This window comes from Cyrtonyx montezumae, unplaced genomic scaffold, assembly GCF_038088225.1.
Source record: "Cyrtonyx montezumae isolate F1298 unplaced genomic scaffold, pur_monq_1.0 scaffold_7, whole genome shotgun sequence".
Taxonomy (NCBI): domain Eukaryota; kingdom Metazoa; phylum Chordata; class Aves; order Galliformes; family Odontophoridae; genus Cyrtonyx; species Cyrtonyx montezumae.
Window position 1 is genome coordinate 21,695,872 of NW_027072078.1, and position 269,312 is coordinate 21,965,183.

At 53.5% G+C, this 269,312-nt stretch overlaps 21 protein-coding genes across 49 annotated transcripts; 8 read left to right on the top strand and 13 right to left on the bottom strand.

Annotated features, from left to right (window-relative positions):
• Window positions 1-1,148: 1,148 nt before the first annotated feature.
• On the top strand, window positions 1,149-5,445 carry LOC136058043 (sterol 26-hydroxylase, mitochondrial). Its single transcript, XM_065751239.1, has 9 exons — window positions 1,149-1,381; window positions 2,920-3,110; window positions 3,276-3,475; window positions 3,547-3,744; window positions 3,856-4,019; window positions 4,128-4,294; window positions 4,593-4,674; window positions 4,742-4,942; window positions 5,044-5,445. The coding sequence occupies exons 1-9, from the start codon at window positions 1,151-1,153 to the stop codon at window positions 5,167-5,169; spliced, it is 1,560 nt and encodes a 519-aa protein (XP_065607311.1). The 5' UTR covers window positions 1,149-1,150; the 3' UTR covers window positions 5,170-5,445.
• A 342-nt stretch (window positions 5,446-5,787) lies between these two features.
• PRKAG3 (protein kinase AMP-activated non-catalytic subunit gamma 3) lies at window positions 5,788-9,929 on the bottom strand. 11 transcript variants are annotated; one of them, XM_065751247.1, is made up of 13 exons: window positions 9,852-9,929; window positions 9,043-9,082; window positions 8,544-8,791; window positions 8,368-8,449; window positions 8,240-8,298; window positions 8,078-8,123; window positions 7,918-7,972; window positions 7,683-7,809; window positions 7,424-7,589; window positions 7,303-7,340; window positions 7,082-7,228; window positions 6,907-7,000; window positions 6,254-6,351 (listed from the first exon to the last, which is right to left on the bottom strand). In XM_065751247.1, exons 1-13 carry the CDS (start codon window positions 9,882-9,884, stop codon window positions 6,329-6,331), a joined length of 1,158 nt encoding a protein of 385 aa, XP_065607319.1. In that variant the 5' UTR covers window positions 9,885-9,929; the 3' UTR covers window positions 6,254-6,328. The 11 variants fall into 11 exon arrangements, 8 of the variants coding, with proteins under 8 accessions (XP_065607313.1, XP_065607312.1, XP_065607314.1 ...); XR_010623109.1 differs by having other exon boundaries at window positions 6,273-6,351; window positions 6,831-7,000; window positions 8,544-8,779; XR_010623108.1 differs by having other exon boundaries at window positions 6,273-6,351; window positions 6,831-7,000.
• Window positions 9,930-11,144: 1,215 nt separating this feature from the next.
• Window positions 11,145-28,412, bottom strand: TTLL4 (tubulin tyrosine ligase like 4). The gene is made up of 18 exons (XM_065751229.1): window positions 27,455-28,412; window positions 26,901-27,010; window positions 26,444-26,507; window positions 24,363-24,487; window positions 24,042-24,152; window positions 22,999-23,075; window positions 22,399-22,593; window positions 22,235-22,317; window positions 21,689-21,817; window positions 20,919-21,041; window positions 19,559-19,657; window positions 18,861-18,995; window positions 18,068-18,205; window positions 16,242-16,344; window positions 15,443-15,653; window positions 13,320-13,390; window positions 12,603-12,685; window positions 11,145-11,985 (listed from the first exon to the last, which is right to left on the bottom strand). The coding sequence occupies exons 1-18, from the start codon at window positions 28,342-28,344 to the stop codon at window positions 11,844-11,846; spliced, it is 2,889 nt and encodes a 962-aa protein (XP_065607301.1). The 5' UTR covers window positions 28,345-28,412; the 3' UTR covers window positions 11,145-11,843.
• Window positions 28,413-34,275: 5,863 nt separating this feature from the next.
• STK36 (serine/threonine kinase 36) lies at window positions 34,276-45,100 on the bottom strand. Its single transcript, XM_065751227.1, has 26 exons — window positions 44,960-45,100; window positions 44,283-44,423; window positions 43,693-43,770; window positions 43,206-43,336; window positions 42,710-42,959; window positions 42,252-42,345; window positions 41,821-42,002; window positions 41,431-41,630; window positions 41,230-41,356; window positions 40,975-41,118; window positions 40,543-40,722; window positions 40,223-40,317; window positions 39,834-39,939; window positions 39,279-39,420; window positions 38,863-38,987; window positions 38,029-38,133; window positions 37,732-37,830; window positions 37,421-37,515; window positions 37,199-37,262; window positions 36,900-37,010; window positions 36,707-36,781; window positions 36,126-36,297; window positions 35,737-35,884; window positions 35,465-35,624; window positions 34,522-35,268; window positions 34,276-34,434 (listed from the first exon to the last, which is right to left on the bottom strand). The coding sequence occupies exons 1-26, from the start codon at window positions 45,041-45,043 to the stop codon at window positions 34,288-34,290; spliced, it is 4,002 nt and encodes a 1,333-aa protein (XP_065607299.1). The 5' UTR covers window positions 45,044-45,100; the 3' UTR covers window positions 34,276-34,287.
• Window positions 45,101-45,204: 104 nt separating this feature from the next.
• Window positions 45,205-49,310, top strand: RNF25 (ring finger protein 25). Its single transcript, XM_065751249.1, has 10 exons — window positions 45,205-45,247; window positions 45,327-45,401; window positions 45,470-45,572; window positions 45,662-45,729; window positions 46,379-46,448; window positions 46,567-46,638; window positions 46,820-46,960; window positions 47,294-47,383; window positions 48,138-48,272; window positions 48,404-49,310. The coding sequence occupies exons 1-10, from the start codon at window positions 45,210-45,212 to the stop codon at window positions 49,112-49,114; spliced, it is 1,503 nt and encodes a 500-aa protein (XP_065607321.1). The 5' UTR covers window positions 45,205-45,209; the 3' UTR covers window positions 49,115-49,310.
• Window positions 49,311-51,289: 1,979 nt separating this feature from the next.
• On the bottom strand, window positions 51,290-56,353 carry LOC136058046 (mitochondrial chaperone BCS1). Its single transcript, XM_065751250.1, has 8 exons — window positions 56,306-56,353; window positions 55,458-55,831; window positions 54,816-54,955; window positions 54,509-54,703; window positions 53,735-53,798; window positions 53,226-53,395; window positions 52,678-52,795; window positions 51,290-51,998 (listed from the first exon to the last, which is right to left on the bottom strand). The coding sequence occupies exons 2-8, from the start codon at window positions 55,775-55,777 to the stop codon at window positions 51,746-51,748; spliced, it is 1,260 nt and encodes a 419-aa protein (XP_065607322.1). The 5' UTR covers window positions 55,778-55,831; window positions 56,306-56,353; the 3' UTR covers window positions 51,290-51,745.
• Window positions 56,354-56,372: 19 nt separating this feature from the next.
• Window positions 56,373-65,799, top strand: ZNF142 (zinc finger protein 142). The gene is made up of 9 exons (XM_065751226.1): window positions 56,373-56,473; window positions 56,695-57,020; window positions 57,539-58,159; window positions 58,402-58,656; window positions 59,063-59,875; window positions 60,128-60,305; window positions 60,954-64,146; window positions 64,793-64,898; window positions 65,215-65,799. The coding sequence occupies exons 2-9, from the start codon at window positions 56,741-56,743 to the stop codon at window positions 65,712-65,714; spliced, it is 5,946 nt and encodes a 1,981-aa protein (XP_065607298.1). The 5' UTR covers window positions 56,373-56,473; window positions 56,695-56,740; the 3' UTR covers window positions 65,715-65,799.
• A 383-nt stretch (window positions 65,800-66,182) lies between these two features.
• PLCD4 (phospholipase C delta 4) lies at window positions 66,183-76,596 on the bottom strand. Of its 3 annotated transcripts, XM_065751238.1 has the most exons (16): window positions 76,516-76,596; window positions 71,611-71,662; window positions 71,326-71,484; window positions 70,780-71,008; window positions 70,423-70,552; window positions 70,041-70,272; window positions 69,535-69,736; window positions 69,127-69,271; window positions 68,536-68,688; window positions 68,254-68,394; window positions 67,965-68,121; window positions 67,656-67,772; window positions 67,202-67,380; window positions 66,966-67,101; window positions 66,741-66,890; window positions 66,183-66,648 (listed from the first exon to the last, which is right to left on the bottom strand). In XM_065751238.1, the coding sequence occupies exons 2-16, from the start codon at window positions 71,633-71,635 to the stop codon at window positions 66,542-66,544; spliced, it is 2,262 nt and encodes a 753-aa protein (XP_065607310.1). In that variant the 5' UTR covers window positions 71,636-71,662; window positions 76,516-76,596; the 3' UTR covers window positions 66,183-66,541. The 3 variants fall into 3 exon arrangements, with proteins under 3 accessions (XP_065607310.1, XP_065607307.1, XP_065607308.1); XM_065751235.1 differs by lacking the exons at window positions 70,780-71,008; window positions 71,611-71,662; window positions 76,516-76,596 and having other exon boundaries at window positions 66,741-67,101; window positions 70,423-70,530; window positions 71,326-71,412; XM_065751236.1 differs by lacking the exons at window positions 70,780-71,008; window positions 71,326-71,484; window positions 71,611-71,662; window positions 76,516-76,596 and having other exon boundaries at window positions 66,741-67,101; window positions 69,157-69,271; window positions 70,423-70,561.
• On the bottom strand, window positions 76,525-84,616 carry CNOT9 (CCR4-NOT transcription complex subunit 9). Its single transcript, XM_065751258.1, is given in 8 exon segments — window positions 76,525-76,562; window positions 76,565-76,607; window positions 78,478-78,576; window positions 79,477-79,586; window positions 80,274-80,383; window positions 81,103-81,218; window positions 81,995-82,174; window positions 84,540-84,616. Coding segments are annotated over 8 exon segments (720 nt in total). The 5' UTR covers window positions 84,564-84,616.
• Window positions 84,617-84,794: 178 nt separating this feature from the next.
• Window positions 84,795-119,710, top strand: USP37 (ubiquitin specific peptidase 37). Its single transcript, XM_065751228.1, has 24 exons — window positions 84,795-84,857; window positions 85,065-85,256; window positions 93,268-93,439; window positions 93,987-94,087; window positions 95,297-95,478; window positions 95,843-95,917; window positions 96,467-96,564; window positions 97,721-97,805; window positions 98,278-98,439; window positions 98,893-99,024; window positions 100,306-100,429; window positions 100,690-100,895; window positions 101,488-101,605; window positions 102,314-102,393; window positions 103,586-103,750; window positions 105,035-105,100; window positions 106,252-106,402; window positions 110,022-110,274; window positions 112,296-112,462; window positions 114,133-114,193; window positions 115,489-115,604; window positions 116,626-116,695; window positions 117,060-117,198; window positions 117,987-119,710. Exons 2-24 carry the CDS (start codon window positions 85,101-85,103, stop codon window positions 118,072-118,074), a joined length of 2,967 nt encoding a protein of 988 aa, XP_065607300.1. The 5' UTR covers window positions 84,795-84,857; window positions 85,065-85,100; the 3' UTR covers window positions 118,075-119,710.
• Window positions 119,711-121,742: 2,032 nt separating this feature from the next.
• VIL1 (villin 1) lies at window positions 121,743-129,178 on the bottom strand. Of its 3 annotated transcripts, none has more exons than XM_065751230.1 (20): window positions 128,684-129,178; window positions 126,928-127,026; window positions 126,758-126,832; window positions 126,471-126,667; window positions 125,979-126,087; window positions 125,749-125,859; window positions 125,467-125,669; window positions 124,898-124,976; window positions 124,682-124,780; window positions 124,438-124,591; window positions 124,249-124,349; window positions 123,990-124,127; window positions 123,677-123,835; window positions 123,421-123,600; window positions 123,191-123,336; window positions 122,964-123,108; window positions 122,537-122,725; window positions 122,371-122,439; window positions 122,007-122,144; window positions 121,743-121,924 (listed from the first exon to the last, which is right to left on the bottom strand). In XM_065751230.1, exons 2-20 carry the CDS (start codon window positions 127,000-127,002, stop codon window positions 121,811-121,813), a joined length of 2,481 nt encoding a protein of 826 aa, XP_065607302.1. In that variant the 5' UTR covers window positions 127,003-127,026; window positions 128,684-129,178; the 3' UTR covers window positions 121,743-121,810. The 3 variants fall into 3 exon arrangements, with proteins under 3 accessions (XP_065607302.1, XP_065607303.1, XP_065607304.1); XM_065751231.1 differs by lacking the exon at window positions 128,684-129,178 and adding an exon at window positions 127,642-127,914; XM_065751232.1 differs by lacking the exon at window positions 128,684-129,178 and adding an exon at window positions 127,642-127,914 and having other exon boundaries at window positions 126,928-127,040.
• Window positions 129,179-130,221: 1,043 nt separating this feature from the next.
• On the bottom strand, window positions 130,222-133,618 carry CTDSP1 (CTD small phosphatase 1). Its single transcript, XM_065751257.1, has 7 exons — window positions 133,509-133,618; window positions 132,271-132,422; window positions 131,987-132,088; window positions 131,843-131,899; window positions 131,371-131,463; window positions 130,788-130,973; window positions 130,222-130,693 (listed from the first exon to the last, which is right to left on the bottom strand). Exons 1-7 carry the CDS (start codon window positions 133,573-133,575, stop codon window positions 130,565-130,567), a joined length of 786 nt encoding a protein of 261 aa, XP_065607329.1. The 5' UTR covers window positions 133,576-133,618; the 3' UTR covers window positions 130,222-130,564.
• A 2,095-nt stretch (window positions 133,619-135,713) lies between these two features.
• SLC11A1 (solute carrier family 11 member 1) lies at window positions 135,714-141,971 on the bottom strand. Of its 2 annotated transcripts, XM_065751233.1 has the most exons (17): window positions 141,833-141,971; window positions 141,630-141,754; window positions 141,382-141,544; window positions 139,817-139,941; window positions 139,051-139,173; window positions 138,847-138,966; window positions 138,421-138,527; window positions 138,245-138,315; window positions 138,101-138,168; window positions 137,871-138,026; window positions 137,595-137,753; window positions 137,318-137,407; window positions 137,072-137,191; window positions 136,518-136,667; window positions 136,377-136,450; window positions 136,045-136,198; window positions 135,714-135,958 (listed from the first exon to the last, which is right to left on the bottom strand). In XM_065751233.1, the coding sequence occupies exons 1-17, from the start codon at window positions 141,906-141,908 to the stop codon at window positions 135,848-135,850; spliced, it is 1,992 nt and encodes a 663-aa protein (XP_065607305.1). In that variant the 5' UTR covers window positions 141,909-141,971; the 3' UTR covers window positions 135,714-135,847. The 2 variants fall into 2 exon arrangements, with proteins under 2 accessions (XP_065607305.1, XP_065607306.1); XM_065751234.1 differs by lacking the exons at window positions 141,382-141,544; window positions 141,630-141,754; window positions 141,833-141,971 and adding an exon at window positions 140,222-140,279.
• A 19-nt stretch (window positions 141,972-141,990) lies between these two features.
• On the bottom strand, window positions 141,991-143,013 carry CATIP (ciliogenesis associated TTC17 interacting protein). Its single transcript, XM_065751259.1, has 4 exons — window positions 142,860-143,013; window positions 142,564-142,764; window positions 142,401-142,456; window positions 141,991-142,180 (listed from the first exon to the last, which is right to left on the bottom strand). The coding sequence occupies exons 1-4, from the start codon at window positions 142,891-142,893 to the stop codon at window positions 142,031-142,033; spliced, it is 441 nt and encodes a 146-aa protein (XP_065607331.1). The 5' UTR covers window positions 142,894-143,013; the 3' UTR covers window positions 141,991-142,030.
• Window positions 143,014-143,896: 883 nt separating this feature from the next.
• On the bottom strand, window positions 143,897-153,550 carry PNKD (PNKD metallo-beta-lactamase domain containing). Of its 2 annotated transcripts, XM_065751252.1 has the most exons (10): window positions 153,497-153,550; window positions 153,047-153,221; window positions 145,680-145,795; window positions 145,479-145,591; window positions 145,218-145,276; window positions 144,912-145,004; window positions 144,601-144,764; window positions 144,393-144,479; window positions 144,199-144,314; window positions 143,897-144,110 (listed from the first exon to the last, which is right to left on the bottom strand). In XM_065751252.1, exons 1-10 carry the CDS (start codon window positions 153,522-153,524, stop codon window positions 143,937-143,939), a joined length of 1,125 nt encoding a protein of 374 aa, XP_065607324.1. In that variant the 5' UTR covers window positions 153,525-153,550; the 3' UTR covers window positions 143,897-143,936. The 2 variants fall into 2 exon arrangements, with proteins under 2 accessions (XP_065607324.1, XP_065607323.1); XM_065751251.1 differs by lacking the exons at window positions 153,047-153,221; window positions 153,497-153,550 and adding an exon at window positions 146,505-146,661.
• TMBIM1 (transmembrane BAX inhibitor motif containing 1) lies at window positions 147,082-152,727 on the top strand. 2 transcript variants are annotated; one of them, XM_065751254.1, is made up of 12 exons: window positions 147,082-147,152; window positions 149,982-150,256; window positions 150,403-150,497; window positions 150,593-150,657; window positions 150,780-150,833; window positions 150,925-150,975; window positions 151,170-151,209; window positions 151,351-151,388; window positions 151,471-151,558; window positions 151,637-151,732; window positions 151,817-151,870; window positions 151,966-152,727. In XM_065751254.1, exons 2-12 carry the CDS (start codon window positions 150,010-150,012, stop codon window positions 152,107-152,109), a joined length of 972 nt encoding a protein of 323 aa, XP_065607326.1. In that variant the 5' UTR covers window positions 147,082-147,152; window positions 149,982-150,009; the 3' UTR covers window positions 152,110-152,727. The 2 variants fall into 2 exon arrangements, with proteins under 2 accessions (XP_065607326.1, XP_065607325.1); XM_065751253.1 differs by lacking the exon at window positions 147,082-147,152 and having other exon boundaries at window positions 149,814-150,256.
• A 212-nt stretch (window positions 153,551-153,762) lies between the features above and the next one.
• On the top strand, window positions 153,763-157,277 carry AAMP (angio associated migratory cell protein). Of its 2 annotated transcripts, none has more exons than XM_065750505.1 (11): window positions 153,763-153,894; window positions 154,130-154,282; window positions 154,438-154,557; window positions 154,720-154,859; window positions 154,978-155,122; window positions 155,208-155,291; window positions 155,559-155,674; window positions 155,874-155,977; window positions 156,225-156,315; window positions 156,648-156,802; window positions 156,997-157,277. In XM_065750505.1, exons 1-11 carry the CDS (start codon window positions 153,807-153,809, stop codon window positions 157,070-157,072), a joined length of 1,272 nt encoding a protein of 423 aa, XP_065606577.1. In that variant the 5' UTR covers window positions 153,763-153,806; the 3' UTR covers window positions 157,073-157,277. The 2 variants fall into 2 exon arrangements, with proteins under 2 accessions (XP_065606577.1, XP_065606578.1); XM_065750506.1 differs by having other exon boundaries at window positions 153,763-153,866.
• Window positions 157,278-158,014: 737 nt separating this feature from the next.
• Window positions 158,015-175,164, bottom strand: ARPC2 (actin related protein 2/3 complex subunit 2). The gene is made up of 10 exons (XM_065751256.1): window positions 174,991-175,164; window positions 167,683-167,717; window positions 166,572-166,684; window positions 164,423-164,468; window positions 163,678-163,864; window positions 163,188-163,281; window positions 161,276-161,402; window positions 160,004-160,104; window positions 159,197-159,297; window positions 158,015-158,460 (listed from the first exon to the last, which is right to left on the bottom strand). Exons 1-10 carry the CDS (start codon window positions 175,062-175,064, stop codon window positions 158,436-158,438), a joined length of 903 nt encoding a protein of 300 aa, XP_065607328.1. The 5' UTR covers window positions 175,065-175,164; the 3' UTR covers window positions 158,015-158,435.
• Window positions 175,165-175,896: 732 nt separating this feature from the next.
• On the top strand, window positions 175,897-178,035 carry LOC136057607 (C-X-C chemokine receptor type 1-like). Its single transcript, XM_065750376.1, has 2 exons — window positions 175,897-176,054; window positions 176,632-178,035. The coding sequence occupies exon 2, from the start codon at window positions 176,637-176,639 to the stop codon at window positions 177,711-177,713; it is 1,077 nt and encodes a 358-aa protein (XP_065606448.1). The 5' UTR covers window positions 175,897-176,054; window positions 176,632-176,636; the 3' UTR covers window positions 177,714-178,035.
• Window positions 178,036-179,085: 1,050 nt separating this feature from the next.
• On the bottom strand, window positions 179,086-184,447 carry RUFY4 (RUN and FYVE domain containing 4). Of its 3 annotated transcripts, XM_065750699.1 has the most exons (12): window positions 184,384-184,447; window positions 183,843-183,918; window positions 182,970-183,033; window positions 182,640-182,746; window positions 182,247-182,372; window positions 182,002-182,108; window positions 181,757-181,900; window positions 180,844-181,666; window positions 180,665-180,771; window positions 179,932-180,078; window positions 179,367-179,498; window positions 179,086-179,288 (listed from the first exon to the last, which is right to left on the bottom strand). In XM_065750699.1, the coding sequence occupies exons 3-12, from the start codon at window positions 183,013-183,015 to the stop codon at window positions 179,186-179,188; spliced, it is 1,842 nt and encodes a 613-aa protein (XP_065606771.1). In that variant the 5' UTR covers window positions 183,016-183,033; window positions 183,843-183,918; window positions 184,384-184,447; the 3' UTR covers window positions 179,086-179,185. The 3 variants fall into 3 exon arrangements, with proteins under 3 accessions (XP_065606771.1, XP_065606770.1, XP_065606772.1); XM_065750698.1 differs by having other exon boundaries at window positions 179,086-179,498; XM_065750700.1 differs by lacking the exons at window positions 179,367-179,498; window positions 179,932-180,078.
• Window positions 184,448-194,883: 10,436 nt separating this feature from the next.
• On the top strand, window positions 194,884-233,392 carry TNS1 (tensin 1). 9 transcript variants are annotated; one of them, XM_065750567.1, is made up of 32 exons: window positions 194,884-195,135; window positions 200,950-200,988; window positions 202,328-202,369; window positions 203,567-203,616; window positions 203,814-203,985; window positions 204,314-204,364; window positions 204,793-204,915; window positions 205,081-205,145; window positions 205,257-205,340; window positions 205,423-205,535; window positions 206,126-206,186; window positions 207,397-207,472; window positions 207,581-207,710; window positions 208,326-208,391; window positions 208,855-209,016; window positions 215,330-217,021; window positions 218,715-218,801; window positions 221,300-221,478; window positions 221,654-221,792; window positions 223,817-223,909; window positions 224,243-224,278; window positions 226,884-227,058; window positions 227,451-228,295; window positions 229,271-229,357; window positions 229,468-229,599; window positions 229,935-230,027; window positions 230,282-230,359; window positions 230,692-230,763; window positions 230,843-231,011; window positions 231,230-231,298; window positions 231,452-231,484; window positions 232,276-233,392. In XM_065750567.1, the coding sequence occupies exons 1-32, from the start codon at window positions 195,109-195,111 to the stop codon at window positions 232,418-232,420; spliced, it is 5,385 nt and encodes a 1,794-aa protein (XP_065606639.1). In that variant the 5' UTR covers window positions 194,884-195,108; the 3' UTR covers window positions 232,421-233,392. The 9 variants fall into 9 exon arrangements, with proteins under 9 accessions (XP_065606639.1, XP_065606640.1, XP_065606641.1 ...); XM_065750570.1 differs by having other exon boundaries at window positions 194,885-195,135; window positions 221,654-221,729; XM_065750568.1 differs by lacking the exon at window positions 224,243-224,278.
• The last annotated feature ends 35,920 nt before the right edge of the window (window positions 233,393-269,312 follow it).

The following is a 269,312-nucleotide window of genomic DNA, read 5'->3' on the forward strand; positions in this document are numbered from 1 at the left end:
AAAGTACTCCCCAGCAAGAGGCAACGCAGCCCCAGACAGATAGGACAGGAGGGAACGTGAGGGGCCTCCAAGCTGTGAGCTGGCTGGGAGCCGCCATCAGATGGCGGCAGGCGCTCACACTTGTACGTCCTGCGTTCCCGGCGCCGGCAGGCGCGCAGCCCTCTGCCCGCGGCATCTCCAGTCCCTGAACGGGGCACATCAGGAGCCTGGAGCCCGGCCTGGGTCATCCCCTATTGCTGCAGCCAGGACGTGGTGGGACAGGGACGCGGCCACTCACTGGTCTCTGAGGTGTCTGCCTGTCCTAGGGACAAAGTATCCTCCTCCAGGACCTTGAATCAACCGTGCAGTAAGGTTGGTTAATGATCAACACCGCGATGCTCCAGCCAGAGGCACAGCATGTGGAGCAGGGCAGCCGAGCACAGCAGTGCAGTGCCCGTGGCCCACGGCGCTGGTGGCAGTGCCAGGCTGGACACGTCTTGGACACCACTGCAGTGCAGCCCCGCTTGTGGGCTGGAGCTGATGCCATGTTCCTTCATCACTGTGATAAACCAAAGCCACCTCCAGCAAGGGGCCCACAGCCACAACGGGCACGCCGGGCTCTCTCAGCTGGCAGCCCCATCAGCTCTCCTGCGGGGTGGTTGTGCCCTCCCTGAGCTCCCTAACCCTGTTCCGGAGAGAGCGGGATGGACACCCAGGGCACCCCTGTCGCCGTCCCTGCGCCCCGGAGACCTTCCCAAGGGACCCTCCAGGGCTCACGGGAGGTTCCACTGCTGCTGCAATAGGGACGAGGACGGGCAGGGGCAAAGCCGGGAAGAAAAATGGCGATGTGAGCCGGGGGGGACAGGGAACAATGGGTGAGCACACAAGGACATGGACAGGGCAGGCCAGGAGGGGCAGCCACCCCAACCGGCGCCCAGCACCCAATGTTTGCAGCGCGGCCCACTGGGGACCCAGTGCCCACCGCCCACCGCTCGAGGCACACACCGCAGCCGGTACCCTCCGTGCATCACCCGGTACCCGGCGCCCGCTTCCCGTTGCCGCTGCCCGGCTCCCGGCGCCGGTGCCGCCCCCTCGCAGCCCCCCGCACCGCCTCCGGTGCCGCCCCCCGCACCGCTCCGCACCGCCCCGTCCCGTGCGCTGCCGACGGAGCATGGCGGGCCCGAGCGGCGGGGCTCGGCGGCTGCTGCTGCTGCCGCCCCTACGCCTCCGCCCGCCGCCGCCGACCGGCCCGGAGCCGCCGTACAGGACCGGCAGTTCGGCGGCGGCGGCGGCGGGGCCGGCGCGGCTGAAGGGACCGGCGGAGCTGCCGGGGCCGGGGCTGCTCAGGACTTTCGTCTGGCTCTTCCTGCGCGGCTACCTGCTGCACACGCACCGCCTCCAGGTGCCCGGGGACGGGGGAAGGGGGTCCCGGGGGGTGCGCTGGGGGTGCGCGGGGGGAGTGATGCTGCGGCGGAGGTGAGCTGGGGATGAGCCCGGAGTGACTGCAGGGAGCTGGGGGTGGGCGGCGCTGGGGGACGGAGCGCCCCTGCTGCCCCTGGGGTGATGCACAGAGAGGGGCACCGGAGAGTCCCTCCAGCTGCCCCTGGAGTTGGGCACGGCAACACTGCGACTTGGTGTCTCCCCGATGGGCTGGGGGCTGCGTGTAACCCCAAGCCAGGAGCACTGGGGTTTGATGTGGGGCAGGTAGCACCCAGAATGCAGGATAGGAACGTGCAGACGTGTTTGTTTCCTTCTCCGAACATTTCCTCATACATTGGATGAAGCAAGCCATGGGTTTGGCTGGCCCTGAGCCAGGTGGCATCCATCCTCCAGCAGCTGGGAGCTCTGACCTGCCACGTCGGGGAGCTGAGTGCAGGACTGGGACGGGAGGAGGACAGGATGGAGCCTCTCTGCACCACGGAGCAGCAGGCACTGGTGCTGGGGAAGGGACTGTCACAGGGGTCAGGGATCAGGCAAGGGTCCCTGCTGCTTCATGGGGCTGCAAGCATGGCCCGGCTTTGCAGGCAGCTCTGGAGGTGCGTTCCTTGGATCCCAGCAGCTTCTCCCATCCCTGCTGCACAAGACCTGCACTATGATGGGTTGTGGCTGCGAGCAGCCGATGGCAGAGAGGCTTTGACCCTAAGTCACAGCCTCCTTTTCCTGGGCTGACCCTAACCCACAGGCCCTTCTTCCTTGGGGTGCTGCCTGCAGCACTGGGATGGCCGTCCCTCCCCCTCCTGCTGCCACCACGCACGAGGAACGTCTGTCTCCCTGCGGTGACGAATCCAGATGAATCTGGGCTCAGGCTGAGACGCAGTCACCAAGGGAGATTGTACCACGTGCATCCCAGCAGCCAGGGGGAATGGGGAGCGGGGCTTCCCTGTAGGGTGCCCACAGCTCTCCAGGCTCAGCCCAGCTCCAGAGGGGCTCTTGGTGCCCAGTGAGGTGTCACACACCCCCTGGAAATGTCCCTGAGGCTGGCAAGGGGGTGCTCAGATGACCCCAGAGTGCCTAGGCTAGTGGTGCTCCAAGAGGGCCATGGATTTGGTGGGTGCAGGGTTAAGGTTAGGGTTAGAGTTAGGGTATGAGCACAGCAGAACTCCAAGCTCAGAGAAGGACCAGTGCTGGTGGATGCCCCCTGGATGGTGTGTCCCCAAGGCCTTGTATGGCCCCGGCACGGTGCCCAGCACTGATCATTAACCACCCTTATCAGTGGTGGATTCAAGGCCATGGGGACTGTCCTTGGGTTTAGCAGAACGCGGATGGGGTGATGCTGTGGATCTGCTGTCAGTCACCACAGTGGGCCTGCATCTTCCCAAAGCCCCATGCGTGGCACTTGTTCCTGTCCCTGCTTGTGCCATGCACCAGACTGTGCCCAGTGCTGAGCGCTGCCCCCTGCCCTGATGTCCCACTCACCCCACCTCACCCTGTACATTGCAGCTGATGTCTCGGCGCATCTACGGCCCCATTTGGAAGTCGACCTTTGGACACTACCAGAACATCAACATTGGGAGCCCGGTGGTGCTGGAGCAGCTGCTGCGGCAGGAGGGCAAGTACCCGATGCGGAGTGACATGGCCCTGTGGAAGGAGCACCGCGACACGCGACGCCTGCCCTACGGACCCTTCACTGAGTGAGTCCGGCCCCACAGTGACGTGGGGCGTGGATAGGAGCTCTCTTTACTCTTTCTGCCCCGAGCAGAAACCGCGGTGGGTGGACAAATCACCAGGGATCGGGGTGGAGTGGTTACAGGATGCTCCCATGGATCGGGGATGCACCGAGCCCCGTCCCCATGCAGGGAAGGGGAGCGCTGGTACCGACTGCGGCAGGTCCTCAACAAGCGGCTGCTGAAGCCCTCGGAGGCGGTGCTGTACGCGGATGCCATCGGCGAGGTGGTGTCCGACCTGATGGTGCGGCTGCGGGATGAGCGGAGCCGCAGCCCCTCGGGGGTGCTGGTCGGGGACGTGGCCAACCTGCTGTACCGCTTCGCCCTCGAAGGTAGGGGGGCCTCGGCCCCGCTCCTCTCCCCCCGTCCCCGCGGGGCTCTGGATGCCGCCTGTCCCCCGCAGGGATCTCCTATATCCTTTTCGAGACCCGCATTGGGTGCCTGAAGCAGCAGGTCCCTGCCGAGACGCAGCACTTCATCGACTCCATCAACCTCATGTTCAAGAACTCCATCTTTGCCACCGTCCTGCCCCGCTGGAGCCGCAAGGTGCTGCCCTTCTGGGACCGCTACTTGGACAGCTGGGACACCATCTTCGCCTTTGGTGAGCCGTGGGATGGGATTGGACCCCTGCGATCCTGAATGGGGAGCAGTGATTCTAGCCACCCAGGGTTCAACCACCTGCTACGTCAGCATCGAGTGTCCATCCCCGCAGGCAAGAGGTTGATCGATCGGAAGATGAAGGAGCTGGAGGGGCACGTGGAACAGGGCAAGGAGGTGTCCCAGGGCTACCTGAGCTACCTGCTGGCCAGCGGCCACCTCAGCCTGGATGAGGTGTACGGCAGTGTGGCTGAGCTGCTGCTGGCTGGCGTGGACACGGTGAGGGTCAGCGGGGTGTCCCCAAAAATCTCTGCCACCTGTCTGCTCCATGCCTCAGTTTCCGCATGCTCACTGCCTCTCACCCCTGTTTTCCCTCTGCATCTCCAGACCTCCAACACGCTGTGCTGGGCCCTCTACCACCTCTCCCGGGACCTCGGCATCCAGGAGACCCTGTATCAGGAGCTGAAAGCTGTCGTGCCCCCAGACCGGTTTCCTGGTGCTGAGGATATCCCCAAGATGCCAATGCTCCGGGCTGTTATCAAGGAGACACTGAGGTACAGCCCCTGTTCCACTTTGGGTTGGGGTAGAGGTGGATTGGGTTGAGTTGGGTTGAGCTGGGAGAGCCTGTTCCCCCACATGAGGGTACGTGCTTGGGTGGGGACCCAGGGAGTGGGACATGGGAGCATTGGCCACAGGGTAGGGCTGGCTTACAGCCCCTTGGGGCCTCATCCAGCCACCCTCCTCCTCCCTGGGTGGGAGATGGAGCCAACAAGCAGCAGGAGATATTCCCCCTGGTTCCTGCCTTGGTGTTGACTATGTCTGTCTCCCACAACACCTCCTCCCCTATCCCAGGGTGTATCCCGTGGTGCCCACCAACGCCAGGGTCTTCTATGAGAAGGACATAGTCATCGGAGACTACCTCTTCCCCAAGAACGTGAGTGGGGGCTGCGCTGGGGGTACCCTACTGCATCCAAGGGCATTAACCCCTTCTCGCCTTGCAGACCCTCTTTGTCCTGGCACACTATGCCATGTCCCACGATGAGACCTACTTTCCCGAGCCGGAGCGCTTCCTGCCCCAGCGCTGGCTCCGGGGACACGGTTCCCCACACCACCCCTTCAGCTCCATCCCTTTTGGCTACGGGGTCCGTGCCTGCGTTGGCCGCCGCATCGCTGAGCTGGAGATGCACCTGGCCCTCGCCAGGGTGAGTGGGGTCTCCCTTCCCAGGAAACCCACCATGAGCTGTGCTGCGTGGCCTGGGCGGTGGTCCTGAGGCACTGCTGCCCCTCTGTCTGCCCCCAACAGATCATCCAAGCCTTCGAGGTGCGGCCGGACCCCCGCGGTGTGGAAGTGACGTCTGTGTCCCGCATTGTCCTGGTGGCCGACAAACCCATCAACCTGGAGTTCATCGCTCGCCCGGGGGCCCCCTGAGCTCAGGGCCTCGCTGTGCCTTTCACACCCCACCGGGGGTGCCCCTGTCCTGCCTCATGCCCAGGAGCCGTGGGGCACAGGGAGGGGTTTGCAGCCGTTGGGTGTTCTTCGTCCCGTGATTGTGTTGCTGAGTGTGGAGCTGTGCCTGGGGTCCTTCCTGAATAACTGACCTTGGCCCCAGCCCCTTCTCCGTGCCTCAGTTTCCCCCGTCCTCACAGTGCAGGGCTGAGCTGGTGGCCGGGCTTGGAGTTTAGCGGTGGGGTTTCAGGGCTTCCGTGCAGTGCCAAGGGATGGGAACCAGGTGACCCTACAGGGATGGGTGCTGGCACCATGTCTCCTGGCAGCACCAGGATTACAGAGCACAGGGGACCTTTTGCCATCAGCTGTCCTTCCCCAGACATGCGGTTATGGGGGCACAGGCATTGGGCAAAGTAATTTGGGGAGGATGGGCTCAAGGGTCACCTCAGCCTCAGTGGAGCCACTGAGCTGCACACCCCAGGGTGAGCCAACATCCCTATTCCTCTGGCTGCTCCGACGTGGGTACCCCAGCCCCAGCCCTATCCCAAGGAGCTGAGCGTGCCCAGAAAGGCCACAACACAGTGCCTAGGGCAGGCTGCTTTATTCCAGCAAGGCTGAAGAGACTGGCAAATAAATAAATACCCCCACCCCCCTATCAGTGTACAGGGTCCCCTTGTGAGCACCTCTACCAGGGTGCTCCAGCCCTGGAGACCCTACAAAAAAACAAGCCTGTGCGTGCAGCTGAGCCATGCGCTCCTCCCAGGCATCCGGCACAGCCAGGGGGACCCGAAGCACTGGGGTCTCACAGCAGGAGGGGACAGCAGTGGCCGGGAGGGGGGGATGTTGCAGGTCCCCAAGGGCCATGCAGGTGTCCTTGTGCCCAGCCACACAGCTCCTGGGGGCATGGTGCCTGCTGAGCATCCCTGTATGCTCGCAGTCTGGAGGCACCCCTGGACCCTTTTTCCCCCTCGCCGTTCCTCCCTGAGGTTGGTAGGAGCTGACCCCAGGCTCAGAGCGAGTCCCAGGACCAGGGCAGGTGGACAGCCCCCACATGGAGAGCCCCTGGGTCCCGAGCCTCCTTCCACGGCCCTGCGGTACCCAAGCAAGAGGCCCCGCATTGGATGAGCCTTCCCTGGTGTCCTCAGAGCGAATGTCGGTCAATGCCTGTAGGGCAAGAGAGCGTGCAAGGCCATAACCCCCAGCAGCACCGGGCTGGGCACCTTGCAGCATGGCACTGCATCCTGCCCTGCAGCCATGGGACAGAGCACAGGGACAGCCTCCATCCCAGGCTTGCGCGCAAGCACTGGGGAAGGAGATGGGGTTGGTCTGGAGGGGAACATACTACCGGTCTCCTCCTGGCACTGCCACCCCTATAGCCACTGTGCAGGTCCCATACCTGCTTAATGCAGCCCTGGGGACCAGGTGGGCATGAAGGCCGGGAGGCGACGCCAAAACGAGTTTTGTCTTGGGTGCATCACACCCAAAATGCCATCACCCAGCCCAAAGAGCTGCACAACCTGCATCCCACCTCGAGACCCTGGGACAACCATCACCTTGGTCCTGCTGTCACCACCTGGGCACCCCCAGTGCCCTCAGACCCCCCTCCCCGGCCAGCTCTGCAGCGGCAGAGGGGCAGCGCCTACCTGAAGTGGAGAGAAATGGAGGGTGCGAATGGAGAAAGATGGAGCGTCGTGGGCTAAGAGTTAAGAGCATCGATACCTGCGGGAGTGAGCACCAGGGCCTGGAGGATGTCAGAGAGGGAGACGATGCCCCGCGGGTACCGGTTCTCATCCACCAGAACCAGGCGATGGACCTGTGGGTGCAGAGCATCACAGGTGGGCAGCGAGCAGGGGATGGCACGGGTGAGAGGAAGGGATGTGCCCCTGCTGCTCACCTGCTCCTCGGCGATGCGGTCGATGATATCCTCCATGGTTTCGTGGGGGTAGCAGGTGAGGACCCCCTCCAGGCACACGGTGCGCTGCCGCAGTGCTTCCCGCACGCTGATGTCCAGGTTGTTGTAGGTCTTCTGGGCTGCCAGGTGCTGGGAGGGATGGTGACGCTCAGGACGTACCCCCTATGTGCCACTATGGCCGTGCCAACACACTCAATACTCACAATGACATCAAACCTGGAGTACAACCCAACCACTTGCCCTGAAAGGAAACAGAGGCGTGGGTGAGGAGGGGATGGCAGGAGGGAATTTTGGGGTGGGCATAGGGTAGGAGCTATAGGATACCAGCAGCGTTGACAACAGGCAGCGCAGAGACACGACGATCCACAAAGATCTCCAGTGCGGCATACACGGGAGCGTTCTCAGGCACGACAGCCACGTCTCGGAAGGTGCCGACACACAGCTCCTGTACTGTTTTCTTTAGGAAGCGTGGCTTGGGGATGGTGGAGCCCTGAAGCAGGCAGTGTACGTGAGCACGCATCCTGCATGTACCCCCACCCTGCGGTGGCAGACTCCCCCGTCTCCACTCCACCTCATTACTCACAAAGATGTGGAGGAACTTGAGGATGCGCTTGTGGGTGAGGATGTGCAGCACGTTGCCTGAGATGGGCTCAATGACAGGCAGGCGATGGATCTTGTGCTTGATCAGGGAGTAGACGGCGTCGAAGAGGCTGCAGGTGGGGGGACGTGGCTGTGCCCAGAAGCCCCCTGGTGCCCTGAGTTGGTGCCCACCCCTAGATGGGGGTCTCGCCAGCTCTCCCCCCAGGGCAGGAGCTCACCTGTCACTTGGGGAGATGTAAACCAGTGGCTTGAAGGAGCCCTGCAGGTACACCTCTGCAAAGGAAGAGAGCTGCAAGCAGTGGCCCACAGCCCCAGAGCCACCCCCACGCTGGGCATGATGTGCCGAGCCCAGACACCACCATCAGCCCCAGTTTCTACCTCTCCATGTCTGAATCTTGTGCTCCTCCACCTCGTAGATCTGGACCTAAGGACAGGGAGAAGCCCTACTCAGGGTGGCATGGCTAAGGGCTGCCTCATTCCCCAGCATCTCTCCTGTCACCTAGATGCAGGATCGCACTCGTCACAGTCTGGGGCACTCACCAGGGGTGAGCGGTAGTAGCGGTGCAGGATGTTGATGAAGTCAGTGATGGTGAGCATCCCTGTGGAAACATAGGGCTGCCCACTCTGTCCACATCCCATAGTAACCTCACTGCTGCCCTTGCACTCACCCACAAAGCTCTGCTTCTTGCTGTCCCACAGCGGGGCTGCCCGCACCCCATTGGCCACCAGTGCCACAAAAGCCTTCTTGATCTGCCAGCAGAGCAAGGAGCAGGTCAGAGAGACACTAAGAACCCTCTCCCTGTCCCTCTTCCCAGTTTTTCCCCCATGATCTTTATGGTCTCACCTCCAGTGTGGTGTCGAAGACGACAAGCTTGCAGCTGGTGGGGACAGCATCGTAGCAGCAATGGCTCCTCATGAAGTGCATGTAGACCTCAGCATCAGGGCTCTGGAAATTGTTGTCGGGTTCCAGCCCCAGGATCTCATTGCCCAGGGTGAAAGTGACGGGCCTGGAGCCCTTCTGCCTTTTTTCCTCCTCCTCCTCCTCCTCTTCCCCCCTTGGATGTAGTGCCTCTGGGAACCCTGTAGGCACACCTGCCCCAGCGATGAGCTGAGCTGCCGGGTCTCGGTGCCCCCACACTGCTGCTGGGGCCAGCAGAACCCCCAGACTGCACTCTGCAGGGACAGAGGCAGTACAGAGCACAGCAGCTACCCAGCCTTGAAAAGCTGAGCAGGGTGACAAGGGTTTCCCAAGTGGGCTGGGGGCTTATACACTCATTGCATGAGTGAGCCAACCCCATCTGCTATCCATATAGGCGGTGCTCATCCCCCTCCCTGCTACCCACCTTTCTCCATGGGGCGGGCAGCAGCATCCAGCAGCACCATCTGCAGAGGGATGCAGAGAATGAGGGGGGTCAGCAGCAGCCAGCCCACCTGGCCCCAACCTCACTGCTTGGTTCCCCCAGGGTGCAGTCCCCAGAGAGCTCCCTGCCAGCAAGGCCCCACTGGGACAGAGCTTGTCTGCTCCTGGAGGATCCCAGGCACAGGGCATGGGATGCCAGAACACACAGCGCTCCCTTCACTGTCCCAGCTGAGGCAACCCCATGCCCTTCCTCTCCCTCCCCTGGTCCCCAAGGTGTAAATCCCACTCCAGCTTCCTCTGATGCTGAGAGCCCTGCCAGCCCCACCTGCCGCAAGGGGCTAGGTATGCCCAGCCCCACGCTGGGGGAGACCCTACAATAACAAAGGAGCAGCCCGGGCAGGAGAGGAGCAATCCAGACAAAGTGGTTGGCCCCGTGCCCCCATACAGTCCCCCAGGAGACCCTAATAACAAAGCAGCACACGCCACAGGCAGAGCTGGCAGCAGAGACAATGTTTACATGCCATCCTACAACAACAAAGCCACATGGATCGCTCTCTAAGGAGGCCAGAGCTGCCCTGGCAGGGAGATGACCTTACATAAATGCCCCCCACCCCAATCATTCCCCAACAGCTGGGGGCAGTGGGGGCAGGCAGGTAGGTCATGCTGTGCCCCATGTCTTTGTACCCCACACTGATCCAGCCTCAGAAAAGGTGCCACCAACCCCCCACCCGGCTTGGCTGGTCCCAAGTGGGGGGCACCGAGCCTGGCCCCCCCCACCCGTCCTGAGGGTACCTGGGGAGCAGCGGGGCTGGAGAGTTGCTCCATGCTGACTGCAGGGCAGCGCTGCTATTCTGGGCCCACGGCTGGCTGGGCCCTAGCAGATAGAGTGTCACTCAGCAATGCCAGCCATGCCCTCATCCACAGGGAGGGGGGGGGCACCACCACCAGGCAGCACCCACAGCGTCACTATCATCTCAGCCTGTGGCACCTGGGGACATGGGGGATGGAGAGATGGACAGATGGGAATGAAGGAAGAGCCACCCCCAACTCATCAACAATTTTTCACCCAGAGTGAGACGCAGCGCCATCAGGATGCGGCTGCTGCAGCAGGAGCCTGGGTACAGCACCCCTTGTATCCCAGGATGTTGAAGGATAGGTGGCCCCAGGGGCAGCCAGCACAGTGTGGGACACCTTGGCTGGGTACTTTGTCCCCACACTACAGCTGATCCCAGGGTCCTGCTCCAATCCAGCCTGCTCACAGCCCCCAAGATCTCAAGTCCCCAGCCCAAGAACCTCTTCCCTCACCCCGTTGGGCCACCCGCTCTCACCCCACGCTTGCTCCCAGCTCCATTTCTATTTCAGGAAGGTTCAAATATCGCCCTGGCCCATTGCCGGGCCAGCCTTGGAGCGGCCGTGGGCGAGTGGGACCACGGCCGGGGATAGGGCCAGGGCGGCTCCAGCTGACCCTGGGGGACAGCTGGACCCTGGTCATAGCAGGGAGCAGAGCCATGGGCCCCCACACGGGTGCCAGGCAGAAGGTTTTAAATCACAGCCAACAGCTTCCCAAAATACCCACGGGATGCAGGGGCGGCTGCAAGCACCCCCATGCACATTGGGGGAGCAAAGAGAGCTACCCCAAGAGCTATAGTGAAGGCATTACCCAAAGGCAGGGAGAAAAAGAAGAGGTGTGAGGCTGGGGGCTCGAGGCTGGGCACGAGTCAGCAGTGCTGGGCTGACACAAGGGTCCCCCCCCACAGGCTGCCTCACTACTGTGTGATACCGGCCTGCAGCTGTAAGCGTCCAGCCCCGAGCGGGGCAGCCTGGCTCCAGCCTGGCCACGGCAGCAGTGCTGGCAGCAGGCATCTCCACTTTCGGTGGCTATTTTCAGGTGCTGGAGAGAAGCCGAGGAGCTACGAGATTGTCACCAAGGAGACCAGAAAACAGGGCCTGCTGCGGGCACAGGGGGCTGCAGGGAGGGGAGAGGAGAGGGAAGGGCTTTCTTGCAAACCCCAGCCAACACCCAGTGCACCCTCACCACAGAAGGGGTTGCCAGGTGCAATGAGACACAGAGGGCACGAGAGCAGCCATGTGCAAAAGTTTAATGGAAATTCTTGAGAAATGAAGGGAAAAACAGAGAGCAGGAGAGTAGCACCCATCTGCAGTCCCCAGTGTGCATGCTGCAGGGTACCACAGAGCCAAGGGCAGTGAGGGGCTGCTCCCTCCTCCTCAGCCCCACTGCAGCTGGAGTCAGGCCAGGGCTCAGGGCAGCAGTGTGCAGAAGCCAGAGGATGCGGGCACAAGTACTCACATAGGATAAAAACCCATTGGGTTGGAAAGCCCAAGCCCTGCTCCTTCCAGAAGAGCAGAGTGGTAGCTGGCCCTCCCCTGCCTTGGCCTGCAATGAGAGGGGAGCTGACAACTTCACTGGCTTTCTAGGGCTCAGAGTTAGTGCAAAGCAACACAGGCAAGGAGGGGTTCAACCCATACTGGTCAGGCAAGGAGGGAGGGAGCTGATGCCCAACTCAGCCATTTCCCACGCAACAAGGAAACCACCACCACATCAGGCTTGAACAACAGCCACAAACCCAATTTGACCAGGTTTTGCTGTTTGTTTTAAAAACTGAGTCACACAGCTCTCTCCAGTAAAATGTCCCTCTCTAGAAACAGCCCACTGGCAAGTGTGCAGTGCAGGGGGCTCCGCAGGCCTCGTGCTCCAGAGCCAGCTTCTGTTTCTTCATCTGAGGTAGGTTGAGGCGTCCACAGGGAGGGAAGGCAGCTGCCTGCTCACAGCATCAGGGCAGCATCTGAGAGGCAGCCACCAGGCTTCTGGTCAGCTCCAGCAGTGCATTTGTTGAGAGATAAGCTCTGAGCAGGGCTGGGCTCCAGACTTCTCACGAGGTTTCCGTTGTTTGGTGAGAGGAGATTGCTGTAGGAGAAATATTAGGGTCAGGGGTTGGTTTCCCTGGCTGCATGAAAACCCAACCACGTTCTGGTCTGGGCACAAGATCTCCTTTTCCTTAATTCCAGAGGCCAGGGGTATGTCTGCACTCCACTTAGCTCACTCTTAGGATCCTCAGTCTTGAATCTCTCTCCAGAAAGCTGCCCAGGCCAGCAGCACCCACCCAACTTCATTGGGAAAAGCTGGCAGAGAACAGTAGCTCCACAGATCTTGATGCTTCCTCAGCCCTACACTGGGGCAGAGCCTTTGCTCTCCACCAAGGTGGTGCAGGTTCCCGTGGGACACATCTCATCAGCATGTCCTGGACCATGACAGCTACTCCCCAGGCATCAGCCACTCCAGCTGCTCTGGGGCCTTGCACCATCTGAGCAGAGCATACAGTGACAAGGAGACAAGCCCAGACTTGCAGACATTTTGCCAGCCCTACCAGTCGCTCTCCAGAAATGAGATGCTGACCTCAGACCCTGTAAAGCCAAGCTCTTTCTCTCTCCCCTGAAACAAAGCTGTTTTTCCTGTTGCCAGTTCTCTCTGGACATCAGTCCCAAAGCCACACTCTGTGCACATCTCAGCCAGGGAAAACTCACCCCAGCCTGTCCAGTTCCAGTTTGCTGATGTTGTTTGATTGAACGCTGTTTTTCTGGAGAAAGAAGGACTTTGGCAATGACCACTGCAGGAGGAGAGAAAAACAATCAAAAGGCTATTTAAGCCACAGCAACACCTCCCAATCTACAGTGCCCAGAGAACAGGCCGGGATCTGCTGTAGGCTGCCCTTCTGTGCTTCAGCTTCAACTGCCTCACACTGCTGCGCATCATCTCTGCCACCAGAATGTTCCCAGAATAGCAAACAGAGCAGTCTTCACTCCCTGCTTAATGAATCCCTCTGCTGTAAGTGGGAACAGAGCATCCTGAGGTCATAAGAGTGGGTTTCTTCGCTGGATCAGCCTGCTCTGAGGCACAGGAGTGACAAACGGAGATTGTTCCCTCACCAAGGGGAACAAAGGGCAGGCTGGATGCTAAATATGTCAGGCTGTGCCCAGTGCGTCCAATGGTTTTCGGATGCAAAGTGCTTGCAATTTGATCTACTGAGCAGATTTTATATTAGTGTGGGAGACAGAGAAATGTGAGTTTTTCTAGCCTGCTGGAGGCCCTAGCAGGGAGGGAAGAACAGCACGAACAGGTAGGGCAAGAAGCACAGAAAGTGGAACAAGCAGAAAGCACTTCTGAATCAGTCAACTCAGATTTGCAGGCTCTCTACCCCCACTTCTTCAACCCTTCCCTAGCTTATCCATAGCTATGCTCACCATCTGGGCCAAATCCAACCCTGCCCCAGTGTGGTAGCCTTTGACACACCATTTCTTCAGTAGCTCCAGACCTGGGAGGCAACAGAACAGACAAAAACCAAAAATAAATGGTGAAGCTCATAGACAGCTACATCCCCACCTGCCCCCACAGCTTGGGGCAAGTAAAAATGCTGCGCAGAGTAAACAGATCATGCAGTATCAACTTGAACGTGTGCCTGAGCCCCAGCAAACACAGGGTAAACCAAGGGCATTCACCCTTTGTACGAGCAAATACTGCTGCTAAGTGCCAGCACGTGGGCTGCTGCAATGCCTGCCTCCAGGCAGGCACACCGAGCCAGGCACACTGAGCAGCAGGCTCAGCAACACAGGGAAACTGGGGCAACACAGGATTTGCTGATTTGGACCAGACTGGCAGTCCCCTGAGCCCAGTTCCTGCCAACAGCAGCACCTGATTTGGGTTGCAGTGGTGAAAGTTCCTACAGCGCAGATGTAGAGCAGCTTTGCAGTGCCCAGCTCCTTTCCCAGAAGACAGCGGCTCAGGTAGCTTCCTCCTTGCACAACATCTACCAACAGCATCACCCCCACCCTGTCCAGAAACATCCAGGCCAGGTGAGCACACACAGCTCAATACTGGGCTGAGACCTGGGCTCCATTCCTAGCACAGATGAGGCTAAGGTGCCTTGAGACTCATGAACCAGCAAAGCAATGGCCAGGAACTTGATGCTCTCCAGCTGGGATTACTGTGCTTTGCTATACGATACCAGCTCAGGCTATAGGAGGAATCCTTGCTTCCCAAACTGTGCTCCTCAGTGACCTTTTAGCATGCCCCAGGACCCTGGAAAAAACCCATGTGTCGGGGATTGCAGGGAGCAGGACAGGTGGGAAGTGCTGCCCCAGCTCTGGGCACCAGACAGAGTTTGGAACCCGCTGGCCAGGGAGAGATGAGGGCTGTGAGGAATGAACATGAACAGGGCAGAAGCTGGGTTTTGCTCATAGGTAAAGGGCAGCAATGGGGTAGAGCTGCTTGCTGGGCTGCCAGGAGGATGCTGGAGCACTAAGCCAGGGCTCAGTCTGAGTAGCAGAGTTCTGGGCAGCACTTCAGTGAAGACGATGACAGGGTCTTTCTTCCAACTGACAGAAGAGCATCCAGAAAAGGCATTAGCAAGGCAAAGAATGACACATGCTGACAGCACAGCTGGAGAAGGCTATGAGGTTATTATCTCTGTGAAAGACAGTTACTGACCCCTTTGATATTTGTTTAAATACCACCGAAGAGTGACAAAAGCTTTTCCTTCCTCCCCCCCACTCCTCCCCCTCTCTTTTTTTTTTTTTTTTTTTTTTTTTTTTTTTAAGTCTGCATTACATAAAGTCACATTAGGAGCAGATAAATTGTCTCAGTGGAAGGTGGGCTCCTTCAGAAACCTCTCCAACTAAGGCAGGGGCTTCAAAGAGAGCCCTGAGCCACAGGTTCTCCATGTTTGTGTTTTCTAACATCTCACACTATGCTTCAGTTAGTTTTCTCTCCTAAGCAGCCCCCTCCTACTACGTTGATGAGGACCACCTTGGGTGGGAAGGAAATGGTCTGGCCCAGCAAACCTCATTAAAGGATGCTTTTTGTTGGAATACAGAGGTGTTCTTGAAAAGTGGAAATGAGAGCTAGATTGCTCATGTCTCAGAAAAAACACCCCTTTCTCCTGCATGCATGCTGGCACTGCTTCATAGATTAGAATGAAACAGGCTGATTTTGCCATCTCTTTACAAACCACCTGTAAGGGACAAACCTCAGTGACTCGAGCTGTTCCTTCCTCAAAAGAAGGCAGAGGCATGGAATAAGAGGCTAGAGATGCAGGGTGAAGGTAGAATCCATATTTAGTCATGGACTAGGACATCCTAAGGAACCTAAAAATGCTCAACTGCTGGCAAACTCAGCACCAGATTTATGATCAACTCAGAATAAGCTTTTCCTGACATTTGAAGCATTCTGAGAGGGGAACATACTTCCTAAGGTTAGCATGGAGGCAGGCAGCTCCCTCTCAAAATGCATAGGTCAGAAGTCTCCCACGGCCGCAGGCAGGCAGCCTGCCTGACTCAGGTAATTGTGCCAGCTCTCAGATGGTGGTTACCTTTGTGTTTATTCAAGTAGTACTTGAGCTCCCACTGGGTCACCAGGATGTTGAAGTAGCGAGGCTGCTCGAAGAAGCGCAGGTAACGCATGGAGATGTGGGTGGGAAACACCCGCTCAAACTGCCCACGCCGGGAATACTCATCCTCTGTTTCCACCAGGATGCGAACATCATCTGGGGTCAGGATGTCCAAGACAGAAGAATAAAAATCCTGCAGACAAAAGCATTCCAGGGTCAGGGGGAAGTGAGCTACATTTTTTTCGGTTCCCTTTTCCACTTCCCCACTCTCTAAAGCCTTCCAGGCAGAGGTCTCCACAAGTCTGAGATCTCTGGGACACAGACCACTTGCAAAATGAAGGAAATCTAACTCAGTGCTGACATCAGGGATGCTGAGAGCTAACAAGAACCCCACTTCGGCCATCCAGACTCTGTTACAGAGGATGTGAGGCTGCACACAAGGGAAGAGTCCCAGCTAACCTCCATGCAGTCAGGTGGTAAATGCTGCACAGAGACAGGGGCTAAGCACCGCCTGTTCCTCATATCTGAGAACCAGAGGGCACTGTCCCCCATCAGCCTGTGTCCATTTCAGAGCAAATATGAGCCAGTATAGCAATGGTTTAAGCAAACCTGACCTATTTCTGCAACCTTATGACCTGCTGAAGCCCAGCTGCTCTCCACCATCTGGGTGTCTCCACAGAGGTATAATCAGGAAAAGGGAATGGGACAGACACGTAATTGTTTGACACAGTGGTTTGGCAGTACTCTGACAGTGTAAGTATCAGGGCCCATTGTGTCATACCTGGTCAGGTATCTTCTGCGTCAAGTAATAGGCCTTCTTCAACTTCTCTGCTGTGAAACACTCAGAGGCTGGTCTGGGCTTCTCCTTCAAAGCACTGCCCTGACTGAGAACACAAAAAAGGCAGCAGCACATTTAAGCAGTCAAGGCAAAGTCCTGATGTTGCAAGGCAGCTCTCAGCATGACACCCCCAGGAAGATGCCATGAAAGAGAGAATGCTTCCTCCAAGGACTTCACTATTTCTGGGATTGGTGATGCATCCACAGCCTTATGCAACAGCATAGGATCCAGGTAGGATGTGAGCAAGGCGACAAGGAAGATCCTACCAGCTCCTTGCTCAGGTCCTACAGTGAACTTGAAGCTCAGAGGGATCTCAGGTTTACATCCCACCTGAGACGCAGCTCCCTAATTACAACGGGTCTGGGTGTACTCATACTTACTGGTACTGTACAAGGAAGGGGAACACTGGGGGGATTAAGGACTTCTCCATGCATTATCCAAGAATTCCCAATACTCAAATGCAGTTCCAGTTCCACATGCCATGGGAAATCCTGTCCTTTTGTATGATCTGACCAGTAAGCATCTCAACTATTCTAAGCACCCAAATGAACCATTTGGGGATGCCAGAGGCTGGGAGATACTTGCCCAACACCTTTTAACACTTATATCAACACAGCTAACTTGTTTTGCTGCCACAAAAATGATTAGTAGCACACAGATCCAAACGGAGCCCTGAGGCAGCGCTGCATGGTTCTTGGGAACACACAAATCTACTGGAATTATGCCCATACACAAAAGAAAATCTCTCACATCCTTTCCAGGGCAAGAGATACAGTCAAGCAAGATTGTCTCTGGATGCAGGAATTCTGGTAATGCATCATCTGAACCATGTTAAGGATCTGGTTAATCCTCCACAGGTTCCTCCAAGGGCACCTGCTCTTCATCACCTCATCACAAGCCTGTGATCAAAGTGCCACAGACGAGCTGGTGAGAGCCCCCTGGGCTGGAACGGGCCCATGCTCCAAGCCTCTCCCTTTACTGAAGGCACAGAGCAGGCAGAGGGTAGGAATCCCATCTTCCTTCATGCCCATACATCACTGTGTGTTGGTGTTCACCCCAGCAAGCTGTCCCTTCAGTAGTGTACACATAGCAGCCACTCTGCTGCAGAGCAGGACTGATTCCTTTTCCCACAGCACTAGGTCTGAAACCAGCAAAAGCCAAAGCTGTGGTGAAACAGAAAGAAAAGGGGTCTGGGCGCACACATGCTCAAAAATTAGCTTTATACAAAAAAAGCATTCCCTTTTTGCAAGACAAGACTGCACACCCACAACCGTAGGTCTACCTCCTCTGACACCTGTAATTCTTTCTAAGGAACAGATTGCTCTACCCTTTGCAAAATAACAGGTGCTCTTCTTGCACAAGTCGGCAGCATGTCAGCTCTGGGGGATGGGGTAAGCAGATCCAGCCCTGACACAGCCAGCCAGCCCTCGAAGCAGATGGAGAGGCAGTGCAGCTCAGCATCATGCTAGTTCTGGCAGGGGGAAGGAGGACTTGACTAACTGCAGAGCAAGCACGAATTACCCTAGCCTGCTCTCACTTCCAACTATGGACTTGTAAATCATGCAGAAATCCTTCCTTGAAGAGACTGCAGGAACCAGACACCCAGGCAATAACGCAAGTCCCTCAGACATCCATCTGAAGTACTAGCAAGCACAGGCTCTAGACAGCACAGAAACCCGTATCTGTTGCACTGAGGCAGCCCCCGGATGAAATCCCCTGAGAGAATTTCCTCTCTTTGCCCTTCTGCCCTGAAAGAAAACAGGGCTGACCTGCAGGTGAAATCAGTTCTAGTCTGAGGCCTTGACGTTCCGCTGTCCGTGCTGGGCAGAACAAAGCCAGCGAGGTTAAGCAGGTCCCGGATCATCTGGCCCTTGATGCTCACATCCAGAGGAGAGTTGGAGTGAAGGCTGGAGGAAGGAAGCATCACAGCAGTCTGAGTGCTAGAAGTCCTGAACCCCACAGCCCTGAGATCACTCCCCTTGGAGTGTCCCTCAGGACTCCCCACCAAAAATGGTTTGCTTCTATTTTTCCACCCGAGGATTGCCAGAAATCTGCAAATCCATCCCCAGAGCCCAGCCTGGGATCCCTGCTGTGTCCAGCTCACGCCCATCCAACTCTAGCAGGTAGGACAGGCTGTGCTCAGGCACACCACAGCTCTCAGCCCTGCCTGAATAGTTGAGACCACATGGACAGGTGGAGCCAGAGAACGAGCAAGAGAGGAATGAATGGTGCGTGAAGCAGCAGAGCTGCCAAATACTTCTGCCCACACAAAGAAATCTCTGCCACCACCCATTCCTGAAATGACATATCTTACTTTGGTCTTTTTTTTTTTTTTAAATGTACTATTCCCTGGCTCTAGCTGGGGCATGCCCAGCACAGGTTTCTGAGCTACGGATGGATGCTGCTTTTGTAGATAGGGAGGACTTTGATTCCCACAATTGGGAGAGGGAGGCTTCAAAGCAGTCTTTCAGTGCAGGGGACGTCATAGGCCACATTTACTTTGCAGTAAAAGAAAGGCCTCCACTGGCCCAGAGACAGACTTCAGAGGAAAAGCTGCTTTACCTCGGGGAAATGTTGACCTCTAAGATCCAGGGCTTGAGGTTTTCATCCAGCATGATATCAAACCCAAAGAGCTCATGGCAACAGTATGGCCGCCGCACATACATCTTCACCAGGCTGTTCACATACGGCTCAGATCTGCAAGCCAAGAGAATATGCTCGTTTCTAACTGTCAGGCAGCAGAAATCTGGCTGTCTACAGCATGTTGCTGGCTCGGAGAGTGCACACAGCCACATGCTGTGGGAATGGATGGGTTGAAAGACCAAAGCTGGCCTGCAAACTGCTGCTGTGCTGCATACAAATCCAGCATCGGATCCTGAGCAATGCCCCAAGCCAGGCCTCTGTCAGACAGGATCCAGTTCTGAACAGAAGATTCAGTCAGCATTATTCTGAAGCATCCTGCTCAAAGGGTGCAGTGGGTGCATGCTAGGCAGAGTGCCATGTATGCTGCACCCTCCTGGTCCTCCTCCCTGCACTGCAGGTGGATCCAGGAAGTATCAGGTCTATTCATGCCTTGCAGCTACAGCAGCAAGAACGCAGCTAACAAGACATAACAAAGGATTTAAAGAGATATACTGATAGTAGTGGTGGCAGCACTTAGATTAAGAGCCAAAGGACCAGGCTGAGAGGATGCTGAAACGCCAGAGAGGTCTGGGGTGTATCCTTCAGCCAGGAGCAGAGCAAGTGATGCCAGGACTCACGCAATGATCGTTTTGATAACAATGTCCTTAATCTTCTCCCAGATGGCCTCGCTGTTAACTCCCTTCTGGGTCAGGTAATTCCAGAGAGCTTTGAGTGCCCTGGGAGACAAAAAGCAAAAGAGACAGTTTTGTAGCCCCTTGCTGCCCAGCCCTGCTAGAGAAGTGAAAACAGCAGTAGGGAGGCCTTGACAAGGCTCTCAACAAGATGTTAAGGGACATATCTCCACTTTTCCTGACCTCAGCATCCTTCTGCCATTCTCAAACCACTCAATTCCTGGTTGTAATTCTCCCCAGCCTGGCCCCTGTTCTTGCAGGACCAAGCTACTGGAACCATAAATCTGTCATAGACTTGTCCTAGTAATGGAGTAGTAAGTCCCAAATTAGCACATGAGCACGGTACGTCAGCCCCAGATCTTCTCTTCCCTCCCCCTCTGTGTCCTTAGCAAACCTCCCCTTCCTGTAGGCCTTCCCCAGGAGTACTGCAAAGCAGTTCACTAGGAATACATCAAGACCACTGTAAGCCATTTAGCTACAGCCATTTCACTGAAGCTTTGGGGGTGGAGAATTTTTTTTCCCCATAAATGTGGCATGAAGGATGGTGGGGAAAAAGTGTTTGTGCTTTTATAGGAGTTTCCCACACCACAACAAGTGCTGCAAGTTACCCTGATGCTGAGCCAAGGATGCTCAGATGTTGCCTTAAACGAGACCGTGTGGCTAATGGCCAGGAATCCAAAGGTCAGGTTTCCTGCATACAAGACGGAGTTGATTACAGCCACTCATCCTTAATGTGGGAGCAGCCAGTTTTGACTTGCATGGTGGTACCAAAAAGCACATGAACTCAGTCCCACAGGATTTCAAATGCTGGGGGACAGTAGACCCTTCTCTGTATACCTACAGAAGAATAGACTGCTGTGCAGCAGGTATAAACCTAAGAATGCAATTTTATTACACCAAATCACTCTTAACAGTTCCCTCTGAAGTGAAAAAGACCAGCCCAGGTCCACAAATTGAGAACTCTATCCTGGACTATTTTTAAAAGAGTTTAAACATCACTGTGGAATCAGAGACAAGTGCCTGACTTCTTGGATCAGTCCACCTATGGGACAGCAGGGAACAGAAACTCCTGCAAGATTACAGCCTTATTCTGAAGTGACCAGAAACAGCACCACTGCTCCTCAACACCGTGTCCTGATAACTAAAATCACTCTGCTGCCCCTATTTCTCCTGACAGGAGCAGATGATAGGGAAAGCACCTTCCAGTTTTGGGTAGTAATACCGAAAAAAAAGGCTGAAGGTTCCTTAACACAGAAAAGGAAGGGCTTCCCCCGTGCACTGAAAGTTCCCCCCCCACAGCACCTACCATTTGTGTCCCTGGCAAGCAGTCTCATCCAAGTTGGACTTGTACTCAGTGTTCTTCTTGTTCACGCTGTAATTGGTCAAGTGCACGAACTTGTTGCTGAGACTCTTCATCGAGGAGGAGTACCTAGAGGAAACAATAGCAGCACAAGCAGTCTGAGCTAGAACTGGCTGTCTCCAGGCCCATAGTGCAAGCAGCTCTGTTTTCATCTCGGACACCACCTTTTTGTTTGGCTGCACACCAACTCTGATGCTGCTCTTTCCCAGAGGGACTAGAACAATGCTGCCTGCACAACTTCTGTCCCCACAGATCCAGAGCTGGGAGGACAAAGGATGAGGCACAGAACAGACTGTCCTGGGACTGAAGGATGCAATGCCCCCCCCCCCCCCCAAGTCATAAAAAAAGACTAGAGCATCACTGGGCAAAATAAGTGATGGTACTGCAGCAGCACAAGGTAATACAGTCAAAACTGGATGAAACATCTCAATTTCTGGTGCATCCACTTGAAGCACAGACTGCACATTTCAAGCAATGCCTTACCCTGAGCTGACCTTGCCTTAGGAAAGGTGGATGAACAAAACATCCTCTCACATTCCCTTTCACCTGCAGTGAACCTGTGTGCTTCAAGACTGCTTCATAAGCAAACAAGCTAGAGCTCAGCACATTCACCATACACAGTGTGACTGCCTCCTGCCCAAGCTGAGATAGGTGCCACAGCCACAAGTGGCCTCAGCATTGAGGAAGACCTCCCGTACCACTGTTGTACAACCTACTTGCAGCTAGCGAAGCGAACCAATCCATCCTTGAACAGGTAGACCCTGAGGGGATCGTAGCAAGTGACATACACGTAAATCCTCAGGTCAAACTTCCTCCCATCAATGAGGTAGGGCTTGTGCAGATATCTGCAAAAGAAGCAAGCACCACCAGTGTTACCACTTCTGCATGCAAGAGCACTTATTGCCCTCACCTCAGAAAGCTTGGCAAAAGCAGGCATCAACTTGGAGACTGGCTGAAGCCTTTTCGCATAGCATTTCCAATCTAAGTCCAATGTTGCCAAAACGAGAGCAAGAAAAGCTCTCCAATACCTTATACTCAAGAAATTAAAACTTTACAGAGAAATAGCAGCATCCCTGTAAACCCAGCTACAACTGACAGGGCTACGCTTACACCAGTGCTATTATGCTCAGCCTGTAGAGGTGTCCAGACACACACCAGGTGCTTCTGCTTTGCTGGGTAGTGGCAACTGTCCAGATCTGTTCTGAGGAACAAGACACTAGGAGGTCCCAGGCTGCATGTCAACTCTGCTTTCTTCCACTCACCTCTGTACCAGCAGCGGCCTCCTTTTGGGTAGCTGGCTCCATTTGTGGATAACCTGGATGCCAATGCCCCTTGCTGATGCTGGCTGCAAAACAAACAAGAACAGATCGTATCTTCTCCATGCAGCTATACTAGGACAGGGTGCAGAGTGCTGCTTTTCCCTTACTGGTTTCACAATCCATTTCTGGTGGCTAGCTCCTTCCTCCCACGCTTTCCTGAGTAATTTGATGTCTTGGGGCAGGATGAAGGACTGGGGGAAGAAATTAAACTCCTTCTTCCCACAGCGAGTCTGCATCTTCAACAGGTTGCGCCACAGACGGTCCTTTCTCCCAATTTGAAATGAACCAGGGAAGTGGTTTAGCTGGAAAGGAACCCAGATCCTGTGAGATGCCCCTGCCTCCCCACGTCATTCCCTGGCCAGAGGATACATCCTCTCTGAACCCAGCACTAGCTCAGCTCTGCCAGTGGAAGGATTACTTCCAATAACAATAACTGTGGTTAGACAAAGCCACAAGTGAAGATAGCTTAGCTACAGCGTTGGTCTGCATGGGATTCATGTTCACAGCAGAGATGTTCACCCAGTTCCCGTGAGTGCCTGCCTCTTGGGCTTATCTTCCAGAACAGAAACACCAACTGCCACACAGCTAAAGGGACACTGCAAGGACAGCCTGCACGGCAAACACCTGACCCTGAAGGGAAGGCACCCAAACAGCTCCCAGCACACTCTCCGTGCACATAAAGGAAGTCAGCACAAAACATATCCTACCTTCTGGTGCTCCCTGATAGCTCTGAAGCCAGGGGATTTCATGTGGTGGCCCCAACAACCCAGCCAGTCATTGCTTTCTACAGGAAAAACAGAAGTCCATGACTGAGCACCCTGTCATTCACAACATCTTCTCAACCCAAAGCATCCCATTTCCTAGAGCTAGTAGAAGGGTGCCAGGGATAACGCAAAGCAAGAGCACAAAGCAACCATGATGGCACTGCAAAAGTGCCAAGACAAGGGCTGTGAGCAGGATCCAGTTAACCCAGGGGGTCATAATCCCACAAGAAGGACTGGTGCAAGGATGGGGGCAGAGAGAGGGTGAGAGAAACAGATTTAATCCCCAAACACCCTTACCTTCCTGTTTTCCAGCAGGAGAGTGAAACAGTTAGCTAATCAGCTCTGCCCTGGAGAGGGATGTGTAGGATTGCAAGATTTTCTATGCTTTGTTCAGCCCTACATGTCTCATTACTGCCTCAAAATGAACTGAGCAGAGGTCTCCTGATACATACAGGAACCCTGTAAATACCATTAGGAAATCACACTCCAGACTATGGACCACAGCTACAAACACTCAGTGCTTCCCCAGCCCTCCCCTACACATCTCTTCAGTACCAAGATCCCAACTCTGTGAATTCCCCAGCTACAGCCACAGTGAAGGACACCTTCCTCCTCAGTACATGGGGACAAGGGGCAGTGGTGCTGCTGCAGGTGCCAGAAAACTGTTAGCCTCCTCAGAGTGCCAGCACCATCTAGAGGCATAGCTCAAGCAAGCCAACGTGCAGTTCTGCTCCCCCACACGGGCAAGGAATATGTCTTTGTGGTTCATACTAGTGAAAAACCATGAGGGAAACCGGACTCTGCCGGGACCCCAAAGCTCAGATACTGAAGGCTGGACAGGCAGAAGCAGAAACACAGCATACTGCAGTAACGAGCCTGTATCACTCCTGTTCTGCTCTTCACAGGCAGTCTGCCTTCTCACGCCCACGAGCCACAGGCGAGGGAGGACGCGACATATCAGATGATGCCAGCCTCCCACAACTTACTTTTGCTGACTCTGAAATGAGATCTGCTAATGGTTTGCTTCACGATATTCGGCGTGACCGTGCACATTTTCCATCGAAGCAGCTTCCTCTGCTCCCAAGGCAGTTTTTCCACTAAGAAGACAAAAAGTTAAAGACAAAAGGAAACCAAACACAATACCTTGATTAGATACAGCTGTATCCACAGCACTTCCTATGTTCTGCTGCACAGCCACCACAGAGGGTATGTAATCCTCTCTGCAGAACTAGCAAGGAAGAGAAGACACAATGGCCAGGGGAGATCCACGGTGTTGGAACATGGCATGGCAACACGCCCCAGCTCACCTCTCTCATCTCGAGTACTGAAGTAGATGGTTGGAGGCACATTAGGGAATAAACTGCAGACAAGAGCAGGTTTGAGCACTTTCCCTTGATCCTCAATGGGCTGGGCCAGGCACTCAAGGCGTTTCCTAGGAGAGATGAAGCAGGAGGCAGTTGGATAAAGGTGAAAACAGCACGGGGAGTACATACACATGCAGTCACACAGAAGCTGGTTTACATCTCAACTTCCTAAACTCATATGTATGCTCAGAGGCTGTACTGCCTGTAATTGCCACAAAGCAATGAAACAAGGATCCAGTGCCTTTCAAAAATAAATACAAAGGAGGGCAGTAAATGAAGTGACAAAGGGCCAACAATGCCACAGGAGATGGGCAAAAATTGCCTGCCAGGCAGGAAGCAAGAGGATTGTTCTCGGGAGGAGCTAATAAGCCTAAAGGGACTGCTGACTGTCAAGGAACCTACACTGAATCAATGCTGCAAGAAACTGGAAACAGAAGAAATAGAGCTCCATCATATTGACCAGAGTCTTCTGCACTGCCCCTTGCCTCACTGAGGGTAAAACAAAGCAATGGGGATGGAGATCAGAGAAAGGAAGAGAAAAGCCTGAAGGGAAGCTGGAGTGTGCTTTCTAACTGTTTATTTCTATACACTTATTTTTTTTCCAATACCAGAATCAGTAATTAAAAGTTTATTAAACAGCAATAAATCAAATTGATCTTAATTCCTTGGCAAAAATCCATTTTTAGTCCACAGCAGATCAGATGGCTCCAGCAGGAGCCTTGATCCTGCTATCAGGAATTCGCATCGCTGTAATGTGGTACAAGCAGTGGGCGTAAAAGCCAGTAACGAGTCTGCAGAGACAAGGGGTGGAGTCTGCAACAAATAAGCGTGCCAAGCACTGTCTCCTGTGTTTTGCAGGGAGTTTGTTACACAATAAACCCTATAACCTGGTCCACAGGAACACAGGGTGGAGACTGTAAGACAGACACCTTTAAGTTGCTGTAAACCCTCTTGGCTTTGGTATATTTTAAGGGAGAAACGTTTCACAATGTATGTACATCTTCTTACCGTATCAAACTCTAATGTCTGAGAAAAAGCACAGTATTAATAAAACTATCTATTGCTACACAAGTGTATCACACACAGAATCATAGAATGGTTTGGGGTGGAAGGGACTGTTAAAATGATCTATTTTCAGCCCCCCCAGTATAGGCAGGGATACACTAGACCAGGTTGCTCAAAGGCCCAGCCAGCCTGGCCTTGAATGCTTCCAGAGAGGGGGCATGATGATGCTAAAAGCAGAGTATGTAACAAACGTAAATTCAAACATAAGTTCTTATTCAAGTGTTTTGCAGAGGCGAGGGCTGGGATGCATGAGGCATCACTGGTGGGGGTTTGGTAGCAGGTGTGGGTGCAGTGACTTCTGGAAGGAGGTGAAGGACTACCCTGTACTGGAGGTGGCACGGACCTGACTGCATGCAGTGAAGGAAGCCACACTGTGGCAATCCAGTAATGATGAGGGAGAAGCAAAAGAAGAGGTCAGCATATTGATGTTCCTCTATCTCCTCCACCACAGTTGCAAGGACCAGCATTGCAGCATGACCAAGGACAGATCCCAAAAAGGTTTGCCAGGAATCAGAGACAGGACTCAGATGACCACACGCTGACGAAACCACCCCAAAGAAATCTCTTTCCAAAAGCTAATGAAAAACCCAGGCTACGGGTCTTGTTTCTAGGATGCAGTGCTGAGACAAGACCCCACAAGTTGCTTGCAGTCTCTGGGCCCAGGATGCCTCCACTCTGCTTCATCTGCACAGCAATGACACTGCAAGATCACAAGGTAATCCAATAAACCTAATCCAGCAACTGGCAGTGGCAGTGAAATCAAGACACCTGTTTTGATGTGGTGGATGCACCTGCAGCACTCTACAGGCTGCTCTTTGTAGCTTCGGTCTTCAGGAAGCTCATTCTGCCTGGGAAGCTGGCTGCCATCTTCACTCCATTCCCTTACATGCTACATCTCTCCTCTGCTAACAAGAAGACAAAAGATGCCAAGCTGCAGTGCACTACTTAGAGCTACTAACCTGGATACAAGAGCCACAGAGCCATTAGATGACATGCCAGTGACAGAGGAAGCATCCGAGTCACCTGCAGGAGGGAAGAGAGAAAACAAATAGTCCTGGGGACAGATCCTTCACAGCTGCTCCAAATTCTTGGATCCCAAATGACACCCATTAACTGGTGGTATGAAGAGTGGGGCAGGAGAGAAGCCAGCAGCCCTTCACACAGACAGGAGCTGGGCAAGGTTTGGTGCTAAACCCCATTCCATTCCCCAGATGAACCCCCACAACTCCTCCTTGCTGCTAGACTGATTTTGGCTTCAGCACAATCTCTGGGTCATCCTGAAACAACAGCATGAACGTAAAACAGGGTGCAGTCACAGCTTTCCTGCTGTGCACACACCTCGCTCCCAGACAGCCCCTGCACTCCCCACCCCACCAAGGGGCAGAGATCAGCTCTCCCTGGGGAATGAGCACTCACTGTCCTCTTCCTCCTCCAGACTGCAGCTCTCATCCAGGCCATCCGGAAGTTCTTCCTCCACATCACCCTGGGGATGGCTCAGCTCCAGCAGTGACTCCCCAGCAGCAATACTGGGATAAAGGACATCACATTAGAGAGTGGTACACACTTTCCAGGACCAAAACACCAAGAAACCCACAGTGCAGCTCTGTATTCTCCTTGTCCTACATTGCTTCTAAGTTCCCTTAGGAACACAGGCTTCTGCCCAGGGAAAGCTTTGCTGGAACTGGCCTGGCAGTAACCTTCACCCAAAACAAGTGCAGAGTCTGCAAGAAGCGCCACATCACATTTCCATGCTGGAGGTGAAAAAGGTGAGAGGGCTCAGAGGTACTAAGTGCCTGCGTGACCTGGGACTGAAGAAAGGCTCCTCCTGGAGCTAGATGTTTCACATGGCTTTGTTTGATGCAACCAACCCTGCACTGCCCATAGCGTAGCCTTTCCCAACATACACATGGATGAAAGCCAGCCCAGCCCCACCTCCCCACAGCCTTGCTCACCCCCCATGCTCTACTCACTCAGGCTTTTCCGGGAGCACCACATGGGCACACTTCTCTTTCTCCAGCTGGATGTTGGACATCTGAGTGCCCACTTCAGAGATGGCAGCAAGCTGCTGAGACTCTGCTCTGGTTCCCTGCTCACTGCCACGCAGGGTCAGCGTGCTCACGAGCCGGAAGTTGGAACTGCAACCAGGAGGAGAGCTGGCACAGGAGGCCAGGAGATGAATGCTGATCCGTTTAGTGCACACAACAGCACTGTCAGTGCTTATAAGGCTTGAGTTACCATTAAGGTGATGGCCGTCCATCTCCAAGTCCAGAGGAGCAATGGTTTCCTCTGGAGCAAGTTGTGCTATGATATGATGCCCTGACCTGCCCCTGCTGACCAAGCTGCTTGCATTCCTAAGGCCAGAGCCTCTGACTTCATGTCCAAAGCCATTGCAGGTGGCAGTCTGTCCGATGAGCTGCTGCACAGCTGCTGTAAGGCTGATCTTGGGCTCTGTCTCACATAAACTGTGCACTCTCTTCTCAGTGTCCTCTAGTGGCCAGGAGTACCGCTCGTTCCTGAGGGTCACACTGCTGGGCACAAGGGTAAGGGTTTGTTCCTGGTCACTGCTTTGCACTGCAGGGCTGTGGGAGAAGCAGTCTCCATCAGCCCCAGAGCGTGGCCATGAGATGGTGGGAAAACTAGGGGCATTCCTCAGCTTCTTCAATCCTGGTGACTGCAGCAAAGGCACTTTAGCACTGCTTGGCTGTAGGAAGGAGTTGCTGCGGAGCGCTGGTCTGCAGGAGCTGGAAGCCTGCTGAGGGCAGGCTGAACTTAAATTGAGGGCAGAGCCTTTCAGCCCAGGCCCTGTGTGCTCCTCAGGCAGTGCAGGTGGCAGGTAGGGCTCCATCAGCAAGGAAGACATTGCCCTTCCTGGGGCTGAGCTGGTGTCCTAGGGGCTCTGGAAAGGAAAGTGGTAGGGTTTGGCTCTCAAGCAGGAGCACTGATGGAGCAGCGTGCTCCCACACAGCTCTGGGCAGGGCTGGGAGCTTTCACTGGGATGCGTGGGGCATGGTGCTGGTGGGTACAAGAAGCACGTCTCTTGCAAAGGGATCCCTGAGGGCAGTGGGCTGCAATCCTGGTGGGCATTCACATGCTGCCCCTCCAAAGTCCAAATGGGTTTCGCCTGCTGCTGAGGGACAAGGCACCACACTTGGCACTGTCGTTCTCGCTCTGCTGGAAGGGTTCCTGTCCTGAAGCCAAAGCTCTTCTCCTGTCTGGGACCCAAGTTATTGTGTTGTGGTCCTGCTGAGGCCATGCAGAGCCATAGCACAAGGCAAGAGCAAATCTGTAATCTACAGCAGCATCTTCAACAGCCTGAAACAAAGAGGCTATGTGAAATACTGTGGCTTGAGCAGTGCATTTGCTTTCCTCCTTACCCCACAGCTCTGCTACAGCAAAGCTGGCCCCATGCAAGATATCATTCCATCGCTGGGCTTAAAGAGTCAGGCCCAACTCTGCTGCCAGGAGGGCACCAAGTGGAATAAAAACCCATGTCCCTCCCATCTGCCAAGGCTACCCAAAGGTCTCTCTGGACCAGATCACAGCAAGGAAAGAGCTGGCATCTCACTTGACACCAGAGTACATAAGGACAACTTATAAAGGGCCCTGGGAAAAGTCTTGTGTGTATAAAAGTTTTGACTTTGTGAAAGCAAAGGTTGCCCTGGTGACCACAGCCAGCCTGGCAAGGAAAGGCAGCTCTCCTGGCTACATAGCAACCCCCAAATGTTTCTTGTTTTCCTCTTTTCACTAAAGCTCCAGCTCCCAAGGTCACACAGTTAAATGAGAACCTCAAGCCTTCACTTTCACAAAGATCAAGTTTCTCACTTTGGTAACTCAACAGAAACAGCTCAGGAGAGAGAAGGCTGCAAAGAGAAAATATGAGGCTCTTTTAACATCACCACCTGTGTCCAGGCACAGGCTGCCTGCGCCACACATGCATTCTCCTTAATCATGGCCCTATACAGAAAAGTCTCTTGCAAGGAGCAGCCCACAGACCAGAATGCTGCACAGCTCTTGGTGCCCTAAATCCTCCTCAAATGATTGCACTGCACCTGTATGATTCTTTTGCCTGGGGAGGAAAAAGAAAACAAAGCACGTGCCAAATATTTGTCTTGTTTTAACTCATACCTGGAGGGCCCCTGGATATAGCTGCGATAAGAAACTGCTTTCAAGCTTAATGAAAAACACACCCCAAAAAAAAGTAGTAAAAGGTAAGCAGAGCATTAACCATCCCCCCACTCCCTTCATTTTTCTGCAATGCACACACTCCTTTGTCACCTGAAAATCAAGCGTGGGCTGCAGCACTTGAAATGTAGCTCCCAGCCCCTGGCACTGTTCTGCAGCACCATGAGAGCAGATCGGGTCCATCACAGGGCTGAGCCAGGCCCACCCCGACCCCACACAATACCTGCTCAGATCAGGCCAACAGCATCCTAATCAGATGCTGCATGAGACAGAAACACCCTGCACAGCACCCTACAGGAGCTGCTGCCCTGTCAGGAGGAACAGAAGGGCTCATCTGTGCTCCATGCTCAGAGCTCCGGGTGAGCTGTACCACCTTCAGAAGGCAGCAGGGGCACCACCAGGATCCTGCTAACCTGGGGACGCTCCGTTCTGGCCCCGCGGACACACCACCACTGCAGGAGCAGCACACACCCTCCAGAACTGGGTCATGTTACCCGATCAGCACGCAGCCACAGCCCGGCCGTGTTGTGACATTCACAGTGATTAGCACAGGGCACAGAGGCTGTGCTCGGACACTGCCACCTGCTCAGCTCAAGTTCCCCAAGTAAACAAGTGTCCGAGCTCAGCACTCACGTGCCCAGATAATGAGCGCACTCAAACCCCAAAGCAACCCCAGAACAACAGGAAAACAGATATGAAATCCTAAAATTAAAATATCAAGAGGTTAATGGGGGCGTCCCCAGCGTCCTTGCCTGTAGGGGTCTCTTAGTGAGAGGTCATCACGCCTTGCTGGCAGCTTGGCCATGCATGACCTCCCAGCAGGAGCCACCTGCACTTCATCCCTCCAGGCTTTGCAGCTATGCCTGCCTCATCTCACTATAAAAATAAAAGTGATTTGTCCTGATAGAGCTGTAACAAGGGATTTGGATAACACAGGAGGCTCACACACAGCAGTACGCCTGCTACTGGACAAGAAGATGCCCCAAGCTGATAGGGAAGCAGCTTGCTGGGCCGAGGAACAAAGCCTCAGCAACAGGCACTGATTCTCTCCCCAGAATTCCTCCACTCTGGGTGACCTTAGAGACAGCTGAGCAAGGCATCTAATGAACATCCACAGAAGAAGCAGCGAGGATGCAAGCACCCCCAAGTGCCAGGCAGTGGGCATCACAGGGCAGCAGCTGTTACAGCCCCATGGCTCTGGGCAGCCACATCACCACTGGGCACCATTCAGTGTGGTTTTCCCTTTCTGTTTCACTCACCTGTGCCTCTGGCAGGGGTCTGGCCAGGAAGGTCTCAGCTCAGTGCAGCCACTGGGTCTGCCAGCCAAGCCCTATGGCAAAGGGCAGCAACCCCTGCTGGTACTCACAACAGCAGTGCAGCAACATTTGGAAGCTTTATTGTGGAAACATGAGCTGGGAAAAACCCCGCTCTGCTCCCAGGGTGAACTGACAGGGCTGCAAGTCCAACCCAAACATCATTACTGGTAATTAATGGATTCTGGCTTGGACTTACTGACACACAATAAATATAGAGGCCAAGGCTGTCACCATTATGGTGAGTGTAGAGCTGCACCTGCTCACAGTTATTCAGCTAGCACCTTTTATTACTGCACAGCCTGCTCAGGACATCAGCTGGAGTGCAGCCACAGCCCTGACAACTCACACACCACAGGGACCACCACGTGCCCCAGCCTTGTGTGCCCCATTAAGAGGCAGCAGTGAAGCAGGGCCCTTGTTGGGCTCCTAGCAGAGATACTTCTAGAGAAATTACAAGCCCCAAAGGGCCCAGGAGCAAAGCAAGCCTCCAACACGTGAGTTTAAGCAGAAAGGTTATTTTAAACTCAGCTGTGGTGACACACTTAAAATAACAAGAGCTTGCAAATGCATGGGCTGCGAGCTGACCTGATAACGTGCTGTCAGCCTCACACATGCAAAAGTCACAGAAGTGGAAAGGAAACAAAGTCAGATGTGTGAGGATCTGCTGTTATTTTCTGTGCCATCACAGGGCACACTTTCAGCCTGCTCTTTACAATCAGAAAGGATAAAATCTTTTTCTAAAGGAGATCTGAGGTCACACCACATCCCTCACTTGAATCTCTACAGCATTCCATTGACGCCTGAACAAGAAAGTTAACAACAATGCAACACAAACAGGATTTACAGTCAATACCCATTTCATAAGAACCTATTCAGCTTAAAAAAAATTAAAGCTTTCAATAAAAATCAAGCACAGTGATTTAGTGTGCGTGCCTGAGCTGCTGGTATGTCCAGTAACAAGATGCAAACTCATGTTCCAGCAGCACAGAATCCACCCTAATTTAGGTGAGCACCAGGAAACAAGCAGCCCCAAACTCAGCATGGGGTCACACACAACACCATACACAAACACACAAGGCCACACCTGTGAGCTCCAGGAGAAGACGATGGGATGCTGCCAGCAAGGGCAACGAGACAGCTCAGCAGCCCCAGGGATGCCAACAGGACAGCTGTCCTCTTCTGCGTGCAAAACCAAAGGCAAGGACAATGAGCAATTCCTCACCTACTCAGCGCAGACAGCAGGATACCAAGTTCGAATTTGGCCACTCAGGTCAAGGAGAGGCACCAGGGAGAAACCAGATGTGGTTTGGATGTGTCAGCCAACTCCACCTGCGTCCAGGGATTGCTCAGATGCTGGGGCTGCTCACTTCCATTGGACAGCCACGGCTTTCAATTCCACAGCTAACAGAGAAACCATGAAAAGCACACCGTTCCCCCAAAGTGATCCTTTAACCACACAGCCCCACAAGGCAGGGGGCTCGCAAGCTCTCCAACAGCAAGGCAGGCAGCCCACAGAGGCAGCAGGCACCAGAACAAGAGCTGGGACCCAGCCAGGGCCTCACCCCAGGACACAAACAGGAGCTGCTCCCTGCGCAGGTTGGTGCCTCCATGCTGTGCTGGGTGACGAGGGCTCAGCTGCCTGAGTCACAGGGGACTTTGCACATTTCTCACTGCTTTCAGGACGTCAGCACGTGGTGCTAGATGAGGTGAGGGACTCCAGCATGATTAAGCAGAAAAGCTGTGGCTTCGTCACAGAGGGAAAGCTGAAATAAAAGAAAGCTGACTCCGTGCTTTTCTGAATGCTATTGAAAGTGGTGGGCTGACTGTTCTGTGAGCGCAGAGCAGCAGCAATGACAGAGGACAAAAGGTCCTGACCATGAAGGAAAACTGGTGGCAAACCCCAAGGCTGCCTCTCTGCCCCACCAGCAGTAAGGGCAGTTCCCTGAGCTTTCCTAGCAGTCTCCACTGGTATCCATAGGATAGAGATTCCCTGCCCACAGTCCCCAGGCCAGCAATGGGAGTCAGTGACTGCAAAGCAGAGAGCTCTGTACTTTCTTACCAGTGAAGCTGTGAAATCCCTGCCCTGAACCATACCCCTCATCCTCTAGCTTATAGTATGGAGCTGAGTAAAAAAAAAATGAGTCTGGGTTAAAAATAAGAAGTTTAAACTTGCCACATTACAGTCTCTACAGTTTCAATGAAGAGGGCTCAAAGCACCCTCTGGCAGACCCCAGCAGAGCACACCAAAGGGACAGCACTGTCCATACAGCTTCACAGTGGAAGGAACAGCAGGAGAGAGCTCAGCCAGCAGCACAGCTCGCTCTGCTTCCAGACTGCCTGGCCACACTCAGTCTTCGGGCACAGAAACAATGTATGCATGGTGAGTAATACAAGCATAAAGTAACAGCGAACGAGGAAATAAGAAGTGCCAGTTAGTTCAAAGCACACTAATTGTCTGTCCAGCCTCTTGGTATATTTCAGAAAAAAAAAAGAATACACCTGGAAAAAAATATAAGGAAAAGAAAAACCGCGATATACAGTGAAGAGCCTTCCCAGCTGAAACGCGATGAAAGAAACACACCCCGCAACCAGCTCACGCCGCACCTCGGGGCCGCCTGCCTGCCTTGAAAGCACGGGGAGAGGCAGAGGTTCAAGTCGGGAAGCAGCCCCCAAACAACCCCGGAGGGGCGGAGGTGCGGAGCACGACACGTGCCAGGCCGGGACACGCGGCAGCGCAGCACCACGTGCCGAGGAGGCCGCGCCTCAGGGCCCCGAGCAGCAGGGCGCGGCCCCAGCGGAGGCCTTTCCCAGGGGGACGCCTTAAAGCGGCAGTCCCGCTGCTTAAGGGGATCGGGCAGGATCCCGCAGGGGCCCGCTCCTCGCCGGGAAACTGGGCGCGGCCCTCAAGGTGGGTGGGGGGGGTTCCGCCCGTACTCACCGCCCTCCGCGCCCCGTCCCGCACCGCCCGCGGACGGCCCGCCGTTACCATGGGGATCCGGGCCGGCGCCGCGCCGCCACGTGACCGCGCCTCCCAGCAGCCCCGCGGGCGGGGGGCAGGACTACAGTTCCCGGCGCACACCGCGCCCGCAGCGCCCCCTGGCGGCCGGGTCGGAGAACGGACGGCGGCAGGGCGCAGGCACGGCGCAGCGCTGCGGCTGATAAGCTCCTGACAAAAGACACAGTTCCTCTAGATCGCAGGCACACGCTCCAAAAAAGGCTCCACGTGGGAAGCTGCAAGACTGCCGGCTTCAGCCCCTCTCAACAGCTCCAGGCACACGTAGCTTGCAGGGACCCGCTGATCTCCCTCATGTGCTCTGCAGGCTTGTGAGGAGGCGGATGAGCTTCAGACAGTGGTGTGCAGATGAAGGCCGAGGGCTGCCCCTGGCCGTGAGCCAGGAGTCACTGCTGGCCAGCGCAGCCAGCTGGTCACCAGCCCTGAGGGACAGCAACACCTGCAGACAGAGGCACAGCCATGAGCAGTCAGCCCCGCGCTGTCCCCACAACGCCAGCAGCTGTCCCACACGAGTGAGGGCTGATACCTGCTGTATCCCAGGGTGCTGGCTGACAGCACGCAGAGCCACGAGTGCTCCCTCCCGCACACTGGCCTGGGGGTCCCGGCAGGCCACCTCCAGGAGGATGCGGGGAACCCCACTCTTGATCAGCAACTCCCCAAGCTCCGCTGAGCATCGGCCCAAGTTGCCCAGGGCTGAGGCTGCATTGCAGCGTGTCTTGGCCTGTCGGTCACTCAGCAGCTGTGTCAGCCTGGGCACAGCCCTGCCCAGAGTACCAGCTGGGGAGGACACGTGATAAGCAGCATTACCCACTGCAAAGCTGGCCGCCTTGCGCACCGTCTCATCCTCATCAGCCAGGCACACCAGCAGGCTCTCCAGTAAGCCAGGCTGGCTCTGCAGCACCTGGGGAAAGCCACGGCTGTGTCGGAGCAGGTTGCCCAGCAGATGGCAGGTTTTGGCCCGTATGGGGTGCTCCTGGTGGCTGAGCAGGTGGGTCAGTATCTGGCACGACATATCTGAACCCCCTAAAATCCTCTGGAGAAAGGGCAGGTGCTCTGGACAGGTCCGAGCCACGTGAGTCAGGAGAGACAGGAGGTCAGCTGTGAGTATGAGGCTGCCTGAAAACAACACAGTACTCAAGTAGGCAATGATGTGCTCTGAGGCGGCAGCCTCCCTTGCTACTTGGTCTGTGACCTGCACGTCGGACACAACGAGCCGGCATAAGAGGCTCATGGGGAGCTCGGTGTCTGAGAAAGGCAAATGGTGACAGCAGACCTAAGGAGAAAGGAGACACAGTAGTGCTGAGTGCATTGACCTTGCCCTGAGGGCTGCATGGCACTCAAGTGTTGTCTCAGTGTGGGCACAAACAGCAGTGCCAGCAGGGTGTGAGATGGTGCCATGCAGCAGGGGCTGCAGTGTGGGGAGTTGTCTCCAGAATATGAAGAAGGGAAATGTGGGGGTAGAAGGGTACCTGCAGTAGCTGGGAAGGGATCCGGGAGTCTCTCACTGCCTCGATGACCAATGCTATGGTGTCTTCATCCACATCCAGGGCAAAAGGAAAACAGAGGAGCTGGCAGGCCTGGATCACTATAGCTGGGACAAGCTCAGCCTCTCCATCCTCCCTGGCTTGCCTGAATTTATTAGACAAACTGAGTTTAATACAGAGATGATGAAAGGAGGAAAAGAAAAAAGAAAAAAAACATCAGCTGTTGAACACTGCCCACTTCAGCCTTCCCAACTCACGTCTGTGCCAGGCACGCCAAGAAGCGAGGGGACAGCAGTGTCTTCAGCATTAACATGAGGGCACCATGGGACTGGGTAAGCTGAAGCAGGCACCGGTAGGACTCACGAGTGCAGACAAAGAGGGCCAGGCTTAGGAAGAGCAGTGTGCCTGCAGGAGAAACAGCATAGCAGAGAGGCAAAGTTAGGGAAGACTGAAAAACGTCCTCTCTTCTGTCTGCCTGTGCTGCATAGAACCCTCACACCCTGAAGAAAGTCAACAATTCTCAACAACTGAACCCTCTGGCCGTAGAGATCAGATGCTGATAGGGACAGAGATGTGAGCAAGCCTAAGGGCAGGATGTGGAGTAGTGTCCAGGAGAGATGATGCCCTGTTCACACACAGCTCCTACCTCGAGGGGAGAGAAGACTCCAATCTGGCTCTGCCACAGGGGACCCTGCTCCTGGGCTGTCTCCCTCCAGTGCTGCCCCACCGCTGCCCATGCAAAGCACAGCAGGAACACAATGCCACATTGTGCTCCACAGCTCTGAGGCAGCAAAGCTCTGCTCCACAGCCACATCCTCCTACATACAGAGACAAGAGCATTAAGAAGCTGCCAGGCTGTTCTTCACACTTCTGGTTCACGACCCTACCAGCCCCATGGTCCCAGGAAGGCCAGGGCTGGACAGCCCACAGAATGAAGAGGGAACCAAGCAGCCTTCAGCCCTCCTGCCCCAGCTGATGGTGTCAGTATCAGGCAATTTCTGCTCTCTCCCACTCTGATACATTCATGAATCACTTCTCTCTGCCCACCAGCCTTCCACCAACCCTCCTGAGCTCCACAAACAATCCTAGGAGACTTTCATGGGGTTGCATAGCTCAGCCAAAATTCTGCAGTTTCCTGTTTTTTTCCCATCCTTCATCACTAAACCACACTCTGGCTTCTGCATCCCCACACCCAGTCCAGGTAAAAGGTGAAGGACATGCTGGTACCTGTGCAAGCAGCTTCAACAGGAGGAAAATTAGCCCATCATAGAGACCAGCACCCATAGGCAGGGAGAAATGTAGCTGTAAGAGAATGTGGGACAGGCTGGATCTGCTTTGAGGGCAGACCCCATCTTCACCTGCAAACCTTTGTACTGGGGTGACAGCAAGGCCCCCCTGCTCCTCTGGCCCTATTCCATACCTCAACAAGCTCCATCAGTGAATTTGTCACTGCTGGTAAGATTTCTTTTCCCTTAAGTGCCACAGGTACCCCTTGCTGATCAAGCTGTGTCAGGAGGAATGCTGCAGCACCCTGTGGAAGCAGACAGAACTCAGCACTTTTTGGACTTGCCTATCCACACTTAATCTATTAGACCAGGCCAAGAACAGATCAGCTGCACCCACCCCATCTCAACCCAAGTAAGCAACAGTGAGACCCAAGTAGGATGTGGGGTTCTGCAGGATTCCTCATGGTATCTCTGGCAGGATGGACAGACTTACCACAATGGAGGTGACAGGGGATTGAGTGAGGAGATCCAGGGCTAGGGTAACTACCTCCTCAAGCCTGAAACAAAGGAACCAGAGGAAAGATACTGGCAACTAAGCCCTCCTCACTGTACTGTGTTCCAGGCCTTTACATCCAACTGAGTAGCAGCATTCAAATAGTCCCAGGGATAGGAAGAAGCCACTTTGCAGTAGGACAAGTGAAAAGCTGGTGCTTACCTGGAAGGAGAGGCCTGGGGCTGCAGGGTAAGCAGGGCCAGCAGGTATAGAGAGGCCTCACAGGCCATCCTCTGAGCCACCTCCTCCATGGGGACCTGCCAAAGGAGCAGGAGTCACAAGGGAACAGCAAGACTGGGAGGGGAGGAAGGGATGTTTTTGAGACCTGGAAGGAAGATGACAACTGCACTCTACAGACTGAGCTTCATCACACTCTTCCCACATCCCCTAGGCTGATCTAAACAGTGCCCAAAGAAATGGGTCACGTTTGCTTGCTTTCCCAACCAATCACAGGGGCCACAGTTAAATCCTACCTTGCCCTTTGAGAGCTGCATGAGCAAATCCCATACTTGTTGGCTCTTCCCCAGGTGCTGGCACAGACTTGGGCTGGCATAGCAGCCAGCATAGAGGATCTGAAAGACAGAGTGGAAAGCTGTACAGCTGCCCAGGTGACAGGGACACAATGGCCCAAATACTGTGGGCTCAGTTACTCCAGGAGACCAGAGTTATTAAGGGCTGAACATACAGCTTCCACTTCCCCAGGCTCCTAATCCCAGGCCAATGGACCAGACAACTCTGGGAACAGCCAGATAAATGGATGAGGTCATTACCTTGAGAACATTCAAGGAGCAATTTGGGTCCTTCAGCCTCCTCAGCAGCTTCCCAAGCTGCTGGCTCTTTCCATCCATAAGCTTTCCAGCTACCTCCTGAGCAACCTGTAGAAATCAGCTTGTTATGCACTTTACACACCTGAAGCATTGCACAGACTAAGAAGTTCCATACGAGCAACAAATTAACAGAAGGCATTGCTTCCTACACAGCAATGCCTGCTTTCACACAGGCATGCTCATCTGCCATGACCCAGCACTGCTTTGATGTCCCTGGGCTGACACGAGCAAGGTAAGATTCCTGCTCTGCTTCTTGCCATGTTGACTTAAAGAGTTGAACTTAAATATCAAACATAAATCTGCGTTCTTGTTTTCCCTCTTATTTAATTTAATTAATTTCATTTATTTTCAGATTTTCTACAGTTCACATCACAAGCTTACAATAATCCTTCATATTTTTCTTCGTTGCCTGCTCTTTTATTTAGCCCTTCCCTATGTCAGGCCCTAAGTGAGAGTCTTTTCACCGACCCACGAGTCCTTAGACTCAGATACTTAACAGCTAATTCAAGGCAGATGGGAACCATTAAGAACTGAACCCACAGTTCCCCCTCCCCCATGTTCCTAACCCTAGTCCTTAGTCTCCTGAAGCTCAGGTCTTAGATTAGGAGGAGTGGCCTACAAATTTCAGCCCCTCAGCCGGCAAACTCAGAGGACCTCAGTGCTATGCTCTACTGATAAAAATGAGATTTTCCTGCAAAGAGCTTCCTGCAAAAGGCTCTCCATACAAAGATGCATGGCGATCATGTATCTTTGCCCTACAAAGAGAAGTGGCCTGACCTGCTGCTTGGCTTTCCGACAGCTGTTCCATGCCAGGGGGATGCTGCAGGCAGCCACCAGTGCAGCCATAAAAAGGTCTGCCACACAGCTCTGGTCATAAGACAACTTGGCCTCCATTGCTGCACCTGCAAAGGGACAGAGCTCAGGAGACAGGCCTTAAGAGTGAGAGGTGCTAAGGGACAGCAGGAACTGGAGGCCAAAAGATGTCTGGGTAATGAGAAGGGTGAGATCTGAGATTGAGGGAGAGAGCAAGAGAGCCCCAGGTGGCAGGTGTTTGAGGAATTTGGGCAGATAACCTCTGCCACCTTCTTCTGGCAACAGCAGTCAGTGCTCTGCGGGAGCTCAAGAGCTTGAAGGAGAAAGAAAACCTGCTGGGAAGTGCTGTTGAGGAAGTGGTAAGCTGCAATCAGTGCTACCTTGCAGAACAGGCTGCTTAGTGATTGATCCCTGAAGAAGCCTGTCCAGCAGGGGCTGATGGTCCTCTCGTAGGCTGGTATAGATGGGGGCAGAGACAGAGGGGCATATTGCATCCAGGCTCTCACAGAGCACGGTAAAGCACTGGGGGAAATACAGAGGTTGCCATTACTGCAGACGGAAAACAGGAGAGGAGAGACAAGCAATCATGGAGAAAACTAGGAGGGGACAGCAGAGATGGGAGAAGAACATTTGTGCTAGAGCTCCAGGGACCAGTGTCTCCTTCCAACCACACAAGTCCCACTGTTATTGCATAGGAGCCACGTGCTGGCTGAGAGAGGGGGACACATGGAGGCATAGCCAAGGAAAGTATCTCTCAGAGAGGCCCTTTCTGCATGTGATCCCACCCCCCCCCAAAAAAAAAAAAACAAAACAAGAATGCATCCGACCACATAGCTTAGAGCAGGCTGCTCTCCCCACTAACACACGCACCCAAGCCCACAGTTTCTATGAGGGGAGAACACAGTGGGAGAACAGGGAGATAGGGACATCCTTACCAGGAGGCTTTGCTGGCACAGTCTCATCTCACTATCAGCTGGCAATGTGAGCAGATCCAGCAGCAGGGCTAGGAATTGGTTGGCACTCTCCTGGAGGGTCTGCAGGCTTGGGAAGGCAACAAGTGCAAAAGGGAACAGATAAATCTGGTCACTGGATATGCAAACGGGATCTGGTCAGGTCCTTACAGCCCTGGCTGCAAAGGGCAAGCAGCACAATTGGACTCATCAGCTGTGCCTTCCCCTGTATTAGCCCCATGGAAAGTACTTATCTGTAAGTACAGTGTCATTAGCCCATGATGCTTCCCCACATGACAGTTTCTCCTTCCTGCCTACTTTACTGTCTCTACTGTGGCCACAAGAGACCTCAGAGTGCACTACGTTTCCCCTACCTGTCCTGCCTACTCTCCTCCAGGCTGCATTCACTGCTGAAATAAGCTGTGGTCACCGTGATGAGGTCTGTCAGCACTGTGATACACCAGGGCTGCTGCAGAAAGCAGAAAGAAATATGAAGTGGCAATTCTTAATATTATGCTCGCCAACCTGACACCACTGCAGCAGGATCCTTCTTGCCAAGATCTTCCCCCTTCTAAACAGGGCCTGGAAGAGACACTGGTCTTGTGAACCACCTCCAGCAAGACACAGACCTGTGACAGCACAGACACACTGCAAGACTGAGGAAGCCCCAGTCAGCCTAGGGTCCTACACCCACCTGCTTGGTGCTGCCACTCTCCAGCATCTGCTTGGCCAGATGCAGCAGGAACAGTGGCACATTCAGCTCTTGGCAAAAGTGGTTCAGCAGTTCAGAGTCACAGCGGGTAGCTAGGAGATTTCTCACAACACGAAGCAGGGGGCGGAGATGGGAGGCTCCCTCAAGCATCCCTTCCAACACCTGGGCAGGAATAAGTCAGAAAGACTCAAGATCAGCAGCACTTATGGCCTCTCCATCAGCCATGTGGCTACCACCCAACCTCTGAGGCAAGGTACAACAGTTGAGCAATAGTATGTAAGGCAGCTGATTCCTGGGGAAGCTGAAGGACTCTGTGCTAGCTGAAGCAGGGGATCTCCCAATGCTCCCATCCCGATCCCAGGGAAGAAGGCAGCATTCATGTCCCCAGTCTCAGTTGGCTGGGCCATCACTCACTTGCTGAGCAGATTCTGCAAGCCGGGCTTGGATGCGGTGTTGAAAGGTTGGGTCCTTCAGGAGGCTCAGAGGCATGCTCAGCTGCATGGCCAAGGGCTCTGTGGCCTCAATCAGGTGTTGCCACTCCTCATCACTCTCCAGCTCCTGACCATGAAGGAGAAAGAGCTAGTGTCACAGAGCTTGCCTGCCCCAGAGTCTGTGTACCAGGCCCTAGGGACTGGGCCGTGATGACCTTATTGTAGGACACCATCTTACCTTGCTCTCCAGGTCCACAGCCTCCATGCTTTGCTTGCCTTGGAGCTCTGCCCTGCCAACACCAAGCTTCAGAGGTGATTCTGGCTGGGGAAATTCCCGCTCGTAATCTTGTGTGATGCTGTGCTCCCTGGCCAAGGAAACAGCCCAGTTAATGAGCTACCCCACTATTCTCTCTTTTTCCCAGTCCCAGTCTTCTCTCACCGTGGGCTGGGTGGACGCTCCTCCACTTGCCACTCTGCCATACTGCTCTTTACTTGCAGGACACCTGAGTCCTTCTCTTTGAGGGCTGGTGGTAACTCCCCCTCCTCAAGGGCTGTCATTCCAAAAGCTGCTCTGGGTTTATGTCTGCTGTGTCCTTTGCCAGAGTCCTTCACAGATGTAGTGTTTGCCTTCAGCTGCCCCTGGGAGATAGCAGAACAGTTTGATCAGGGCAGACTCAAGTGAGATGAGCCCTACCACACCAATGAACCCACGATCCTGCCTTGTATGTGGCCAGTACCCCAGCCTGGCCCTCCTTCCATCTTTTCCCTAGGTCCCATTTAAGAGCCACTCCTTTGACATAACTATGGGAGGCAGTCCAGAGAATTTCACACTTTTATCCACCTTTTTCTGTGCCTCCTCAGCCATCTTCTGCCGAGCTTTTCTCAGGATCCTGGACTGCCCACTCCTAGGGGCCAGGGAATGGACTTGCTGCTCCTTTAGAGCCTGTAGCTCTGGGGACAGCTTGGTGGTGAAGGGGTTTGAGATCCCATGCTCTTCTGTGTCATCTATCACTGGGAAGGAGAGGGTAGAATTTCAGCAGCAGCTCTTTTCTGGGACACATGCAATCCTGGGGAAATCCTGGGGGACCCAGAGCAACCCCAGGGGTAGGAGCTAGGGGCTGGTGGTTGACAGAAGCTGAAAGGAAGGAGGCAAAGACCAGAGTAGTAAAAAAAAAGAATGATAGGGTGGTGTTCCCAGTCTCCAGGCAGTAAGAAGAAGAAATTGTCTTGACCCACAATGGAAAAAGATTTGGTACTCACCAGTAACCCGTCCAGCAACAAAGGGGTGGGAGAGCAGCTCTGGCCAGGTCAGGCGCTGGCGGGGGTCTTTCATTAGCAGCCCCTGCAGGAAGCTCTACAGGGCAGCACAGTGCCAGGGTCACACACCACACATGCAAAAATGAATTCAGTGCTCCCACTAGTCTCCCTCAGAAAGGGCACTCAAGACTCCTGGGTTCTCTGTCTGGTCCTGAGAACAGGCAATGGGAAGACACTTCCCAGCCCAGTAAATCATTCCTTTGTTGTCTGCCTCAGCTTCCCAAGGGTAGTAGTAATAAGGGCTTCCCACCAGGGAAGCCAAGATCTCATCCCTTCACTGTGTTCTGAAAACCCTACCAGGGGAGAGAAAACCTAAGCACGACGACTTAGAACAGCACATAAAGCCAAAACAGCTATTGCATCAATGGGTCTTACACCACAGACAGAGCTTTATTCCTTACCTTGAAGACCGGGCTTATGGCCTTGGGCCATTTGACAGAGTCCTTGACAATGAGGTTGACAAGCTGGAAGATGCTGCTGGTGTAGAAGGGAGGTGTGCCCACAAACAGCTCGTACAGGATACAGCCTACAGACCACAGGTCTGCTGTGTGGTCATACGGCTGCTCCTCCACCAACTCAGGGGACATGTACAGCGGAGTGCCCTTGATGGAAGTCAGCACCATAGTGTGGATGCTCATAGCACGTGCAAACCTGCTCAGAGCAAAACACAAGTGGCAACTTCAGGCTGAAGCAGTCACTGCAGCTCCTAAGGAGACCCCTAGGAGTGTATCAACATCCTATCCCCCCTGGAACCCCAAATTCCCCACCCCAGCTAATCATTGAACATGTACAGAATTTAAGTCTCCTTCCACGCCTCCCCTTCTCTTCTGCAGCTCCAGAACACTCCTTAGATGCCCCAAGCCTACATGTCCTCCTTAGCTGGCCACCAGCACGCACCCAAAGTCACAGAGTTTGATGACGCCATCTTTGCCCAGCAGGATGTTCTGTGGTTTCATGTCACGGTGCAAGATGCGGTGGGAATGCAGGTAATAGAGAGCAGACACCAGCTGGGCAGCTATGGTCTGGACCTGCCAGAGACACAGGAGCTTCATTCCAGTACCCCACTCTTGCCCTTTCCCTGTTTGGGGCATGGACCAGCCCCAGCCTTGGGCCAACAGCTCCTCTCCAAGAAGTGAGACTAAAGCTGAGGCAGCAGCCACATGTTGTGACTCTTGTAGAAGGAACAGGGAGGTGGAGGTCATTGGTACTACTGTGATCTACTGCCTGCAATCTGGCTGCCCTTTCATCCCTTCAGAAACTCTGCCAGCCAAAGCCTCGGAGACACTTTTACCACCCTGATGTCTCCGGGCCCATAGCAGAGCCCTCTGCCTGCTGAGAAGTCCTGTTCCCAACATCCTGCAGCAAAGCTTGTGTGGCCAGTCACCTGGTCCTCTGGCAAGCTCCCATCATCCTCCAGGATCTGAAATAGCTCCCCCTCTGCGTAGTCAGTCACCACCACCACCTGGAGGAAGGAGCAGTGTGGAGGCATTAGGCACACACCCAGACACATCCCTACTGCACCTCTGTAGCTCTACTTATCAGGGACAGCAGAAGTCAGGGAAGTGTAAAGGAACAAGACAAGCATATGATAGTATTTTGGAGCCCAGTGGGTAGAATCAGTCCCTTGAGCATATTTGGGATCTACTGCCCGATTACTGGAAGGCTCTGATAAATATTGACCAATCAGTAGGCTGGGTCCCAGTCCTGAGACAACTCCCACATAAGGTCTCTTCACATCCAGATAGCAGGAGACCCCAATTTGGCCAACTGAGGGAGCAAAACAGGCTGGTGGTGGGTATGCAGCACTCAACAAGAGTGGAGATACAGCTGGGCACTGAACAAACCTGGCTGGCTAGAAATGCTGCTGAAGCCCTGAAAGGCTGTCAGTGGCATCTCCGGAGGCAGATAGCAGGTGACAGCCCATACCCCCTGCCCAACCAAGCAAAAGCATCTACCCCAAGAAGGCCCCTTTACCTCTTTGTCAGTCTCAAAGCTGTCGAGCATCTGGATGATATTAGGGTGACAGAGGCCTCTCATAATCTCAATTTCCCGTTGCAGGTTCTTCAGCTCCTTCTCAGACCGCCCCACCTTGGGTATGAATTTCAGAGCCACCACCTTCCAAAGCAGGCAAAGCTGGGATCACAGCAGGGTTCTAACCACCCTGGCACAGGCTGCATTTAACCCAACTTTAACTTAACCCAAGTGGGACTCAGTGTTTCCCAGGTGAGCATATAGAATAAGATATTTGTTCATATGACCCCTTGAAGGTGGGGCTCCCTCTGGGCCCCTGTTCACCAATCCTGGTATGAAGCAAGAGCCTGAAGCATGTCCTGGCATCAAGGAGTACTAGCAGCCACCTGAGCTGTATTAGCAGGACTGCAGGCAGCTGCCTGAAGGAAGTGACTCTTGCCCCTTACTTGGCACTTGTTAGACCACACTGACCAGCTTTTGGCTCAGAAAAGCACTGACAAACAGGAGCTGTCTTAGCTGAGCCCACCAGGATGGCAAAGGGGCTGACGCACACGGCATACAAGCTGAAACTGGGGGGCCTGAGACTCATTAACCTGGAGAAAAGCCAAACAGCAACCCTGTGACTGGCAGGAGGTTTCTAACAAGATGGAGCCAGGCTCTTTACAGACGTCACTCCTCACCTGGGCACTGCACCTCCGCCGCCCCTTGTACACTCGTCCGAAGGAGCCTTCCCCGATCACCTCTAGCACGTGGTACCTCTCCATGGCAAGGCTCCGAGGCCGGGCCGAGGCTCCCCAGAAGACGGACCGACGATTTAAGGCCGGAGGGGAACCGCAGTAAAACCAAGCCCGAGATAGAGTATGTCGCGCCTCCGCGTCGCCTAGTAACGGCTGCTGCCCTCTCACTTCCGTTTCCGGGTCGGGCAGAAAGATGGCGGCGGCCGGCGAGGAGGTGGAGGTGGCGGACTGGTAACGGCACCCCTTCCCTTCCCCGCCTTGCCCTGCCCTTCCCTTTCCCGGTGCTGCCTGACCGCTCGATGCTTCCCAGGGCACTGCCGGCCGAGGTGGAGGTGCTGGAGTCCATCTACCTGGAGGAGCTGCGAGTGGTGCGGGGCCGCGCGAGGTACGTAGCAGGCCCTGCAGCCCCCGGGCCCCGCGGCCCGGCCGCGCCTTACCCCTGCCCGCCCGCAGGTCCGAGCCCTGGGAGGTCAGCATCACCCTGCACCCCGCCACGGCGCAGGACCAGGACTCCCAGTTCGTGCGCTGTACGCTGGTGCTTGTCGTGCCTCCCCAGGTAGGCTCCCATCACAGCTGGGCCTCGCGGTCCCCATCTCTGCTTTCCTCGGTGTGTTTTGGGTTTTGTTGGTTTATTTTATTTTCTAGTATCCCAACGAGGCTCCAGACATCTCCATCAGCAACCCACGAGGGCTGTCAGATGAGCAAATCCAGAAGTGAGTGCTGAGAGGGAGGAGAGGGGAGTGGTGGTGTTAACAGTGCTGTAGAGCCTTCCTTCAATGCCTGCAGGGCGCCTTGTCATCTTAACACGTGCATACAGCTCTCAAATCACCTTGAGTTCGATCGTATGTCAGCCCCTGATGCTGAGTTTGACACTGAGGAACAGTTTGTTCCATGTAGTCCACCTGAAGTGTAATTGAAATCTCTCAGGCCTTCAGAGATGGGACCAAACTGAATTTCAGTGCTCAGACAGTTTACTGCTGCCTGTGTGCTCCTGTCCTTGGTGCAGCAGTGTGCATGGAGATCCTGATACCAGGCAGCAACACCGTGTTAAAGTTGCTTCCACCACATCAGCAGAACCTTTGCTAAACCTTAAGAGTACTGGGTGAGCTCAAGCTGAGGCAATTTGCAGGCTCACTTTTCCAGTTCCTTTGAGGACAGTGGCTTCCTGCACACGTGTTCATGAGGAGCAAGGGACGGCGCAGGAATGCGTGCTTGTATTTGTTCCCATCACACAGTGTAGGCAAAGGCTGGTGGATGATGTTCTTTTTATTTCTCCTGTTATCGTAGTGGTGTGATGAGCATGTGGAAGAGTGTAAAGGTGTTCCAAAGTTCGTGTTAAGTATTCGTTCTGCTTTGCTGTAGGATTTTGCAGACCCTCAGAAACGTTGCTGAAGCTAGGCTGGGGACAGAGGTGCTATATGAGCTGATTGAGGTGAGAGCTGGAGGGAAGGGAAGCAGCCAGTCATGCATGCTGTTCTTTGACTCCTAGCCCTGAGCCTGGGTCCTTGTGGAGGTTGGTGAGAAAAATGCTTGCTTTTTTGCTTTGACAGAAGGGGAAGGAGATTCTCACTGATAACAACATTCCTCACGGCCAGTGTGTGATCTGCCTCTATGGATTCCAGGTAAGAACGTGTGTTCCAGCCCTTCAAGCTGGCTGAGAAGTGAGTCAGAAGAAGGTAGAGATAAAGCCCAGTGGAAGAAACTGTGTTTCTGCCACGAATAACATTCCTGCTGACATGAGAGCGAAAACCTACCTCCACTAGGTGCCGGGAACACCCTTTTAATGCCCTTTCTCCCGCGTAGGAGAGGGAGGCCTTCACAAAGACCCAGTGCTACCACTACTTCCACTCCCACTGCCTGGCCCGCTATGCCCAGCACATGGAGGAGGAGATTCTCATGCAGCAGGAGGAGAGAGAACAGCACCTGGCACCTTCCCCCAAACAGGTATTAGGCCTTATATTGGGCACAGGCCCTCACGTGTTTTCTGTCACACCCTGTGGGATATGGAGCAAAGGCCAGCCTGACTCAGCAGCCGTGTGCAGCATGGTTAGCACTGTGCCAATGCTGAGAGAATCAGTGGAGATTGGACCAAGTGAGCTCCAGGGGCCCTTTCCAGCCATAATTACAAACTGAAATCCCCTGAGCCTCCCTGCTTTAGCAGAAAAGTGCTTGTGGTTAGCTGAAGAAGGCTGCCTTGTTTCAATTCCTGCATGGGGATTCCCTGGAAGTGTGTGGGCTGGGTTGCTGCCTAGGGTTTCACCTCTCACCTCCCTGCAGAAAGTTGGTGTGCAGTGCCCTGTCTGCCGGGAAACCCTGGTTTATGACCTCTGTGCCCTGAAGGCAGCGCCGCCACCACAGCACCCACTGGTAAGAGATGGGGGTTCAGCTGCCCAGCTGTGCCCACATTCTGAGTATCTTCAACTGGGACACTTTTAACACGTTAACAGTGTCAGCAGGAGCTGATTAATGTGCTCTGCCAATTACTCTAGAAAAACACACAAATGTACAAATTCCATCTCATGTGCCCTATTCAGAGGGGACCATTACAGCCCTTCTGCCATAGGAAGGGGGCCCAGCTTCAAACGTGGTAAGGGTAGGGGGAAGCAAAAGATACTGTTGGGGAGGCAGCAGTGATGTGTTGTTATAGAGTTGTTGGCTTATTCTCCAAAGCAAGCAGATACGTTAGGGGAGAGGCAGTTCTGCCACTGGCACATTGTGCCTGCATGGAACCTCTATGTTCTCTCTGCTCTAAGTGAATAACTGTAGCTTTCCTTAAATAATGTCTCTGTACCCACTGAGATATTATCAATTTCAGGTGAGTGACCCCATCTTATGTGGTGAGTTCTGGAGTTCCTGATTTTAGCTGCTCTGCATCTTGTTCCAAAGCAGAAGCTCCCAAGGCAGGCAATGCAGGGAACTGTGGGTCTGCAGAGGCATGTTCCCTCTCTGCGTATAGGTACTACACGTGAATCTGTAGGCTCAGTGGGTCAGAAGTTGCAAACAGACAGGTTGCTGAGGTGCTGTGTGAGCAAATGAGGGTTTGGAGAGTCACTCATGGCATTGCTAACTGACTACCCATACTAGATTGAGCCCTTAACCCATCTGGCCGTCTGCCACTCAGGAGCCGTACAGTCCAGATGCCAAGACATTGAAGCACCAAGAAGAACTGCGCTTAATTTTCAAGAAACAGCAAGAGAAAGGGGGCATCATTGACCCTGAAGCCGAGAAGAACCGTTACTTCATCAGCCTCCAGGCGGTATGGAACTGGGGGCAGAGAGCTACTGAGCTCCACACCAGCAAGGAGGTCCCTGGACTTGAGGGCCAGCCACTGTCATCTGCTTTGGGACTGCCCTGTCCCTTTCTTAACCGTTGGCTTCTTTCTTTCAGCCTCCAGCTGCTGTCGATCCAGGCCAGGCAGCTGCTGCCTCTGAGCTGCTGGTGAGTGCTAGTGATGCGGCTGCACCCCAGGCACCCTGCCAGGCCTCAGCTCTGGAGCCAGCCAGGGCAGAGCCTGGGCAGCCCGCGAGGCCTGCTGTGCAAAAGGAGCCCCAGAGCAAGAGGGAGAGACACAGAGGGGAGAGGCCAGGCCCAAGAGGTCAGGGCAGGCAGTCCTGCAGCAGCTTGCAGGAAGCAGCAGGGGAAGCCTGTCATCTGCTCCATGGCTCCAGGGTGCCCAGAGGCTTTGGTCAGAGACCAGAGAGGAGACCTGGTGGGAGGCACAGTCAAGAACTTCCAAAGCCTCACAGCAGAAGCAAGGCTGCTGCCCTGGCTGAAAGGAAGGAGCTGTGCCCTGAAGACCCCTCACCAGTAGCAGATGCGGTGGACTTGAAAGAGGAACACCATAATGTGGAAAGGCGGATCCCAGAGCAAGGTGCTGAGACCCAAAGCAAGGAGAAGGAGAACCTGGCATTCAACTACAGTGAGCACAGAGCAGTTCCTGGCAGGCAAGGCCACCACAGGCCCTGGGATTGTGGGAGGTGGGAAAGGTCTAGGGTGCAGGATCGTGGCTCCTACCACAGAGCACCAAGAGGCCGAGGGGTGTTCAGGCCCAGTGGACGTCGAGAAGCCCATTTTGTGGAGAAAGAGAGCAGTTCCTAGCAGAAGTGGTGAGGGGTTGGGCTGGGAGAGTCTACTAATAACAACAATGGCAAAGGTTCTGGTAGAGCAGTAGCAAGGAGTCACCGTACAACTTGGGATAGAGGGAGGCAGTTGGCACAGCTTGGGACAGGTGGGGTCTCCATAGTTCACATAGAATGAAGCATCCTGGAGTGGCCACTTGGTGTGAGTGAGTGGCTGTCACATCACTGGAGAAGATGACTTCTGACAGGTCATGGCAGCCTTGCATCTGAAGGATGCAGGGGGTAGAGGAAGGCTTGACCAGGGACCAGCATGCATCCATCATCTGTTTTTGTGAGTCAAGAAACATACAGAAACAAGTGGAATTAGCTTGGTGTGGTGCTACAGCAGAGTCAAAGCTGTGCAAGACCTTCTGTGGAACTCAGCATCCCTGCAGAGCCATGGTGGCCCCAGGCAATGAGGCTGTGACAGGGCAGCAACCTGCAGCTCAGCTTGCTGTGTCCCTCAGTTGTTCTTGGAGTGCCTTCTCAGCTGCTGCCCCTGCTCCTTAGAGATGACTTTTTCTTCTGTGGTGCAGACCACTGCTCAGCTGGTGGGCTTGGCCAGGCAAGTCCTTTGTATTACATGACTCCTCCCAGCCCTAGCCAGAGCTAAATAAAGTTTAATGCTTTGGCAGGTCAGGACTGTCCAGTGACTGAGGTCTGGTGCTGGCTCCTGCTCCCCCAGGAAACTTGAATTTAGCTGGAGCTTCTGCCCTGTCCTTCAGTTTCTTTTTTGCAGTTCCTTCTGCTGCTTTTTCAGATTCAAACCATGTCCTGCTGCGGAGATGTGACAGGAGATCCCAAACTTCTGAAGTGGGACACTGCTATTAAATTAATTTGTTGGGTCTTCTCTGGAGCCTGTTCCTTTTGTTTTCTTTGCCTTCCCACTCCTGTTCTTAGCTGACAGGTGCAACGTGTTTATCCTTGTTATTACTCCCTTTCCTCTTATTCCTTACATGCAGAGGCAGTCTCCTGGTTAGCAGGATACTGGCTCCCTGCTTTGCCTGGCTCACCTGGACTGTACATACTTATTTCTTCACACTTGTTTGTGCCTTGTGTCCCCCAACAAACCCCTCTTTTAGTCACATATAGATTACCATCATCTTCCTTCTGCTCAGTGTACTTTTAACAGAGCAAAAATTGCCATGTTCCAATGGCCAAGCTCCTCAGCATCCTGCAGTGAGTCAAGTTTTTCTTTCTCCTTGTTGAGAAAGCTACTGTGCCATATTGGAGCATGGGAATTCAGCCACAAACTTAAAGTGAGCAGGGACTTCAGTAACCTCAAACAGTCAAACACTATATGCTTGATAAAAAGGAGTTTTTTTCCCAGGGAGAAGGGATTAAGTGAGGGCTCTCACCTTTCTGACTCACTTGCTGTCAGCCTGGAGCAGAGGAAATTTTGCACTAGTGTGTGGAAATGGATTTGGGCCAAACATAATCTCTTTCAGAAAAAGTTCTGGCAGCAGCAGGTACAGGCTGTCAAGATGGCACTTAACTCTGGCTTGAAGGGGATGTTGGGGTGCTCGGGGAAAGCAAGGCTGTGATATACCTTCCCTGCTCTGGGTCTGAGATACTTAGAAGCAGTGGACATCTCCAGCTCCTTTCCCTGAAAGTTTGCCCAGGGTGGGGATTTAGATTGACGGTGAAATGAAGCCCACACCATGCCCTGAGGCTTCTCACTTGGCATCTGCTTGCATCCCTGCTCCAAGGATAGGGCCGTGCTGTTGCTGACCTACCTCACAGGGCTGCTGTGAGGCTAAACTAGCAAAGGCACACAGGCTGGGCAGAAAGGCACTGGTGGTGGCTGTAACATTAACACTATTAAAAGCTAGCAGAGTGACACAAGTTGCTTCCTGTGCTCTCATGGTGGTAATGGAGGTAGACACTTGGGTTGCTGTTGGTGGTGATGAGGCTCAGAACCTGCCTGGATAAGGCGTCCTCTCCCCAGCTGGATTTTCAGGGCTGTTAGCAGAGCACTTCTGCTCTTAGCACCAGCCTGGCCTAACAACCTTGAGAAGTGTCTGGATCAATGCTGTTCCCCACTATCAAGGTCAGAAGGGCTCTAGCAGGTAGATGGTGGAACAAATAACAGGCAGAGGAACAAAACCAACACTTGTCAGCATTCACACAAAAGCAAGGGGACTGGAGAGCAAAGAGCCATGTTGTGCACTTTACCTTAAGAAAATGTTCACAAATCAACGAAGACTGCACTCGTTTCAAAGACCACCAGCTCTCATTAGCAGTGCAATCACCACAACATCCTGCCCCTGCGAAATTCTCTTTTGGAATATCCAACCCATGAGGAAGAGGTTCATAAGTTACAGTTTCACATCTGGAAGCCTTGGCAGCTTCTCACAATCCCAGCACAACAGAAGTGAGCAGGGTCTGTATAGTAGCACCCAAGCCTAGGGAGCAGCCAGAACTGATCCCCTCACCCTGATGCAGAGCTAGAAGCTCTGGCTCTATGTATTTTAACAAAAAGACAAGGCTTTGGTGAGGTAGAGACCTGTCCCATGCGGCTAAGCAGCTCCACAGCATCCCCAGGATGGTCCAGTCCTTGTCCCAGTAATCTCCAGGCCTCACGGAGTGGTAGGGCAAAGCTCACCTTAGGTCACGGCAGGATGGAGTGTATGTTTTCAATGGCTCCCCCAGGATCCGTCTTGTAGAGCATGAAGTGGCCCTGTACCTGGGCAGCACTGATCTGTTTGGAAACTGCCAGTGCCCGCTCAGCGAACTGCTCAGCTACAGCCGGGGGCTGCTCGGGATAGAAGCGCTGGAACATGCGGGCCAGCTGCCCGTGGGAGCAGTGGCCCACGTACTGCTTGAGGTCCACACGTCCAGGCCGCACCAGAGCTGGGTCCAGCCTGTCAAGACACAGGGCTGCCTTCACAATCTGAGCCAAGTGCTTTTGCAAGAGGGTTCTAGCAGAAGCCCCCCTCCATGCTACAGCCAGAATCCTATCCACAGGTCCTATGCACTGTGGTACAGGCAGGGAGCTGGTTTGCTCCCAGGGTCAAGATTGGAAATAAACCCAAAAGAAAGGGAATGGTTGGCTCCTGGGGGTGACCCAGGAATGGAGTCTGAACAGTGACGTAGGCCAGCTCAGCCTAGAGTGAGCCAAGCTCACCACAGCCATGTCCAAAAGGTACATGAGCTATTTTCCTGAGCACAGATACATGCTGTGAGCCCAGGCTGCGTCCTGCTGACTGAATGGATTGCATGGAGCCAGCTTCTCATGGCACGGCCACAACCCTAAAACCCATGGATCCCTGCAGGCAGAAGGCTGGTACCTCTTCTGAAGGAAATACCAAGCACAGCACGATTTGAGCAAAGAGGAATAGGCCCCAGCAAGTGGGGGTCCTGATGAGGAGTTTACTTCCTGAGGTAGTATCAGAACATCCGTTATGTGGCCAACAAAAATTAATCTATAGTCCTTTCACTCAAGGATGCACACAGCCCTCCATAAAGTCACCAGAAAGGCTCCACAGAAGGAAGGTTTTCCCATGCACCCCTCCCTGCTCCCTCCCAGAGTGCAGCTCTGACCTGTCCACATAGTTGGTGGTCATGAAGACAATCCTGGCCTCTGTGGAGGCCACGCCATCCAGGGCGTTGAGGAGGCCACTGAAGGTCAGGCGCCCCATGCCTTGGTACATAGCAGGGTCTGTGGATAGAGATGTCTGAGACCATATCCATCTGCTGCTCACCTGGCAGTCTTGAGGGCCACCTCCCTATAGCCCAAGGCATAAGCCAAGCTTTCTGCTCCTTCCAATCCCCCTAGGCTGACCCTCTGCCTCTTCCTGGTTGTCAGCCCATTCACCATCCCTGCCTGGCAGCATCCCTGCAAACCCGAAAGGAAAATGAAGGGGAAGGCCACCTCCTCCTGTATGCTGAAAACAGATTTTCAAAGAAGTGTCTTTGCCTGAGATACCTCTGGAATTATGGACCCAATGCTACTTTCATGTGGCCAAGACAGAACTGAGTGAGCTCCAGCTTGGGTCATAAGACCTCCGAGAGCTGCCCCCTCCCTTTTCACTCCAGCATTGAGCCAGCAAATAGCCCAAGGCCTGGCCAAGGTACAGGTCACCACTCACTCTCAGCAGCAAGGTCCCGACTGATGAAGGCAGCATCCACATCCTCCAGAAGGATGATGCTCTGCTGTGGTGCCACACTCAGGAGGTAATTGAGTCGGTCATCAGAGAGGCTGCGGTCACTGAGGCTCAGCAGGCAGATACTGTGCTGCAGCTCCCCGGCCAGGGCTGTACTGGGAAGGACACAAACCACAGCAGTGAATCACAGGAAGAAAGCCTGGAACAGAGGAAAGCAGGGGAAGCTGAAGAACACACTCTCCCTGTCCAGCAGCAGGGGAGCGCACAGGCACATTCTCCCCAGTGGGGATCAGGAAAGGACAGCAGATGTGAGCCCTAGTGCCAGACCAACCTGCACACAGTGCTGTCACTCTGACCTATAAAAGTGACACAGCCCACTCCTTCAGTGCTGCATTTCAAACCCAGGACCACCTACACATTCTCAGCAGAGATTACTGCAAATCAGAGCAGGCAGTTAGCAGGAAAACTGCTGTCACCCAGCTAGCAATACTCACATGAAGCTGCTTTTTCCACAGCCAGGGGGACCATGTAACAGGTAGCCTCTTCTGTATGGGATCCCTAGGAAGACAGTGTCCTTTTAGGAACCAGCTGGGTTATTCTGAGCCCTCTCCCTCAGAGCCAGGGTGGGGGGGATGATGGGAGGGGGGCTGTGCCAAGCATGAACAGAGTACATACCAGGGGAAAGCAAAAAGCAGAACAAAAACTCTCTGCAGCTGTTTACAGAGAGGACCACAGGCATTCCACTTAACCCCACAGCAGCACTGCAGGGGTAATGAACTCCATGACTTATTGTGGTTTCCAGGATTGTAGGCTCCAGAACCTGAGCAGGATGAACCTCCTCCCAGGAGTCAAATCTAACCCCTACACATGGCAGGACACCAGAAAGCTGTGTGTATATGGGGGGTAGCTCGTGAAGAGATCAGGCTGATGAACAGAAGGCTGGGAACTGCTACAAGGCAGGATTGCAGCAGGCACAGTAGCAGAGTGCTGAGAAGCTGCAGGGATGGATAGAAGCAGCAGCCTCTGCTTGTGCTTGTCCCTTCCTTTCCCCCCCTGTGCTTGGTTATGGTAAAGACTCTTGGTTAAGACAGGAGCAGAGGTGAAGACGAGTACAGCACGATTACAGCTCAGGTGAGAGCACTGCTCTGTGCCCAGGCTGAGGGGCTCAGACGCACAAGAGACTTCACATAGCGCAGCCATGCCATCCGTGAACAGAGGTAAGGCACTGCATTGGGCACAGCACAGAGGACACCGCACTGGAGCCTTGCCTCTCTCGATGTACCACTGGGGGTTGTTGATGAACTCCTTCACGTCCTCAACCAGCCTCTCCGACACACCTTTCTCCAGCACCACAGAGCTGAGAGGCCGGCGGCGGCGTGGGAATCCAAACTGCCGCCACTCTGTTCCCATGGCTGTGTACATGATTGTCCTTCCCTCCTGCTGCTGCAGAGCCAGCTCCCGGGCTGCAGAAAAAGGCAGAGGGGATGGCTGGCAGGGAAGAGGCTCTCTTATGAAGCCCCGGGGGCCTCCAGGAAGGGGCCGTTCCCAGTAGGGCCCCCACAGCTGCCTACAGACCTTCCTGGAGGATGTTAAAGAAGATCTCTCGGTTGGTGCCTAATGCTGTGAAGGTGACAGACTCCCAGGCAGTTCCTGTGTTCAGGTCAATCATCTGCCTCTCCCGGTTGCGCTCAATGCGAATCCACTTCCTCTGATACCTGGAACAAGGGATGAAGGATGGAGCCTACCTCCAGCCACAACCAACAGCTCACACTCAGCACGCAACCAAGTGCAAGTTTCAGCTGCTGCCTTTTATCTCTCAGCCAGATTAGCCAGGGATGGTGCTATCTTCTGTCCCTAGAGTAGGCATGGTGGGGACTTGAGCTCAGCAAGGGGAACTCAGAGCTAACACATCCAATACTGGCTTGGCACACCTCTGAGGGTGGGATAAATCTAGGGAACCATTACCATTTGTTTGCACACAGACAGAGGGCATAGCATGGGTCACATGTCAAGGGGAACATTCACGTCAGATGAAAAAGCAATTTCACATTGGTGCAGACAAACTCCTTAAGCTACTCTCAATCCCCTCTCCAAATTCCGACCCCACAAGGAGGTAGAATTCTCTCTACCTCTAGAAGCCCTACAAACTGGACTTTCCTTACCAAAATGAGGGCAAACCCACAGATTGCTTTTCCCTCTCCTGCCAACCTTCCTTACCAGATGAAATGGTTTCCAGGGCTGGGAACAAAGTCAAACTTGGTGCTGACACGTCCACTCTCGTGCTGCAGGTATGAGGTCTCAACACTCAGGTGCTGCGTGTGCTTGGCATGGTGTGAGATCCAGTTCAGCAGCCATTGGTAGCTCTTATCCTTGCTGGGCACCTCCAAGGTGATCATATAGTGGCGTCTGAAAGCCACCAGCCCAAACTGAGCCCCTTTCCGAGCCAGTGCCATGGCTGTGCCCACCCCGACGAGGCCAAACCCAGCCCCAAAATAGGGGTTGTCCTTCAGTGCCACAACAAAGTCAGAAAATGGCATCGTGGGAGGTTAACGTGCTCCTTTCTACAGCATCTCCACGCTCTGTCAACCAACCTGTACAGGCAAAGAATGGGGAAAGACAACAATGAAGCAATGCAGTACAGCAGCAGAGGACAAGATGGGTAACCTGCAGCCGCCTGACCTTTAATGCAGCCTCTTCTCAAAGCACCCGTTGCTTCTACCACCACAAGAGTCCCCGCATTGTCGGCTGAGTCTGTAACCCCAGAGGGGAGACCCGAGGGGAGTGGTGTTCCCCTATCACAAAGCAGAGGGGCTGAGGCCCCATCCCCGGGGGGGAGACCCGAGGGGAGTGGTGTTCCCCTATCACAAAGCAGAGGGGCTGAGGCCCCATCCCCGGGGCTCCCTTCGCACAGCTGCGGGAAGGCTCGAAGGCCACCCATGGTACTCTCCTTCCTCTCCCTCTGGGCAAAGACGCTCACTCCCAGTCCTCCAAGCTCACAGATCACCCGTTCGGACACTGAAGACGAGACCCTCACCCCACGCCAGGCCCGACCCGCTGACCCTCACCTCCGAGCCGCTCTCCCCGGCGCCGCGCCGCGCCGCTCTCTATGGTTCCTCCCGCACTTCCGCTTCCGGCGGCTCCCGGCACTCACCCACCGAGCGGGGCTGGAGCGGGGCTGGCGGCGGCGCTCTGTGCTGCGGGTACCATCGAGATGCGCTGGGCCGAACCTGCAGGTGCGAGAGGGAGCGATGGGTGGGGGACAACTGAGGCGTAGTGAGGGGAACTCGGACATGGGTTCTGGGTCACCCTGAACCCCCGCGCTGCTCCTGGGCTGAGGATGAGGTGTCCTGGCCGGCTGCAGGCCCCGAGTGAGGCTCCTGGGGACAGGTGGTGCTGAGGCCCTTGCTTCACCCCACGGAATCTCTCGTAATTCGATCTCGTGCTTGTCTTCCAGAGCCAGGGAACCCGCGTGCCCCGTGTCCGGCTCTGAGTAAGGGGCAATGAGCACAGAAGTGGCTGCACCTGGGGCTGCATGCGAGGAGATGGAGGCCCTGTGTTCCGAGCTGCTCCTGCCCTCCCCAGGGGCAGTGGGAGCAGCAGGGGCAGTTGGAAGCCCTACTGCCACAGCTGGGGCTGTCCCGCTGCCTGTGAGCCAGGAGTTGGTGCTGGCAGAGGCATCGTTGCCTGGGGAAGGGGCTGCGGCTGAAGGAAGCGACGTTGAAATCTTCATTGAGGCTGTGGCTGGCGATGTGACGCTGAGCAGTGCGGCCAATGGCACCGGTACTGAGTGTGACGAGGGTGGTATGGATCCTTCAGTGCTGAGTAGGGGGATGGGGGTCAGCTGGGACCTGCACCTTCTGGTCAGCACCCTGGGGATGTCACAGTACCCATGTGTTGCTGCGCTTGTGTGCATCATGGTCAGATGCTGCTGCTCACTATGAGTTTGGCACAAGGTGGGGAGGAATGGCCCAAGGAGCTGGCCATGGGATTGCTCTGGGCCTTTGGGAGGATGCATCCCCTAGCACACTGCCCACCCTGGGGTATCCTCCTAGAGAGGAAGCCATGTAGCATTAGCAGTGCCTTGGAGCTGCTAAGGGACAGACCTGCTCAGTGTGGTCACCTGCAGTGAGACTGTGTGACATGGAATACCCAGGGCAGGGGGAGGACTGTCGTTCTCAAAGCTGTAATTCATGGCGACATAATTTTATTGTCCTTGTCCAGAGCTGGAACTGAAACACCAGACCCAAGCTCTGGGCCTACTGAAAGCCCTTTTTCACGCTCATCTTCTCTCTGTGCAGAGGTGCTGGTCAAAGTAGTGGAGCTGTATTTCTGTGAGAGGTGCGGCCAGAGCTTCCCAGAGACTTCCTTGCTGTCCCAGCATGAGTGCCTGCTACTGCCACCACCCGAGCACCTGCAGCTACCTGGAGTGCTGCCAGCACCCACCAGAGAGGAACAGAATGAGCCAGGGGACTCAGAACCACCAGTAGCGAGTGTGTCAGAGGGCTCAGCTTTCGAGTGCCTGCTGTGCCCCATCTGCCAGGAGGCTTTTGCACAGCCTGGTGAGCTCAAGGAGCACTTCAAGACCCACCGTGGCCCGCAGGGAGCTCTGCCCTGCCCTGAGAAGGACTGCTGCTTTTCAACAGAGGACCGCAAGCAGCTGCGCAGCCACCTACGCCGCCTGCATGGGGCTTCTCCTGTGTCCTGCACCTACCGAGCCTGCCCCTTGCTCTTCCCCAGCCGTCCAGCCATGGAGCAGCACCACCGCAACCACTTCCCCTTCCACTGTGGCCACTGTGATTTTGTCACAGCCAACGCCAAGCTCTTCTGGCAGCACAGGAAGGGCCACATCACTGAGACATCTGTGATGAGCAGCACCCCCGGCTCAGCCCCCCTCAAACAGATCTGTGTTCTGCCATCAGGTATAGCTGAGTTTGGTGGAAACCCAAGCTGGGTCAGGAGCTGTGGGTGTTGCAGGGGCTAGGTTTAGAGTTAAAGCTGTGGGAAGTGAGGGCAAAGCTGTGCTGCTGGAGGGCTGGAGAGCCAAGTGGTCCAGTAGCACAATGCCCTAGAAAGCCAGGAGACTGTTTATTTGTGTGGGAGAGGGGTGGTGGCTGCTTCCCACCTGCAGCATCATGTTTTCTGTCTTTCTCCCCTGACACAGAAGGACAGAAAGAGGCAGAGAATTGCCACCCTGACTGGGAAGCCACCTCAGAAGAAACGAGGCCAGCAAAGCCCTCAGGCACTGGGGAGAGCTCCTTGGAGGAGCTGAAAGCATCTGCCAGAGAAGAGGACTCAGAGAGTGATGAGAACGAGTCACTGGAGGAGGATGGAGAGAGCCTCTGTGAGGGCGAGGCCAAAGAGAATGAGAAGGAGGCTCCTGACAAAGCCAAGGTGACCTGGGCTCAGCACTTCAAAGGTACGATTGTGAGGCTGTGCTGAGAGATGCTTGGCCCTATTGCTTATGAGCAGGCAGTGCGATATAAGAGGTCCTGTGCCATCCAGCAGCTATTTGCCCATTAGGTGCAATCCTTCTCTTCTCTTGCTGAGCCTGAGCTCCTGCCATGCTTAGGCAGAAGCAGGGGCTGTTTGGCTTTGGGGACAAAGAAGCAGATCTGATTTAGGCTATGCTGGATCGCTTCTGTAAGTGTTGAGCTGGAAAGAGTCCACTCTAACCATGCTGGTGGCTCAGGTTGGGAACTGTCCTGGCTGCTGTGTGACTGCGATAAGCCCCTGCTCCAGCACAGTGGGATCAGGAAGGGAACTTCTGCCTGTGCTTGTGTTCTTTCTCTTTCTTGCTGACAGCTCTTCCTTTGCTCTCACAGGAGATGTGGCAGAGGGCTCAGAGTACATCTACAAAACCCACATGTGCCCCGAATGCAAGCGGTGCTTCAAGAAGCGGACACACCTGGTGGAGCACCTCCACCTGCACTTCCCTGACCCCAGCCTGCAGTGCCCAAACTGCCACAAGTATTTCACCAGTAAAAGCAAGCTGAAAATCCACATGATGCGGGAGACAGGTGAGAAGGCACACCGCTGCCCGCTCTGCCACTACAGCTCGGTGGAGAAGAATGCCCTCAACCGCCACATGGCCAGCATGCATGAGGACATTTCCAACTTCTACTCCGATGTCTACTCCTGCCCCGTCTGTGAGGAGAAGTTTCGCCTCAGCCAGGCCCTCAAAGAGCACTTGAAGGCTCACAAAGCTGAACCCAAGAGGCTGAGCTGCTTCCAAGGGGGCTGTGACTACTGTGCGGAGGACAGGAAGGAATTTGTCCGTCACCTCAAGGACGCTCACGGCATCAAGGCGGTGGAGTGCAAGTACCATGCCTGCTCACTGCTCTTTGGCACAGCTGAGGCCATGGAGGCTCACCGGAAAACGCACTATGCCTTCCACTGCCAGCAGTGCGACTTCATCTGCTCCAACAAGCACGTTTTCCGCAAGCATAAGAAGCAGGGGCACCCAGGCAGTGAGCAGCTCCAGTGCAGCTTCTGTCCCTATGCCACCTTCAACCCTGTGGAGTATCACGACCACGTGGGCAAGATGCATGCCAATGAGAAGATCCACAAGTGCACCGAGTGTGCCTTTGCTACTGCACACAAGCGGGTGCTCATCCGGCACATGCTGCTGCACACAGGTGGGTGTCTGCTACCTGGAGCTGAGCTGGGACATCAGTTTGTGCTCATTCTGGAGGTCACAGAGGACTGGGTCAGGATTCCTGGGTCCCGTTGATGGCTCTGCCACCCACCAATCTCTAGTCTTGTTTGGCTGAAGTCACGATGTGTCCCCATCCCCGCTGTTACCCCAAGCTCCTGCTGAGCTGGTTACCCTCAGGGGAAGGCTGCCATATCTGGTTATTTTACTGAGAACATTTCTCTTTCCTCTGTAGGAGAGAAGCCTCACAAGTGCGAGCTGTGCGACTTCACTTGCCGTGATGTGAGCTACCTGTCCAAGCACATGCTGACTCATTCCAACGACAAGAACTTCATGTGCACTGAGTGTGGGTACATCACCAAGTGGAAGCACTACCTGAATGTCCACATGCGCAAGCACACCGGCGATCTTCGGTACTACCCCCAGGCTGGTTGGCCTGGCAGCATTGCTAGGGTTCTCCAGATCCTGCTACAGGAGTCTGCTGCTCTTGGCTGCATCTGCTGCCTGCCCTGTGTGGCACACAATAAATGCAGTCTTTGAGCTTGCAGGGTGTTGTCATCGTAGTGCTGTGGAGGCAAAGGCATCTCGGGTTCCCCAGTGCCATCAGGACATTAGTGCAGCTCTAAACTTGGGTTCTTGCATTCTGCTTATTCTTTTGTGCCAGGGCCACTTTGGGTTTGTGCAGGATGCTGACAAAAAATGTTTTTACTTCTGCACCATCACCTTACTATCCTGAGGGTCTTTTTTGCCTCCACAGATGCTGGAGATGCTTCTGCTGTGAAGCATGTGTCAGGAGTGACAGGGTCACTTTCTGGGTTATCCAGGGACTTTTATCTCCCATTCCCAGGTTGGGGATAAAAAGTGCCAGCAGTGCCAAGGGGTGTAACAGGGAGGGATTGCTTGTGGTTTGAGCTACCCACATTGCAAAGGTCAGACCCTGCAATCCTAGGAGCACCCCTTCCCCAGGTTAGTGAGATGGGGAGGCAGAGCTCTGTATGTCTGGCAGGGTTCAGCCTGTTCTGGTTCCCCGCGCTGCATGACCTGTTCTGCTTTTCCCACAGGTACCAGTGCAACCAGTGCTCATACCGGTGCCACCGTGCCGACCAGCTGAGCAGCCACAAGCTGCGGCACCAAGGCAAAAGCCTCATCTGCGAGATGTGTGGCTTTGCCTGCAAGCGCAAGTACGAGCTGCAGAAGCATATGCAGGCAAAGCACTCGCAGAACTACCAAGTGCCCATCTTCCAGTGCCAGTACTGTGCCTACCAGACCAAATACAAGCAGGCGTTGCTGAACCACGAGAACTGCAAGCACACCAAGCAAAAGGAGTTTCGCTGTGCCCTTTGCTCTTACTGCACCTTCAGCAACACCAGCCTCTTCTTCCACAAGCGCAAGATTCATGGTTATGTGCCTGGTGACAAGGACTGGCTGGAAAACTATGCCAGCAAGGAGCTGGAGATCAGCTCATCTGAGTCACTCTTTGGCTACGAGCTCGGTGCAGCCCTGCATGTGGATGCCAGCTCCCCCTTCTCTAGCAAGGAGCAGTGGGCAAGGGTGAAACCGTCCCAGAGGGAAGAGGGCTGCCAGCAAGCATTCATGGTGCCCCTTCTTAGGCAGGACACTGCTCCACCTGAGGGCAGCAGTAAGACTCAGACAGCTGTAGGCAAGGGGGAGCAGAGCTGCACGATTGATGACAGCACTCAGAGTGATGCTGCTGCAGGCCCAGCTGAGCTCATCACTTCTGAGGATGTGGCAGAGAGCTGTACGTTGCACTTAGAGACAGTGAATGTCTCATCTGATCCCATCCTGGAGCATTTGACTGGGGATGCGTGCATGGCACAGCCGGAGAGCATGGAAATGCTGTCCTCCAAGGAGCCTCCTGCAGCCTATGAGATGCTGGGCTCCCAGGGTGACCTTGGCTTGGAGGACAATGACAGTGCGCTCGAAGACATCCCAGGCTATAAAGAAGAGGAGGCAGATATACGCAAGGATGAGGTGTTGAGGCTGGAGGACAGTGCAGCAGCAGGTGCCAGCCAGGAAAGTGACACCGTAAGAGAGGCCACAGGGCACCTTGAGGGGTCATGTTCAGACCACAGCAAGCTGGATGCAGGCCCAGAGCTGAGAGAGACCGGCCAAGGTGAAGCACCAGAGGCCTGGCTCAGTGTGCTGACGACAGCCGAACAAAACCATCCGCCTGTCCCAGAGGATGCGGCCACCTCCAGCGATGACACCAGGAGCAGCTCTGAGTCCGTGCTGAAGGCGCTGCGGAAGCAGGACAAGGAGCAGGCAGAGACACTGGTGCTGCAAGGCAGAGTCCAGATGCTGGTGGTGCAGTCAGACAGTCAGATCTTTAAGTGTGAAAAATGTTCTTACGTCACACGGAAGGAGAGGTCCATGTCTCTGCACTCCAAAGCCAGCTGCCAGAGCCACCGCACCCCACTCATTTGCCGCGAGTGCGGTGCCAGCTTTAAGCAGCAAAGGGGGCTCAACACCCACCTCCTCAAAAAATGCCCAGTCCTCCTGAAGAAGAACAAGGTCCTCAAACCAGCTGTTGTGGAGGCAGCTGGATCGCACCAGCTAGGTGATAATGGTGCAGAAACAGCAGAGAGCGATAGGGGAGGCATGGAGGAGCCTGGACATCCTGAGTCCCCCTGGAAAGCTGAAATGATGCCTGATAAAATGCAGGAATCAGATGGTCCCTTTGCTGGGCAACAGGTGTCAGGCTGTATTTCCCCTGAGAAGTCTTTCCCTGGTGACAGCACAGAGGTGGGAGAAGAGCCCTTGCAGCAAGGGGCTGGAGCTGAGGCAAGCAGAACAGAGTGTCCCTTGCAGCCTGGAAAGCCCTCTGAGAAATACCGTCTGGAGGATGGGAAGCTGCGCTGCAATGCCTGCTCCTTTGTGTGCTCCCGCGTCTCTACCATCACCTCTCATGTGGAGGATGGCTGCCGCAGCCTGGAGCAGTTCTGGTGCTCACTGTGCCCTGAAGCCTTTCGCTCCCAGCGGGCCCTGAAGAGCCACTGTGCCGAGAAGCACCTCCTGCACCCCAAGGAGGACAGGCCCCACAGCACCCAGCTCCCGGGGGGGGACCCAGCCAGCACTGAGATGGGGCAGCCCACTGACCCTGTGCCACACGCAGCTCCCCTGAAAGCCACCCTGCCCAAACAGAGGCGTTTCTCCTGCCCCACCTGCCCCTTCACCTGCCACCAGGAACGGGCCATGAAGACGCACAAGAAGAGGGGCTGCGTGGTGCTGGGTGAGTTCCGCTGTGCCTCCTGCCCCTTCACCTCCAAAGTGGCCAAAGCCCTGCGGCTGCACCGCAAGCTGCACCGCAAGCACTACAGCAAGCGGCCTCAGCTGCAGTGCCGCCAGTGCGAGTTCACCTGCAAGCAAGCCCGCTGCCTGCGGCAGCACGTGCGCATCAAGCACGAGGGGGTGAAGCCCCACAAGTGCCTGTACTGCGAGTTCAGCACCACGCGGCGGTACCGCCTGGAGGCCCACCAGTCCCTGCACACCGGCGTGGGCCGCATCGCCTGCGGCATCTGCAGCCAGACCTTCGGCACCAACTCCAAGCTGCGCATCCACCGCCTGCGGGTGCACGAGAAGACGCCCACCCACTTCTGCCCGCTGTGCGACTACAGCAGCTACCTGCAGAACGACATCACTCGCCACTTCAACAGCTGCCACCGTGGTGAGCTCAACTTCGGCTGCTCCCGCTGTGAGGCGCGGTTCAGCTCCGAGACGGCCCTCAAGCAGCACGTCCTGCGGCGGCACGAGGAGAAGGTGTCCTACGGCTGCCCGCAGTGCGGCTTCGTGTGCCACAGCGAGGCCACGCTCAAGTGCCATGTGCAGAAGCAGCACCCGCACCTGGAGTGTGGCACCTGTAAGGAGAGCTTTCCCAGCCGGGATGCTCTGGAGGAGCACAAGAAGCAGCACTTCAGCCACCGCTGCGAGCTGTGCAGCTTTGCCGCCAAGGAGCGGCAGCAGCTGGTGCGGCATTACGTGGAGAGCCACGAGCCAGCTGCCCCCCAGGACAGACCCCTGCGGTGCCCCTTCTGTGACTTCGCCTGCTGCCACCAGCTCGTCTTTGACCAGCACATGAAGGGCCACGGGGGCACACGCATCTACAAGTGTTCCGACTGTGAGTACACCACCAAGAACAGGCAGAAGATCACCTGGCACATCCGCATCCACACCGGCGAGAAGCCCTACAAGTGCCACCTCTGCAAGTACACCTGTGCTGACCCATCACGTCTCAAGGTGAGCATCCTCCTTGGGGGTGGCTCAGGAGATGCATGGAGGTCTGGGGAAGAAGAAACTCATACGGAGAGCTTTTGTCCTCTCTGCTCTTTCCCAAGTTTTGTATGGGGATAGGCAGGCTGATGGTACTGACACAGGGCAGTGTGATGCTGGGGGATGGCGGCTGCATGTTCTTTCTGCTCCGCTTTGTAGGTGATTATCATCCTCTTACACCATAAAGGGCTTTTCCTAGAACAAGAGTCATGCGTGGGGTAATGGAAGGAAAATGGCCTGTCTTTTCTAAAAGAGGTATTGACTTCTTTAATAGCTGAGCTGGACTCCTTTGGGGCCACCTGGGTGAGGCTGCCGTGATGCACTCAGCTCAGGGCTAGTGCTGCTGGTCTGTTTTCAATCTGAGCTGTGCCCTAAGTGCCAAACTAGGAAGAAAATCCTGTGTCCTGAGATGCTGTGTTTGGCAGTAGCAGGGTCTGATCCTGACCCTTCTGTGGGACACCGCGTGGTCAGGCTCCCATACAGCCCTCCTGGCTGCTCACAATTGCTGAGATGCCAGACTTGCTCCTGAACCCCATGCATCACAGGGCCCCATGTGCCACTCAGGCAGGTGACATAGCCTTGTCCTGACCGTGGCCCATGTTTCTCTGCCCAGTACCACATGCGGATCCACAAGGAGGAGCGCAAATACCTCTGCCCAGACTGTGGCTACAAGTGCAAGTGGGTGAATCAGCTCAAGTACCACATGACGAAGCACACAGGTGAGTGTGGCTGTGGGACACCTCCAGCACCGCTGGCAGGGGAGGGCTATGGGGCTGCATAAATTCAACTATTCACTATGTCCCCGCATCCTGCTGGGCTGGGGACAACGCCCTGGAGCTGTACTCCAGCACTGGGAAGATGATGAGAGGAAAGGTGGGGTGACGCAGACCCCAGGGGCCACATGGTGCCTTGGACATGGGGGAGCCTTAGGGTACACCGAGCATAGGGTGTAGGGAAGGTCCCCGGGATCATCATGGGGATGATGAGACCCCATGGAGGGGCTGCAGGAGACAGACGCTATCCCCTTTGCCACAGGGCTGAAGCCATACCGCTGCGACGAGTGCGAGTACCGCACGAACCGTGCAGATGCGCTGCGGGTGCACAAGGAGACGCGCCACCGGGAGGCACGCTCCTTCATCTGCGAGCAGTGCGGCAAGGCCTTCAAGACCCGCTTCCTCCTCAAGACCCACCTGAAGAAACACAGCGAGGAGAAGCCGTACGTCTGCAACGCCTGCGGGCGGGCTTTCCGCTGGGCGGCCGGCCTGCGGCACCATTACCTCACCCACACCAACGAGCACCCCTTCTTCTGCCGCTACTGCCCCTACAAGGCCAAGCAGAAGTTCCAGGTCATCAAACACATCCAGCGACACCACCCTGAGCGTGGGGCCGGCGACCCCAGCCAAGGGGTGGGCAAGGACCCCAGCACCCCCACTGTCCACCTCCACGCTGTGCAGAGGGAGGGCCCGGCTACGGGGCCACCAGCACCTCAGCAGGAGGGAGAGTGCCTCCCAGAGAAGGATAGCGTCTCCCAGTGAGTCCTGGCAGCTGCAGAGATGTATGTGTGTGTGTATAGGCATATATGTATATGGGATGTAAGATATGTGGCTGTATAGAAGGAATCTCTTGTCTCCTTCTGGTCCCGTTTCTTTGGGTTGTTTGGGGTCCTTCTAGCTGCACTGGGGAACAGGGTGATGGGAACTGTGTGACAACTCCAGCTGGAAGCCTTCTTTCTATACGTGTGAGCCTGGAAGCAGGTTCACACAGCAAAGGGCAGTGTCTGCACGGAGAAATCACAAACCCCAGTCCCTGTACTAAATACCCAGACCACTCACTGCCTGTCACTGAACAATTTATTGGGTTGCTTACATAGAAAGGACACGGCAAGGGTAAGTAACATGGCACTGGGCAGGAGCACCACTGTGGCTGTGCAGGTCAGGGACTCTGACTGGCTCTGTTGGGTCTGGGGGCAGTGAGTTCCGGCTCCTCTCCCAACTCTGCCTGAAGTTTGCTCTGCTCCAGCCTTGCTCCCCTGGCTTTGGGGACCAGCCCCATGCACCAGCTCTCTTCCTCTTTGTGGCCGGGGCCAGCTGTACACAAAGAGACACACACCAGCACAGACCCCATACATGTGCCTGGGAAGGGAGGGCAGGAGGCAGCATCCCAAACCTGGCATGGAGACATCACTGCCTTTTCCCAGCCCCCAGAGGTCACTGCAAAGGGGGCACAGCAGCAACGACGACACAGGGACTACACAAACAGACTGACTGCAGGGTGATGTGGTTAGCTCTGTGGCCACAACTGCATGGGGCCAAAACCAGGCCAGCCCTACGGCTTCTATCCAGGTCCCTCTGGCACCGTGGGTTCAGTCTTGCTCAGGGCCAGGCGGCTCGGTGATGCGGATGTGGACAAAGAGTGAAGAGGGTGGGATGCTGGTGCCATCCTTGGAGAGGAGGTGGATGTGGCGATAACCTGCAGAGGGGACAGCGAGGCTGTGGCTGACCACCCCCCTCCCTAGCACCTGGCTGAGCCCCTCGGCATCTCCCTGCATAGCAATCGCTCACCAGGTTTGATGTTGGCAAAAGCCAGGGTGAACTGTCCCACAAAATCATTCCTGGAGGTCTTGTCATAGTCCTCCACCACGAAGCGGATGAGGGCCAGCTCGGGCACGTGGAGCTGGAACTGAAGGGTCTCATCCCAGTGGGGGTTAAACCCTGTTAAAGGAGAGCAGGCATTGGTGGGTGACAGGGCAGGAACAGGCACAGCAGGTCCCCGTACTGCGGGCTCACCGTTGTTCTCGATGTACTTGGTCTCCTGGTGTGCTTGGTCTGCAGGCACCCCATGGATCTCCACACGCACCAGGGGGTCGATGATGGCTCCATCTTTGCTGTTAGCCACTTTGGGCAGCTGCTGCCCGCTGATCACCTTTGCAGAAGGGATGTGCAGGATGGCTCTCCATCCAGCTGGGACAGGCAGAGCCCCAGCATGCTGACACAGCTCCCCAGCACCCCTCCTCAGCCCGTACCTGGATTGTCAAGGTGACGGGGCCAGGGCCCTGCCAGGTGCTGGGGTCACTGGGGTTGAAGAGGGTCCCTTCGTCCCTCATGAAGGGCGGTTTGAGCACGTAGCCACAGTGGCCATTCTGGCTGAACAGCCCGTCACACAGGTCCATCTCCAAGCCAGCTGTCTGGAAATTCAGGGCCACTGGGGGGAAGGTGGCCAGGAAGAGGTTCAGGATGGCACAGGGCAACTTGGAGGCCCCATGCCCTGCTTTGGAGGCAGAAACCAGCCTGTCTTCACAGGCAGAGATGAGAGGACACACAGGGGACAAGGCACTGATGTCAGGTGTCCCTGGGCCAGGGCAAGAGCTGCAGCCAGAACTGGCACCAGCTGGCACCAAGACGGGTGTTGGTGGGGCCACTTCACGTGGGACCCAGGGCATCTCCCCAGCCCAGAGCCCTGATTTTCACAGCCCATACCAATCTGACACCCTGCGTTCCACATCTCCTGGGGGCTGTAATTGGAGGAGTCTGTCCGCATCCCGCTGGGGTAGATGCGTGTCAGCTGCCAGGCGTTGTGCCGGACAAACTCATTCCCTAGAGACGGAGTGTGAGGTCATCCCTTGGTCTGCACAGGCACCTGTGTTGCCTGTCCACCCATCCATCCCTCCACCCAGCCATTCTCCCCCCTCTCCCCTCCAAGTAGCCCAGGTCTCCAGCCCTATACCCAGAAGACCCCTGCCTTCCATCCTAGCCCACTCCCCACACACCACTGCCCCTCCACCTCACCTGCATCCCGGATGAGCTTTCTGGCCTTCGCCTCAGAGAAGGAGGAGATTTCAGAGGGCCTTGAGTGGCTGCGGGCCTCCTGGAAACCCCGGAAGGACACGTTCTTGCAGTAGACAACGCAGTCAGACAGTGCCTGTGCCAGGCTCTCCCTGTCCTTCTGCAAGGTAGAGCTGTGTCAGCACCACCAGCCCTGCAGGATGGAGCAGGCAGGGGAACCCACAGGGTGCAGACAGGGCATGGTCAGGTTAGACAAAGGTCTCCCAACCAGTTCCCAGCCCAGGCTACTTACCTTCATCCTCCGCCTCTCCTCCTCTGCCTCTGGCCCGTTGTCATCATCAGACACATCAGGTGCCTCATCCCCTGGCCCATCCAGCGTGTCCTCCAGCCGGCCGATCTTCTTCCCCTTCAGCAGAATCTTGTGCCTCAGCTCCTGCAGGGTCGGGGATAGAGAGGTGGGGACCCTGAGTTGCTGGGCTCCCCTCTCCTCCTCAGGACACTGCACTGTCCCTGCTGGCAGGAGGAGGATGGTGGGGGGCGTTAGAGCCACCTCCTCACCCTGCTCAGCCCCTACCTCCGGAGATGGGAGCTGGGTGGGGACGCGCCCATCAGTGGTGGCAGTGAGGAGCTGCTCCCCCAGAATGTCCTTCAGCTGCTGGGCCAGCACCTCCTGCTGCTCCATGCTGCAGTGGTTCTCCAAGGACAGGATCACTGGGAAGTCGGAAGCCTGGGGAGCAATGGGTGAGTGCTTCTGTCCCTCCCGGTGCTGGGTGAGCAGAGGTGTGGAAGGAGAGGAAGCAGCCACCTCTGGGGGGCTGTGAGGGGCTGCATGGCTACAGCTGAGTTTTGGTGAGATGGGTATAGCTGCCAGCTCTCACGTGCATCCTCAGTAGCAGAAAGGAACCCACCATGACCTGGATCCCCCTGAGACCTTCACTCACCCCTCTCCACCCACCTCAGTGCCCCCAAAACCCACCTGCACCCCCCTCTCATCCCTGTACCCCATCAGATCAGCTCCCAGATCCCATATAGCACAGCACAGGGCCGCAGGTCAGCCCCCCCCAGTGCTGTCCCCAGGGCATGCACATGGCCACCGTCCTCACCAATGCTGCCCCTCACCAAAACCACACATCCCAACTGCACTGAGCATCACCCAGTGCCCTACCTGGAAGGCGTACTTCCCCAGGGTGCTCACCACCTCCCTGAAGGGGATCTTGGAGGTGAAGGTGTGGCCGTGGTACACTATAGGCTCCCCGTTCGGCCCGTCCCAGCAATCCACCTCCAGGCAGCGGCAGCCCCGTTTCAGAGCCCTATGGGGGGGCAGTCACCCCGGTACCCCAGCCAAGGCACCAGCCCCCTGCCCTCCCTCTGGCTGTGGTGTGTGTCACCCCTGCAGGACCAGGGGACATGTGCCAGGGTGAGGACTCTCATCTAGGATGAGATGGATGGATGGATGCATGCGTGCATTCAGAGAAGGAAAAACTGGGCTCAGCATCTCCAAGAGGGACCTTCCTCCTGGAATGGCCAGGTGGGCATTGCACTGGTGGGCAGGTGGGAGGGAGCAGAGCATTACCTGATGTAGCCTTCGATGCTGCTCTGCCCCCGGATCTGGTCCTCTATCAGGTAGGTGTTGTGAGAGGAGGAGATGAAGTAGTGGCAGAGCGGCTGGCTCATGTCCTGCCACAGAGCTCGGTGCTGAGGATTGAAGATGGAGCCCTCCGGGGAGCAGAGGTACATGAGGAACCCGTCAGCACTCAGCACGTGGCGAGCCCTGGCTGTGGGCAGACCGGGAGACTCAACCAAAGCCAGGGACAAGGGAGACAGGGTAGAAGCAGACGAGACTGCTGGTGGCTCCTGGCGTCCTGGACTAGGTTGGAGCATTAGGAACCATGGAGGTGGCCCCAAGGAGGTGGGCCCCAAAGCCAAAGCTTGTCACCCCATGACTGGCCAACCTCTTTCAGAAGAAAGGATCAAATAAAGGGAAAACTGCACCCAGATCACACCAGGGCAATGGTGAGCCCTTCACCCATGCCCAGTCCTCTCCCCAGTGCAGAGCACAGCTGTTTTCCAGACTCTCACCTGTCTCCGAGGGCTCGTACTTGTCAATGAGCTCCATAGCGAGTTCCTCCGTGCCCTCCTCCTCCAGCTGCTCCTGCCGCAGGAAATCCACCAGCTCCAGCAGCGTCAGCTTCTTCCCATCCTCAGAGAACTCCTGGAAGAGGCTCTGCACCTCCTCACGCTCCGTGAGGGCTTTGTAGAAGAGCACAAACTCTTCCCCTTCCAGCGTCCCTGACTCTGACTTGTCGGCAGCCTGCAAGGGAGCTCACTCAGCATCAGCAGCATGGGGTGCCCAGCGCATGATGCATCACCACTGCCAGTGGAGGGCACAAGGAAGGGAGGAAGGAAGGGAAGCACTGTGCAGCCAGCGCCAGCCCATCCAGCCCTCAAATGTGGTGCTTACCTGAAAGAGTCGCAGGGCATGGTCCTCATTCATGTCTACATTCATCATCTTGAGGAGACGCTGCACCTCCTTGAAGTTCATGCGCCCATCCTTATTCTTGTCAGCTTTCTGGAACCAGTCACGAATCCATGTGCAAGAAACCAGGACGCACGTTAAGGGAAAGGGCCTTGGCAAAGGGAGCTGGAGTAGGGGTGCATCAGATCTTTTCCTTTTGCTGTGGACTCTCCTCCCCTGATGCAGATGGTGAGGCCCATAAAAGTACATGCTGGGACATGGCTGGAGACGCGGGGCTTGGGGTGGCAGGGACTGGGGAAGGACAGAATGTGAAGAGCAGTGCAGCGCCCATGGGAAGGATATTGGTCTATCCTCTCCCTCTGGTCCATGCTGGTGGCCACCTCAATGAGCTGGCGCAGGCCCTGGATCCAGCACTGTGCCTCTTCCTCTGTGCCAGCGATGAGGTCCAGATTGCCCCGGCGCCCGTAGAAAACAATGGTGAAGCAGCGCTCCGGGGGGAACTCCTCAGCCAGGCTCTGCAACACCTCCGACTGGTGCCCTTCCCGCACTGTCTCCACATCGCTGATGGAGACTGGGGCAGAGGGAGGGGAGGCCTGTCTGTTGGGGACAAGGACTGCAGGGCAGGGGGCACTGCCCACAGGCATCTGTCCTTCCAATCATCTCTTCTTCTGCTCATCCATCCATCCATGCATCTTTCCACCCCGCTCACCCACTGAACTACCCACCCACCTATTCATCCAGAGAGATGTGGATGAGAAGAGCCTAGACACAAACAGCCTCTCTTGAACCCCAGTACTCTCTGCAAGCACAGTTTTAGGAATCTTCATATTTTCACCCTGCTGTTCAATCTGAATCCTACTAACAACCCGCACCACAGCTGCTACTCACAGGCAGACTCAATTTTGCCCGTCCTCTTGGATTGATACCAGATGGTCATGCAGTCATCTTGAAGCTTGAAGTACCTCTGCTTCTTCCAGCTCTTGGATTTGACTTTACGCATCAGCGTCCCTTGCTGCATCTTCTCCAGTGTTTCCGTGAGCTGGATGCCTGGGGGCACAGCAGGCTGCATCGCTGGGAAAACCTCACTCCCTCCAGCCTCTGAGACCCAGGATGGAGGAGGAATGGGCTCCACACATCTCCCTGCCCCACGCACCCCTCTGCTGGGACACTCACGGGCGTTGCACAGCAGCGATGCCATGGCTCTGCCTCCTCTGTGCTGCCACTGCTGGGGAGGGAAGAGAGGGCTTGGGAGCAGGGCCACACGCTGCTGGGGTGTCTGTCCCCAGCACCTGTGGGTGGTGTATGTGTGTGCCCTAGTGTGAGCACACCTGCCTGTGCCTCCTGCCGGCTCACCCTCTCATTAAGTGTCAAGTTCGTCCCGTTGTTCTTATGAAATATTAATTGTGTTACCGGGAAGCCAGAGCTTGAAAGGTGTGGGGGGGGAAATAGAAAAACTTGCAAGAGCGGCCTCGGATCTGGGAGAGGACCTGAGCTCTCCCTCACTCTGGGAGCTGGCAAAACTGGAAGCCTGGGGAGAGCCCCAGTGCTGGGAGGGCAGCCTTGTACCACGTCTGGAGGTAGCAGTGAGGAGCCCAGGTCAGTGACCAGCACTACCCCAGCACTGCAGGGCCCCAGGGATGGGAGCAGAGTACCAGCACCGCCAGAGTGAGTAGGAACACGTGGGACTATAAATGCAACCGGACTGACAATAAGTCCTTGATGAGGCTGTTAAGACTTTAATTAGACCAACAATAAATTGCTGGATGTGCTCATCGCCCGGATGCTTGAGCAGCCTTCAAGGACCAGATACTGCAGCTGGCGGGCAGGGATGTGGGTGCAGGGGGAGCCCCATCACGGGCTGGGGTCCCGCTCAGGGTGAGGGGAACAGGGTGCTGGCTGTACCCCAGGCCCCTGACTCAGCACAGCACCAGCACTGTGGGGCTGGGAATAGCGGGTGCCGTCAGCGTGCAGGCAGCTGCCAAGCCCAGCTGCCAGACCCTTGTGAGTGCAGGGCCTGGATGGGGCCAGGAGAGTTTTTGGGAAGCTAGAGTGGAGGGAGAGATGTCAAGGCTCAGGAGATACCAGGACAGGAATCTGTTTGGTGCCACCAATGGGGCTGAGCTCAGCACTTGGTCCCACAGGAAACGGTGGCAGCGCTCAGGGGGTGGCTTGATGGCTCCTGGGCCAGAAGCAGAGCTGAGGTTTTGGAACTAAACGAATACCCCAGAGTGCCAGCCCCTACTCTGTGCCAGGAAGATGCATGGCCCAAAGGTGTGCAGCCCATCTCCCAGAAGGGCAGCAGGGGCTGCCCCACACACAGCACAGCAGACCCTTCCCACCGCAGGGTGCAGACCCCGTGAGTGCAGAGCGGGACCGTGGCTGTCCATCTTCCCCAGCACACCCTGTGCCCACGAGAACCACTGGCCGTGCAGAGCTCGGCTCTGAGCCTTGCTCCTCTATCGAGGAGAGAGGGACGGGAGCCAGGGGCTGAAGCCAGAGCTGTCCGACTGGAAACCCGACCCGCAGGGCTGCTGCCTCCTGCCAGGGCCGCCTCTCCCTTCCCAGCCAGCGACGCAGGGCTGCGGGCGGCCGCGCTCCAGTGCCCGGAGGTGACAGTCCCCACGCACGGTGGGGGAACAGCGGTGTGAGCACCCCAGCCGTCACCATGCAGAATTAAATACCACCCAAGAGACGGGGACAGCACAGCACCGCACGGGGTGCACCGTTCGGGACTGCGGTGGGGGGTGGGGGGGTGTGTGCACCTAACCCCCCAGCAGAGGAACACGCCGGCACTCGTCCCCCCAGCCCGCAGCTCGCCCGCCCCGCAGCCCCTATTACCCCCAGCTCCGAGGACGGCTCAGCCCCGTACCAGCTCTCCGGTGCCGCTCCGCGCCGTACCGCCGCTGCTCCTCCGACTGCGGCCGCACGGGGCCGGGGCTGCCCGGGCTGCCCGCCCCTTGGCAGCGGCGGAGCGGCGAGCCCGCCCCCACGGCCCCCGCACGCCCCTCGCCCCGCTCGGCTCCGGCCCCACAGCCGCTCTCCGTCAAGGTCGGCCCGGATTAAGGTCACGCCGCCGCGATCGCCGCTCCATGGGGCGGGGAGGCTGCGGAGCCCTGGACGGGGGTCCAGCTCCAGCCCTGCCCGTCGCTTCCCACCCCCGGCCCGGGTCGGGGGGCACAGGGAGCCCCAGCGCACCCTGACCTTCACTCTAAGGCTTCCCAAGCCCTTGGATCGGCCCCAAAGTAGCAGCAAAACGGGCAGGGCATGGGACCCCGCGGTCCCAGCATTACCCTCCCTTGCAGGGCGGGCAGCTTTCAGTGCAAGGGCTGCAGCGCTGGGAGCAAACCTCGTGGCAACGCCCGACTGCACGGGAAGAACGGAGCCGGGCGGCAGCGCAGCCTAAAGCCGCCGCTCATGGGCGCAGCAGGGCCAGCACAGCCCTGCCCCAACCACGCAGGGACACAGCTCTCAGCCTGGCCTGGGCCGCCAGCCCCGCGCATCTCCTCCCCGCCACAGCTCATCAGCAGCAGAGGCTCTAACACCGTAATAAGAGTGACAGCGTGTGCCAGGGAGCAGCTGCAAGCACACACCGCGGTGTGGGACCAAACAGCAGCCTGCACCCCAGCTTCAGCATCCCAACCACGTTACGTTCTTGAGGAGATGGAGAGACTTCCAGCAGCTTCTCACAGAAGGCCACGAGCACCCAGAGGACAGAGAGGAGCTGGCACAGCTCTCCTTTCCTCTCACCCACAACAACCCCCCCTCGCCCCATTGCCCTCCCCCAAAGACCAGGCCGGGAGCGATCTGTGCCGACTGGGGTTTTATTATTTATTAACCAGAACTTACAAAAACAGAAGCGTTTTCACACCCCGCCAAGGTCGGGGTTAGGAGAAGGAAAAAAAGGCGGCAATGGTTATAAAACGGGACCCAAGGGCAAGGAAGAGGCCGGGCTCTGCCCTCGTTATGCAAAGGCTGCAACGGGAAGAAGGAGGGGAAACCAGATGGGATTTAAGACACTGTTGGCACAACACTGCGGGTAATCAGCAAAATGGGCTGGCAGAGGGGGATGAGAGGCTGCCCAGCTGCAGCCAAGTGCCAGCAAAGCTGGCTGCTGCAACACAGCCCCAGAGCCCACCCTGCCAGGGCCACACCACCCCTCCGTGCAGGGAAGGCAGGTAAGTGGCTGCCAGTCCAGACGGTTTAATTGCAGTGGGGCTGAGGCAGACGCCAAGGCAGGTTTGAAAGCTGAAATGGATGCAGTCAGACGGCAGAGCCGTGCTGGGAGGCGTGTGATCAGGACTGAGGTTCCTGGCAGGCAGGAGGGGACACGGGGGCTGGTGTACCTGGAGCCTGCAGGACGCAGCTCCCTGCTGTCCCACAGTAGGGGACTGGCAGTGGTGGCCTGCTGATCACTGGGCAAGCCAGGCAGCAGCTCTGCTGGGCAAGGGCTCCGCTGGATCAGCAGCCAGCATGCACCAGCCCTCAGCTGCTGGTCAGTGCTGCGTCAATAGCCACAGGAGAACTGCACTATTTACAGCACAGGAACCACAGGCTTGCCATTTTCTCCTCCCCCCAGAGCCCTTGGAACCAAGCTGACAACACGCAGTTCATCACATGTAACCTACCCCTGCTCATGAGGCAAGCACTACAGCACTCAGCTCTGCAAACTGCCTTCATATCAAAGGAAAGGAAAAGGAGAAGCCTGCTGTGCTAGCTGGGTGGATGAACAGCAAGGATGTACCTGCAGGGAAGAAAGCTGTCCCCAGGCTACCTGCAGCTGAGCAGCAGTCTGTACAGGGGATAAAACAACTGCATCAGCTTTTACTCAGCTCACTCATCTAAGCAGACATGTAAACAAGAAGTGACAAGGAACTGGAGGGTTGTGGCACACACCCATTGTCACACGCTATTTGCATGAAGTCTGAGCTAGCTGCACGAGCGGACATCCACGCTATCCCCTGCCTGCTGATGCAGGGACAGATGCCAGCCAAGCCTCCTGGAGGGATGGGGATCTTTACAGATTATTTTTACTGATTTCTTTTTTAAGCTGCGGTATCAGCATCTGCTGGTGTCGTGATCCCCAGAGGCATCCTGCATTGCTAGAGCAGCCTTTGGCTGGGTGGAGCGCTCCGACAAGCTGGCAGACTGAAAGTCAGCTGGCATGCCCAGTTTGTTACAGAAGAGGTTATCTGTTCCTAGTTCTTTGTAAACCTGAGCTGTTTCTTCCCCGATCTCCCACCTCCCCCAGCAGTCATTGCGGAGGAAGGGGGATGCCCCGTGGGTCAGTGACCTGACCCTCCTGCAGGTTCTTGACGAGCTGAGCCAGCCAGCGCTTCGTGGTGGTGTCGTCCTTCAGGACCTGGGCGAAGGTGGTGTCCTTCAGTTGGTCAGGAAGGCACTGCCTGAGAGCTTCACGTGCCCTACATCAAGAGACAAGAAAACGGGGCCCAACAAATAAACTCACAGGGGCAAGAAGGGAGCAAACCCCACCAGGAACACAACACCAGGCCAGCCAAGGAAACCACTGAGCACGGGGTGCTCTGCCAACCAGCTCAGCTCCCGTCACTCAAGCAAGATCCCACCAAGCAAATCCCTGTGCCTGTCCTGAAGCCTCCCAGCCAACAGCAGAGCAAAGCCAGAAGAGGCAGACAACGAACGCGTACTCAGCAGCTTTGGGTAGAGCTGCTGGTCAGCTGAGAAAATATAAACCGCTTTCAGGCTGAATTTCATCCATTTACTTTACTGCTAACAGCTCACATGATGTAGAAGAGGGAGAGCACGGCACACCTTCCAGTTCAGTCCTCCCCTCATATTCAGTTCAAGCAACATTTGAGCTCAGGCAGCATTAACCTGCACAGCTTGAATCCGACCAAGCTCCAAGTAGGCACTGTTCCTACCACGTAAGCTCCTGGAGCTACCAAAAAAAAACCCCAAAACCAACCAAAAGCACCCAACATTTTTCCATAATGAGTCGTTATAAGGACAGACAATGAATCGACTCCAAGTGAGCAATGGCAAGAAAAGCTGTGCTTCCAAGCAGACGGGAGAAGCCCTGGCCCAAACTCCTTAAATGTTTACCTGGGGTTATCAGAAAGGCGAAGGTAACAGCGGACAACGTGTTTCAGCAGCCGTGCTGACGGCTCCTTGGAGAGCTGCAGGACCATTTTACCCTGTTTGACAAAGGCCAGTGCCAGCAGTCAGTGACTGTCTGATGGGAAAGACCATTAAATTACCCTGGCCCCCCGCCCTACAGAGCCCACTACCTTCCGGCTGGATGGCCCTGCATGGAGCCCAGCCCCTTTCCTGACAGCACGCATCTCTTTCTCACACTGTGTAGGACCTTGAACATACCTAGCCTAGTGAACACTACAGATGCTTTCACACACCTGCACTGAGTCATATTTCCCCATTAGCAAAATTCACCTGTGTTTGCATTTTCAGCCTGTTAGCCATTAGTGGGGGCTGCCTCATCTGGCCTTTTGGAAGCTTTCTGTTCTTAGCTATCCCCTGGATACCAAGATTTCTTCAAAATAAGGAACAGTAGGTCACAGAGCTCCTCTGACAGCTCCTGAACAGGAATTATTAAGTTGCCCTCTTAAAAGCCTCTAACACTTGCAGGACATCTTACACATTTATCAGCAGACTAGGAAGCAACCCAGCACCCTCAGGAGACAGGAGTACATTATCCCTGGTTTTGAAATACAGAACAAATGTCTTACGAACATTTTCATCTTTATCGCATCAGTGTTTCAATCAATTGTGGGAATATACCACAAATAGCATTTCTTCCATGCTAATGTAAGTTCACACGTCCACGTTCTTCTGTGTTCATGCCCTGACTGGCCTGAGATCCTTCCTTAGTCTCCCTCCCTCCCTATCCCAGGGCTTCTGTTTTTAATTGCTTGCCCCTGAGCTGGATGTACTTTCAGCCAAAGCTGATCCCTTCCACAACCACAGAAGTCACATCACATTGGATATTTTGGACATCAGCTCACAAGCATTCATATTTTGCTGCTCACTTGTGAGTTAGGAGGAAAATATTATTTTCATGTTTGGGAAAACAGATGTACTAATAAATATTCCCAATGAAAGCATCAAAATTTAGGCACAGAACCAGGACTACAAAGTGCTTAACTAAATGCTGCATTTCCTTCTCCTGAGACTGGCTCTGTAAAAAGCAAACACACACAAAAGCAGGGTAATGGCTGTTCCAGTGCAGACACATATTTCTCTTTCAGTAAGCTGAAGAAAATAATCCATTGGGGCTATTACTCTCAGGGTGAACAAAATGCGGGTACCTCAATCTCTCCTTCACAGGGGACAAGAAGGAATGAACAAAAACTGTTCTCTGTGCATTCCAACACAAGACTTAGAGTATTGTGTTGTAGTAAGAACTGGGTTCAAATTAAAAAACTGGGGTTGGCTTTCTAGGCAGCAAACAGGAAACCTGTGCAACTCCCTGGTAAAGGACACTGCATATGCAATTCAAGGGGAGAACTGGACAAACACACTGGGGGTTACTGCATAGAAAATCCAGAGCTGGTCCTGGAAATCCAAAATCAAAAACTAGCTGGCAGCTTGGAGGCTGTTACAAGGGCAAGTATCATATATGTTTGCTTCACTCTTACTCCTTTGTTCAACCTCTTGTATTCTTTTAACGTGCTGTGGAAAAACAGGGAAACAGAAAACAGATCCGCAGTTTGAACCTGTTATCATCTTTACATAAAATTAGAACAAGTCACAACCAACAATTCTTAAAATCCTTCTTATTTTCTGGAGATGTAATAAAAGAAAGTCCTCAAGATAAATCAGGTCAACAACTAATATCTACTCTCTTAACAGACAAACCAGAGCTATACAAAGGAAACATGCAGGAGCAGAGAGCTACAGAGCTACAAGCAAATAGTCCAAGAGCAGCTTGCCCATCTCACCCTGTGCTCCAGCCACAGAGCAGCACAACAGCTGCCAAGGAAGTTAACTGTTAGAGCACACGTATAACTATTTGGGTTTTTTTTCAGCAGAAGAAACAAATAATCTTACCAGAATCATGGCAACATGGGAAAACCGCTCGTATGTTTGACAGATATATGCCAGCCCTGTGTCATCCAGAAGGATTTTCTGAAGAATAAATGTAGCAACCTAGAACAGGAAGAAAGCAGAAAAGAGAACACATGAAAACAACTCATCTGTCCCCAAGAATAACAGTCTTTGTGCTGTGTTCTTTTCATGGCAGTCCCAGAGCCAAAAGGCCTTTCAGAAAACGCTGTACTTGATTTCAAGTTTAAAGCCAAACTGAAATGCAGGACACTGCACAATGGTTGGCATCTCCGGCTAAGAAAAAAAGATAGACACAAAGCACTGCATACCAGATGACTAGATGCAGGCTGCATGAAGTAGCAACTACAGCCAAGCTGCTTGGAATAGCCTCATATTATGGCTACACCGCTCTGGGCACACAGTAGGAAGCAAGAAAAGCAACTAGCCCTTGGCCCTGCCGTGTACACGGCAAGCTGGTTTCAGTTTTCATCTCAAGTATTACTGATTCATGACCAGACACGTGACTTCCTGGAAAAGCCTTGGTCAGATATGTCACCTAGGAAAGCACACAGACTGAAACCTGTGGCCAGCCTACCTGGGTCTTCTGACCACAGGTCTGGACTCGTGGTGGGATGGGGCCCTAATCAAACCGGGTAACAAACTGATCCGGTGTGGTCATCATCTCCATAATCACCACCACCACCAGCTGCTGCTCAACCTGAGCACTGAGTGATTACAGCACTTGTTCTCTCATGCCAAAGCAAAGTTAATCCAGCTCAGCACTGAAAGTTACTTTGCTGAGCTACAAAGCAGACTGGGCCTTGAGAACAGCAAGATCTTTCCTAGCAGAACTGCCACACATTTTTTGTTTTTTGAGGAGGCAAAAGGCCACCAAGAGTTGCTGCACCATTTGCAACAGGATATCAGCCAACTCTGCAGGTTACAGACTGCCTGGTCAGTTGGATATAAACAAAAGAAACCCTCCAGAAAAACAAAACGTACCGTCTTGGAGAGTTCACTGCCAGATTCCATAATGCGTAAGCACAGGGGGATAATTTCTGTCGTCAGTAAGAAGTTTATCACTTCCTGCTCATCAGTTTTAACCAAGGCTCCTTGAAAGAAAAACAAAAAGCAAGTTCATTAAATGATAAATTGTTTAAAAAACAAAAACACCCCCACCTTGCCTATCAAAGATGGCCTGTACTGTGTTCTGCCAGGAATCATTAGATCTGAATGACTGACAGAGCAACTCCCATCCTAAATATGCTGCAGCTTGTGGCTGGAGAAGATATCATTTTGGAAGCAAAAGTAACTGAGCTGGGTTTGGAGGCCAGTTGTTTTTCAGAAAGGGGATACATTCTTGGCTCTCCCCCTGGTGGTAACACAACCTCCAGTGAGTCACATCTACTCAACAGCAACCTCTCAGAAGAAACCTATTTTGAGACACTATGCACTGAGAGAAAAGCACTCTTGCTGGAAAAAAAAGAAAAAAATTGGTATATTTGCCTTGTCATCCAAGATAACGACAAAAAGACAAAGAAAGCCCAGAGTGCACCCTTCTCATCACAGTCTCTTGTTAGCTGTGCTAAGGGTAATGGCACAACAAAACTGCAGATACTTTTTCTAACAGCAAGCAAGTTTATGGCAAGAGGCCCAGACTTCAAGGTTTCCTTACAAGTGGAAAAAGTCTCACTTCCTACTCCAGACCTAACTTCAGTTATGCAGGTTTCTACACCCACAGCTTTAACTGCATTCAGCTCACTAGGAAACCAGTGCTCTGCATTAGTCTTGTTGCTCACCAATCACTCCGAGGCTTGTGAGCCGCAGGTACTCAAACGGACGTGTCTTGCTAACTGTGTGCAAGAAGGGGTACAGGAACAGAGGGATGTGAGCTGCCAAAAACGCTGACCTGTAGGAAACCCACAAGAGACAAGGAAAACAAAGTGAGCACACAAATCAGAACTATCACGCACAGCCTCAGACTATTCCTGACATCACTGCTGCTGCTGCTCTTTAGAAATGGGTAGCAGTTCCTTCACTGATGGTAAGGTGTGAAATTAATTCTGCACTGGGCCATGTTTGTGCACTAACTACTGATTTCAGCTGAACTAACACCATCTTTTTCCTTGCTGACACACGCAGAACACAGATTGAGGAAACCTCAAGTCAGGCACCAGCTGGAGGCTGCAGGTGTGGCTTTGCTACTGTTCCTTTGCCACAGCCTCTGGGAAAGGCAGCCCAGCTCATTCCATTCTTTGAGCAGCTGATCTAAATAACTGTAAGCTCATTAAAACGAGGAACCTACGTGTAACACTCAGCACAAAAGCAGCCTTGTCTCTGGCTGAGCTCCTAGGGTCTGTCACAACCCAATATTTTGGGAATTTGCAGGATGTTGGGATGATTCAAGGAATGCAAAGCATTCAGGACCACAATAAAGCTACCATCCTGGTAATCCATGCAAACAAGTGAAAGCAGCAGACAGTTGCCTATCTTCCAGCTCTGCCTATTTTTCCACTTTTCTTGGTAAAAGAGTAGAAAGGAATTCACATGCTCCCAGAGTCAAAGAGAATGGCAGAGCTGTCAACATCATCAATGCTCCAGAAAACTTTCAGACTTGGAAACACTCACCTTGTTTCAGGATGAGATGCAACACACTGTAACAGAGCTAAAGCATTGCAGACTCTGTTGGACTGATGGGCTGTCAAGGTTGGAGGGTTGATTGATGGATAAATATTTACAATTTCCTAAAAAAAAAAGTAATAAGAAAAATTAAAGGAGAAAAAAAAAATCAGGAAGCTGCACAAGAGCACTTGCCCAGCAAGGAACTATGGTGCCATGAGATTTTAGCCTGCTTCCACTAAGCACCAGTCTGAAATTAGGGATTTGATTTAGTAGTTGGGCAGGGACAGTGATAGGAGGATGGTTGGACTAGATGATCTTGTAGGTCCTTTCCAACCTTGTGAACCTATGAAATCATATGGCTGACACTGCAAAGCAAATGGCAGTTATGCCAGAGTCAGTCTGACAAGAAGCCACACAGATGCATTCAAACTTTGATTTCAGCCCTGCCTCAAAAAAGGGCTCACTTCATTTTCTGGCTCTCTGTGGATGTGGGGACTGCTTTGTTTTGAACTTCCAGAGCAAAGAGGAATGCTGTTCCTGTGCCTAGAGGCAGAGCACACCCACTTAATTCGTACCATAGCTGCTGGTACTCTTCTAAATCAATGCAGGGGAAGCAGCAGAAGGTGAAAAATCCAATTCAGAAAACTGTCTGCTTCTACCTATGGCTCCTTTACAAATTTCTTCACTTGTTTCAGGGCCACTCTGAAAACAGTTTGGCACCTTCAAGACACCAGAAATGTAGTCCTCATATGGTTCCCCTCACCACATGACCCAGCAGCCATTATACACACAGAAAAGGCACTATCAGTGCCTCCCCAGATCCACCCCACGGACACACAGAGCTCTGCAATGTGGCAGTGCTGTGTCACAGAATAAAGCAGAGCTCTTCCCTACCCACCTGAAGGAGTGCTGCAATTGTGCCAAACGAGTGCCACAGCATGGGGGCAAGGTCAGGCACAGACTCGCGCTTCTTGCTCAGCTCCAACAGTGCATTCTCCCTCGTCTCAGGGCTGGACAGCTCATTGATCCACTGGTAGATCTTCTCACGGTCTACCTGAGCCAGTGCTGTTGGCACAGGCTGGGAGGGAGGAAGAAAACTTCAGTCATGGCTATTTCGGCCAAGTCCCACTTAAATGCTTCTCACAACTTCAGAGGTAAAGCAAAAAGGGGCTTGAGCAAGTGGCTGAGAGAGGCAGGGACTAAAGCTGCATTAAGAAGCTGTGGATATGGATGATTCCTTAGATTAGGTTTACTACTTAATCTATCTGAAACACAGATGTTTCACTTTCTGGCCTGACTCGTTAGGGCAGTCTCCCTTAATCTGCCTGCCAACAATGTCCATATAACTTTATTTAGGGACATGAGAGCCATGCTACTGCCCACCTGTACCAGCAGAACTCCTGGATGGGGCCACACATACTTCAGCCACCTATCACCCGTCTTGCCTGCATTTATTTCATGCTTCAAATGCAAGCTCCCACAAACCCTGAGTAACATAGATGCTACCTTTTCCTCTCCAAAAAGCAACCAAAAATTAGCGAGACCTGAGATGAAAAGGATAGGAAACAAGTGGCAGTGTAGTAAAGTTTCTGCTGAAATAGCAAGGAAGAAGCCTTGCAATGAAAGCTTGTCTCATGCCACTGCTGCCACATCGAGCACACAGGTTGCAAACAACTACTCAGCAGGCCTCCTACAGAAAACTGTGGTGATTCAGATCAACAGTTTGGAGGCAAACTTATGTGCTAAAGCAATTGCTTCATGTACTGCACTGCCATCAATGCCGCTACCAGCAGCTCCTTACTGAACACTAAAGAGTTCAGGACCTGACATCAACAGTCAAGCCTTTGGGACACATCTCCAGAGCCTTCCCTGTCTATTGCTACAGTAGTTTCCCTGCTCAGCTATATTCATAATCATGTCCTAAAAAAACCTGTGGGATTTACAGTGAGTTGAAGTTGTAATTTTTCTCTATGCACAATGTAAGCTGATGTGTTGTTACCAATCCCTACACCTGTAATAGCTTGTACCTGCTCACCTTTCCCCCTATTCTGTTCTCCTCTTGTCTACCATATTTTATTTCATTTTTTTCCACTCCAGAGCCTCATACTGAAATAACAATCCTAAAAATTTTCTGCATGAGGAGCGCAATTCCAATGGCAACTCCTATATAAGAGCTGGGAGTGAGAGGGTGAACAAACAGAGCTCATCTGTTTTCATTTGGGATAGCAGAGCAACAAGCAGGGCACCAGTAATGTTGTTATAATTGTGTTATCTAAAGCTTCCATCTATTTTTCCAGACTCGCTGCAAGTTTCAGTTCCTGTAAGCTTATCGACCCTTTAAAAGCACAATCATGTGTCTATGATCCCTAGAGAGCACTAAGCAGATTTTCCAGACAATTAAGTTTATGATGTCCAGTATCAGGCTTAGTCAGAACCAGCTGCCGTTCACAGGCACCACAGTTACTCAGTAAATATTGCACTCAGTAAGTATTGCAGTATTGAAATCGAAGCTGCATTTTGCCCTTACCTCCTACTTTTTTGTTGCTTCCTTCCTTTCCAGACCTAAAACTGTGCAGAACCCCAAAGGCTACACACAACGTCTGCTTGCTCTGAGGCAGCACCCAGCAGTGTCTCACACCACAGGACCACGCCACCTCCATACCACCAAGAACAGGGTGTTGCCCTGCTGATCACATCCCCAGCAACAACCAAACAAACTGGAGTGAGGCAACTAGCTCTGTTCCCCATGTGAGCAGCAGCTACTGATGATAACAGCCAACACCCAATGCAGAGAGCTTTTAAAGATATTCTGATTCATCAGTAACTCAAAGACCACCAAAATGAACTTTGAACTTTACTAGCAGTGAATTCACTAGTTTAATTTGGACTTTCCACTGCTACCTACAGCTACAGTAAAGCTATTTTTTTTTCTTAGCTTATTCTCCAGCCTTCAGCGTGCAGCACTGTCTCGAGACCTAAAGGCAAAGCTCAGCCATCAGCATTGTGGTGAGCACAGCGATGCTTCAGATTAGAGCAGCCTCACTGAGATACTTACAAAGCCCACAGGAGCTTCTTAGTTCATTCACTACTCCACTCAGAGCAGCGTTACCTACCAGAATTAATACAACTGCACGGCTCTCAGAACGCAAACGCCGATTAAAACAGCCCAGTGCGAGTTCGCACGCCCTCCCGCACTCTGGAAAGCAGCGCTTCGATTCTCTCCAAAGCCCAGAGAGCACTCAAAGGGCAAACACAACGCCCGGGCAGCCCGCCCGCCCGGCCCCCAACACCAGCTTCCCGTCCCCGCCTGCAGCCGGGGCTCCCTGCGGCCTAACCGCCCCGAGCGGCATCGGGCCCGCCCGCCCGCCATCCCCTGAGGGCGAAACGAGGCGCTCGGCCACCGAGGGTACCCTGAGAGCCCTGAAACGAGAATACCGGCTCACCGCGGCCGTGGCCAGGCTGTGCATGATGCCGGTGCGGCGCTCAGGATCCCGCCGCCATAGAGGCAGCGCCGCGCGGAGCGCTGGGAAGGGGACGCGGCCTCCAGCGGGGCGAGCTGCGCATGCGCGCAACCAGCGGCGGGGAGAGGGCCGCTCGCTAACTGCGCCTGCGCGGCGGGAGAGGTGGGGGTGGGAGCACGCCTGCGTGCCGGGAAGGGCGCCGCCGCGCTGACGTAAGCGGTGCGCGCGCGCCTGCGTGCCGTGCGTCGCGCGGGGAGCCGGTTCCCGCCATCCGCCGCCGCGCCCCTCTGCGGGCCGCAGGTACCGGGAGCTGCCGCCCTCCCCCCACGGCGGGGCTTGCTCCGGCGGGCGCCTCTGGAAGGGCCGCCCCTCCCTACGGGTCTGGCTTTGGCCGCCCCTCTGCGTGTTGTGGCCGGTCCCGCTCGCTTCCCCCGCTCCTCCGGGGAAGGCCGCGTCTGTCTGTGGAGGTGAGCGCCTGTTCCGCTTCACGCGTTCTCTTTCCCGCAGGTTCTGAGGCGGTGCCGGCTGCCGTGAGCCCCCGCCATGGCCCCGCTCAAGGTGCACGGCCCCGTGCGGATGCGCAGCATGCAGACCGGCATCACCAAGTGGAAGGAGGGCAGCTTCGAGATCGTGGAGAAGGACAACAAAGTCAGCCTGGTGGTCCACTACAACGTGGGGGGCATCCCCAAGACCTTCCAGGTGGGTGCTGCTGCGTCGTGCCGCGCTGCTAGCCGCCCTACCCTTCCCGGCTATCGGGTGTCACTGCACCCTCTCTTCCTTCCTGAGCGCCAATCCCTCTGTGTAGCCCTGCCTTGAATTATTCAGGTGTGGTGTTATGGCATCCGCTGGATGGGACGAGCCAAGCGGCAGGTGTAGCACCGTGGCTCACGTAATCACTTGTTTGGAACGCATTAGCTTTCTGTTACCATGTGCGTGCAGCCTGGAGGTGGAGTTCCACCTTCCAGCTGCAATGTGGTGGTGTTGATGTAGCTGCAGCCTTTCTGTCTTGTTAGTACCAGGCTGTGCTGCACAGTGTGTGTGTTGCTGCTGTATATTGCCTTGTTTCATGTTTAAAATACACCAAAGAACATGGTTTCCCCCCAGGAACAACAAAGCACATTGCTGCTGAGGGCTCTCTTCCAATTTTCAGCCTAAACTGCTTTATTTTCCATTCTATAGCAACACTGACATCCATCCTTTCTTTTCTTTTTTTTTTTTCTAAGAGTGCTTAAAAAAATTACATCACGTGGCAACTTTCGGATTGGTTTGTGTTGTAACAATGCTGCTTCTGCTTTCTCACACCTCACACTTGTTTTCTGACTATGGTATATGTCAGGCTTCTCTCTGATCCATTTGTTTCTGTCGGCAAACTTAGTGAAAAAGAGTTTGTTTGGTATTTGGAATACCAGATTTGATCCCTTAGTGATCTGAGAGGTCTCAGCAAAGAACCTGAAAGCCTGTGTTGCCAGTGGGATCAAGGAGTAAGAAAGGCATTGCTTTGGATACCTTGTACTGCTGTAGCTGTAGGCTTGAAAAACTTAAGACCTGCCTACCTTGCCATGCACAGTGCTTTTGATGGGACCCCACGTTGCTGCTGTCCTTGTGCCTTCCTAAGGTTCTTGTTTGTATTCTTTTCTGCCAGGACAAGTGGTTTGGTGGCACAATAGTGCTTGGAGCTGTGGTTCTGTGGGAGGGTGAGCCTGGCCAGCAGCTGGCTATGCCTACAGGGGCAGGCTTTGCTCCTGCCTCTCTGCTGGCTTTGGCACTCCAGGTCTGTAAGCACTTGGAGGAGACAAGCATGTCTGATGGACTGGGAGGTATGGTGCTGTGCAGCTAAGGGCACAGAGAAAAGGAGAAAACAAACAGCCCCAGCCTTGGAGCAATTAGCTTTGTTTGGCTGACAGTTATCTTCCAGCTGGAGCTGCTCATCTTGAGGCAGCACAGGTGCAGGCAGGCTGGGAGAGTGGGCTGCCCCTTGTGCTGCACACCTGTGGCAGCTGACCCCAGTCTCTGAGTGCTCTCATTACAGGTGTGCTAATTACTTGGTAATTCTGCTTTGCAGGTACATTTTTTGTTTTTTGTTTTCCCTGGCAAGTTGCTCTGAGACAGTTGTGGGTGTTTTCCTTGCTCCTTTGCTTTTCTGTAACAACATTTGGATAGGTCCTGGGTTGTAGTTTTGTTACTGTTGTTTCAATGTTTTGATGAGTTTGCCAGATACAAGCTCCATACCACATGAAACTTGTCATTTACTTTCCCCTCACAAGGTGCTAATGCTCTTTGTTAACAGGTGCACAGAGAGCATGCTTGGAGTCCTCTCATGTGAGCATTTTGAAATACTTTGGCATCTCATAAGTTCATAAGTTCATAAGGTTGGAAAGGACCTATAAGATCATCTAGTCCAACCATCCTCCTATCACTATCTCTACCCAACTACTAAATTAAGTCCTTTAGCACCTAATCTAAACGCTTCTTGAACAGCGCTAGGGATGGTGCCTCAACCACCTCCCTAGGCAGGCCATTCCAGTGCCTGACCACTCTTTCAGAAAAGAAATGCTTCCTGAGGTCTAATCTAAATCTTCCCTGGCGCAACTTGTGGCCATTCCCTCTCGTCCTGTCATTACTTATCAGGGAGAAGAGGCCTACCCCCTCCTCACCACAACCCCCCTTCAGGAAGTGGTAGAGTGCAATAAGGTCTCCTCTGAGCCTCCTCTTCTCCAGACTAAACAATCCCAGCTCCCTCAGCCGCTCCTCATAAGACTTGTGCTCCAGACCCCTCCCCAGTTTTGTTGCCCTTCTCTGAACACGCTCCAGGGCCTCAATGTCCTTCTTGTAGTGAGGGGCCCAAAACTGAACACAGTACTCGAGGTGCGGCCGTACCAGAGCTGAGTACAGGGGGATGATCACCTCCCTGCTCCTGCTGGCTACACTATTTCTAATACAGGCCAGGATGCTGTTGGCCTTCTTAGCCACCTGGGCACACTGCCGGCTCATGTTGAGCCGAGCATCAACCAACACCCCCAGGTCCTTTTCCTCTCTACATTCTTCAAGCCATTCTGCCCCAAGCCTATAGCATTGCATGGGGTTATTGTGGCCAAAGTGCAGGACCCGGCACTTGGTCTTATTGAACCTCATCCCATTTTGCTCAGCCCAGCTGTTCAGCCTATCCAAATCCCTCTGAAGGGCCTCCCTACCCTCAGGCAGTTTGACACATCCTCCCAGCTTTGTGTCATCTGCAAACTTACTGAGGGTACACTCAATTCCCTCGTCTAGGTCATCAATAAAGATATTAAACAAGATGGGCCCCAAAACTGACCCTTGGGGGACACCACTCGTAACAGGACGCCAGCTGGACTTAACTCCATTAACCACTACCCTCTGGGCACAGCCCTCCAGCCAGTTCTCCACCCAGAGAAGAGTGAACCTGTCCACACCACGGGCTGCCAGTTTCCTTAGGAGAATACTGTGGGAGACCGTGTCAAAGGCCTTGCTGAAGTCCAGGTAGACTACATCAACAGCCTTTCCCTCATCTACCTGTCTGGTCACCCAGTCATAGAAGGAGATGAGGTTGGACAAGCACGACCTGCCCCTGGTGAACCCGTGCTGGCTGGGTCTGATCCCTTTATTGCCATGCACGTGTCGTGTGATCTCCCTCAATAACATCTGTTCCATAACTTTCCCTGATACCGAGGTCAGGCTGACAGGCCTGTAGTTCCCCGGGTCTTCCTTACGGCCTTTCTTGAAGATGGGAGTCACATCGGCAAGCCTCCAATCTTGTGGGACCTCTCCAGATAACCAGGAATGCTGATAGATGGCAGAAAGTGGCTCGGCAATCACCTCTGCTAGCTCCCTCAGCACCCTTGGGTGGATCCCATCTGGCCCCATGGACTTGTGGGAGTTCAGATGGAGGAGAAGATCTCTGACCGTCTCTGCTTGAATCACAGGGGGTGCATTATGCACCCCGTCCCAGACTTCCAGGTCAGGGCAAGTACCATTTGGATAACTGTCCTGTCTATTAAAGACAGATGTGAAGAAGGCATTGAGAACCTCAGCCTTTTCCTTATCATCTGTGGTTATATTGCCTGCCTCGTTGAGTAAAGGAGGGAAATTTTCCTTAGTTTTTCTCCTGCTGTTAATATATTTGTAAAAGGGTTTCCTGTTCTCCTTTACAGCAGTAGCCAGCCTAATTTCAAGCTGGGCTTTAGCATTTCTAATTTTCTGCCTGCAGATCTTGGCCAGTTCTCTGTAGTCACCCCAAGTAGCCTGACCCATCTTCCAGAGGACATAGACTCTCCTTTTCTCTCGGAGTCTCAACAAAAGATCCCGGTTCATCCACACTGGTCTTTTGCTCCTCCGGCTTGACTTACAGGACTCCGGGACTGCCTGCTCCTGTGCCTTTAAGATTTCCATCTTGAAGAGCATCCAGGCTTCCTGGACCCCTTTACCCTTCAGGAGCAAGTCCCAAGGGACCCTTGCAACAAGTGTCCTGAACAGGTCAAAGTCTGCCCTCTGGAAGTCCAAGGTAATAGTTTTGCTAGTCACCCTCTTGACGGCACCCAGAATAGCAAACTCCACCATTTCATGGTCACTCTGGCCAAGACAATCTCCAACCTTCACATCCCCTACTAGTCCTTCCCTGTTAGTGAAAAGTAGGTCAAGCAAGGCATCTCCCCTGGTATGCTCTTGCACCAGCTGAGTCAGGAAGCAATCATCCACACATTCTAGAAATCTCAAGGACTGCTTCCTCTGCGCAGTATTGTATTTCCAGCATATATCAGGGAAGTTGAAGTCCCCCATGAGAACGAGTGCTGGCCATCGTGCAACATCTACGAGTTGTTTATAGAACATCTCATCTATTTCTTCATCCTGACTAGGTGGTCTGTAACAGACCCCCACCACGATGTCACTCCTAAGGACTATCCCCCTGATCCTTATCCATAGACACTCTACTTTGTCATTTCCAACCACTAGTTCTTCAACATCAAAACACCCTTTGATATAGAGAGCTATGCCACCACCCTTTCTTCCCTGTCTATCCCTTCTGAAGAGCTTGTAGCCATCAATCCCAGTATTCCAGTCATGGGAGAGGTCCCACCATGTTTCTGTAATAGCTACAAGGTCATAGTTAGCCTGCCTCACAATGGCTTCAAGCTCTTCTTGTTTATTGCCCATGCTGCGTGCATTGGTATAGATGCACTTCAGCTGAGATATCTGCCTCACCCCTTTTTCCAGCACAGCCTCCTTAGGCGCTTTACTGGAGAGCCCTGTTTTATCCCCTTCCCCCGTCACAGCTAGTTTAAAGCTCTCTCAATGAGTCCAGCTAGCTCCTGTGCTAGGATTCATTTCCCCCTTTGGGATAGGTGTGTCCCATCAACAGATAACAGGCCAGGAGCCGAGTAAACTGTCCCATGGTCAAAAAACCCAAAGTGTCTATCTCTACACCAACCTCTCAGCCAGTTATTCATCACTTGTGTTTTCCTAGCCCATTCTGTGTCCTTCACCGCCCCAGAAGGTATGGAAGCAAACACCACTTGTGCTCCCACCCCTTGAACTAATCGCCCTAATCCCCTAAAATCTCTTTTCATAGTTCGCAGACTTCTCTGAGATATTTCATTGCAGTCTGCCTGAACTACTAGTAATGGGTAGTAGTCGGTGGGGCGAATCAAGTCCGGGAGTCTTCTAGTAATGTCCCTGATTCGAGCCCCAGGGAGACAGCACACTTCCCTGCGGTTTGGGTCTGGTCTGCAAATGGGGCCCTCAGTTCCCTTTAGAAGGGAGCCACCCACTACGATCACCTTCCTTTCTTTCTTAGTAGCAGCAGTCTCAATGCACGGAGGTGACTGCCTTGCCATTGGTGGCCTCCTGCGGGAATCTTCCTGCACTTCACCCCTTATCACCTCTTCAACTTCCAATGCTGCAAATCTATTGCTTAGGGGTATCTGGGGGCACTGGGGAGGCAGAGGGGGAGATCGCCCACGGCACCGAGTAGGGACTCTCTGCCAGCCCTCCCTATCCCTCAGATATCCCCCTTCTGCCCTACGGGGACAGGTCAGGGAGTCCACCAGAAACTGTGGGGGATCTCCCTGGTACCTTTCTCTCTGGCACTCTAGGGAGTTACTCCACCAGTCAATCTCCCTCTCACAGTCCCTGATGGCCCTCAGTCTCTCAACCTCCTCCTTCAATTCAACCACCATGTTAAGCAGATCTTCCACCTGCTCACACCTTGCACAGGAGAACTGCTTAGCACCCTCATCTAGTAGTAGCAGGCTCTGACACTCCTTGCAACCAGAGACCTGTGTAGCCACACTTCTAGGCAGACCTTCTGTCTGGGTCGCCACAGCCTTCTTAAGGCAAGCCCTCTGTCTTGTAGAGACCATGACAGAACAAAATAAAAACAAAGAAATGAAAAAAAATTGAGAGTAAATAAATAAATAATGGTTTATAATAATATATATATAGATATGAATTGTAATGTGATACTTCGCGGCCCTCCCTGAGCCCTTCAGGGATATACCTCTTCAGCCCTAATCAGCTGAGGAGTGTGGGCGAGGGCACTGAAACCCTGGCAACGCCTATGCCTCGTTAACACCTACCTCGTTAACACCTGCGCCTCGTTAACGCTTCGTTAACCTCTCGCGAGAACAGCCGTTGGGACTGCCTGCTCTCACTCGGTTCCCGAGAGACTGGAACCTCCCGAAAACCCACCCTGTACCTCAATCAGCCACTGCAGCTCCGGCTGTGCCGACTCCAAAGCAGTTGATCACAAGGACTGAGCGGTACTTCCGGGTTCCGATCGTTTTAAATCCCCCGCCGTTTCCCTCAATCAGCCACTGCAGCTCCGGCTGTGCCGACTCCAAAGCAGTTGATCACGAGGACTGAGCGGTACTTCCGGGTTCCGATCGTTTTAAATCCCCCGCCGTTTCCCTGGCAACGCCTACGCCACGTCAGCCTCTCGCGAGAGAGAGCTGCCGGGGTCTGCCGGGACTAGCTGCTCTCACTCGGTTCCCGAGAGACTGGAACCTCCCGAAAACCCACCCTGTACCTCAATCAGCCACTGCAGCTCCGGCTGTGCCGACTCCAAAGCAGTTGATCACGAGGACTGAGCGGTACTTCCGGGTTCCGATCGTTTTAAATCCCCCGCCGTTTCCCTCAATCAGCCACTGCAGCTCCGGCTGTGCCGACTCCAAAGCAGTTGATCACGAGGACTCAGTGCAACACAATGTATCTGTAACTCATGTGCACTGACCTCTGTTTTAAGAGTCCACTTTTCAGTATGTAGGGGGAAAACAAAAAATCTCATGGATTAACACTGCATACAGGAATCAATTTTTGTTCTAAACTTTAGCACAGTTTTAAATAGACAAAACTGTAGAGTGAAACTGAGGTTGCATTATGATTGGTGTTCATGCCTGCTAATTGGACATAGTTATTTGTATCAGCTGTGTGGTAATACACAGGTCAGGCTGCTTTAGGAGGAGGCTCCAATCTGATGGGGCAGCCTCTTGCTCTGCAGTGCCTGATGGCCTTGGCTGTGCTTTCAGCTTGCACTACAGTTATGTACTGGCAAAAACATCATTGTATAGCAGTGCCTAGTTCTTAGGAAAGGCCACAGATATGCCAGAAAAATGAATAATTAAGTGCAAAAGGACAGAAGAATCAAAAGTGACTTGTATTGACATATACATGGTTGCATTTCCAAGAAACCTATACCTCCTCTTGAGAGACTTAGCAGGAAGCAGCAATTGCTCATGTCATAATATAGTGGTAGTGGAATTATTGGAGAGGAACTCATTAAAATTACTTTCATGCATGACCATAAACTTTTGTCAACTTTTAATTGTTACTATCTATACAGACTAAGCATGTTTCTTAATGACTTACTACCCAGTGAAATTTTTTAAGCTGCTTCAAATCTGTTTTCTCCTTAGAGAATTATGAAGTGAATAGGAGTTTGCACGCAAAATTTAAAACTCAAAACTTTTAAACTTTACCCATCTTTGACACAACATTTTGAACCAGATACAGGAACTTCAGAGAGCTGAAGGGGACTGTTGAATGTTTTTATTCCTTCAATTCAGAAGGATTGCACTCAACAGCAGAGCAAATTTTGGAAAGCTTATCCAGGAATGCAGGGGTTTATGAGCCATAGTGGTGCTGTCCTTTGGGTTATTCAGCTCCCAGATGACTGATAGCATTAATTCTCTGAGGCTTAATGTTTGCTGAGAGTAGAGCAGGAAAATGTGTTTCTGCCTAAGTGCCTCTTGCCCTCTGTAGTATGAATAACCCAAATTAACAGAATTCACAGAAACTAACAAGGTAGATGATATATTTTGCTTGGCTTATCTGGATAGTAAGCAGACAACTGGTAAATAAAGAGAGACTCACCTTTTGCAGATGGTTGAGGCTCACCAGTAACTCCACAGGAGAGGGATTTCCAGCAAGAGACCCTTCCCCAGTGGTGGTCAGCCCTTAAATGGCGTCTGGGAGAGGTTGAGCCAGACTCCACCCCTTCCAATCACACAGGTACATTGCCTTCACCTGTGCTCCTGCAGCTGACTCAGTGCTTGCTTCACGTGGTCGATCAGTGGTTCAGGCCGTGATTCAACAGTTCCCACACACCCTCTCTCTCCATTTGAAGTGCTTTGTTTGAAATTGTGAGTATTTTGGCCTTCTTAAAGCTCACATCTGCTGATGGTCATTTCTTTGCTTTCAGCTAAGCCATAACATTAAGTCTGTGACCTTACGACCCAATGGCAGAAAGCTGTGCTGCCTGATGCTGACGCTGAAGGATACCAGCTTCCTGACCATTGATAAGGTACCGCTTAAAGATGCAAATGAGATGCGGATGTATTTGGATGCGGTTCATCAAGACAGGGTTCACACTGGTAAGTGCTGGAGTTGTAATTCACATCAGCAACGGCTTAGAGAAGGTGCAGTGCTGTGGGGTTTTTTGTTGTTTTTTTCACCTTTAGCCACCTTTCCTCCTTATGCTACTTTCTGCCCATGTCATATTTGTGCAGTGACTTCTTTCTGGCTCTGACCCCCAGTTTTTGTTGTGTACCTTTCTCATGCCTTTGTCACGCTGAATGATAAGCAAAGATGAAACAATCAGGAATTGTTTCTGTTGTATGCATGTTGGTATTTGAAAAACTCGTGCCTTTATCACACCTGCATAGTCTCTTTCCTTTTTATTTTTCCACTTATTTTGGTTATTTTAAGGATAGGAACTTTACATCACACTGAGTAAATGGCCAATATAAGGACAATCCATAAACATGTGCTTATGTCTATGCACTCAGAATGTTGTACTGTCTGTTGGCAAGAAATTTGGTGTGTCTCTTCCAAAACCAACTGCAAAATAGCATCTTACACATACAAATGCTGGTCAGTTAAATGAGCATCAAATCAAACATTGTGTACTTTTCCTGTCAGCTGGGAAACCCTCTCAGGGATCTGGCAGCTTTGGAGGTGTGCTGGGCAGCAGGACCACACAGAAGGAAGCTAATAGGCAATTCTCTTATATAGAGAATCAGGTTTGTTCAACTGTTCACGTTTTTCCTCTTCTCTAATTTTATTTCATTCATTCCCCCCTCTCATTCTCTTATTGCATGTTGTAATAGCACTGTAAGTATTTACTTTGCACCCAAAGTCTTTGTAACCTATGGGGCTTGTAATAGATGTGTGCCGGATGGTTGGCAGTGGTGCTTCTTGCTTGTAAGGAGGCTCGTAGTCTTTGCTTTAGGAAGGTCAACAACTGCCTGTAGAAAACTACATATATTCTTCACACTGAGCTATTAGGCAAATGAGAAGCAGCAATTGAAGGAAAGTCTATGGTTGAGGCTTGCTTCTGAGTTTTGAATATCTTTGTTTATATTGAACATCTTAAATACAAGGCAGCTAAGAAAGCTGTGATCAGCGCAGGTCTTAATGAGTTTAGTACGTTTTAGCCAAATGTGTACATTGAGAAGAAGCTGTTGGCTAAGTTTTTATATCAGGATAGAATTACTGTATTTGTGCCATTCTGCTTTTTTTTTTTTGCGTGTGCATACTTTGCAGACCTTTCCCTGAAGTGTTTTTTCTTCAAAAGATTTCAGTTCTTCCTTTTCTTCCACAATGATGTATCTACCAACTTTAATTTTCAATGTAATTTCTGTGAATATATCCTTATAGCCCCGGGGGCAAGTATTTTTTGACGTTGTCCCAAAACAAATTTTACATGTTGCTTAAAGGCAATCTCACAGTAAAAGCTCTTCAGTTTGTGTATACAGTGGTAAGATTGGACATGTTCAGTTTTCAAGTGTGAAACTGACACACATTCCTTAGTCAACAAGTTATTAGCTCATTTCATTGCATCAGCCCAGGGCTGTCAAGGCATTGTTGTAATTGTGTGGTTTTTATATGCTTTTATTTTTTTCTTTCGGTACCACCCAGGATTGATCTGAGGGTGGTTAGGAGTTGTGCTTTGGGTGTTTTAATCTCAAAGCACATAAAGGAGGTTTAAAAGACAAAAGCCCAACTGTCTTATTGTTGGAACATGAGAGATTTGTTGCTGCTGTGGAGTTTCACACTTATGACTTCAATCAGTACAGTCAAAAGTTTGATAAGTCTAATGAACGTTAAACTCTTACTCTATCACAAGTGACACTTTTCTGCTTTTGGGTGCTACACTGCAGCAAGTTGAGCGTACACGCTAGTGTAGGCTCATGGTGGTGGTCATGTTTTTCACTCTTTTGCTTTTGCAGGCTCCTCCCAAAAGGGCGACTGTGGAAAATAAGGATGAAAATCCATTTCGCAAGGTGCTGGGCACCCCAGCTCGGGCATCCGTTAAGAGCTCCACTGGAAGTGGAGTGCCTAGCAACAGGGTGAATGTTGCAGCATCTCCAACATCATCAGTCCCCCACAGAGCAGGCTTGCTAGAGAATCGGTGAGTGCTTTCCAACTGTGCATGTGACGTTGTAAGAGTTTAGGTCTCTAGAGAACTGGCAGTAGAGTTACTGTACCTAGAAGGAAGAAGAGAATATGGTTCTTCCTCTGTTTTTGTTGCTTTGACGAGGGTGATAAAGTGTGTTTTTCCAGCCTCTTGCTGGTTACAGTCACTTGAGCTTTATGAACAGCTTAGGAGCTGGGCAGACCAAAGTGTTCGCTGTGTGCCGTATTATAAAAGTGAAAACTGTGGAAGATAGGTGAAACACACATAGGAGGCATTAAGAAATGCTCTTCTGTTGGAAGAGGATCGTTTACTTGCCTTTCTGAAGGAGTGACCACTTCAAATTCCTTCCTGTCATTAGTGAAAAGAGGAAAAGAGCACAGCCTCCAAGTTCAGAAATGAGTGAAGATTATCCCAAAGAGAATGATTCTTCGACGTAAGTAACTGATGTTTCTTCTTTCTGATTTAAACCCTACTTGCACTTTTTAAAAAGAGTGTTTGGGTGTTTCTTGACTTGGCAACGTACTACAGGGCAGTTGCTAGTTGGCTTCTGAACACACTGAATGCTTGAAATCAGGTTTGCATTCAGGGTTAGCGAGGGAAATATAACCTGATCTTGCTGTGTGTTTGCAGGAGGCTGTGCAAATTTTGTGTCACCTTTTATAAGCTGAGTCTAGATATAACCTATATAGCTACATAGCTTAGGTAGCTTTTTTCTTGAACTTATTTTGAGGTTTTTTTAAGACAAAATTCATAAAGAGAAATTGTTACTTGGAAAACATGGTCTGTATGCACAATTGTATTTAATCATAAGTAAAAAGTCCTGTTAAAATAATTGGTTAAACTTGTGAGCAAAATTTAACCTGTTCAGTACTTCTAACACCTTAATCCCTTGACATAAATGCTTTAAAACAAGTTGTAAATGTCATGCTGGCTTATCCTGTGTTTTCTGTAACATCTGACTTGCGCTCTTGTATACCTACAGGAATAATATAGCCATGAGTGATCCAGCGTGGAAATACTTAAACAGTAGCAGAGAGAAACAGTTAAAACTGAAGCAAGAGGAGGAAAATAGGTCATCAGGTAAAAATAAAAGCAAATCCATGATACTTGTTTTTTCCAGTTGTTAGCTTAGAGAGTTGTTTTAGAGGTTGTTTTCCTGATTTGCTTTGTGCCACGAACATTCCTGCTTCCTACAGAAGCCATATCTAAGACTTGGGCATCTTTCCTTTGCTTTCAGAGCCTACTCTGAGTTATCTTTTGCTGCTGTTTGTTGTGACCCTGACCCCTGTTCTTGACTGCCAAGGCCAGCTAATGTGTGTGCTTGTTTGAAAGTTCAACAGGCAGCTTCATACTTTGCTCCCAGCTGCCCTTCCCTTTGGGAGGGGTATCTTGTAAATGTCTAATGCTTTCTCATTTATCTCAGAAACTTTTCTGGGCTATTAGTGCTTGCACAAATTGTATGATAGATTTTTATACTCAGAATCTGTACTGGTTGCTTTTCCTTCCCTAGTTCTACCCCGGAAGTTAGAGAGGCTAGAATTCTGTTGAATTCTGGTGTGTGTGACAAAGGTTTACAGGAAATATTATAATGTGGATGTATGTAGGCTAGTAAGCACCCCACTTTGTTGATTTTTACTTCTCAATACCCAGTCTTTCCCCACAAAAAGGAATGTACTGAAGACCTTGTTTTTAATGGGATCGTTGCTGAATGCATTCCTTTTCTAGTGCAACTCTGATGGTGCAAACTTGTTACTAGAGGAGAAACAAGTAGAGCAGATGTTTCTGTGAGTGAAAACTAGGTTTGTGCTGTAGAGTCAAAGCTGAAATCTGTGTATGACTGTAAGTTCAGGTAACAGTACTGCAAACTTCCTTTTCTTCATATGGCTACATTTTTGAAAGCTGCGTGGCTCCAAACCCTTTAAGCTCATAAACAGGGAACATGCTTTTAACAGGGTTTTTGGACTTGTTTTAGAGGTCCCTTCCTACCCCTGCAATTCTGTGATTATGATACGAAATCAAATTAAAAATTCAGGGTCTCTTTGTGTACATGTTATCAATATTTGTGCTAGTACTTGTAAGATACTTGCTTTAATATTTTCTGTGATGTATCTGGAGGATAGTATTTTAAGAATTTTGAAACTTTTTGGTTTCATAATTGGAAATCATCAGTGTATCATAAAAGATATGAGTTATGTGAAATAAAGTGACCTACCTCTCTGTATTTCTTTTTATGAAGGTGTTTTACCGCTGCAGTCATCATCCTTTTATGGTAGTAGGTCCTCATCAAAAGAATACTCCACTAGCAGTTCCACGCTGGACAGGTAGGACTGATTCACTACCCTGAGCTTTAAATGACAGTCTTTTCCCAGGAATTAGGATCTTCTGTTACCTGTTTTTATGCATAAAATGTGTATAGCTTGAAATCCCGAGTGCTCAGTGCGGCTACAATTGCTCTACTAATACCTACCAGCTCCAGTATTGCTTTAAATAGATAGACTTTCTAAGATCAGTCTTTTATAGTCATTGTGAATGACTGATCTAGATGATACCTGAAGTGTAGTTGGTTCAAATGATACTACCTACATGCCTGTAGATGTAAGGAGATTTAATCAGGAAAGTGTTCTGACAGATACATCTGCCTTTTAGTACCTCTTGGTCATTGTGATAGATGTCAGTTGTTTCCTGTGACTGTGCTGGTCCTTGTCCTCTGTGGTGATGCAGCTGTGGTGTCATGAAGTGTTACTATTTAAGGCAGAGCATTAGAGATCTTACACTTATTCTTTTATGGTTTAGGTCTGCTGTATCCAGCCAGACTACTTCAACAAAAAGGAGTCTGGGATTTCTTTCTCAACCTGCCCCTCTTTCTGTTAAAAAAATGAGATCTAATCAAGATTACACAGGGTGGAACAAACCCCGAGTGCCCCTTTCTACACATCCTCAGCAGCAATTACAAGGGTAGGTTTAATTTTCTTTATCTAGCATGCATGTCGTTAGAACGTGCATATTCTTGTTATAATTGTTTCGTGGGAGAAAAAAATACTGAACTCCATGAACACTGAGACAGGGAGCACGTTTCCTGGCATGAAAATATATATTCTTAAATTCACATACGATAACTAGGTAATTGACATTCCTTTCCTACCACTTCCATTATTCACTTTTGTATCTCGTACATATACACGCATCTTAAAATTTTGATTGTAGTAACTCAGGGATGCTTTCCTGACAAACATTGCCTTCTGTAATTTTAGTGTGAAAAAGTTTAGTGTGAAAGGCAGAAGGACAGCTCCAGTAAAAACTAAGTGGGCTGTACTTGGGGTGATGGATGGTCCTATATGGTATCAGTGCTGTTTAACGCAGGCATGGTGTTGCATTTATTTACATACTGTGTTTAATTTTGTTTTTCAGGTTTTCTAACTTAGGAAACACCTGCTATATGAATGCCATTCTACAGTCCTTGTTTTCAATCCAGTCTTTTGCTAATGATTTGCTCAAGCAGGGTATCCCATGGAAAAAAATTCCACTCAATGCGCTTATCAGGTAAAACTGTCTGGGAAGAATACTTTCTCTTTCATTACTGAGAAGCTAGTTCCATAGTATTGGAGCAGCTTTGTGTAGAGGATGACGTGTGTGTGTGTATGTAGATGTAACTGTCTGTATTCTGAAGCTTTACTCAGGAAGTGGGCTTTTAGGAGTTGCAGTGCTGAGTAGTTTTTGATATGTTCTACTTTAGTGGTAGATTAAAACGTGTAAAAAACCTTTATTATAGATGCAGAATAACTTCTTAAAGCATTACCAGCTAGGGTCTAAGCTGGTCACCCACTTCCTGCTGCATGAGGTTTGCAAATGTTTGGAAGAGGTGCTTTGTCTAGTAGCTGTGAAAAGTGGTGGTAATCTTTTTCTGAATTCAGCCAAACTCTGGGTTCAGGCAAACCTCATGTCAAGAAAAGCCAAAAGTTTCTGTAATATGTTAAATTCTTTTTTCTCTTTGAAATTCGGAATCCATTTGCCATTATGATTCTGTTGTATGTCTACCAAAAAAAGACAGACTGCCATTCAGGTATGCACTGTGCTCTCTCTTATTCAGGATTTTTGTTATATGTGCTATTTTGCCTCCTATTTTTCTCTTACTAAAAAGATTCAGAGCATGAGAACCATTTCTGTATCCGTTTCATTATCGTGTATTCTTTGGAGTCGCTTCTGTTTTTGTTGCATCTTCTTGAAGTCTATGTCACTCAGAATTGTAGATATGATTGATTGCATTGCAGTGATGTGCATTTTGGGAAGTTCTTTCCCGAAATTTTGTACAAACATTCCTTATAGTTGCGCCTTTTATATCTAAAGGCAAACTGTGGGCAGAGCTTGTGTAACAATACCATAACAAAACAAAAAAAAAAGGCAAGAAAAAGAGCTTTTGACCATAGAACCTGAACTCAATCATTTATGAAATGACACTAAAATAAACAACTGAAGACTCCTATTAGTATGTATTTTCAAAAAGCATTGGTTTTTATCTTACTGTAAAACCTATTGCAGGAGTAAGTTAATAGAGCTTTATAGGGCCCTTCTCTTTACTTAGAAGAGATTGAATATTTTCATCTGGGTCCTGTTCCAGTGGTGAACTCAAGTTAGAATTCAAGATACTTGAAATATAAAAGATTATTTTCCTTTTTCTGAAATATTTTCATGTGAAACTCCCACACTGCTTATCACAGGGTAAAACCTTGTAGGAATCTTCATAAAGTAAGATGCCACGTGTTCTGTTGCATTTGCCTGAAGTCCTGGCAGCCACTCAGTGTCTCATTGCATTGATTTCTACAGACGTTTTGCCCATCTCCTAGCGAAAAAGGATGTCAGCAGCCCTGAGGTTAAGAAGGAGTTGCTCAAGAAGGTGAAAAGTGCCATTTCAGCTACTGCCGAGAGATTCTCTGGGTATATGCAGAATGTAAGTACCATATAGTCTAGAACCAACTGCGTATGTTGTTCATTGTTTGGACTGCAATGAACTCCTGCCAGGCTTCATCTCCGTTTGGCAGCTATTTGAGCTTTTAGTTGAATGATGACCGTTGCCTGCCCTCTGCTAGATCAAAACTGTCTTAGTATTGCTGAATGTAGTGGGTGGAAATGTAATTTCTCTCATCCACATGCGAGAGATTCTGAATGGTCTTTTAGAAAATGGCTTTGTTGAGATTACCCTGTTTCTAGGATGCGCACGAGTTCCTGAGCCAGTGTCTGGACCAGCTGAAAGAGGACATGGAAAAGCTGAACAAAACTTGGAAGAGTGAACCAGTCCCTAATGATGATAGCTCACCTGGACGGGCTTCTGATGATCTTTCAGCTACCAAAGTTTATACTTGCCCGGTTATCAGTAACTTAGAGTTTGAGGTTCAGCATTCTATCATCTGTAAAACGTGAGTGTGCTTCAGAGCTTTTCTCATTAGGGAAATGCTCTCTGCTGCTACTGGCCACCTTGAAATAGATTCTTACCATTAGATAGATTTTTAGTGCTTCATGACATAGCCACTGGAAAGCTTCTCTGCTGTTCTTTTTGTCTGTCAGTTATCTGAGAACAAAAGGAAGAGGATTTCAGCCAATCAGTGTCTCCCTAAAAAATGGGAAGCTGTGATTATTTGTTCGTTCTAAGGGCTTCCAGGGAATGATGTTTTCTTCAATCTCTAGGTTATTGCAGAAAGAGATGTAAACCAGCTCTGGTTTGTTCTGTACCTTATCGCTTGGCCTCACCAAGCAGTTTTCACAGACCAGGGTCTTTTGTTCCTTCTCATTCACAAGTGGTTTCTTTTGTTTGTTTTTTAAGTTACTAAAGCATTGAAGTTAAAATCCTCAAATTCATCTTTGTCATAAGCATGAAACAATTCTGATGTGGGTAAAATAGAGCAAGATTCATACAGTTTCTGGGAAGTTACTTTAGCCTAAAAAATATAAATTGTTAGTGATTTCAAGTTTATTTTTTATCGGGTTTACATAAGCACACTTCTTTTTTAGGTGTGGTGAAACAGTCACCAAACGGGAACAGTTTAATGACCTCTCCATTGACCTTCCTCGAAGAAAGAAATTGTTTCCCTCTCGGTCAATCCAGGATTCCCTTGACCTCTTCTTTCGGGTACATAGTTCATTGACATATATAAACATGAAATAAATACTTCTATGCTTTTGAGGTTTGGACATTAAGAGTATACGGAAATTTTTATTGTAAAATGCTGTGTATAAATTAACAGATTTTTTCAATATTGCTATGAAATAAGTACATTTCCCATTTTGTGGTGAAATAATTAAGGTACAAACGAGAAGGGAGACTTTCTGACTGAGATAAATAGCTCTGGATTTACTGCTTCTCCCTCTGGGCTGGGATGCTTCACTAGCTTGTTCACTGGTCTAAATTAGTGCAGCATGTTTCTGATGAGCTTAGATGAGGACAACTTCTCATGAATGAAGCTAAGATTTTGAATGAGAGAATGAACTTCATGGTAAATAATCATAAAGCAAAAGCTGTTGCAGGGGGAGGACAAGTGAACAACAGAGAAAATCATCTTTGACATCTTATTTGATTCAGCTGTGGTCTGTGCAGTAGACTTTTAGGGAAAATATTGCTCATCATTCTTGTATCAGCTGATATGTTGTCAAATTCTAAGTTTTGCTACCCATGCTGCTATCAGGTACCCTCTTGTTAGATCATATTGGAGATTAATATTACTTCTAGTGTAACTGCTCTCTTGAGGAGCTTTTATGACAGCAAAAAGAAATGTACTTTCTGTTGAAAACTGTTTGATGCATCTTTTGTTCCACTAGTCTTTGTTCTGTTCTAACACAGGCAGAGGAAATTGAGTATTCCTGTGAGAAATGCAATGGAAAGTCTGCTGTTGTCACACACAAATTCAATAGGCTTCCCAGGTAATTATTGGCATCTGTTCCTTTTTTTCCTGGAAACACATCCCAAAAGTGTGTGCAGAAGCTTCTCAAAGATTAAGTATGTAATAATGGATAGGACATCATGTATGGTGGTCAGTATGTGAGGAAGATCCACAGTTTCCTTCTGAAAACCTTCTACATGCTGAGTACCCTTTGCAACACTTATTCCTTCCTCCATCACTATACAGGGAGGTTTGAGTTTTCCCTTTCCCCTTTTGTTGGATTCTCAGGTGGGAGGTATGAACAGTAAATGGATTCTGTACATCTAAGGTTTAGTGCTCAGTTGACCTGATGGGCAAGACTGAGTTTGGGACGTTCTTATCAGAATTCATATAGAGGGTTTTGCTTTGGTCTTTATTGATCCCTGGTTTCTCTCTCAGTATTTCATGGGATGTTAAGCTTAAAGCGAATGTTGGATGCTTTTAATCTGGCCACTATCCTTGTCCCACTCGTGTGCTTGTACAGATGGTAACTTGATGTTTTGCTAAAAGCATCGCTTGCGATTTTCTTAGCTAGCTTATGTACTTTGATAGCACTGCAAAACTTTTGTCAAAGTATTTGGGTGCTAGCACAGCATAAGTGATGGTACGACTGCCTGATCTAAGTAGCCAGTACAAAGGGATAAGCATAAGGGAGAAGGCTGAGTGCAAGGAGACTTCTTCAAGCTCTTTATACTGTTCTGATCAAAAGCTCTTCTTCAGAAGTGTTATGACAGATAAAATGAGTACTTGTCTTCCACTGGGCACAGCTTTTCTTCAGCTTTGGGAAGCTGTCTCTGTCAAATACCTGCAAGTGATATATGATCATTCTGGTGTGTGTAACATTAGTGTTGTTTCCTATGCCTGTCACCAAGTAGTAGGAATAATGCGTTTGATTAGAGCTGCTTGCTTCTGCCTGCCTGAGGAGCAGGGTGGTGCAGATGAAAGCAGAAAGCCTTTTGGCAGCCTGCATCCTGCGCCTTATGCAGAGTTGGGAGGTGGATGGGAGAGTGATTATGCATCTCTTGCCAGATAAGAAAGAGATAAGGCTTCTCTCTTTCTCTCCAAAGTGATGATCTGTTTTAAAGCACATGAATGCATTTCTTTGTGAACAGAACTACTTGGATTTTTCATAGCTTTTCTAACTTCCATCTTGAGATTAACATTCCAATCTGTATTTCTCTCATATTTTTCAGGGTCCTGATTCTTCATCTGAAACGATACAGCTTCAATGTAGCATTGTCCCTCAATCACAAAGTTGGGCAGCAGGTGGTTATTCCGAGATACTTAACCCTGCTTTCACACTGTACAGAAAGCACGAGGCTGCCACTGACACTGGGCTGGAGTGCCCATTCTGCAATGTAAGTGCACAGCCTGGGTTTGGTGTGCGCCATGTTAAACGCCTGCAGTGAGGTTGTCAGTTGTCAGATCTACTCTATCTGATGTCTAGATAAGGAAACACCAAAATTATGCGGCCTCTGGTGTGAGATACATAATCTAGCCTCTTGGTACAAAATCTAGATTGCTTTTTGATTATAGCATGCTTAATTCTGCTGAGAAGGCATAACATCATTCCTTTTCTTCAGATTTCACTTGTACACCTCATGCTGTCATTCATTTTTCATTGCCTTTACTGTGCTTCTGTAATATCTGAGGACTTCACGTGTTGAAAATACTCTTTTCCCTGCAGCAGATATATTGGTACAGCTGCTTGTCCTGAGACACAGATTAAAAGTGCCAGATGTCACACAGATGTGCCAGAATAAGGAACAAAATGCCCTGAGGTCACTTGTGGTCCTTACATTCTGACATACTGTAAATGTAGTAAGATAGGATATGTCTGTTATCTGTGTTGAGCAACACAGCAAGTGTTCTTCTGCTGGATGCTTAGTGGAGTTTGAGATTTACCTGGAGGTTTCTCAAGAGTTTGCTTTAAGAGTAGAAATCTTAAGCTTTTCATTATGTTTAAGAGGTAAAGCTAGACAATGCAGACATACTTTAAAACATATAAGAAATGGCTCTTCAGTGATTTATTTTTTTTTAATCATGGAAACCATTCTGATTAATCCAGACAGTGAAAAAGTGATGAAGCTGAGGAGAAGCAGCCCTGGCTTGAGGAGAATGATGGAAAAGTTTTCTCTGTTGGTAGCCATTTGTTAGATGGTTGTAGTGGTAGCAATGGACTTCAAGGAATATATGAAAAGATCAAGTGGAGCAGGAGATGTGCTTAGAAGAGTCTAGGTAATAGAGGAGAAACAGAGATGTGAGAACATGCCAGAAAACCAGCTAATCCAGACAGCAGCAAGAGACTGTGGTTTAGGAGCAGGAACTCAAGTGTTGGTGGGAATCAGGGAAAAAGGAAAGAGTTCTCTTGACGTGGGAGTCCAGCGCCTTTGATTTGTGAGCTTGTCCCTAAGGGTACATCACTAAGAAGTGAATCAAATTTAAAGGATTACATCTGTTTTTGAACTACTGATGTTTATTTATGGCTTCATGGAGTTATTACTCTAAATACAAGCAATTAGCAAGTACATAATGGTCTTCTACTTGTTTCTTTGAACATGGATTTGCATGTACAGCAGACATGTAAACATATATTGTTTTAAAGACTAACTGCTGCAATAAGTACTTTGCTTTTTTAATAGCTCTCGTCCACTGAAAGCCTCCCAAATGGTGAATTCCTGTACTGTAAGCACTTCTACACCTTGTAGGTGAGTTGAAGTTCTGATATGTTTGTGGCCTGGCATTTTATGCCATAGCTTTTGAGGCACTTTGGAATTGTATAGTTCTTTTTCTTTACTATTTCTACTTAAAAAAATAAAAAATAAAATCTGTTATATAAGTATTTCAGGAACTGTTTTTTCGTATCTGAGCTTTATTGATGTTACATGTTAACTAAAAGAAATATTAATGGTCCCATTTGTCTAATTGAAACAGTCCTGTTAGCATTTCTCTTAAGAACTTTTGGGAACTCAGGAACAAAGGAAGAGGATTGTTTTCATGGAGAAGGCTCAATGAGAACTGGATTTGGTTTGTACAGATGATTTGTCAGTGCTGGGTATTTTAAACTGCCTTGGATTCAGCCACACGTATGGGAAGCAACATGTTTTCTAATTCTGCAGCCTCCTTTTTTTTCCTGTTTTTATTTATGGAGCTACAATGAGTTTAGATAACAGGTGGTTGGTTCCTTAAGCGTATTTGTAAAGATGAGAGGGCATGATGATGGTATTCATAGGCTGTTCTGAGAGGCTACTTTTTTGACGTAGTGGGAAATATGGTATTGCAGTGGTGAGTTTCATGCTGAGGAATGCATATAGAACAAATTTCCTAATTGAGCAGATATCTCAAACTCAGTCTCTTGTCTTCTGCTCCAAAGAAACGGGTTTATCCCAGTGAAAGATTGAATGGGAGAACAGAAAAGTTGTGCAGACTTGCATCTTTATATCCGAGTATCAATGTGAGAAGTCTTGTGACCAGCTTAGTAAATTTCAGAAGTCAAATAAATGGTTTCTGCTGAGTTTGGCACTGTGGGCTTGTCTCAAATGAATGCTGTCCAGGATTGCTGCATGATAAAGTGCAGACTCTTGGCTTGTGAACTTCTGTAGCGATTCTACTACATCTTGTGATGGGTGTCTTGTGCAAGACAAAACAACATTTGGTAGGCTGTTGGGTTAAACAAACTATGAAGTGTTTATTTATTGTCTGCTATGTTAGTAAACCTTTATTTTCTACAGTTACAGCTTGTTCCCTAAATTGTACCTCCCCGCAGCCTGAAAATCTGCTGTAGCATTTATTTAATGGTAACTATGAAATAGATTTGCACGGTGCTGTAAAGTTCTATAGCTGAGTTTTTAACTTACAGAAAATACTCTTTCAAGTCAAAGAGCTCTGCAGCACTCTGTGTGGATTCTGACAGTGATGACGAGCCCCTGAAACGCTCTGTTGCCAACAGTCAGAGGTTGTGCAACATACAGAGTAGAGATCAACAACAATTGCAAGAAGAACCAGAAAAGGTAAGGAAGGAAAAAGAAGGACAAACTTTTGTATGCATAGGGGTTATACCTACTTGTGGCTTGCCTGTGTTTCTGTGAGCATAATGAAGTTGATGTAAGATGTTTTCTTTCCTAATTAGCCCTGTGATGCTAGAATGAAGTACTTTGCCATGCCAGCTAATTGGCCTCTCTGTACAATTGTCTTGAGTTCCCACTGGGAACAGAGGTAATTGTGTTGTAACTGCACTTAACTTGTGGGGTTGTGTATAGCAGCTGCTTAGCAGTTTTGTTGGTCCTTTGGGCAGCTTTCACTAATGACTTTTCCATACAGAAATGTAATGGGCTGTCAATAATAAAATTATGCAGCAAAGCCCTTGATTAAATTAGAGCTAGTACAAATTGAGCTGGACAAAATAGTCAGTTGAGAGAAGTTCTTGTGCATCTGATATGTGTTTCCATTAAAATATGGCTTTTTAAAGACCTTTTGGGCACTGAAGCTCTCAGTCTGGAGGTTCAGAGGTTTAACTCTTTGGTGTAACGGTAAATTTTAAATTCCCTTTGAGCTTTTCACTGTGACTGGTGTTAGTGTTGTTAAGATATTTTTCCTTCTGCCAGGGCCCTGTATCAGCAGGTAGATGAGTTGTCTAAGGAAGAGTGGCAAGCCAGAAACTTAGAGGATTATCTTGAAGTACCATTTTCTTCTGTTTAAGGATTACTGATGACCTAGTGCTCAGAACAAATGCATCTCAATTTCTCTGAAGTTTTTGGTAGTGTTTTTAGGGTTATTTTAAGTAAGCAGGTCTTGATTACAACATGAAAGGATGAACATAAATCTTGCTGAATAAAAACATTCAAAGAGATGGATGCTTGCAGTTTCTCATCTAATGAGAGGATCCCAATCCGTGTGATATTTAATAAATGACGAAATGAGTATTGAATTTCCAGAAGACAGAGCTGGGAACAGACCACAATAGTGCTAAGAAGTGCAGTTAGAATGATCTTAACCAATCTTGCCTAAATATAGGAGGAGTGGTTCAGTAGGAGCAAGCTGAAGGCACTAATCTTAGCAGGGCTTGACTGACTGTAAAAGCAGGAGGAGAACAGCTGGGTAAGCAGTCAGCCTTCAGAAAGGAGCAAGGGACAACAGTCTGTTAATATGTCAGACAGACTGAAAAGGTAAACATGTAAGGGAGGCATAGCCTGCAGGCTGAGTGAAATCAGCCTTCACTTTTTCCTCAGCATTGAGCTGTAGCTGGAATGCTGGATCTAGCACTGGACTCCAGATTTGAAAGGAGAGATTAATTGGAGAGGAGCAAGTGGAGAGAAATATGAATAATCAGACAATTGGAAAGGAAGATTTCTGGGGAAAGAGTGGTTGAGTGAACTTCGGTCCCTTAGTGGAAGGAAAAACCTAAACAGAGTGTGCATCTTTGAGGAGAGGAAGGCAATGAATGGAAGCATCTGGGCTGTTTTTCTTGGCCTCAGTGGATACAAGCAATAGACTGAAATTGCAGACAGTAATTTTTAGATTATACTTTAGGGAAAACTTCCTGATGTTCAGGATATTAAATGATGGAATGGATTGCTTTGGGAGAAAGCAGAAAAAACCTTGCTCTCAGGAGCAGAGTGAGCAACTGCTGTCTCACATAGCACATCTGTGGTGGCTGTGGGTGGGGAAATTAAAACCAGCTTCTCTTTGAAGTGTTCCTTCTATAAAGACAGCTTTTAAACTTTTTTTTTTACTTTAAACTTCTTTTTAACTTTTTTTTTATTCTTCCTCAAATTTTGTTTGAGAGGAAGTGTAGGTAGCCTCCATTACAACAACCCTGTGCGTGCAAAGATTGTGGGAATAAAGCCTATTAATTTGAATAGCAAATTAATGGGAAGCTTTCCAGCCTGTTATGAGAAAGGGACAGTGGTGGTGTTGATTCCACATAAGCAACTTAACTTTTGCAGCTGTGTCCCTTGGGCACTCCCCACCACAGACCTGAGCAGCCATCTGCTATTGTTAACCACATTGTCCTGGGAGGACCTGGTCCTGGTTCTTGGTGTGGCTTAGCTGCTACTGTAGAGCTACTGTCAGGATGCTTCTCATTGCAGCTCTGTTAGGGACTTGTGTATCCCATGCATGCCACTACATGAAAACAGTCCTGCCATGTAGTAGAACAGCTGGGATATGTGATGTTGGGCTCTAGGTGCAAGTATCAGTTACCTAGCTAATGAGGGCAAAGCTGTGTTTTCTGGCTCTCAGGTGAAGTAGTATTTTTAAGCTCTTTTCAAATACATTTATTTAAAGCAGCCTGAGTTAGAGCCTAAGCTGCCTAAAATCTATGCAAATAAATTCTAATGGAAAAGTTGTATTCAAATAAATGCACTGTTGCTGCCAAGTCTTTAAAGTCCAACCACTGGATTCATGGTGACTGTTGTCAGAGTTCCTGGAACCCGAGTTTGCTTGAAGAGCTAAAGCAGTTTTGACAGTAGAGGTCTACAGGTGCAGAGAGAAATCAGAAAGCTTAGAATTGCAGGTACTCTGATTTTCCTATTCACTGCACAAATAAAATGGGAGGAAAAAGACTTAAATTAGTCCATTCTCATTCTCGGGGGCTGTGATGACTCAAACAATCAATTCAATTGGGTAATTCATTTGCTAATCTTGTTTGATAAGCCAGTTTTATTGTGAATAGTTTGAGTCTTACTCATCAAAAGATCATTGTATGTAAGTAAAAAGCAGCAGTAAGGTGATTCTTGTTCATTTTAGAAAGTTCTGAGTTGCATCCAAATGCAGTTTGGAGTAAGACCTGGATAAGCTCATAACTAACTATTTAAAAAACAAGATTTGTAATGTTATATATATGTTTGCATTTGTATATACACACACAAATATGGCTAGTATAATTGTTTAAATACGTAGGCATAGAGGTGGTTAGCCTCCTCATTAAACAGGTGATACCAGAATGATGGACATGCCTACATTGGTTACAAATCAGTATGGCTTTGGAACTGATGAGCATCAGTTTTAGGAAAATAAAATAATAACATAACAATGGAAAAACTCAGATCAAGAGTTTTTTTCCTTTCTTCCAATGTAAAGCCAATTTATTCTCTTTAAGAAAGTTTCCCCACATCTGATTAACTCTTTTCTTGATTTGCTGAGTGCTGTGCTGTGTCCCTTGCCTCCCGTGATTTCTGATGGTGAGTCTGCACTGCCAAACCTGATTTTAATTCTTCCAGCCTTTCTTCAGTTCCATTCAGGTGCTGCTTCAGCCTGCTCTGTTAATAAACTTGCAGTTTTGCTACTTGTGCTTTCAGTGTTTTAGCACTGACTTGCCAGAGGCTTGCAGATTCATCAACATCCAAAGTGGAACACGTGTTCAAGGAGAGGGGAAGGGTTGCCTTGGCTGTATTAATCCACAGGGCCTGTGAAAACTGGTTGTTGTTGATATTTAAATATTGTTCCTTGGAGTGAATGTAGCTACAAAGGTTGTGTCTCCATTGAGACTTGTAGAGCTGCCTGTTTAATCTTGACAGAGCCAAATTCCCACATCCTGGGGTTAATAATAATAAATCCATATAGAAACGTAAAGCTGGTGTTATATACCTGTTTGTTCAAGTATTTAATCATAACTCCATTCATCTCTAGAGTTCAAAAAGAAGTAAAATGGAGGGTGATAAACCTGAGCTGGGCAATGCTGGTTTTGATGGGATGAGCGAAGATGAGCTGCTAGCAGCTGTCTTAGAGATTAGCAAAAGGGAAGCTTCTCTGTCTCTGAGCCACGACGAGGATAAGCCCACAAGCAGCCCAGACACTGGTTTTGGAGATGATGAAATTCAGGAATTGCCCGAAAACCTGGAAACTATGGAGACAGAGAAACCCAAAGCACCGTTAGAATCAGGTAAGGCAAAGTAAGCACCTTAATTGTGCTGTGATGAACTAAAGCAAATTACTGTGAGCAGAGGGGGGTAGTATTTGAGGGCAGAAGCCAGATGCAGGCATACTGCTGAAACTAGAATGCTTTCATTAATGCAGTTGTTTTTTTCACTGGTTTGCTAATGAATTTAACTGAGGCTCACTACTCTCACTTAGAAACAGTATTACAAAAGAAAAAATGGAGACTAAGAGACTCAGCATGCAAATCGTGGCCTCTGACCCAGAAACATGGTTAAGTACAGGGAGGCTCTTTGATCTCTGTGGGGAAACTATGTATATCACAGCTTAAGTGTGCACAGGCTACATGCTTTCAGGCAAATGTTTAATGCCACTAGCCTGGAAAGAAGCAGGGAAACAACAGCTTTTCTTTCTCTCAGATCCAGGAAGTTAGGTGTTAACCGTTACAGAAAATCAAGTTTATTTCACTGGACAATTCTTGACAACTTTCATATTGGAAGTTGGTCTCTAAGAAAACCAGATGTATGGTCAGCCTTGCTTGTGCTTTGATGCTATGTTTGTGAAAGACAACTGTGAGAGCCTGGTTGCAGAAATGTCTCTTTAGGTTTTCCTTGAAAGATATAGTGCAATTATTTGAAGGCTGTGAAAGCAGGAAGTATACGTTTAATAGACATGTGTATTTTCTGATCAAGAGTTCAGTTAAACACTCAGCATTGCATTTGGCTTTCTGTATTTGCATATGGCCAAAAACACAAGTACTATTCAAACCGTGTGGTTTGGCATTCAAATGAGACGTGTATCTACATATTTCAAGTTATCAGTTACAGCAGCTGAATGTAACACCTAAATGAGTTCACAGCCCTATTTTTCTATTTAAAGGATACTTGAAGGCAAAGGATGCTTTGCTTTATCAAACAAAGCAATTCTAAACATAAAGGATGAATCAAGTTACATCTTTAATCATTAGTAATCTCTTTTTTTTTGTAAACACCGAGTTGTTTGCAGTGCTTTAAAAAAAAAAAAAAAAAACACAAAAAACCAGAAGGTCAGACCCTGGCAAGTTTAACTAGAACAGATGTCTCTTCTGCTGCAAGATCCTGAAATAAAATTGAGTATGTCTTACAATAAAAATATTCAAAGATTATGTAATAAATTCTGTTTTGTTATTCATCTTAAGAGGGTTAGACTGATGGATTATAGTTCTGTGGTCTTACGTTTAAGAGCTCATAGCTAGTAAGACTCTGCCTTGTGTAATCCTTGCCTATAACTAATGAGCAGATGTTGAAGTCTGCAAATCTCTGAAGTTTCATGTTGCTGCATGATGGCTCTTGGAGGAGGTCCTAATTTTTTCAACTGCAAGCAAATGGGAGAATGAAAGTGTCTTGCAACTAGATGAGATGTGTGCAGTGCTTGAGTGAGTGTTCATTCCAGAAGTTTTGTAAAATAAATATATAAAACTAAAGACTTCTGACATGCTCTTTACTTTGAAGTCCAATTGTAGTTTTAAATCTTTAGAAGTGCAAGATCAGGTGATGTTCACAAGGTTGAACTCCTACCCGAGGTAAAAGCTGACAAATTGAAAGAGTGCTTGAGATTTGTACTTCTCTCTTCCATACAGATGGTTTGACTTTTCTTGAAGATTTTCTTGCAGTACTCTGAGGTATTATATGCAATGCAAACCTGATTTTATTTTATTTTTTTTATATTTGGTTACTCAGAAAAATTCAAGTGTCAGATCTGTGGCTGCAGGAACCTAGTGGTGTGTGACATCTTCCTTTTAGTTGAAGTTGCTGTTTGAGTAAGCGTAAATGAAGTAGATCAGTTCAGGGATAAATCAAATGATTAATCCAGCACCTCCTAAAATGACAAAATTCCCTTTTTTGGAGCTTTTTCTAACTGTTGATGTTTGTGCTTTGTTTTTGTCTTTATGGCTGAGATCTCCTTGTCAATAGATGTCACTGTGCTGCAAAGATTATGGTTACAAACTGGAGACCCAGAAAAGCATAACTGTACTTTCTGATCCTCCAGGTCCTGCCAATTTCACTGAGATAACTAAAGATTTTGATGAGAATAAGGAAAACAAAACTCCGGAAGGCTCCCAGGGAGAGGTTGACTGGCTGCAGCAGTATGATATGGAGAGAGAGAGAGAAGAACAAGAACTTCAGCAAGCACTGGCTCAGAGCCTTCAAGAACAAGTAAGAAATAATTTGCTCCTTTGAGTTACTTTCTCCAGCACTGGAAAGCTAATGGCTGAAGGCAAAAACCTTGTGTTTGCACAGTATCTGAAAGGGGATTCTGTTCCATTTTTGAGTGAACCTGATGTTCTAACTGCACTCCCAGCACTGGATAGGTTTAAGCATAGTTTTGCATGTACTTTGGGAAGTGTGCCATATCACAAACGTATGGATTTCTCCAAGTTCTCTGCATATTTGTGCACAGAGCTGTAATGTTGTGAACATATCTAGTGAGACTTGAGTTTATTGTTCTCGTGTAACACTCACAGACTCCTCTTACAGGCCCTATGGCACATACTGCCAAGATTCAAAGTGAAAGAAACCGATTTCAAAGGAAAATGTAGGGATGGCCATACCAGGTCAGGTTAAAGATCTGTCTCATTTGTAACCTTGTTTCTGGTGGTTGTTGGTAGGAGATGCTTAGCAAAGGATCCAGCAGAATGATGATGTGATTCTTTCCTGTTGGTAAGTTAGAAAAAAGATCTTAAACAATTCAGTCTAAAAACAGTCCTTTAAAGAGGACTTAGAAAAAATTGGGATCTTGGACTGTAAGCTAACAGTCTGTGTTCCACATGATTTACAAGACCTGTAACTGATTTTTACATTGTTAAGTCCCCCTAAGAGGCAAGTGGTTTGCCAGATCTGTCTTTAAATAGACAACTTTGTCTGCTTTCTATTAATGCTAAAACTGTCACGGTTTTCCTTATGAGATCTGATGTTTCCATGGCTCCTGTATTTTCTCTCCCATTCCTCATTATAAGCTGCTAGTTGGTATGTTCCTTGCCAGATGTAGCTTTGATTCAGTAACACTGATTAGTTCAATGAGTTCCTGAAATGCTTTAGAAAAAGTAAGATAAAAGGCCTCATGTTAATAACGTAAAACTGCATTTTGAGTGCTGCTCTGCTACGATTCTGAAGTGAAAATCTGCTATTCTAATGAATTAGGCATGAAAATGTGGTTATCTTGGTTTGAAATTTGTAGTTAGGGCTTTGAATTCTGGTGCACAGAAAGCATTCAAGGGCTGAATTCAGAAGCCAGCACAGTAAGTGTTACTGTATCTTGCTGTAGCTCTGGGCTTTCAGGAGTGCTGGTAGGAACAGGAGCATGATGCTATCCAAAAAACTAAGTTTGTTGACACTTTTCTTCTGCATCTTGCCTTTGTGAATTACACCTGATATGTAGAGCATTGTCTCTAATGGCCAGAAGATAATAAAATCTGTCTAAGTTTAACAACTCTGTCTACATTTGGCTATGGGCAGAAATCTTAATTTTGCTCTAGTGTGAGCTTTGTGTCTGACAGCTTTCCTTAGCAAAGGGTTGCAAATTCATTCAGATGCTTTTCAAATTAATGATCCAGTGAAAGTGTTTGGTGTTACTGGAGGCTTGCTCTGCTGCATACCAAGCTTCAGGAGCTTTGACAAGCCTTAGTGGAGGTTTGTCCCAGGTTCTGCTGGTTGAGAACATTGGACTCTCGCTGGCTGCAAACATTTCTTCATACGGAACCTTTAATTTACAGTGTCAGGTTTGTTGTAGAAACCAGAGCAGCACAGTTTCAGTGGAAAAAGAGCACCACAAGAATTTTAAACAGTGAACTGTCTCAATGAGCTAAGTTTTGTTCTCTTCCCATCAGGAGGCACGAGAACAAAAAGAGGATGATGACCTTAAACGAGCCACGGAATTAAGTCTACAAGGTGAAGCTTATTTAACTTTTTCTTGTATGTTGCTTTTGAAGGAAAATAGGCCTGTGTGAATGATGAGTGCAGCTCCTGACTGTAGGACAGATGGGATTTCAGGTCCTTTTGATGTGTGCTTAATTGTAGTTGCTTTGCCCAGGTCAGCTTCTCTTGTTCCCAGTTGTGGAAGCAAGTGGCAGGAAAAACTTAAAATAAAAAATGGCCTATTTAATTCTTTTGAGTTTTTAGTATATGTGTGTATATATATATGTATATATATGTGTGTATGTGTGTATATATATATATGTATATATATATACATATATAGCAGAATAGACTGTGGAATTTTGCATTCCCAGAAACCAGCATGGCTGTAGTCACAATTTAAGAACTGTCAAGGTTTTAATTGGTGTTTTAGTGCATGTTAATGCACTGGCTTTGCCCAAGAAAATAAGTACCCTATCTGTCTGATGCAGAGGGAAGGGTAGATAGACTCTGTTATAACGTATGGCTCTTGGGGAGTGAAGGGGGGGGACATCCAGCATATGGTCTGTCCTTCCCAAATACAGACTGTGATGAGCCTCAGGCACTACTTAACATCTGTGTGGGGCTGGCACGTGAGTGATTTCATACAACCTGGCAGGGCAAAGTATAACAGAGAAGAAATTTCAACTCTAAAAAGAGAGTGGGAATAGTAATGAAGCATTGTGGTAAGGTACTCTTAGTTTCTTGGGCATCTCTAAAAGTCTTCAGTGATTCCCGGGCGAATTTATCTACTTCTGAGGAGCAATAAGTGCTCTCAGTCCTGAGCGGTGTCCTGTTAATCACAGCTTCTCACCCAGCCAGCACTTCACAGCTTTAATTTAGCTGTTAAAAGCACAGCAGCTTCTCCTAATGAGTACTGTGCAAACCCTCACATTAGTCAGGTAGCTGCAGAATCCCAGGAAGTTAGGAACAGCGTGTGCAGGGAGCAGCAGTGCCTTCCGGCTCTTTACAGAGTGCTGCCTGTGTTCTGCTCAGCCAAGCTAACTGGAAGTTCCTGTGGTGAGCAGCCCTCTTACCACCGAAAACAAGGAAAGATGCCTGCTGCCAGCAGCAGTGATTTGATGCCGGTTTAAATTGAAAAATGTACTTTGTTAATGCAACTTATAGTTTAAAACTGTAATTCCTAGCTTCTCCTTGCCCACCTTGCAGTGCCCTGACCCAACTGGTCCTACTGCTCTCAGGACTGGGTCTGGCTCTGTGCTGTGGAGTGAACCAGGTGTTTTCCTGCTTGGATTCTCATGGGGTGTTGTTGTTTCTGTGCTATTTAGAGTTCAACAGCTCTCTCCTGGACAGTGCTGGTTCTGATGAAGACTCTGGGAACGAGGATGTGCTTGACATGGAGTACTCAGAAGCTGAAGCAGAAGAACTGAAAAGAAACGCTGAGGTGTGATCTATGATTCCAAAAGTTAACTGAGAAATACAGCCCCTTCTTTGCCATCAGCTCAGTGTTAGGTAGTTTTAAAGAGCTCCTTTGTGATGAAAAGGGAAAAGCTTGAAAAATATTCAACTGTAAGAGTCTGTTCTGTTGTGTTTTAAAAAAAAGAAAAGATAAAATAGCTGCAGAGAGATCCCTCTGAGCTTCTCAAAGATTTGAATAACAACGAAAAAGGAAATGGTGATCTTTCCAGTGCATGGAGTTCCAGACTCGTGCTGGGGCAGTTGCCTGTTCCTCCCATCTGAAGAAAGGCTGTGTGGAGTGGCAAAGGTTAAGTCTTATAACTGAACTTACCTAGAATACTTATTTTCTAACAATGCTTTACCAATTCTCTTAAAGCAAGAGTTGTGTTTTAAGAGTGTTGTCAGTGAATCGTGTCAGTCAAGTTTCCTGGTCTGAGAGTTTTAAGCAGTAATTACCAGAAGCCAGTTTCCATCATTTAGTTTTTGTTCAGTGAACAGGCTGAGCACGTCTGTTGCATGCAAAGAGGGCATTGTCTGCTGACAGTACAGGTGCAGGGTGAGAGTCTGAGCACCATGTCTGGTATTAGCTATTAAATCTGTATTCTGTTATCAAGGATATAGCTTTAATATTTCAGAAGTAAATGTTCTGTTCCCTTTTTGATTATCTGTTTGTTTGGTGGATTGATTCTGACATCAGTGGAAGCTGCTTAGGAAGTGGTTGTTTAGAGAACTTTGCAGTGTTGAGCTCATGTCATCTGTTCTGAGGTCAGAGTGGCTGCTTTGAATTTTTTTCTTTGCTTGCTCAAAGATCAAATTAAAGTCAGGAGCTTTTTCCCCACGTCTTGAAGGATTCTTCCGTTGGTGTGAGGCAGTGTCTGTTGCTGTAATCCTTCTGCAGCTTTCAACACAGTAGCCAAAGCCCATATCTCAGATATAAGTCATCTTGTCCATAGGTTATGTGGGACAAAAGTTAATACCTAAACTCTTTCATTGGTCCTTGTCTTTAGACAGGAGAGCTGCCTCACTCCTATCGCCTCATCAGCATTGTCAGCCACATTGGAAGCACATCATCTTCAGGTAAGAGGCACTGTATTTTATTCTTCTTCTCTCATTGAGGCTAAAAATCTGCCAGGCAAAATTACCATAGGAAGTTTATTTGTAGAGAGGAGTTTGGTCAGCAAAAGCAGACCCAAAAAAGCAGCTCTTTACTTGTGGGTTGCTGGCAGTGGAGCGAGTGAGGGTGTCATTGTGCCTAACTGAGGCACTTGGGTGCAGTGCTGGTGTGCTTATTACCAGCTCACTGAGCAGCCAAGGCAGAGCATGTGTGGTCATAAGCATGTTTTAGCATTTTAAATCTGATGTAGGTTGTTGGAGCAGGGCATGTAGCTAATCTGCTTCCGGGCTGAACTGCAGCATGAAGAGTGCGTTCTGTGTTTTCCAGGTCACTATATCAGCGATGTCTATGATATCAAGAAGCAGTCCTGGTTCACCTACAATGACCTGGAGGTGTCTAGAACTCTAGAAACCACTGTTCAGTGTGACAGAGACCGAAGTGGCTACATCTTCTTCTACATGCACAAGTAGGTGGCCCGGGGCGTTCTGGTACTGTTCATGATAGCAGATCTCTTCTAGTCTGCTCTGATGGGATAAGAAGTGTCTCTGTATGTGGGTCAGAAGAAATTGTAGTCAAAATGTTATACAAGAATGACAAAATTTAAGTTCTGTGAGTTAGTTATTATTATTACATGTCACTAGTGCATAGGATTTTAACAAAGTACATTAAATTATCTTTTGAAAAGGTGAATTCAGTGTCTCAGCTGTTCATTCTTTGCACCAAGAATCACAATGGAGTTTAGATTTTGTGTCCTACTTGTATATTTTTATAAATGCCTTTATCCATGCTCCTAGTGTTTGTGTTGTTGCAGCTGTGGTCATCTCAGGACATGAGCAAGATGAGATTTGTAGATTGAAGTAATGCTTTTTCAGGCACAAAACAGATGAAGGGCTTTTGTAACTCAGTTTGCTCCTTTTTCTGTCTTTACTGGTTGCTGTACTATAAGATACTACTTTATCTCTGCAGACTGTATCTTGTGTTCCTTCAGATCCTATTACTAGCCTGGCCTTATTTTAACTGTTACTGTTCTCTGGGGCTTACCAGTGATCTTATTCATTGTAATAAAGGAAAAGAAAATGTTTGGGGATTCAAGAGCCTTTCTGAGAAATGCCAGATAAGACGCCTTTCTCCGCTGAGCGCTGTGATGCCTAAGCTCTGTGGATTAAATCCAGTTGCTGATTCCCTCCGGGCTGTCTCACGTAGCAGTTGCTGACTTACACCTAAGTTTCACTGTCACTCTTCCCCTTTTTCCAGGGATATCTTTGACGAGTTACTAGAAACAGAAAAAAATGCACAGCCACTTGGCATGGACGTAGGCAGATCGATCCGTCAGCCGCTGTGAGGAGTCCGGCACCTCGTACCTCTTGAGGAGCAAGGAAGATCCTGAACTTGTGCCAGACGTGTGGGAGTAATGAACAGCTCAGGGCCAAAACAACAGGCAAATGGTAGAAATATGGGACGCTCGTGTTTTGCAGAACCATCTGTGCAAGTCCTCGGCCCGAGCCACACTCGTCAGCCTTGATGTCTCAGAGCGATCCTCCCGTGGTGAAGTTTTTATTGTTCCTCAAACAGTTTTGTCAGCATGGAGCCTTAAAGAGTTGCATCAAGCCACAAGACTACAGCTGCTCGCAGACCCGATGTAAAAGGAAAAGTTGTGCAAAAACAGACTCAACTTCAAAAGCCCATTCACCTGCCAGATGTGAGTGGGGAAGATTTACATATCACTTGGCTTTTTGTTTTGTTTTTTTTTTTTCCTTTTCCAAAACCAGTTTGAGCAATAGATTCTGTAAGCTAGCATGTGTTGTGTTAGTGATTTCCAGTGGAAGCCCAGCTCACCGAGGGCGCTCCCGCGGCCATCTTGCTGCACGGCCGCTGAGCTGATGGGTTTTGACATTCATGGGTTTGTAGCCCTCTGCTGCTGACGTGCAGTTCCTGGAAACAAGCTCTCGGTGCTGTGGGATGTGTCGCATACCTGGTGGCAGCTCTGCCCCTTTTTTGCCGTTCACTGTCATCCTCCTTTAGCGGTGAGATTGTCCATGTGATTTATTTTAGCAGTATCATTAATAACGATTGTTTTCTTCACTACGTTGTTGTCTAAGTTTGGAGAGGAGCGGTGTGCGGTGTTCCACACTGAAGTTGTGTTGCTTAGTGCTTGCTTTGCCGTAACTCACCCAAGCTGGGTGACGCCTGGAGCAGGTGGAGAACAGGAGCTGAGCCACAGCTGCTTTTTCACCTTGCCTCCTCCTGTGCAGCCTTGAGTCATAGTGAAATGGGAATGATGGGAAGAAGGCGTGGCCTGCAGCACCTCGCTTGTGGCTCTCTGGTTGAGCCATGGTCTTTCTTTGGTCCTCCCCAGGAACAGAAAGAGGGATTTCACTGCAGCTCTGTGGCTGTTCTTAGCGAGGAGTGCAGAGAGTGCTCCAGCTGTGCAACTAAAGCAGGTGGAAAGCTTTCAGAAAGCTCCCATTCAGTGCTCACAGAGCACAGTTTGGGAGCAGTGTTTAATGGAGCTAGCTCCAAGATACTCATTTTATAGCTTGTTTCAGCAGGGAGGAAAAAAAAAAAAGCCTATTGACTTAATTTTTTTAGCACCTTCGCACTTATTTAGCAGGGGCAGGTGTTTCCTTTTGCTGGCATTTACATACTTCAGAGAAATTGTTGCTGTTAAGCAGAGTAGTTGCTCTTGTTTTGGCCTCTAGTTCTGTTTTTTGCAGCTTGAGTTTTAGAGGTGAAAGACTTCTTTTTAAAAACAAAAAATCAAACACGAGAAATACACTTTTTTGCTGTCGAGAGTTTCTGGGTTTTTTAAACTATCGTTAGGAGTTTCTCAGGAATAAATCAGCTGAAGCAAAGCAGGCAGAACCATCCGTGCAGAACTGACAGCGGGTGCCTCTGCTCATGGCACTTCCACACCAGGGCTTGTCCCAGTGTGCTGTCACGGGGCACTGCTTCAGTGGCCTCTCCTCCCCTCTGTGTGCAGCAGTAAAACCCCCTGGGGAGTGAAAAGCCCAAGGAGTGACCTCCTGGTCCCAGTTTAGGTGGGCCTGCTGAGCACAGCCAGGGTGCCATTGCCCTGGTTCCTAAGGGAGGAGTGAATGTTTGCTTGTAACCACAACCTTGTGAGATGCAGCCGAAGCAGTGTATATGTTAATTTATTACAAAGCATTATACTTTTCTATTGTCAGTCCTGATTCTGGTAGGATGGGAAGAGGTGAGGGTGGGAAGTGTCCTTTGAACCCATGGCCCCAGCCCCCGGGGAAGTGATGGATTGCTCCATCCAGGGGGCAGATCTGTTTTCTCCAGTCCCATCCCACACTAGTGCTGTATGTAGCTAATGGTGTTCCTGCAGGATCAGAAGTCAGCTCTCCTTTCTCAGGACGGTTTTGAAGGCGCCGTGCTCCGTTTAATTTATAATAAAAGCAAACATTGCCCAAATCCCCAGTGCACTAACTTTTTGTTTGAAAGCAATTTTTGCTTGGAAAGAGGTGAGAAAGCTGATGCTTGAACCCAGCAGGCTGTGTTCTGTGAAAACAAAGTTCTTGTTTATTATTGCAGCCGGAAAGAATTTGCAAACATCTGTGAATTACTTCGAGCTTTTTTTGGCACGTGGCAGTTTGGTGGCATGTCACCCTGGCAGCAGTGGCTGCAGAGCCTCTTCCTTGCCGCTGTTGAGAGGAGGGGAGGGGATGGGGGTTAGGGTCTGTGCTTCTCCCTGTCCTGGGTTGTAGGTGGGTGGGGATGGGCTGCTGGCACGGGCTGCTCCAGAGAGGAAATGACTTTAGAGCCCTGCGAATGCTCATGCAGCTGTTTGTGCAGGCACTTTGCTGCCAGGGCAGAGGGTTCTTTGGTGCAGAGTGGGGATGGGTCAGGACTGACTGTGTGCAGCAGTGACAGGTCTGAGATGTTACAAACCCTTCTTTGGCTTTTCCTCAGCTCTGTGGAGTTGTGGTTAAACATTGACCCACTCCTGAATCAGCTTAGTGTAGTCTGAGCATGATTCAGCACACAAACCCAAGGAACTGCCATCTTGCCTTTCTTCTCTCCCTGCATTGTATGACTCCTCTGACTCTGGTAGATGTGAGAACGCTCATATCAGTGGATGGGAGCCTGTGCAGAGCAAGGACTGGCAGGAGCTGCTGGAGGCATAGAAGCTTGTGGCTGCACCATCACCTACTTCTGCTCAGCACCGATGACAAATGCCAGCTCACCTTCCTTCCCCTCCTGTGCAGCACGCTGCCTTGTGTAGGTGCCCAGCACAGTCTGCAGCAGTCAGCATTGCTGCAGTTCTCCCTGACACCAGGTATGTGGGGACTGCTGTGCATGAGTGATGGAGGAGCTGAGGAGACCGGGAAGAACTCAACCACCGTGGAGTTAACTGTCCCTGTAACAGCCTGCCAAAGAGAGAAGGGGGTGTGGGACCCCAGCCCTGCTTGGGTGCTGCTGGGGTGCCCAGGGCTGTGCAGCTGAGGACCTGCTGCAGGGCCCCCACGTGCTGGGGGGGTTGGTGTCTGCCCGCTGCAGCCTGACTTCTGCTTCTTTACACTGTTGATGTGGAGCAGCACTTTTCTCTGTGTTTTAGCAGACCTGTTCCTCTCTTATTCTTTACAGAGTTCACTCTTGTTCCCCTCCCCGCCTTTTAAACAACGTGTAGATAGATTTTTTTGGTGAAATTAAAACCTTTGTTAGCCCTCTCTTGCTTTGGAGTCTTATTGCTGCCTGCCCCAGTCCAGCTAGCAGCACTCTAAAACCCTTGTGAGGGCGTGTGCTGCACCCCATGCTGCTGTGTGACTACATCTCCACCCCAGCCCCTGCCTCAGGCCCTGCCCTGTGCCTGCTGTCCCCGTGCTTCTCGTACCATGGCCTGTCGCTTTTACCTTTGATACTGCCAGGTATTTACTGAGTTATATGCATGAACTCACTGATAACAGAGGGAGTGGCACGACTGCCTATGAGACCTTTAGTCCAGAGCTGCAGGTGCTTGGGTGGGCAGGGAAGCACACAGAACCTCACTCGAAATCCATTCTGTTTATTAAAAATAACGTGCTTGGTTGGGGTGGCTGTAGGCTGAGCCTCCCCTGCTAGAAGAGTCCTTTCTCCTTCTTGAGGTTCTGCTGTTTCCACAGGGGCAGGTTGGCAAAGGCAGAGCGGGTCATACCAAAAACAGCCTTGAAGTCCTCATCAGAGAGGTGGTTCTGGGGGAAAGATGAGGCTGAGCTCAAGCTGCAGGGCTTCCTCCAGCTGTCGCCTCCCCTATTCCCCCTCCCCACAGCTCACCTCCTTCCTGCTGGGATCCACACCCCGGGGCAGGTCCTCAGCTGCGGTGTTCACCAGTACGTCCAGGGGGAAGGTCTCCAGCTTGGTGGGGATGAGTGTGGTGGTGGCTGTGAAGACCTCATTCTTGGAAGTGAGCCCCTGCAGGGGGGAGACGAGGTCACACTGGGGACAAGGTCACATCACGCACAGAGCTATCAGGCTGCCTGCTGGGGGACTGACACCTTTGTCCCTTTGTGTGAAAGTGTTCTTGCAGCTCCTCGTGTCAGCTGCCAAGGGCACTGGTAGTCCTTTCCCCTGCTGCTGTACCATGTGTTACCCAGTACTCCCTCCTGCCCTGACTGTCCCCTCTCCCTGTGACACTCACTGACACAAGGTGCCCAATGCTGGCATCATCCCCCAGCTCGGCTTTCAGCTCATCGTAGGATTTCTTGTCCTGTGGGAACAGAAGTGCTTAGCTGGGGCCGCATCTAGGCTTGGTCCCCACCTCCATAAATCTCCTGGCTCTTTCCAGCCTCCACCCCCTGACTCACAGTCCAGCAGAGTGGGTCCCAGGCCATGAACCAGCCTGTGAAGGTGGGGGGCTCGTAGCCCTGCTTCACAACGATGATGGGGGTGTCGAGGTCACGTCCACCAGGGTGGCTCCGCAGGTACTCCTGTGCTGTCACTGCTGCTGCCTCCTTCTCTGACTCATTGGCACCTTTCCCGATCCAGAAGAAAACCTGCAACAGGGTCACCATGTCCAGCATTGGGACAGCCCTCTGGGACCTCACCCACAGCTGGGGACACTCAGGATCTGTCCCCAGATATGGGTGCTGGGACCCTATCAATGAAAACAATGTAGATTGGGATTCTGTGCTCCCCTCCCACCACCTCTGGCTGCTGCTGCAGGTCCTTCATCCTGCTGGGGACATCAGCTTATGGAATCAGATGTCCCCTGCCCTTATGTCCCCAGCACACCTGGTCCCAAGTGTCCAGCAGGTAAACATCGTTCTCGTCCAGGTCATCCTGGGTGAAGTCGACGATCTCGGTGGCCAAGAACCTGCCCGTCTTGTTGGAGCATTCAAAGAGCCGGGGGGGCACAGAGAGATTCTCCTCCTGTAGCCTGGTAGGGGACATGGTAGTGGTGTTCACTGGCCAAGGGACAGGGAGCACCCCTCATGTGGTTGGGGACACAGAGTTCGTACCTCTTGCTGTTGGCATAGCTGGTCTTGCCACCCAGGGCTACCCAGAACTCGGGTGGTTCCTGCCCCTCAGCAACCACCGGCTTCTCTGTCTTGGAGATGATGTCGGCCACCATCTTGCCCATCTCACGCTCATCCCCGCTGCAGCCCTACAGAGCGAGCAGCACGGCTCCAGCACCAAGCCCACCCCATCCCCTTGAGGAGGAGGAGGAGCTGGCGGAGGCCATACCCACCTTCCCATACCAGAGGTAGCAGCAGCTGGGCGTCTTGAGCACAAAGACATCGTTGGAGTTGAGAGAAGCAGCACGGACGGGCACCTCGAAGGCCTTGGTGTTGTACTCACTGGTGCCATGCACATGGAAGAGCCGAGTGGAAGATGCTGGATCCGTGCTGCCCGCCCGCGAGGAGCCATTCTGGGGACAGATGATAAGATAGGAAAAGCTCACACTGCCACCAGTTTACCCACCCCACCACCAGCCCCGAGCTCACCTCATACACCACCATCTTGCCCTTGAAGATGGCCATCAGGTGAGGTGGCTCCTTGCCCATGGTGACGCGCACCTGCACGGGCTCATTGTTGAACTTCTGGTCCAGGATGACAGCTTGGTAGGCTGAGGCAGCCAGCTCATCCGTGCTGGCATGGCGGCCCTATGCGGGGAAATTATCTCTTTGGGAAACATGGAGGCCATAGAGGGGCAGGGAGTGACCCACAGGGGATTTTGTGCACGGGACCATCTGGCTGGGTGGCCCTGTCCTGCACAGTCCCACTGAGATGAGCCCTGGGTAGGGGATACGGTCTCACCTGCCAGATGTAGATGATGCGGTTCACCCTGGGCCCCACGTAGTAGGTGTAGAGCACCAGGTAGCAGTCCCCACCGTAGAAATGGCCCAACCACCGCTTCTCCACAGGCACCAGCTCCGAGTTCTCCACCCGCCAGACCTGGTGAGATGGTGCCATACCGCTGACAGGACTGGTACATCCCTGGCCTACAGCATCAGCACTCCCACGGCATCCTTCAGCATATCCCACGGATGCATCCCACCTCCTTCCCACATCCTACCTCCACCTCCCCAGATCCATCATCCACCATCTTCTGCTGGGCGGCCACTTGAGGCTTGACGTGCATTGTGGTGGCATCAAACTTTACCTGCTCCACCTTGGCTGCAGGGAACAGTGAGGACTGAGCCAGGCGTGGGGACCCCTTGAGCATCCCCTCGGTCCTGAGGGACCGGCACCCTGCAGCACTCACCCACTTTGCCCACAGTGTGGGTCTTGCCCAGCCCACTGCTTTGGTTGGGAATGGTCCACTTTTGGAAGAGTTGCCTGAAGACTGCTGACTCAGACCCATCATTTTCTGTCTCCACGCTGGTGCTGGCCGGGTAGTTCTTGGCTTTGATGAAACCCTGAGGGGAGCCAGATCCAGTACCTGGATATGGAGTGCCCAGCCTCTCCTAGGAAACAACAAAGCCAAATCCACCACCCCAAGCACTCACCAGGGCCCTGCTCATTGCCTGCTGCTTCTCCTCCTTGTTGGCATTCTTGCCCTTCCACACAAAGATCTTGAGGCCTGCTTGATCAAGGATGTAGCAGTCCTGGGAGGGAGAATGACAGCAGAAATTAGAACCAAGGGCCGCTTCAGACTTTCAAAAGGCACTTAGGTGGGCACTTAAGCTAACAAGGAAAATAAGCACCGCTCTTGAGCATCCCACCTCATGCTGGAGCATGTCCTGAGTTAAGGGGCGAACTGCTATCTCTTGTATGACCAGGTTCCCGCTGGCATCAGAGACACTGGTGGGGGGAGAGAGAGGAAAGAAGGGTAGAAACATGGCTGGAAAACATCCTCCTCCACCCTACATGGGGACAGCAGGGCTGGGGGCCCCAGCTCCACTTCCAGCTCAATCTCCATCACTTCCCTCTCCATCGCCTCCATCCCCACTGCCACCCCAATCATGGATGAGCTGGTGAGAGACAAGGGGGCATCAGACCAGATGGGGACAGTCAGTTTTACCAGGGACATGCCTCTGTGTTTGAAGGCATCCATAGCACTTGCATGAGCATCTCTGTACTAGCTGCTGGACACCAACCCCAGCACTGGGGGATCCCACTGTTTCCAAGGCACTCAAAGGACCTGTGCCTCTGTGATGGCTTTGTCCCTTCTCCCTTGCTATCTATAGGGATAGGACTTGTGAGACTGCCTGCTGACAGCATTATGGTATCACCCTGACACCCCACACCCCTACGAGATGCCTCCATAGATAACCCCTCCTCAGCAACTCACTGGTAGAGCTTGAGGGCACTGTTGAGTGCCTGGTGCACTTGGTCATCAGGGGTGGCTGCCTTGATGTTCTTCTTCTCTCCCAACACATGTGTCAGGGCCTGCATCAGCCTAGGAGAGGCCTCCTCATCCTCACCATCCACCACACCCACCTTCGCACGTCCCCCACGCTCTCGGTCCCGGATGTCCTTGGCCAGAGTCATCGCCTGCACCCAGGGAAAGGATCAGAACAGTGGGGTCCCAACATGGGGGCTGGAAGGACAGAGCAGCCAGACTCCCCCATACCGCCAGCCGCTCGGCACGATTGCTCTCAGGGCCGTTCCACTGGATGATGAGCTGGCCAAGGTCCAGCAGGAAGACATCACCCAGGTTGAAGCTTTTCCAGCTCATCTCCACCTGCAGTGGGACAGAGTGGGTCAGGCACACACAGCTCCCCTTACTCAGCAACCCTTCCACCAGAGTCTGCACTCTTCTTTCCCATTCTGCTTGTGGGGTGACCACATCCCCTATCTCACCTCTGCGGCCACCACGTTCTTTTTGCCCTTCACGTGCAGCAGACGCTGGACATTGTAGGTGTTGGTCTCCACGTGCTTCATGCCCGAGGCCACCCCTCCCTGCTTATAGCTGAGAGGACATGGATATGGCACAAGCTTTGGTACCCAATTCCCACTTCAGCAAGGATCTTCTCCCGCCCCTATTCACGGGGACCACTACCCACAGGCATGAGTAATTTATGGAGTGAGACAGGACGCAGGTTAGCATCCCACCTCCCCAGAGTAGAGATGTTCCCACAGGGTTATAAAATCATTAGGATTGGGAAGACCACTAAGATAATTCAACACAACCGTGAACCCATCCCCCCCATACCACGAAACCATGTCACTCAGAGTGACATCAACCCTTTTCTTGATGCAGAGGGCACCTCCTTATTGCCGCACAGAGATCCTTTTGGCAAGGCAGGAGGGATGGCCATGGCAAGCAAAGGGACGCCCATGTTGGCAACTTACATGAGTCCCTGCTTGAAGTATGCACGGAACGTTTCGCTCTCGTTGCCCTGGACCTCACGGTGCTGCACGGCCACAGAGCCCAGGTAGTCATCCATCTGTGTGGTGTAGATGGCGGCTGCCCCCTGCTCATCCTGGCTCGAGTTCTTACCCAGCCAGTAGTGGATGTCGTAGCTGAAGCTGCTCCCAGTCTTGCGTGTCTGCAGGATGGGGAACCCACTAGGAGCCATGCACCCCGTGTCCCCTGTGTGGCGCACCCCACAGCACCCCGAGTCCCTACAGTGCCCTACCGACAGCAGCACGTAGCAATCCCCCTCATAGAAGTTGCCGTAGCTTTTAGTGGGCACTGGCACCATCTCCATGTTCTGTTGGAAAAAGGGGCATGTGAGCAGGGCAGCTCACAGAGGTCTTAAACCCAAAGACTGGCTGGGCTGAGCCCCCACATATCCACAGGACCCACCTCAATTCTCCATATCTGGATGCCCGGCGTGGTCTTGTCCAGCTTCCCAGTGACCTTTTTGCTGAGCTCCACCATGGTGTCGGCTTCAGGCAAGGGGACCTGTCACCGGCACCCTCGTTAGGGTTAACGACGGACAGCCTCATTAAGAGCTGGGCTGCAGCCATCTGCTGTCCTGCAGCCAGCCAGGCCATAAACCCCCCTGGAGCCACGGGGAGCAAACGGGAGCTGCAGGCATGCAAACAGAGTGCAGCCCCTCCGGGTGGTGAGTGGGGGTCCTGGGCTGTGCCAGGTGTGCACGGGAGTGAGGTATCCATGGTGTCCCGCTGTCCACATGTCCCCATATCCTGCCCTGCTCCCTGGGCACAGGGCCAGGCTGTATGAGCCATTTGTACTGCAGAGCCACACCTGGGTGACAGCTCAATGGCCCCTCTCTCTTTGTCCCTGCTCATGGCGTGGGCATCACGGTCCTATGCGGATGTGTGTGTGCATCCACAGATGAGCACACGTGCAACCTCCAGGACCCCCTCACCACATACCCTGTGCTCATGGCACTGCTGGGCTGTGTCCTCCTCTCGAGCCCCCCACCACCTCCAAACCCCCATCAGACAGAGCCCCCCGTGTGCCCCAGCAGAGGATCTCTTCTCCCACCCCATCCCAGTGCTACCCACAACGCCGGCACTGGGACGTGCTGTCCCCCCATCCCCAGCCCCTCACCTTCCCCGCAGAGCTGAGCACAAGGTGTGCGTACCAGGGGAAGTGCTGGGGTGCCAACAGAGAGGAGACCTTTGTCCCCAGCTGTCCCAGCCCATGTTCACCATATAAGGGCAGGAAGAACCTCGTGTCAAGGTCCCCACATCCCTCAAAGGAGCCTACAGAGCCCCGTTACTCTCGGGGTAATGACACCTGGGTGGCACCCACTTTCTGTGGCACTGAGCCACCACGATCCCAACCCACGCATATGGGTGGATCCTAGCGGCCATATCACCGTGGGAGATGGGGACTGAGCAGGCTGCGGAGATGCTCCCAATCCCAACCATGGGGGATCCGGAGCAGCCAAACCCTACGGGGTCACATTGGAGCCACCCCCAATGGCTCCAACCCCATTGTAAGAGGCAATTGTCCCATCTGCCCTACCTGAGCATGGGGCTGCCAGCACGGGGCGGATCCCGCCTGTAGCCACCCACTTTCTGTTTCACTCTATGGCCTTGCTGCATTCCAGGGTGCCACCAGCCTGGCTCTGCAGGTTCCCATGGATCAGGCACAGCCAGAGGTCTCCGGGTTGGAGCAGGACATGGCCAGAGAGGGGACAGCATTGGAACTGGGGACTCTCCAGCATGGCCAGGATGGGGTTAAGCTAACACTCCTTCAGTGACAATTGGTGTCCTGGGGCTGAGCTGTCTCCAGTCCCCCAGCCTTCCCCTCCCCATCCCTGTCCTTTTCCACCCCAATTCTTCCCAATAGCCTTTGGGTGGCCCTGGAGGTGCAGAAGGGGCTGCAGAATGCTGGCACCAAGGCGTCACCTGTCCCATGCTTATCACAGCACTGTCACAGCATGATTGCCCCCGCCCTGCTGAGCCAGCACTGTGCCACCAGTGGCACCCTGCACCCTTGCAACCCCAGAAATCACCAAAGGGATGGTGATGGCTCAGCCACCAATAAGGGACACTCCAAGGCCAAAGACATATGTTCCCCAACACCTTCCGTGCCCCCAAACCCTTCCACCCCACAGCACAGTCCCACACTGGTGCCCCCTTACCTGGGTGTGCAGCCCTCACTTGCTGCCCATGTCCGGTTGGTGTGGCACAGGGGACAGCAGCAGTAAGCCCCTTCCTCGGGCCCCGCACAGGGCCACTAACGAACTCAGCAATTAGCACAGCTACCGGGGAGGAGGACAGAGGCTTCATTAAGGAGCTGAGGCGTCAGGCCAAAGAGGGCACTGGTGGCTGTGCTGGGGGGACACCCAACCTCCTCTTATGGCCCCAGCACTGCAGGCTCTGGCATCTTAACGAATATTAGAGCACCTGTAGTCCTCCACAGCACCCAATGAGACACCAAGTAGGGGTCCCTGCAGGGGGGACGTGTATGTATATGGGGCTTGCACACACCTAACACACCAGGGAGGCGTGTGCAATGCACAACCTGCATGCACATGCAGAACACAACTGCACACTCCCGTGTGCACACACACAGCTGAGCACAGTCCCTTTCCAGGAGGGTTGGACAGCTTTAATCACACCAAGGCACTTACTTACTGGTCCCCAGCCCCTCCGCCCCCATGCCCCCACCTCCAGCCCTCCCCCTCCCCACACACCCAGGAGTGCACCCATGGGTGCTGCCTGATGTGGCCAATAAAGTGCTGAGTGGGACCCCACTGCAGGAGCAGGGTGGGGGGCACAGGCAGAGCTGGGGGGGAGCCCTCACCCTGGCCCCCAGCGTTTGGAGAAGGGCAGCACCGCAGGGGCTGGACGGACAGCAACGGAGAGTTAAAAAAGCCCTCCCCCAAAAGATTTCCCCAGTTCCCTGGCACAGCGATAAAAAGGCACCCTTGATTATTTGGGAAACCGTTGCTTTTTCCCCCTTCAAAATATATCATTGTCCATAGATTGACTTTAAAAAATATGCTTCCCCTCCACTTAAAAATCCACCCCTCTCTGAGAGCCCTCCATCCCCTCGAGGCTGGGGGACCCCCGGCAAGGGGGAGGGGGGCAGGGCTCATGTAAGGCCATGGGGAGGTAGGCTGTTACACTAAGGCTTGTATGGGCCATCCCCACTGGGAATCACAGCCTTTGGTGACACTGTAAAGGGATGGGGATAGAGGATGTGAGGACCCCCTGCAAGGCAGGGGACCCCTGCTGGTGAGTGGAGTGGCTCCCATTGCAACAGCGGCACTGCGGGGGAGGGGGGGGAAGGCCACCAGAACCCCCACCCCGTGGGAAGAAGGTGAGGTTGGAGGGGGTGATTTTGCAGCCCTTCCCCAGGCACCACTACTGCAGGGGGGACACATAGAGACATGGTGTCCCAAGGCACATGGAGGCATTGAAAGCCAGGGGCTCAGCCCCCCACATGGAGGCATTGAAAGCCAGGGGCTCAGCCCCCCCAAAATGCATCCCTGGAGGTGGGGGGGGGGAGGTGGGGCACCAGAAGGCACAAGGGGGTGTGTGGAGTGGTGCCCCCCCCAAAGTGTTCAGCTGCAGAAAAGGCAGAGCTGGGGGCATGGTGGTGACCCCAAGACCAATGGGACCGATGCCTGGGGGTGGCCCCCCACAGACTCGGGGGGAGGGAGGGGTAGGGGAGGGCTGCAAGGGCTACCAGTCTCCCCATTGGGCAAAGGCTGGAGTGGGCAAGTTCCCCCAAAAGGCAGTGGAAAGCAGCAGCTGCTTAACTCCCCTCCCCACTCTGGGGGATGCAGAGGGGAAAAGGACCTGAGAACCGTTTTGGGGAGGGATGGGCAGCGAGAGGATGGGACCCCTCTGAGCACGTCCCCAGCGGGTCACCCCCGGGCACCCCTTCTGCGTGGAGCACCCACCCGTGACCATTGCAGCAGGGAATGGGGTGGTACTGGGGGGACACCGGGACCCCCACAGCCCCCCAGTGAGGCTGCCACCGGGCCACCGCCGCTGGCCCCGCTGGGGCACCACTAGCTGTTAGTCCGCTGTTTCTTGAGCACTGTGTAAACGTCGTCCACTTTGCTGAGCCTCTCGAAGAAGGGCAGCAGGTCCAGCAGCTCTGTGTCTGCCATGTTGTCAAACCACGAGGCCACCGGCACCTGTGGGCACAGCCACAGGTTCAGGAACTCGGGTCCCTTGCCCCCATTGTGCCAGCAGCCAGCCCACCTCCACCCAGCCCCACGGGGTACGTACAGCGTTGTCGGGGTGGAAGATGTAGGAGGCAGGCGAGTTGTCCACGATGATGATGCGGCGCAGGTCGCGGCCCAGGCGGCTCAGATCCTTCACGTAGTTGCCCCGGTGGAAGACGCAGGACTCGCGGAAGAGCCGGGCACGGAACGCTCCCCATTTATCCAGCAGGTCGGCCACGGGGTCCGCGTACTGCGGGGAGAGGGGAGGTCAGAGGGTGGCCAAAGGGCATCGGGGAGGCCAAAGTGGTGGCTGAGGTTTGGTGGTTCCCATGGGTGGTTGGGCAAAGGGGACAAATGGAGGCCAAGGGCTGGTGGTCCCGAGGTCGACGGGTGGGTGGCCAATGGGGACTCAGTGGTGGCCAAGGTCCAGTGGTGCCTGTGGAGGGTGGCCAAGGAGGGACCAGTGATGCCCACGGGTGGTCTCTGAGAGGGATCCCTGATATCCGAAGTCCAAAGGCGCCCGTGGGTTGGTCACCAAGAGGGGCCAGAGGTGGATGGTGGTCCAGCGATGCCCGCGGGTCTGTGACTGTAGGGGATGTGTGGTGCCCGAGGAAGGGGACAACAGTGTCCCTGGAGCTGCCACTCACCTTGGCCAGGCTGGCGGTGAAGAGCACGCACTCAAAGAGCTCTCCCATGCGCTGCAGGAACTCATCCACGTGCGGCCGCTTCAACACATACACCTGCGGGCACAGGCACTGAGGGGCCTGGTGGCACGTGACTCCAAGGGGGAGCCTGCACCACCCCCCTGCACCCACCCTGGCAGATCCCCGCACCTCAAGGAGCACCGTGCCCTTAGCCCAGCTGGCAGCAGGGAGGAGACGTGCCCCATGTGGGGATGAGGGGATACCGCTTGGGGACAGCCAGTGGGGTGCCCAGTGTCCCTGGCATCTCCAGGGCGAAGCATCGGTCGGGCTCCGGAGCCAAGTAACCTAGAACAGGCTGACTGCCAGACCACAGCCTATCCTGGATTACTTGAACCCGGCGCCAGCCTCTTGAGGGGGGGGAGGCACCCCACCAGACCCCCCTCTCCTCCCAACCCCTCACTGCACAGCCCCATACCTGGTGCATGACACCATCGATTTCCACCGGAATGATGAAGTCGGCGTTGTTCACCGGCTGCGGAGGGCACAGTGGGGTCAGCGTGAGGCGGGGGGCTCCCAAGGCCCATCAACCTCCCTCCCACCCCAGCGGGGCTGCTCCCACCTTGAAGGAGCTGTGCACCAGCGTCTCGTCCAGGTCGATGACCACGCACAGCTTGCTGGCATCCTGTGGCTTGATCTCAGGCAGGAGGTGCTTGACTGCAGCCTGCAGCAGGGGGGCACAGACAGGGGGTCGGTGGGGGACAAGGGGCACCCCCTTCCTTTCTGCCCTGTGCCCAGGTCAGGCAGCAGCGTCCCCTTCTTTAGTTATAAGGGGGCTGGGGCACAGTGGCCGAGTGCCCCTGGTGCTGTCCCCATTTCGGGGTGGGTGTTCAGGAAGGGGGGTACCTTGGGCACAGTGCCATTCTCCTCCACCAGCAGTGGGGCATTGTTGTTGACAGAGAAGGGCTCGGTGTCATCGTGGCACAGGCAGCAGAAGAGGGACTGGAGGATGCTGCGGCCCCGCGGCTTCTTGGCAGCGGCTGGGGGACTCTGGGCACCTGTGGGTTTGGGGAGCACGATGAGAGTCGGAGCACCAGCAGGACCCAACCGTGACAGCCCTCTCCTGAAGCTAGGAGGGACCCCCTCGGGGTAGGCACCCCCCCCACACACTCAGGGGTGCTGTGACCCCACGGACACGCATGGGCTGTGCCACAGGCGGGGCCTTGAGGAAGGGGAGTGGCTTAGTCATCCTTTTTCCCGCCTCCCCGCCAACTGTTTGGCCTCCTCATTGGCTGGTGCAAACGTCCCGGAGGCGAGGAGCCAATCGGGGTGAAGCACAGCCCGCTGGGCACCGTTCCCTGTGCCCCCATTGGTAGATCGCGGGGAAACTGAGGCAGGGACACATCCAGCGCGCCCGGATCGTGCCCCAGCCTAAGCCCGGAGCCCTGGAGCAGGGCAGGGATGCTGCCAGGGGTTGGGACAGCTGCCGACCCCCGTGGTTCTGTTTCCCAGGGACTTGAAGAGCCCTGGGAACCCCGACATGGCGGCGGGGGCTGCCCCCCAGTTCCCACACCGTGACCCCACAGAGCTTCGTCCCTCCATGCCTCAGACTCCCCGCGGCTCTTTCCCCGCCCTCCTCTCCTCGGATCACTCCAGGAGGGAACCAGACAGGGAACGATGCGTGGAGCAGTGCAGGCGACCGACCCCCTCCTTTCCCCCCCCCAGCTCCCCGTGCCCGCAGCCCCACGGAGCCGCAATCCAGCTGAGGCCAATCGCAACTCATCACACGCTCCGCGCCCGTCGACGTGCATGGGGGTGCGCGTGGGGGGCCCTGCGCGACGCGGGGCGAGGGGTCTGACCTATAGCCCTATAGCAGACATGGCGAAGGGGGGGGGGGGGGCGCAACGACAAACATGGGGGGGGCGGGGCGGGGGCTGTCACCGTGTGCCCTGTAGTGCCATGCAGCGGGTAAAAAGGGGGGGGAGGGGGGTGGACGCACAAGCGACAGTGGGGGCAGAGAAGTGATTTTCCCGATTCAGCCCCCCAACCCTCCCCTAAAGCAAAGCCCACGGAGGAAGGAAGGAAGGAAGGGAGGGGTGGGGGGTCCCGATGCCGGATTATTTTGGGGGGGGGGGGGGCATTACCTTTCTCCTGCAGCGGGGCGGTCACCTCCTCCTTGCTAACCTGGGTGATGATGGACTGGTGGTCCATGAGGGGGTGGGGGGAGGTTGGGGAAAGAGGGGGGGTGGGGTGGGGGGGGGCAGGAGCACGGAGCTGCCCCCCCCGGCGCGGCCCCTCGGGGAAAGGGGAGGGGGGGGCGGGGGGCGGGAGGGACGCGGGGCGGGGAGGGGGGGGCGGGCGGCGGGCGCGGGGCGGCGGGCTCGGGCGCGGGGAGCGGCGGAGGAAACTTTGTTACAACATGGAGTTTCCTCCGCACGGTTTTTTGCTACAAACATGGAACCCGGACGCGGTTTCAAGGAACCCCTTAAAAGGGCAATGCCAACCCCGTAGCCCAAACCCACATCTCCCCCCCCCACCCCCCTCCAGACACATACTGCCATCCCCATCTGGCCCCCGCCCCGCGTAGGAGGAATGGGATGGTCTTCACTGCGCACGCTTCGGGGGTCTCGAGGTGCTGGCGAAGGAAGGAATCCCCACCCCCCCGATCCCCTCCCCCAGCAGAGCCGCGCTTCTTCTGTTCCCGCGTCCCCACCGCGCAGCAGCTGCCGAGGGTGCACCATTGCGGTTTTCCTTCTTTTCCCGACACTCCGCAGGGAAATCGGGGTCAACCCGTGAGGACGCGCTGTGGGGTCCCCATTCGTCCCCTTCCTGACCCGGACCGGCAGTGATGCCCGCGGGTCCCAGCTGCCCCCTGGCTCTGAGCGACTGTTGGGGGCTGCGGGCTGGCAGTAGTGACACCAGGCAGTGCCACCCCCGTGCCACACTGTCTTCGTGCCCTGAGGATGCCACGTCCCCTGTCCCCGAGGAGGACGAGGAAGGAAGCGGCCGTTCTTCCTCCAGGCCGGATCCCACTGCTGCCCGTCCCCGTTTGGGGACGCTGAAGCACTGCTGCCCTCAGGGACACGCGCAGAGGCCACACGCGCTGTCCCCTCTGTGATCCCGCGTGGGGAAGAAGGCCCCACGGTGCGGTGACTGACGGCCCCGACGCCGGCCCCAGCCCGGCGAGGCTCAGCTCCTAATTAATTAATGCAATTAGCGAGGCTCCGAAGCCAGGCTAGCCGTCAAGCACTCAGAGCGTCCCTCCAGCCCGGCTGCGAGCTTGGGTACGGGGCGGAGGCTGCGGGCCAGGATGCTGCTCTTGCTTCCACAGCGTCACCGCTGAGACCGCTCTGACCCCTTAAGGACCTGACCGACCATAACCCACTGTTAGGGCACCATCTGCAACAGACGCCCCCTACTCTAATCCTAACCCCGCCGCGAGCTCAGCCGCCCTCGGGTCACACCCGTCCCCCGCTGTCCCCGTGCTCTCAGAGCCCTTCTGTCCCCCAGGGTCTCTCTGCTCGCCACCTCTTGCAAGGGATGCGCCTCGCGCAGCCCCGGGGTAGGGTGGGGGGAGACACACCCGGGGACACCCTCGCACGGCGGTGGGCCCCACCGACCCGGCTCCTCCTTCAAGCAGTCCGCAGCCGGGCCAACGCGGAGGCGGGGGGGGAGGCACCGCCCCACCCGCTCTGCCATCGCCCTTTTAAGGAAGGGGAAATTCTTCACATAAACAAGCGCGGTGCCCGGGGCGGGGGGGGGACCCTTACCCGAGGGGAGCTGGGGTGGGGGGTGGAGGGGCGGGCACAGGGCTGGACCCCCTAAATAACCCCCGCACTTCGGTTCGTGTCATTTGGGAAAGGGGGTCTTCGGGGTGGGGGCCGCTGGGGTGGGGGGGGCCTTGAAACAGCCAGGGAGCGTCTCGCAAGTGCGGGCCGCGGCGGGGGAACGGCGCGGCGGGACCCCCCCCCGCCCCACGACGGAGAGGCGAAGGGTGGGTTACAAATGTCACATTTATCACCGCCCCCCCCCACCCATCGCCCTCCGCGCTCGGCCCAGCAGCCCCTTTGGAGAATCCCACCCCCCTCCTCCCCCCCCCGGGCCTATAGCGGGGACAGCCAGCGGGAGACGCCGCTTTTGGGACCGAGGGAGGGGGGGAGCGGGGCTGGAACTCAGCGAAACGGGCAGAGCGGGATCCCCGCGGGCTGTCCCAGTGGTGCCCGGAGGTAATTAGCGGTCCCGGCGGCAATTAGCGGAGCCTCCGCTTCCCGGCACTGATGGGGAGGGGAGGAGGGCCCCACCCCCCACCCCGTTCCACTGCTGCACCCGGGGTGGGGACGCGCCCCGGCACCGCCCAAGGAGAGGCTTTTGCAAAGCCCTCGGGGGGCTGTTAACCCCTTCCGTGCCGGGGGAGCCTCCTCGGAAAGCATCACCCCAAAGGGCTCGGTTTGGCAGTAGGGGACGGTGTAGGGGACAGAGCCCGTCACTGTGGCCCTGCCCCCCCCGACCCATCAACGGTGACATCGAAGCTGAACCGGTTGTAGTGTCCCTTGGCCAGGAACCGTGCTCCATGCGCAATGCTGCACGTCCACAGCTGAAGGCGAAGAGGACACTCATTGGAGGCTCCCCGGCCATAGGAGTGTCACCCTTCCCTCTCCCCCACCTGCCCTCTGCCCTTACCAGGTAGGTGACGAAGGCCACGTAGACCACCAGCAGCAGCCCCAAGGGGATGAGGTAGCCCAGGCCCCGAAGCGTGGGCAGGAAATCCACCACGAAATACACATTGATGGCACAGACTAACCCCGTGATGAGGGACATCAGCACCTGCCCCAGGCTGCAAGCAGAACGCCGGTATCAGTGCCAGCACTCTGTGCCACCCGCCCCAGTAAGCAGCTCAGCAAGACCTCAAATAGAGGGGTTGAGCAGCCCATGGCCACGCTTCTCCCCACCCTGGGTCCACCAGGATGCTGAAGACATAGAGATGTGTCCCCCCCCTGCACCCCAGCACTCACAGACCATTGGCGAAGTCACGCATGAGCGGGCGCAGGCTGGTGAAGGTGAGGACAGGCAGCACGGCGAAGGGCAGCTGGAATGGGTGGTCAGGGTGAGGGGGGCACAGTGGGCATGGGGGCCCGGCTGTGCCCACCCCTCACCAGGATGCTCTGCAGCACGTTGAGCAGGTCGTTCATGCCCGTCAGCTGGCTCACGTCCCTGAAGGTGGCCACGAAGAGGGTGGGTAGGATGGCCAGGGAGCGTGTGAACAGCACACGGGTGAAGCGGGACCAGCGCAGCTGCAGGAAGCCCTGGGGGTGCAGAGGGAGATGCGCCATCAGCCCTAGGAGTGCTCCCAAAATCCTGCAGGGCCGTGTCCCCTTTCCTGCAGTGCTCAGCGGCTGGGGTGCTGAGAGGGCTCCTGCAGGATTGCAGGGCCCCGCTAGATGTCAGGCCCTGCTCGTTAAGCGAGCAACTTGTTCGGGAAGCACGGCCTCACATGGGGGCCTCACAGGGAGGTGACTGCCCAAGGGTGGCAATGGGTGGGCTCTGACCCCACCCCGGCTCTCAGGGACCCCAAATGCACCCCCTTGCCCAGAAGAAATCTCCCCACCAAATACCCCTATTGGGGTCTGTCTGTCCAGAGGACTCCTGATCAGATCCCACCCGTGAGTTACCTCTTTCCCGGCCTCTCTCAAATGTTAACCCTGCTCACCTCCATGACGAACTGTCCTGCGTAGGTGCCTGTCATGGTGGAGCTCTGCCCTGCTGCTAGGATCCCCACGGCCCAGATGTAAAGTGCTGCAGCCCCAAAATAGCAGCCCAGGATGACGCCCTGCATGGCAATGCTCTGATGGGGATTCCAAAGTATCTCCCCTTTGGCATAGGGAGGGTTTGGGAGACCAGGAGCAGCACAGTGCCCCCACAACAGGGCTGTAGGATGCAGCTCAGTGCTACTCACCCCTTGGTAGATATCCACAGAGACTGTCTCATTGTTGGTGGGGAAGATACTGGCATAGCGACTGACACTGCTGTTGACACACTTGTTATGCTGCAAGACAATGGTGAGCACAAGTGTGGCATGGCAATGGTTCCCCCATCACCCTTGGTCACAAGTCCACTCACCCAACCTCCCCCTATCCAACAATCCACCCTATCCAACCACCCATCACTAAGGAGCACTCACCCTGCCCTTTTCCACCCCTGGTGCAGCTGCCACCTCCCTGGGGGGGACTCACCACATCCTCATTGCGCTGGTGGTAGAAAGCCTCACCGAAGACGGCCATGACAAAAAGGTTGATGAGGAAGGAGATGAAGAGAGCCAGGCAGGACTCAGTCAGGAAATACATGTTGGCCTCCTGCACCTCTTCCTTCTTAGAGCGGTCAATCGCCCTGGTCTGGGCGTAGCAGGAATTGTGCATCATGGAGATCCGTTACATCCCCCCCCTGTGGGGAAGCCAGTCACCCCTATCACGTCCTCACAATGGAGGACTTGTCCCCTGGTCCCTTCTCACCTTCACCAAGGAGGAGTGCAGGAAGATGTTATGGGGCATGATGATGGCACCAACGATGCCCACAGCCTGGAGCAACTCCTCCCGCCCGCAGCCCGAGCAGTAGGGCAGGAAAATGCCCTTCAGCACCTCCGTCTGTGCTGGCTGCACCACCACGTACTGGGAAGGGGCACTGTGAGCTGCCCCTGGCCCATCAGCTCCGTGGGACCATAACAGGCTGGGGGAGTCTTTACCTCATAGCCAAAGGTCAGAGCCATGATAGTGATGAGGAGGCCAAAGAAAGCCTCCAGCTTGCGGAGCCCTGCAGAGGAAGAGATGAGGAGTGACACATTGGTGCCTGGGTGAGTGGCCCCACATCCCAGGGTGCCTGCACTAACCATATTTGTCAAGGAAGAGGAAGAAGAGGGTGTCCGTGATGGTGATGAGAACCCCACCCCAGAGCGGGATGCTATGGGATGAGAGAGCAGGGATGTCAGCCAGGTTGGCAGAGCATTGGGGTGAGCTGCATCCCTCATTGGGATGGGACCTGGCAGCACCCCACAGAGGTGGTTACCGTCCAGCTGAGAGCAGGCTGAAGGCAATGGCCGTCCCGATCACCTCCTGCATGTCTGAGCCAATGATGGCGATTTCCATCATGAGCCACAGCAGCACACGGGGCACCTGGAGGGGATGGGAATGCACAGTGACATGCCTTGAGGGGATCTGGCCCTGGGATGCTTGGGATGGGGGTCATGGGCAGAGAGTGCGTATGGGGTACTCAGGGTGTAAGGAGAGGGAGGGTGCAGAGCGGACAGGCAGGACCCAACCTGCAGCCGCTTCTGACGCTGGGACTCAGGCGTCCTCACGTGGGACTGGGATGGATGTAGCTGTCCCTGTGCCAGGCAGTGGGGTGTGTGGAGCCAGACAGGGGCACTGGGGCTAGGGGATGGTGTGAGAGAAGGGGCTCCTCACCCACGCTGGGACCCCTCCATGTGCTCACCCTGGGGTAATAGAGGTAGCAGATCTCTGCCAGGTCCTTCCCTGTCACCACGCCCAGGCGGATGGCCAACCTCTGGCACAGCAGTCCCAGCACTGTGGCCCACAGCAGCACCCACAGCAGCTGGGAGGAAGGAGAAAGGCAGCGGGGGCTGGTGGTGGGCAGCATCCTGCACACAGTGGAGTCGCCCAGCAGCCCGTGTCTCACCTTGAAGCCGGCCACGGCCCCGCACTGCAGGTCTGACTCCACGTTGCCTGGGTCCAGGTAGGCAATGCTCATCAGGAAGCCAGGGCCGGTGAAAGCCCACAGCTTCCTGAAGCTGAAGCCATGCTGCAATGGAGTGGTGGGTCAGAGTGGGATGAGGCAAGCTCTGTGAGGCTCTGCTTGCTCCCATTCACAACTGGTGGCTCCCAGTTGGGCTACTGTTTCTCTTCTCTGATTCTCGCCTCTTTCTGCACCGCCACATGGGCACATTTTGTGTATGGAAGGCATTTCTCAACCCCTCCCCCTCCCACGTCCTTCCTCATCACTGGGGTGCACAGCAAAACCTCAGTGCAGTTTGGGGATAGGGTTGGATTGAAATCTGTTGTGGCACAGATGGAGGTGCCATCATTCTTGAGCCGTTAACGGCACCTTGTGTAATTGCACTTCCATGAGCTGCTTTCACAACTCCATCCCTTCCCCTTCTCCCTTCCGCTCTTGGGCAGCAGCCAGGGCTGGAGGGGCCCCAGGCTGCTGGGGGGGCCCCATGGGACTCACTGCTCCTGAGGATAGGAACCCTGGGAGATGGAGTGTTCCTTGGAGTGGGGCATCACTGCCCTGTGCCTTGGTTTTCCCATTGGAAAAGCGTCAAGTGTGGGAATGGGACTGCAATTACCCTGTTGGAGTTGGGGCTGGGGACACCAAGGTTCCCAGGGCATATCCCAGATGTGTCCCCTGTGGTACCTGACCCAGTGTCCCCAGCCACACCTACCGTGCTGCCTTTTGGGATGCTGATGAGCTCATCTAGATAGGTCTGAGCATGAGGGGTGGGGTGATGCGGGGGGACAGGGATGTTGCTGGGGTCAGTTTGGACTCGGTTCAGGGACCCAGTGAGGCCTGGGAGGGAAGGAAAAGAAGGGAAGGAAGAGCTAGAGGGGTTGTAGCAGCTCGCTGGGTATAAGGACGCTGCCAAATTCCATCTTTGTCCCAGAGACACCTTCCCAGGGAAAAGGCCCACAGCTCCAGGGGGCTGGCAGCCACTGGGGCCAGCAGTGGTGGCCCAAAGCATCTAGATGCCACCTCCAGCACAGGTGTCCCTCACAGCCCTGTCCCCAGCCCCTGTGCTACAGGGAGTGAATGTGGGGGGTATGGTGTACCCAGCCAAGATGGGACTCACCTGGCTCCAGTGAAGTCATAGCAGGGCTGGATCCAGACCTACCTCTGGGAGCTGCACTCAGTGCACAGCTCTTATAGCCCCTAGCCCCCCCTCCACGAAAAGAGGAGGAGGAAGTGCTCCTTCCCCGCTTGCCACAGACCGAGGCTGGGAAAGGGCCTCCCAAGGGGGGCTGGGTCTCAGTTCCCCACCCTGTGCATGGGGTGCAGCAACCTCACTTTCATCTGCAAACGCATATTCAAGGGTGGGCATTGTGGCCATGTGTTTCCCCAGAAGCACGTGCCAGGGTCGTGCTGCTTGGAGCAGGGAACACGGACAGTTTCTCACCATGGAGGAGTTGCTGGTGCTGCTGGAGTAGGGGAAAGGCCAAAGTGGTGGGAGGCAAGGAGGAAGCAGCGTGCATTGCACAAGCAGGGCAAAATGCACCCCAGGCTGTGAGGGGGGGTCTGGGGAGTGCTGAGTTGGGAAGTTGGGAGTATTTAGTGTTGGTATGAATCAGGCTGCACCTCACAAAGTCCCCATGGCTGTGGAGAGACCTGGGGCAACTCTTCTAGGGGACACATAGGGTGGTGGCAGGGTACAGGTTCTGCCACGTGGTTAGCCCTAGGCATCCCATATATCCCAAGGGAAGGCTTTTGTGGGGACAACATGCCCTAAACAGCTATCAGGGACTCATAGGCGGGTCACCCCCTCCCAGCCCTTCCCATGCCTCAGTTTCCCCAAATCACACAAGAGAACTTCAGGAGGAATGCTAACAAGTTTAATCCTCCTGAGCTGGAGGGCTGGGACAGGAGATGCTGCAGAAGGGGCTGGGGGATACAGAGGAGGCAAAGCTGGACCCAGGGGGCTGATGGTAGGCAAAGGGGGCGAAGAATTCAGCAGCAAAGAGGATGGGGTCAGGGGGCTGGCGGAGCAGCAGGGCCTGCAAGAAGTCAGCCAGCAGTGCAAAGAGCTCAGGATGCTGCTGAATGTAGGTGCTGTGGGATGCTCGCAGCTCTTCCTGTGGGGTTGGGGACAGAGTTTTACCCCTGCCAGGCTGGAGGAGATCCTTAGTCCTTCCCCAACTTTGTAGAGGGTTTGGAGGTGCTTCACCTCTCCCTGGGAAGGACCCTGCAGGGAGCAGCATAATCTCATGTCTCCCATCCCTAAGTCCTCCCCCTCACCTTCCTGTCCAGGAACCAGGAACGCAGCTGAGCATCCTCCTCCCAGTCCAGCAGCTGCTTTGGGAAGAGGGGCAGGGGCTCTGCACCCATCCCACTGAGAGCTGGTGCATCCTGCAGCACTGCCACCACTGGGCACCCCACCTGCACCCGCCGAGCCAAGTGCCTGCAGGGGGGCACCAACACTGACCTTCTCCATCTTGGTGCCAACACCCCAAACCATCCACCCACACCCCAGCCTGGCACCATACCCACTTGGAAGAAGGCTGTAGTGCCACACCATCGGAATGCCCTGGGCAGCATGCAGGGCTCTCTCCACCACCAACACTTCCACCTTTGCTGAGCCCACCAGCTGCTGCTGCACACCCAGGGAGCGCTGCAGGGACACAAAATCACTCTGCACCCACCTGCCATCCCTGTGTCCCCCACCCATGCCCCCCTCCCGGGGTCTCACGTAGGTGGTGGTGCAGAGGTGGCCCTCCTTGTCGATGGCAGGGAAGGTGATGCTGGGGGGCATGGCGTGGCGGCATGCCAGCACCCGCAGCAGCAGCAGGCTGGCAGCTTCCCCCAGCAGCCCTCCCAGTGAGGCGTGGCCATAGGAGAACACCCGTTGCTTTGGCTCTGCCTGTAGGGACACCCCATGGGACACCCTTCAGGATGCATCCCAGTTGCTCTCCTGGTATGGAGGGAAGGGTGGGAGGAGGGGGGGCATCACCTCTCCCTCCTGGGTGGTGACGGTGGCAGTCATTCCATGTGGGTGCTGCACCACGCGGATCTTCCTCTCCATGGGGTGTGTTCCAAACTGTGAGGGGAGCAGAGCCACCCCAAGAGCCCTCTCGGTTGGTGAAGGGGGAGAGGGACCCCAGGGTGCCATAACCAGGTGCACTGTAGGAAACTCCCCATCCCCACTGCTACCCAGGGCAGGAGATCAGCCTGGAGGGGTGGCTCAGGTACACAGGTGGGGACACTGCTCCAGGTCAGAGGGACAAAGGGACGTGCCACCACCACGGCTGCCTGCTCACCTCCAAGCGCTCATGCTGCTCCTGCTCCAGCGTCTCCAGCTGCATAGACACATACCCTGTGGGAGCAGAACCCTGTGCACCCTGGGATAGGGACACCACTGTCCCCAAGACGCCAGCTCAGCCTGTGGGGTGGTGACAGCCCACTCCAGTGCCCCCAGCTCACCTGTGAGCCTGTAGGAATATGGCACGCCATCCAGGAGCCCCTGGGAACCAGCCTGAAGCAGGATGCAGCTCTGCACCCGCTGGCCCTCCTGCTCATAGGGTGCATGTCGGGCAGTCACCCAGAGATGTCCCTGTGGCTGTCCCACCTCTCCCACCAGTGCCAGTGTGTCAGCAAACAGGCAGCGCTCCAGCTCCTCCCGCCCTACACAGGGATGGTCACCAAGCGGCCACTCTGGGTGCTGGTCCCAATGAGGTCACCATGTCCCAGAGAGGGTGGGGTTGGGAGATGGCACCCACCGATGCTGTTCAGGAACTTAGCAGCCGCCTCCATGGGGATGGGGTCCTCAGATGGGAGACAGCAGGGGGGGGAGGGTCCTCCTGAGAGCCCTCCCCCCGCAACATCCACTCCAGTGAGGGGTTGGGGAGCAGCACCCCTAGTGCCCCCCAGGCATCCCCCACAGAACCCTATGAGAAGCACAGCCTTCACCCCTTCCCCCCCACCAAAGCGCTGCAATCCCCCCAACCCCATTCAAAGTGCAGCGGCCCCCTCCCCAAACCCTTATTCTCCCCCTGCCCCATACAAGTCTGGGGTCTTTTCCCCCAGAACCGTCGGGCTGCCCTCAATATCCTCCCCCCAGCCTCAGACCTGTACCCGTCGGACGTGCGGTGCCCCCCCCTTACAACGCTTGCAGCCGTTGGGATAGCAACGGCCCATCCCTACCTCTTAAAGGGGCCACAGCCTCACAGCAACGATCAACTTTTTGGGGAGGGGGAGGCAAAGGGGGTACTCCCCCAGACACAGAAAAAATGGTTGAGTGGTCACAAATCCGATCCAGACTTTTATTTGGAGGGGGGGGACGTAGAGGGGCATCCAGTCCTCAGTACAGCACTACTCCCTGCACACCCCCAGCACTGTGCCCCCGGTCCCAGTGTATGGGGGGTGGATAAGACATGGGGGGAGCCCCAGGGCAGTACTGGGCTCCCAGGCTCCCTCCACACCCCTCCATCCCCAAAGGGAGACACAGTAATGAGGGGAATGGGGGATTCCCTGAGCGCTGGTGGGGTGTTGGGGGGTGAATTGGGGTCTCCCATAAAATAGGGGGATGGAAATAGGGAGAGCCCTTAGTGCTGTCCCTACAGCCCCAGAAGTGGGCCAGGGGTGGGCTGCAGACCCCCAGAGAAGGGATCGCGTGGGAACAGGGGGAGAGACCACCCATGAGGTGCACACATGGGGTATGTGTTTAGGGGTGGGGTCCATCCTTCCCCCATATCTCCCAGCAGGACCAAGGAGGAGGGAAATTCACAGCAGAAAATCACAGTCTGGGAGGCCCCCCGCATCGAGAGGGTGGGGGTCACGAGCTGGGGGGGTTGTCACTAGGTGGCCTTGTAGAGGTCCTTCCTCCTGCGCACCTCCCGCAGGACGCGGGCCCGGAAGGCGTCGTGGTGCTCCCCGCTGCCCCGCTGCAGCCCCAGCACCTCATGCAGCTCCCGGCGGTGCGTGCGCAGGAAGGGGTTGTAGGTCCGCTCCTCACCCAACGTTGAGGGGCACTGCGGGATGGAAAGCAGCGCTCAGCCACGCTTCCCCCCCCCGAAGTCACAAATATGGCTGTGGAGGGGGGGGGGGGGGGGTACCCACTGTGCTCCTCTTCTCCTGCCGCTGTTGCGTGGCCCACAGCAGCTTCTGCTCCAGCGCGGGGTTGTCCAGCTCCAGCAGGCGGGCAAAGCTCAGGCACTCCAGTGCGTACTCGTGGCCTGGGGGCAGCACCTCAGCATCACCCCATTGCCACGAAAGGGGGTGATTTGGGGGCTTTTGGGGTAGGGGATGCTCACCCGGCCACAGCAGCGTGTCCTCTCCCAAGCCCACAGCTGCATCCAGGGAGGCCAGCATGGTCTCAGGGGAACCCTCAAACAGCCTTCCTGCAGCCAAGCACACAGCCACCATCACCAGAGGAGGGATGTTCATTCGGGGCGTCCCCTCCTGCAGCCTTTCACCACTCCAATGCCCAAAACTCAGGCAGTATGGGACTGCTGCACTCACCGCAGCCTGCCAGGAAGAGCAGGTCCCCAGAGAACAGGCAGGGGGGGCCCCCAAAAGGCCCTGCATCCAGAACAAAGGCCATGTGCCCCACGGTGTGGCCTGGTGTGGCCAGAGCCTCGAATGTCAGGCAGCCCACGCTCAACTTCTCCTTGTCCCCAATGGGGCTGTGACAGTGGGGGGGGAGGGACGGCACAGTCACATCCAAAATGCCCAGCGCTTCCAAAACAGCCCCCACAGGGTTCACAGGGTGCTGGCACAGGGAAAGGGTGACCCAGATAGATGGGAGGATCACACATGGGTGTGGCACTTACTGGGTGAGCTCAGGAATGGCATCGATGGCACTGCCATACACCTTGCAGGAGCTGTGCTGCTGCAGCAGCGCCGCGTTCCCTCCACTGTGGTCCCTGAAGGTGAGCAGGTCAGTGCATCCCCAGGACAGGTTAGGCATGGGACCACCTCATCTCAGCAACAAGTGGAGATGAGAGGGCTCACAGCCTGCCAGCCCCCAGCTGCCTTGCTCCCACAGAAGCAGGCTCTGCCCTGGGACCCCCATCCCACCACAACGGGTATCCCCACCAGTGCCCCCCAATCACTCTCCCACCCTACTGTCCCCTTACCAGTGTTTGTGTGTACAGAGTATAGCCTCCAGCATCACCCCCTCTGCTTCGATGGCAGCCTGGCAGAACAGAGATTTGGGTGCATATGTATAGGGGGGGAAACACTACAGTGCCAGCTCACCTCCAGCGCCCTGTCACCCTGCCCCACATACCACGGGTTACAGATGAGGGGCAGATTTGCTCCACATCTAACTCCAAAAGCTCCTCCCTCCCAGGACACCATAGCACAGCACCGGGGGAAGGGGTGTGGGGGAATCCCACCTGCACGGCCAGTGGGTCAGAGGGGTCGACCACTGCTGCACGGCCAGAATCTGTGTCAATGACCAGGTAGCTGTAGTTATTGGAGAGCACAGGGATGGGCACGATTTTAACCCCTGAAAGGGACAGACGAACAGCCAGACAGACATCAGGGTGCAAGGCTGAAGCCCCCTGCCCAAAATGGGAGTGGAGATCAAAACTCACCACAGAAGCCCAGGGGCTGGGACACGGAGTGGCCATGGGGGAAGCGCTCGCGGGCCTTCTTCACCTGCCGCTTGTAGAAGAGGAAGCCCAGGCGTGTGCGGGCATACAGGCTGTACCTGTGGGGGGGCACAGCGCGCCGCCATGGGGGGATTAAACACACATCCCTCCCTCACAGCCCCACATATTCATCTGGAAAAGTCCCAGTCCCACCATCTATTCCCAGATGTGAGCGCAGGGCATAGCCCCATTCTGAGGCCGATCCCACAGCTGAGGGCTGCGATGGGCGCTGTGTTCTGGCACCAGGGGGAACACACAGCGCTGTTGGGCAACAGAAGGGGCTGCAGAAAAGGGAAGCGAGGAGCACTTCCATTCACATGCCACGTAAGACCAACAGGCGCTGGGCCCCGGGGTGGCCTGATACCCTCCTATTTATACAGGAGGATTTCAGGGCTGAGGACATGTCCCAAAGGACGTGACATGCTCCAGGTTCCATCTTTCCCCATCCGCAGAGCTCTTGGAGCACTATACCCCGCACCTGCTTATCCTCGTAGAGGCACGGCGGGGGGACGCGCCCGGAAGAACGGAGGTGTCGGGTGGAGACCGACACCCGCGAGCCGGCACTGCTCCGCAGAGCGGGGATGGAACAAAGGAGAGCAGCGGGGGGTGGCCCCACGCCTTCAGCCTCCCCCATATCCCGATGGCTGCGGCTCCGACGCTCCCCTCCCGCTGCGGGGAGCCCCGCGGATCCCCACGCGCACGGCTGGGCGAGCAGACCTCTGAGCTCGGGGACACCCCGGGGACACTCCCACCATCCCTGGCACTCACCCCAAGCGGAAGAGCAGCGGCCCGGCGAGGGCCATGAGAGCGGCGGCGAGGCGGCGGAGGGCCGGGCAGCGGCTGAGCCAGGCGGCGGCCCCCAGCCCGCAGGCACCGGCCCCAACCGCCACCACCGCCCCCCAGCGCGGCCCCGCCATGCCCCGCGCCCGCCACCGCAGGGCCCCGCCCCCCACCTCGGCAGCCAATAGGAGAGCAGCGTGACGACGGGCCCCACCCCTAACGGTTCCCGCCCCCCCTCGCGGTTCCCGCCCCCCCCTCACGGTTCCCGCCCCTCGCCCTGCGCGCCCCCTGTTGGTGGGTATCCCCTGTGTGACGTCAGTCGCGGGGAAGGAGGACCCCCGCGAATGACGTCGGCGCTGGGTTAGGGGTCCTCCCTCGGGGGCGGGAGGGCACATCGCTCCTCGTGCGGCCCCGCGGAGCCACCCCACCGGCACCGCTACCGCACCGTACCCGCACCGGGTGCTGAGTGGCGGAGCCGCCGCACGAGGGCGCGGTGCGGGAGGGCGGCCCGGGCTGGGGGCGGCTGCTGTCCGTCCCTCCGGATCCGCCCCGTCCCGTCCCTCCCCGTCCCGTCTCGTCCCGCCCCGTCCGTCCCGTCCCGGCCGATCTCCAGCCCCGCGGAGCCGCGCGCAGCAGGTAGGGGAGGCCCGACCCCCCCTCAGCCCTGTCTTCGTGCGAGGCTGTGGCGACGATGGGGCCGTGGGGAGCGGGGGGGGCAGAGAAGGAGTCCCTCGGGTCCCCTCGGGTGTCTCCCAGCTTGAGCGGGGTTTCCCAGCTCTCCCAAACCACTTCGGGCCTTCTGTGTGTCCGCCCGCTCCGCCAATGCTCCCGCAGCCCAACCGCACTCTGTTAACCCACCTTATTCCCCCCGGATCCTTCCCAGATCCCCCCCCCTCACCCCCCCTTTCGCTGCCCGTTTCCCCGCCCTCCCTCTTTCCCTTCCAAGTCCCCCGGCGTCGCCCAGCCTGCTCCCCCCCCCGCCCTTGGAACCCCCCAGGACTCTCTCTATACCCACTCTTGCCTTCTCCGATGCTATTTGGGATGACACAACCCTCTAGGGAGGGGGCGTGGGTGTCCCAGGGACTGCGGGAGACTCGTCTCGGGGCTGGAGGTGCTGTCCCCGAGCCGCAGGGACACGCTGTGGTCCCATGGGATTGGTTCCTGCTACGCGTGGCCCCCACCCGTCGTCTTCCTCTGAGCTTCCCGGAGCAGATGGGAGTCTGTTTGGATTGTGGGGGCGGGGAAGTTGGGCTGGGTGGGAGCATCCGTGTGTTCCCCCATGCTTATCCCCATTGCTCTGTTCAGGGGCTCCATGCCCATGTCCCACCCCAGCCATGGTGTCCGCACTGCTGTGTGGGAAGGGGCTGCCAGCGTGTTGCGAGGCAACCTGTAGCTTCGGCTGAATGGGGGCAAAGTCCCACCCTGCTTGGCGCAGGGACAGCAGTGGGATGGGGTTCCCAGAGGGAACTGTGCTGTGACACCCTGATACTGGGAGAGGTGTCCCTGAGGGAGCCTGGTGCTGAACAAGGATGTGTCTGCATGATATAGGGTGGGCACTGTGGGGCATGGGACTGGTTCTCTGCTTAGGGACACCTGGGTCATTCCGGACTGGGGACAGGTGGTGACAGCTGGCACACATACTTGACATCCCTGGGATGGGGCAGGGACAGCTGCAGGGTTGAGTCCCTGCAGATTTGTGTCACAGGTGAGTCAATCTGGGCCTGGGGGCATAGGGGCATCCGTGCTGTGTTGCGCAGAGCTGTGCTGTGCTGTACCAATCTGTACCGAGCTGTGCCAGGCTGTGCCAAGCTGGTGTGATTTTCCAAGCTCTTCTAGGAACACAGAGCCCTTCCAGAGCAGCTCCACCCGGGGGAACCCCCAGGGAAAGTGGGGAGTGCTGGTACCCTGCCCTGCTGGGTGCTGTGTGGAGCAACCCATGTCCCCATTGTGTTGAGGTCACCTCCCCACTGCTGCATGCTGCTTATCAGTCTGAGTCACGGTACCAAGCAGAGCTGTGGGGACCGGCTTGTGGCCACAGGGTCACTGAGCTGGCTGGGGTGGCCCCATGGCCTGGCTGGTGACCACAGGTTTTGGTGCCCTGCTCTGAAAGAGGAAATGGGTCATGTGCTGGGGTTATGTGCCCAGAGATGGGTTCTGCCACAAGTGCCACAGGGAGGTGACCCCATGGAGGTGACCCTCGAGGCACATACATCCCATGGTGTAGGGCTTTAGCGGGGGGGGGGGGGGGGGGGGGGAGGGGGGGGGCTGGTGGGGTTGAGTGCTGCTGGGTGCGGCTGGGACCCGTCGGGCTGGTTCCTTGTCTCCACTGAGGCTGTGCCTGGGCACGGCTCTGGTTGGAAGCATTCACATGGGCTCGGTCTCACGGCCCTGCTGAAGCCTGAGTGGGGGCTCCAGGGTGTGGGGTGGGCGAGCGGGGTGCGCCAGTGGTCACTGAGTGCTGTGGGAGAAACTGTGGAGTGTTGAAAGCGAAACTTTGGAGAACACCATGTGGACGGGTTATTTTTGTCACCACCGTCACCAGGATGGGAAACATGACAGTGCGGCTGTGGGGCGGGCAGCCACCCCCGCGGGGATGGATGGATGGACAGACAGACATTGAGCGCTCCCCCTGTGCACCCCCCCAGTCCCATCCCACCCAGCATAGCACTGGCACAGTGCTGCAGGAAGTGCCCGGTCCCACCCAGTTGCCCTTGGAGCCAAGTCCTGCTCACGTCATTGATGGTGCCGGGAGGGAGGGGGAAAGGGGTGAGGGCAGGGGGTCCCCTGCCAGCGCCGAGGGTGTGGGGCAGGGGCCTGGCAACAGCACCTGGCAGCACCATTGTTTTCCTGGCCTTGGAGCTCCTGCTTTTCTCCTCCTCCTCCTTCTGCTCCGGGAGAGTCAGCCCAGCACTGGCCCTGCTCCCAGTGCAGCTGCTGGAGGATCTGCGAGGGAGCTCAGTGTGGGGATCCCAGTGCCCCCACCCCGGCAGTTGTTCCCCATGGGGGTCAGCACTGTCCCTGGTCCCAGCACTGTGGTGGCTTGTGTCCTTGCTGATCCTCAGCCCCGTGCCCAGCTCTGCAGCGTTTGTGGGGAGCAAAATAGAATGTCTGGCCATGGGATGGTGGCTGGGGGGACACTGGGATTGCTGACCCAGTTGACGACAGGGGCAGCTGCAGAGGTCATGTCCCCAGAGTGCCTTGAGTCACCGCGTGGCTGTGCCCTGCCCACAACCACCACCTGACGTCACACCAGGGACTCAGAGCGCGGGAATGCTGGTGGCCCTGGGCTCTAAGTGACCTGGTCACCACGCTTCCCAGCCCTCATTAAGCAGAGGTCACTATTAAATGGCGGTGCCTGTCCCGCACTCAATGTGGGGCACATCATGATGACTGTCCCCCGTGTTCCATGTGTTCCCTGTCACCAGGGGATATGGGCAGGGTGACATCCTCTGTTCTCCCCTCCAGGTGCCCAGAAGGACAGCTCGCAGCCGGCATGTCGCAGCCCAGCGCACCCCCTCCATATGATGACAAGAACCCCCTGTACCCCCCCAGTGCCTACCCTCAGCCCTCCCACTATGCTGGAGGGTACCCACAGCCAGGGGGGTACCCGGCGCCAGGGGGATATGGGGCACCAGGAGGATATGGGGCACCAGGAGGATATCGGGCACCAGGGGGATATGGGGCACCAGGGGGGTACCCGCAGCCAGGAATGGCCATGCCCACCATGCCCATGCGTTTTGGTAAGCTGGGGAGCTCTATTTTGGGGTGGGGGCATGGGTAAATGGGGGATCGTACTGGTGCTGGGGGTCTCCCAGCCACTCTGTTCTGGGGAGGGTGTCCTGGTGTGCTGTGATATGGGGTGAGCTGTGCTGACCTTCCCTGGCAGGTGACACCTATGGAGGTGAGGGGGTGGGGGACAGCTCCCCCATCCAGCTGGCTGATTGGGATGACAAGAAAGTACGGCACACCTTCATTCGCAAGGTGAGTCTGAGGTATCCTTTGTAGAGGGAGGGAGTAGGGGGCACGGGTTCGTGGCAGCAGGGTGAGGGCTGACCGCCTGCCACCACCTCCCATAGGTCTATGCCATCATCTCGGTGCAGCTGCTGGTGACCGTGGGGATCATCGCGGTGTTCACCTTCGTGTGAGTGAGGCGGTGATGGGGAGTGTCTCACCCAGTGGTCTGGGGGAGCATGTTGGTGCTGGGGGTGGGGGGACACTGGGGGAGTGCATGCCACCCTCATGCCTATCCCTCCCGCCCCACAGCTCACCTGTCCGCTCCTTTGTCCAGAGGAACACTGCCATCTACTACTCCTCATAGTGAGTATGGGGTCCCTGTCACCTTCTGGGTGAGTGTCAATCCCCCCACTGCCACTGGGTGCCTTGGGCTGAGCAATCTGTTTCTCTGCAGCGCTGTCTTCTTGGTGACCTACCTGGTGCTGGCCTGCTGCCAGGGCCCCCGGTGAGTGTGGGGACATGGTTGTTTGGGGGTCCCCTGGGCTGTGAGAGATGGGGACAGTCTGCACCGGTACGGTGCCACCCAAACCCAGGGTCCGCACCTGGGGTAGACCCTGTGGAATGTGAGATGGGGGCTTGGGGACACAGGGACAAGGGCACTAATATCATCTCATTGCTCCTCCCCTCTCTCATCCCCAGGAGACGCTTCCCCTGGAACATCATCCTGCTGAGCATCTTTGTGAGTAGGGGGCCACGGGCTCAGGGGTGACAGCAGGGACGTGTCCCACAGAAGGGACCTGTCCCTGCTGAGGAGGCTTGTGGGGCTGGCAATCAGTCTGCCCCTGCTTTGCCTCACTGACTCAGCCCTTCTGTCCTGCAGACCTTGGCCATGGGCTTCATGATGGGGACGATTGCCAGGTACCCAGTGGGGCTCTGGGAGGGCTGGGGTCCCCATCCCTGGCCATGCTTGTGGTGACACTGCTGTTTACTGTGCCCTCAGCATATACCGGACTAATGCCGTCCTCATCGCCATGCTCATCACTGCCATTGTGGCCATCATTGTCACCATCTTCTGTTTCCAGACCAAGGTGAGGAGGGGGTGTGCTCTGGAGTGAGGATGGGAACATGGGGGTGCCTTCCTGTGACACTTTTCCACCTTGCTCTAGGTTGACTTTACATCATGTCCGGGGCTCTTCTGTGTGCTGGGTATCGTGGTCATGGTGACAGGGCTTGTCACGGTCATTGTCCTCTCCTTCAAATATGTGAGTAGGGGGCTGCAGGGGGCTGCTCTTCCCTGGAGGCAGTGGGTGGAATGGCTCATGTCCCTTTGTTCCCTCCCCATGCAGGTCCCCTGGCTCCACATGCTGTATGCAGCTATAGGGGCCATCGCCTTCACCCTGGTGAGTTGGTGCTCCCCCTCCTTGCCCCATGCTAGGGGGGCCCTGGGGGGCTGCAGGGCCTCCCCATCTGACCCCCCCAATGTCTCTGCCCCCAGTTCCTGGCCTACGACACACAGCTGGTGCTGGGCAACAGGAAGAACACGCTGAGCCCCGAAGAGTACATCTATGGAGCCCTCACCATCTACACTGACATAGTCTACATCTTCACTTTCCTCCTGCAGATCGTGGGCCGAGACTGAGCCTCTGCCTTGGGACCCCTTACCCCCTCCCCAAAACGCTTCTTGCTGTCCCCTCCCATCGGCCCAGCTGCTCCTCTCCCAGCCCCCCAGCCAGGCTCCTAGTGTTCCCAGTTGGTGTACTGCTGGCTGCTGGGGTCTGCAGCCCCCCTGCCTGTTGCTGTCCCCATGAGGCCGCCCACTGCCCCAGGGCTCCAAGGGGCCGGGACCAGGAGTGACGCTGGTGCTTTCTCCATGGGTGGGATGGGCAAAGGTGATCCCAGTATGGGGGTGCTCTGCTCACTTGTAAATAAGCCTTGAAGCCAGTGCCTGTGTGTAGTACTTACAGTTCTGTCTGGTCTCCCAGGCGCCTGATTGTGGCCTGCTGGAGGGGAAGGGTTCCCTGTGTCCCACACTTGGACCCTAGGGGCTCTCTGGCCCAGGGGGTTTGCAGGCAGCCAATGGGACGGTGCTGGGCTCTGCCTGGGGCCTGGCCTCTATTCAGTGCCTTAAACGCAGCCCAGCTTTGCCCTGGGGATAGCTGGGCCTGGTAGGCCTCAGGCCCTATTGGCCTCGCTGCAGGCCTGGCCTTGGGCTACGCTCAGTTGTTACACTTGCTCAATAAAACACTTTAATTTTCCAGATGGCCCCAATGTGATTCAGGCAGGGCCCTGGGCTGGGGGGTGTGCCCTAGTCAGTCCCTGCAGGGCTGCTGGGTCCCAGCTATGTGCCCCGGCGGTACCGCTCCGTCTCGTAGTCACCCACATTGGCTTCCAACATCTTCCGGCGGATGTGGAGCTGCTCCAGGCGGTTCTTGTCCACCTCTCTCTTCACCAGGAGGAAGAGGATGATGCCGCAGGGCAGCCCGATGGCCCTGGGGACAGGCAGGAGACAGGGTTGTGTCACTGTGTGTCCCCTGGTGCTCAGCCTCCCGCCCCCAGGAGTGAGTCTCCCCACTCACCAGGCCACCCCCACCGGCTTCATGGGGTTCTTGCCTTTCTTCCGCGTGGGAATGTACTCCACCCCCTCGGGGAGCTGCCCCGCTGGCTCTGGCGGCCTTGGTGACACGGGTGGCCGCGCAGGCCGGTGGCAGCTCCGTCGCCCCCGAGGCCCCCGCCCGGCCACTGCCAGGAGCCCTGCAGGGAGACAGGGCTCAGGGAGGTGGCATGGTGGGGGGACACGGGGGTGGCCCTGCTGCCCCCACCCCACCCCATCCCTAACCCAGCCCCAACCCAGGGAGCCCCGGGGGCGTGATCATCCAGAAGGGGGCGTGGCTTAGCCGAGAAGGGGCGTGGCTTCTGGTGCCACTCGCGTGTCACCGGGGCGCCGGGGTCTGCCCTGGGCTGTGTAGGCCGCGGAAAGTCGTGGCGTGGCACACCCGTCCCGCTGCCCTCCCCCTGCCCGCCCTTACCGCGCAGTCCGCCGAGCACCGCCGCCATGCTGGGCCGTGCCGTGCTCCCGCGGCCCCGCTGCATGGCGGGAGATGTGGTCCGCCGTGCTGGAGCTGCCGCCGGATGGCGCTGCAGGGAGGGCATATAGAACTGCATTTCCCAGAGCGCGCCGCGCGGGGCGGAACCGTCTCTTCGCGCTGGAGGAAGGGGCGGGGCGAAAGGGAGGACGCGGGCTGGGATTGGCTGGAAGGGGAGAGCTGTGGGCGGGGACTGGCTGAACGGCGGAAGTGGTGGCTGTGGCGGCGGGGTGGGGCGCGCGGGCGGGCCGGCATGGAGCCCGCGGAAGAGCCTGGCACGCTGGACTTCCATGGCGACGAGGAGATCATCGAGGTGGTGGAGCTGGGCCCTCCCGGGCCGGGTGAGACGGGCATCCCGCCTCCTCCCGGGGCACCGGGCCGCTCCGCCCCAAGGCCCGGTCCCCGCGGGCAGGCCCCGCGTTGCGTCCCCACCCCAGGGCCTCCCCGGCAGCCGAGGGCCCTCAGCCCTCCTCGCGGGGGCCTCCTTCGCCTGCGGGGCCGGGGCCCTTTGGCGCTGGGCCGCCCTTGGGCTCGTGGGGGCTGAGGTGGGCGGGGGTTGACCTTCGCTCCCCGCAGATGACCTGGCCGCGGAGATGGAGGACGTGGACTTCGAGGATGAGGGAGCGGAGGAAGCCGATGGTGAGGCATGGGACACGGAGGACGATGAAGGGTTGGAGGACGGCATGGAGGCACAGGATGACAGTGAGGTCACGTTCTCGCTTCACTCAGGTGAGACATGGAGTTTCCCTGGGGTGAAGCTGTGCTGTGTCCCTCCCCTGGTTCCACCAAGGAGGTTCAGGGGGTCTTTGGTATCCCATATTGCCGTGGGGGTTTGAGTCTCTGGGGAACATTCAGTGAGGTGTGAGCATCTCCCTGCCCTGCAGCCTCAGTGTTCTGCGTGAGCCTCGACCCCAAGACCAACACGCTGGCGGTGACGGGAGGGGAAGATGATAAAGCCTTTGTGTGGCGGCTGAGTGATGGAGAGCTCCTGTTCGAGTGCTCAGGTGAGAGGCCCGGGCCAGGTACCCCCGCTCCAATGGGTCCTGTGGCTCTTCCTGCCTGCATTCGCTCCTCCCCAGCTGATGCTCCTGTGGATCTGGGCTCTTGGTTGTTTTCCATAGCTGGCATTTGTTAACGGAATGGCCTCTGCTCTTTTCCATCTCTAGGACACAAGGACTCTGTCACCTGTGCCGGCTTCAGTTATGACTCTGTGTTTGTGGCCACGGGTGACATGTCTGGTCTTATCAAAGTGTGGCGGGTGGACACCAAGGAAGAAGTGTGGTCCTTTGAGGTGGGGGATCTGGAGGTGAGTGGCTGAAGCCCTGCTCCTGCCGGCAACATGGGGGCTGGCAGTGGGACCCAGCTCTGGTCCCCTCCTGTGAGGTTGCAGCCCCATGACACTGTCTGTCCCCTTCTGTGTGCAGTGGATGGAGTGGCACCCTCAGGCCCACGTCCTTCTGGCAGGCACGGCTGATGGCAATTCCTGGATGTGGAAGATCCCCAGTGGAGATTGCAAAACCTTCCAGGGCCCTGCATGCCCTGCCACGTGTGGCAGGATCCTGCCTGATGGTGAGATGCAAGGTGCTCCTGTGCTGGGCAGGAAGCAAGGGGTGCAGGAAGCTCTGCCTCTAATGGTTGGTTCTGTCTCACCAAGGGAAACGAGCTGTGGTGGGATACGAGGATGGAACCATGCGCATCTGGGATCTGAAGCAGGGAACCTCACTGCACGTCCTGAAAGGTGGGAAAGGGGTTGTTTACTTGGGGTGCATCTGCCACGCAGTGAACTCTGAGCTCTGCTTTCGTGAAGAGGCAGCACATGCAGAGGTCGGGGACTGCCAGAGGGAGCCTGGCAATGGGTGTGCTGTCCTCATGGCAGCCGTCCCTTGCCACGTGGGTGCCACCATGGGTGAGCAATGCAGACTGCAAGGGAGGTGTGCTGGGCTTCGAGGTGCATGGAGTCTCTGCAGGAATGGGTGTAGCTCATGCCTCCTGCTCATCTCCACAGGCCAGGACGGCCACCAGGACCCCTTGACATGTGTGGCTAGCAACCAGGATGGCAGTTTGATCCTGACAGGCTCGGTGGACTGTCATGCCAAGCTGGTCAGTTCTGCCACGGGCAAGGTGAGTCCGTGTCCACCTGTGGGACACAGTAGTGGGTATATGTGACCCAGGGCAGGACGGCGCTGGGCTTTGCCAGCCAAAAGCAGCCTGCGATGGCCACTGGCGGCCAGCAGGAGGCGTGCTTGGTTACCACTGCTGCCATCCCTTTTGCTACTGGGAGGACTCGGGGGGGTGAAGTCACACGGCGTTCTTCCTCCAGGTGGTGTGCGTGTTCAAGATGGACACCGCGGCTCCCAAGGCACCTGCAAGCGAGGGCGAGGAGGCAGAGTCCAATTCAGTGGAATCGATGGGTTTCTGTAACGTGTGAGTGGGGCATTGGGACAGAGTGCTCTGCAGACAGAGCTAATGGGGACCGTTCTTCCCAGTATGCTTTTTCTCTTGGGAATTCTGCACTGATTGCTAGCTCCCTCTGTCCTGGTGGTTTCCCTCTCGGGGCGTTTTGCAGTTCCAGCTCTGAGTATTGGGTTGTCCCTCATCATTTAAAGTGTTCCTTTACACTTAACTCCCTGCTTCCTCCAGGTCCTCATAAAACTTGTTACCCCCTCTGCAGGATGCCATTGGCTGCTGTGGGCTACTTGGATGGTACACTGGCTATCTATGACCTCTCCACGCAGAGCTTGAGACACAAATGCCAACACGAGGTATTGCCCTGTACTTTTTCTCCAATCCTGAGGGCTTCTTTGGGCCCAGCTGACACCTCTGGAAGCCCAGTGCTGTCTCTCTTGGAGCCTGGGGGGCTTTCCTAGGGCTGGTTCCCAATTTATGTTTCTCTGTCTGCCCATGAGCTTCCCTAGAGGTAGCTGTGGTCCCACAGAGAGGATGTGCCACATCTTGGCTGTGAGGAGGGCTGTCCCCTTGCTGTGGGGATGGTGAAGAGCATTGGGCATGGGGGGGAGTGGGGGCTGATGGTGTGCCGGGACTGTGACTGACTTGTTATTCCTGGTGCTCTCTCTGCTTCCCCCCTCTACCCCAGTCAGGAATTGTGCAGTTGCTGTGGGAGGAGAACTCTGCTGTGGTGTATACCTGCAGCCTAGATGGGGCTGTGCGGCTCTGGGATGCCCGCTCAGGGAAGATGATCAGCGAGTACAGAGGGCACTCTGCTGAAATCCTCGACTTTGCTGTCAACAAGTAAGTAGGGACCCCCAGGCCACGTCTTCCCTGCGGCTGCTGGGTGGAGGGAACCCCTGAGCCTTGGGGTTCATCATCTGGAAGCATGGATGCCGAGACTGAAGGAGTCCCAGGGGATGAAGTGCAGGTGGTCACAGCTATAGGGCTGTCTGAAGCCCCCAGCCCCGCTGTTGAGCCCTGTCTCTCCCCTCCAGGGATGCCTCCATTGTGGTGACGACGTCCGGTGACCACCAAGCCAAAGTGTTCTGCGTCCAGCGCCCTGACCGTTAGGGTCAGTGCTGAGGGATGGTGGCCCAGCTCTGCCAGGCACCTCACGTACAGTGGGACGGGGGAGATGGGTTTCACCACCCTTCTCCAGCACGTGCTTTGTAATTTTTCAGCCTGCCCTGCTTCGCCCTCACGCTTTGGGGGCCGAGTCTGGGGTTTTGTATGAAAATGTCTTATAATTATATATAAATTATTTCACTTATCTGGATCCCATACACTCTGCTTGCTGGGGGGAAGATGACCTTAGGAGATGTGCTCTGCCCACAAGGGATTTTAGGAATTAGCCATAGGAACTGTTCTTCCTAACCAGGCTGTTCCAGTGCTCTCTGGTCCTAGAGGTAGGTGGGCTTTTTTATTTCTCTGCTGTTGGAAAGGGACCTTTTGTGCCAGTGTTATCCCAGGCTCTTGAGGAGCACAGCTGGACCTGGTTGCCCATGTGGGAGCGCAGCAGCCGGGTCTGAGCTGAGGGCAGATGGTTTTGTTCTGGCTTGGTCAGGGTCCCACTAGCCCTTCCTGGCAGGAGAAGAGATGGAGATTCCCTGACCAGGACGGAAAGGTATGAAATGCTAGCTGAGGGTAGGACAGCTGTCACAGCCCGTTAGGAAAGAAGTGAATACTGCACACAAGAGGTAGTACATGGGGTGCCAGAGCAACACAACACTGCCTCTCAGCTTGGCAATGATGTGAGGGAACCAAGCTGTCTCCATTCTCCTCTTCCTAAGAGAGCTGTTCCTTATCCCCTGACTCACTACCACAAGAGGACTCTCACTAGTCCTGGGCACTGCATCCACGCTTCAGCCCCAAACTGAGGAGGATATAATGAGCTGCAAGCCACAGTAGCTGTCCCCATGCCACAGTCAACTTCAACAGCCCCCTGTGCCTGTCTCCACGTGCCCTTTCCTTGGCAAGGCCACATGCACTGATAAACCAGAAACGTACAGGTCCTTAAGATAGAAAGATCTCCTTTATTAATGAACCCCAACAGTATTTCTTCAGATACAGGAGTTTTGAACTCAAATACTCAGAAGAAAACAAGTTAATATTGCATTATTCTCTTAAGAAATACTGCAACTTATTTCCGGTAACATATTGCAAAGCGAAACAGCTTGAAAAGAAAAAAAAATTAAAAAAAAAAGAAAAAAGAAATTAAGTCAATCAAACTGGAATTAAGGTTTGTTTCTTGGAACGATCGAGTCCTCGCAAGCACAGCTCGTTTCTGCAGATTACTTCCCAAACTGTCGTACAAACAGACCCCGATTGCTTGAATTCCTTATGAGCCCACAGAGGTGCAACATTAAAAGCTACGATTATCGGGTAGCAAGTGCCCCAACCTTCATCCTCCACGGCAGCCTCAGTGACCCTGGTGTTAACGGGTTGTGAATGTCTTCCCCCTGAAAGGATGCAGAGAGAGATCAGTGTGGCCTTCAGAACTGCTTTGGGGTGCCTCTGGCTTTCCTGGGCTGCCCCAGGGTGGCTTTTGTGGGCATGTGCTTGCACTGAGCTCTTAAAGACATACTGGTACTGCTGGTTCAGAGCTCACAGGCACTGCTTGCAGCAAGCACACAGTAACTGGACTACTTGGCTACGGGGAGGGGCTGGCTTCTACAGAGGGCACAATCCCAGCATCCCAGAGCAGAAAGCAAAGAGAAAATACCAGGATGCACAGAACGAGAATGCAAAGGAACTCTGGGATTGAGAGGGCAGAGTCATGAGGGAAACATGCTACACAACCACTGTCATTGGCATATGTTGCTCTGGCTGCTTTATTTGACAGAGGGAGACAGTCCCCAGAAATGCCTATGGCCCAAGTGGCCATGGGCTCCAGAGAGCTGCAGCCATGCCGGGCAGGAAGAACATGCTCCAACAGCTGCAAGCCTCCAGGAAGGACCTGGCCACCCAGCCCTCCCTGGTGGGCTGGGCAGCAGCCTGGCAGTACAGTAAACCCCATCAGGGAGAGGTATGCCATGCTCACGGCAGAAGGATGCCCTGCAAGCACTGGACATCGGGTCCCAATTTAGCCATCCCACAGTATCCCAAAACCAAGGAGCAGAGAATGCTAAGCTGTGAAGAAGCGAGCTTATGGCAGGCAGGGAATCCTGATTAACAAGGCCTTGCTTTGCTACTCACGTGATTGTTTTCATTTCTTTCTTCTCTGCATCTGGACGGGCACGGTTCAGCACCTTGAGGAAATCTGATGTTTTTGCCCTCATACGTGTGTGAATATAGGCCTGCAGGAACAATACAGGGACACTTCAAGATTCTGTGTTTGCAGCTGAGATTCCAGGCAAACCTTTCAGCTAACCCCAGCTTCGAGATGCTCATGGCTGCCTTTGGACCATGAACGCAGCAGCGGAGATGAGCTGGTATCTGGGCGATCTGGGTAAGGGTTGTCACTCCTACCTGCCAGACACTGCTCATGGCCAGGCTCCCCCAGGGCTGGAGACAGTGGGAGGCCTGCCCCAGGGCCAGCTGCTGCTGGAGGGCACAGGGTAGGAGCTACATTTCTGTTCCCTGGGGGGAAAGCACCTAGATCTGCTCAGCTACAGCGGGTGCTCAGCCTCCCTGCCACGCAGTATGAGGGCAGTCAGGGAGACAATGGTGAACATTATTGCCTGAGCTCTGAAAAAGGCAGGTTTCTGAGCAACTATCCTTATTTTTGCTCCCAGAAACTAAACCACAGATTGAAAAAGGAAAAAAAAAAAAACCCTACTTCACTGCTAGGATGAGAGGCGAACAGGCACTGCCTGTACCAAGGAACAGGAAGGAGGTGATGATGCACCATTTCCAAACATAGCATGACTACGAGGGGCAGTGCTGTGTGCTAGTCAGTTCACAGGGTGGGGAAATGAGGGTACCCCATGCTTCTCCCTTTTGAGCTTCCCCAGATGAGATGGGCCAAGCCTCCCATTTTCCCCAGCCACAACCCCTGGGTACCTTTGAGCACTTGATGTGATAGTGCAGGTAGTCTCGGAATGTGTGGATCAGGTTTATGGTGTTGTCTCTGGCAGCAGCATTGGTGTGACGGGGAAACAGCACTGAAAAGAAAGAGGCCACACAAACTGTTACTGCTTCCTGAAGCTATGCATGGGCTTTCAGGCTCCTCCGGTGCTAGAGGCTGTAGGGCATGCTGCTCTGAATGCCTGTTTACTGTGCCCATTACTGAGACACGTCACCAGTGGTGCTTAATCCTGATACTTTAAACACAGGGCTTAGCAGCACTTGCCCACCCACCGTCACACGCTCAAATCTGTTGTAGCAGCCTGGACACAGCTGGAGGACACAGGCAAGGCCAAGTGCCCAGAGATGACGACACCACAGGAAACTGCATGGACACTACTTCAGTGCTGGTGCTGTGCTATGTGTCCCAGATCCAAGGGCTGAAAGACCTTTTGTCTCAGTGATGATCTCACCTGGGACTGTCAGATCAGATAACAGTGAAACTGCCTCTAGACAAGGAGGAAATCTTGCTGGCAGTCCAAGAACTGCCACCAGGCAGCTCTGCCGTAACTGATTAAGTGCCTGAAAACCAGGGCACTGTTCCCAGCGTGGGAGGAGAGCAGTACTAGCTTCACTTTCCTCTGCAGTGTCTGTGCTTTGTCTATGAGCTCTGACCTGCAGGCACACTGGTTTGGGAGACCCTAACAGCATATTCAACCACGATCCCAGTCTCTCTGTAAGAGATCTCTCCCTTTGAACAGCGGCAGAGTTTGGACTTCTCAGGTCAGTCATCAGCACTGCTGCCCAGGAGGAAGCGACTGCTGGCCAGCAAAGCAGCACCTTTGCAGGCAGACGAAGATATTTTATTAGGGATAGAAGTGTTCAGCTTACAGCAGAGAGGCAGAGCTGGAGAAGCACAGCTTGCAGCCCAGGCATCTGCAGTTACAGGTTACATGCCCATGATAAAGAAGCTTCCAGTTTCCACAGTATCACAACAAATCCAAGATGCTTCTACTCCCACATGCTGAACTCAATTTATAGGCCGACATCATATGGCTCACTGTCCAGAGCAGAGCTGAGGTGACTTGATGCAGCAGAGATGCTGACCATTGGGGAGAGAAAGGGGCCAACAACAACAGAACGCAACTCTGGAGGTCCCTTCAGGCCCAGTGAGTCACTTGAACACTCAAGGAATGTGAACGAGGTTTTCATGCAGCAAGAACCTCTCCCATCCCTGAGCATCCCCATGCCACAGAGCTGGCTGCTTACCAAAGGTGATGTAGCCAATATTGTCGCCGATGGCCGCGTCTGTATCTTTCAGCTCCAAGGGCGGCTCCCTGTGGCTGAAGAGCACCTGTGGGGCTGTGTGACTGGCCCGGCGACCCTCCTTGAACTCCTGAACAAAACAAAAGTAAGGTGAGTCCCACTGTGGGGCACCAGACAGCACAATGGGAAAGCAAACAGGGCAACTGAGCAGGTTTCCCAGTTTTCGCTCCCTGGGCCGATTTAATCAAGCCAAGCCTATGGAAAACAATCATTTTTTTCTCCAGCAAAAACAAACCAAAATGCATAGCTCTCTCATATTTTGTATTTTATATTTAAGTGTGTCCCTAGTACAAGCCCTCAGCTCACGGAGATTTCAGCATCATGTTTACTACCATGGGAGTGTTTTGTGCACAGAACACCTCAGACTGAGCAAGCAGATGAGACAGTACAGCTCCTACTCCACATACTTCCAGTGAAAGTGGGCAGCACTCATCACTCTAAAGGAAGGGAAAACTTCAGAAAGAGCTGCAGAGTCTCAATTGCACCAGTTTTAAAGGCTGAGCCATTTAAAGCATCTCCCAACAAGTATCTTTACCTGGGTGTTAAAAGACACAAAAATTTTGAAGCTTGTATGTGAAACCTTCTTCGCCTAGCTCTTCTCTAAAAGAGCCCTGGGAGAACCATTTCCCACTAGGGAGCCTCTCTGACAGCAGCACAACACCCATATCACATGCAGTGAGTTTCAAGAGCTCTAAACAGGGCTGGGAAAGTCCAGACCCCATTTCCCTGCCCCAAGGCAGAGCAAACATCCCTTTGCCTCGCTGACCTGCCCAGTCTGCGCACTGCCAGCTACTCTTGGCCTCTCCTCCCTTTTCAGGGCAGCACAGCACACCCCAGGAAGGGCTGGAGCTCTCCTTTGGAAAGTCAAGTAGTTCACTGGGGTTTCCTTCATGAAATGCTTCGCTTGCACTTCTGCCTGTTTATCCCAGAGGGTGTAATGGTTCAAATGGCTTTGCTGGTTCGTTAATGGACAGATTTTCTCCATGAGGGAACAGATACGCAGCTGCATTACGCAACAGAAATAGCTGGAGGGGAAGGAGCCAGTGTGACTCACAGTGGAAACTCTTGTGGCCAGGCAGGAATAAGGTTTGCTGTTGTAAAAACCCAAGAACTTGGGACATGCAGTCTGGGACAGCTGCTCCCTTGAAGCTTTGCCACCTCCCCAGGAGCTTCACAAACCCTGTTCTGTTCACCCACACCTTCCTCCTGTATTTATAAAGCTGAATTTCAGGCTGTGGGATATGCTGATGGGGAAAAGCTCAAAGCCTGAGCAGATGCCCTGCATGTAGTTACAACATACAAGAGCAAAGCTGTGAGATAACACATACCGTTGCCATCACAGCAGACCCTGCTATAATGAATCCCAACATAGGTAAACTGATATCCAGCAAATTGGACTAGCAACATGCTGTCCACAAGCCCAACAGCAGACAGGAGGTGAGCTAGGCATGCAACATGGATGAATACACAGACCACAGACCAGCTCAGACTGAGCCATCCCCTGTTGTAAGCAAATGTCTCAGTCTGCCATGCTCCCTTCCTCTGCTGCTGGGTGATCCCTACACCACAGCCAGTTGTGTCATGGCCTTAGTGTGGATACTGAAGTATTTATGTGGCGTTTTTCATCTGTAATACATAACATGTTTGATTGTGCGTACCAGCAAGACTATCAGTAATTAAGAGGACAATGCAAGAGCCTGGATTAGCAGTTACACTCTCATGCCTATTAGCACGTTCTTCCATCCCAGGGCAGACTGGAGCCCTGTAGAGCATTTTACATGCATTAAATTCTTGTGAGATGCTGCTCCAAGTGAGAACTGAATTGAGCATCAGATGCTTTCCCCAGTTTCCATACCTGCATAAACACCTTTCCGATCACCACATCGTCATCATCCTTAAATACTGTGCTGAACACAACTGTGACGCGGTCCTTTTTTGCCTCAACATACCTGCAGGTGGGTGAGAGAGAGCTCAGTTGTGAATACAACTACCAGAACTGCAAGTGGATGAGGAAGCAGCTGTGTGACAAGCTCAGGTAGAGGCTGCAAAGCTCCCATCCCTTGAGACAGTGTTTACAGGGAGCTAAACACCTCTGATGGGAGTGGCTAATTCCTTTCCTGCATGCAGCCACAAGTGCTACTGCTTACTTGTATAACACCTGCACCCTGAGGGGTGAGCATTACCCTCACTGGATACTCCTTAGGGCCTAGGACAGGCCCTTATTACCATGCCAAAGCACTGAGCAATAGGATTTCCTGACTTTCCACAGCATCCTACAGCTCTGAGTAGAAGCAGAGAACATAGTGATAGCTGCCCAAATCCACTCCTATGCCACTTGAACTTACATCGTCTCATCATCTCTGTAGTGGATGACAGCTCTTTTCTCTCCTTCTTTGCCCTCCTCCTGGAATTTGAAATACTTCTCAAAGACTGAAGCAAAGCAGTTGCGCTTCAACATGCCGGCTTGGTGCACAATAGCATCTTTGTCTGCAGGAAGGTTCTCCAGGTCGTAAAGCAAAGAGACATTATAACCTGGTGAGGAACAGACACTAACCTTAATAATCTACGCAAGGTCTTAATATAACCAGAGACACCAAGAGCCCAAGCATTGCAGCTACAGTCCCACCTTTGCCTTAAGGCCTTCCAAAAAGCCCCGGGGTGACTGCTTCCAACAACCACTGCCAGAAGCTGTGCCTGAACTTGGTGTGTGACCATGGAAACGTTCCCAGGGCTTTAGCTCTGAGACACACGTGCTGGCTGCAGGCTCCTAAGTTTTCACAGTGAGTAGGAAGAAATGCTGTCACAGGTAACCATGGTTTTCCTGCGTCTCGTGAAATGTCTTTGAGAAGAACAAAGACCCCAGTTGTGAGGAACAGAGGCTTCCTGGAGTAGGGCTGCACTGAGAGGTACAGCTGATGCTGCAAGAAACTTCATCCCTGACATATGAAAGACACCTTTTATATTGCCAGTCGTTGTACAGAAAGCCCCAAATATTAAGCTCTTGATGCATAGCCCTCATCTGAGCATTTCTGAGTTTACTTAAGCCACTTTGGAATTGCATTCATACACACTGTGTTACAGCAGGGTTACCTGATTCAGGATTTACCAAGTAGTTTCCATAGACTTTCTTCAACACCTAGGAAAAAAAACCCAAACATTGTAAGCATAAGCTATCAGAGCTGTTTCTTCCTGCATCGCCTAGGCAATACTCAGTCTTCATATAGAAACCTCAAATTACAGGCATCTGCCTCCCCTGCTCTAATTGAACCTGGACAAATATTAAGTCATCAGCTTTCAGTAGTATTGCCTGCTCCTACTCTCTGATCTCCACTGACAGGGAGCATGCTGTCAGACAGGAGTCAAAACTAGAACTTTTTAAAATTCTTGCTGGTCTTGAACTTGTATGGGCAAGAAAATCTCTTCTATATGCTTCGTATCTTCCCAGGAGAACTGTCATCAGTTTGACACAGCAGCTCAGGGGACTACAACCCTCCCTCCCATCCCAAAGGCAGCTCCCAGGGGTTCAGGATGAGAGAGGCACCACAAAGCAAAGCCTCTCTCTGATTACTTTTAGAGCTGGCGTTGGTCAAGTCCTGTCCAAGCAATAGCCTGCCCAGCATCAGCCTATTTCACAGGACAGATGGGTATGGAGAGGAGACCGCCAGGCAACTTGGATGCCTCCCAGAAGCAGAGACGCCCACAGCACAGCAAAAACCTTTCTTCAAGCATAATCACTGCTGAATTTTACATCAACGGCAATTTTCAACTGAGCTGTAGCTCTGTGTCAATGAGGGGGCTGGGAACAGGAGGTGTTTCGCACAGAGGAACAGAACAACGCTGTGACAGAACTGGCCCTCCTGGGACGACACCATCCACCACGCAAAGAGAATGCACAGGCTCTCTGCATGCCAAAACCTCCTCAGCAGAAAGCCTGCCTGGCCCAGGGAGATGCTCTCTCTTAGCAGGAACCCCACTTTGGCTTCTCACAGCGGGGATTCACCAAAGACTAAACTGAGGAAGTGCAGAAATGAGCTCCATCTTCTCCACGGAAGCTCAGAGACACAGTTTGTTAAACAGTGGTTTAAAAATATAATTTCTATTTAGTCAGCACTTTCAAGGCAGTCCTGCAAAGACCCCATCTTCCTCTCAGAGCCTGTCAAGCTGGCTGTCAGCTGCCCTCACTCTGAGCACCACAGCCGATGTTGGAAAGGAACACACACTGCTGCTCAGCCATCATTGTGGCTATCGGTGTAAGGCTGCTACACTCTGCTACAGTGCAGTGAACATCAGTCTCTCACCCACCACAGCACTTCTGGGATTATCCACTATACTGATCCTCACTACACGTACCAAGAAGGCTACTTCATTTGGGCTGCTTGGCTCTCCTGCTTCCCAGCACCTGCAGTGGGGCTGCCCCCACTGCCCTGCAGTACAGGGGGCAATGTTACTCCTAGAAAGCAGGACGCTTAGTCATTTTTATTCTAACTTTGGTAGGTCTTGCAGCAACTTGCAGGAATTCACTTTGGGTTCAAATCCCCTGCTTCTTGCCAGATTCTCAATAAATTCACATAGCAGTTTCTTTGTCTCCCTCCAAGGCAGAAACCTGCAGGGTGAACCCCATTTGCTAGCATTAGGAGACTCAAACACTAACTTGGGAACTGAGTCACACTTCCTGCCTTACGACCCAACCACAGCTCAGAGAGGTGCCTTCTTTCTACCATAAATGGCCCTCCGCAGCCGGGGCCCATTCAACAGGAACTGAACCTGCTAACTTCACACAGCAGCAGCAAAAGGAGAACCTGTCTGCAGATCAAGGTCTGCACAGGCAGCTGGAGCCCCTAACATGCTCTCAAGTGTGGTTAAGAGTCAGAAGTGCACTGCTGTGGGACTCCGGTGTTGATTTGGTGCTTTCTCTTGCCATTCGGCTCAGAGCATCAGCCAATGAAATTATTTTTGCCAGGCCTCATACTCATTTTGAAGGCACTTTCAGAATTAGTGATGCTCTGACCTTTCAGGCTGTCAGGTCATAAAAAATGACTACTACTTCACAACAGAGTGGGAACACACTCTTTCCTCGTGTTCCAGCAAAGCAAGTCTCCTGGTCAGCACAGGAATGCCAATGTAAGACAGGAATACAGACACTTCTCTATACATTAAATCTGAACGTTGCAGGGCATAGCCTCTTCTGATTCAGCATCTGTAATCTCAAAGCCCCAGATGCCCAGAGATGCTCACTCACCTCGTCAGCACCATGTTCTTGAAGTTCTTTGTAGAATTTCAGAGAAATGCTGACCATCACTTTTGTCTTATCTCCATTGGGGTTTGAGATATGGTAAAGAACTCCATCGAAGTCTACAAAGCAAGCAAGACAAACGTGAGTAACCTGAGTGAGATCAGTTCTTATTTCTGAGGAAACATTGGTGTTCTAGGAACTCTGACATGATTCCCCCTGCCTCAGCCCTCACAAATGCATGACAAAGCTGTACTTGAGTAGTGTCACATAGTGAAACCTGTTATCATTCAAACAGCTGAAATAAGTTATGACACCTGTCCATCATGGGAAGATCTAGTCTAGTGGCATTCAGCATCCCTTTCAAGTCTGCTCGTGTTCAATGCACAAGGACACAAACATGCAGAGATGGGAGCCTTCTGGATGCTCAGCACACAAAGTGACTGATGTGCCCACCAGGCCAGAGCTGAGCCTGGAGGAGGAAAACTCCTCCATCAGCACAGCTCAGGCAGTGCCTGCTGAGACAGCTTCCACTTCACTGCAGAATGGGCAGCCAGGACAGGAGACAGAGAAAGGCAGCCCTCCAGCTACATTCACTTCCCCACAGAGCTCTGCAGCTTACATAGATCCTTGATAACAGAAGCAAGACATCAGCTATTGAATGAATGCTTGTACTTCCTTGACACTTGCCATCCTAGAGAGCAAACTTCAGGCTATAAATTCATCCTGCTTGTCACCCCAAGCCAGCTTTCTAACAACCCTAACCAGACAGTGCTAAAGACCTAGTAAAAAACAGCACCAAGTGCAGGACATGGGAACAGGCAAAGTAAAACAGCTATCCAGCACTTACACAAAACAAAGTGGGCACTGCCTATTCTGACCGCTGATATCACTGCTGTGGGCTAATTCCCAAAGAAAGCATAAGTGAAGAAAGAAAACAGTGGGGCAGCCTACAGGGGACTTTGATTCTCCAGAACATAAACCATGAGCTTTGGAAAGTGCATGGTGTTCACAGAGCCTGTCCCTGTGCAGCTCTCCCCTGCCCCCCACCCAGCTGGGCTGGCTGAACTTGAGCACACCAGGCATCAAAAAGAGAATTCAGGAGCATTATGGAGCTTACCTGCAAATGTTACTTCTACTGCCTCTGGTTTATTTCTAAAAAGCAAAGAAAACAAAGGGGGTAAATGAGAAGTCAAACAGCAGTTTCCAGGCTGTGAAGGAAAGAGGATTCATTCAATTTCTCACAAGCAGTTTTACCTGAAAACTCCTCCAGACCCTGCTGTTTAAGCAGCAGATAACCTTTGACAGCTTTGACTATTGCTCATTCCTAAAAAAAAGTAAGTCTTCTGGAAGCTGGCAGAAATTGCTATTATTTGTAGTTTATTAATAGACTTTGAGATCACAGACTGCAGATTTAGAGTTAGAAATGTCTAAGAAAGCTACTCATCACTAAGGAGCTGCTTTTAACAAGCATGTTCTCCATATACAACTGCCAAGATACAAGTTCATGGCACCGGCTCTTCTGCAAGTTCCATTGAAACCAGATTGAGAAATGGATATAGTGGCTGAGCAATCTTGACATGCCTCTTTAGCCACCAAGGGCAGCTCTGCCAATGGTCAGATGCAAATTACTTCTAGACCAGACCCACCTCCAAGAGTGGGGCTATCAGCAGTCAGCAGAATTAAACTTTTTCAGATGCAGATTTCATCTTGACACACTATCCCTAAACACCCAGATACTACATCAATGACCACTGCAGGAAAAATACTAGACCTGGATTTGTCCAAACACTGCCAGCTGCCTTAGGATTAGCAACAAGAGCACCTTGCAAGCCTAAGGCACACAGCCTCTCACAGTACAAAGATTTTATAACGTCTGACAGTGTAAGTGCCAGAGTCTATGATCTCCAGAAGAGTCAGATCCTGCAATCAAATTGCTTCCAAAAGGTGAATTTGTTGAGAATGGCACTAACACAAGTGTTTCAGCAGCTCCAAGGGGACTGTTATTAATAGGTCATCCTCCACAAGGGAGCAGTGCAAAGATACCTCCAGAACTGAGAGCCAGGGTCGAAAATGAGAACAGGGTCAAAATGCCAATCGACTGCTTTATTTCACAGCCTGCATCCTCTTACATTTCAAAAGCAGCCAGTACAGAGTACAGGCTAACGCTGCTGGATCTCTTTTACAGCCCAGAGAAATCTCAGCCTTCATTCACACCCACCTGAACCAACTGGGAATGCTCCCCAGGTCAAAGACAGCACGCCAAGGCAACCTTGAGGTTGCGACTACCCTGTCCAGAGACCAACTCCAACCTTATTTGGGTTGAGATGGAGAAATTAGCCACCAACCAGAGACTGTAAGTGGAAAGGATGAGGTGTTGCTGATTCTTGAGTCGTTACAGCTGTGAAAAGCAACAGCCCTTTTTGCTGGGAGACTGGAGAGCCTCTGTCTTTTGTGCTGCATCACTGAAGATAAAAACCATGCACTTGAAAGCAGCAGTGTGAGTGCACCCAAGGCAGCTCCTTGAGTTTGAGCCACACCAGATACCTAAGACCACTCTTTCTCTTATCCTCCCTTCCCTGCTGGCTGGAGATGGAAGTTTATAAAGCCTCCCCTGTGGCACATTTAACGTTCAGTTTCAAAAGGGCAGCAATTCCTCAAGTTGCATCTAGCTCACCGAGGACTGATGAAAGCAGAGAGGGAAAAAAATCCCACCGATATCATATGGTCAGTCAGTGCAGACACGTTCTTTTAGACCACGACGCTCAGATTTAGGAATTGGCTTGGATGGCAATATACGTTTTATAAAAAAAGAAACCTATGTAGGAAGCTTTAAAGATAGCACAGTCAGGCACATAAGAGCTAGGAATATTAAAGAGGATGCACCCTTAAAGCTTAGTTCCATCATTCAAACCCAATTCCACAGGCACACAGAGCTGACATCCAGCTCTCAGTGGCCCCTCGAAATACAGCAGCTCACCCTGAGGAACACAGGGAAACAACTACAGACAATGAGCAACGAAGCAGTTTTGTCTCAGAAGGACAAGTAACCCTGCTTGCTCAGTCAGTAGCTCAGGAGACAACAGAAAGATAACTTGTCACGTTATGCAGGGAGCTGTACAACATCACAGACCCAAAGTTGGTTAACAGCTGCGTGCAAGAGCCTTTGTTCTGCTCACAAAAGCTTACGGTGCCACGTCATGATTCCTGCATGTTCCGTTGTGCAACTATGAATTTCTCAGAACTTATTTTCGCACCCATTTCCCAAGTGGCTCAGTCCTCTCAGGGCGAAGAGAGGCTTGAAGGAGAAGCAGGTAACCAAACGGAACTCTGGGGCACTGAATATTCACCAGCTTGGCAGCACGCAGCCTCATAGAGGAAGTGCTCACGTGAGCTGCATGCAGAGCTCCTCACGGCCACGCCGGCCCTGCACGCTGCAGGATGCTCCTGCCTCGTGGAGCACACCTCTCCTCAGCCCCAGCCAGCCCAGGGGGATCCTAAAGTTTTACATGCTTCTATTTCTTTCTCTGCCTGACATCACCAAAACAGCTGTGGTTATTTAAAACGTTTCTATAAGGGAAAAAATCACCTCTTTTGCTCGCATTAAAAAGCCCCCACATAGAGAAGGAGCCTGAACCACTCCAGCACAACAGAGGAGCTCTTGCCTCCTGTTACCCTGCTGGGAGCTCCTTGAACCTGCACCACCCAAACTGCAGCCTCCCTCCATGTAACACCCACTCTCCCATCAGGAACAGCCAAAGATGGCTCCTCTCTCTGCTACAAACCAAACCCAGACCTTTCTGCGAAACGCTGCCTGAACTCTGCAGCTAAAATGGCAGCTTCTCCAAGCACAGCCAGCTGCCCATTTTCTGATAACACTTATCAGGTTTGAAGTCAAATCTATGCCAAATCCCATCTGCTCCTTGCTTATAACAATAAGAAGCCTTGATGGGTTTTTATTCCTTCTTGTCTGCATTCCCCCTATTCATCTCTAAATGGCTCCTGCACTAAGTCAATCTAATACAAAACCAGCTCCAAATCAGATTTTTCACCCCAGCAGTGCATCCAAGAAGAGCCACAGCACCCATGGAGAGATGCCAGCAAGCACTTAAGAGCAACAGCAAATCTTTTTTTTTCTCCTGACAGCAGTTCCTCAATTTTGATTCGGACAACTTCCAAACTTCCCTGCCTCGTTCTCAGGCCACAGAGGCTCTCAGCCATACGTTACAACAGATTTAAGAACAGAAGAACAGAACCCTCATCTTCTGCATTAAACAGACCTGCATGCAAATGTGAGCTTGGCCAACAATCACACTGATAGATGACTAAAGCAGCTCCCACATCGCAATTAAGGTTTGTGCTCAATAAAAGATGGCAATTATTTTAAAAGCTGCAGACGTGCAGCTATTCTAATATCTTGCTCCAGAGGAAGGCAAAAAAATGAAAGGAGCGGGGGATATTTCAGAGCTTCAAGCTTCCAGCTCTGAGCAGAGCCTGCAGATCACTGAGTTGATGCGCTGTTGGAAGAGAGCGAGCCAGAATCAGTGACAGACTGCAGGTTCTCGCTACAGAAAGGTCACCCCAATAAAAAAAATATGAGCAATGTCTAAAATTATCCAAGCAGTTCCTCCCCTCCTGGGCCCCGCTCGACTAACAAAAGCTACTTTGCGTGAGCTGCAAGCGTGCATGAATTCAAAGAGCTCCCGCAGCACGCCCGCCGCCAACTTGAGAAGCGCTCTGCTGTGCGGTAATGGCAGGCCCCACGCGTGCCAACCCACAGCACTGCTGGGAGCACAGCTGGGACCTGCTAGGGATGGGGAGGCTGTGCAGGGGACTGCCCAGGGGCGGGTGGCAAGATGTGCAGCGGACAGGGCAGGGCAGCACCCCACAGCTCCCACTGCAGCCAGTCTGCAGGCTCTGCACTGCACCCCGGACTGCAACGCTGCCAGCAACATCACCTGAGTGCTCCTCACCCGCTCCAGTGTGAGGATTGGGGTTTCTGCAGATGCCAGGCTGTCTGAGCTCCTCCATCCTCTGGGCTCTCACCAGCTTCCCCACAAGGAACTCGCTCGCCAGCCGCATTGGCAGCACAAAGGTCATGTCACCTACCTTCACCCAGCAGGGCCCCAGCATGCTGCTCCAGAGCAGACGAGCACCAAAGAGACCACAAATGGGAAATACCACTGAGCATGCGGGTGCACTTTCAGCCAAACTCTCCAACCAGCCTACAGGAACTGGTTTGCATCAGAGAAGTTGAAGCATCAGCTGTTTTCCCATTCAGCCAGCAGCCACGAAACCCTGCAGATTTGTACCTATTAAAAGCTTTGAGAAGCCTAAAATTCAATGAGATATTTTTCCCCCCACCTCCAATCAAGGGAAAAGTCAAACTGTTCCCCATTAATGCAAATTCTTCTTCTGCACAGTGGGCAAAGAGTAACAATTTGAGATAGATGATTACTTTGCTGTCAGTTTAGGGCAAGCTACATATGGCTAGGAAACCATGCCCAGGGACACAAGCCCTCTGCCACACTTTTGCTGGGATCATTTACATCAGAGCAGACCAAAACTGGAAGGCAAATCTGTTTTGGGATGCAGTTCTCCACTGTGTACTAAAAAGAACTGGACACAGTACCAAAAATATTTTACATTTGAAACAGGTTTTTTTTTTTTTTTTGCCTGTGCAGTTAGCAAAAGGAAGTAAATAAGACAGAATCTTTCAACTGACAGCTACACCTGAGCGTGCCTCCAGCTTCCAGGCAATTTGTCAAGTCAAAGAGAATTAGACAAAAACCTACAGAAGAGCTTATTCTTTTGACACCTGCGGAAGCCCAGCTTGCATGACAAGCTGCCTGACACTGACACATCTGCTCCCAGGGACTGACCAGGTATTCCCCCACTTCAGTGCTTCACAGTCTAAGCTTTCAGCAGCAAGTTCCTCACTAGAGGTATTTCAGCAGATTCTGGTAGCTTTCAGACGTTATTTAAAACCGTGGTTGGCTTAAGGAAGCTAATTTAAAACAAGGAATTACAATCTTAAGAAGTCCATTGCATGCAGCCACCTCAGTGCAAACTTCCTTGATGTTTAGTGCTGGCTGTCCAAGAAGATGAGATTTCCATGGGCTTTGCACACAAAAACTACATTTGGAATTAGCTCTGGCTTCCAGGAGTGACCCAGCTCTACACACCACGGGGAAATGTGAGCAACTCCCACCTGAAGGCATGGGGAAGCTATGCAGGGAGCTGCTGGATCCAGGGCACAGTCACAGAAGAAGAGGGAAGTGCTGCTGCCCACATCATGGAGCAAGCCTAGATAAATGGAGCAGCACATCTGCCCAGTTCATGTTTCAGGGCAGATAATTCAGGGCCAGCTCTCAGCATCCAGACTCACTCCTCTCAGTTGCTGAATCCCTTGTGGTGTGTCCTTGCCCTGACCACTCCGGGTCCATCCCCAGGACACACCTTGGGTGGACAGTCACCCAGACAGTGAGATACAGCACATCCCCTCCTGCCTCCAGGCTCAGTGCCATGGGATGACCGTGGAACCCTAGCTGGATGGAAAAGAAATTTCTCATTAATGAACATGGCATAACATAGCAGCTCTACCCAAAAAGACTTGTTCAGAGAAGTGGATTTCCATTTTTCTTGGTTTCATCTCTGACCTTCATCTATGCCTTGCGCTTGCCTGGACAATGGGACAGTGCAAGCACAGAAGAAAATGCAGAAGTGAACTACTTCCTCCCCTTCAGCAACATACTGAAGGCACAACACTTATCGAGAAAGAGTGCCTAGCTGGTCCTCTCTCCAAAATAAAAGGACAGCCTGTAGAACAAGAGGCAGGGGGAGAATATCATTGGCTACACTTGCAGCAAGGTTGATTCAAGAAGGACTGATACACCAGGCAAGCATGCTGAGGCAGTAGCAAGCTTCGCTGCACAGCAAAATGGAAACTCCGTGGACTGGAGGTGAGCAAGCAACCTCAACCCCAGTTGCACTGAGTCGAGGCTTTGAGGTGCATTCAATCTCCTGGTGGCTGCAGCCTCCATTCACTGCTGCTGCTGCACTTGTACTGATGCAGGGACATGCACACACGCTCCTAACAGCAGAACGCCTCTGCACGAGCTTGTGGTGACAGATGCTATTAACCTCCATATACTTAAGTTTTTTTTCTAAAAGATGCAGCTGGAATACCCAAGAGCTCTTTCCTCCCAGCATGGAGCCAGTGCTTCAGGGATACTTGTTGCACTAAATGATCACATTCAAGAATATAAAGGCTGATAGCAGGGAAGAGAACAGTGCGGTGATCCCACAAAGGCAGCACAGCATAGGAGGTTATTGTATGAAATAAAAGAGCAAGAAGTCAACCAAGAGAAGAGAACAGAGGAAATGGCCTCAGTCAAAGGTCTGTATGCAAAAGGCACAGCATTTCAGAAGCCACATGAGGAAAAGGTGATACAGAAAAAGGCCCCACTGGGGGGTCCCAGAGCAGCACAAGCTGTGTTGCTTGCAGAGCCAGGACAGGCTCCACCCCACAGATAACAGCTCTGTGCTTTGCTTCTCTGGGCTTTGTCCACACACAAAGTGGTGTGCTCAGCGCTACTCAGATGCAGTGAGTGCAGGGCAGCAGATAAGGACATTCACATGAGATGACTCTCCCAAGAGGGACTGTGCAGACGAATGCCTTTAGGGCCCCAGTGCATCATTGTCAGTAATGCTCAGTGGCTCACCAGGGACTGTGCTGTCCCAGCTGAAGATGCAAATGCAGATCAGCTGCCCTACAGCCTTCCCAAAGACAGGAGGCTCGCCGCCAGCCCTACACAAGCAATCAGGATAGACTTATGGGTCCCTGGTCCGGACAGCAGAAGAGACTGACAGGAACCTGCTCCCCACCCCCAAAGAAATAGGTTAAAACTGCTGCTCTGACACATGTCACCTTCCCGTTCCTCCATCCTGCACCAGCTCAGACACCACACTGGGCTTGCTCCGATGAAGGCTGCTAACATCTTCTCAGCCCACTAGCACTCTCCAGCCTGCCTCAACACCACAAAAATCCATCACTCTCACACAGTGCCAGCCATAAGCACCCCGTCAAGCCCTGCCTCACACAGCCTCCCACTCATCTGCCCCAGCCTCACTCAGCTCCACCACCTCAGCCTCCCTCCACCCCGTGCCCCAGCCCCTTTCCTCCCCTACGGGCCCCATCCTGCCCTGTCACTACCCTCGGCACCACCCACGCCCCCCTTCCTCCCGTCTAGCCCTGCCATGCCTCACACCCAGGGCCAAGCCTCGGTGCCACCCCGCCCTCCCAGGCCTCTCCCACAGCCCCGCACACCCTGCCCCGCTCCCCTCCCTCAGGCCTCTCTAGGCCGGAAGGCTTCTTCCTCCTCCGCCCCGCCCCGGCCCCATTCACCGGCCCGGCGCCCGGCCCTACCCGGCGGCCGCGCCCTCGAACTTCAGCGTGAGGGTCTCCTCGATGATGCGGTTGTTCACCTCGAGCAGGATCATGTCGGTGCCGGGGATGGGGAACGGCTCTCAGCGCGCCGAGGCCGGAGGGAGCCGAGCCCGCTGCGCGCACCGGGGACCCGCCCGAGCCTGCGCCGCCGCTTCCGCTCTCGCTCCCGCGCGTCACTTCCGGGCCCGGCTGCCGCGGAGCCGGGCGGTGGCGGCAGAGATTGCGCATGCGCGAGGTCTACCCTGTCGTACCCCGCCCCCTGCGTGACGTCACTTGCCGCCCTCTGCCTACTTCCCCAGGGGGGCGTGGCCATGACGGGGGCGAGGGGAGAGGAAAAGCGGGGTGCCCGGGAGGGGGTTGTGGGGTGCACGGGGACGAGGGGGTTAGGAAGACTCAAATGGAGGTGAAAGCTGAGGGGTGCTCGGGGCGTGCGGGTCCTCGCAGCATTGGGGTGTCCCCAGGGCCCCTAGAATGTAGGGAGAGGCAGGGAGCGGGGTGGAGTGCCCTGGAATGGGAAGTGCCTGCATGTGGGATGATGCCACAGGGCTACGGAGCCCCCAAAGTGTCACCCCAGTGGGCTTCCTCCTCCAGCTGCGGTGTCACTGATGATGTGAGAGTGCCTCAGAATATTACGGGGGTGTCCCTGGAGTATAGGAGCACCCACAGGGATGTAGTGAAGCCCCATGGCTAGCAGAGCCTCAAAAACAGGCAGCAGCCCATGCACCCCGGATGCAGGGTGCCCTAGGCTGGGGGTGCCAGGAAGGTGTCCCCTCAACTGCCGCTTCCTCTTCGCACTGCAGAAGGTTTTGCAACATTGCTTCCTCCCTGCACTGCATAAAGCAGCGGTGCCAGCTCTGGATCCGGCACAGGTGTGGAACACAGTGGCAGCAGTGGGTCCACGTCCCCGCACTCCCTGGGGGCTCTGTTTTGGGGTGACAGCCAGGGACAGCCTGTGGCAGCCTTCAGCCAGGCCTCAGAGCAGCCAAATCTGAGAGCTGGGAAAAGGAGAAGATTTGGGGTGCAGCAGAGACAGCGAGTGGTGGGTGAGTGCCCGGGATGCTTCACTTCAGGGTGGGATGGGGTACCCTGCTTATGTGGGCAAGGGGTGCAGGGAGGGCTCTGTATGCGATATCCCCAACTCTGCATAGAGTAACTCTTAGGGGGACCCGGTATCCCCAAGTAGTTTTCTGTGTGGGGTTAGGAGAGGAAATGGGGACTTCCCCTTCTGTGGGCAGAAATCTGGCCCCAGAGGAACTGCAGGGAATTTGGGTGGGGAATCAGAAGGCGAAGCCAAAAACACAGCAAGGAGAAGCAGTCTCCTCTGCCCTGGGTACTGTGGTGCGCTCAAGGAGCTGCCTTGGGAATGGTTTTTAGGGAGAGCATCAGAGTTCAAAGGACTCACACCAAGCGGGGGGACTCAGGAGTGCTCCTTCATGGGGGATGAACCTGGAGGGGATGGAAGAGGTGAAGTGGTGCATACGGGACTGCTGTGCAGGGTGACACGTGGGGGTATCCAGGCGTGATCCTGTTCATTGTATGGTGAGGTTGTGGGTCATGGGAGGGTAATGGAGCTGGAGGTGCTGGAGGTGCCCTGAGCCCACACTGCTTTGTGCTTTGCAGGCAAAATGGGGACATTTTATGCTGATGAACTCTTTGACATCTTATATAACTACACCTCTGACTACGGCAACTACAGCCTGGCTTTGCCTGATATCGACCTCTCCTCTTCCCCATGTCGTAACGAAGGCTCCGTTGCCAACAAGTACTTGGTGGCCTTCATCTACTGCCTGGTCTTCCTCCTCAGCATGGTGGGCAATGGGCTGGTGGTGCTGGTGGTCACCTCCAGCCACATGAACCGCTCTGTCACCGACATCTACCTCCTTAACCTGGCTGTGGCTGACCTGCTCTTCGCCCTCAGCCTGCCTCTCTGGGCTGCCTACTGGGCCCATGAGTGGGTTTTTGGCACCGTCATCTGCAAAGCCATCTCAGTGCTGCAGGAATCCAACTTCTACAGTGGCATCCTGCTGTTGGCTTGCATCAGCGTAGACCGCTACTTGGCCATTGTCTACGCCACCCGTGCTGCCACCGAGAAGAGGCACTGGGTGAAGTTTGTCTGTGTGGGCATCTGGGTGTTCTCGGTGCTGCTCTCCCTGCCCGTGCTGCTGTTCCGTGAGGCGTTTGTCTCAGACCGCAATGGCACGGTTTGCTACGAGCGCATTGGTAATGAGAATACCACCAAGTGGAGGGTGGTGCTGCGGGTGCTGCCGCAGACCTTTGGCTTCGCCCTGCCCCTCCTGGTCATGCTCTTCTGCTATGGTGTCACCGTGCACACTCTCCTTCAGACCAAGAATGTCCAGAAGCAGCGTGCCATGAAAGTCATCCTAGCTGTGGTGCTGGTCTTCCTGGTCTGCTGGCTGCCCTACAACGTCACGCTGGTGAGCGATACCCTCATGAGGACGCGAGCCATTGCCGAGACCTGCGACAGGAGGAAACACATCGACACGGCTCTCTCCATCACGCAGGTCCTTGGTTTTGCCCACAGCTGCATCAACCCCATCATATATGCCTTCATCGGGCAGAAGTTTCGTAACAGCTTCCTCAAGATCCTGGCACAGCGGGGCTTCATCAGCAAGGATGCTGTGGCACGCTACGGCCGCACCTCCTACACCTCCACCTCTGGCAACACCTCCACCACCCTCTGAGCCCCACTGCTTTCCCAGACCTGGTGCATGCAGTCCTGGCACCCCACGCACTCCATCATCCTAACCCAAGATACAGACTTGGGCAGTAGGCACGGCACCCTGGCTCATGGATGGGTGTCACTGCGTAAATGTTCACACTGCACGTGCGAAAGTGCATCAGCATGGGGTTCCTGATGGAAAGATGCTGAACACCACACACCCTCCTTGTGCTTTGGGGTAAATCTTATGACTTCGGGGACATCACGGCCCTGGTGTGGCAATGGTGGCTGCTCAGCAATAAAGGAGGTGGCAAGTTTTTCACACACCTATGGCTCCTGTTGACTGGGGGGTGGCAGGAGGGCTTGGGGCACGTCCCCAGGGCACTGCTTAGCCATGGCACTTCCTGATGATGAGTGCAGGAAAGTGTTGTTACCCAAGAGGCTGTTGCAGAGGGTTTGTATCCTGTGTATCCCCCAAGGGGACCACATCCTGGTGTCACTTGGTGCCACCACTGGGTTCTTTCTTAGCATGGGGTCTCTGTACCTCTGCCCACCTGGGAACACAGCTGGGGTCAAACCCTCACCACCCTTTTCCCAATACCCATTTGAACTCAAATAAAACAAATCCATGCAAAATCCTTTAGTGGCCCTTCCCTGCCCTTGATGACACTGAGCCAGCCCTGTCTCCGCCCTGCAACCCATGAAGGTGATGGCACCTGGGACACCCCCTGCCCAGAGCACTGCATTGTGCAAAGAGCCGGGAACCTGCCCCTTACACAACCAGGATGGGGCGGAGGGAGTGTTTCCTCCCTAGCTTGGGCAACTGGGGCTGGTACTGGAGCAAAGAGGGGGTTGTGGCCCATCTTGGGTTCCTCCTGTCACCCCATCTGTGTCTGAGATCATGGTGCCTGCCCCAGCATCTCTTCATGGGGGTCCCATGCTGCCCTTCTGTCATCCGTACTACAGCCTCCTGGGATCCTTAATCCTGAGGACATCAGGGATATGTGGGATATGGGTGAGGCTGGGAACAGGATATGAGGGTCCCTGGCACCCAGGGAGGAAGAGCTAGGTTGGACAGGGAGAACAGGCGGTTGAGCATGGCAGCAAGGCAGGAGAGCAGGGCCAACCCATCACCTTTATGTCTGGGAAGGTTCTTGCTCAAGCAGTGCCTGGCAGGAAACCAAGGCTGTTGGCCAAGAGCCCTCTCCCCTTGCATCCTCCCTGCGACAGGATGGGGTAAAGCCTGGCCTTGGCAGTCCCTCTAAGGAGGGCTCAGACTTCCCCATGGCAGTGTGCCTGTTCCTACTGCCCTTCAAGGCTTCAAAGTAGCAACGACGGATTGATGACACTAGAGCCACTGGGATATCAGCACTGGGTTGTTTCCTTCTCCATGGACCAGCCATGCAAAAGATATCCCAACCCTGAAAACCAGAGCAGCAGGACCTACCTGCCAGACCCACGTCCTGGGCACAGCAGGTTGGATGTCCTCCCAGCTCACATAGCCTGTGGGTGCCTTTGCTGGTAGCAGAGCAGGCAGCATCGCCCCTGCTTCCCCATGTCCACGGAGCATGTGTGGCACACCTTGCCCTGGCACAGCCTGGTGAGAGAGCACACGGTAGGTGCGTGGTGGTGGCCGGTGACCCTGTTATATTCTCTGGTGTCCTCCTGTGCCCACCTGCAGCTGTACCGCCGGGACAGCAGGCGGAAATCCTTGCCACAGCGGGAGCACAGCCCCACATCGCGGGGTGCAGGGCTGGGTGTCTGCGGGTCAATGCCCTCTGTCTTCTGCCACAGGGCATCCTTCTCCCTGCAGGAAGGGGGGGTGAGGATGTCATCCTTGGTGGGATAGCAGGCCACTGCGGGTGGGTTGCATATGAAATCATTACGTGTGTATGTGCTCCTGTGTTTGACAGGCGTTGTGCAACAGCCCCTCTGCAACTGCTAGCTGTGCCCAAATTTATCCCATAACCCACGTATGACAGTGTCACTGCCATTGTCTCTGCACTGTCCACGCAGTGTTAGGTGTCTGGGGACATGCCCTCGTGTGGGTGATGTACACTGGGCACCCAAGATGGGCACCAAGCCTCCCCAAGGTGGCAAGTGGGATTTCCCTGGGCTCTGGTGCCCTCCTCTGGGCAAAGGGCTTTGGGAGCAATTGTGTGTGTGAGGCTGCACACCCACTGGAGGGGATGGCAGATGTGTGCAGAGGGCAGGTGAAGGGGGAAGGACCCTGCTCTCACCGCAGCAGCTCCAGCAGCCGCCCCTTCATGTCGCGGATGAGCTCCTGCTGTCGTGCCTGCTCTGCACCACGCATGGCCTCCCGCTCCTGCACCTCCCGCTGTGTCCGCTGCAGGGCTGATGCCCAGCGCTCCCCGTCCTGACGAGCCCTGGCATTGGGGCAGGCATGGCACCTTTGAGCCCAGGCCCGGGGAGGTGGTGGAGAGAAGGTCTGCCTGTCCCTCTGGTGGCTGCCTCTCCATCCATCCAGCTCTCCATCCTCACAGCCATCTTGACGTCCACCGACCTGTTTCCTAGCTGTCTATCCATCCTTCCCCAAAGCCATCCCTTTGTCTGTCCATCCGTCCATCCATCCATCCATCCATCCATCCATCCATCCATCCATCCATCCATCCATCCATCCACCCATCCATCCACCCATCCATCCATCCTTCCTTCCTTCTATCTGCTCACCCAAGCTTCATCTCTTCATCCCTCTGCCCACACATCCAATCCCCCTGAACTCATCTCTCCCTCCATCTGCTCACCCCAGATTCATTCCCCCATCCCTCTGCCCACTGATGCTTCTGTCCCTCCACCTCCTCTCCAATCCCCAAACTTTTACTTCCCTCCCTTCCCAACTCCTCTCTCCCTCCCCACATCCCTCCCTCACTGCCCATCCCCTGGGTCAAAGTGGGGCACCAGGGGGTGACCCCTGCAGCGTGTAGGGCACCCTGCAATGGGTCCCCTCCCCACCTGCTGAGCTGCTCCTGCAGCTGCACCACCTCCTCCCGCAGTGCCTGGATCTGCTGCCTGCTCTGCAAAGCTTCTTCCTGTGCTGCTGAGACCAGGGCTGCGAGGCGCTGTGGGATAAGCAGGGCTCAGGCCTCTTAGACCCACATCCCACACTGGGACACCCCAATGCTTTCCCATACCATCGCCATGCCGGCAGCTGTGCTACAGTCCCCCTTTTCCTGATTGTCCATCAGTGGGTGACAGGAGAGCTCCAGAGCCCGCCGCAGCACCTCCTCCAGGGCGGCCATCTGGGCTGAGGCGTCTGTCTGTCCCCGTGCCTGCGCTGCAGCCTGGCACTCCTGCAGGCGTGAGGTCAGCACTGCCACCTCTGCCATTGCTTCATCCAGGCGTGCTGCCCGCTCCTCTGCCACCTCCCGCCACCGCCGAGCCTCCTCCTGCACCTGTGCCAGCTCCCCAGGACCACATGCCGCCTCGGCCAGCGTTCGGCTGAGGAAGGCATTGGTTTCCCTCAGTGCCTCGACTTCGTGGGCCCACAGCTGGACCTGCCGGGCACTGCGCTCCTCTTTCTGCCGGTGCTGCTGCTCTTCCCATGCCAGCCGGGCTTCCAGCGCCCGCCAGGCCTCCTCCTGCTGCCCCAGCTCAGCACGCAGCTGGGACACCTGCGCTCGCAGGGATGCCTCCATCCCACTATGGGTTGGGGAGTTGGGTGTAAGCCCTGGGTCGGGTGTTGGAGGCATGTTGGGATCCCCATTGGTGCTATGCTGTGCCTCGGCAGTGCTGGGCGTGTTCTCCTCCTTCTCACTGTGCTCCGTGTCTTCGTTTCCATATTCTTCTGCTTCAACATCATCCTCCTCCTCACTCCCTGCTGGTGGGCTGTGACAGGCTGGCACCCTGTGGGGCACTGCAATGGGCTGGGTGATGCCATCGGAACATCCATGTGCCCCTGTGCCACTACCTTCTGTCTGCGGGGCCATCTTCACCACACTGGGCCGCACCAGCTTCCTAGAGGGGACATGGGGCTCAGGGCCATGTAATGCTGAGCCCCAGGTGTCCCTGTTCTCCTCAACATCCCCCTGTGTGTCCAGCACTCACTCAGAGAACATGGGCCAGGCGGTGTCCAGGTCTGCCCTGCACAGGGCCAGGTGGAAGGTGATGCCATCCAGCTCATACAGGATGCCCAGGATCTCAGCCCGCCGCTGCGGGCTCAGGAAGGGGCTACGGGCATAGTACCACTCACTGCAACCAGAACAGAATCTCACACACCCTACTCGAGCACACAGAGCTGGGAACCATGCCTTGCAGTGGCGCAGCCACCCCTTTGCTCCCCATGCTCTCACCTGAGGTTCTTGGAGTCGAGCAGGCAGAGCTGCAGGGACTCAGCCAGCTGCCGGTGCACCAGGCAGTAGCGCAGGAAGGCACGGCCCCTGCCCACTGGCGTTTTCAGCTGGAGGGGAGCATGGGTTATGCAGCACTGCCACGTCAACCTGCACGCCCAGCCCAGCCCGTGCACCATGTGTCACCATCTGTGACCATGCCCACCCAGTGGGTGCCCTGTGAGCCCCCTCTGCTGACCCGTGCCCACCTTGTCCAGCGAGGTGACGAAGCGGATGCCCTCATGCTCCTGCCGGCGCTGAGCCAGGCCCTGGCACAAGAAGTCCCAGTAGTCCTTGCGTTGCCCAAAGAAACTCTTCTTCTCCTTGAGGTCAAACTGGAAGAGACACAGGCTCATTTGGAGGATGCCTGTGCCCCCCGGCCTGTCTCCACAGTACTCAGCTGGCTCCCCCAGTCGAACTGGGGACAGCTCCATTTGCTGGCTCCGTGACTCAGTTTCCCTTCTCCACGTGTGGATAGAGGTGAACACAGTCCACGCGTCCATCCCTGGGGATGCTCACAGACAGATGACATCATCCAGGGTCCCCCAAAATGCTTGGCATGGAGACCCTCTACTACCAGTGCCCCCCAGGGGAGGGAGTACCTGCAGGAGGAACTCCAGCTGGGCGCAGAGGCTGTGCAGCTCCCGGCTGCCATCTGTCACCGGCAGGTTCTGCTCCTTGTAGCTGTGGTTCAACTCAGCAACGGTCTCTGCGGGGCGGCAGGGATGAGCTGGCACGGCTCCGGCAGCCTGCCCAGCCCCGCAGCCTCCCGGCTCCCAGCTCGGGGATTTCTGCCCGAGGGCGAAAGAGGAACCGGCAGAGGGATGCAGAAGCGGAGCAGCAGGAGCAAGGGGCACAGGCGGCTGTGGCTGCAGGATGGCTTGAGAGTGCCCGTGGGGACACGCTGGCACGGGACATGCTGGCACACTTACTCTGCAGGTCCTTGATGACGCGTCTGAGCTCCCCATCCCCTGCCATGGCTCTAGCTCTGGGGCTCTGCAAAGGCAGGGGCGCCCATGAGAGGTGTTGAGCTGGCTTGCTCCACTGCACCCCCAAATTCCATCTCGGCCTTCCACTGCCCCTCAGATGGGGACTTTTACCCCCCTGGCTCTACTCTGGGGCTGCTTTCTGCTAAGGTAAGAAGGGGGGTGGGCTCAGACACCCCTTTCCCTGTGCATGCCACTCCATTCATGAGCTCCATGAGCAAGGTGCTCCATCCTGTGCCCCACTGGCTATCCATGTGCCTTGTCCCAAAATGCTCATGGGGTCTGCCCTATAGCATGCCCAGCTCATCCTAAGCCTCTGCCCCATTCCTCAGGTGCTGCAGAGGCTGATCCCCCCACCCTGTCTCCATCACTGCTTTTGCTTCTGCTCTCACTTCCCTTGCTCACCTCACAGTCAGTGCATGGGGCTCCTGATTCCCCCTCCCTCATCAGAAAGAGAGAGCACAAAGCCCACAACATGCAGACCCTCAAACTGAGCCCCTCACTAGGCAAAGTCTCCTGCTGCAGTGTGCTGCCTGCAGGGCTGGCATGGCATTTGAGAGCATCGTGGGCTTGGTGAGGGGTTGCAGAGCTGGGGGTGTGGCACCACCGGGAGAGGTCGAGGGGCAGTGCCCATGGGGTAGCACATCTGTAGGGCTGGTTGCTATAGGTGGTGGCCAGCCATGGCAGGGGGGAACAGCAGGACGCCTGACTTCCTGTTCCAGTGCCCTTGGGTGCCCTTGGATGTGTGTTCCCTTCTACCTGCTCATGCCCATGCCCATGCCCATGCCTCAGTTTCCCGTGGGGTGAGCCACTGCTTACCTGGGGAGCTGAGGTGCTGCTGGGTGCTGCCGTCCTCTTGCTGCTCCCCACACTCACACTCCTTCTCCTTTTGTACCTTGGCCAGGAGGAAGTGCTCAGGATGGGGGTGGCTAGGTCCCCTCCCCATGCCCCACAGCCTTACAGCTCTGACTCCCCCCCCCTCCCAGCCCCAGCTCCCAGGTTTTGGGGTGCTGGATTCGTGGGCTCTCCCCTACCAGGCCCTCCTGCCTGGTGTTCTGGGGTGGGGGAAGCATAGTGCCAGGCCTGGAGGGACCCCAATCCCTCCCATGACTGAGGGAGGCATATGGTTTGGGAATGTTCTGGGTGACTTCCTCCAGCTTTTGCAGAGGGTTCAAGGAACCATGCTCAGTTCAGGACAGGCACAGGAGCTGCCACATCCCTTGCCACAATGACACCCCCGCACCAAAACCTCCAAGAACAACATCCCTTGGATACAGAGACCCCTTGGGAGGAGCAGCCCTCCCCAGAAGGCCCCCACAGACCCCCTACATCCTGCCCCCACATCACCCCATACCCCTACCTTTAACGCCAGCGGGGCCAGGAGCACCACCTCCTCCAGCCAGGCCCTGAGCTCGGCACTGAAGTGAAAGCAGGAAGTGGTGCTGAGTGGGGGCTGGCCGCGTTTCTGATGAATGTCAGGATGTGGGGTGCCCTCCAGCACAGGACAGTGCCCCCCTTGTCCCCATCACCCCACATCACCCTACCAGGTGGCACAACGGAACTGGGGGGACCATGTGCTAGGGGGATGCACACACATGTGCCGTGGACCCCCCCCAGCATCCCACCCCCAGCTCCCTTTCTCCTGGGGTCTCACCCATTATCAGTGTCTCTATCCCTGAGGGAGTGTGCTGGTGGGCTGGAGGGAGGGGGGGGGGGGGGAAGGGGGCACACATCACCCGCCTGCCCTTGGCGTGGGTGCAATTCAATTAACGATGCCTGGCTCAGCGCAGCCAATAACGCTAATGGCCCCGCACAGGCCTGGCGCTGCACAGCGTAGGGGAGGGGGGGGGGCCCGGGGGCCATCTGCTAATTAATTAAATGGGGGTGGGGGACAGTGCAGCCAGTGGTGATGTCACCTCTCTGCTGCTTGAGCGTGGGGCTGCGCCCTGGTCCCCCCCCACTCCCAATGCCATCCCTCTGCCCACTCTGGGACACATAGAGGACTCCCCAAATCCTCTCCCATCTGCTCCTACCATGAGGTTTTGGGGTCTTGGGGCAGGGGGGGCCCTGAATGATGGCAGGGATCCCCAATCCCCTCCTGTGGCTTGGGAAGTGCCAGAGGGAAACTGAGGCAGAGCTGGGTGCGCAGATGGGACTGCTCCCAGAGAGCTTTACAGCTCTCACACATCTACAAGAAAAGGGGCTGGGGGGGCACTGCCGGCATCCAGCACCCACCCCACAGCAGGACCTGGTGTGTGCAGGGAGGCTGACAAAGGCACGAGGTGGGGGGGGATTAATCCAAGCGTGCAGGGGGAACGGGAAGGAGGAGGAGGAGGAGGTGGGGGAACGTGGCGGAGCTGGCTCCCACCCAAGCACTGCAGGACATGGGCGGGCACGGTGCTCCCTGCCTGGCTGCCAGCGCGCAGGCGACACTGGGGGACCAGCGGGGGGGGGACAGGGCCTGGTGGGACCACAGCCCCCAGCCCACTGCTGCACAGCCCCGTGCCTATTGCTGGGCACCTCCTGGGCACATCCTGGGCACTGCAGCCCAGCACAGCTGGGGGGCACAGCTGGGTTTGGCTGGCTCCCCCCTGCCATCAGTGCCCCTTCATGGGCTGGGTGACCCCTGCGAAGGGGCACCATGACCCGCCTGAGCTGGTGCTTTGCCACCTTGGTTCGCTGGGGGAAATACCTGGTGTCCTGCCTCCTGCCCTGCCGCGCCTGCCGACACACTGAGGTAAGCAGTGCCACGCATGCAGGGTGTCCTGGGTCAGGGTGGGGGATGCAGGGGGAGCACGGAGCTGGGGAGCTCTCTGGGGGTGCACAGAAGGGGGGGAGGGGTTGGGGCATCTGGCTGCGGGCATCAAGGGGTTAAACCGTGTGTGTATGTGTGTGTGTGTGTGTGTGTGTGAGTGTACCAGGGGGTGGGGGCACATCCTTTTTGTCCCTCCTTGTGTCTCCCCTGGCACAGCACTGTGACCCACCCCCCACCCCCCACTCTATAACCTGCATCCCTGTGCCCCTGCAGTGCCTGGCATGAGGGATCTGCTGGGATTTCTGCACAGTGCTCCATGCACAGGAATCTGCTGAGATCTCTCTGTCCTTACGGCACCTAGAATGGGGGAACCCCGTGCACGCTGTGAGGGGACCCTATGAAGCACCCAGCACTGGGGCACATCCTTTGTTCCTATACAATGCCAGGTGTGCTCAGCATCCCTGCTCTCAGCAAAGTGCCCTGTGCCTGAGGGCACCCAATGAGTGCAGGATCCCTGTGCCAAAAGATCACCCCGTGTGGGGAAACCCTGTCCCCACCATCACTCAGCGTGGGGGACACTGGTACCCACGCAGCACCCTGTCCCCCCATTGTCCTGTTACGGGAGTCCCATCCCCTTCTGTGCCCCTGAATGGGATGTGTATGTGAGCTCTCTGGTGTGGGGTGCCCCATGTGGGGCATGTCCCCATGCCCATGCATGGGACACGTGGCATACACCGATGTGTGTGCAGGATGTGCACCCAAGGGCAGTGTGGGGGCACTGCTGCTGGAAGCAGGCGGGGGTTGCTTGGGGACACAGTGGCCCTGGGCAGGAACCCACCGATGACACTGTTATGTAGCCCTATGCATGGAAGGGGGTGGGAGGATGGGGTGTGTGCCTGGGTCGCTGATACCCATGGGGGGACTCTCTGTGTAGTGTCCCCTCCCACCCCCCCCGCTAAGAAAATGAACCCTAAATCACGTTGATGGGCAGCATCCCCATGCCCCCCCATCCTCGTCGCTTGCACCCCCCGTCCCTTCCCTTCTGCGAGTCCCAGGCTTGTCCCGGAGCTGAATGGGACGCAGTGATTTATGGGGGGCGGGGACCCCGCTCTTCCCGGGGGCTTTCATTTGCGGGCAACAAGAGGCTGTAGTGATGGGGGTGGGAGGGGAGGGGGATGGGGGTGCGCTCACGGACGGGTGCTCCCCGCTGTCTCCATCCCTTGCCCTGCGTGTCCCCTGCCGCCTTGACTCACCCACCCCCGTGCTGCCACCCGCCTGAGCGCAAGGCTGCGGGAGTCACCGCCGGCCTCCTCCCCCTGAGGCTGCGGGGGGGTGCCGCTCAGCACCCCAATCCCACCCTGTAGAGCTGAGGGGCTGCCCAGCCTCTTCCCGTCCTGCCCCCCCTTGCGAGGCCCCCGGCTCTGCGCAGCCTTGGCAGAGCGCTGCTCCCTCTCCGGCTCTCCCATCCCGGGACCACCCAGGGGACAATCGCATCCCCCCCCCCACCCCCCCACTCCACCACAGCCTCTTGGGGAAGGGGGAGTGGGGGTCTCACTGCCAGCCTCGTTCCCCAGGGCTCAGCGGTGGGTGCTGCGGGGGGGGGGGGGGCTTGCTGCGGGAGGGCGCTGCCCCCTCTTTGTCCCCCAGCTATATGGGGGCCGGGGGCTGGGGGGAGTCGGGGGCGGGCCGGGCGGGCGGAGCGAGCGGGACGGCTGCGGGCGGTGCGGCGGGGCAGCATGACCGGGCTGTGCCTCTCCTGCCTGCTTTGGGTACGGCTATGGGATCAGGGGGCGCGGGGTGGGGAGTGCTTTCGCGGGGGGGGGGGGAGGTAAGCGGCGGTGGTGGAGCTGGAGCGGGTCGGGAGAAGCGAGACGGAGCGCTGCGCTGGCACTGGGACCCCCCACCCCCCGCAACACCGAGCGGTGGGGGCGGCCCAGGGGTGGGGGCATCCGGTGAGCGGCGGGGACTGGGGCGGGGGGGCAGCAGCCCGGGATTGCGTGGCGGTGGGGAGCGGGCCGGGGGAGTGAGGGACGCTGGGCTGGATGGAGAGAGGATGTCCGAGGGGGTGTTATTGGGACTGGGGGCTGTTACGGCTATTCGGGATCCCACTGCGGTCCTCGGAGTCCGCCGTCCCTTGGCACTGGGAGGCGGGGAGCTGGGCAAACTGGGAGCTGCTGGGGAATGCTGGGGGCTTGCGGGTCTGGACCCCCACCCTTCGGGCCAGTTGTGCTGCGGGGTGCCCCATGCTCTGGGCCGGGACTCCGGTCCCCCACCCCCAGCCCGGCTTTGCAGCCCCAGCAAAGCGGATGAAGTAGGAGGGTGCCCCGGTCCCCCGGGGGAGGCAGCCCCCCCCCTCCGGCCCGCACCTCTCTGCAGTGTTGGGCAGTGAACCCAGGCATCCATGCAGCTGGCACCTCTCCCCGGGGCTTCATCCAGTCCATGGGGCCCCTCTCATCATCCTTGAGTCCCTCTGCTTGAGGGGCCGTGGGTTGGGATGTCTATCTCCCGCCGCCCCACACCATCCCCTCTATTTGGATGACATAGGTCTCAAGGTGACATCCCCAGGCGGTCCTCACACCCCAGAAGTGTCCCCCAGCCCTGGGGACAGGGATGATGCTCAGATCCTGCCAGCCAGGAGCCGGGTCCCGTTTGCACCATGGGCTGGGGACACCCCCACCAGCGTGTTGGCAATGTGACAAATGGAGGGGGTCTCCATGGGGTGGGAACAGAGGGGGCTGCGCTTTCCCTAATGAGGATAATTGCCATTAACAAAGCAGAGTGAGGGCTGCGGTGGGGATGTGCGTGCGGGATACACATTGGCATCCCCAGGGGGTCCCTGGGAGCGGGGGGCACTGCCTATTCCCGGGGCATCCTGCAGCGGTGGGGGGGGGGGGACACTTTGCATATGCATACGAGCTCATGGCATCGGGAGGCCTTGCTGTCACCCAGCAACTGCGGCGTGGGAGCCCTGACAGGGGGGGGAACTGAGCCCAGGGGCTTGGGCAGCCATGGGGGGGCTTTTCCAATGGCTGCTAGGGGGGGATGTACATAAGAATGTGCACATGGTGCACTCACTCGTGTGTTCATGGCACTTGTGCCCCCACCTTGTGTCCCCATGTGTGTACTGGGGAAACTGGGGCAGGAGGGGGGTGGTACCCACACTTGGGTGCTCCCTGCGGTGAGGCGTGCTGGGCCCGAGGGGGTGGGGGGCTGCGGGGCCTCTGCCTTAATCCCATTAGTCCTGGTGTGAAAAGGCGTATTTGTGGCTCTCACATCTTCATCTGGCAGTGGATGGGTGGGTGGGCAGGCATGGCTGGCACACTGCTATGGATATCCCCCCCCCCCCCTCCCAGTCTGGGCTGTCCCCCCTATCTGGCATCCCATAACTGTGCCAGCATCCCTGTGCCCTGCTGTCCCCATGTCCTGCTGTCCCCATACCCAGACTCACAGCTCCTGTGGGCTATGGGGTGGCAGCGTGGCTGTGGGGACACTCCCCATAATGTACCCCCCCCCCCACGTCCCAGCCCAGCACACACCCACACTGTGGTGCCCTCTGCATGCACACCAATGGTGTGTGTGCAAGCTTGGGTGTGCATGTGCACATACACTGTACACTGACAAAAATGCAAGTGCATGTGTGTGTGCATATGTGCACATGTATGTATGTGCACGCTCATTCTGCTTGCACGCCGATTTGCACAAGCTTCTTGATGCATTCAGACGTGCTCACACACCTAGACCTGCAGACGTGCGCACGTGTGCTTGCACACACACAAGCACAGTCGTACAGTCACACAAATGCATGCACACTGCAGTGTGCAGGAACACGCCAACACACGCGTGTGTGCACGCATGGAAGAACATACACACATCTGTGTGCATGCACCCACACTTCCTCTTGCGGACATGTGTGCACGTGGGTGTCCGTGCGTGTGCACGCTCCTGTGTGCTCACACGCACACTCAAGTGCTCAGCCCCTCACACCGCCAGGGGGCGGCAGAGACTATTTAAAGGGGCCGCGGCTCCGGGGGTGGTCGTTGCCATCCCCGTCGTGTTGCGGCCCGGGCAGGCACGAGGTGGGGGTTACCTCGGGGTGGTGAGAGCGGATGGAGGCAGAACCCAGCCCAGAGGAAAGCTGAGTAGGGCAGAGATCGTCACGGAGCGGGGCAGGGGACTTCGTGCTGACTTGTTCCCGTGTCCCGCAGCCCCAGGACTTGGAGTCCCCCAAGGCGCACGCCTTCAAGATGACGAGCTTCAAGAAGGTGAAGGCGTGTGGGATCTGCCGGCAGGCCATCACGCGCCAGGGCAGCACCTGCCGAGGTGAGGGGGGCGGGACGTGTACGTGAGCAAGAGGATGCAGCGATGCTTTGGCACGCTTCTGCACGTGGTTGTGAGCCCACGTGGCCGAGCGTGCAAGTGAGCATGCAGCCATGTCCCATACATGCATGCGGTGTCATCCCGGGACGCTCGTGGCCCTGTCCCCCTCGAGGCCCCGGTGGCACACGCGGTGACGTGTCCCACCACACGTGTGTGGCGATGCTGAGCCCCGTGCGAGGGGTGGTGGGAGGAAACGCTCCAGGTCGCGGGAACAATGTGGCTTCCTGTGTTCCCTGCACTGCAGGAAATGATCCCGGGGGGGACAGGGCCTCGGGGGGGGGGTGGGAGGTGGCCATGGGGCATGCTGCACAGGGACCCTCGTGTCCCTTTGAGGTGGCACGCTGGGGGTTGCTTGGCATTGCCGGTGGGTCAGCATCCCATACAGCTGCACTGTGCGTGTGCACAGCTGCACGTGCTCAACGTGTGCATGTGCAAGAGATCACAAGCTGTGTTTGCATGCACTGGGGTGAGCAGTCACCGTGCCTTTGGCACACTGTCACTGTGGGTGGATGGGTCATGCATGTGGTGTGCGTGCATCTGGCTGTGTGTGTGTGCACCCGTGCACCCACAGTGAGCAGCTCTGTGCTCTGTGCCCGGTGCTGATGCTACCTGTGTCCCTCGTTGGGAGCCACCCTACCCAGCCCCTGTGGGCAGCCCTGTGGCATTCTCTGACTCCTTTTCCCCTCCTGCAGGCTGCAAGCTCTCCTGCCACACCAAGTGCCAAAGCAAGGTAAGGCTGGCACCTCGTGGCATGCCCCACTTTGCATGGGAGGGACTATAGATGTTTGGAGGTGGTACTGGGGTCCATATCCCTACTGGGTGGGTGCTCACATTGCTGACTGGTTGGAGTGGCATCTGTGGCACCTATGTGTATGTCTGATGAGGATTCTCAGGTAGCTGATATGGGGTTTTGTACTGGTACGTTATTGCACCCAGGGCTCTGGCTCTGTGTGCAAGGGAAGCCCGTGGCTGGCTGCAGTTTGTGAGCCTCTGTCACCCTTCCTGTGCTTGCTGGAGGCTGGCAAACCTCCCATGGGGTGCTGCTGGGGGGGGCATACATGGGGCCAAGGCCTTCTGTGCAGCTCCGCTGGGCCAGTGCCCAGGGAGGGGCTCCTCAGGCCAGGCGAGCAGCCAGCTGACTCACACTGCATGTTACTGTAGGGTCTCCAGGGAGGGCATGCGTGGGGAGGGGGCCTGGCACAGGGAGAAAATGGCCCTGTGTCCACCTGAAGCCCCTCACATTTAACCCCTGAGCCCCCAGAACTGGGGAATGGGGCTCCCCCAGGGTTTGTGGTGCTCTGTGCCCCAGTACTTCCTCCTCCTGCCCTGGAAATGCTGCTGAGCTTGCAGCACTCCTCGCTGCTGCTGGCTCTGGAGCCCCTCAGTGCTGTTGTGGCCGCTCCACAAGTTATTGTGGGGGGACGTGCCCTGACCCCTTCTGCTGTCCCCTTCCTGGCCCCATTCAGCTAAAACTCCACATGGATGAGGTACAGTGGGAAGGGGTGTGTGTGCTGGGGACCCTGGGGTGGCCATGGGGACAGAGGTGGCAGGCGGGGTTGGCTGTGTGCCCGCAGCCTGTGGGCGGCACTGGTGGGGCTGGGGCAGACGCACAGACATCATCTGGGAAGCACGAAGCCGTTCCCATGCCCATGTAAGGCCCTTCTCGCGCCCGGCCCCTCCACTCGGGGATTTTTCCTTGCTTAGCAAACCTTCCCCCCTCCCTGTGAAGGGACAGTCGACTGGACACTGACATGCATCCAAGCCCCTCAGTCCACCTCTTCCATCCCTCCCTGCACTGAAACTCCCTACCCATAGCTGCAGCTTCCTTTGAAAGTGGGGATACTGAGTCACAGAGCCCAGCCTGGGTGCGTGTGATCCCTTGGGTCCCATCCTCACCGCTGCACATGCAAAAACATCTCTGCAAGAACATCTCACATGCGTGTGCACACTGCACAGTGGTGCCCTGGGGCCGATCTTTCCCCACTGGCCCTGCTCCAGACTGGGCTTGTTTTCCAAGTGCCCCCTGCAGGGGCTTGGAGGGGGGTTTGTCCATCATTAAACTGGGTGCTGGAGCAGGGCCAGGGCCGGGCAGCGAGGCACGTCCTTGCCACAACTATAGCTCCTAGTGCCCGCGGCACCTCCTGTCCCCTCTCACGGAGACCGGGTCCCTGGCTGTGGGAGGGGGAATGGGGCAGGCTGCATGCGGAGTGATGGGCAAACTGTGATGTACATCTGGGTCCTGTGACATAAACAGGTAGGGAGGACACAGGGAGGGGATGGCAGTGTCCCAGTCGTTTTGTGGGACAGGCTCTGTGCCTTGCTGCCTCCATGCTGAATGGTGTAGAGGAGGATATGTGCATTGCTCTCATCCCTGTTCCCAGTTCAAAGCTATTCTGCCTTTGGGACAGATAATTGGCAACACCTCTGGGTCTGCATAATGGAGCAGGGAGGGAGAATAAGGCAGGAATGTGTCCTCAGCCCTGGCACGGGCCCAAACAGGGTGTGGGATGGGGGGGCTGCGGTAGGCAGCACTGCCCCCAACTCGTGGAGATGCAGAGGGTCCTGAAAGGGATCGGGTGGTTTTTTTTTTTTGGTTTTTTTTTTGTTGCTGTTTCCTTTTTCCCCTTCTTGACGTCACCACCAAAATATTCAGCCTCTGTCTCAGCTCCGGGGGGGTCGGCTCTGCTGCTGGAGGAGCTGGGGCCCTTCTTGTACCCTCCAGGAGGGGAAAGTGAGTGGAGATGCTGAGCCTGCCCACATTCATTTCACCAGTGAGCAGCAGGGCATGGGGCATGGGGCATGGGGAGCGTCTCTCCTGGTTCTTCTGTGCCTTGTCCCCTTCTGCTGGCACCTAGGGTGGAGGTGCTCTCTCAGGCTGGGTGCTCGCTTTGGGATGTCAAGGAGCTGGTTTTGGTGGGGGTCATTGGCCAGACCTGGGGGTGCTGGGCGGGCTGTGTGGGTTGACACAGGGCTGAGCACTGAAACTGCTTCCATCACCCCGAGATGGCTCTGGGATGCATTTGGTGTTTGGCTGGGGATGGAGTTCAGGGGCAATTTATAGACTTCAGTGGCTGTGTCCTGTGACGTCATCTCCCCGAGGGACAGCTCCGTTCCTCCTCAAGGGACAGCTCCCGCAGGCTTGGGACAGGGACGTTCTGTCAGTGCCCTCCGCTCATCCACTCATCCTGCTGGGATGCTGATGCTTTCCCATCTGACCCTGGCTCTAATGAGAGCCGTCCTAGGGCCACGTCCTGGGTGCTGGGATTGTGCAGGAGCTGAGATTTCTGACACAACTGATTTGGGCCCTATGTCTCGCTCCTAGCTCGGGCCATTCATTACTCCTCTGCCTTCACTCCTCCCTGCAGAGCCCTCAGCGCCCCAACCCCATCTGTCCCTGCCCAGATGCTGAAGTGGATGGGGTGGAAGATGCTCAGCAGAGAGCTGCCCCAATTAGTGTATCTTGCTGCTCCCTCCCAATGCGTTTTGGGGAAACTGAGGCTTGTGGGGGCTGAGTGCAGGTTGGATCAGACAGAATGGGACCTCACTGTGGGGATTCATCCTACAGCGGCGGGTGGAAGTCCCTGTGGTTGTGCAGCTGCTTTGTGCCTCAGTTTCCCCACATGCAGATTGCACTCTCCCTGGTTGCAATGGGATGGGATGCGGGCACTTCCTGGCCTCGCTGGCACGGGAGGTGCAATCCATGGGATGCTTTGGCTGATGCACTCCCACCCCAAAGAGAGGGAGGCAGGGGAGAGCCTTGCTGCCACATGTCTCCCCTGACTGCGAGCAGGGCCAGTGCTGGTGTTCTACTGAGCGTGCAGCACCAGGACGGAAATGCAAACAGGAATGGGGAGGTGTTGGGTGAGAAAATGTCAACAGTGCTGGGCCCGGTGGCTGGCCCACAGCCCCCCCGGCCTGTTTGTCTTTCTGTGGGCCACTGAAGGGCAGGCTGTGCCACGCTCCTCGGTGCCCACATGTCTACCTGCATGGCTGGGCTGGGGCTTAGGGTGGCAGAGGAGGGGTGGCGGCAACAGGGCGTGATGTGGGGCTGCAGGGCGACCCCATGGTGCACAGCTTCTTCATCCCTTCGCTTTCCACGGAGGAGAAGTGGTAAACCTTCACCCCCGTCCGGCACCGAGAGTGTACCCAAGGGTCACTTTTTGGGCACCCTAATTGGACTTCGCAAATCGCCCCCTGCGGGGGAGGGGGGGGGGTGCAAGCAGAGAGGCCCCGAGCCGGGCCCCACACCCGTGCCCCTGCCACCCCCCCGCCAAGGGCACCGGGACGCAGCGGCGTCACGCGGGGCGATAAGGGCCCGACCCCGCCGTGCGGGGCCTCCCGGCTGCGCTGCCCGGGGGGTGCGCAGCGCATTTCGGGGCTCGGGCGGGTGGGGGGGCGGCTCCCGGTTGCCTTTAAGGGCGTTTTCGGGGGAGGCGAGGGGAGCAGGGCTGGGCGTGTGCGCGTCCGACTGGGAGCGCGCTGGAGAGAGGGAAGAGAAGAAAGAGAGGGAGAAGAGAGAGGAGGGAGGGGAGCGGTGGAAAAAAGCCACCCGGGACCCCCCTCCCTCCCCCAAGGCCGGGGCCGCCCCCTCGCACCTCCCGGCAGCCGGCGGCCTTGGGGGTGCGGAGGGGCGAGGGGGGTTAAGGGGACCCTTCCATCGCCGGGGTCCCGCCTGCGGGGAGCGAAACCCTTCGGCTCTCTCTCCCCCCCCCCCCTCCCCTCTCCTTTCCCTCCCCTCCCTCCTCCCTCCCTCCTTCCTTCCTTCCTTCTCCGGGCTTGTCCCGGGGAGGGAGGGGGGCTCAGCCTGCAGTCCGCCTTCACGCCTGCCGACGCTGGGCTCTCTCCTGCCCCCGACCCCCCCGCCCCGGCAGCCTCCCGGCCTCCCCCCCGCGCCCCTCGGCCAGGTGAGGCAGCGCTGCCGGCCCCTTCGGATGTAGGCACGAGAGACCCCGGATGGATTTCGGGAGCGTCATGAACCAGGTACAGCCACGGCGCGGGGATCCCCTGCACCTCCCTGTCCTGCTGGGGGAGGGAGGGGGTCCCACGCGTGACATCCGTGCGCTGCGTGGTCGTCCCCCGCCCGCTCTGTTTGGGGACGCCGCGGTGGGTCGGTTCCCTGCTGGATGGGGTCCCTCGGGGCGTGGCAGGCTCGGAGGGGGATTTGGGGAGGGGGTCAGGGAGGGTTCGCAGTGCAGGGAAATGGGTTGGGGGGGTCCACGCGGAGCAGCCCTACTCCGCCCCGCGGACGTGTCCCCATACAGCCCCTCCGTGGTGGCAGTGCAGGGGTTAACTCCTCCTCCGCTCCTCCTGCGGGACCGTCAATGGTTAAACCACGAGTTAATGAGTGGTGAGGGGCCGGGGGGGGGGCTGGGGGGGGCACGGCGGCCACGGCTCCCTCGTCCCAATGCTGCCGGGCCCGCAGAGGGTTAAATTCACCAGGGCAGGTCCCGGCGCAGATGTTTTTGGGCTGTGTTCCTGGGAGAGGAAGCGGCCCGAGCGAGGCATCAGCCGTTTTGTTTTTAAGGGGAAAACAACAGAAGGAGAACTGCTCCGCCTGGGACAGCCGAGCGTGGGGCAGCGGGGTCGGTCCCACCGCGGGCCGGGTGCCCGTGGGTTGGGGCAGCAGGGGCGAAGTTGGCACGGGCAGGGGGTGGTCACTGCGTCCCCTCCTCTGTGTCCTCGCGAGGTGTGCTGAGCGTCAGCGGCCCCCGTGCACCTCACGCACCCCTCCTGCTGCATGGGCACCCCCGGGGGAAGTGAGCCCTGAAAGTCCCGGCTCTGGAGCCTTATGACAAGGATACTGAGCACTCTGTTGGTGCTGACCCCCCACTCCAGGAAGGGCAGGGCCAGCCGTGATGCTCCATGGGTCTGCTGGCCCGCTGCCCTGCTCCTCAGTGCTGCACTCACCTCTGTCACATGCTTTTGGGATCTGAAGCCTCACTTGGGGCTGTCCCACAACAGGCTGAGGGCTGGCAACTGTCTTTTTGCCCTGGCTTGGTTTGGGGGCTGCTGGAGCAGAGCTGGGGGGTTTGCATGGTGTTGTCCTTCTGCTCATGACGTGCCAACCTGGTGCACTCTGCCCTTGAGGCACGCCATGGTGGTGACAGCTGTCCCCTGTGCCCACCTGCAGTGCTTGGACCCAGTGTCACTCACTGGGGGCTGTGGGTGCTGAAGAAGGGGCTAGTTTTGTGGACTGGCACTATGGGGCAGCCCTCAGCCTACAGTGGGACTGAGATCTCTGCTAACATGGTGCAGGGGGATGCAGGGATCTCATGCAGCTCACCTAGAGACCCAGGTGCTGGCCCATGTGGGGATCCATGCAGTGACTGATGCCTGCAGTGGGGTCCCTGCACTAGTCTGTCCTGTGTGAGTATGTGGGATCTGACCAATCCCGTGGGAAAGTCCATGTATTGACCAATCCCACATGGGAATCCCTGTATTGACTGTGGGAATCCATCTGTTGGCCAATCCAAAGTGAGAATCCATGTGCTGACCAACCCTACCCGAGAATCCGTCTGTTGCCCAAACCCACATGAGAATCCATGCACAGCCCAATCCCAACAAAGCCCCCTTCACATCAACCAGCCCTGGGTGACCTTGCTCCCAGCCAATCCCAATGGCCATTCTGGGGCAGATGAGGAACCTGGGGTCCCCCTTGCCCTGTTGGATGGAGCTGTCATGGGGCTGTGGACAACGGGGACTCTGTTACGAGGGTCTCACCCCTGTTCCCTGCCCTTCCTGGGGCTTCCTCCAGCAGCATGCTGGGAGCAGGTCCCCATATTGGGTACCCAGGTGATGGGTGTCCCTACACCCAGGGAGGTGAGGCCTGCAAGTGGCAGCTGGGCAGGGACAGCAGCTGTGGGACAGGCTTTGGGGACGCAGCCGGGCAGGCGCTGGCCTCGGGGCTGGAGTGGTGCTGGGAACGTTGCCTTTTTAGGTGCTGGAGCACAGCACATCCCTGCTCGTGGCCAGCCCCGTGCCGAGCCCAGCACCCGCGGGAGGAGGCAGAACAGGACCAGCCCCATTCTGGGGCACATGGAGTTCCTCTGCCTTGCTCTGATCCAAAAAAGCAACTTTTCATCCCAAACAGATCTAGGGATGCTGGCTTTCTCCCACTTTCCCAAGTCCAACCTCTGCAACCTTTGGGCTTATGGCTCAAACCCCTGGGAGCCAAGAGCAGCCCTTATTTGGGTTGAAATAAAGGCTATTTTGGTGCTGCCGGTTCAATTGAAACCAGCCGGAGCTCGAGGCCCCGCAGTTACCCTGTGCATCGCCTTCCTGACTTGATTCCCCTGCACTGGGACTGCCGGCCTGACAAGTGACATGCCACCGGGAGCCCTGGGGCTGTCACCCTCCTTGACCCCACTGCTGGAACACCAGTGTGGAATCCGTCCTGCTTGGGTTTGTCACCATGGGGCGGCTGTGGAGCATCCCTCTCCCTTCCCTTACATGGTGCACTCGCATTTGCTGCGGTGCCAAGGGACAGGGACTTTTGCCTTGAGGGTGTTTATGGGGCCGGCGCTCGGAGGTGTTTGTTGGAAACAGCAGCGAGGAGGTGCTGGAAAGGGGATGGTGCTGAGGCGCGAGGCAGGGAGCACGTCCCCAGTGTGAGCTTAACCAGGCACCCACACGTCATCGGGACGGCTGGCTTGTGAAACGCTGTGGCTCTGTGTGCTGGAAATCATCCGTGTCCCCAGGGGAAGGATGCTGCAAAACTCTGGTTATGGGGGTGACTGCAGTGGGATGCTTGGAGGTTTACCCCGCAGCAAGCCTGCAGGGTGGTGACAGGAAGAGAGCATCTCCCGCCTTGGGATCCACCCATACCTCTTGCACAACACAGCCACGAGGATGGGGTGCTGCCCAGCCCATGGCCTCTGCCCTGCTCTGTGAGTGCCTGACATGGGCGCAGCGGGGTCAGGCACATGGGGAGGCTGGAGGAAGCGGGAAGGGGATGCTCAGGGGGAAGCCTGGGAGCAGTGAGACCTCTGTGCTCCGGCGTCCGCCTGTCTCCTGACTCACCCCAGCTGCCATCAAAGCGCTCCTGGGGCTTCTGACACATCCAGCCCTCAGCTAAGGGGGGGATCCCACAAAGCACCCATGCTGGGGTGCTAACCCCAATCTCAGGACCCCTGTGCAGGCAGCTCAGTTCTTTGCCCAGTGCAGGGTGGGGCTGGTGGGGGGAGCACAGCTGGAAATGTGCCGTCTTCTGCCTGGGACTTGTTGCATAAACAGGAGATTAGCGGAGCTGCGAGGAACTCATGGTGCAGAGCTGGGCTCGGCCATGGGAGCATGTGGTGGGGACCAAGGGGTGGCATGGAGAGGGTGATTGTGTGCGTCAGTCCCCTTCGGTGCCACCAGCGAGCCACTCAGCCTTGTGCCTGGGGAGGTGATGCACAGCTGGGATGTGCGGTGACACATGGCACTGTGTGCAAGGCGACAGCTGGGGTGACGCAGAATCGCCACTCAGCTGCCTCCGGTGCCATCCCAGCACCGTCCCGTGGGACACTGACCAAGCCACTGAGTCACCATCCTCTTCGGCATCCTCCCGCCCACTGCCAAGCTGTGATGGGCTCTGTATCCCTGGGTATAGGGATTGTCCCCTCTGCAGCCCCAGTGTGGGGCTTTGCTCATCCCTGCAGCACATACCGGGGCTCGGTGATCCTGGCACCTCAAGGGTCAGCACTGGCCCGGATATCGGACAGCTTGGGGATGTTTATCAGAGCTCCTGGGGAAGGGAAAAACAAAAAACACCACCCAAAGGAAGGGATATGCGTCAGCGATGGGCCTGGGCGACCCACCGGCAGCCGGACGGGATGAGGGCCAGCACTCACCCAGCCCTTTAAGCAGCAGTGCTGCGTCCTCAGTGCCTGCAGCCTGGATGAGGGGGAACCCCCACAACCTCCCAGCCCACCCCATGCTGAGCCAGACTGCTGCCTCCGAGGAGGTTTGTGTGGCACTGGGGGGTGCCCCGTGGGGTTGCTGTGGCTGCGGCAGGTCCTGGAGGAGGAGGAGGGAGAGGAAGGCTCTGGGAGGGAGGCACGTGACGATGGCCATGCAGGACACGGGGACAGGGATGTGGCATCCCAAGGGTGTGAAGTTGTGCAGGTGTGTGGATGGCAGATGATTGGGTGCAGAGAGCGCAGTGGTGCTCTGCGCACAGCTCTCTATGAGGTGTTAGAGAGAGTCCACATGGGCTGTGCTGGAAGCTTGGGCTGTGTGCGTTTTGCTGCCCAGCCTTCACTTGGGAGGAGATGGCTGGGTCCTTGTGAGGACCTCTGGGGGGGGGTTGGGCTGCGACTTGGGGGGCGCGGGGGGCTGGGCTGGGCAGACACCCCGCTGCGCCTCGTTCCTTGCATTCCTGGGCAGGGCTGCCGGGTGGAGGGGTCGCGGCGGCGCGAGCTGGGCGGCAGGAATGCAAACACCGGCACGGGGAGAAGAAAGGCGGCTGTGTCTGCTGCAGTCGGGCAGAACTGTCCAGGGGGTGCATGGGACCCCCCACCTTTCTATGGGAGATGTAGGGGATGGCGGTGGCCCTGTCACCTGTGTGGTTTGCAGCATCTCTCTCCATCATCTTCCTGGGGTGCTCCTGTGTGCCTACATCAGGAGCTCAGTGCCCCAAGGAAGGGCTAGCCCTATATTAGACATCAGAGAATTAGGGTAGGGAGATCCCATCCTGGACATTACACTTTTGTCTGTTCTGCAGATGAAAACCTCCAGGTGCAGAAGGTAGAGGCTGGGTGTGCAGTGCCCTTCCTGCCCTCGGTGTCCCTGTGTCCCACAGTCAGGGGACTGCCCCCATCTCTGGCCTCGGGAGCTGGGGCCCAGAGTTTGGGGGGACCCTATGTGAGCATCCCCAGGGGGACGTGGGGTGCAGTGCGGCCCCGTGCCGGCCCCGTCCGCGGCGGCTTTGCTGCCGGAGAACATTCCAGGGAGGCTGGCGTGGGGCCAGCGCCGCGGGGCAGGGAAAGGGGCCTTTTATGGAAGCGTTTCTGCATTAGAATAAAATCATAATAATAATGCGCAGGGGAAGGGAGCGGGAGGAGGAGGAGGAGGAGGAACCCCTGAACAAAACACGGAGGCGGGACGGGAACGCACTGGCAGCTGGAGGCTAGCTGCCATTGGGATGGGGTGGGATGTGGCTGTTGAGAGTGGGGTGTTTGGGGGCAAAATCCCCATTTTGTGCTCCACAACGAGGGGGATGCTGAGCCGGGTGGGAAGGATCCCCATGCCATGGCAGTGGTGCATTGCTGAGCGTGTCAGTGCCTGGCACAGGGCAAGGGGTGGCTTGTAAGGCATCACCACTCCAGGGACACACTTTGGGGTGGAGGGGATGAAGTGCCCTGAATTGCACTCTTCCTACCACCTCTACCACCATCCCCAGGCCCCTGCCAGCTTTCAGTGCCATTCCTGTGCCCCTATGGGCACCACCACCAACCCAGCACTGCCTCTCCCGTTGCAGCATGCTACTGCTGGGGCTCACGCAAAACCCAAGGTTAATTGCCAGTAATTGCCTCTGGTAATTAAGGTAACAATAGCTGAGCTGTTCAGCTGGCGTCTGCAGAAGTACTCAGAGAAGGCCGGGCTGAGTTTTGTGCCAGGTGCTCCTGGCATCAGCCTTATGCTGACCACCTGGGGCTGGGAATGATCATCTGGGTTGCCTACTCGTAGCTGGGATTGCCCACCTGGGGCTGGGGCAGCCAGAACTCAGCTCTGTGTTCTGAGCAGGAGATACCTCACCCTTCCTGTACCGGGTGCTGTAGGGATTAATGGGTGCCTCTCTCTGCTCCCTTGCAGGCTGCTACTCCGTGCTCCCCCGCTGTCAACTATGAGCTGGTAAGTGATTGCTCTGTGGGGAGCTGTCTCCCCTTGTGCTTTCAGGGGGACAGCAGTGGGACGTGACTATCTCAGGCTCTGGTGTCCTTCCTCCTGGCTTGGAATGAGGCAGTTTCTTGCATGCCCGGAGATAGCTGTAGCAGATGTGTCTTTGGCTGTGGGTTCCCAAGGCCAAGTGAGAGCATCCCCAGCTATTGTCACACCCTTCTTTTTGTCCCTCCTGGGGGTATTTAGTGAGCAGTCAGATGTGTGTGGGTCTGGAGAGCTGCTGGGGTGACAGGAGCCCTTTCCAGTGGACATGGGAAGTGTGGGTTGTGGTGGCAGGGCAGGGCTGCAGCTGTGGCATGGTGCTGGGCGCTGTGCTGTGGGACCCCAGCTGGGCACCCTGTGGCACAGCGGGTGCTTGGCTCAGCTCCTGCCAGCTCACGAGGGCAGCACACGAGCCCCACTGTGGTTATCTGCCCTGGGTTTAATCTCTGCCCATGCTGCTGCAGGCACTTATCACTGGCAAAAATGTGTTGGCTTTGAGCTGGGACCGTTACTGTGGCTTTGAGAGGAAATTGAAAGGGCTTTGCCCTGTTGCCTGTACTGAAAATGGTGGTGTCCCCCTGCCTGGAGCAACCGTAGCAGGACGGCACAGCCTGGTCCTGAGTTACCTTTTGTCTTCTGGTCCCAGGGATGAGACCCCCCTGTGCCACCTGACCAGCTGTCCCCAGGTGGTGACTCTGTCCCATGACTTGTGGTCAGGACACCCTACCCCAGTCCACAATCCCTTCTCAGAGCTCTCTAGAGACTGCTGGGAAAATCTCACTGAAGTCATTCTTCCCTGAGCACCCCCTGCTTGGGACCCTCATGATTCTACTGCAGCACTGTGTTTATCTTGGGGAGCAGAGCCTGGAGGTGGAGCTGCACTGTTGTTTACCCCACTGCACCACAGCCCTGGTTTTGGGGCTCAGCTAAAGCTGGGGGCTGCTTTTCTTGTTGGAAATCACCATCTCTCTGCTGCAGATGTTGGGGTGAGGGTGTGGATGGGATGAGAGTGAGGCAGGGGTGGGTGCCATGGGGGATGTAGGGGGTGATGTAGGAGGGCAGTGGCCCTCAGCAGGGCTCTGCATTGCCCTGGTGCTGCACTTGGGTTTCGAGGGATTCCTGGCTTTTAGGAAGAATGGACACGTGGAGGAAGGGAAGGAAACGGCATCATGGAGCATTTCCTAGGAAGGGACAGAAATAGCCAGGGGGAATTTATGACCCCAGCCGCTCCTCTGCACGAGTGCATGTGCTTCTCAACCTCTGTCTCCTTCTCTTTCTCTCCTTTTTCTCACTCTTCCCCCTCCCACAGCCATCCCCAGGGCAGAGCATCACCAAGCAGGTGGACGCCCCGGTAAGTGCCACGAGCCAGCAGAGCCTGCTCTTCACCTTGAGATCTTACTGGGGGTTACTTGTGTCTATCCCACAGCAAAACTCGGCTCCTTACCCATTGACCCTCCCCCCCAGTCCTGCCAGACACCCCATTCCAGGGCTGTGCTGGTGGCTGAGGGATATGCTTGAGGTGATGGGCAGAGGCAGTGGCAGAGCCCAGCATAGGCCCTGGAGTGGAGGCTTTTGCTGCAAAGCTGGCTTTCCTGTCCATAGAGCTAGGGATCCGCTTTTTAATCTGTGGACATGAAATTGCTAAGACAGTGTAGACAAACGCTGTGCCAAAGTCAACGCAGACGGCTTCCCCCACTCACCCGCCTACACACACCATAGCTGGAAATGTCCAGTGAGGAGTCAGGAACCCCCTTTGTTGCTTTGCTTCTTTTGGGGAATTTCTCAATGTTTCTGTATCCCTCCCTGTGGCTGAGGTCACTGGGCTGGAGGCAGGAGGAACCTATGGCTTTTGGATGGTGCCAAGAGCCTGGGGGCGTGCTGAGGTGACATGGGGTGGGAGGCAGGTTTTCCTTCATCTCCAGGGAGGGGTCTCCGCAGCATCTTTTCCCCCCTTTGGGGTTGGTGGCACCTCCTGCAGCCCCATGGTGCACTACTGGTCATTGAGGTTTGGATCCTTCCTAGGTATTGGAACACACCACCCATGCTAGATGAGCCTTTAAAGGACTCCTCCTCATTAGTAGGAGATCTTAAAACTAATGAGGTGTTAGTGTATTTTCCCTTAGTGGTTTTTTTTGGAAACCTTGCTTTGTTTTTTGGCTGAGGTCACAAAGTCACCCAACAAACCGGCTGCAGATGAAATTCTTGAGGCCGGAGAACATGCATAAATAGAAGTTTCCTGCTTGGAGAGCTCAAATGTTTCCTCCCAGCTTTCAGTTTGGCCAAAGCAAACGGCAGTGCTTGGCCCTGTGAGCCTCCTGTGGGCTGCAGACCTGCCCTGTCCTGGGGCCAGGTGTTATGAGGCTGCCATCAAGCGGTCCCCAGGTCTGCTTGTATCAGTGTGGGGATGTGGTGCCACCAGGATGCTCACTGGATGTGATGTAGTGATGTTGTGTCAGGGATGGATGCTCCAAGTGTCACTGCACTTGGTGACGTGTGGCCATGGTATGACTCGAGAGTAGTAACTTGTTTTTCCTCTCTGTTTCTTTAGGACACCACGAGGTCCATCAGAAGCGGGCAGGCACACCGCAAAACGGCCAGGTAGAGCCCAACACCTGCACCATGGGGACGGGGACCTGCAGTGGTGGGGGTAGCTGAGGGCAGTCTTAGGGTGGCCCCATCCCTGCATCCCCAAGTGTCTCAGCCCATGTCACTTCACCCAAACAACCGTGGTGGTGGCGGCGAGGGTCACCATGTCACCTCCTTGGTGCCTTGACCTGATGATGTCTCTTTCTCAGGAGCATGAGCCTGACAGCGGCCATGGAGAGCAGCTGTGAGCTGGACCTGGTGTACATCACAGAGCGCATCATTGCTGTCTCCTACCCCAGCACAGCCGAGGAACAGACCTTCCGCAACAACCTCCGTGAGGTGGCCCACATGCTGAAGTCCAAACATGGGGACAACTATGTGGTGAGAGGACCTGACAGCCTGGGGATGGGGCTAGGATGCTGTAAGGGGTGGATGCCATGTCCTCATCTCCAGTCTGTCTTCACCCTGATGTGCTGAGCTGGAGAGTGAGGATCTTGGACTGACACAGCTGGTTTTTCCTTTCCTGAAGCTCTCCAGCCCCTTTTGGATCCCATGGGAATTTTTGTCCATGGCAGTACCCTGTGGCTGGGCGTTACTGGGGTTAATGTGTTTGTGAAAATGGAGATTTGGGGAGGCTTGAGGGTGAAGAAGAGGTTGGGGTGGCATTGGGAAGGTTGTCCCCTCACGCTTTCTTTCCTCTTCCCTGAAGCTTTTCAATCTCTCAGAACGGAGACATGACATCAGCAAACTTCACCCCAAGGTGGGTCACAATGGGAAGCAGAGGGCTTTGAGAAGTGCAGTGGGGAACAGCTCCCTGGTGCAAGCTCCCAGGGCAGGAACGATTGCCCTCCTGCCCCACTGAGCAGCTGGAGGGGCAGGGAAGGGAAAGCCCAGGGAAGAGCATCAGGACTTGGCTGGTGATACCCCCACCAATCCAACTTGGCATCTCTTGAGAGTGTTCCCTGGAGCATCATCCCCTATCCCTATGAATGTGGGGTCCCCTGTGCAGCTGAGATGGGTGTTGGAGAGTTGGGATATGGGGACCCAACACTCCCTAGCTCAGGACAGTGTCTTGGGAGCAGGAGAGTTGGTGGAGAGCCTGAGAAACGCATCAGCTGTGTACTAGAGAGGCAGAAGTGGCATGGTTGTGACCCTTGGTTGTCCCTCTGCCCCCCATTCCTTGCCCAGGTGCTGGATTTTGGGTGGCCCGACCTGCACACTCCAGCACTGGAGAAGATCTGCAGCATTTGCAAAGCGATGGACACGTGGCTGAACGCAGTGGCTCACAATGTGGTGGTGCTGCACAACAAGGTGGGCTGGGTCCCAGGGGGGGCTGCAGGAATTGGGCTGAGCAAACTGAGGGATCCTGGTGTTCTGTAGTTTAGTGTTCAGATTGGGGTGTGCGCTGTAAGATTTGGTGCATGATGCTGATGGGCGCTGCCACCCCCGTGATACCTTTTTCCTGTGTGTGTGCAGGGGAACCGTGGTCGGCTGGGGGTAGTTGTGGCTGCCTACATGCACTACAGCAATATCTCAGCCAGGTGAGAGCGATGGCACAGTCCCAGAGCTTCCCTACCCACTGCTCAGCACTGCAGTGTGGCAGAGCTCATGCCAATGCTTTCGTTCCTTCACACACCCCCTTGTCCCCTCAGTGCTGACCAGGCTCTGGACAGGTTTGCCATGAAGCGCTTCTATGAGGACAAAGTGGTGCCAGTGGGACAGCCCTCCCAGAAGAGGTGGGTCCTGGCGTATGGCCTGGGATTTGTCCCATGGTTGGGTCTGTGGGACGTGTCCCTCAGCTGCCTGTCCCCCTTCCAGGTATATCCACTACTTCAGCGGGCTCCTGTCCGGCAGCATCAAGATGAACAACAAGCCCCTCTTCCTGCACCACGTCATCATGCACGGCATCCCCAACTTTGAGTCGAAAGGCGGTAGGTGCCCCTGGGCCTCTGCTCCTAGTTCTCCAAGGAGGTTACTTTCCACAATACCCTGGGCCATTTGAATGGATTCTACCCTTTTCCTCTAGATTTTTTTCTCCCCTCTTCAGTAGGGTGCTACTCTAAGGGATGCACTCAGGGGATGCTCTCCCTTAGGCCTGGGGTCTGAACAGCAGTAATGCTTTTCTGATGGCTTTTTGGAGAATGAGACCAGACTGGGTTTTAGGCAGGAGATGCAGTACCCACTGGATTCCAGTGCCCACTGGGGCACCTGGAGGAGAAGCCATACTCAGAGCTCATTAGGCTCCGTCTCACCTCCACCCCTAGCCCCACACCCTACAGGACCCAGCTGGGCTCTGGGAGCTCCTACGCTGCTCCCAGCCCCATGCAGTGAGGAGCATCCCTTTCTGCCCATCCCAGATGTTGCCCACTGCTGGCGGCCTCGCCAGTGTGGGCTGGCTGGGGCGGGAGTGGCTGTTTGCCTTGGCTCCATCCCTATTTGGATTTCTACTCCGTGACTAATCCCTGCCCCTCCACCCTGCCGGCTAACAACGTGCCTTCTCTCCCCCATTGATGTCTTCCAGGTTGTCGGCCCTTCCTGAAGATCTACCAGGCCATGCAGCCCGTCTACACATCGGGGATCTAGTAACTATCTCTGCACGCTGGGCAGGGTGCTCCCCTTCCTCCCCAGCACAGGGTGGGCTTGCAGCTTGGAGGGGGGGATGGAGACATTGCAGGGACAAACCCCCAGTGATCCCAGTGCTTAGTCCTCTTGGTTCCTGCCATCCACAAAAAAGAGGCTTCCTACTTTCTTGGGGGGAGGAATTGGCCATACTGGGCCCTACAGGGTTGGCCTGGCCCCTTCTGCTGGAGGGCTGTAGTGACTCTGAGCATCAGCAGAGGGAGCCTGGAGCTGTGAGGAGCCTGGGGCTGGGGACACCTCACCCTCCCTGGGGACAGAGGCAGTTCTGCCTCTGGCCGGAGACATGCTCCTCCTGCCAGGGCTGTTCCCATTGGCTTAAAACCCATCTGTGCTGCAGCGTGATGAGAGGGACTTCCCTAGCAATGGTTCTTCCTCCCTATAGGAATCCAAAAGGGCTGACACCCTGCCAGCACCCCACTTGGGGGGCCACTTGGGAACAGAGCAGATTGCAGGAAAGTGGCTGTTAAGAGCATCTTCTCTAGAGCCTATAGAATAGTTTCCTTTTCCTCCTCCCTTGGAATAGTTCTCCATTTTTTAACCTCCTCACAATTTATCCCAATAGCATTTGCTGATGCTACCACATGAATCTGGGTTTGTGTCCCCATTCCCAGCCCCAGGGCCCCTGGGAGCGGGCAAAGGAGCTAATTTCTCCAGCTGCTTGGATGCTCTGCTGGGGCCACATCCCATGCAGATCCCCCAGCTCCTGGCCCCACACCCAGCCTGCAGCTGGGCCCCTTTAAAGGGAACAGAGCCCTTTGCCTTTGGGGTATTCCCATCCCACCTCCCTGAACCAGGAACTCCCATCCCTGCCGTCCGTCTATCCCCATTAGCTGAGATTTACTGCTACCCCAGCCTTGCCTTTCAGCTTTTAATAGGCTGTTTATGGGACGCTGGTAATAAGCTCCAGGTTTATCTCGCCTGTGAAATCCAACTCCCTTCTTCCCCTGTCCCCTGTGCTTGTCCCCCACTGCTGAGTGCTGACGCTGCTGCTCACAGGAAGCTCCCTGGTGCACGGCGGGGCTGTGGGCAGGAAAACTGTGGCAGGGAGAAGTGCCATGCTTTGGCCCCCTTACTAGGAGGATTTGGGTGGAAGAGGCTGGTGGAGGCTGGGTGATGTGGGGGCTCATGTCCTCACGCTGTCCTCCTCCACAGCAATGTGCAAGGGGACAGCCAGACGGGCATCTGCATCACCATAGAGCCGGGACTGCTGCTCAAGGGCGATATCTTGGTAAGGAGCTTACCCCTTCCCAGAAGGAGAGCTGGGGAATGGTGATCCTTGTGCCCTAAGAGCATGCTGGCAGCCTGGGGGCTCGTTTCATCTCTGCTACCCCCACAGCTCAAGTGCTACCACAAGAAGTTCCGCAGCCCAACCCGTGACGTGATTTTCCGCGTGCAGTTCCACACTTGTGCTGTGCACGACCTGGACATTGTCTTTGGCAAGGAGGACCTGGATGAGGCATTCAGAGGTAACTGTGCTGCCTGATGCAGCCTCTCTCCTTTGTCCCAGTTTTCTACTCCTTGTGCTGCATTCACTGCCTGGGATCTGTTGGGATGTGCAGCCTCCACAGACTACAATGACCATTCCCATCTGCCAGGCTGTGTGAGACTGGGCTTTCCTGCTGATGTGGGGAAGGGTTTGGTGGTGGGCAGCCCTTACCCCATTCCTGGCCATGGTGGAGATGAACCAGGGCCATCCTGCTCTGTATGGTGGATGTGGTGACAGTATCATCCCAAATCTGGGTGTCATTGCTCAAGGATGACCCTTGATCAAGGTGAGGTGTTCAGCTGGCTGAGTGGTGAGATACTGGAATAGGTTGCCCAGAGAAGTTTTGGTGCTCCATTCTTGGAGGTGTTCAAGGCCAGGTTGGATGGGGCCCTGGGCAACCTGGTCTAGTGGCTGGCAGCCAGCCTAAGGCTGTGGGGTTGGAAGTGAATGATCTTGAAGTTCCACTCCAACCTATGCCATTCTGTGATCCTGCGGGGCAGGCACCCTGTGCTTCGGGCAGGTTTGTTATGCCTTGCTCATGTGCTGTTGGAAGGACAGATGGAGATGTCCCTTTGCTCTGCTCTCTCCCTGCCAGATGAACGTTTCCCTGAATATGGAAAGGTGGAGTTTGTGTTCTCCTATGGCCCTGAGAAGATCCAAGGTAAGGCCAGCTGAACCTGCAAGGAGGATCCACGCCCCAAAATGTGCAGCCCTAGTGTGCTCCCTGCCCATAGAACCATAGGATATTTAAGATCAACCAGTCCAGCTGTCCACCTAGCAAGAATGTTGCCCACTAACTGTCACTCAGTACTATGTCTACCTTTTTCCTCAACACCTCCAGGGTTGGCGCTCCACTGCCACCCTGAGAAGCCTGTTCCAATGCCCGACTACTTTCTGATAAGAAATTCTTCCTAATATCCAACCTGAATCTCCTCTGCCACAACTAGAGTCCATTTCCATTGCCAGTTGCCTGGGAAAAGTGGCCAACCATCCATCTCTCTGTCCCAAGGCAGCTCACCTGTGACCCTCCTACCTTACCTCCCCTTTTTCCCTCCCCTTTCTTGGCCCATCCTTCACGTGCCAGCTCTATTTTCACCCTGACCAACTGTCCTTTGTCCTCCCAGGCATGGAGCACCTGGAGAATGGCCCCAGTGTCTCGGTGGACTACAACACATCCGATCCGCTCATCCGCTGGGACTCCTACGAGAACTTCAACATCCAACGTGAGGACAGCACCGAGGGGGCCTGGGCTGAGCCACCGCTGCCGGGCAAACACCTGGAGAAAGGTTAGGGCTGCAAGTGGACAGCGGGGGTACAGGATGTCACTGTGCCTTGGGGAATAATGACACTGCTTTTTGAAAGGAGCGAGGCCAGGTTCCCTCCTCCACAGCCCTGTTCCCTCCCTTGCTAGGTCTGGCTGCAGCAGGCTGGCATGGCGGCCGCAGGGCTGGGACTGAGGCTGCCGGTGTCTGAGGCAGCGGTGCAAGGGGATCCTTGTTTATGGTTGTTCTCACCTTATTTGGTCAGAGAATTGCACACCAACGTTTTTGGCACACCAGGCGCAAGCAAGCGGTGGTAGCGGGGGGTGGGTGGAGGTTGGCACGGGGGGGGGACACGGGACCAGCACCGGGGTGGGATCAACCGCTGTGCTGCTGCTTTGCCACTGCTGCTCCCTGACACCCGGTGAAGGCTTCTGGAGGAGGTGGCAGCGTGGAGGTCAGGATCTGCTGCAACTGGTGGGTTCCTCTTCTCGCTCTGCTTCTGTCTGGGGTCTGTGCTAGGTGCAGAGAGGCTGCTGGGTTTGGGGCGTGACCCCCATGGTGAATAGCAGGGGATCCACTGGGAGTGGTGTCTGTCCTGGTGCTTGCCTTCTGTCTGCTTATCCTCATGGATGTGGGGGGGCAAACTGAGGTGCAGTGAGGCCCTTGGCTGACTGAGCAAATGCTCACGTTTGGCTCTCTGGCTTAGAGGGGGCCCAGCTGGGCTGTTCCACAGCCTGCTCAGCTGGAAGGGAGTGGCGTGTCCCTGCCTGGCCCAGGCTGCCCTGTGGTTATTGGTGAGAGCGGGGTGCACTGGGACACCCCCCCCCCCCAATTTCCATCCCACTGCATGTCATTGGTCCCCATGTAGTGGTTTGTGGCTCCGCCTGCCCTCCTTTCTCCTCCTCAAAGGGGCTTTGGGGTTGTTCTGGCTCTGTGATGAGTTCCCTCCGTACTTATGGCAGCTGAGAAAGCTAAGGGAAAGGATCGCTGTTTGTTATGTTCAGGTGTCCCCTGTTCAGGGTGGATGAAGGATACTCTGCCCCTCCTGGTGGGGCCAGGCTGGCTCCAGGAAGCAGCTGGAGCAGTGTGGGTTTTGCAGCTTGCTGGAGAGTTGCTGCAGAGAGATTTTTGATGTACTGCACTCTGGCAAGCGGGCAAATATGGATGGGGAGCGCTTATTGCCTGGTCTGGTTTGGCTGAGATCATTGCCAGTGGAGAGTGGAGTGCTGGGGCTGGCACAGAGATTGTAGGGAGTTGTCCCCTGGACCTGGATGTGTGGCTGTGGTGGTACAGAGCAGGGGGACAGAGGGTTCTGTCATGCTGGGGCAGCGTGAAGTCATGCCAAAGGGCCATTCATGTCCCTGACCTAGCAGATCCCATAACTGCTGTCTCTTGGACCCACTCACCCTGCTGAACCTGGTATCCATCTTCCCCTTGCCTCCCTCCTCTGTACAAGCCTGTCCCTGCTGCTGGAATGGGGGCTTCTGAGGCCAGGCCAAGCCCAACACCTGCAGGGGGCTTGCTAAATCCCCACCTGAATAATGCAGCTCGTGCCTGGCTTGGTCACGCTCATGTGCCTGTGCTTTGCACCTACCATGCCCATGGCTACGATGGCACAGTGGAGGTGTGAGTGGACATGTGGATAGGGGGTGCCAGCAACCTGCATCAGCCCTGGCTGCAAAGCCTCCTGGGGTGATGCTGGTGCCCTGCTTTCTCCCCATCCTGTGCAGGGAGCAGCTTGGACATCAGTCCTGCACCTTTCCATGGGTCACAAAGTGCCTGGAAGGGGTCACTGCTGCGAGTTTGTCCCCAACATGGGGTCAGTGCACCCACCATGGGTTTGTCTGCATAATGGGGTGACTTCTTGCTGGGCTCCTGCCTTGGGCCCACTTGGACAGCCAGGGCGTGTGGAGCAGCAGGCGAGCTGGGCTGTGTGAAGGCAGGGAGCCAGACAGGGCAGGCTGGGGCTGTTAAAGCCATCGGCAGAGCACTGAGGCTCTCCCCCCTGCGCCTGGCTCTGTCCCCTGGCCGGGCTCAGCAGGGAGGGAGCCGCTGGCTCTGCTCTTGCTTTCGCCAGCTGACTAAAGCTGAAGGAATCTGCTTCCCCCTCCCCATCCCGCCCATCTCCGCTGCTCTGCGATCCGGCCGCTGCGAGGTAAGGGCTCAGTGGGTGGGTGGTGGGGGGCATGGAGGCCTGGGGCTGGATCCAGGGGGAGTTTCTGCTCTTTTCTTCTGGTTACCCCCCATGGGGTGGTGGTGAAGCATCCGTGGGTTGGCTGGACGGTTATGCTGGAGCGTGGGGGTCACAGGAGGATGCAGGCGGGTTCTCAGTGGGCAATGGGAGCTCAGCCCTTCCTCTTTCCTCTTTGAACAGTCCTTAAAATGATGGAGTGTGTGTTTGTGTGTGGGGGGGATCCTTGGTGTGCCCAGAGCTGTGGAACGTGGGATGAAAAATTGAAAGATGGAAAAGCAAACAAAAAGGATGTGCGAGGATGCATGGTGCACACTGGTGTTGGGGAAAACCAGGCTCTGAGTTGAGGGCTTGCGTGGAAATGCTGCTCCCGTTGTCATTTGTGGAGGTGGGGGGAATGGAGAGGAGTTCAGGTTTGGCCGATGGGGCCATTGGAAGGGTTTCTGTGCCTCTTGAGCTGGGCACTTGTTTAAGAAGGAGAAACTCACATCTCCAGCCAGAGCTTTGGGTCTGCCTCCTTAAAGCATCACGTGTGGCCCAAAAGGCCACCCCCCTCCTCCCACACAGTGTGTCACGGCTTTCTGGGGACAGGTGTGACATGACGCCAGAGCCATGCAGGGCTGGGGGGGGCTCTCAAGCTGGAGGTCCCAGCGCTGGGGGCCTCCTATAGTGGACGATACTGTGGTTTGAAAGGGGTAGGCTGTGTGTCCGTCTCCTTTTGGGGAATCTGTCCATCTGTCTGCGATGCCGAGGAAACGGTTAACGCAGCGCTGCGCTGGCTGCCTCTGGAGGAAGTAGTTAATATTCATAACCAGGAGCTGTCTGTCCGGCTGTCCTCCCTGCTCTCCCTCCATGGCGGCTCGCCCCTCGCTGGGTTAAACAGGGCTGGGGCTCCGGCAGCCCCGAACGCCTCCCCACTGCCTCTCCTCTGTGTGGTCTGGGCAGAGGGGAGGGAACCGGCACCTCCTCGCCTCCAGCCTCCTCTGTCCTTCCCTCCTCCATCCTGCCCTTGCTCTCTGCTGTTGCGCCAGGTCTGAGCCCCACGGTCCACCCCCTGCGCTCGGGGCGCCCCTAAGTTGGCCCCGGGGATACAGCGTATGGGTGGGGAATAGCTCCGTGAGGTGGAAAGCAAAGGCAAAGGGACGAACGCCAGCCCAAAGCCAGCACCCGCCATCAGCTCCTGTCCTGGACGGACACACGGAGCCGGCTGCAGGCGCTGCTCAAGCTGCCACTGCGCCAGGTCCCCTGGAAGGAACGAAGGAAGGGGATTTTGCCACCCACTCCTTCTCGTTGTTCAGGACCTTTTCTTCTCTGTGCCCTTTGGTAAGTCCTGCATTTGCTTTTCTTTGAGCTGGGTGGACTGGGAGAGGGGAGAGCTTGGGGCTGGGGGGGACGGAATTCATGGCCATGGAGACCCCTGGCTCAGGGGCTAGGGTTACTTCTTGCCATTGTATCTGGGCATATGAAATAGACCAGAGCTGGGGAGAGGTGAGCTCTTCCCCGGTTCCTTCGTCCCGCACAGTCCTGCCTGGCGGGGCAGTGGCAGCAGAAGGGATGCTGCTGGGGACAGGACTGGCGGAGATGTGATAGTGTCCCATCTTCATCCTCAACGTGAGTGTGGGATTTGTGTGGAAGCTTTGTGTTGTGTGGGGCACAGACCTGAGGCAGAGTTCTGGGATTTGGGACGTCTGTTCTTCGCCACCCACTGGGCTAAGCCCCAATCCTGATGTTACTTGCTGTGGGCTGGGTTTTCACCCAGCCCAAGTGAGGAGGGGGGGGGAAGGGGTTGCAAGAGCGTGACCCCCAGGCTCTCCCCTAGCCAGCCCTGAGCTACTCCAGGAGCTGAGCTTGGGCAGACACAACTCTCTGGGCTGGAGCTGTGCTGACCTTCAGGACGAAGCCTGACCTTGCCAGGAGCTGTGACCACTTGCGAACAGGGACTTGGATTCCTGCCGCTTTGGGTATGGTAGCGTTGGCTGAGGCAGCCTATACTCTTGTTGGTTTTTTGGGGAGTTTACTTAACTTCTCATCGCAGCATGGTCCAGGAATGGTATGGAGAGGTGGCAGGGAGCAGCAGATCTTATAGGTTCATATCAGAGCCCAGGGGAGGCATGGGGCTGAGAACAGGGTGTGCGGTCAGGTGTGGGGCAGGGAGCGTGGCCTTCCTTGCTTGCCACTCCAGTGCCACTCTTGTGATGGAGGTCACCAAACTGCTGTGTTCTAATCAGGCTAAAGGGTGCAAGGCAGGTGGGACAGGCGCTCATGGTGAGCTGTACTCCTTGCAGACCCTGCTTTTGAAGTGTTTCACCCTGCAGTGGGGCGGTTCCCAGCCTACGGACTAATTAAAGCCTTTCCTATCTATTTCTTTTCCCCTTGGAGCCACGTGCTTCCATTTATTTTTATTTATTCCCCTTTCCTCTCTGTTCCCTTGCCCTATTTATCCCAGCCCCTTTGACTCTTACCCCATTTCTTGGGACTGGCCAGCACCCGTCACTGCCATCAGACAAGGGCTGGGCTATGTCCCAGCTCTGGGTGATGTCTCAGCCTCTCCAGCGTTGACACTGCCCCTGGACACGCTACTTTTTCCTTTCTTCCTCCCCTGGAAGGGATTCCCTCCCTCTTTCCCCCTTTCCTTGCTGTGAGTCAAATGCTGCCAGTTCCTGGCTGTGCGGAGGAGCAAGAAAATCCTCATCCCTCCACACTGCGTGCCCAGAGGGGACCGTGCTGTCTCTGCTGCATCACCCTACCTTTGAGGCCAGGGGGGTATTCGGGGCTCGGCTGCCTTCCTGGGTTGCCATCAGGGACCTGCAAGTGGAAAACTGACCCTGAGAGGTCTCTCCCTGGGGTTGAAACAGGCTGCCTCGGTAGGTTGTGTGCTGGGCTTTGTTGTGTGGTGAGGAGGGGTTGTGGCATGGGGCTGAGCATGTCCCCCTGGGCAGACAGGGACGAGCTGACGTGGCCCCGCACCCCATCTCAGGACTGGCTTTCGGAAGTGTTTTGCTCTCAGATAGGAGAGCTCTGATTTCACACTATCGCATTAGGGCTGTCTTCCGCTCCTGAGTCAGCCGCTTGGCTCCCAGCCAGCGAAGAGTCATTTTTTCCTCCAAAAGAAAGTGTTTAATGCTGCTTGCAGCCCCTTCCAGGAAACCTTGTCGGGGAGCTGGAAAAACAAGAGTCTGCTGCCCAGCCGGTGCTGTGCGTGCTGCTGGGGGGGGACAGGCATGGTGAAGGGGGGGGTGTCCTCAGTGCCTCAGTGGTGGCCAGGGTCTCACTGCGTCTCTAAGGGTTGGGTGACCCATTGGGAAGTGATGGTGGTGGGAACTGGGGAGCTTGGTGCAGGGTGTGAGACCAGTGGTGACGTTGCTGTAATATGGTTTTGAGTTGTGCGGTGTCCGGTGCCTCCCCGGGGAGAAGTTGCTGTCTTCTTGGGGTTGGGGAGAAATGCTGTTTGTGTGGGAGCTTCGGCCACTGGAGAAGGTCTGGAGCAGATCCACCCACCCTGAAGGAGGGAAGAAGGAACGGAAAGGGTGGGAACCTTGCTGTAGCCAGGGACGAAAATGTCAAGGATGGGTCGTTGGGCTGGATCCATGCATGGTCTGCAAGGTGGGGTGGGAGGAAGGAGGAGGAGGGAGGGGGCAGGTGGGTCTTGGGTCCATCTGTCTTCCATCCCAGGCTGAGTGCATCTCCTCCTCACCTGGCCTCCTGTGGCCTGTGTGCGTGCATTGCCCCCACAACCCCTGTTTGCCCTCCAGTGCCCCGACGTGTCCCTTTGGGTGCAGCAGTTAAGCAACATCCAATGGTATCAGCAATCCCAGCCTTCCCCGCCGGTGGGGCCGGGAGGAGAACAGCCACGGACTTTGCACGGAGCTGGGGGGCTGTTTGCTGGATGTCGGCGGAGCATGCGGTGCTTGCAGGGCAGGGAAGGACGGCGCGGAGCCACGGGGCGTGGGGAGGGGGCCTGGCACCGGTGTCTGTGCATGGCAGCGCCCGTGGGACCGCGCCAGGTGCGGAGGAGACGGCCATGCTGGTAGTTAAGCGTTCCGGCGGCACGGAAGAGATCGAAACCACCGGCTAATGGGACCCATTAGCTCCGTGCAGAGAGCCAGCCATTGATCTGGGGTCTCGTGTTCGTTTCTCCCCTTGCAGAGGTTGGGCACACGCAAGGGCCCCTGGACGGGAGCCTCTACGCTAAAGTGAAGAAGAAAGATTCCCTGCACGGCAGCATCGGCGTAGTCAACGCTGCCCGCCTCCCGCTCTCGGCAGCCCCCAACCACGTTGAGCACACACTGTCGGTGAGCAGCGACTCGGGCAACTCCACCGCCTCCACCAAGACTGACCGGACGGATGAGCCGGGGGCTCCTGGGGCACCCAGCGGCCACGCGGTGCTGAGCCCTGAGGAGAAGCGGGAGCTGGACCGTCTCCTGGTCGGCTTCGGCTTGGAGAGCGCAGCGCCCATGCACAACCACGCACCAGGCCCCGCTCCTGCCCGCCTGCCTGCCGGGCCGGGCCGCCACGTGGTGCCAGCCCAGGTGCATGTCAATGGTGCCGGCACACCGCTGCTGGCTGAGCGGGAGACGGACATCTTGGATGATGAACTGCCCAACCAGGATGGGCACAGTGTGGGCAGCCTGGGCACGCTCTCCTCCTTGGATGGCACCACCACTGCCAGCGAGGCTGGCTTCCATGAGGCACCACGGGTGGGCAGCCTCTCCTCCCTGCCCAATGGCCCAGCCAGCTACAATGGGGCTGAGAAGATGCTGAAGGAAGGGCTTTTTGAGGCCGAGCCTCTCTCCAATGGTGCCTACCCCTACAGCAACCAGAATGCCCTGATGGGCCACCACCTCCGTGACCCGCTGGCTCACTTACGGCCCTCAGCATCCACGCAGGAGCACCTGGCCGGGTACCCACAGCGGCAACCAGCTTCGGCCTCACCAGCCTGGCTCCAGCCCCCGGTGCCGCAGCCCTACCTGTACGGTTATGACCTACCTGGTGCCCACCGCTCACAGTCCTTCCCGGCCGTGGGCACGGCCAAGTACGAAGCAAACCCGGCGTTACCACAGGCTCCAGCTCGTAGCACCAGCAGCCGGGAAGCCGTGCAGCGGGGCTTGAATTCCTGGCAGCAACAGGGTGGCAGCCGACCGCCATCCCAGCTGCAGGATGGAGGCTTGGAGAGCCACAGCCCCAGCCTGTCCAGCTGCAGCCCCCAGCCCAGCCCGCTGCAGCCCATGGCCCCTCACAGCCACAGCATGCCCGAGTTCCCTCGGGCTCCGTCACGCCGGGAGATCGAGCAGTCCATTGAAGCACTTGATGTCCTCATGCTGGACCTTGCACCCTCCGTCCATAAGTCACAGAGTGTCCCCTCTGCGGCTGCCCGCCAGGACAAGCCAGCTGCCATGCTGTCCTCGCTGTCAGCACAACCACTCAGTGGTCACTATGCTCAGCCGGCTCCTCAGGTGGCCCAACCCAGGTCCTTTGGCACCTCTGTGGGTACTGATCCCTTGGCTAAAGCCTACTCTCCTGGTCCACTGGTTCCTGCAGGTCGAAGTACTACAGAGCCAGACTACACCGTGCATGAATACCGAGAAACCTATGCTCCCTATAGCTACCAGCCAGTGCCAGAGCCTCGCACCTATGGCAGTGCACCAGCAAGCATCCTCCCGCTCAGCGCCTCGTACAGCCCTGCAGGGTCCCAGCAGCTTCTTGTCTCCTCCCCACCGTCCCCCACTGCGCCAGCACAAAGCCAGCTGCCCCACAAGGGACTGGAGAGCTATGAAGACCTGTCGAGATCGGGAGAAGAGCCCTTGAATCTGGAAGGGCTGGTGGCCCACAGGGTGGCAGGTAGGACACTTTGATTCCTTGGGGGGACAGGGAGGGGACATGTGTCCCGAGCAGCCGCAGCCCATAGGGGTGGTGTGGGAACGAGCTCGATGGTGGGACCTTGCATGGTGGCAATGAGGATGGCAGCTGGTGACTCCTTATTTGTGCTGGATCAAAGCCTGGGACTGAGCCAGCACTTATCCTGGGGAAGGGTCAGCCCGTGCTGCTTGCTGAGCTCCCCCTGGCACAGCTCACCATCTGAGCCATGTGGCTCCTAGCCTTGTGATGGGGCAGGAAGGGGCAGCAGCATCTAGGAGACTGTGCTTTGACCACCCACCTGACCTCACTTCCAGCTCTGGGGGTTTTGAGGACACAGAGGGTCCTACCCCCTCAAGGAAGAGCTGCCATAGTGCGGGTGCCTTCGCTCTGGCTGCTCAAGCGAGCAGTTGTTTCATTGCGGAGCGACATTTGGGAAAGTCTGGGGATGTGTCCAGGCTTGGGGCCAGCTTGTGATGCTGGGGTTTGGCAGCTCTGTCTGTTCCAGCTCTGTGCTCAGTCCAGAAACTCGCCCGGTATTAAAGGGAGGGGGGAAGAGGGCTTGGCTGGAAAAATCCAACAGTGGCAACCCACCCAGCACTATGGCTGAGTCACTGCTGCCCCAGGCTGGGGGGCAGCACTGTAGTGCAGGACAGGGGTACTGGGGGCAGTTTGCATCCATCTGAATTTCATCTTTGGAGTTCAAGACCCACAGAGCTATTCAGGGAGTTAGGGCTTTAAACAAACCCAAGGGCATGGGGATACCCAAACTGAGCTGAATCTTTTAATAAAATTCCCCATAAACCCACTGAGGGGCTTTGAGTAGGGGAAAAAAGTAGAATGGGAAAGAGGAGAAGGGATATGGTGTTTGGGGTGGGTGGGAAATGGATGCTTGATGGTTTCTGTTGGAAATCCTGTCCTCTGGTAGGGGGCAAGGGCAGGGTCCTGGGTGCTGGCCTGGGTTCAGTCCCACCTCAGTGTCCTGTGGAGGAGAGATAAATGGGGATGGCCCCAGCCTACATCCACCTGTCCCCAGCCTGGCTATTTGTGCCAGTGGGGACAGTGCGGGCGGGCATGCTGACCGCTGGCCAGGAACGAAGTGTCCCCAAGCCAGTGCTGGGCCTGGGAGGGGACGCTGTTGGAAGTCAGGCACGGCCGGGTTTGTTTACATTCTCTGCTGCTATAAATTGCCTGCGTGTCCTCGTGTGGTGATGAGGAGCATCTCGCAGTTCCTCCATCCCAGTTCCGCTGTGTTTCACGTTCCCTTCCTCCATCCTTTCATCTCATGATGGGTGGGCCCTGTATGGTGCCATCCTGAAGGGGACAGTGTCAGGGCTTAGGTGGCATTGCACAAGGCCACGTATGGCTGGGAGCCACAGCGTTCCCTGTTGGTGTTTAAGCAGTGCCCGGAGCTATAGGGGAGAGGTGAGGTGAAGCAATATCTGGCAGTTTGGGTGATGTGAGAGCAGCTCCAAGTGGGGCTTAAGCTCCCTTGGACCCCAGGTGACCTCAGGCTCATCTCTTGGAGCCCAACTAATCATCTCTTGTTTTCTCTTTCTCTGTCTCCCTGTTGTATCTCGTGATATTTGTCCTGTCTGCCCCTTCTTCTCCCCATGGGGTCTGTGTGTGTCCCTGTGACCTCCCACACTCCTTGCACCCTGTCCTGGTATGCTGGCAGAGTACAACGCCAAGCTCAGGGACCTCAACAAGAGCACCAAAGCCCCCCGTCCTCCTCTGAACCAGCAACGATCCTTCTCCTCCTCCGGTTCGTTCATTCCACCTCCTTCCTCCTCAAGACTTCTTCCTCTTTTCTTCCTCCTTACTTCATTTTCCTCCTTTCATTTTCCTACTTCTCCTTTTCCCTTCTTCCCTCTCTCTTCCTTCTCCTTCCCTGCATGCTGAGTGCTCCGTGTGTTGCATGGATGTGGGATGGAGGGAGGGGAAGCCCCACAGGAGGATGGAAGAAGTATGAGCCTACCAAGCCCTTGGCACAGGGGAATGTGGCTGAATCGGTGCTGGGGTTGTCCCCATCTGGGCTGGCCTCTCGTCTGTGGTGTTGACGTGAATCCCTTTGAGATGGGCTGGGAAATTGAAGGCGGGGTTGAATCCTGGAGTGTGCTGCTCACAGCAGGGACACTGCATCAGTGCCACGGTGCTTTTTGGGGTGAAACATTGATACTACATTAATGAAGCATCCCAGGATAGAGGAGAACAGTAGATGCGTCTGTGACTGGTGGGATGGAAAAATTTGGGTCTTGTGGTGTGCGCTATGGAGCAGTGTTTGCTGCTGTTCTTCATGCAGAGAGGGAATGAGATTTTAGCTGTCTGGCTCCGGGAGTGACATCACCCTGGGGAAGGGGAAGCAGTCTGGGCACAGAGCGGGGGCAAGATGCTGTATTCTTCCCCACTTTTGGCCACTCGGGTGTGCCATGATGGGGACACGCTGCTCCTGCAGAGGGACAAGGCGTCCTCAGGAAACTGCTGTGCAACCGAGCAGGGCTGCACATCTGCCGAGGGGGCATGGCTTTGCGGGAAAGGAGGGTTTATTTTTCAAGCATAGTTTCCAGCACATAAATCACCCGGGGGTCGGGAGGCTGTGTGCAGAGCCTGGGTTTCCTCCAGGCTTTGCTCCGAGCAGCCTCTGAAGTTTCCCACTCCTGACTCCTGAACAATGAGTCCCTTTTTTCCCCTCCTCCCTCCCCTCCCCTCCGTCCCCGTCTGTTTTCCATTTCTGGGGAGTGGAGCAGAAAAAAGCCTGCAAGCTGCTGGGCATCCAAGTCCCGAAAAACAGCCTGGCCTTGGGATTGTCTCCACATTCCCCTCTCCATCCCCATGCAGCAGCTTTGAGTTCGGACACCCCAGCGCAGCAGTGCTGGGGGACAGCCCTGGAGCACAATGTGTCCAAAGCAAGCCAAGGCAAGCGCGTGCAACTGGAGAAGCCCAAGGAGCAGGGCAGAAGGTTTTGGGGCGTTCTGGTGTGATATTCCCCTTGTGGCACAGCATCCTGGAGACCCCACTGAGGGCTCTGAGCCACCCGTCCCCAAGCACCTGCAGAAGGGATCGGGGAGTTGTGTTTCAAAGCCGCTCTGAGTGGAATTTTCCAGGCCGCCTCCGCGGCTCGAGCCAGCCCTGTTGGCTCGCGTCCCCCGCCTCTCAGCCGGGCCGCTGCTCCCCAGAGCGTTGATTTTATTGTTGCTGCCATTTACTGCGCTGATTAGTTTGAAATGCACCCAGCCACCTCCCTCCCTCCCTCGCTGCCGGAGGAGCCGGGGGCTGCGGCCGTGCACCGAGCGAGTGCAGGGGTGGATGGGAGGAGAGGTCAGCGGGCGTGAGGCGCGGAGCCCTGATGAGCAGGAGGAGCAGCTGATGGCTGCCTGTGCTCTGCGAGCCCGTGGGAAAGGAGTTGGTGTTGGAGAAGTGCATTTCCTGGAGTGTTTTGCTGGCCTCTTGATTTTTTTTTTTCCCTTTTTCCATTTTTTTTTTTTCCTTCCTCCCTCTTTCTCTCTTTTTTTTTTTTACCCTCTCAGCAGGGCGCATGGGAAAAGTGGAGGGGACAGTGCTGTCACCTTTGCCAGTCCCATTGTCACTTTGTGTCACCTCAGCAGTGTGTTTGAGGTTGGGGATCGCCTTGCTGCTATGCAGGCAACCAGGGCAGTCCCCAGATAGGCTATGAGTTGTGCTCTGCATGGCCCCCACTGAGCCCCCTGCACCAAACCCAGCACCACAGCCATCCTGGGGACCTGGGCACCTCTGCTGGGGAAGCTTCAGTGCTGGGCTAGGTGGGGTGAAGGTTGTGTTCAGGCCATGCTGTGAGAGTCAGGGCCACGTCCCTCACCTCAACTGGGATCACTGTTGTGAGCTAACCAGCCCCAGGCAGCTAAGACCTGTGCTATGCTGAGCTCCAGGCTGCTCGCAGAATGCTCTGTGATGCTCACACTTCACACACCTGATGCTAGGGAATGCTGTGGACTCAACATGGGACTCGCAGTGCTTGGTAGGGCTAACACAGCGAGCCAGCCACTAGCCGCAGCCCTGGCTTGCTTTTCTGCTTGTCCTTTTGCTGCTGCTGCTGAGAAGATCTGATCTGGTTCAAAACTGTCCCTGCTGCCATGGGATGGGAGCAGGTGAGTGCTGAAGCTGCCGTCTCTGCCGGGCAGAGCCACTTCTCCAGACCCTCTCGGAACAGCCCTGGAGCATCTCCCAGCAGTCCCATCCCAGCTGGCAGCTCCTCACCCCTCTCCCGTGCCCTGTGCTTACCTGTAGGGGTGCAGTCCCGGGAGAAATCTCCAGAGGAGAGCACCATCTCCACCCGAAGGCGAACCCCGAGTGACAGCCACTATGAGAAGAGCTCGCCGGAGCCTGGCTCACCCCGCAGCCCCACCATCCTCTCACCTGAGGTGGTCAGCACCATCGCGGCCAACCCTGGAGGGAGGCCCAAGGAGGTGCGCTGGGTACTGGTGCTGGGTATGCTGGCAGGGAGAGGGAAGGCTGGGAGGCAGCATCCTGGAAGACTGGGGTTTAATGATGCACTTTTGGTGAGGAGGCGAAAGCATTTCGTCTGGAGGTTTGTGCCCATTGCACAGATTGGACCGACCCTTTCTCCCGCTCTCCCCTCAGCCTCACCTCCACAGCTACAAGGAAGCCTTCGAGGAGATGGAGAGTGCCTCCCCCAGCAGCCCGACCTCTGGCGGCGGTGAGATTTCTCCCCCCACCCCAGCCTTCCCTGTCTCGCCACAAACCCCTTACTCCGACTCCCGTAAGTGCCGCGGCTCCGGGAGGCGGAAGGGCTCGGTGGGTGGCTTTCGTCAAACCAGAAATTTGCCAAGGGTCAGACAGCTCCGGGCTCCAGACACCCACTGCCACGATAATTGCTCACTCCTTTTCTCCCTCTTCCTCCTCCTTGCTCCTCCACATCCCACGCTTGGCACCGTCCTGTTGGCTTTTCCCCATCCTCCACGCACTGGGGTGTTTCTACAGAAGGGATGAGGAGAGGGGGAAGGGTCTGAGAGATGGCACCATCCCATTCCTGCACCTCTCCATCTTTTCTGCCAGCATAGCACAAAAGCCATAAGGGGATAGCAGGAGATGTAGGGTCAGAGGCTCAGGGCAGATTCTTGCACACTGTCCCACTTCCCACTCACTGTTTTTAGGGCAGGAAGGGCATAGGGCTGGGAAGGGTGCTGCATGTATTCTGTCTCCGCTCCTCTGGCTCCTTTTCTGACTAACCCCAGCTGTGCAGTTGTGGTGGGTTTGTGGGGACCGGGTTTGTGTGACTTGTTCTGGTGACGACCCCTGGTGTGATGGAGCAGCTGGTCAACTGGGAAACCCATAGAAAAGATGGCGACCTCTCTACCCCCTCAAAATAACCTTCTATAGACTGGCCACAGAAGGATGCTTTAGGGCTGGCAATCAGCCTGTGTCCTGGTCCCACTCGGCAAAGCTGGTGCCCTTTGCAGATCAGGCTGCTTCCCCTGCACTGCTGCTGACTGTCCACTGATGTTTAAGTCCTGTTTCATGGGATGCAGTGACCAGAGTGTGGGAATGTCCCCAGGACATTTGGCAACTCAGAAATGGCCCCGTTGTTCCTTGGGCCCAGCAGGCCCTTGGCAGAGGGACAGTGACTCATTTTGGGGATGAGTCACTCACAGAGGTGACAGAACAGCCTGGCAGAGGATGTGGCCCAGAAGCAGCATTTCTTGTCCAGTGGAAGTCAAAGAGGAAGTTTGAAACTCAAGCTTTCAGGCTTCACTAGAGTTTCACTGGAGTGATGCAGGAACCACTGCACAGGGGACACCTCTGTCCCTGGCCCTGGAAGAACTCCATAGTTTGTCTGCCAGTACTGACAAGGGGTCGGACCGGGGGAAATCACATTTAGGGAAATCAGACACTTGCTAAAGCCAGGTTTCCCAGTGACTTGGCTGCTCCAAACTGAGGCTGCCCTGAGTAATGTAGCCTCAGGAGAGGGGTTTGCCTTTCCTACTGCCCACCGCCTCCTGGCATCCCTGCTGCAAGTTGGGATGCTGATGGTGGAAGATGCTCCAAGGTGAATGCTGGGGAGGGTGAGCAAGTTGGGATGTTGTCAGGGCTGGTGAAATGCAGCACTGGGGAGATGAGGCAGATCTGTGGGGTAGGAGGGGACAGGTGGTACAGCCATGCTCCCATTAATCGCAGTCATCCTGTGCTGCTGGTGCAGCCATAGCCATTGCCATGCATACATAGGCAGCTCCCACTGGTATGTATGTATGGGCACAAGGGTGCAGAGCTTCCATCTGCATTGGCTGCCCTTGGAGAATGAGCTCTGTACAAACATCACCTGTCCATCAAGCTGTTCTCTGGGTAGCTGGTGTGTTGGCAGTCCTGGAGCAATGGGGTGTGCTGGAACAGACCAGCCTCCACCCATCTGAGTGTAGGGATGGGCAGAGTAGTGGGTTGGATGGGAGGGCTGGGGAAGGGGAATGGGGTGATGGTGGTTGTTTCATGTCTATGATGGGACGAGGTCAAGAGATGGGGGCTGGGCCTGCCCTGTTGGGAATTGCCTCCTTTCTGTGTCCTGCTGTTCCCCAGATGGGGCAGACTGCTTGTACGCATGCTGTCCTTTATGCATCTTCAAGTGGTGATGCTGCTGCAAAGTTGGGCATCCCCTCTTCCTGGCAGCCCTGAGCGCAGCCAGTCGGTGGGATGGGGTTTATCTCCTGGACAGCACCAACTGCAGCCTTTCTGAAGCTTCTCTTCCTGTCCTGCCCTTAATGCTGTTGTTTCCCCCAACCCTGGTGCCCACAGTGCGCTCTCCACCTGGCCTGGCCAAGACCCCGCTCTCAGCACTGGGGCTGAAACCCCATAACCCAGCTGACATCCTGCTGCACCCAGTGGGAGGTGAGTGCAGAGTGAGGGACTGCGGGTGGCTTTCCTTGGGGGACATCTGTGAGGGCACCTCTTGGGTGGAGGCTCCCTCAGATGGAGAAGGCACTTCTTCCTCTGTGCTTGGGACAGATTTTTATGGGGATGAGCAGTTCTGGAAATCACCTCTGGAATGGGCAGGCTGGACACCAGAGATATATGGGGTTGGGAAGATGTGGGGCTGTCCTCTGCCTTCTGCGAGCTCCTGTCACAAAGCAATGCTGCTTAACTTAATTTCTCTCTCCCTCTGTCTCACTCCTCCCTCCGTTCACCTCTGCCCTGCTTCCATCTCTCCCCTCCATCTCTCAGAGCTAGAAGGGGAGGCGGGAGCTGACTCTGAAGAAGGTAAGAAAGGCTTTTCCTTCCCTGTCTCTCTTCCCTGTGGGTGCCCATTGCTGAGAGCTCCAAGGATGCCTTGGTCTGGCCCTGGGGTGCTCAGTGCCTGGGTGTCCCCCAGTGATGGTGAGGCTCTGGGGTGGCACGTGGCCTCAGGGATGGAGCGCCTTGCATTACCCAAGTGCTGCCTGCAGTTGTTGGGTGGTTTTACTTTCTTCTTTAATGAAACTTCGGGCCCTCAGGGCCAGGATAGGGAACTGTTTGTTCCAGATCCTTCCCAGGGAGGGGACGTCTCCTCTCGGCATGTTTGCTGCACTTCCTGTGGCTCTGTCAGCATTTCTCCCTGGGAGTTCCTCAAAATGCAAATAACTCCAACCTGCATGTTGTGTAACACCGGAGAAAGTGTTTGTTTCAGGAAAACAACACAAATACTACAATCTCAGGGCTGATTTTTCAGCGATAGCTTCTTGGATACTCCAGAGGAAGAAAAGCTGGGATAAATCCCAGCTTTTTCCTCCTGTGTTATGTCTCCCAGCACTCTCCTTCCCACTGTCTGAAGCTCTGCTTTTCCATTCCTTGATTCTCGACCCACTTTGTATATTGGTGGCCAGCCCAGAGCATGGGTGTTCTCATGGTGGCTGTGCAAGTGGCCACTGCCAACCTCTTGCCCTGCTTCCATCCTGCAACCTCTTAGATAATGTGGTGGCTTGTGTGGGCTGAATCTGGTGTTTTGGCTTTGGGGAAGTGGTGGGAAATGTGGGGTTGTCATTTTGGGGACACAGGGACATCCAGCAAAATGGGAGGGCTTAGATGCTGGATTTGGGCTGGCTGGGAGAGGAGATGTAATTTTGGGTGCTAGAAGAATAGTGTGGTTCACCCCATGGCATTGTGGCTTGGATGGGAGAGGTTGGACATGGTTTGGGGTGGATGCAGCTCCCACCAGCAGCTCCCCTGAGCCCAGGACAACCTCATCACCCTGCTCCATGGAGTTTCCATCCTGCTGGGACCGGGGGGGCTGTGCTCAGCCCCTCCCCATCCCCTGGATGGGCAGTGCTGGAGTGTGACCTGTGCCTTCGAGGAAGGCTTTAGGACAGGTTTTAGGCACCGGGTTGGGTATTTCACAGCTCTGATTGGAGTTCCCAAATCACTGCCCACCCCCCATGTGACTCATGACTTCTCTGTTCCCCTGCTGCCTTCCCATCTCTGCAGCCTCTTCTGAGAAAACACAAGGAAGCAAGATCTGAATTTTCAACCTAGAAAAAAATAACCCTGCCCCAAACTTGTCCTTTCCCTCCCCCCTCTCATTTTTTATACTGAACCAAACAACTCCAACATGTGCCTGCAGTGTCACATGTCACTGTGGCACACATAGATGCACACGCGTGGGCTCTCCTGCCTGCTGTCCTTGTCCTGGAGCCCTGTTCCTGCCTCCCTGTGGCCTCCACGTTTGCAGGAGGGGTTGGTATTTTTGCAGCCGTTTGCTCTTAACCTCTTGCAGGCTGACTCATATGTACTGTCTGGCTAATTTTAGGCTGGGGTGGGGAGATGGGTGGGAGATGTGAGTAGCAGCAAAATTAATTTTAATTACCCAGGCAGCGCTGTGTTTCTTGCAGCTGCCCCGGCTGTCTCCTTGGGCACTGCCTTGTCCCTGTCACTCTGACCACGTGTCTCGCTGGGTGCTCAGCACAAGCTGACGTCTTCAGTCTGATTTTGGCTCTTTCCTGGGCTGGGCAGGGAGATGAGCTTTGCAGTGTTGATTCCTCTTGCAGGCAGATGGGACGCTGGCATGGGGACATGGGAGGATCAGGGGAACCTGTGACCGTGTTTTTCCTTGCAATCCTGAGCATAGAGCTTTGCATTGGTCTCACTAGCTGTTTTGCCTGTGGAATTAGCTGGAGCCTGGCTGTTATGACTAATAATAATAATAATAATGTTTGTAATGCTAATTAGTGCTGTGGAGTTGCTCTGGGCATGGCCAGCCTGGAGTAGGGGACCTACAAGGATGCCTGGCCCAAAACTCCTGGTATGGGATAGCTCATTGTCTCCAAAGGAAAACTGCTTTTATTGGGAGTGCTCACGGATTCCAGTTTCAAGCAGGGACGGGGTAAAATGTTGGATGCTTTAGTGGAAATAGCTGAGGCTGCTCTCTGTTCCCAGATGCTGGAGGTGCTGGGGGAGGTGGGCTGTGCAGGGCAGCGCAGTCCTGCTGTGAGTCAGCGTGGGTTGTGCTGTGCAGTTGGCTCTATTTTTAGGGGCTGAGGATGAGCATGGAGCATAACGCGTGCCCTGTGGTATCCTAGCCTGGGAGGGACGCTGACTGAGAGCCTGGCAGAGGGGCTGTGGCGTGGCACTGGGTAATGATGGGTCGTACCACGTAGCCCTATGTGCTCTGTTTCCTTGGGGATAGGACTGGGCATAACCTTCCTGTCTCTGTGCCTGATGCTTTCAGCATGCCAGGGAAGAAATGCCAAGGCCCAGATGAGCCCTATGTTTTTGCACAGCCCACGGGGGGCTGGAGGAGCTCAGCTCAGGCACCTTCTCTGTCTGAGATGGGGATACAGGAAAGGGCATGGCCCCATTCCTGTGTCAGCTCATCCCTTTTCTTTCTCTGCAGAGCCCAGAAGCTATGTTGAATCAGTGGCCAGGACGGCCACAACTGGCAGGGCAGGGAACCTGCCAGCTGCCCAGCCTGCAGGCCTGGAGGTGCCTGCCAGAAACGGTGCCTTTGGCAACTCCTTCACTGTGCCCAGCCCCGTCTCTACCAGCAGCCCCATCCACAGCGTGGACGGGTGAGTATGGAAGTGTAGGTCTGCCGGAGGCATGGGGTCTGTGTTAGCCTGCCAACCCTGGGAGCTTGGCTCCCTTGCAGTGCAATGGTGCCATCCATCCCTGTCCCTTCCACCCTGTCCATTGGAGAAGGCAGCAGGGTTGAACGAACCTGCCTTTTTGCTGGGAGAGGAACTGAGAAAAGGCTCCTTCTCCCCATATTTAGGTGGATAATTGTTGTGTGTGGGAACTGAAGCTGCCTCCAGTTGCTTCCTGCAGCTGGCAGGACACATCCCACCACTGCTATTGAACTGCTTACTGATGCCATGCCTCAGCTTTCCGGCGCCTGCTTGGAGGAGGGGCCCAACCAGCAACAGGAGTGCGGTGGAGCTGAATTCTCCCAATTTCTTTTTAGTGTCTCCCTCCGCAGCTACCCATCAGAGGGCAGCCCCCACGGCACGGTTACGCCTCCCCACGCTGTGGCTGAGCCAGCTTACCGGTCGCCCATCGTCTCGCAGACGCCTTCTGCTCACAGCAGCTACCAAACCTCGTCTCCATCATCCTTCCAAGCGGGAACACTGGGCTCTCCCTATGCCAGCCCTGACTACCCTGATGGCCGAGGCGGCTTCCAGCCAGACCCCCAGGCTCGGCAGCAGCCACAGGTGAACGTGTTGGGTGTCCACGCACTGCCAGGGAGCCCCCGCACCCTGCACCGGACAGTGGCTACCAACACGCCACCCAGCCCTGGCTTTGGGCGAAGAGCTGCCAACCCCGCTGTTGCCAGCACGCCTGGCAGCCCCGGGCTGGGCCGGCACACCGTGTCCCCCCACATGCCACCGGGGAGCCCCAGCCTTGCCCGGCATCAGATGGCAGCTGTGCCTTCCGGCAGCCCCGTGTACGGCTACTCCAGCCCGGAGGAGAGGCGCCCGACGCTGTCCCGGCAGAGCAGTGCATCCGGCTACCAGCCTCCCTCCACTCCATCCTTCCCTGTCTCTCCGGCGTACTATCCTGGCACGAGCACGCCGCACTCCTCCTCCCCGGACTCCGCCGCCTACCGCCAGGGCAGCCCCACTCTGCAGCCCGCGCTGCCTGAGAAGAGGCGGATGTCAGCCGGCGAGCGCTCCAACAGCCTGCCCAACTACGCCACAGTCAATGGCAAGGCCTCCTCGCCCCTCTCCAGCGGCATGTCCAGCCCCAGCAGTGGCAGTGCTGTGGCTTTTTCCCACACCCTGCCGGATTTCTCCAAGTTTTCCATGCCAGGTAAGGGATGCTGTCATCTCCGTCTCTCTACAGCTGCCTGCTGTCCCGTGTCCCCTTCTCATCGCCGTCCCATGGGGTTATGTCCTGATGTACTCGTGCCCAGCTGTGAACTTGCAGCACCGCTGAGGCTTGGAATGTTTCCTGATTGCTTTGCTTTTCAAAAATGGCGAATCCAAACAGGAAAAATACCAATTCTGCATCGGGAGCACGCCGTCATGCTGGCGTAAACATCGTGGGGATTTGTGTATGGGGAAGATCAAAGTGCCTGCAGGCAGCTCGCATCCGCCTGGCTTCTCTCTGTCATGGGGACGTGCCGACCTCCTGGCCCCGCTCCTGGTGTTTGCGCCCCAGGGAGCTCCCAGTGCTATGCTCTGGGCCCCCTCCTTGTTTCCAAGGGGGTGCCGTGCCCTGCATGCTGCCGCGCCTGTTTCGCCGTCCCGTGCTCCCATTTCAAGCCGCCACTTAGACGCCGAGATTAGGCTGATAGGAGTCAGGAAATAAAGCGCTGGGGCAGCGGTGGCTCCAGCTGCCACTCCGGTTTGGCTGCCAAGCAGGTGGCTCTTCATGGGCCCACTGGCGCCTGAAGTGGCCCCATGACTGGCAATGGCCAGGAGCCACCGTGGGGAGTGGCATCCTCTCAGCACTGGCGTAGCTGTGGGCATGATGGGAAGTGCATGAACCTCTCTGACCAGATCACAAAGGGATCTTCCAGGTCCCACAGTGAGATTTAAATAGAGTACCATGTCTTTGGGCAGTCTGTGCCAGTGCGTTACCTTTCATTTTGAGAAGAGCCCAGGGGCTGCATGAGCTGCCAGTGAACATCAAGTTGGGGTTAAGGCAACGTGTTGGGGCTGTAAGGAGGTGAAGGTACCCATATTCCTAAAGATCAACCAGGTGGGAGTTGCCAAAAACTCAAGTATGAGTTTTAGGTAGAGTCTCCTTTGGCATTTTTCATCTCCTGTTCCCTTCCTGCAGACATCAGTCCTGAGACTCGTGCCAACGTGAAGTTTGTGCAGGACACTTCCAAGTACTGGTACAAGCCGGACATTTCCCGGGAGCAAGGTGCGTAGGTGATGTTCAACAAAGGAGTGAGCTGGGGTGTGCCTGCTGGTGTTAGAGGGCACGCTGCCTCTCGATATGCCAGGTCTGAGCTCTGCCCTTCTCTCCTCCAGCCATCGCACTCCTGAAGGACAGGGAGCCAGGGGCTTTCATCATCCGGGACAGCCACTCTTTCCGGGGAGCCTATGGCCTTGCCATGAAAGTAGCTTCCCCGCCTCCCACCGTCATGCAGCAGAACAAGAAAGGTATTATGTGTCCTCCTCCTTCCCACACAGAGATGTTTTCTATTGTTCCTATTGAGCAGGCAGCCAGGCCTACGAGCCAGACTGCCCTTGGGTATGCGCTGATGTGGCAGAACCCCTCCCTGGTGATCTCTGCCATGCCCCAGGGCATGGGATATACCAGACATAGAGGGCTTTGGCATGGTGAAATGGGCACAGTCCACCAGCACCACAGCTTGGAGTGTGCAAGGGATCTGGTTCCAGTAGGGTGACTGTGGGTGAGCCCATGGGATTGCAGTGGATGGTGGAGGGAGGAGAAGGATGAGTGTGGTGTGACCAAACGTTTGGTCTCTTCTCAGGAGACATCACCAATGAGCTGGTGAGGCACTTCCTCATCGAGACAAGCCCACGGGGTGTGAAACTAAAAGGATGCCCTAATGAGCCTAATTTCGGTGAGTACCCTGGGTATGGTTGGATGTCTTTTCTTTTCTGTCATGTCAGAGCAGAGCAAGCTGTCCCTGAGCTTTTGGGAGGACAAATGATGCTGCTGGGCAGGGTGGAGATGAGCCCCCATGGGTACAGTGGCTTCAGAGAGGGGAAATGCCATGTGTGCTTTTGTCCGTCCAGAGCACTAGTGCTCTGACAAGCTCCTGTGCTAGGCAGGTGTGTTCACAGCCCTGCACTCACCTTCTCTTTCTCTCCCCAGGCTGCCTGTCGGCTCTGGTTTACCAGCACTCCATCATGCCTCTGGCCCTGCCCTGCAAGCTGGTCATTCCTGACCGAGGTAAAAGCCAGAGCCAGCAGCGTAGGGTGGCACTGCCCCTCTGCTCCTTGGGGTGGGAACTCCTCATCCAGACAGAAACCATGCATGAGCTGTGTTTCCCCAGGAGGGCTGGCTGTAGTGATGTGCCCTGCACTATGAGTCGTGCCTCATTCCTGTGCTCAGATGGTTCAGAGCCAGGCTGGGCTTTCCCCTTTATCCCCAGGATCCCAGTAGTACTTGTATCCAATGCTCAGCAGTTGGAAGGGGGATGGTGCATCTGTCCTCAGCAGATACTGAGGGAAACCTGGTAGGTTTCCAGGCAGGGGTCAGCAGTCATGTCCCATCTCTTCTAGATCCCATGGAGGAAAAGAAAGATGCTGCGTCGGCCACCAACTCAGCTACAGACCTTCTCAAACAGGGTGCGGGTGAGTAGAGAGGGGCTGCTACAGGGAGAATGTGGTCTGGAGCTGTGGCTGACCCCACTTCTGCTTTTCCCCGTTCCAGCCTGCAATGTCCTCTTCATCAATTCCGTGGAGATGGAGTCACTCACGGGCCCCCAGGCCATCTCCAAGGCTGTGGCAGAGACTCTGGTGGCTGACCCCACGCCGACTGCTACGATTGTCCACTTCAAAGTCTCTGCACAAGGCATCACCTTAACTGACAACCAGAGGAAGTAAGAGCCCCTGCTGCTATGTCCCTGGGTTCCCAGCATCCAGGCGTGTGTGGGACATGGGTGTTAGGCTGGGAGCATGAAGGATGTCCCTCAGGGATGTAAGCCTGGTCACCGACCTTGGCCCTGACTTGCAGAGTATCCTAGGGGGCAACTGGGGGAGCTGCGATGGGAAGAGGTGAGGGCTGACTGGCTGTGACACTCTGTGCCTTGTGTTTCAGATTGTTCTTCCGACGACATTATCCCCTCAATACCGTCACCTTCTGTGATTTGGACCCCCAGGAACGAAAGTAAGTGCCCTAACCCTTGGGGAGCATGTTTCCTCTGCCCTTTTCCCTCCCCCAGACATCCATGCTGCTTTGAGCAGGTCTTTGCTTTTCTCTGTCCCCCTTGCTCCCGTGGCATGCAGGAGGTACTATTCCTAACACTTGTTTTCATTGCAGGTGGACTAAAACTGACGGCAGCGGCCCAGCCAAGTAAGTGTTTGTGTGCTCAGTTCCTCCCAGTTGCTGGGAGTGGAACCCACTTGCATTTGAGCATTACCTCCAGGAACCCCTGGCTGGGGGGTGCCTCCACGTGGTGGACTTGGTTGCCTGAGGGATGGGCTCTTCTTGCTATAGGAACTTTTCACCCAAGCATGAGTGCACAGCTCCAGGAACTGAGCCCAGTTCCAGGGGTTAGTTCCCACTAATTTTAGCTATTGTGTTAGCAAAGGAGTTTTTATTAGGGTGTCCAGCTGCTGGGATGTTTCCCCTCTCCAATTAGAAATGCCACAGCCTGAGCCTGCCTCACATTCTGTTCCCCCATATTTATAACTTCAGTTTGCACGTTCTAATTAAAAAAAAAAAAAAAAGACATTTCATTTATTGGGGGAGAGACAGACAGAAATAACCACATGGTCTCATCCAGCTCTGTGGGCAGCAGTGTGTGGGTCTGCACTCTCGGTGTCCCCGTGTGGCCTTTCCCCAGTGTTATGGGATCCCTTGCGTGTCTGGGGACAGTCATGGGGTGGGTGACTGGCACGGTCAGAGTGAGGAGGGTTTGATCAACAGTGTTGGTCTTCAAAAAGCCAGCCGCAAGAGAAGGGTTAGGCTGGTCTTCATGTGGGCTCTTTGGGGCGTAGGATGCTTCCCTGTGGGCCACGTGAGATGGATGTTGAAGAGCAGAGGGTTGATGTGACCGTATTGGAAGAGGGGGGGGGGTGGTGTTCCTTGGGTGAGCAGCGCTGGCAAACCTCACTGAGCCTTCTTGCCTTCTCCTCACCCAGGCTCTTCGGCTTTGTGGCCAGGAAGCAAGGGAGCACCACAGACAACATCTGCCACCTCTTTGCAGAGCTGGACCCAGACCAGCCGGCTGCAGCCATTGTCAACTTTGTCTCCAGGGTCATGCTTGGCTCCGGCCAGAAAAGATGAGCCGGTGCTTGCGGGTGATTCTTGAATTTTGGAGAAGGACTTGGAGCTGATCCGAGAAGGAGTGTGAGGAAGTGCATTGTGGGAGAGGGAAGTGAATCGGGGGGGGGGGAAGGGTTGGAATTGTGGAGGAAAACAGTAAACAACGACAAAAAAATGCAACAGAACAAAAAAACCCCTAAAAACTCGACACAAGCTGAACACACACATAGAGGAATCAAACCACACACCTATGTAACAGAGCCATGAAGTCACGCCAAACAAGGAGAGGATGCAGATGCATGTCCCACCGCAGGGAAGGTGACCAAAGTGAAGGTGGCAGCGAGACGGGTTCCCAGCTTTCGGCATTGCAGTCCTGAGGCTGCACCAAGTGGTGATGTTTGCTCCAGACCAAACACGGGGCCGTCCTTTGGAGAAAGGAAAGACAAAACAGCAAAGGCCGTGAAAGAAGCCTTCATCGGGGAACATCTGATGCTGCGTGTTTGACACAGCCGACAGGATAACGCTCTGCTGCAGCGTGGGCTCAGGTCTGCAGGACACTGGAGGAGATGCCATTGGAATCCTCTCCTTGCCATGCTGCAGCAGAAGGTCTTGCCAGCTTACACCAAACCCTGCTGGCCATCCTGCTGGTGCATGTGACGGCTTGGTCCTAAGCTCTCTTGTCTCCTGGGTGTTTGGCTTTGGGCTACCCTCAGCTGCTGGCCCAGAGCCCAGCACAGGTGAGACATCACAGTTCACCCACAGTGGGGCGGTGCAGCATCTCCTCTGCTCCTGGGCAGCTCCTGTGCTCCGTGCCTGGGGGAGGAGGATGTTCCTGGGCTGGTGGAGGAAGGAAGGCACCTCCTTGCCCATCTTTTCCCTCCTGTCACCAGTCCCCTTTGACAGTTTTCTCCTGTGGCCTGTCACACATTCTCTTAATGGGGAAAAAAAAAGAAAAATGATGTAGTAATAGTAATAATAATAATAATAATAATAGCAGATGCTTGCACAGGTGCGTTTCCTGTGCGGAGCAGTGGACCCGTGGCCGGCACTATCTCTCTCTTTGGAGATATGCAAGCAGTTTTTAAATTGCATGGACGTTCAAGTTGCACGAAAGGCGAATGACTACAAGTAACTCAGGCGCTTTCTCTCATTTTTATTTTTGGAGGCCACGTTAAAAAAAAAAAAAAGGTATAAAATTTATTAAGGAAAACAAAAAAGAAAAAACAACAAAGGACCAGCCATTGCTGGGCAGCTTTGGCTCGGTGGGGAGGCCACAGGTCCTCCGAGAGCCACCCTCTGCCTTCCCCATGGTTGAAGGTGCACACCCCAAATGCACTGCAGGCTTTTCCCTGTGTGTAGGGATATGCAGGGGCCAAGGGCCCCGTGCCCTTGTGGCTGAGCATTGTGATTTTGGGGAGCAGAGGTCCCAGCCCTGTACGTGGGCCTGGTGGCAGTCAGTGGGGAGCAGCATGCAGGTCCAGTACGCAGGTTTGGGGCAGAGCTGAGCACTGTGCTAAGAGCACAGAAGTCCAGGAGTTGCGTTCTGTGGGTTTTATTTTTGGTGAAGTTTTGATGCGGAGTGATCCAGATAGCCTGCTGGGGGCAAACAATTAGACTCCTACTGCTGCAGCCCCCCAAAGAGCTCACCTCCCTCAGACCACCCTTGCCTTGATAGCTATAATATATATAGGAGCTATACTGACAAAATACTGTAAGCTAACAAAATTTTAAGGAGGAAGAAAGGAAAAAAAGGTTAAATTGACATTCTGAAGATATTTATTTTTTGCCATATTTTGCTTTCTGTGCATCGATTTTCCCCCCCCCCCCTCCCCCCCCATCCTGTTCTATCCACCTTCCCCCACCCGGGGGGCAAACACCTGCATGTCAGAAGTGAATTAGGTGCAAGGGAAGCACCCATGGGGCGTGCGGGTGCCACGCGGGGGACATGCGTGTGACCGGGTGCGTGTGTGTGTGCACGAGAGAGCAATGGCGTGGGCATGGAGGGGCCGGCGTGGCCAGAGGCTGGTGTACGGCGAGCGATGGGCGCGTAGCGGGGATTTGGGTGCAAGACTGCGGTGGGATGCGGGGAGGACGGGGGCTTCCCTCCTCCTTGCTCCACCTATCTGCGTGGATGTGAAGACCTTTTCATGTATTTTATTTCTTTCTAATGATGTTTCAAAAGCGATTCCCTCCTTCTGCGAAATTCAAGCAAGACGAGAGACGATCTCACCCGTAATCTCCTCACCCTGCCATTAACCGATTAGAGGAAACACTGTGTTTATAGATATATAAATATATATTTTTTGAAAGTCTCTATTTTTCAGACTTGGTTTTCTCACTGCTAAGAAAGAAAAGAGATGATAATAATGTAATTTTATTTTAATCTGCTGCCTCGGTGCTTCAGCCTCCCCTTCACCTTCCCGTCCCATAGGGCGAAGCAGATGGGAGCACCCAGAGGTGCTGGCAGGATCACGCCTGCTTCAAGGCTCCACGCTGATGCTCAGGCTGGAGATGTGGCCTGTATCCGAATGGCAAACATTAACCATTGTGTAGTGTTTAACATAGAGCTTCCAATGATGTCAGCGGGTGTTTGTCAGCTCCCTTTAAGGCACTTTCCTTCTTTATCTCCTTTTAAAAGTTACATTTTTGGCTGTACCTCCCCGGCGGTTGGGGACCCAGCACCGTGTCCTTATTTTTCTTTACAAAAGGGACGGAAGAGATCCTTTGGTTTTTCTTTGGCTTTGCCATGCAGTCGCAGTATCAGAGAGCTGAGCTTGTGCGCATTCACCCTGCGCGTGTCCCGCTGTAACCACACCGCTGGGCGTTCTGTCTCTCTCTCACACACACACCAACACATCCCTCCTTCCTGCACAAAGAACTGCATATATTCTTGCCAAAGATATCCTTAAAAACGCACTTTTCCCCACATTATATATATATATTTTTTGCGTGTGTACATTTGTCGTACGTCACCTTTTTGTGTTGATTTGTTCTTTGGAGAACCTTTCTATTCCATCCCCTCCTCCCTTTGCTGTCGGTGTTGCTGCCTTATAGAAAGGCTCCTGGGGGGCTCCCATCTGCCCTGGTAGTTGTTTGGGGGTTTGGCCGTGTTGCTGTCTATTGGAGGGATGAACCCTTTGTGCAGTGAGCGGTTCATTCCAGTTGGAAGTAACCAACTGAATGAAGCCAGGTTTGGGTTGCTCTGGATGCACCACGTGCTGATCAAACCAAGCATGGAAAATCATAGAGTCGTGGAATTGTTGGAATTGGATGGGGCTGGTGGGGAGAAAACCCAGCCCCTCCTGCAGATTGGTGCTGTGGGAAGGGGTCCCACAAGCAGAGCCAGGCTTTGTCCCAGCCTCCAGGAAACACCTGGATGTGGCCACAGCCTCCGGGCATTGATTTTTTAGCAATGAAACAACCAAACCGGAGCACACCCTGCCCAGCAGGTCGGGCAGGTACAGAGCCGGCCGCCCCAAAAACCCAGACAGCATCAGCAGCAGCAAATGGAACCCTTCCCGCTGGAGCAGGCAGGGAGATCAGACAGCAAAGGAGCCCGCAGGGGCTTGTTTGATTCCGTTCGTTTGTTTTGCAAATTGCGAGGTTGGTTTGGGGTTACTATTTTTTTTTTTCTTTTCCTTAAAAAGGAGAAAAAAGAAGAAAAAAAAAAAGGAAGCAACCCAACATTTCTGTTGGCAGATCCAATGCCGCCCTGTTTTGCGTGTGTTTTTTTTTCTTATTCCCGTTGTCTTTGTTACTTTGGGAACGTTACAGATTTATTTGCTAATCAGTGTTAATGAACAGTTTAAAACTTTCAGACTTGCCCCTTTCTGTGTATTTATATAGATGGAAAAAAAAATTGTTATATTTTGTATCTCTGTGCCCATGGTGTTGTCGCGCGTGTAAAGATGACTTCGGTCGCACCGTGTCCGCGTGTGAATGTCACTCCGCTTTTGTCTTCCCCTTTGTACAGATGTCTGATTCTCTGCAGTTCATTGTATGGCTTTATAAAGTGGTAAAAACAACAAAAAAAAAATCAGTTATATAAAATATACTGTTGCTTGGAATGCCAGCTCGGTGTCCAGATCGCTGGGAATGTATCTCTGATTCTATGGGAGCACAGGAATAAATGCTCTGTTCTCTTTGTATGGGGGGGAAAAAGGAAAAAAAGTCCCAACCCGACAGCAAGCATGGGGCTGCTGTGTTTTCTGCAGCCGTTCCCCCTCCCCCGATCCTCTAAGGTGGGCTGGGGAAGGAGGCGTAACCACAGCACTGCTCACCAGATGTGGGTTAACTGGGGAATGTTGGAGCCGCCGCATGGTTCCAGCTCTGTTCTGGCCTTTGTTTGCCAAGGGGATCCCTCTTTGCTGGGGCTCCCTTCGAGCAGTGGGAGCTCTTTGCATCCTGTTAACCCCGGCACCATGGGGGCTAATGAATAACATCCCCCCACAACCCAACAGCGCGATTAGGGCTGTGCTCTGCACCCCTCAGTCCCCATTCACTGCCCCTTTAGGGGCTGTCCTGCTCCCCTATTCCTGGCTAAACAAAGTGACCCCTCCACCCCCTAAGTCACATCCCTGCCTTTTCCCGTGCTGACAGCGATTCCCAGCATCCATTGGAGCCCACAGCTCTCTGCTCTGCTCCTTCCCCTCCTCACTGAGTTGGTGGCCAAGCCCCGGCCCCCGGGATGGATTGAGTTTAATTAGACAAGAAATATCAGCCAGAGCAGCGGCAGTTTCTCTGGCGCCAGCACTGCTGCGGCTCAGAGGCTCTGAGCTTCTCCTGGGAGCCGGCAGCACTAAAAATACCTCCTGCTTTCCTCCGAAATAGCTGCAGGGCGAGGAGCGGATGGAGGGGGCCGCTCAGGACCCCGCGCTGAGGGGCCTGTGCGGAGGTGGAGGGGTAAAACAAGTAAAGAGGATGAAAGGGGGATGGTTATGGGCACCCCAAAAGCAGCAGTAGAGATGCAGGTGGGTGCATTGTGCACTGGGGGATGAGGGTGGCTTGCTGTGAGCCAGCAAATGCCATGCCTTCCCACTCCTTCTCTGCTTTTTTTTTTTTTCTTTTTTTTTCTTTCTTTCTTTTCTTTCTTTCTTTTTTTTTTCTTTCTGCAGTTAATTCCCCATTTCCTTTCCAAAATTCCTCGGGAGCTTCTGGTTTGTGTTTTTCCTCAACATGTTCTTATCTGCCGCCTGCGCTCCCTCGCTGGGCTGCACGGTGCTGGTGTTTTGGGGCTCCTTCTCTGCAGGTTGCCTCTGTCCCCAGGCTAGTGACCCTGGAGTCACCATCACCAGGTGCCACCAGTTTCACACTGCGAGCCTCTATTGCCTCCCCCTTGCCTGTCAAGGCCTCTTCCTTCGAGTTCCTAAAGCTGAGACGTTTTTTTCCCCCCATTGCAGCTCCTGCTCAGTTGGCTTGGGGCCACACATTTCTGGGGAGGGGGTTCTCACCCCTCTGCCACCCATCTGCAGAAGGCAGGGGTGGACATACTGGGGTAAAACCAGATGTTGCTTGTGGGGAGGGAGCAGTTTCCTCTTTTTTCTCATTCACCCTCTCCCAGACTTGCTCAAAGTGCTGGACCCCCTAGCGTTGTTCCCATGGGGACAGAAAATGTGACCCAGCCCAGTCCTTCATGGGCATCATTTATGGGCAAGGGACCAGCCAGCATCTCCAGTGTGGAATGGGTGCAAAGTATCCCACGCGGGTAACACACACAGCACCAAAGTCCATCCATGAGAACAATGCCAAATCTAAGTGGACAAAGCCCCATCCCTGGAGACATTCAAGGTCAGGCTGGAGGTGCTCTGGGCACCTGATCAAGCTGTAGGTGTCCCTGTTCATTGCAGAGGGTTTGGACCAGAGGGATTTTAAGAGCAACTTCCAACTCAAGTGATTCTGTGGTTCTATGATTCTAAGCCTGGTACAGTCGCTGGTGAGAAAAACCAACCCTGAAACAGCTCCAGGGGCATCATCATCATCTGGAAGAGGTGTTGCTGCTTGGAGGTGGACATAGCCACAGCCTGTAGTGCAGCAGTTACCCATTCTCTGTGGCCATAGTGGTCAGAAAATGGCAACAAAAAGGATCAGGGTTAAGTACTGAAGAAAGAGGGATCGTGCGGCCACCTGCAATCGTTCAGCTGGAGAGGGAGTGGGGCTGGAATCCCAGGGCCTTCGAGGAAGGGGAGAAGAGGGGGTGAGCCCGTCCCCATCGGAGCACGGCAGCTGTGGGAGGTCCCTGGGAATTGGGGGACGGTGTAGGGCCGGGCTGTCCTCTGCCTTGTGAGGTTCTGGCTCCATCTACAGGGAGGTGCCTCCAAGAGGCGTGTGGAGGCTTTGTGCTGACGCATGCCCAAAAAGGGCTTGTCAGGAGGTGATGTCTCCTTGCCAGCGTGTGGTTTCTCTTGCAGCTTCTGTCCTCCTCTGAATTGGGCTCTCGTTCTTCTGCACTAGTGGGAGGAGCTCAGGTGCAGGTAGATCTGTATGTTGCTGTATCAAGGAGCTTGGAGCCTGCAGGACAGAGGTGCAAATTGGAGCTGTTTGCAGGGCACTCCAGCGCTGCTGACCCTAGGTTGTAGGTTCTTCACGGCCTCTGCCAAAACTCACCCATGGGCAACGTGCCCCCATCCACACAGCCTCAGCCCCCGCAGGACCGATGCTCCAGCAGAGGACTGTGGTTAGTGCAAACGTGAGATCCTGGGTATGCATACAGGGCTGAAGCCTGGAGGATCTCCTAGGGGATGAAGCCTGTGGCAGGTGGTCAAAGTAATATTGAAGCAGGTGTCTCATCAAGGCAGCCTAATTCACATGCTCAGCTATGATAAAGCAGCACGAGTCACCTCTATTCTCCCTAGTTAGGAGAGGCTCAATCATATCGCTGTCCTTCATTGGATGCTCACCTGCCAGCAATTGTAGGTGGCTGCGAAGTGGTAACAAGCCCGGCCTGATCCACTTAGCCTAATAAAAGCGGTATTTAGGGAAGGCATGGGAAGCCTTTTGTTTGCAGCTCCTCTTTCCTAGCCCAGGATAAGGAATTCTCTTAAGGATGTTTCTGCTGCTCCTCCATTTCCTATCTCCTTTGTGCTGTGCTTTCTGTCTGTATCAAGCTGCAGTGCTGATGGCCTCCAATTGGATGCACCAATGTGCCCTTGTGATGGGATAACCAAGAGGGACCAACTTCCTTCTCCTCACAGCCCCCTGCTCCTAAGTAGATGTGCACCCTCCTGGCTCTTACCCTGTATTTGCACCATTCTATTGCTCTGTTGGCAGCTGGATCCAGTAGAAAAGTCTCAGCTGATGGTAGGTAAGACTGCTTATCTTCTAAGCTGGGGTTATCCTTTTGGATATGGGGCTCCCTCCTTCAGTATCTCTGCTAGACAGGCTGAAGGGGCAGAGGGATGTCCTGATGACCCTAGAACAGCTGCGTGGCTGTGGTGGTAGTTTTCTGTCTCTGGTGGTAGGGTTCTGCTCTGAATTTTCTTCCAAGTCAGGGAGTTTGTAGTTACATGTGTAGCCTGTAACAGTGCCAGACAGCTTGGATGGTCCCCAGAGAGGGCTGTGCAAAGCACACACAGGTATGCATGCACGCATCTGTATTCAATACAGTGCAGAAATGCCCCTCTGGTCTTTTTAATTCCGTCTCTGCTAACTCTGTGCTCCAGCACTACCCACTCTTTATTCCCCATTTCATTCTGTAAGAAAGAAAAACAGAAGGAGAGGAATGCAATATTTGCAAGCTCATTGTTTCCAGTTTCCATCAACTGGATAAAGCAAGCCACTAGCAAGCAGCTTCTCGTGACTGTGCACAGAGCCCTTGCCAGAAGAACAGAGCTGTAATGAAAGCCGTATGCAGGAAGGAGCAGGAATTCAGCAGTGCCCTCCACAGAGCTCTGCTGGGATGTGCTGCAAACCACTTGGGAGAGCCGTGGAGAAGGGTGATTTGTGGCTGAATGTCCTGCCAGCTCTGGGGCAATCTGGAAGAGTTTTGGCTTATGTGGGCTCCCTCTCTGGGCTGAGATTTTGCAAGTGATTTGAGATGGCAGGGGCAAAAACAAGGAGGATAAGCTCTGGTGGGGTGGGAACAAATTGTTGCAGTGACTCAGGGCAGGGCCTCTGTAATTTTTTATTCCTCTGTGAAACAGCTTGGATTGATCTACTTTAGATACAGGCATCGCTTTTGGACTTAGTCTGGTCCCTCTAGAATTTTACTGTGGAATTTGGATGACCCCTGGGAGGTGGCTCTATGAATTGTATGCGTGGAATGGCTTCCAAAGTGCCACGAGCTTGCCTCTCTCTGGCTTGTTGTGATTGTTCAAACTCTATGTCCACAATCACCTCACCTGAAATCTCTTCTTCAGCTGATACTATGAAGTCAGGTTAGTTCCCTCCAGCTTTGTTCTGTGCTTCTCATTTTCCTGTGGATCTGTTGTGCTCAGGGGGAGGTAAAAAGGAGGTCTGTGCCCACAGTTTGGCCAACACTGTATTTTAAAGACCTTTTCAAGCGTACCCACAGATCTTATTTGTGGCATCTCAGGAACTTTGCTCCTCAGTGATGGTGCTCAGAGCCCTCCATTGGGAGGAATGTGGAGAGGCTGTTGGTGGGGGCAGTGATCCCCTGGGAGCACTAGAAAGGTTTGTAGGACATGCCTGGGATGTGTGGGGCAGCCAAGATGACATTTTGGCACTGCGCCTCTCGGTAAGATGTGAGGAGAAGAAACCTGTGCCAAGGTCCTTTTTTGAAGCAGCCCCCCTCAAGCCCTTTGATATGGATAATGCTGGGAGTAGGGTTTCATCTTTATAGCTCATGCTCCCATGGGAGAGAAATCCCAGCCTTGGCTGCTGGGCTGCAGGCAATGGCTGTCTTTCATCCCTAAGGGTCCTGGCCTCAGCCATCCTATGCACTCCAACAATGAGAAAGTGCTAGATGATCTTCAAGGTCTTTCCTAATCTGTCATTGATTCTAAGACTGTGAGTGTCTACAAAGCCTTCATATGTATTCCTCCTCTTCACACTGCTGGGATATATGGAGTCTTTCCTTCTGTGTATACCTCAGAAACTGCTGTGCAAAGGTATATAGAACATGGGGTATGAACCAAAGACACTCATCACCTGATCTCCAAGCTCAGCAACCTGCTGTCCCATCTCTGCTCTCTCCTTCATTTGAATCATGTGCCATTTCAGAGCCATCAGTCTTTGAGGACCATGAGGTGGAGATGCTGAAGGATTTGGTAGTTCAGGGTGCCAAGGTGACACCAGAGATCTGAGCTCTCGTGGCAGCTTCCCTCATGCCCCCCATAATGCTGTCCCACCCATTTCCTTCCTCCCTTTATTTATTTATTTAATTATCTGACCTCTGGATGAACAGCACCAGTTTCTTTTGTCTCCTCGTTACATTCCTTAAAATTATTAAGATAGGAAAGTACCTCTAAGTTAATCCAGTACAACCACCAATCCATCATCACCGTGCCCGCTACCCCTGTCCCGCAGTGCTGCAAGCTTCTTTGGCTGCGTAGGACCTTTCATTACTCAGGGAAGAAAACTGCACGTATAAGATGCTCAGCTGCGGACCTGGGCCTCCTCCCAGCCTAGATGCTCTTCGCACTGTGGGCTCATACCACTAGAGGTCGGCCGGTCCCTACTGATGGGACCGCTGGAAGCAGGAGGAGGGAGCAGCAGGCCAAAAGGACTTGGCTGATGGAGCCTTGTGTGTGTGGATGTGACAGATACTTCCTCTCCTATTGACATTTCTCCCGGCCTCAGGCCAGCTTTCCAGGCTTGGTGCTGCTCCTCATATAGATCGGTGTATTTGACACGCAAGAAGAAAGGCAAGTTTTTAAGGGCAAGGGAGTGCTGGGACAGCAGAGTGCCAGCTTTTCCTGGAAAATAATGAGGGGAAAAAAAAAAATGGATTCATGCAGTCAGCCAGTGCATACAGAGCTCTGGCAGCTCTGTCATTGGAAAGGTGAAGAGATATCCTCGGCCTCATGGGGAGGGGCTCAGTGCTGGTTGCACTCTTTTGTCTGCTCAGTGATCTGCAGGATCTGGTAACTTCTTGTCACGTCCTCAGGACCTTGCACTGAGTGTGAAACCCATAATGCCTGAGTCCCCCCTACTGTCAGTGCAATTAGCACTAGAGGGGTGGCCAGGGAGGCTAATGAAGATCCAGCTCCTGCTTTACCTGTTTCTATCCATCTACACAGAAGGAGCAGAGGTCTGCTTAGCATTGCTCACGGATATACTGAGTGCTCTGTACTGGGGGTGAGGGTATGGGAGTTGGCACATTGCAGTTAAACACCAAGTGTAAGTCCAGCAAAATTGTGAACAGAAGGTGACAAGTTGGTTGTGAGCATTGTATTAATGAGAAAAGGACAAGACCTTATCCCCAAAACCACCCTCCATGCAGCCCTCCTGTCTGGTTGTCCTGTGTTCTTCTTGTAGGTGCTGTATTTCCATGCCAGGTAAGATAGGCTCAGTGCTTTATAAGACCCCTAGAATAAATTGTGTTGATGCTACAGCACAGGTGGCTTCTTGGGCTGGGATCAAGCTGCTTTTCTTCATGGCTGAAGATAGGCTACAGGCTGTGCCATAGGCAACTCAGGCACAACACTAGCCTTTCTCAGCGGTTTGTAAAGTTCAAGGACCCTCTCTCTTTTCTGGAACATGACCCCTAAATGTCTGCATACAGCTGTACTCAGCTGAAAGAAGTCTGGTTTACTTTTATTTCTATATAGGATGCTTGTGTGCTTGCACATCTGAGGTTCTAACTGTTACTGGTTTTGGTTTCTCGGCTGCCATGCGGGATGCTGCACGCTTGCACTGTCCATGAACTGTGCTTCAATGAAGAGCTCATGGGATGATTTTCACCTGATTCTCTGGTCTCAGGGAGCTATTGGAAGGGTGGTGTAGTTTCTTCATTTACCTGTCCAAGCTTTAGGTCACTGTGGGAGCAAACTGCTCAGAGGATGTGTCTCAGTCCCCTGGGCAACAGCCAGCCCTGATTCCATCCAGATGCTCTCCAAATGGCTTTCAGCTGTCTCTCCTCGAGGAGAACAGCTTGGTACCTAACACCCAGCTCAGTGCGTGGCTCAGACAGGCTGCTCCCCGCCAGTGCTTCCAAGAACTCTGCGATCCAGCAGCTTTCTCCAGTCGCCAGGCATTAGGCCCTGCCAAATCTTCTCCGAGGAGACGGTGATGACAGAGTTCACTTTACGGAAGGAGAGAAGCAAGCCTACCTCCAAGCACGGACCCAGCCAGCTGTAGAGAAGTGGGTGAATGGAGCTACAGAGCTCTGGAAAATCAGAGCTCTGCACGGGTTGTGGCCATTCCAGCAACGGAGGGAGCTCACTGGATGGAAGTCAACCTTCTGCTACTCTTAACTTCAAAAAGGGCTGAGCTGTAGCTGGTTTGAACTCGGTATCTCAGTTCTTCCATTTGTTACCTAGAGAAGGCCAATTTTTGTAGGTTTTGGAAACTCACTTCACGTAATCATAACCCTACGGTACAAGAAAAAATACTTTATATAAATACCGACGTGTTTTGTGACACAAAAACCAGATACGGTATATGGAAAATATAACCTCCTTCCCTCTGGAAATGGCTTGGGATTATCTACTTCTTGTTCTTGTAACTCATTTTCTACATGTCTCTGCTTCAAGGGTGATTTACTGCAAATATCTCTGTGTTCCTTTTGCTGTATTGATTCATAAGAAATCCTTTCACAGTGAAATCATATTTTCCATGAACAACAACAAAAAAAAGTCAGATAGAAGATGAAGAATATTATTGTAACAGGAAAATGGTTAGGACAAAGAAAGCTTATAATTTTGTAAACAGAGGTTGGGAGGAGGCTTTTGGGATTGAGTTTCTGGGCAGCGAGTCAGAGGGTTTTTCTTTTCTTATTTTGAGGACTATTGACGATTGCCTGCAACCCAGAAAGTGATAAATATAAACAAATTTCCCTTCCAACACAGCTCTGATAGCTCAATTAGCAGAATGGAGAATCTGATGATGTGCCCAAGAACATCAATGGTCAGGAAGAAGTGTTTTAAGGGGTCTTAACACCCCGATGCTTTACCAGAGAGGATTTAGCTCGATGCTGTCTTCTACTGCTGAATATTCAAGTGACCAAAGCCAGATGATTTCATGCCACAGATGTGATGGGGTCACCCATTCCAAGGGGTGAAGAAATGATGAGGAGAGCACTTTCTAACTGAAATTAAAGTTTGAGAGCTAAAGTGTGCTTTTATTTTTATTTTCCATTGGAATATAAGGCAACAATCTCTTTCTCCTCACATTAGTCACAGTGAGTAACTGGGTGAAGTGGCTGATGGTGGTGGAAAGGAATGACGTTTGGCTAAGAAAAGCAGTTCATGGTATTTGCAAACACTTAGCGAAGCAGGTGATTACTGTTGTTTTGCTTGCTGAAACCATTCTTCTCTTTTGGACAGCCTAACATCTTTTAATGGAACAATCAGAAAAATGTGCAGGAAATTGTGAAATTTTTTTTCTGCTATTTTTGTCCAGTTCTATCATTGCCAGAGTCCTTCTATTGCCAGTGATGACCAATTCGTTTTCTAAACGTTGCCACTCTCCACTCTACTGGGATAGCTTATAGGGAAGGCATGTGTGGAACAGCTCCTCCCAAGGGAACTGTTCTTTGTTGCCTGTGAATCCTCAGCTTCAGTGTGTTTTGGCACCAAAGAATGTGGAGAGAGAGAGAGAGAAACTAGCAAGCAACTTCTGGGCAGATCCATGCAGCTCACCTGGAACTGATTTTTAAGGGACTCATAATCATCCGATGTAAATCAGTGATCAGTGCAGCTCCATTTCTGCTTGGCTGGGTTATTTTCCCAGTGCAGGAAAAAGCTCTGCATATCATGGCTACTGCCCTGCCTGTATGCGAGGCTGCGTCCTTCAGAGCTGTTGCAGATGCTTATGAGTTCTGTGCCTTTCTTTAGGGTTTCTACCCCCATGGGAAAGGCAGGTATTTGGCTGGGAGAATTTACATGTGTACAGAAATTAACCTGCTCAGGCAGGACCAGGGAAATGCCTTTCTGGGGCACATGCCACTTCTAGGTTCAGTGCCAGTGACATTTTTGGAGCTGCTGATCTGGAACTCCAGCTTTTAAGCTCTGGCTTTGGTTTCACAGCTTTTGTGAGCTGCTTTGGAAAAGCCTCAAACCTTTTCATCCAGGTCCACCACCTCCTTTCCCAGCTGTGAAAATAACCCAGCGTGAGATAGGGAGCTACACACTCTCCCCTTCCCATGGATCTCAGCAGATGTTATGATGGATGGTGGAAACCAACTCAGTGGAGGTGTCAGTGGAATTTGGCTGCAGAAGGAACTTGGTTGATTCTGCCATTCACTGGGGCTCTGATTGTTACCTGACAACTGGCAAAAGCAGCTCATTCTATTCAGCCAACAGTGAAACTCTAGATCCTTGTGCCCTGCTTGGAGGTCTTTCCTGCCGTCTGTTCTCTGGCTGGACAGAAAGTGGGGCTTCAAACAGGTGATGAAGGTTGGCTCCACCTCACACAGTTATGGGGACAATGAGTTTTAGATCAGTTTGGCAAGGATGACAAGTCACATTATTCTTTGCGTTTTGCCCTCTTTCCTGCTGGTGGTATTTGTTGAGGTCAACTGTTGCTTCTAATATGGATCTCATTAGCTACAGGAGGAAATGGCACTTCCGTTGTTGATGACTGTCAGATTCCTGTGCTATCTTCGTCCATCCCAAATCACAGCTGATATACCTGACTTTGGCCTGAAAATACAGCTACAGTAAGCAGTCCAACAGAGAGCAAGGTGAGGTCTTAATGACTTTCCCCCTCCAGCTCCTTTTCCAATTGTAGTCCCAGTGAGATGTAACAGCAGAGAGGCAAAATGCAGAAGATTCTCTCAGTCATCCCAAGCTCCCTGGTTCATCTTTCACTTTGCACATCCTTGGAAATGGTGATGTTTTGTTCTGTGAAGCCAGGCTGCCTAGCCTGCTTCCTGAAGTTGTAGATTCTGGCTTCAAGTTGATGGTTATCCTTGCCCGTTCTCCTGTCATCGCTTGTGATCAACACCCGGGGGTTCTGAGGGAGAGATAAAAATATCATAATGCACATAATTGAGCAGCACCATAATATAGGTACAGGGAAATCCTGTGATGCTGCATTTTAAGCCTAAACTAGTGGTTTGGAAAAGGTTTGTCAGCTTTGGATGGCTTTCAGGCTCTGTTCTACTAATGAAATCCCTGCTCATGTCAGAAGATATCTCTTAGTGGAGCTGACAGGCAACATGAGCTCGTGGTCAGAGTACTTCCTCATAATTGCCTTGACTTTACCCATGACCCTGTTCAGGCCTGAGCCACTTGTGGAACTCCATGTTTCCTGAAGCATCTTTCCAACTCACTTGCCTCAGTCTCAAAGAAATGGGGCTGCTGAAGTAGGCATAAAGCCCAGGTTTGCAGGGTGTCCTGCAGCAGGTGCTGCCTGACCACCACCTTTATGCTTCCATCCTTGTCCTTGTGGTGGCCAAAGCTGCAACAGTCCCCTTTACCTCTATAGACTTGTCTGTGGGAGCTGGTCTCTGGGGTTTGCAGTGATGGCAAGAACATTGCTCTTGACCCACTTGTGTAGACAGAAGAGGAATGTGGAGTGAGAGGAAGCCAATAGGGGTGGAGCTCAGATCTCCAGTGGCTTTGGGGCCAGCTGGGGGGCTGGTGACTGGCTGTAAAGACTTGTAGTACTTTGCTTGCTCATTGAAACAATTCCCTTCAGTCTACTACCACCCCCCCGGTTCTACTCTTCCCATGCTCTCCATGCTTCCGTGTGCCTGTCTCACTCTCTGCACAGATGTTTCCAGGCATCTGAGTGAGTAGCATGTTCCCTGCCTGCAGAATGCAGCCCTGCAGCAGTACTGCAAACAGCTGTTTGGGGAGTGGTGCCTGGAGGATGGATTTCTCTCTGCACAGAGACACATTTCAAATGCAGTCCCCAAAGTAGGGTCAGATATGGGGACCTGCACAGGTGGTGGGAGCCTCTGGGTCCAGTGCATAAAGATGCTAATCCAGGATAGCTGTCTCCCCTCATGGGACTGAAGCTCCAGCTAACTGATATCAGAAGCCCTGCTTCCTCCCCCATTGCCTTCAGTTTCTTTCTCCAGATACTTTCTCTTTTTACATTCCTTCTTCTTGAGCACAGTTTCTGCCCTTCAGCCTAGCCTAGTGGCCATTGCAGCATCTGTTGCATCATTATTAGCAAACATGTTAACATCTGCCAAATTTCCTTCTGGGGACCTGCATTTATTCAGTCTGGACTTTGATTCTAGGCATAAAATGCTGATCACATACAGGGAGCCCTGAAAACCTCACATGGAAGTAGGAGGCCCTCACAGGAGGTAGAAAAAAGGGAAAGGGAATGGCCTCAAGTTGCTACAGAAGAGGTTTGGGGTAGATATTTAGAAAAGCAGCTTCTCATAAAAGTGGTGAGGGATTGCAACAGGTCCAGGAAGGTAGGTAGGTCACCATTCCTGGAGGTGTTCAAGAAGTGTGGAGATGTGGTTCTGAGGGCCTCTGTTTAGAGGGAAATATTCATGGTAGGTGGATGGTTGGATTGAACTGGCACCAATTATTTTTGAGGTGGAGGAGGAGTAGTAGTTGGAATATGCAGTCCTTCTGCAGCTAATATGGGAAAATGGCAGCAAATGGGCTGGAAGAACTTCAGTTTCCTCTTGAGATACTAATGATGTTTTGTTACAAGGATATTACTTCTTTGCTTTCAAAACCCATCCCATTCCCACAAAGGACAAAGTGGAACATGCTGCCACTCAACTGCAGAGAAAGGCACTCCTGCCAAAGAGTACCTGGGAAACTGGCAAGTTGTGGCTGGGAAATATCTCCCAGGAGCAGATGCCTTTAAAGGAGAACAACTAAAGAAATAAAACAATCCAAATCCTACAGGCTAAGGGAGGAAAGCAGAGAAGTCCCTTCAGCTATTGAAACTGCCTTGTCAGCATCCACCAGTGGTTGGCTGGCTTGCTAGCTCTGACAAAAATTGATTGGGACCATGTGGCAGTCAACACAGGAGAGGGTGGGAGGGTGCCAAGTTTTCCTACGTATATGTGTGTGTGTGTATATGTGAGTGTGTATTTATTATCCCATCTCTTTTGCAGTTCCCTGTGTGACTGGTGCCAGCGAGCTGTGGAGATGTGGCCTTTCCCTGGAATGAGGAATGCGTCAAGGAAAGTGTGGTTGCATATACTTATGAACATATGGCAGCCCTGGAGTCATGCCACATGGTTTGCCACTAATTGAAATGGGCTGGCTAACCTCTGATTGTGGCCACCAGGAGCAACCCTGGGGGGGAGGGCATTGCATGGAATGGGCAGTCTGTCTTCCAAAGCATGACTCCTCACATCCTGATGCATCTTGAATGGATGGCACAAGCTGGGTCTAGGTTGAGGGCCTCCTTCTATATTTGGAGTCCTTGGCTCTTCCTCCAGGCACTTTGCTTCTGGGTTCCCTTAGTGTCTCTTTATCTCTTTACTCCTTGAGGAACTTAATCTACCCTTAAGGAACATCTGTGGGAAAGCACCAAGGGGAGGACCCTCAGCACCTTTGTGATTTTGCCAGATACCTTACTGCAAAGCCGTAGAGCTCTACTGGATTCCTCAGACCATCTGCACATGTTCAAGTTCAAGGCATCTCTATACCTTTGACCAGGGTGGATTTTTTCTTTAATTTTTCTGTAGAAATGGAATAGAGACAATGAGCTAAAATTGAGGCAAGATCTGAACTACTTGTGCAGTGAGGATGTGATGTGTGAGGAACAAAGAAAGACTTGTTTTTCTCTAGAAAGAAATCCACAGGAGCATAGGAATTTAGGTAGGGAATTTCTAAGAAATAAAATGGGATGCCAATGTTGTGAGGGAAACAAGGCTTTTAATGCAATGGTTCTGTAAAAAAAAAAAAAAAAGTTGCAAACCCTGACATCTAGAATATACTGCTCTTGTATCAATTGCTCAGAGACAAAAGGCCTCCCATGTGGTTAAATGCTTGGGTGTAAAGGGAAACAACATGATTTTCTAACTTATTTATGATTCTTGTAACAAGCTGAATGAGTTATTTCCTTGAGTTCTAGGAATTTGCTTGCTGAAAAAGAATAACGTGATTTTGACTTATGACATTTTAAAAATATTTTAATGAAGGTTCAAAGTGTTTTGTAAAACGTACGCAGGCTGACCCATTCATCATCAGGCACTCAAGACGTGCCCAAACTATTGCAGGGTACATCACTAGTGATGGTGTGAAGCTGTACTTTGTGGTTATTTAACTCCATCTTCCTTGGGGTGTTGAGTCCTGTGTAGAGCTCTAACCTTCCACTTACAGCTATCAGCATCTGAAGTCAGATTTCACAGTGACTTTGAATAGAAAAGGGTATGTAAACATCATTACAAGTACGTATACTGGGAGGCAGCTGAAGATTCCTACATGCCTATAACCATCCTTATGAAATCTTTATGTTCCACTGATCTAAGAAATGAGAGACAACAGCTGGATAATGGGGTAAAGGAGAAGGAGGAGGTGACAAAGAACAGGGGACCAATAAAAATGATGGGAGGTGCAACTCCCAGCAGGCAGGGGATGATAACCATGGCTTGCCAATGCACACTACACTTCGTAGCCCACAGCATGTATTTCCAGAATTTCTTTTATCATTAAAAATATTGGATGATATGAAACAACAATACAACAAACAACAACCTCTATTTCTTTTTCTCTTCACGTACGTTAGTGCCAGGTCTATAAGCAGGTTGTGGAAGGAAAAGTCTTGTTGCATTTGGCATAGCTGCATGAGGAAGCTCAGGATAAAGTAGCAGAGATGGCATTCCAGGCATTAACGTGTGAGGAGGATCAAATGTGTGATGGAAAGCAGCAGATGGGATCTGAAATCAAGTCCTGTCCTGTATATGGCCACATGCTGACTGGGTCGTGCGTGTGTTAGGGTGGCACAGTGGTTCTGCAGATGGTGGCCTGCAGCATCCAGTCTGAGATGCTTGCCAACCTTATTTAATTTGCTTTTCTTTAAACACTGCTTTATGTTCCAAAGGAAATTACACTGTATCTATAAGTACATGTTTTCTAGGCATATGGATTCCTTTACACTAGAGCTTGTGGGATGAAAAGCAAACAAATGCAAAAATGAGATGAGCGTGCCCAATTCTGCACCATTCTTTTGGGGTTTGAGAATTATATGGATTTTTCCCTTCTTTCCGAACATGGTCTCCACAAACCGTACCTGCTAATGACCTTATATGCCATAGGCACAGGTAGGACAAGAGGGAATGGCCTCGAGGAGTTTCAGGCTGGATATTAGGAAAATTTTCTTATCAGAAATGGACTGCCCAGAGAGGTGCTGGAGTCACCATCCCTGGAGGTGTTCAAGAAATATGGGGATAAAGTCATAGTCTAGGATGGTCACAGGCACGGTTAGATGGTTGGACTGGATGATGTTATTAGTTTTACCTACCTTAACAATTCTATGATTCTGTTTCCTGAATTGTAACATCTTTTGGGAAATCTTGATCCATCCCCATCCTGGCCTGAACAGATAATACACTGAAGGATAAAGGGATTTGAAGGCAGAACTTAAGGATGCTCTAAGTCATGGTGTGAACAAGGAAGCCTTGCTTCTCATGTACCTTGCAGGTGAAAAATCTGTGGACTCATTGAAGCCTTGCAAAGGTTTGAGCTCATGCAGCAATGGGTGTTTTTATTAGACTTTCTCTCTCTTTTTCTCCACTTGGCCAATAATTTTCACAAAACTCACTGACAGTTCCTATTTTGGAGACCTACGTACTCCTTTGTTATGTTTTCTTAGAACTAGACTGTGAGTTAAAAAGCTACTAGGAAGAACCAGACAAATGTATTGGCAGACTGAAAAACACTGTGATCTCACATGCCTGCTTTCCTGAGTAAACCTGTGTGAAAGCCCCAGGGATCATTAGTGTATCATCTGCTACTTGCATCAGGCTTTTTTTGAATGCAGGGCTGTGATTTCTCCCAGAGCAAATGGGACCTGGCATCTTGTTAGAAAGATTTATTTGTAGTGACCCGCGCAATATTCACGTATCCCTCTGGAAACAGTGAAAAGGAAAGGTAGCTTTTTTTTTTTTCTCCACATTTCTGGCTACTTTAAACCCAGTGGAAGAGGCAGCTAAGCTGGCTTGCAGAGCCTGCACTAAAACTCCAGCTCACCACAACTCCTGCAGCTTTCTGATAGCTCAGCAGCCACAGGACATGCTCCTTCCACTGTGTGACACCAGGAAAACAGTCCTCTGGCACTCTCTTGTGTTTGGAGACTTCCCCATCAGCTCTATTTTGGGTTTATTTGCAGGAAAAGTCCCTGCAGAATGTGTTCAAGTTCCAAGCTTGCTCAGGAGGTGCTTTCTGCCAGAAACTTCCCCTGGGAGATTTGAGAAACAAACAAACCAAGCAGCCCTCACAACATCCCGATGACAAACAAACAAACAAACATGCACACACCATGTTCCTGAATGGCATTTGACCCTGCTCTCCAGGGCCTGAGATGGAGTTTGTGATTAACACAGAGCACTTGTATCAGGGTGAATACTTGGAACACACTGCAGAGCACTGACTTCTTCCCTGGGGAGGAGTAAGAGGAAAACTCGAGTTAAACCTGTTTCATGGGTCCAGTCTGTCTAAAACAGAATGGGAACATCACGTTGTTCCTACAGTCGCCGTTTCTTATGAAGCCAGTGCTTGTTTCCTTTGCATGGAAGGGTGCTAAAGACATTAAAACATTGTGTCTCTGCTCCTGAGCTGAAGGTCCACCTCCTCTTTCAGAAGAAGTAGCCCAGGCCTTGTAGTGGCAACATGAAGCCTTCATCGCAGTACTCCTGAAGTGCCTGGAGCCAGCTGCAGTTCCTGAGAAACTCGAAGGACACAGCTGTTCTCACTGTGCCCTTGGACATGTAGGCACTGTGGGCAGGAATAATTCTGAATCAAGTAAGCTGACTCCCTAGGGGATACACGATGATGAAGAAGGGAGAGAAATTTTATGTTATTGCAAGCCCTTTCAGGAAAGAAGAATTCAGGTTAATCCATTCCTGGGGGAACCAGCTCAAAGAAGGGCTACTTACATCTAATGAGCATGTTCACACAGAGGTGGGATGCAGGAGCCAACACGCAAATTAAAGCAGGTGGCCTTTACTGATTAACAAGTGCAGGTGGAGCCATGACTACAGCTTTCTCACAAAGGACAGGGATCCAAATTCCAGGTGCTACCTCAAGTGTTGATGTCCATGCAGAGACGTTATGCACTAGTTTCAATAGTCCCCTTCCCAACAATAAAGCACCCATAGAAGAAAGCCAATTTCTTCTACTGTATCTTGATAATGAAGTGTGTTTGAATATGCTGGGAATACTTATTACATACATGCAGTAAGGACACTAGCAGGGAACTCTAGACCTCTTGCAGGTCTAGCTGGGGTGCTTGGAGGTTACTCCTCTCAGCTGAAATGAAGGAAATAATTTTGTAAGCTGTTCCATGGTAGAACCAATACTTTACTGAAATCAACCCTCCTCTCCTAACATCCTCCAACTCCAGTTTCTCTTAATACAGAATTTCTGTACCGACAGTAGCCCTGAGGCTATTGGTAAGTGTTAATTGTCTTGATGAACCTCACCTGGGACCACCACTCCCTCCAGCCATGCTGCAGGAGCCCTATTTAAGTTCAGCCCCAGGCCTCTAAGCCTTTTTTGAGCTCCAGTGTTGGTGCGCTTGTGTCTTGTTCTGCCTCCCGGATGGACCATGGACTTCTGTTCCAGGTAACTGGTTTCTTATATTTATTTATTGGATAACCTGTTTTGTTTTGGTTGTTGCTTTTATATGGTATTGGTTCTTTTTATTTTCTATGTAGAAAGCTTTTTGTCTGCATATTTGGAGAATTTCCTGCATTGGGTTGGGATTTCCTGTAATACATTCAGTGAAAATCTTGATGTTTCTGCATGTAGGTTTTTGTTGACAGTGTGGTTGTGGCCTTTGTGACCTTTCATTGGGGCTGTCCTGGGATGAGAGATCTCTGGTGGAGTCTGTGCTTTGCAACCAGAGACCACAAGTGTGTCTTATCCCTCTGTAAAATGCAGGATTTAGCAGGCAAGGCTTTATTGTGTTGGATGCTTCTGTGTTTCTCCTGCAATGCTGATTCTTGTACTATACTTTAGTGTTGTGGGTGTTCTTGGATTGCAGATGCTGGTCTGTTCATTTCCCATTGTTGTGGGGTGGTGAGAAAGTGGTGGAAGTGAAGGCCAGGATGGTGTCCTTGGTCCAGCTGAGGTTGCTAGCTGTGTGTACTGTGGGTGCTGGGCAAGGCAGAAAGCAAGGACGAGGTGAATAGATAAGTGGTTATGTTGTGAGGCAAAGCAAATGAGTATGGCAAAAAAAAAAAAAAAAAAGCTGAGCAGGCACTGATAGAAGCTGTAGGGGTAAATAAATGAATAAGGTGGTGTGTGGATGGGAAATGTGGGAAGAGCTGATTGGTGTCACCAGTAGAGACCCTGTGTCTACCCTATGCTGTGCTCCATCCAGGCTCTGAGCCTCCGCTGATGTTGCCCTTTTTGGGGCAGGCAGGAGATAAGCAGATGTGGATCACACAGTGGGTTTTATAATAACACAGTGGTTATAGACAATTGCTTAATGGGGACCAGATGGTCAGTTTTATTTTAAGTTGTCCTTTAACAACATTCCCATCTAAGCTGTGTTTTTTAAGTAATAGGTTTTTAATGAGATGCCCATAAGATCTTACAGCACATCGGGTTTTAATCACGGTGGCCTATTTAAATGGCAGTGTATGTCTTTAGCACTCCTGCACTTTTATGGTGTTTAATTCCTTCCCACCACTCTTCCTTACTCCTAACCTCAAATAAGCTGTGTCAAAGGGATTGTTCCTCTCAGCAATGGGTGCTGCCCCTGCTGAACTCATCTGTGCCTTTCTAGACTGGGGCTGGGGACAGACCTCCTTCCAGGAGACGCTACTCTGTGGGTTCAGGGAGCTTTCCCTGGAGCCAGAGCAGCCTTACAGGGGAATGATGGTGGTTGGAGGGGAGCACTGTGTATATGTTTGGCACAGATCTAAGGTCTTGCTCTCCTTCCTCCCCCAGCCCCCAATGATGGGGCATGCATCCTGCAGACACATGGAGTCAGTAATTTGTGGTGAGCTCCGCTGCCTCATAGCGGATGGAGGGGCCTCAGCCCAGCTGGGAATGAGACAGGCATGAGAAAGTGGCAGCTAGGGAAATGGAGTTTGGTTGGCAAAGAGGCAGAAGTAGAGAAAATTTGGAACACTAATCCCCTGGAGGTAATTCTTGCTGAGAAGGTGGCTTCGCTGAAGCACTGGAAGATGCTCCTTCGTGCCCACAGCACCCACTCCACGGGTGGTGCCAAGAAAGGGGCTAGATTGCTTGCTTAGCTTTGCACTTTGGTGATGTGAGACAGCTGATGAGCTCAGCCCCTTCCCTGAAGCCAAAGCTTGTTTGTTTTATTTCATCTTCTTGTTGCTGCAAAGCAAGGGTGGCAGCTTGAGTAACTTTGTCTCGCTGATGGTTCTGTTTGGGCATATCGGGAATGTCCCAGGGGCAAACAAGAGAGCTTGAAATGGTCTTGCAAAATGAGAGAGGCTGTAACAAATTGGGTGATGTCAATGCCAGTGTTGCCGGGACCTGAGTGCTGCAGCAGAAATAGCGCTCTACTGGCAAATGAGCTGTGGAAGGGCTGGCAGGGAATCAGTGCTAACAGTGCAGGACCTCTGGCTGAGTGGCTCTGAGTCCAGCTGTGCCATAGATCCGCACGGCAGCTTGTTGTTCTCTGCTTTTTTGATGATGAAAGCATTGCACCGTTTTGTCTTCTCCTGTGGGAAGAGAGGGGGAACCTGCTTCTCATCAGAGACCAGGACCACCAGACGTAGCCCTGAGGCTTGTTGCGTGTTATCTTGCTATGCTTTGAGGTTGTGTCCTCTGTCTGGATGCTTTCAATGTATTCAGCAGAATTTTGCATCTTTGAGATGTCCCCTCTTTGAGCAAATGCACTGCAAAGGATTTATGGGCTCTAGAGATGTGAAAGAGGGAAGGAAAACTGTGTGACATCTGGGTGATGAGACTGAGTTAGCCCATTCATCTAAAGAATGATGTTAAAACTAAAAGGCACATAACAAAATAGGAGGAATTAGGAGGTGGGGTTCACAGGAAGCCTGGCAGGCATTGGACTCTTTGATTGCTTGGTTTTGGAAATATAAAGCAAAGTTGTCAACAAACAATAGAACATGAGCCCTTGTCACCCACCCATCGTTTTCATCCTGAGAATAGGGATGTGGAAACTTTCCCTTTCTGTCATTGTTCCAATGGAAATGCTTTGCCCCCTTGACCCTCATCAGAATGGATACATCGTGCCTGTAACTGAACCTCTGCTCAAAAGCTTTTTCCTTTCCTAGCCAAAATATTTCCACTGCATTTTGGCTTGAATGCAGTGATACTTTATGCCCTGCCTCTTTGCTGTGCTTGGACTAATCCACTTTATTTATTTATTGCTGCTGTTTGTGTATACTCTACTGCTGCTAACCATGTTCTGCCTCACCATCCAAGAGGTTATTCTGCTGTGTCAGAAGGGGACAGGGCAGTATGCTGGGTATCCCACTGCCTCACAGCTGGCTTGCTGTGGTTTCTCAAAAGGTGAGGTTCCTGCTGAAATGTGTACCCAAGCTGAGGTTCTTCAAATGATGCCTCATGTACATCTGATGGCTGATTAGGGCTGGACTCCTCCTTGTCATCAGAAGCATGTGGGGTGCTCTGGCCCCCACCTTGATGATGCAAGTGGATGATGCTGCCATGGCAGCTGAGATTCTGTTTGTGCTATGAGCAGGGGATGTAACACATAACAGATACCAGAAACTTCTAGGAACAAAGCAGCTTGTAACATGGTCAAGCACAGATGTGCGTGCTCATCGTGTCACCTGAGGGGGCTTAAGCTCTGAAGAGCATCTGTACTTGTAACCTTTCCTTCAAATCTGTCGGCATACACGGGTGGGGTATGTCTGTTGTGACCGACCACTGGGATGAAGCGTGCTGGGGTGATGCAGCTAACAGACGTTCAGTATATAAGGAGGACTGGAGTTTGTACTGACAAGCTTGGCAGGATCTTGAGACAGGTTTTGACTGTACACATATAAACAGGAAAATATGAAATTTTTGGCTCCAGAAATGGACTGGGGGGCTTTGGAGAGCTGGGTTCTGTTCTTGGTTTGGCTGTTTCTCTGGTCTCATCAGAGTGATTTCTTCTTAAAACATGCCTTGCCTCAGTTTCCTCTGGTCTTCTCCTGCAGTCATATTGACAGCCTCCCTTGCAGATGGTGATGATTGAGATAACTGGTGATGTGTTGGCAGACATTCCTGTGGCATTCAAACCAGATGGACTCTGTCTGTGTCCTTAGCTCAGCATACATCTTAGATGGAAATGGGCTACATGTTTTTCCCAGAGGATCTTCTGGACCCCTTCCAAACATAGCTGAAAACCATTCCCCAGGCCCTTGGAGAAGGTTGCACACACCAAGGGCTGTCTGCCTAGCTTCAAGCATCTGACTCCATTCCTGGGCCTTGGCTGATCACGTCCTTCCTCTGCTTATGCCAGGATCTTGTCCAGGGCTAAATGACTGCAAGATCACAGTGGTATCAATGTCTTGCCATGGTCTGGAAAGTACCAGCCTCAGCTTTGAATAGGGCTTAAGTCTTAGGTGGAGAAAGGCAGAGTTGAGTTGGATCTGTCCCCCTCTGAGAGGTTCCTGTGCTTCAGCAAGGGTGAAAGAGAGACCTCTCCATTGAATCAAACCATTGTACTGCAACATGTTCAGCAATGTGGCAGGATGAACACGAACTCAGAAACATGTGGAGCTGCCTGACAGAAGAGTAAAGTAATGAGATCTCAGGCATCAGTGAAGAGATCATCCTGGGAGCCAGGGAGGAATTAGCTCCTTCCTCTGCTCCTTTCAGCCACACAAAATTGGCCAGGTGCATTGTGGCAGTTTATTGCTTTCCTCTGAGGCATTAACTTTTGGCTGCCATTAGAGAAAGGATATCAGCATGCTGGTTTGGGATGGAAGCTTCCGTTCTTGTGAGTGGAAGCACCAATATTTCATTGAATAAGAATGTACCGGGGCCAGAAAAGCATTATTGCCTCAATGAATTTACTTCTCCCAGGAAAAGTCCCACCCCATCACTTCCTACCTGCCTTGTAGCTGAGTGGGTGTTTGCAGAGCACACAAACAGATGATCCTGAGCTTTGTCTGATCCCTGTTAGCACCTTAGCTGTATATCTGAGCCCCTGTGGCCCTAGTGGGGTCTGTACAGTGTGAAGCTGAACTGACAGATTCCAATGCTTTGAAGTACTTCCTTGTAAGGGGAAGTCTGTGCTTATGTTTTGTGCTCAAGTCTATGAGAATTTCAGGGTATGTCACTCTTCTCATTCCCTTGCTTTTTGACCTTCTCAGATATTTTGTTGTCTTCTGTCCTGTGAGTCAGCCTGTGCTAGTGTTACTGTGTAGGAGCTGACTGATTTACTCCAAGGCTGAATGTTTACTTCCTCCATGTTAGACTAAAAAGAAGCAGCTAATGTGCCCCTACACCAAGGCTATGTGTAGCTCTCATCCACTTTAGTTCAACCCTTCGAAAATTTGTAAAATGCACTGTGGGGAAAATAACATGACCTATATGATTGCTTTTCACAGCAAAATCCATGATTTGTGCGTTTTCCACCCAACTGTGTTCACCTTGTGAAACTGCAGATCAAGTTTGTTGGTCACTGGTGGTCACACTGCCTTACTTAATCAAACTCTGCAGGTAGCTCATCTCTAGCCCTGAATCTCTGCTTATCTCCTAGGGATAAGCTCATGCTCTACTGCTAAAAAGCGAAGGTTAGAGCAGCTTCCAATTGCTTCTAGATTAATGAACTCTAATCAGTCAATTTCCACAGTGACTGAAAATAAAAATACCTCTTGAAAGTGTCTCAAGGGTGGAACTATATGCATGCCCGTGGTGGCCTTATTGCTGTGTGTTGAGGAGAGGGGATGGCTTTAACCACAGAACAAAGGAAAGTCAAAAGAAAAATGGGATATGTGATTGTGATGAGTAGAGCTCGGAGTGGAGAAAAGGGAGAGTAGGTATAGAAGAACAAAAGCTGGGTTTGGAGGAAGAACTGTTGGCTTGCCACGTGATTTTTTTTTTCTTCCCCAGTGCTCCCCAGCTCTAATTTATACAATATAAATAATTAAAAGTTGTGCAGGCCCAGTGCTAATCCTTGTGGTATTCCACAAGCAACTTCCTTTCCTGCTTAGAAGGGATTCCATTGAGAATTATCTGGTGGTTCTGGCTCTGCAGCCAACTTCTCCACTCCCTTCCACAAATCAGTGAGAGGCCTGAGTTCTTCCTTCCCTATGTTCAGCCTTTCCCAAAATGAGTGGCAGAGAAATAGTGGCATGGGAGGCCTATTTCCACTAGCCCCGGAGCTAGCTGTGCTTGCAACAGACCTAGAGGGAAAAGGAGGGAAACCGATTTCTGAAATCAATTTCAACCAGACTGCATCCATTTGGGCACATTAATCAGTTCTACAATAGTTGTGCCATGCCACAGCAGCTGGAATTGGAGAGTCTGAATTGATATGGCAGCGTGGTGATGTCCCAGAGGCACAGGGCACTAGTGGAGACCAATTTAACCTTTTCATATGCATGTTGTGGGAGCTACAGTAATAAGATGGGTACTCTGGGATAATGGAGTAATTCTTTCTTCATTTTTCTGTCCTAATGGACTGGGTATGCTTTTCTGTCACCAGGAGTACAGATTTAGAAGGGATTTTGGAGACATGCTTAATTAGTGACATGTATTCTGTGTATAAAATGGAAGATTTCCATGATGCTTTGGGCAAGGCTGAATACTTCTGGTCTGACAGGAGTTGGGATGCAATTCTCAAAAAGTCTTTATCTATGGCCCATGTTTCTTAGGCATGGGGACACGAGTTTTAGGCAATCTCAGAGTGAGCCAAACCTTGAGTATTATCAGCCATGTGTTTGGAAAGGCACAAATAAGTATCAGTGCCAACATTTTGCAATGGGGGAAAGGAGGAAAGAAGAACACATTTGTGGAGAGTAGTTGCAAAAGCTGAAGGGAGCTTTTTCACACAAGAAATCACATGGAGAAGGTTATCATGCATTCAGGACCTTTGATTTGCTCAGGCTTCCTCAGAGAAAGGGGATGAATTCCTACTGCTGAGTTAAAGATTGAGAATCAAGAATTTGTTAGGAACTGGCTCAATTGCAAGAAGGGTTTTCAACAGCAAGCTCGAAAATCATGTACTGTTTCAGCAGCCAGCTATATAGGACTGCACCAACCAGCTTTGTGCTGCTTGTATTACCCTCTGTTCTTCCTGCTGCAATTTTGTCCAAAGCAGAATAGCTCAGGAGCTTGGTTTTCCATCTAGGCCAACAGACTGTGGTATAAACAATGGAACACAAACTGCCTGCTGACCCTGGATGAGACAGTGGTAGCCTCTGTGCATTAGGGCTCTGAGCTTGTGTGGATGGTTGGGCAACAGTATATAAAGATGTGGTAGGAGAACCAAATATTCAAATAACCTGCTCTGTGGGAAGAGTACATCTTTGATTTAAAGAAGAATCAGGTGCATGTTTTGCCAGGTCGTATTCCAGATTATAGTTTGTCAGCAACAACAGAGCAAGATCTGTTAGACCAGCAGTGTCTGTTGCATTCCCTGCCATTTAAACATTTGGCAAAGCAAGTGTAAGAGGAAGGCAGTATTTTCTGACTGAGGATTCAGACAGGACAGCAGTGAGGTCAGCCATAAATGGAAGCACACAGGTTTTTCTGCAGTGAGGATGATAAAACTGATCCCATAAAAACCCAGGAGGTGTGCTGTTGTTGCATGCACTGGCCAGCCACTGCTAATGAATCATCCAGCTCCTGGATCCATCCCATGAAGGGGATGGAAAGTGGATCCCATCCAGAGATCTTGGGAGTTCATTGCAATGTGATAACCCTGTTTACTACTTTAAGAGCTCCAGAAGTTCAGGAGGTGCTGGCGGAACATCTGCTTACTGCAGGATCTTGCCAGCCGCTCTTTGGCGATATCTGTGCTTCATTTGTCCACTTCATATGCCTCAAACAATGTGATGCTATGTCCTGAGGAAGAGTAAATGGGCTTGGGGAGGAATGACTCTGTTTCACTTCCTGATTGGAAATGGACCCAAACCATACAACCCTGACTGTGGGCTGTCTTTACAATGGTCTCATGTGCTGTGTTCACTGCTAGAGCCATGTAGTGATGTAAAAAGTACCATTGCCCCCAGTGTCCCAAGCAAGAGTGGAGCTGCAGTGGAAGACTGTGGAAGAACAGAGCAATCCCAGTGCTGTGGTGGGGAGGAGCAAGAGATGCCTGGGCAGGGCTTGCCTCCAGCCTTGTCCTGTTTGCATACAGCCTGCTGCGTGCTCCTCCATGCTCCACTGCTCAGGAAAGGCAGAGGACTCTGTGGCTGTTTTGGGGAGCAAACGTATCATTTAAGGTCAGCCCTGGTGCCGTTTGGAGTGAAGCTCGTATTTCCTCAACTGAAACAGCGAGTTCTGAATGTAATTACAGGATTAAAGGCGTGTTCTGGGGCTGAGCACATGATTTATAAGCAAAGGTTACACTTTCAGACTGTTTACAATGTGCTCTTAGCCCTGCTTAACCCTTTCTTTATGTCAGACAAATGATGCTGCTTTGCAGCCATGGCAGAAGCTGTGGTAATTTTCCAGATAAGAGGGAAATTCTAGGGGTGCTACTTCTGTTTCTGGACTGATTCTTGTTCATGATGGTGAGAAAATGTGGAAGGGTGCAGAAAACACTTGTGGTCCCCAGCAGAGCAGATCTAGGAGCTGTTTAGTATGTTCATCCTTCAGCAGAGGAGATGACCAAAATTTTTTACTCTTTTCAAATGCGTAGCATTTGCAGTGATTAAATGAGGCACAGAGAGTAGGCCATCTGAATATGAGCCTATCCTTGTTTTGAAGACTCCAAAGGAAGGAAAATGTTGTAGCCCCAGTGATCTTATTCCAAAAGGGAGGGTACAGTTTTCAGAATTCCCATTTTATATCCAGAAAAGGGTAAAATCTTATAACCTGCTACTGTGGATCATTTATGGATGACTGTCCCACTTCTCTGCTTATCATAGTTGTGTTTTTTTTTGAGAGAGAGTGCTCTGTTGGTTTCAGAGCTACAAACAGCCTACTCACTGCTATGTTAGGTGGAGCTGCACTTGCCGAAGACCTATGGGTTACATTTTTCCATGCAAGAGAACAGATTAGAACCAACATTCTTTTCATGTAGTTTGTAATTTGCAGTTTTCAGATGGTATGAGATAGCAAAAGAACTCAAGTATTTTGCTGCAGGTTCAGGGCTGCGAGTTCAGCTTCTTCTTTGCACTTCTTTCAAAGGCTCTATGCAAAACTGGGAGTCAAATGGTACCATGTTGTTCTAACTGCAGATCAGAAGTAGTCTGATGTGAAATTAGGCATATGTGGGGTTGAGTACCCTATGTACGTAGTCCTGGACATAAAGGGGTTATAGATTTCATAAGCAAAAAAAGGTCTGGAAAGAAATATCTGTAGTCCACTAGTGGAAATGGGATTTATTTACTTTCTTCTTTTCTCCCTTGAAGATGAACTTTGCCTTCTTCATGATATTTCTGGAGCTGCCTCTATCCTCAGGGAAGAAATGATCCTTTTCTTGCCCTCTCTTTCTCTGTGGCCTTTGTGGAATGAGGATGATGAACTATGGCTAACACAATCTCACAAGAAGCAAAAAGGAGAGGAGAGATGAGGGCCTGGGAATTCATGTTGCTACTGGGCTAAATTGATGTCGTGCTCCAAATGTGAGAATGCTGTGTGGAATTGATGCCTAGAGCATTTTATTGTCTAAGTGTGTTATCTTGCTTGTATCCTTACAAGTGGAAAAGGATTTATGGAGCTGGGAAGCCCTGCCATTTTTTATCCAAGATAAAGAATGTTGTCATCACTAAGAGGGGCTGTATGTCATGTTCACTTTCTCTGTTTAGGATGTTCAGGCATGACTAACTGATAACCCCAAAGTTGCATGCAGGTCCCAATATCCCTTTCATAGATAGGCTTACCATACTGGATGTGTGTTTGTTGTAGGGGCCACACTGACCCTAACAAGTCCTGGTAGGGCTTATTAGGAAGGTTGAAGCTTTAGGCTGTATCTGCCCTGTCCCTGAATACCTGGCTGGGAATATAGGAGTTTCTCAAGAATTTAGAATTTAGCCATTCCTGGCTTAAGTTGTGGCATTGCTCAGCTATTTTTGTTGGCTTGGCAAGGCTCTGACCATCTAGCCACCCATCTATTTTGTTACTGTAGCACTATTGCAACTAGAAGCCTAGAACGCCGGATTGCAATCAGGAAGACATGGACTTCCAGGGAATGATGAAGCAGAGGAGATGAGAAACCCTATAATTTGTGTGCCAGGGTAATGTTGTCATTACCATAAGCTTGAAACTTTGGCTGCTAATAACCAACTGAGCAGTAATAGTTGGTTGCATGTGGAAGTGGCTTTTAATAGGACCACATGCATGGTCTTCTAATCTATGAACAAAGAAGGAAAGGCAAAACTTTGGGAGAAAAAGGGAAAAGCTGTTCTCCCAAAGATGGTAACTATGCAAAAGATATGGTTTACAGTTAATGTCCAGCTGGATGCATGTTTCTAGTACAATGATGTGGTTAGAAGAGCTGACACGAAATCCTCTGAGTTACAGATGCTTAAAGGAACTCATTTGATATTACATCAAGTAAAACTAAAGAGAACAGAATGCTCTGCTTGCAAAATTGAAGTGAGGAGATCAGAAGTGCCTGGAAAGAGACTTCCTGTGCAACCTTTGTTCAGACAAGTTGGCATAAGACTTTTTTTTTCCATTGAGATTCTTGAATAACTTAGTGCACAAGTGGGTATTACTTTCCAATAATTGCACAGGTGATGGCTCAGCTCTCCTAAACTTCAGCTCCAGAATGAGTGGTTGATACTGTGCTAACCCAGCACCTGAGTGATTCCAAGTGATTGCCATAAACTGGAAAAAAAATGGGGGGGACTGCCAGTGGAAAAATATTCAGATGGGGTTGCCCACCTTGATGCTCTCCTACCTAGTGTGGAATGAATTTCAACTTCCAATTACACCTCTTCTTACTTTGTGGCATTGATAACCTGATGGTATGCTGGGTTGGTACATTCCTTCTTTGAACCTGCAGACAAAATGAGATGCAGAGTGATTATCATGGGTAGCAATGAAAGCCCTTTATATACCATAGGGGTGAGCCCCAGCATCACTTCTTCCTTTCTGGAGGGGAAATTCTTGGAGGCCTGGGGTGCCTGCTGATGACCAGTAAGCTAGGGATCTTGCAGGCATTCTGGTGGGGTGATTGCACGGGGGGAGGATGATCCTGTGGCTCAGCTGCTAGTCTGGGTCTTGGAAGCTGTGAGTTGACTTTCTCACTCTGTTGCTGGCTCCTAGCAGTCAAGTCTTGAAGTGGCACTCTCTAGCTCTGCTCCCTGACTGCTCATTGCATGGTATCACGTTATTTTAAAACCCCAACCCATCTGCAATAAAATGCTTCGTATTACATGACAGCCCACAGTTCTGCTTGTCTTCAATGGGTAATTTGCAAGGGGACGTAGGCCTCAACCAAAAAATCTGAAGCCCCAGGCCCCCTGACATTGGTGTCTGAACACTGCAGCTTTTGTGCTGTTGGAAATGAGGTGCAGCAGTGGTTGAGTCAGCAATCTCTGATAATGCTTTTGTGGTGAAACTTCCTTCTTTGCCCAGAGTTTGCATAAAGACTACTCAGTACTTAACTCTCCCTTAATGCCACAAAGTATAGCTTGAATTGGAGCTCAGCTTGAAATGAAGTTCAGCCACTTCCAGGATGGGGTGCACAGATCTGGGTGAGGTAGGGTTCTCCCTTTAAAGTGTGGGAGCGGCATGCAGTTGGGGATTGTTATTTTTAATATCCATTGATCTGGAGGGAACCTTGAGTAACGTGATTAGTTCCCAATTCCTGTCTAGTTTTAATATGGGGATTTAAATAGCACCAGGTAAGAGTAACACCTCGCACTAGCAAATTTACCATCTTAAGCAAAACACAATATGCAGATATGGAGAGATGAGCACAAAACCATATACTTGTGAGTTTTTCCTGAAGATCTTTGAGTATCTTTGTGTTGTGTAGATATAGGGAAGGATTTGTCAGGGCTACTTCTCACAGCCACATCTAGATTACAGCAGTCTGCCTTGGGCATTCTTTTGGCAGAGGGACATTTCCAAAATCAGAAACGAGGTTGATGGTTTGACTAGATGATCTTAGGGTTTTTTTTCCCAACTTTTATGATTCTGTAAACTTGTGGAAAAGTGATGAGGAAAAATCAACACATCGCATGCAGTTGACTTGGGGAGAGATGCAACAAAGCTGTGCAGTCAAAAAAGGACATAAGCTTATTCAGAAGGTGATAAGAATCCAGAAGAGTACAGTTTAAGAGAGAGGTGTAATACACATGAGACTTGGTGACAAAGCCAGGCTTCTTCCAGTATAAACCATCTGTGCCAGCATTTGTAGACATGGGACAAGGGATACTTTCCCAGCTGGTGCTGGGACATGCCATTGCTCTTGTGCTTTAATGTGAGTTGTGGCCCAATGAGGTGGGAGAAGGCTAGGCCTTCCTAACAGATGCTGCTAAACATCATGCTACCACACAGCATCAGAAAGTAGCTGAGAGGTTGAAGGTAGCTGAAAGAGCAACATAGCCTTATCTCCTGCTTCTATCTGTGAAGACCATGCCATTATATTTTCTGCAGAAACTCTCTCTTTTCTAGGGAACTACCATCATTTGAACTATTTTAAGAGTACACTAGATATAGCTCTAGGAAATATACAGTAAGAAGCTGTCTCAGGACTGGCAGGGAAAGATTCCAGCTGGTCAAAGCCTTTTCAGTAATGTCACCATTTGTACAAATGTTTGTACTTCCTTGCCAACCCTGTGGACAATTAAGAAAAGGCTTGGCTGAGATGTGGGCTATCATTATTGGTCTAGACACTGGATTGACTCCACATCATAAAAATCCTAAAGATGGAGAGAGATGTATGAAGCATTTATTTGTGAAATGTAGAGAGCATTCTGCGAATCTGTAAATGCAACCAGTCAAAAGAAAAGAAGTAAACTCCTATGCATCCGTGGCTGACAGCTTCACTGAGTGGTTGCATATCAGTCACTGGGAGACCAGGCAGCAGCTTCCAGTATTTAAAAAATAAAACAAAAAACAAAATAACAACAACAACAAAAAAAAAAACCCAAAAAAACAAAAGAAAAACAACACAGCAGTAACTCAATTTCCTTCTCTGGCTTTGTTTGGAAAGCCCAAGTGCCTGTGACTCCAGTTCCTGTCAAGTGATGCTTAGCACTTCCAAAAAATTTTTAGCCAGGATGGATAGGTCTGACCACTGGAGGGGAGCTGTGTCTTACCTCCATCGTCTAGCTACACAAGGTGGAGGAAAGTTGGAAGGGGAGGCAAAGGGGAAGTGACTCATCAGTAGCCACTCAGCCATGTCAAGTACTGTTGGGATCTGGAGGTAAATCTAAGATAAATGGGAACCTGATCTCTTCTCCCCTATTTGGCCTCCTCGTTGCCTTTGGGGAGTGAGTTGTGTTAGCACTCAGTGGCAAAATCCATGGTTCGGGGGCTTGTTTTTAATTTCCTATTTCCACTATGTTGGTTAGCAAAACTTCCACCCAGAAAGATGTCCAAGATTTGCCTGGGGTGGATGACGTCAGCCTGATCTCATCTCTGCTCACTTATCCATGCTGGTTATCTCTGGCTTCAGTCCTAACTCATTCAGATAATTGCATACACCCTCCCTTGGGACTCAGGAGTCCTGCCACCAACCTTGCCAGCAACCCCCCTTGCGTTACCTAGTCATTATTTGTGCTAACAAAGAGCAGGAGGAAACAAACTATGATAGACTGGAACTCATGTACAGCTTTACCAGTCCCTCCTGGCCCTCTTACTGGGCTCTCAGCTTTGTCTCATGAGGACTTCTTTGACAATGCTATTTATTTAACTACTCTTAAAACCATCCCTTGTCCTGGGAAATGGTGCTGGTGTATGGCCCCATTAATGTTAGAACAAAGTATCTTTAGGTATTTGGACTTCGAAGTCAGTAGATTGTTTGACAAAATTTTGCCCTCTACTTTATGGTTCTCTCTAGTTTCTACCTACACTGTAAAGCTGTTGGGGAAGATGGATACTTTATAAACAGATTTGTGTTAGGTAGCAGTGTGCTGTTTAAGTATAGACTTAAACTCTGCAGCAGTGGAAGTATGCACTATCTTAACCTGCACCAGGTGGTGAATTTCATCCAAATGATGAATTTCATACCTGTTTCTATAAGACTTTGCCCCAGGCTCCTTCAACAAAGATGATCGGAAACAGAGAAGAGCTTTTGTGAGAGAGCTCTTCAGCTGGGAAACAGTGTGGCTAACAGAATTTAGTAGACATCTATAAAGGCAGGAAAACTATGAAAGAAGCAAGCAAGAAAGCAAACTTAATAAAAGCCAACACAGAAGAACCCCGTAAATTAATCAAAGGAGTTCTTTCCCATCGAAGCCTATGAAGGCTAAAAGTTGGCATGAGTTCAAAAACTGACTGGAATAATAAAGGACTTCTGAGCACAAAACAGCCATGTTTGATCATTCAAAGGTGGGAGAGTGTTTCAGGGAAGTATCCTTGTTTGCTTGCCTGGCTCTTAGTTTTCTTCACTGGGCACCTGCTACTGACTAATGTCAAAGAAAAGATACTGGGCTCCTTGGACTGATTGGATCTCATGCTCTAATGAAATCAGCAACACTCCTGACTATGGAGCAAGTGCTGAGGATCTGACCCAAAGTGTGCTTTTGCAAGGTAGCTTGGAGCAAAGCAGAGAAATCAGATCTCACTTGCTTAAAATCAAAACCAGGCTTAGAAAGTAATCCCGGAGCAGGAGCACTGTTCTCCAGGAACGATTCCAAAACCAACTCATGGCCTTGGAGAATAACATGGCAAACCACCAATAAATAAATAAATAGATAAAGAAATAAATGCAAAACCTGTGTAGAAAGCTCCCTGAACAAATGGCAAAAATATTTCCAGTTTTCAGGCCACCTGCTTGTCATCTATCACTTTGGAAAAAAGAGTGTTCTTTAAATATTTATATGAGGAAAACAGAGCCACCCTCCTGGGTTTGCATGGTGATTTATGCTGCGGTGTTTTCAAGGTCATCCATTGCCTAAATCCTGTCTGTCTGAGGCCTGGGTCCTGCAAGGAACCTGATCCCCATGATCATCTAGATTAGAAGGGCTAGGGTCTGTATCCATGTGTGTCTTAGTGCTGGCATCTGAATTTCAAATGAATTTGCTGATTTCTCAGACTGTAGTCAGAAACCAACATTCTCCTTTGGCTCCTACAACAAAAGTTTTTGTATGAGGAGTTCTTGTTTGTGGGGCTTTCAGTGGCAATATTCTGATATACACATCTTGGAGTCTCATTTCAGGTTCTCTCATGGCCAGCTCATAATATCTCCCTATGGACTGGAACTTGATATATCCAAGTTGTTCCCTTGTTTGTGATGGAAGGGACTTGTATTCGAGGAGTCTTTCCACTTAGAGAGAATCAGGAATAAGATGAAGTCAATATTTGTATCTGCTGGAAGATTTTATTTTTATTTTTGACCTGATATATAGACATGATGCTTGGCATAGGAAAGCTTAGATCAATGAATAAAAAGCTGATTGAGTAGACTGGAAGGTCTTGTCCCCTTTCAGGAATGAAACAAGCAAAGCTGAATAAACTGATTTTTTGAGATAATCTCTGCCTAAAAACACACTGGACGAGTAGGTGTAGCATTAATGAATTTTGCTGCAGGTGTGATGGTAGGACTCTGGAGTCCTACTATGATTTGAGTCTAACAAACAGGTCTAATCAGGTTAAATCTCTTATTTTCATGCTCTGCTGGAGCATCTAGAAGTTCTTCCTTCTTCTAATAGCATACACAAAGTATTTACAGACTAAGCTTTACCTTGGAGCTCTCAGTAAATGTAGAGAAGAGCATGGTCAAATTCAGTGGCATACATAAAAATTTTTGCTTGTAGGATTTGAGGTGAGTGGAGGGGATGCTGCTGCAAGACCAAAGGGAAACCCTGTCTGCACTGGTTTCAGATGGCAGTCAACTATCTTGATTAGATAAACCTCAAATTCTGTACCTTGTTTCATTTGTTAAGGTGGAAAATACAATGGAAGGGAAATCTCTAGATCTTTTTTCCTCTAATTAGGTAAAAAGTTATCTTGTCAGTACTTTTGTTTCTCATTAGTGTGCTTGGAAATATACCTGTAGTAGACAGACCTCTCAGCACACTTTTGTGTTTCCCTTTGTATAGAGGAAAACAAACACATTGCAGGAGAATTATTAACCCTGTCTGGAATAATGCATTGAGTTGTTACAAAGTGCAAAGCAAGAGAATTTTCATGTCAGGTCCCAAGGATCTGACCATGGATAGGGGGAGCAGAGAAGCAAAGCAGTACTAAGAGCAGGTGGCAACCAGGCAGCTCTGGAAATTGCCCTCAGCCTGGGGGTGGGGCCAGAGAAGGAAGGCATGTGGATACAGACATATTGTTCCCAGGGCAGTCATTTATGGATGAGTAAGAAGGATCATCCCCTGAGCTCTTCACTGTACTTGAGCAGAAGGTACTCCATGGGTGGGGAGAACTGACAGTATACTCTATTTTATTAT

What these genes read in the sequence shown, in the direction of transcription:
- LOC136058043 (XM_065751239.1), top strand. Translation starts at nt 1,151, where the DNA reads ATGGCGGGCCCGAGCGGCGGGGCTCGGCGGCTGCTGCTGCTGCCGCCC. An exon ending in CCCTACGGACCCTTCACTGA is followed by an intron (nt 3,111 to 3,275) that starts GTGAGTCCGGCC and finishes GTCCCCATGCAG; the next exon opens with GGAAGGGGAGCGCTGGTACC. An exon ending in ACTACCTCTTCCCCAAGAAC is followed by an intron (nt 4,675 to 4,741) that starts GTGAGTGGGGGC and finishes CTCGCCTTGCAG; the next exon opens with ACCCTCTTTGTCCTGGCACA.
- PRKAG3 (XM_065751240.1), bottom strand. Translation starts at nt 9,884, where the DNA reads ATGGAGCAACTCTCCAGCCCCGCTGCTCCCCAG. An exon ending in TCTTCGACACCACACTGGAG is followed by an intron (nt 8,450 to 8,543) that starts GTGAGACCATAA and finishes CTCTGCTGGCAG; the next exon opens with ATCAAGAAGGCTTTTGTGGC. An exon ending in TCAAGTTCCTCCACATCTTT is followed by an intron (nt 7,341 to 7,682) that starts GTGAGTAATGAG and finishes GTTTCCTTTCAG; the next exon opens with GGCAAGTGGTTGGGTTGTAC.
- TTLL4 (XM_065751229.1), bottom strand. Translation starts at nt 28,344, where the DNA reads ATGTCTTCCTTGCTGATGGAGCCCTACCTGCCACCTGCACTGCCTGAG. An exon ending in CAGTACTCGAGATGAGAGAG is followed by an intron (nt 24,153 to 24,362) that starts GTGAGCTGGGGC and finishes TTGTCTTCTTAG; the next exon opens with TGGAAAAACTGCCTTGGGAG. An exon ending in CTACTTGAATAAACACAAAG is followed by an intron (nt 13,391 to 15,442) that starts GTAACCACCATC and finishes GTTGCCTCCCAG; the next exon opens with GTCTGGAGCTACTGAAGAAA.
- STK36 (XM_065751227.1), bottom strand. Translation starts at nt 45,043, where the DNA reads ATGGAGAGGTACCACGTGCTAGAGGTGATCGGGGAAGGCTCCTTCGGA. An exon ending in ATCAAACTCTGTGACTTTGG is followed by an intron (nt 42,960 to 43,205) that starts GTGCGTGCTGGT and finishes TGCTCTGAGCAG; the next exon opens with GTTTGCACGTGCTATGAGCA. An exon ending in TGTTGAAGCTGCTTGCACAG is followed by an intron (nt 36,298 to 36,706) that starts GTACCAGCATGT and finishes CTCTGTATGTAG; the next exon opens with GAGGATGTGGCTGTGGAGCA.
- RNF25 (XM_065751249.1), top strand. Translation starts at nt 45,210, where the DNA reads ATGGCGGCGGCCGGCGAGGAGGTGGAGGTGGCGGACTG. An exon ending in TCAGATGAGCAAATCCAGAA is followed by an intron (nt 45,730 to 46,378) that starts GTGAGTGCTGAG and finishes GCTTTGCTGTAG; the next exon opens with GATTTTGCAGACCCTCAGAA. An exon ending in ACTTCATCAGCCTCCAGGCG is followed by an intron (nt 48,273 to 48,403) that starts GTATGGAACTGG and finishes TCTTTCTTTCAG; the next exon opens with CCTCCAGCTGCTGTCGATCC.
- LOC136058046 (XM_065751250.1), bottom strand. Translation starts at nt 55,777, where the DNA reads ATGCCATTTTCTGACTTTGTTGTGGCACTGAAGGACAACCCCTATTTT. An exon ending in CTTTAACATCCTCCAGGAAG is followed by an intron (nt 54,704 to 54,815) that starts GTCTGTAGGCAG and finishes CTTTTTCTGCAG; the next exon opens with CCCGGGAGCTGGCTCTGCAG. An exon ending in CCAGTGGTACATCGAGAGAG is followed by an intron (nt 53,799 to 54,508) that starts GCAAGGCTCCAG and finishes CTGTCTTCCTAG; the next exon opens with GGATCCCATACAGAAGAGGC.
- ZNF142 (XM_065751226.1), top strand. Translation starts at nt 56,741, where the DNA reads ATGAGCACAGAAGTGGCTGCACCTGGGGCTGCATGCGAGGAGATGGAG. An exon ending in CTGACCCATCACGTCTCAAG is followed by an intron (nt 64,147 to 64,792) that starts GTGAGCATCCTC and finishes TTCTCTGCCCAG; the next exon opens with TACCACATGCGGATCCACAA. An exon ending in CCACATGACGAAGCACACAG is followed by an intron (nt 64,899 to 65,214) that starts GTGAGTGTGGCT and finishes CCTTTGCCACAG; the next exon opens with GGCTGAAGCCATACCGCTGC.
- PLCD4 (XM_065751238.1), bottom strand. Translation starts at nt 71,635, where the DNA reads ATGGCATCGCTGCTGTGCAACGCCC. An exon ending in AGGAGAGGCGGAGGATGAAG is followed by an intron (nt 68,122 to 68,253) that starts GTAAGTAGCCTG and finishes TCTACCTTGCAG; the next exon opens with AAGGACAGGGAGAGCCTGGC. An exon ending in AAAGCTCATCCGGGATGCAG is followed by an intron (nt 67,773 to 67,964) that starts GTGAGGTGGAGG and finishes CTCCGTCTCTAG; the next exon opens with GGAATGAGTTTGTCCGGCAC.
- USP37 (XM_065751228.1), top strand. Translation starts at nt 85,101, where the DNA reads ATGGCCCCGCTCAAGGTGCACGGCCCCGTGCGGATGCGCAGCATGCAG. An exon ending in CCCTTGACCTCTTCTTTCGG is followed by an intron (nt 101,606 to 102,313) that starts GTACATAGTTCA and finishes GTTCTAACACAG; the next exon opens with GCAGAGGAAATTGAGTATTC. An exon ending in TGGAAGCACATCATCTTCAG is followed by an intron (nt 116,696 to 117,059) that starts GTAAGAGGCACT and finishes TGTGTTTTCCAG; the next exon opens with GTCACTATATCAGCGATGTC.
- VIL1 (XM_065751230.1), bottom strand. Translation starts at nt 127,002, where the DNA reads ATGGTGGAGCTCAGCAAAAAGGTCACTGGGAAGCTGGACAAGACCACG. An exon ending in AGGCAATGAGCAGGGCCCTG is followed by an intron (nt 124,592 to 124,681) that starts GTGAGTGCTTGG and finishes GGCTCCCCTCAG; the next exon opens with GGTTTCATCAAAGCCAAGAA. An exon ending in CCACACTGTGGGCAAAGTGG is followed by an intron (nt 124,350 to 124,437) that starts GTGAGTGCTGCA and finishes TGTTCCCTGCAG; the next exon opens with CCAAGGTGGAGCAGGTAAAG.
- CTDSP1 (XM_065751257.1), bottom strand. Translation starts at nt 133,575, where the DNA reads ATGGACCACCAGTCCATCATCACCCAGGTTAGCAAGGAGGAGGTGACC. An exon ending in AGAATGGCACTGTGCCCAAG is followed by an intron (nt 132,089 to 132,270) that starts GTACCCCCCTTC and finishes CCCCTGCTGCAG; the next exon opens with GCTGCAGTCAAGCACCTCCT. An exon ending in TCGATGGTGTCATGCACCAG is followed by an intron (nt 131,464 to 131,842) that starts GTATGGGGCTGT and finishes CTGTGCCCGCAG; the next exon opens with GTGTATGTGTTGAAGCGGCC.
- SLC11A1 (XM_065751233.1), bottom strand. Translation starts at nt 141,908, where the DNA reads ATGCCGCCACGCCATGCCCCCCAGCATCACCTTCCCTGCCATCGACAA. An exon ending in AGCCTGCTCTCAGCTGGACG is followed by an intron (nt 138,316 to 138,420) that starts GTAACCACCTCT and finishes CTCATCCCATAG; the next exon opens with CATCCCGCTCTGGGGTGGGG. An exon ending in ACCAGCGCAATGAGGATGTG is followed by an intron (nt 137,408 to 137,594) that starts GTGAGTCCCCCC and finishes ATTGTCTTGCAG; the next exon opens with CATAACAAGTGTGTCAACAG.
- CATIP (XM_065751259.1), bottom strand. Translation starts at nt 142,893, where the DNA reads ATGGAGGCGGCTGCTAAGTTCCTGAACAGCATCG. An exon ending in TAAGTTCCTGAACAGCATCG is followed by an intron (nt 142,765 to 142,859) that starts GTGGGTGCCATC and finishes ATCCCTGTGTAG; the next exon opens with GGCGGGAGGAGCTGGAGCGC. An exon ending in AGCAGCATGAGCGCTTGGAG is followed by an intron (nt 142,181 to 142,400) that starts GTGAGCAGGCAG and finishes CTCCCCTCACAG; the next exon opens with TTTGGAACACACCCCATGGA.
- TMBIM1 (XM_065751253.1), top strand. Translation starts at nt 149,923, where the DNA reads ATGTGTTCCCTGTCACCAGGGGATATGGGCAGGGTGACATCCTCTGTT. An exon ending in GGCACACCTTCATTCGCAAG is followed by an intron (nt 150,498 to 150,592) that starts GTGAGTCTGAGG and finishes CACCTCCCATAG; the next exon opens with GTCTATGCCATCATCTCGGT. An exon ending in TCTTCTGTTTCCAGACCAAG is followed by an intron (nt 151,559 to 151,636) that starts GTGAGGAGGGGG and finishes ACCTTGCTCTAG; the next exon opens with GTTGACTTTACATCATGTCC.
- PNKD (XM_065751252.1), bottom strand. Translation starts at nt 153,524, where the DNA reads ATGGCGGCGGTGCTCGGCGGACTGCGCG. An exon ending in AAGCCGGTGGGGGTGGCCTG is followed by an intron (nt 145,796 to 153,046) that starts GTGAGTGGGGAG and finishes GCCCCCCCACAG; the next exon opens with GTACAGCCTGTATGCCCGCA. An exon ending in CTCTGTACACACAAACACTG is followed by an intron (nt 145,005 to 145,217) that starts GTAAGGGGACAG and finishes GCTCACCTTCAG; the next exon opens with GGACCACAGTGGAGGGAACG.
- AAMP (XM_065750505.1), top strand. Translation starts at nt 153,807, where the DNA reads ATGGAGCCCGCGGAAGAGCCTGGCACGCTGGACTTCCATGGCGACGAG. An exon ending in TGGCAGGATCCTGCCTGATG is followed by an intron (nt 155,123 to 155,207) that starts GTGAGATGCAAG and finishes TGTCTCACCAAG; the next exon opens with GGAAACGAGCTGTGGTGGGA. An exon ending in CTCGACTTTGCTGTCAACAA is followed by an intron (nt 156,803 to 156,996) that starts GTAAGTAGGGAC and finishes TCTCCCCTCCAG; the next exon opens with GGATGCCTCCATTGTGGTGA.
- ARPC2 (XM_065751256.1), bottom strand. Translation starts at nt 175,064, where the DNA reads ATGATCCTGCTCGAGGTGAACAACCGCATCATCGAGGAGACCCTCACG. An exon ending in TATTGGCTACATCACCTTTG is followed by an intron (nt 160,105 to 161,275) that starts GTAAGCAGCCAG and finishes CTTTCTTTTCAG; the next exon opens with TGCTGTTTCCCCGTCACACC. An exon ending in AAAGAAATGAAAACAATCAC is followed by an intron (nt 158,461 to 159,196) that starts GTGAGTAGCAAA and finishes GCATCCTTTCAG; the next exon opens with GGGGAAGACATTCACAACCC.
- LOC136057607 (XM_065750376.1), top strand. Translation starts at nt 176,637, where the DNA reads ATGGGGACATTTTATGCTGATGAACTCTTTGACATCTTATATAACTAC.
- RUFY4 (XM_065750698.1), bottom strand. Translation starts at nt 183,015, where the DNA reads ATGGCAGGGGATGGGGAGCTCAGACGCGTCATCAAGGACCTGCAGA. An exon ending in CTCGACTCCAAGAACCTCAG is followed by an intron (nt 181,901 to 182,001) that starts GTGAGAGCATGG and finishes TTCTGGTTGCAG; the next exon opens with TGAGTGGTACTATGCCCGTA. An exon ending in GCCTGGCCCATGTTCTCTGA is followed by an intron (nt 181,667 to 181,756) that starts GTGAGTGCTGGA and finishes TGTCCCCTCTAG; the next exon opens with GAAGCTGGTGCGGCCCAGTG.
- TNS1 (XM_065750567.1), top strand. Translation starts at nt 195,109, where the DNA reads ATGGATTTCGGGAGCGTCATGAACCAG. An exon ending in GCACACCGCAAAACGGCCAG is followed by an intron (nt 203,617 to 203,813) that starts GTAGAGCCCAAC and finishes TCTCTTTCTCAG; the next exon opens with GAGCATGAGCCTGACAGCGG. An exon ending in TTGGACCCCCAGGAACGAAA is followed by an intron (nt 231,299 to 231,451) that starts GTAAGTGCCCTA and finishes TTTTCATTGCAG; the next exon opens with GTGGACTAAAACTGACGGCA.